A 288,358-nucleotide genomic window follows, 5' to 3' on the forward strand; every position below is an offset into this window, starting at 1 on the left:
GTTCACATGTTGACCCAACGACATTGCCAATTACGACTGCAGGAAACACGGGACCGTCGGAATTCGACCATCGATCAGTGGAAACGTGTCGGCTCTTCGGATAAATGGCAGTTTTGCTGTAGTACGTCGATGGTCGTATCCACAAAAGCCCCGAGGTGAAGGGCGGCTCGAAACCTGCAGTAGGTTAGTGAGAGCTGTTTTATGCTATTGGAGACATTCTCCTGTGCTTGCATGGGACCTATGGTAGCAACCGAAGACACTCTGACAGTTGCGATCCAACTGCATCTGTACATGGTTGATGTCGTCCTCGATGACGGTGTCATCTTTGAGCAGTATAACTGTCCGTGTCTCGGAGCCATAATGGTGCTACAGTGGTTTGAGGAGTATTATAATGAACTCACGTTGATGTTTCAGCAACCAAATTGGCCTGATATCTAGCCTGTGGAACCCATATGGGTCGGTACCTGGCCCAATCACCACATTAACAAATCAGCGGCTTGTTATTTACGTGAATTACATGATTTGTGCGTAGACATCTAATGCCACATCTAATACCTCCACAATCCTACCAACAAACTGTCACAACTCTGATAATCATAATCAGTGATGTATTTCGATCCAAAGACGGACCAACAAGCTATTAAACAGTTGGTCATAATGTTTTGGCTCATCAGTGTATTTTTGTTTCCTAAAGTACCGTAAATGTGACACTATCATATCAGACTATCTTGACATCCTTTTGTAATGCAGAATTGACCAACAGATGTCGTGAGATGCGGATTTGACCGTATCAAAGGAGGCTGGGAATATTGTGCTGTCAGTAGAGAAGCAATAACAACAGAAAGGGTCGATCAGGAGTGCACAGTCACTTAGAACGGGAACGGGTTTTTGGACGTCATGATGCCCAAGAGGACTGTCGGTGATGTGACTGTGAAGCGGAAACGCGATGGAACAACCGCAGATACACCAAGACCTGGCGTACCTCAGCTACTGAAAGACATTGAAAATCGGGCCTTGTGGGAGGTGGGAAAAAGGTGGCATGAAATCATGGGAAGGAGTCCCTGACGGTTTCTAAAACACTACCAGCTGTTCAGCTGACACGATTGGCGTGCTTACAGAATTAAGAACAATGGTGCACAATAGCCAAGCAACTCCTCATAAGGCACATATGTCTATAGTCAGTGCGAAGCATCGCTTCAGGTTGTGTATAGGATTACGCCACTTGGCTGTGGATGACTGGAAACGAATTATGCGAAGAGATGGATATCGTTGTAGCCTGTGGGTGTCCGATGGAAGTGTTTGGGTTTAGGGAATAGCCAGAAAAAGTAACTTGCCTTTACGTGTAGGGCCAATAGTCCACAGGTTCTGTAGATGCTGCTATGGAATACTTCAGACCAGACATTTTATGTAACTTCCAAAATATGAATTTGACCCTCACTACCCCAGCAGAAATAATATCCATAGTAAAATCATTAAAATCAAAAACATCTAGTGGGTATGATGAAATGTCAACAAAGTTAGTTAAGGAATGAGATTCTGAGTTAAGTAACATATTAAGCTATCAGTGTAACCAGTCATTTATCAGTGGAGTATTTCCTGAACTGTTGAAATATGCTGAGGTTAAGCCACTGTTTAAGAATCAGAGTTCCATCCAATTTCAATTTTGCCAGCATTTTCAAATATTTCTGAAAAATTAATGTACAATCGGCTTTATAACCATCTTATCTCAAATAACATACTGTCAAAGTCACAGTTAGGATTTCTAAAGGGTTCTGATATTGAGAAGGCTATCTACACTTACAGTGAAAATGTGCTTAATTCATTACACGAAAAATTGCAGGCAACTGGTATATTATGTGATCTGCCAAAGGTATTTGACTGTGTAAATCACAATATCTTTTTAAGTAAAATAGATGATTATAGTGTAACAGGAAATGCTGCAAAATGGTTCAAATTTTATATCTCTGGCAGTAAACAGAGGGTGTTATTAGGAAAGAGACATGCATCAAGCTATCAGACATCATCCAACCGGTAACTAATTACATGTGGGGTCCCACAAGGTTTCATTTTAGGGCCCTTACTTTTTCTTGTGTATATCAATGACCTTTAATCAGTAACTTTACCAGAAGCCAAGGTTGTTATGTTTGCTGATCACACAAACATTGCAATAAATAGCAAATCAAGTGTAGTCTTAAAAAAGTCAGCTAATAAAATATTTTTGGACATTTATTACTGGTTCAGCCAATTCTTTGTCACTGAACCTTGAAAAAACAAAAAACAACACTACATGCAGTTCAGAGCTTGTAAGGGGTGTCGCACGAGTATATGCCTAACATACGATGGCAAGCAGATAGAAGAAGTGGACAGTGTTAAATTCTTGTGATTACAGCTTGATAATAAATTCAACTGGGAGGGGCACACCGCAGAAGTGCTGAAGCGTCTTAAGAAATCTCTATTTGTAATTCGAATTGTGTCAGACATAGGGGATATAAAAATGTAAAAGCTGGCATACTATGCTTATTTTCATTCCATAATGTCATATGGGATAATTTTTTTGGGGCAGTTCATCAAGCCAAGCTAAAGTTTTCTGGGCACAAAAGCGTGCAGTAAGAGTTATATGTGGTGTGAACTCAAGAACATCTTGCAGAAGCCTGTTTATGGAACTTGGGATACTAACTACTGCTTCCCAATATATTTATTCCTTAATGAAATTTGTCATTAAAAATATATCACTTTTTCAAAGCAACAGCTCAATTCATGGAATCAATACTAGAAATAAGAATAATCTTCACAAGGATTTAAAGTCACTTATTCTTGTACAAAAAGATGTGCATTATTCAGGAACACACATTTTCAATAACTTGCTAGCTGCCATAAAAAGCTTAACAACCATTGAAATTCAGTTTAAGAGAAGTCTGAAGCATTTATTGGTGGCCACCTCCTTCTACTCCATTGATGAATTTCTCAGTAGAACCAACTAATTTGTGTGTATGTATATATATATATAAGTACAATATAACTTCTGCACAATTCCACGGCAGTAATTTGTTCATTGTAAATAAGTATTTAGTAGTTGTATTAGACGTTTATTACCTTATAAATAAATAAAATCTTTTTTATTTTAAATTCAGTGCATTAGTATTTGTGAAATGGTTCTCTCATATAGCGTTCATTAAATGACGATCAGTCCAGTTGGGACATGTGGAATGGTACATTAGCTTATTTGATTGAGTTGTAAATATTTGTCACATATTGTTGTTTTTCTGACATGTTCTTCATCCTGGAAGACCTCCTCACCACGGATCAATTGGAATGAAGTAAATCTAATTTACTCTAATGAAGTATGGAGTACGTGGTGTCACGGTATGGAAGTGCTTTTCGTGCTTAGGCCGTAGTCCCTTACTGTGCTTGCGAAAACAGTAAACGTGGAAGGATGTGAATACATTTTACAGCACTGTGTCCAGCATACACTGGAGGAAAGGAGGTACAGGTAGAGGAAGATTGTACCAACACGACAGTGGACACTGTCAGAAAACACCAAGTGTGAGGTAATGTTTTGTGGACAGTGACATTCCCGAAATAGCTGGTCTGCATATAGTGTCAATTTCACGCCAATGGAGCACCTTTCGTATGTGGTAATAACTTCGACTTCGCCATTGCTCCACAGACAGTCATTGATAGTGTCTCCAGCAAGTTCAAACCGCTATAAAGGATTAGGGTAGCCACATGTCATATTAATTTTGACCAGCAGATGTCCGGGTACTTCCGATCAGATAGTGCGTGTATATGACTACTCATTTTGTAACTTGAAGACAGACTTACTTACACTTTATCAATTAGCCTACTATATGGATCTGACCTCATTAAATTCATAAATGTACTATGATAATAAATGGACGGATTCATCCACTGCCAGTAAACTTTTATTACTTTTTCGGGATAAGCAGCGGTTCCGTGTTAAAGCTCTACTCTGAAAATACATTGAAGTTTCGGATGTGCGTTTGTCTCAGTTAGTACCGTGCCCATTTTCGAAACCAAAGCCCTGTTATTTTCACGATAACCGTGTGCCAGATGGAATATTCTCCTGAAATATTTATAAACTACTAGTTATATTGATTATATTTAATATTTACTTACTAGAATTACCTATAGATCCATGCACAATTTTTTATATTTAAACTGCATGAGGAAAATAATTATCCAAACCTTCGTAATCGTTTTTGCATAAGTTTAATTTGTATATTTTCATATGATTCCTTACGTAAAACCAACTGGAGTGATCTGGTGCGAGTGGTGGTCGAGGAGTGGTGGGAAGTGAAGGACGGGAATGTCGGACTGCACGGGGGCGGATGAAACTGTAAAACTGGTGTACTGCTAAAAACCAGAACGAAATGTGTCTTCCCGTCATAAATAAAAATAGCCGTGGGATATAGCAGAACCATTTACTGCCAGCAGAAACGGTACACCGCCAATGGGAATTGAAGTACCCTAAGCTATTAACCAAATATCACAATGGCTCCCATAGAAATGTGTACGCATTTGCTCCAAAATTACATTTAAAATATCAACTATAGCTGCAGTCACAGTGTACTTCGTGTTGAGATGAAGGCGAGGGGAATGACGCATCTCAAAATTCAATTGCAGCCCGATCGTGATGAGATTTTTGAACATACTGTTAATATTACTGTCATTCATATTTAATCTCCTTTAACTTTCTCGTCAAAGTGTCGCCGTCATCTTGTAAAAATCTGTTTGTATTTAATTACACCCTCTTTAAACTCGGTTCAAATTAATCATTTTCGGTGCCCATGCACCTGCTACGTTCCACACCTAATAATGATGTGTAAGCGCTCATTAAATTCAGAAATGTACTATCATAAATATATAAACCAAACTCACATCCGCATTAGATCAATCGAAGAGACGAAATTGTAGGAAAATTTGGATAACCGGGCATAATTCTGTGCAATTACATAATTTTTTAAAAATTTTTTACCAGTAACTTAAGTAAACGTATTTCCTTTGCATATTGTTGTGCAACATTTTTTTATTATTGGAAAAACTTTAATATACAATGAGTACATGTTCATAAATTACCTATTATGGCAGTATTCACGGTCTGTCACAGCAAAATAAGTTACCGACACACACGAATATGCCCATCTGGAGAGGAAGCTCACGGATGCTGTATCCTGAAATACACACTGGAATTTGAGATTCTGTCACAGGGATAGTGCAAACAGAACAGCACGTGGCTTCCCGTATTCTGCTTTACTTATCCAAGAGCTTGACGTGTGCCTTGAAACATACTACGGAGAGAAGACCTCCCCACGTGTGATTACGGTGGTCTGAACAGATCGTCCGACGTATTTTAACAGACTGCATTTCGTCTTCTGTGGCGAGAAGAGCTATTAATTCAAAGTCTCATTCATTTTTGTGCCGATTTAGATGAATGTGATAGCATTTTAATTTTTTGTGTCACATCTGTCGTTATGTAGGTTTTAACATTTTTCAGAATGGTAAACTCATCTTTTTATTTTTCGTTCTTAGTTCCAATAACGTTTACGTGTTACAGTGTTTTAAATTCTCTATTTTTCCCCTGTATCTGTATAAGCAGTAGAAACAGATAATTTGATAACTTCATTTGCATGATTGTATGATTGTGTTGTTAATATTAATCACACATTTGTTATAAAACATTTATACATTTGCGATGGATCACTTTATCCTTTCCATACCCACCGAATGGTAATTTGTAGTATCAGCACTCTGGCGACGTGTTCAGCATGTTCAACGAAGTTGAAACTGTAGGCTGGAATGGGTTATGAACCAAGTATCGTTCACAAGAAGTGATGCAACAATTTTTATATGGGGATGTATCATACAAACCGTGGCGAAAGTAGATTTAAATTTCTCTCCCCTTAAATTCAGCTTCCGTAGAACCGTTCCTGCTACACTCTGGATTGTGGGACATTATGCAGAGAGCAGTTTTTTTACCATAATAGATCTCTTCTCGGGTTTCGCCTTTCTTAATGAATAAAAGGAAATTGTGCTATACCTTAAGATGACCTCATCCACTTTGATCTCCTATCCGAGAAACCGCTTTGTTTATTCATGAGAATTGTAGTCGTTCTGGTTACGTCATTCTGTATGTGTAAATACATGTCTACAACTATTTCTACCAATATTTCTCTATCTTCGATATCAAGTAATACTCCACTAATAATGACAAATTCCACGACAATTCCTTCAAGAGACATTAAGTATTGATATGCAAGCTCACTTCCCAATAGTTAATAATATCTATAGTCGTTAATCGTGGCTACCAAATCAGTTTACACTCACATCTTTCCTTATCAGTAACTCAAGACCTCGGGTTCCCTGAAGTATATATTTAGGGGGATTAAAACTTCATCACAATGTGCTGAGCTTAGGTTTCAATACTATCCATAGAGGTTTAACCATAAACTTTAAATTTAACCTGTATTATCTATTTGTTAAATGCACTGCCAAATATACCACAAGACAATGTTTTCAATGAATTAATCATTCACGATAGCTATGTAAAATGCAGACTTAGGATTACAGCTACAAAAAACAGTAGTTATGATTTGCCAGTAAGCGTACTTTGTGCTTTACTCAACTAATTAATTTATTTACTCCTGTATTTTTCATTTATTCTTTTTCAGTCTGCCTGTTTATATGGATGGTAACGTGCTCACCTCCTATGTAAGCGGGCTTGGGTTCGATTCCCGGCGGGTTGGAGATTTTCTCCGCTCGGGTACTAGGTGTTGTGTTGCCCTCATCATTATTTCATCCTCATCACCAACGGGCAAGTAGCCCAATGTGGCGTCGAATGAAGTAAGACTTGTACTTGGCGACCGAATAGGGGCCTCCCGGCCAACGATGCCTTACGCTCATTTCCATTTATTCTTATACACAGTTCGTCAGTGTCTTAGCTTTAACATTATACTCAGCTAACATATGGGCACTTGTTGGCGCACTCCTCATTGCCTCTAATTCGTTGGTGGTCAATCGATGACGGTTGGGCAAGGGCTTAATGAATCCCTGTAGCCCGATCAACCTGGCATTTAGGTGGTGTTACTGTTCCCTAAGTACGACTGGTCACATTCCTATGTCTACATCCTTCAGGATAGAAGAGCGGAACGTCATGTGTAATAGTTGTTACAGATTCCAGTCTAGGCAGTTGGGTGGGATACGTTACATACCCAACACATACAAGAAACCATCATAAATGAAGATCTCTGTTTCTAGGTGAGCAACGTATCTATGTGTTCCTGTACGATGTCCGTCGAGATGACACAGTAATCGTGCAACCTATGGAGATTTTGGCGCACCGTAGTTGTTTTATGTTTGGTCAGACGTCTGAGGCTCCACCTGAGTTGTAACAATGACTGCTTATGAGAGTGAAAAATAACGTACTAATCCAAATCAACATCAGTTAACTATGTTGTACAATGTATTTTCATAGATCAAACGTGACACGGACCTAGTTGACAGCATTAGCATGCAGAAAAATGTTTAGAAATAGAAAAATGAAGAAATAGTAAAGACCATACAGCACCAAACTTATCATCTTGAAATTAATCTATTGTGGAAAAGTTGCTCCTAAAATTACACTATCAGAATACACGGGCACCTGAAGGTTTCCACAAATTACGGCAAGCAGTCGCCTTTTGTTCCATTGCCATTTTCCAACCGCCTAGCGATTCATCGTCAGATGGTAAATACTTCACGCATGTTTTCAGCATTGAGGGGGTCGTGTAGCTGTGACCAAACGGTTAAACAAGCATATAAGCTCTGAATGTGACGATAATTATTCACAATATAAGAGCGATGTAGTTGAAAAGTTAGAACTATTAAAATCTGTCGGTTTGCTCTTGGCGCACACATTGTTTTGAAAAATGTGACGTATGTTTTCCACTTAGCTTTACTCCACTTCACGAATGTAGCCCACTGGTAACAACTTCCATGTGTTTTGAAAAACGTAAATAAACGAAATAGCATGATTGAGGTTATGTTCTAAGAGTTTGTGCTGGAGCACAGTGTTTCTCTGTTCAACACTTGCGTTGACACTTATCTTGGTGATTAATAATCATTGATCGTTACTTATACAACTAATATTTGAGCTGAAGTTTTTTTCATGTGTGCGTGTATGTGTGTGTGTGTGTGTGTGTGTGTGTGTGTGTGTGTGTGTGTGTGCCAGCGCCCCCCTACGTGTCGTGGGCTAGAAGAAGAGAGAGAGAGTGATGAGTACGTGTGCGAATGTGGAAAGGTCTGTTTTAAGATTTTCATGTTTATAAGTGCTTTGAAATGAAATGGAATAGGTTGATTAATACATCAGCTTGTTCGTTTAAATTGGTGTGGGGTGAGTTATTATCACGGGAGGAGTTCCATCTTTATTCCTTTGTCTGCATTGTTTAGAATATGTAGGTTTGTTTTGATGTCTGTGATTGAATGAGGTGTGCTAGATGGGCCGCGATACTTGTACCGCATTGGAAACTTTCTTCTACATTTCCCTATGTAATATAGCAGTAGCAAATGTCACAGGTTAATTTGTGAAAACTTTTATTTACCGAAATTGTAGAGTTGTACTTCCATAATGGATAAAATTTTATATTGCCTCCTTCTCTTCCTGCACAGACGCCCTTGACTCAGATGTACCTCTCATACAAGGATATAAAATCCTGAAAATAGACGGATGGGAGAAGCCATGAAACGATGACAATAGATAATAAACATGAAAGTCTAGGAAAATAAAATAATCAGAAAATTGTGAGACAAAAATCGCAGTTGATAGCGGTGTTCCTACAACTGAAATGTGATGTCTATTCGAATTTCGCGCGAGGTGGCACTAGAACCGGCACTATGACGACACAAATAAGGTTTGCTTTAAATACACCCTACATCAGTGAGCATTAGTTACCTTTGAGATTGGACATGGTGAACTGACGTTAGTCAAAAATCCGTTTAAGGCGACAAAGAAGCCATTACCAACACCTCACTGAGTTTGGACGAGGTCGTGTAATAGGGATACGACAAGCTGGATGTTCCTTCCCAGAAGAAGACTTGGGAGGAATGTAACCACTAGACATGACTGCTGGCAGCGGTGGTCATGAGAACGTGTAGTCGGAAACAGATGGGGCTCTGGACGGCTGCGTGGTATTATCGAGAGAATGGACGACCGTGTTCGGCGTGTGGCCATGGCGCATCTTCCTACATCTGTAGCCGCAATCTGGGCAGCAGTTGGCTCCACAGTGACACATAAAACTGTAACAAATCGATTACTTCGAGGACAGCTCCGACCCAGACACTGTGTAGCGTGCATTCAACTGACGCCAAACCAACGCAATTTTCGACTTAAAGTGGCGTCAAGTCAGAGCTCAGTCGAAGGGAGTGCGGAAATGTGTTGTGTTTCCTGATGAAAGCTGGTTCCACCTCGGTGCCATTGATGGCGTGTGTTGGTTGGGAGGAGAGAAGTTGAGGACCTGCAACCAACCTGTACGCATGCTACACACTCTGGAACTAAACCGCTAGTTATGGTCTGGGGTGCGATGTCGTGCGACACTAGGATCACTCTAGTTGTTGACACAAGTACCCTGACTGGATATTTGTGCATATGTCTGGATATGTCTGGTGATGCCATTCATGAACAGTACTTCAGGGTTGTGTTTTCCAACTGGAGAACGCCCACCCACATACCGCTGCTGTGACCCATCAAGTTCTATAGAATGTCGACATTTTGCCTTGGTCTGTTCGATCATCATATCTCTCTCCATTCGGGCACATATTGGACATGACTGGAATGCAACTCCACTGTCATCTACAAACAGCATTAACTGCCTCTTTATTAACCGACCAAGTGCAACAGGCATGGAACGCAATCCCACAAACTAAAATACGGCTCCTGTAAAACACAATGAGTGCAAATTTACTTGCTTGTATTTATTATTCTGGCGGTTACATTGGGTATTAATGCACCAGCATTGCACATTTTCAATGGCTTATCTCGTGTATACATTACCCTCTGATTTGCAACGTTTATCATTTACTAATATTAGCTAGACATCTGTATTCCACAACATTCATTAATATAGATTAAGTATTTTTAGGTGTTACGTTTTCTCGCATCAGTGTATTATGTGACAAATAGGTCGTTTTAAAAGATACTTTGAGTCAAATATTGATGTATATCTGAAAAAAGAGACCCATCACAGACCAATGGACAGAATAAATACATACACGATAGGGTTATGATGATTTTCACTTCTCGATGTATTCTAACAAGTTCGGGACGCCTTTGATAGATTCTATCTTCTTGAGTTAATTAGAACTAACCAATGAATGAAACTCCTGTACGTGCATTTCTTTGTTAGTAATAGCGTTGCCCAAGAACACAAGGCTCTCGTAGTGAGTCAGTCCGGCAACACTAATAATCTATCAGGTTACTTCGAAGTAGTGCAGTGCTTTGCTGGAAATGGAAAGATTATTTTTGGAAATAATCAATGAAAGTTTTCAAGAGAGCAGTTTTTATGCATGTATGGCCCTGGAATGATAATTATGTACATCTAGAGAATGAATTAAGTACAATACGTGCAAAATATGCGATTCTTCTTCAGGGAGAGGGATATACACAAATGAATATGGTCCACTCAGTGCATAAAATTCATAGCTCATTACTTTATTACAAATACAAAAAAGATACTTTTAATAGAGGATCTAAGATTTTGCTCTGGAAATTGTATATATTCATAATAGTTCCTACTAGTGGGAACCTCAACACTAACTGCCAAACGGGAGAAATACTGTACACAAAATTCCAGTTCTTCAGAATGAGCTACTGCCTAGGTTGACACTATCAAGCCTAATCCACAGTTTAACTACGCTCTTGGTGCCTGCTGTCTCTGGTTGGGGAGTCTACTGTGGCTCATGCGGAAGGTCAGTCAGACGGTGCTCAGAGTCATGAGGAAAAGTAGTTACCCGCTCGTTCTTTAGGAGCCTCGCCGCAAGTTGTGAATGTGGTTTGTTTATGAGACTGCTGAACGAATGCCTGCTGTATCATGAATTCTGGAGGTGATCTAGTCCGAACTTACGGCAGTGATTAGCGTGTGTCTAGCCAAGTGGGACGTATAGAGAGAATTCGGGCCACGCTGCTTGTATGATTCACATAGAAATAGATACTGTTATTTGGTGTGAATACACCACCATTTTCAAGTTACCACTTATGGTTTTCCAATAGAGTTAAACTGTGTCCAAGTGTGATTCTATACAGGGTCTGACATTGTATCATCATACGTCGTTAACAGTTGTCTCATTACATTATGCTGTACCAATGAATCTGATTGCACGCAGCATATTAAAGTTGTTCTATTTTGGCACTCCTTGAATGAGTGCAGGTTGCTGGCGAACAGCAGGCCTGTTAGTGGTGCTATACTGTGTGGCGGCTGGGACGCCATGATTTCCTGTTTCTAATAATGAATTGTTTCAGGGCAGTTTGTGATATTTTCCTTATATTTGTGTGAGCTGGAGTGGACTGTTGTTCATATTCTGAAGTACATGTTGTAACAGAAACGGACTATGCCAGGAAAGTTAATTTTGTCCACATGGTTCTACGTAAATACAGTTTTGGCGTTCACCTTTTTGGAAATTGTTAAAATGAGCATGTGTTTTTCTGAAATAAAGTTTAATTGACATTTTATTCCATTGCAAGCTCGTGGCTGCCATTTTTAAGGAATCCGATTAGAGAGGGTTTTTGTAGATATTTAATTTTTAACACTCAATAAAAATTGGGAATAGTTGTAACACTAGTTGTTAAACTTACGCTTAATTTTTTGATGCTAAATGTTGTAGAATTTCACTGCGTCTGAGTGTTTAAAACATTTATCTGTCCGGTGTTTGATTTCAGTTATTACGGAAGTCTTATTTTTCTAGTAAAAGTATACTTCATTTAAAATTTTAGTAAATCTATATATGTTTAAATGTCAACCAGAAGTCAATCAATCGATAAAAATCTTATATGTTCATTTAACGCTATGTTTTGGTAGCAGAAGGAGTTTGATTGATTGAGTAACGGTGGAAACTCTGGGTTGCATTAAGGTATTTTCCTGTTTGCTTAAACACCGTTGTTGCTTTTCAGAATGCCTTATTATGTAAAAGATCCTACTTATTTGAGGAGAGAAGAGTTAATTTGTGAAATACAACGACGAAAGTAACACGCAAAAGACAGTGTCTCCAAGCTGCTTGAACAAGTACGTCAAATAATCATTTGCCGATGGTGCGACTAATTACAGAGCCCAGTGAGTTATGCGCTGCAGTTAGACTTGTGAATGAAGGAAAGAGAGAGATCCTACAGAGTGAGGACATCTGGAAACCTAATCAGACACGAAAGTCTCAGACCCGTTTTAAGCTCTACCTGGATAGAATGCATGATCTAGCCAGTGTGAACTAGAAACAAAGTTTCTACACATACAGTAATACTATGTAAGAACGGATCTAAGCCAGTAATCGAAGGGTAAGGGTCTTTAATGCGGAAGTGAATTTGAGAGATCACAATAGTGAGGTGGGGCAAATCATCGTTTATACCTTGTTGGGGAAACTGCAGAACCTGATACAGGAATTTTGAAATGAATGTTCTTACTTTTCGTTGACTTCAGTAGATTACATAGTGAATATTTGTATTTCACTGTTCAATTTAAGAACAGAGCACAGACCACGGAGGTAAATAGTTTGGATGCATTGAGACTTATTGCTATTAAAGTAGAGGATAACTTACAAAGCGATGTTTTGCAAATGATGCAAGAAAATTGCATGAGGTAACAGTTTTGGACAAGAATTTGCAGAGTTAATTTGCAAGAGTTAATGGATCGCCATATGGACGTGAATCTGGAAGTCACGAGACGGTAATAAAGTATATGCCGCGAGTTAAAAGATTCTTGGTAGACTTGGAACTGAGATAAGCCGTGGAGCAAGTAGCATGTAATATTTATTTTGATTGAAACACGAAAATATACAGCAGATGGTATTCTGTCAAATCTCCAGGACTATGGTTCTATTACACAAAACAGTAAGCTACACGTAGCCGATGGAATATGTGGATTCACGTACGGTTAGCTAATGCGTAAAACGAAGAGCTTGAGGGGGAGAGTAACGAGTTGGTGTGGTGGCAGAAGGAGCAAGGTTTCAGTAGAACGACACACCACGGAAACAATGACTCACAAAGAGGGGAAGTGTGGCAAGCGTGGCCGTGCAAGAACAGAGTTCATGTTAAGGAAAGCCAGCAACCTGAATAACGACAGTCACTGTAAGGGGCAAGGAAGTTGCTTAGTGCGATTAAGAAGGAAGAGAGTCCACTCTTGCCGTACATATGAGCAGCATTTAATAATCAATCGTTCGGGGTCTTCTGTATTCTTTATGTAGGCAGTCCGATCTTGGCAGTTGATTGTAAATTATTTTTGCACTATCAGGGAAGTAGGTTACAGATACCGGAAAATATCTGACGACCGATAAGGTGAGTTTATTAGTGAAAGTATGTTTATACATAAAAGTGAAGATTGGTGAGTTTCCGTGTAAGTTGGCGATGAAGGGCATTAGCTGTGTTTTAGTGACTAATTTTGTAGCCAAGGTTTACCTGATTCCCACTTGTCGGGGTACAGTTTCATTGGCACTTTAGGCCTTGAAGATCTTTCCATTCTTGCCAGCGTGATCATGGGGGCGTAACGATGATGACATGTGATGAACCTAGTGCGGAAGTGCGTAGTGCATGGAAGTCAGATCGATTAAGAGGACCAGTTAGCTCATTTGGATAAATTTATAAAAGGTAAGTTCAAGGCCGTATGTACAGAATTTTCGGATGTGTTAACCGACGAATTGGGGGTTACCGGCTTGTTATAGTATCGAATTAACGGCCCTACTGAGTAACAACACCGAGGGCGAATGTATTAATGGAAGACGTGGAAAGGATTCTAAATTATGACGAAAGTCGACCATCTGCCTGCCCCCTTTGTTGCTCCAGGTTCTTGGATCCTAAATCGTTACCTAAGCCTGTTTACAAAGGAATCAAAATCCTGTCAGTCCTTGTGCATATAATTCTCAGTTAATCTATGATCTCAGTAGTAGTTTTCATCTTCGAGTGACAGTACTCATGTGTGTGGAGTGTACATTAATTACATGTTGATTAAGGAATGAAATACATTACAGAGGGTAGGGAAAAGGAACAAAATTATATAAATTACTCAAGTATAATTGTATTCCAGAATATATTATATCTATTTCTTTTTTCATCATAAAATTAAATACATTTATTCAAATTCAACACTTTATAAATTGAGAACAGTAGGATATTACAATTGGAATATATGTGTAACACATTTCCAGCAGCTAACCGAGTATCTGACTTAACGAAATCCAACGATACCCACTTGTGTTTTATGGACAAACAGTATACAATATGTATGAATGCAGAGTCTCGCGGTGATAACATTGAATAAAATTTTCTCGGGTTCCCAACCGCGTCAATTGCTTAAAACTACAGGAGCTTTCGGCAAAGTACTCCTTGGCCATTGTCAAGTGGTATAACAAATTGACGGGGTTGGAAACCCGAGAACATGTTATTCAGTATACAATAGGAATAATATTTTCTGAAGGTAATTGTCAGCCATTTTGCTTTACTGAGTCAGTTGCAGTTAAGTGTAATGAATTCTTTAATATTCATCATCCACTTCAAATTTAACGTGTCCACGTTCTGTAAAGAACTCTGTATTCAGTAGCTGTATTATTTTCTCATTTATTTCTCAAAAGGTGTTTAGATGACAGCCAAATCTAACAATCTTGTAACTGAGGACTGAACTGTCTGGAAAATTAAAAACAAGTGTAAACGTTCATACTGTAAGGAGCGAACTTTAATTTCTCTTATGATCAAGAATAGACATTTTACATCCTTAGTTATTGTGCAGTTCGAAACCATCGACGGCACACCAACCAGTGCAGCCCCGCATAACAGCATTAAGACGGCGCTGACCCTCGCACCAATGGAAAGAGTGCGAAGCTTCACACCTCCAGGAAGAGTTCAGCACACCATCTCAAAGCTGATTTGACCATCGCTGGTCGGCCCCTGTTCGGTAGCAGTCTTCGAGAGCACCAGTACTGAGTGATAGGAAGACGTTACTTAGCCTGCATTCTGCGAACAGTAATAGACTGTCAATGTAACTACACGTAGGAGGCACAGGAAGTTAAGTATTGTTTCTTCACTCATTAGAAATAAAGTATTGTATTAAATTGAAAGTGTTTTGTACACATGATTTAGAAATACTGCCACCGTCCATCGCAACTTCTCTCCTTCGTTATCTGTGTCGGTGCTGATTCCCATAGCTGCCGACACCACAATTATTACTAAGAAAACATGAGAAAGCAAAATATGTTTGTTTCTATGAGTATTTTCGAAATCAGTAGTGCCCTATTTATTCACTCTACAATTCTAAAACACTAAAACCTGAGAATCTTGTAGGTAGGTATATCTCGGAAGTCTTCAAAGAAACCAGCACTGTTGCTCCAAACTTCCTGTTGCTGTGCCATGCACTCCAGGGCAGTTGTCATTCTCCCTTCTCCAATGGTAACTAACAGTCTTTCAGTGCATATTGAGTTTCCACCGTCAGCCTCATGCTTCAAGTTCTACAAGATGGAAGCAGAAGAATCCCACTCGTCTTGAATTATAACGAGCACTTGATAAATAAAATGCAAATTTTATTAGTAGTAGTAGTGACGAATATCGACTTACATTTTTTGTAATTCGATGACTACACACAGAGGACAGCAGCAGCAACAAGAGCAGAAGCGTAGATGATTTACTTTAACTAGTGACTGACTGGTATTTATATATATTTTCCTGCATAGGCTGCAAATGTCAACTTCTCCCAACCAGCTTTGATTTGTTTCAACGAATTTGGACATGATTCAGCAATCAAAAGCGATTAGTTTGGAAGTCAATACTTTCACACCCTCCAAGTGCGACTTATGTGCTAACTCAATAACATGCATGTGTGCCTTTTCTCACAGGCAATCGAGGACAAGTCGCAGCTTGGTGCTACAAGCAAAGATCCTTATTTAACAGCTCAGACTTACTGATGCCTGCCAAAGAATCGGCATAAGTTTCTTATTTTTCTGAGCTTAATCAAATGCACTGTCGGTCATCGTGAGCCATGTGACAAAGGAAGTTGCTCCTTCTACAGATATTATAACAGTAACTGTTGTTGTTCGGTTAAATACTTTATGTAACGCCTTCTAATGTCATGATCGAAAAGAGATAGTGCATTTCACAGCATTTTTAACATGGAAGTATCCAGCAGAGTCGTAACAGTTATTGCATCGTCTGTCCTACATTTCCGAAATAGTCATAATGATGTGCATAAATCCATGAAGCTTGTAAATTTTAGAGTCGTAACACTTGTTTTGGGTATTTTATATTGTAGTAAAAACCATTGTTTTCTTCTGGTGATAATTTTAGCATATTCTGACACACAGTAGGGATTACATAACACCTCATCTTCATCTCAAACACAATACAGGAAAATTATAACTAATTTCTCCATACGTCGTCATAACGTAGCAAAAGTGTAACAAGTCGCCACATAGATCAGCAACAGAATGAAATTGTTCTGGGAATTTTGTACAGTTTACTAGCAATTGCCATGGTCATCCGATTTTCTGCAGCTTCTAAAGCTTGAAGGCTTGATTTCCATCATACTTGAGAATCTCCAAGTTGTCAAGAATTCTCAAATATTATAGGAGATGGTAATACAGACAATCTCGGATTATTATATGAAGTTATACAGTTACTTTAGGTTGATACAAATTGTTTTGAAAGTTGCGTCTGTGTTCTGGATTAGAGTTGAGGAGCATAAGTACATGTTTATTCTCTTTTTATTCAATCTTAATACAATCGCTGGTCTGGGGATAGTGTATTAGATTAGAAATCAAAACGTCCTCGGTCCTGCAAACGGATCACACTACTGCTTATATTTTGAAAAAATGCCGTTAGCCATGGCGGCCGAGCAATTCTGGCATAAGTCGTCATTCTCATTCAGGCAACGGCTTCATCAATGAGGTCTGAGGAGCAGACACAGGTTCAGTGCACTCTCTTGTCCTTGAGGTGGGAAACTGTCCCTAAAGGCGGGAGAATCAGTGATGTTCAATGCAGTGAGGGTGCATAAGGAAATGGAAAAACTGCAGTAAAGAAAGACAATGCACATCCACAAGGCATGGAACCAGTAACTGAAAAAAAAAGTCATCATAATCTCTCTTTTGGCAAAAGATTCGGGACTGGCCCCCCAATCGGACCTTCAGGAGTGGACTGCCAAGGGGGAGGTGACCACGAGAAGAAGATTGAGTAACTAAAGAAAGAATAACGTTCATACAAGTCGGGGCGTGTAATATCGTAAGTTTGAACATAGTAGGAAAGCTAGAAAGTTTGAAAAAGAATTCTTTTAGTCAAGTTAATGTGCAGGTCATTTAAGTCAAATGGAAAGAAGACATGCATATCTGGTCAGATGAGTAATCGGTAATATCAACAGCAGCAGAATGTCGAGTATCGGTGCTAGGATTAGTTATAAAGAGGAGGTTATGGCAGAGGGTGAGTTACTGTGGGCATTTCAGTGGTAGGATTGTTCTCATAAGAATTCACAGCAAACTATCACCGACAACGATAGTTCAGGTATATATAACGAAGTCGCAAGAGATGAAGAGATAGAGAAAGTACATGAGTATATTGAACGCTTATTAAGTGCCTAAAGGGAGATATGAAAATCCCAGTCATGAGGTACTGGAAAGCGGTTGTAGGGAATGATTAGTAAAAAGGGTTACGAGAGAGTATGGGATTGGTACTAAGAAGGGAGAACAGAAAGAGTAATTGAGTTCTGTAACAAATTTCAAATTAATAGCGAATACTCTACTCAAAGATCACAAGAACAGGACGTATACTTGAAAAAGGGCGGTAGATGCTGGAAGACTTCAGTTAGGTTATATCATGCTGAGGTAGAGCTTCCTAAAGCAAGTACTGGATTGTAAGACATATCCAGGAGCAGATATAGACTCAAAATACCATTTAGTAGCGATGGCGATTCGGCTGTAATTTAAGAGACTACTAAAGAAGAATCAATGCGCAAAGACGTAGGATACTGAAGTACTAAGGAATTAAGAGATGCGCTAGAAGTCTTTTGAGGCTATAGATATGGCGATAAGACATAGTGCAGAAGGTAGCTCAGTTGGAAAGGATTGGGAAACTCTTAATAGAGCAGTTACAGAAGGTGGAAAGGAAAACATACATACAAAGAAGACAACTGCCAAGAAACCATGGGTGACAGAAGAAATATTTCAGTTGATCGATGAAAGAAGGAAGTACAAAAACGTTCAGGAAATTCAGGGCTACAGAATACAAGTCATTCAGGTATGAAGTAAGTAGGAAGTGCAGGGAAGTTAAGGCGAAATGGCTGCGAGAAAATGTGAAAAAATCGAAAAATTAATGATTGTCGGACGGACTGTCCTAAATATTGAAAAGTCGAAACAAACTTCTGTGAATCTGGAAGCAAGTATTAAGAGTACAATGGGAATTTCACAGGTGAACACAGAAGAGAGAACAGATAGGTGGAAAAGTACATTGAGATTCAATATAAGGTGAAGGACTTGTCTGATTAGATTGTGAAGGAACATGAGTCGATATACAGCTGCAGTTGCAGCGGTTATAAAGCTGAGTACTGACATAGTTATTTGTGTAGTGTTAGGTAGTTATTAAATTTAATAATTTTTAGCAGTGTTTCGTGCTGATTAAGGCGAAATAACGATTTAATAATCTTTTGGAAACGTTCGGTCGCTGTCTTTTTTTAGAATTTTCTGTGTGTTGAAGTTGTTTCGTAAATTACGTGCTTTAGTTTTCAGCTGAGGTTTCTTATTGTTTCTAGTGAAGTATTTCAGTGAAGTTTTCAATCAGTAATTTTATTTCGTTAAATGTTCCAGTGGCCGCTCGAATTTTTGGCTTTAGCTAATACTTTTGTGAAGTTTTGTTGGTATTGGTATTAGCTGTGGTGTAGTAGTATTAATACTAGTAGTTTCTTTGTTAGTAGACAGAGAATTTTGAGATCGCTATTGTTGGTTCCATAAATAGTTCTACAGGTGTAACTGAAATTAGGTAGCGTAGTCGTATAGCCCTCCCCCGCCCCCCCCCCCCCCAATGAACCGTGGACCTTGCCGTTGGTGGGGAGGCTTGCGTGCCTCAGCGATACATATGGCCGTACGGTAGGTACAACCACAACGGAGGGGTATCTGTTGAGAGGCCAGACAAACGTGTGGTTCCTGAAGAGGGGGCAGCAGCCTTTTCAGTAGTTGCAGGCGCAACAGTCTGGATGATTGACTGATCTGGCCTTGTAACAATAACCAAACCGGCCTTGCTGTGCTGGTACTGCGAATGGCTGAAATCAAGGGGAAACTACAGCCGTAATTTTTCCCGAGGGCATGCAGCTTTACTGTATGGTTAAATGATATTGGCGTCCTCTTGGGTAAAATATTCCGGAGGTAAAATAACCCCCCATTCGGATCTCCGGGCGGGGACTACTCAAGAGGACGTTGTTATCGGGAGAAAGAAAACTGCCGTTCTACGGATCGGAGCGTGGAATGTCAGATCCCTTAATCGAGTAGGTTGGATAGAAAATTTAAAAAGGGAAATGGATAGGTTAAAGTTAGATATAGTGGGAATTAGTGAAGTTTGGTGGCGGGAGGAACAAGACTTTTGGTCTGGTGAATACAGGGTTATAAATACAAAATGAAATAGAGGTAATGCAGGAGTAGGTTTAATAATGAATAAAAAAAATATGGCGTGCGGGTAAGCTACTACACACAGCATAGTGAACGCATTATTGTGGCCAAGATAGACACGAAGCCCACGCCTACTACAGTAGTACAAGTTTATATGCCAACTAGCTCTGCAGATGACGAAGAAATTAATGAAATGTATGACGAGATAAAAGAAATTATTCAGATGGTGAAGGGAGACGAAAATTGAATAGTCGTGGGTGACTGGAATTCGAGTGTAGGAAAAGGGAGAGAAGGAAACATAGTAGGTGAATGTGGATTGGGGGGAAGAAATGAAAGAGGAAGCCGTCTGGTAGAATTTTGCACAGTGCAAACTTAATCATAGCTAACACTTGGTTCAAGAATCATAAAAGAAGGTTGTATGCACGGAAGAATCCCAGAGATATTAAAAGGTATCAGATAGATTATATAATGGTAACACAGAGATTTAGGAACCAGGTTTCAAATTGTAAGACATTTCCAGGGGCTGATGTGGACTCTGACCACAATCTATTGCTTATGAACTGCAGATTAAAACTGAAGAAACTACAAAAAGGTGGGAATTTAAAGAGATGGGACCTGGATAAACTGACTAAACCAGAGGTTGTACAGAGTCTCAGGGAGAGCATAAGGGAACTATTGACAGCAGTGGGGGAAAGAAATACTGTAGGAGAAGAATGGGTAGCTCTGAGGGATGAAGTAGCGAAGGCAGTAGACGATCAAGTAGGTAAAAAGACGAGGGCTAGTAGAAATCCATGGGTAGCAGAAGATATGTTGAATTTAATTGATGAAAGGAGAAAATATAAAAATGCAGTAAATGAAGCAGGCACAAAGGAATACTAACGTCTCAAAATTGAGATCGACAGGAAGTGCAAAATGGCTAAGCAGGGATGGCTGGAGGACAAATGTAAGGTTGTAGAGGCTTATCTCACTAGGGGTAAGATAGATACTGCCTACAGGAAAATTAAAGAGACCTTTGGAGAAAAGAGAACCACTTGTATGAATATCAAGAGCTCAGACGGAAACCCAGCTCTAACCAAAGAAAGTAAAGCAGAAAGGTGGAAGGAGTATATAGAGGGTCTATACAAGGGCGATGGGCTTGAGGACAATTTTATAGAAATGGAAGAGAATGTAGATGAAGGTGAAATGGGAGATACGATACTGCGTGAAGAGTTTGACAGAGCACTGAAAGACCTGAGCCGAAACAAGGCCCTGGGAGCAGACAACATTCCATTAGAACTACTGACGGCCTTGTGATAGCCGGTCCTGACGAAACTCAACTATCTGGTGAGGAAGATGTATGAGACAGGCGAAGTACCTTCAGACTTCAAGAAGAATATAATAATTCCAATCCCAAAGAAAGCAGGTGTTGACAGATGTGAAAATTACCGAAATATCAGTTTAATAAGTCACAGCTGCAAAATACTAACACAAATTCTTTACAGACGAATGGAAAAACTGGTAGAAGCCGACATCGGGGAAGATCAGTTTGGATTCCGTAGAAATATTGGAACACGTGAGGCAATACTGACCTTACGACTTATCTTAGAAGAAAGATTATGGAAAGGCAAACCTACGTTTCTAGCATTTGTAGACTTAGAGAAAGCTTTTGACAATGTTGACTGGAATACTCCCTTCCAAATTCTAAAGATGGCAGGGGTAAAATACAGGGAGCGAAAGGCTATTTGCAATTTGTACAGAAACTGGATGGCACTTATAAGAGTCGAGGGGCATGAAAGGGAAGCAGTGGTTGGGAAGGGAGTGAGACAGGTTTGTAGCCTCTCCCTAATGTTATTCAATCTGTGTATTGAACAAGCAGTAAAGGAAACAAAAGATAAATTAGGAGTAGGTATTAAAATCCATGGAGAAGAAATAAAAACTTTGAAGTTCGCCGATTACATTGTAATTCTGTCAGAGACTGCAAAGGACTTGGAAGGGCAGTTGAATGGAATGGACAGTGTCTTGAAAGGAGGATATAAGATGAACATCAACAAAAGCAAAACGAGGATAATGGAATGTAGTCGAATGAAATCGGGTGATGCTGAGGGAATTAGATTAGGAAATGAGACACTTAAAGTAGTAAAGGAGTTTTGCTATTTGGGGAGCGAAATAAATGACGATGGTAGAAGTAGAGAAGATATAAAATGTAGACTGGCAATGGCAAGGAAAGCGTTTCTGAAGAAGAGAAATTTGTTAACATCGAGTACAGATTTAAGTGTCAGGAAGTCATTTCTGAAAGTATTTGTATGTAGTGTAGCCATGTATGGAAGTGAAACATGGACGATAAGTAGTTTAGACAAGAAGAGAATAGAAGCTTTCGAAATGTGGTGCTACAGAAGAATGCTGAAGATTAGATGGGTGGATCACATAACTAATCAGTAGGTTTGAATATAATTGGGGAGAAGAGGGATTTGTGACACAACTTGACGAGAAGAAGGGACCGGTTGGTAGGACATGTTCTGAGGCATCAAGGGATCACAAATTTTGCATTGGAGGGCAGCGTGGAGGGTAAAAATCGTAGAGGGAGACCAAGAGATGAATACACTAAGCAGATTCAGAAGGATGTAGGTTCCAGTAGGTACTGGGAGATGAAGAAACTTGCACAGGATAGGGTAGCGTGGAGAGCTGCATCAAACCAGTCTCAGGACTGAAGACCACAACAACAGTCGTATAGATTTTTAGTATCTGTAAAATATTACCATGAGTGAGAAGTTTGGTCTCTGTCGTAGGTTTGTGAATAGTAGCTTACAGTGTGGGATCTGTTCAAAGTATTTTCACTGGGGGAATGCAGTGTGGAAGCCAGTGGGTATTCTAGCGAGATCCTCTCCTGGGAATGCAGAATATGTGGTAGAAATAAGTTGATAGAGGAGCAGGAGCGTAAGATTTGTGCCTTTCAGGTGCAGTTACAGCGCGCAAAGGAGGAACTTGTTCGGTTGAGGAGGGTGAAGAGTGGTGGGGAATTGGAAATGGCAGTTGGCATGAAGGCAGCTAGGAGGAGGAAGTGTTAAGACAGTTATACTTTATGTACATGCAATACATTTGACCAACTGTCAGAGTTTGGAGAGGAGCTTCTTGTAGCTGTAGGTGAAGGGAACATGCACCAGTCCTCAGAAGTCAGGAGGCCTAAGTCAGTTGCAAGGTATAAGAGAAAGGGGAAGGTTCTGCTGCTAGGTAGTTCGAATGATAGAGGTGTGGGCCAGCAGTTGCAGGAAGTGTTATGGATTGAGTACCAGGACATCAGCATTGTGAAGCCTACTGCCAGGTCGGCTCAGGTGGCTCACAGCATAGCGGACTTATGTGTGAATTTTACAAAGGAGGATCGGGTAGTGATAGTGTGAGGTGTAGGGAACATTCTTGATAGCGCAGGGAATATGATGTTGGTGGTGACCTGGTAAAGATAGCTGCTCAATCTGGTAGCACTAATGTGCATTTCGTGCAAGTGTTTCAGCGTCATGATTGGCCCCATCTCAATGTGGCTCTTAGACGCATTAACATGGGGTTGGAGGGGGCGCTGATGGCAGAGGGCGTGGGTCACATTTCAATGGTGGCAGTTGGATCTGTCAGCAAATTGGGTTTTACTAGGCATGACCTGCACCTCAATAGGTATGGGGATGCTGGCAAGGCTTATAGATGACAGTGTAGTGGGTGGTGGTGGGATCACTTATGGAAAAATTCTTACACTAGTTGGTGTTCGGACTTCACCTTTTTCAGATTGAAGTCAGCTGATAGGTGTACCTACTTAAAGGAAGTCCCTCTAACTAAGAGCTCACCTTCAGAGGGTGTATAGTTTTCAAGTAGAGAAGGAATTATCAATTTTCATCAAAATATAGGAGGCATTAGAGATAAAGTTAGTGAACTGCTTATAGATGTTAACTCTGATATTATTGGTATATCGTAGCACCACTTAAATTACTTGATAATTCAGAGCCATCCCTTACAATGATACTGATTAGCTGGCAGTTTTTCAACGAGTTCCTTGCGTGATGGGGGAGTGGAAGAGCACATAAAAACAGTATTCCATTTGAGTCCATAAACGTATGACAGCACTACACTGAACAGATATCTGAATGTTGAATAGAGGCACTTAAATGTAGTGAAACTGAACTTCTAATTGTTGTAGTTTACAGGTCTCCTGACTCTGACTTCAGAGCATTTCTGCTCAGGCTAGAGAGAGTTCTTGATTCACTTTGTAGGAAGTACCAGATATTAATTGTATATGGTGACTTCAATTTAAATTTTGATGGTGCAAAAAATGAAAAGGATGTTGCTAGATCTTCTAAATTCATATGATCTGATGCAGACAGTGCTTTTCCCACTAGGGTGCAGGACATCAGTAACACAGCCACAGACAATATTTTTATTCATTCTTTATTATTAGATGGGCATTCTGTTAGAAAAAGGGTGAATAGCCTTACAGATAATGATGCGCGAATTTTAGCGCTAAAAGGCTGTTGTACTCAAACAAATGTTGCATGTAATTACACCTTTCAGACCATGTTGCACGAAATTTAGCACTAAAAGGCCTTTACACTCAAACAAATGTCACATGTAGTTACAAACTATGTAGGAAAGTAAATCCAACAGCAACAGAGAGTTTTTGAACGTTATCAGGGAACTAGAATAACGATAAGATAAATGATAAACAATATGCTTTCCTTAACGCATTTCTCATACTTTTTGTGATTTTCTGCCCATTACAGCGTTCTAAACTGAGTACTTGCAGTATTAGGCAACCCACGTGGCTGACAAGGGGGATAATGTTGTCATGTAGAACAAAGCGGGAATTATACCAAAATGTTAGAAGTAGTCGCTATCACGCTACAGTAGTCCATTACTAGCAGTATTGTAAGGTGCTTAAAAATGTTATTAGGAAGGCAAAGAGCATGTGGTATGCAAATAGACTAGCTAATTCATAAAATAAAATTAAAACATTATGTTCAGTTTTGAAGGATTTGTCTGGTCAGTAGCACAGGGTCGACAATACAGTCAGTTCCTAATAAAATATTTTCTGTTACTGAATAATCTGATATATGTATAGTACTTAACAATTATTCTCTGAGCATTGCTGGCTAGTTAAATAAAAATTTTGTTTATGCAGGGAATGACATAACTCTCTTGGCAAATGCCTTTCAAAAATTTGCTATCAAATATACAGTTTTGCTTTAGAAGTCGTTTAAGAACTAAAAATGCTATATTCTCTTTTCTCTGAGGGTTAAAAAACACTATTGGAACGTTAGGCATATTTTTTGATTTAATTAAGGCCTTTGATTGTTTTGATTACAAAATATTGCTCCAGAAGTAGGACCATTACTGAATACAGGGAGTAACTCAGAATAGGTTCACCTCTTACTTTAGCAACAGACAACAGAACGTCATTATTCACAGTGTTGAGAATGGTTGTAATGTGAGGTCTGATCAGTGATCAGTGTTTGGACCACTCCCGTTCCTTAGCTATATAAATGATATGCCTTCTAGTACTATGGTTAACACTAAAATATTTTTGCTTGTTGATGACACTAAACTGATAGTAAAAGATGTTTTGTGCAACATTGGCTCGATTTCAAACAGTGGATTTCCTGACATAAGTTCATGGCTTGTAGAAAGCAAACTAACACTAAATCACAGTAAGACTCAGTTTTTAGAGTTCCTAAAACACAATTCAACAAAACCTGACGTTTTAATTTCACAGAATGGGCATATGATTAGTGAACTGAACAGTTCGAATTTCTAGGTGTTCAAATAGATAGTAACCTGTTGTCAGAAGCCCACATTCTGGGTCATGTTCAAAGACTCAATGCTGCCATTTTTACTATTCGAAAGGTATCTGAAATGAGTGATGGTTTGACACGAAAATTAGTCTACTTTGCTTATTTTCATTCGCTTATGTGGTGGTCCCGAAATAGAAAAAGTTAAGGAATTACGTTACTTAGGAAGCAAAATAATCCTTGTCGGATGGAGCAGGGAGGGCATCAGAAGCAGACTAGCAACGGAAAAAATGATATTCCAGGACAATAGAAGTCTACTAGTATGAAACATGGGCCTTAATTTGTGGAAGAAATTTCCGAAAATGTGCACTTGGAGCACAGAATTGTATGGGACTGAAACGTGGGCTGTGGGGAACCAGAACGACAGTATCGAATCATTTGAGATGTAGTGCTACAGAAGAATATTAAAAATTGGGTCGAGTGATAAGGTAATGAATATGGAGCTACCCCAAGGAATCGGTGATAAGTGGATTATTTGGAACAGACAAACAAGAAAAAGGGACAAGATGGTAGACATCCGTTAAGACATCAAGAAATTACTTCCATGGCACTAGAGGGAACTGTAGACGGTTAACACTGTAGAGGAACGAAATTCGAATACATCTAGCAAATAACTGAGACTGTAGACTGCAAGTGCTACTCTGAGAAGAGAAAGTTGGCACAGGGAAGTAATTCGTGGTAAGCCACATCAAACAAGTCAGAAACTGACCGCTCAATATATATAAACTGATGTCGAGTGTTACCTCTGCACACATTGACAATTCCGTCACAGTGAGACCAACAAACTAAATTATGATTATTGTTAATGGGTAGTCTCACTATGCATTCTCATTATGAAAAAGTTGTAGGACAGTCTTCAGCATTTGTACTCCTGTCTTCCTCTGTTGCATCTAATATTACGATATACTGATAATTTTTACATTTGTACCATTGAACACAAACCACAACATTGCATCAAAACAAGTGTTCAGTTCCTAGTACTGTGAAATGTGGAGAACGAAAACCCCCAAGCAGCAATTATAAGGAGAGAAACCGCATCAGAAATGGAACAGAAGCATAACATGGAGAAATGCCTTGCAGAAAATAAAGGTGAAACGTGTATGGGGCTATAATTTTGTTTCATTCGCCTGTAGTTATACGGTCCAAAAGTAAAAATTACCAGTATATCGTAGTAGTAGGTCAATGAAAATCAGTTTTGGACTCTAACTCAAAACCAAGACTAGGAAATATTTGTTACCCTCTAATGAGTGACAAATATCACAGTAAAATTTAACATACGACGAAGGCCCCATATTAAACAACCAAATGGCGGTAACACTGTGGTGGGGTAGCAAGAATTGCGGAAGACTGTACAAATAAAGCGTAACATGATCTGCTTGTTAGAGCAGTCTGCAAAATCAGATTGACTATAAAGCAACGTACCTTCAAAAATAAGTGGTTGCTACTGGGACAGAGCAGTGTGTCATCGATTGGTCGGCTTCTTTGCGCCAAGCGTGGTAACAGGGCCACCTCCTGTGTATAGATAACTTGTAATCATCACTTGCAAATGTTCTTAAGCGCAGCCAAAACTATAACTCTTTCCTCCGAGCGTGACTTGAGGAAGTCATACCTTGTAAACATTGGTGGTTGCATATGGGGAATTTCTTGTGACTGTGGTTGCACATAACGAAAATAGGAAACAGTTCCGTGATGATCTACAACTATTATCTAGTTTGTGTCAGAAACTGTCTCAGTTGTTAAAGGTATTTTCATTATAAATAACGCATTCCATCTGGTTAAGGTTTCAGCAGACATTATGAAAGCAATCATGGATATTTAATATCATAAGCTGAAAACTTGGTTGGTAAGAGCTAATGGTGAATAAACCATCAGTTGCGACCAATCGCCTTTCCTTTCTAGCTGGTGATATGAAATGTTCTTAATAGCTTTCCATAACATCTGATGAAGCTATAAGCAGCTGAAACAAGTTATTTGTCATAAAAATTACTTTGCAGCTGAGACTGTTTGTTTACACACTCATGAGACACGGTTGTCGTAGCAACCACCCTGTTATGGCGTGGACTAACTTCTATTATCCAGCTGATAATGTTGGAACCTGAATGAGGTTTTTCATGGAAGGAGCTATTACCTATAGGAAGCTAGCAACGCCAGAATACTGTAGCAGAGTGCAGGAAGGCGTGCACACGATTGTTAATTGATGCAGCGATTTCTCAAGTAGCTTGAACGAAAATAAATGTAACATACTACGTATATATTGGCAGGAGCCTGAAAGATTACTTAAAACACACCGCTGTTATCTTGCTACCTGTCTAAGAACTTGTACAGTTATGATACGTCAATTTTTATTAATGTGTTTGATTAATAAGACAGTATAATTTACGCAGAAGGTTTCTAAATTCCGCTAGCCCTTCTTTCTTAATTATTGTTTTCGAAGTAACGTTGAGCGCTTTTAACCAGAAACGATTCTTAATAAGAGCTAGGTTAACTGTTAAATTTACAAAGACCATAAACAGTTTTTGTAACTAACCCCTGACTGTATTTCTTTGTAAACGACAAATCTATGTAGCCGAGAATTGTCAAACACATACGTTTATTGTCAATAACACTCTGTGTGGTTATCTTTGGTCGGTTGCTGCATAAACTTGCTACTACACACAGAGGGCTCAATTGTGTGGGGAAATCAACAGTTAACGCTTGCTCTCCAGGAATTATTAAAAGCAGTCCAAGTGATACTGTCACTATTCAACAATATTATAATTGAACTATCGGGTATCAGGACCAACAGTTAATGTAAGGAAAGCACCGATGATGGCATTAACAGTTGATATAAGACTATCTGAGTGACCAGTAGAGTGAGTCCCTCATATTTATATCCAGATAAACCCCTTAAGAATAAGGTATCACAAATGTGGACTAAAACTCTACTTGTAACAGCAGCAGCAAATGAAAACCAACAATTAATTTGATAATCAAGCAGAGGGTCTAATTTGTAACCATACTAGTTCCTCCTAAAACTAGTACAGTACATCAATGCGTTTTATCTTAAATGAAATTGATCCACAGTCTGCCCAGGCTGTAGTCTTTCTCCTTCATGGAGAAGCTATGCTCAAAATATCTTATGTGACATACACTTTAACGCCACAGAATGGAAGTCTGAAACCCAGTTTTATCCTCTCAGTGTGTGCAGCACTGTTCGTCCCTGTTGCAACTTCTCCAATGGAATATGGTGAACTTCGTCGTAGTGCTACATTAATTAAGAATAGTGGCCACATTCTGAAATAACACCAGTTGTTGTTGTTGTTGTTGAGGATTTCAGTCTGAAGACTGGTTCGACTGCAGCAATCCAGGCTGATCGGTCAAGTGTAGGTTCCTGTATCACTGCATGACTACTGCTGCCTACATTAATTTCAGTTCCTTAATATGTTCACGCCTTGCTCTCCCTCTCCAAATATTTACTTTCAGGACTTTTCACTGTTATCAAACTGTCGATTTCTTGATGTCTCACTATGTGTCCTGTCAACTGATATCATATTTGAGGCAAGTTGTCCCTTAAACTTCATCTGTTTTCAATGCTATTCAATACCACGTGCACTTGTTACAATTTTGCTGTGATTTGATTAGTTAAAATTTTGTTTGATTTTTATCTTTAACGAAATGTAAAATAGGAACTCATGGGGTTGGTCTGCTACAAATTCATGTAGTAGGGGTGGTATATAATCAGCTATTTGCTACAATTGTGTACAGGAGTTGTTATGTACAGGGCATTTTGCTGCAATTTCACTGTTATATACTGTAAGTCACCAAATTTTTTCTAGAAATATGAAGAATTTATTACAATATTGATGTGACAACATGAGCAATATGTTACTTGTTTTCGTTGTAAGCATACTTCGTTCTGTTTTTACTGCAACAGAGGGCAATATTTACACTTTTGCTGAAATATGACGACGTATGGAGCATTTTGTTACAATTTTACTGTAACATGAGGGTCAAAATGTTACAGTTTTGCTGTACATGGAGCAATTTTTTTTTAGTTTAGTGTACCATAGCCTTATATGGAGCAACGTGTTACAATTTAGTTTGAGGCTCATCTGTAACCAAATACGAAATTGTGATATTTGAACAGTTTATTCACTTCGTGACATGTTATTACAGAAGAACAACCTGACCACTGTCATGTGCAGTTCTTATTATATATTTTCCTTCTGGAGACAACATGAGAAATTACAATAAGGAGAAAACAGAGCCAAAACAAAAGGAGAAATATGTAGTGAAGTGGCGTAAGAATTAATATCTAGTTTATCTCTGTGGAATGTCTGCCAATAAATGCTGAATAAGTATCATGATGCTACGGATATTTTGCCGATAAGTGAAGGCTGGTTCCTTTGGAAATAAACCTTACAGTTACACATAAAACTTCAGTTCATTAGTACAGATAATATTATTGTGGATTAGGTAGGTGAATGAATATTTTAATATGAATCATGAGAACTGGTTTCACCGGATGGGGCAGGACAAGATTACAATTTTGGATGGGGATGTAATCAGTTACTCTCGGTTGCACAACAAATACGTAAATTTTATTTAAAGAAATTAAAGTTTTAAAACAGTCTCTTAAAAAAAACACAACTGACTGTATGACGGCTGATGGCCTTATCACACAAAAAAGAATCCACAATTTTAGGGCCAAAGCCCACCAACAATAGCCTCAAACAACAAACGGCTGAAGGCCTGGATTAGAAGTCAGGAAAAGAATTCCAAATAGCGGATATCTCAACAAATATGTTGCTTTTAAAACAAGTTTGCTTTAAAAAGAAACTTATTGTAACACGACTGAAGGTTTTATTATGAGAGAAGTGAAATTATTGCCCAGCTGAAGGCCACACCAACAATAATTATAAAATTACAAATATCCTTAAAACAAACATCACAATCTAAGAAATCAGGACAAGCGGTTATCAGCAAATGTTCCAAGGATCGGCCTGGGAAGGTAGCTCGAACATAAAGTAAGGTGAGTCAGGCAGCCAAGAGTTGTACACACGTAACAGGATGGCAACTCAAACTAGGGCAGCTTAAGCGCCGACCGACCGACTAACCAATCCGCCTAACTTCTCATCACCAGTACAACGATGGAATATTTTTAGGCAAGGACGAAGAGACAGACAGCACTGCGTCTTCACATAACACCCAAGAACCAAGGTAGAGCACCACAAAAAAAAGGAAAAAAATCACAATACCATACAAGAGGCTGCCGAACTACACGCCGTGTCGGACAGCATCAACACGACAAGTAAAGGTACACTGCCGGAAAAGTACGTTAACCTCCATGGCACAAGGCAGAAAATACCGCTGGTTGCTGTTCACTAAACAGAAGAATACTAAATTCAATGAAGAATAACCAATAGAGAGAGACAGGCTGCAATATTTCACCGCCCGAAAACACTTCACTCGTTGCGGCCAGGCTCAGCGGCTGTTGAAGCAACAACACCTCGACCATAGGCAAGACCTCAGAATATTCGAGGCTGCATTAGCGGTTAACCCTTCACTCAACTTAAACGTCCAAGGTACGGTGTGCAGCGAAGTCGTCGCTTTCATCGCTACCTTTCCTCGATCCAGCAGTGGCAGCACGACACCAGCAGTCCCGGCCTGCCCCCGCGCTGCACCGACCAGCTCACTGCTGCGCCCACAACCGACCTGATGTTCGTTCGCCACTCCTCACCAAATCCACTATGCAGACAGCATTAAAATAACTGCTCATTGAAAACCACAAGATACACACGCATCCTGGGAAAATAATTGCACCAACAACTCACAATATTAAAACCAGTCATTGTGAAACAACTCGGACGAATTATAAGTCGGCACAAACGCAGAGAGGCCAGAAGCGGTCGGAAGACCAAATGCACGTCGTCCGCTGCTACGACTGACTGAATGACCAACCAACGGTCCTCCCCACTCAACTGAGGCACGGGAAAGAGTTTAGTATAAATCGTCGACTGACAACTTATTGCCATGAGGTCACTTTGACAGGTGGACACACACACACACACACACACACACACACACACACACACACACAAATGAAAGTTGCACTACTCGAATATCACGGTTCATTCAACTAAAACTCGCTGAATCCGGTTCTTGACGTGGTCGTGAACTCTCGCAACCACATCTTTCCGTCGGACAGTGTATGTGTGTCGCCAGCGGTCGGGTGAGTACTGGCTGCCGGACCTCACTCGTGCTCCGTCCGAACTACACTAGAATGACACAAAGACCCGGAATCACTAGAGGCCGCTCCAAAGATGGTGCCACAGTACGAGCTATCGAAAAGAGCTGCTGCTGCCACTCACGGACAGGCAAGGCGAGCAAACGTAGTGGCGCCAGTGAACACACTAAGAAAACGACACGCCACTTTCGATATTACCAGATGCCAAGCTATGAACAGCATCAACGCGAGCCACACACGGCTCAAATAACTTTTCAAATTTGTTGATGTAGTGAATCAGTATGTAAGAGACTACTAAATACAACACTTATGTTGTCTCTTTCTGTCACAGAATGGAGATACTAATGAGATATTACATTATTCTGAATTTGAGACCATATTTCAGCTATGTGTATTGTTAGGTAGGAACATATTGGGTAGAAAATCTCGCCATGTTGTGTCACACCAGAAGTTGCATTTGAAGCGGAAAGCACTTCAGCTCATTGAAAATTTTTCTGTATTACTGTAAATCTCGTTTTGTGTAACCTATTATATTGGTTTTAATTTTAAACACAAGTTTTTTATGGATAACTTACATTGCGAATTATTGAATCACCTGCTCAGTATTTACCTTTCAATCACTAGTGATCCACAGTCTTCAAAGCCGATCAAATCTGATAACTCCTATAGTATCAAACATTTTTGTCGATTGGTTTACTAAAAATGGAGTTGCCAGTCTACTTCTTGTATCTGCTGCAATTTTCTTTCTTAACATACTACAACTTCTTCGTCTTTTCTTTCATCACCATTATTTCGTTCATCAATAATGTTTTCATTGTATTCATTTTCTTCTCCTCCTAGTCATATGACATATGAAGACGTAGAAGATGAAGATCTCAAAGCTAAAGAAAATAAGGCGATTTTGAAGGCAGATGGTCAAATAAGAGGTGAAGATATATAAAGAGGAGGAGAAGAAGATGAATACCATGCAAAAGTATTAATGAAGACAATAATGACGATGAAGAAGAAGAACTTAAAGTATGTAAAGAAAGAAAATTATAGCAGAGACAAGAGATAGACTGGTAACGTCATTTTTAGGAAAACAATGGCTAAAAATGTTTGATACTATATGAATTGCAAGATTTGATCATATTTGAAGACTGTGGATTGCTGGTGATTGATTGATAGATACTGATGGGGTGATTCAATAATTTTAAATGTAAGTTATTTGAGAGAAAATGATTTTATGATCTTGTGTTTAAAATGAAATCCAATAAAAGAAGTTACACAACATGCGATCTAAAGTAGTACACTAAAATTCTCAATAAGACAAACGGTCTCCCCATAGCAAATATGATTCTAAATACAACAGTGTCATTAAGTGTGCACTAGGTAAGAGTGGTATATCATTATTAAGAGAAGGTAACATATATATCAGCAAGTAAATGCAAAGGCATGGAGAAAATATAAATAAACCTGATGTTCATAACTTTGAAATGGTGTAAAATCACCAGTACATATATTAAGGGTACTGGAATTGATCAAATGTGTAGAGCGATTGCTTTCTCTGCTAGCTATCAAAAGAAGCAGACATAAATTCGCAGATGATGAGACGATATATGTTGAAGAGGAAATTAATGAAGCAGCAGTTAGCGCTTGAAGCTTATGATGGCTGCAGAAAATAAAAGAAAGATGTAACTGCAGAATGGGGAGTAGCATGTGAAAATATTCTATCAGTTGAAAGACAACAATAAAAAGTGCATTTCCAAAAGCTAAAATATTAGGAAAAAGTTGACATAATGACTGCATGGTATTTCACAAAATGAGCAGCACATTTTGGAATTTGGAAGCATATGGTGAGAGCTCTAATTCGATTCAAATAAGGATTGAACCTATAGTAGTAATATTACAGGACAGTCACAACAGAAGACGAGAGCAGGTGTATGTTTGTTCATACCGAATACTGTTTGTTCACGAAATGCAAATTAGTGTCAGTTTGTTTTTATTTAAGCAGTCAAAACTGTTAAAACTTGTATAGCTACTGGTGATATTTTACGCATTTACTCACATTTTTTTTTTATGGGGGTACAGTAGTATTGTGGATAATCTTCATTTTTAAACATTACCAGCTACATGCTGATAGGCTGTTTGGTTTGAGAGGCTAAAGTACTGTTCTGTGATTGGTAGTTTCATATTATCTGATATAAAAAACAATAAAATTTGTCGCCTTCACCATCTGGCATTTTTTGAAACTTCCCGCCTCGCGTGGTAGGCCCACAGTCTGAGGTGCCTTGCCATGGTCCACGCGGCAACTCCCTCCCCCCCCCCCCCACCTCCCGTCGGTGGCTGAATTATATTAAGTAGTGTGTAAGCCTAGTGACCGATGACATCTGTAATTTGGCCCAATAGGAACTTGCCACAAATTTCCCAAATTCTAACTTCCCAACACCGTTATCCCGCATTTTTCTAAATTCTGATTATTGTCACGACCATCATGGAGTTTTAAATTTTCCACCACTGTCATTTTGGATGATGATATGATTACTCTCTTGTGTAACGAAGTTACACTAGCACCTGCAGTTCTCAGAATCATTTAAATGTAATGTAAGATACTGGCCACTTAGGCTACTTTCCCTACTTGGGTGTAATAACATTAAAGACTGTATACAGAAAAAGCACTTGAAGCAGACAGAAGAAAGAAAAAAAAGAGAAGTAGAAAGGGGTTAATGATGTGGGATATAGAAGTAGAGAAAGCCGTGAAAGGGAAGTGGAAAGCGTGTTATCTTCTACTACAAAACTGAACACAAAGAAAAGAACAGCAGTTCAATAATAAGTGAAACCACCCTAGACAAGTAATAAAAAAAGACACTAAGGTTCTTGGGATAAACTGATTACAAACACTGAACATAATGTACCTCGACAGCAACTTGTGGAATAAATACAGAGTGTGTGACTCACCGATGGAATGAGACAACAGCCTCACGAAGAATTACATGTACTCCTGCAGGTATTAAAAAGCTTAAAAATGGCAAGGTGTGCGTACTAGATAGAACAAACATCGAAATAAGGGATGCTGTGTGAGGTAATGGTTTTACATTTGTTCAGCGAATGGTGACAAGGTAATAACGTCTGTTACATTTGGAAAGCCGCAGTGGAAATAACTATTTTGAAAATAAATTAAGAAATGTACGCCACAGTAATAGAGGTATCAGTATTTTTCAATGCACTGTACAAAATTTAATGAAAAGTACTAAATAATCTCGTGAAAGCAATAGCTGATATAAACCTGCGAGAAGAAGAACGTGGGCTAAGGAGGAAACTCAACCTGAACGATATTTTCGGCGTGAAAGGCATTCTAAAAAAGCGATTAACGGGTAGTCTAGAAACATATGTTGCTTTTACTGACTTCCACAAAACTTTTGGAAATTTGTGGTAAGTTCTGTGGGACCAAACTGCTGAGGTCATCGGTCCCTAGGCTTACACCCTACTTAATCTAACTTAAACTAACTTATGCTAAGGACAAAACACACACCCATGCCCAAGGGAGGACTCGAGGCTCCGACGGGGGCCGCCCCGCAAACTGTGGTAAAGCGCCTAAGACCGTACGGCTACCCTGCGCGGCCAAAACTTTTGACTCGCTCATTAGAAACGAACTATGGCCAATAACGGAAGACAGAGGATATTCCATACATCTTATACAGACAATCAAAAGGTTTTACGAAATTTCCAAAATACTGTGATGTGCGAAACCTAACGGTGAATTTAATCTTCACATGAGGTTTCACTAGCCAGTAATATAGCTCTGTGAAACTTGTATCCCACGTACAGTATAATACAGAAGATAACTGAAAGAAACACGCAATGACATGAACAGAAATGATTATTTTACTTAAGGTATGATTATTTTATTTCAGATATTAATCATACTCAAGTCATAGCGAAATTTACAAATGAAAGTATATACTTTTTAGTGGGGAGTGTGATCGTCATGGGCGGCAGTGCATGCTATAAAAAAGGCTTTCATACTGTCCGCAAGGATGGTACGGGGTTTTGTGATAGGACATTCCACCAGGGTGGTTCACAAATTCTGTTCGTTGGCGCACAAGGACATGCTGTATTACCCCTGCCCAAACGCCTCACACACACGTTCAATGGGATTTAATCTGGGGAAAAGGGCACGCCAGTCTGTCGACATAAAATCCTCTCGTTACATCTCCTACATGTAGACAGCTCAATGCAGTGGCTCACTGTTATCGGGTCAGGGCAAAACGTGTCCCTCAAAAGATGCAGATGGGGAAAGAGTACAGTGTTATATTGACATTGGCAGTGATTATACCGTGTTGGAAGATTTGGAGGTCAGTGCGTCCATGTAATATTGGACCTCCCTATTCCATATGATCTGTACCACCAAAACGTAGCACCATGTGGCGAGAGGTGGGGTAACGTAAAGCATTGTCGAATATGACAGTTTGGGCGAACAAAGTGCTATGGTGTGGGGAGGCATAATGCTGTATAGACCGCTGAACTCTAAGTACTCGTCTGTCAACGTTGTTGTGACACTATACCCATTATTCGTGTTCATCTTTCCAGTCCTGTATTCGTCCATAACTTCACTTTGATGGACGACAATGTGCGACCGCACTGAACTGCACTCTTCGAATGAGAGGACATTCGGCGAACGGACTGGCCTCTCCGTTGTCCGCCTTAATCCCCGTCAGGTACATGTGGGATGCCTTGGAAAGAAGAATTGCACCACATCCACCACAACCCCCAGCAGTTCTGCACCGCGCTGCTGGAGGAATGGATCGCCGCGCTATATAAACTCCTTACTAAAATTGTTGCCACCATGGGAGCACGTTGCAGAGTATGTATTGTCGTCTGTTGTGATCACACATTCTAATAAGCACCAAACCCCACTTCCTGTACTATCCAGGGTACTTCGTAAATCGCAGTGCCTTTAGTATATTACCTTTCAATAAAAGTGTCATTTCTGTACTATAGTAGAGCAGTCCTTTCTGTGTATGGTCCAAGTTTCATCGAACCATGATTCTTGACGGTGGCCCATCAGGTAAAACTTCCTTTCGTCCTTCCGTTTCGTGCATTACTTTAGTTATAAACACAGGCAGCTCACATACGGCAGAGATGTTAATAACAAATAAAAGTGATAGGGAAAATATAACTTGTCACCAACAGTCTTTAACGTGTATACTGAGGATCTCATAGGAAAACGGAAGGAATACAATTACAGGAACCTATCATCTGTGCGCTATGCTACGCGCAGATATTGTTGTCTTAATACTGAATAGGGATGCAGTCTTCCAGCCTTCGGTGTACAGACTGAATGAACTACCGCGAAGAGAATGGTCTTCTGACACACATTCGACAAGGATTTAGAAAATATCGATATTGCGGGATACAACTAGCTCTTTACTCACACGCAGTGTTGATTGTTATCCACAAGGGATTTGAAATTTATTCCGTATTTCTACGTTGCCAGAAGGCTTTTGACACCGTACCTCACGAGCAGCTTGTAATCAAACTGCGTGCTTGAGCAATGTCCTCTCTATTATGTCACTAGATTCATGGTTTCCTGTCGCAGAGGTCACAGCTCATAGTAACTGATGGAAGGTGATACAGTAAAACAGAGATGATTTCTGCCGTCCGCCAAGGCAGTGTTATAGGCCACCTGCTGTTCCTTATCTAAACACGGGACTTAGGAGATTTAGGAGACAATGTGAGCAGCTGTTTTAGGTTGTTTTCAGATGATGCTGTCGTTTATAATCTAGTAATATCAGCAGGAGATCAGAACCAACTGAAAAATGATTTAGAATAGAAATGTATATGGTGCAAAAATTTGCAATTGACCTTAAATTATGAAAAGTGTGAGGTCATCCACACGAGTGCCAAAAGAAATCCTTCAAACTTCGGTTTCATGATAAATCAATCGAATCTAAAGGCTGCTAATTCAACGAAGTACCTAGGATTTACAGTTACGAACAACTGAAATTAGAAAGAACACATACAAATATTGTCGGGAAGACCCACCAAAGAATTCATTTTATTGGCAAAGCACTTGGAAGGTGCAACAGATCTACTAAGGAGACTGTGTACACTACGCTTGTCCGTCCTGTTTTGGAATACTGCTATGCGTTGTGGGATCCTTATTAGATAGGGCTAACGGAGTACGTCACTTAAGTTCATAGAAAGGCAGCACGTTTTGTATTATCGTGAAACAGGGCGAGAGTGCCACGGAACCGACACAGGATCTGAGGCGGACACCATTCTAATACAGGCGGTCTTCGTTACGGCGGTATCTTCTCAGGAAATTTCAATCACCAACTTTCTCCTCCGAATGTGAAAATATTGGAGCCGACCTTTATAGGGAGAAACGATCACCAAAATAAAATTAGGGCAAACATAGCAGGCACGGAGAGGTACAGGTTCCGCGCTCTGTTCGAGAGTGGAATAACAGAAATTTGATGTGAAGATGGTTCAATGAATCATCTCCCAGGCACTTGAGTGTGATCTGCAGAGTATGCATGTAGATGTAGATGTAGGAAGGCTATGCTGCAATGTGAAAATATCTACCACAAAAGTTAACGTTGTGGTAGATTATGGAAGGCTCCCAATCCCGTCAGAAATTATAACAAGTGTTGCAGCGGAGGCACATGCGGAAATCAGGTCGCTTGCTGGCTCCCGCTATCTCACGACATACGGCATGCCAGCTGCTCTACAACTGCAACCTCAGCGCTGGGGCAGTAATTAACGTTTCGAGACAATTCGGCTGCACTTGACATGCCACGTACCCTGATTGCCTTAAAGTTGGCTGTCCGATCAGGCTCGGCAACTCACCACAGCTGGGCTTCGAATAGGAGTCCGCTATGCTTCGGTTTCCCCGGCACGGGTAAAGACGTTAATGCGCTATATCGGCGGGACCGCCAGCTGAAGATCCAGCGGCAGCCTGGATGCGCCGGGCGTCGAACCAACATCCTGCCAGCTACGAGCCTCCCCGGCACGCGAGTGGCAGCCAGTGCCCTTCAGTACCCGTACATCGATAACGTCACCATCGAAAGGCCGTAAACTCCTCTTTCCAGTACTCGGTCCCGGGTACCGACCCTGAGCAACGCAGCCACCTATCGCCAAACCTGTCTCCGGCTCGTTCCGACCGCGGTTACGACAGCATAAGTGCCGCCTACTCCTGCATCTCTAGGGTTTAACGATGCGTTCTCAGTAGGTCGCCTCTGACTCGCATTGACACATGCGCATCCCAGACTAGGTTCACCGACCACTGCTATCTCCTGTGGACGCAGTCTCTATTGCTGTCCAAGAGCGAAATCAATAGTTCGTCAACACTGGTAGCCGTCATCTTCTGCATCATGTCTCAACCTCTACCACTGAAATACTCACCCACATCCAACCATGACATTTACACAAGACAAAAAAAAGTACTAGAAAAAGTTCCCAGGACCTGGACAACAATGGTGACGCCGAGTTGGAGATAGGAAATTCCTGGAAGGTGACCAGGTGGAGGTTAAGTGGAAGTGAAGTGTGGGAGTACCACGGTTGGTTGGCGACGAGAACTAGAAGAGGAAGGGTTCAGTGTTAGGGTAAGGTTGGCTTTGGTTGGAAGGACTGGTGGCAAAGAAGTGTTCAGCTTAAACAATGAAATGAAATCAATGATTTACAAGGAGGAGATTAGTGTATAACGTCTCGTCAACAAAGAGGTCATTAGGGAAGGAGCGCAAGCACGGTTTAGGGAAGTATGGGGAGGAAAACTGGCCGTGCCATTTCAAAGTAACCATCTCGGCACTTGTCTAAAGCGATTTAGGGAAATCACGGAAAATCTAAATCAGGGTGGCCGGACACTGGTTTGAACTGTCAACTTACCGAATGCGAGTCCATTGTGCTACCCACTGCGCCACATCGCTTGGTCACTGATTTGCAGGACGTATACAGAACATTAAATATAAACCCTTGAAGAAAACACGAAGTAAAATTTTTGTAAAATAAGAATTTTGCTTTAAGAAAGACTTTGCATGTCCTTCCAAATATCTACCTGCTTTGTGTTACCCCAGACTTCGTGTCGCTGTTGTTTTTTCCACATGTCATCCAGAGTTGTATTTAATCTTACTATATCTTATCTGTTGTATTAATGTGTTTTGAAACTTTGTAAGTTATTAAATATGAGCCACAAATATCGTGTTAGATACTGCTTACATGTCCCTCCAAAGGTTGCCGAATAATTTTTCTTCATGATTTTCTGTTCTAGGTAATTCTAGATATTTATTACATGTTACCTTTGGATTACTTTCTTACATTTTTCCTTCTATATCAATTAGCCTTTCCATTCTAGAAGTATTTATTTTTCTGACAAGAGCTAATTTGCTCTTTTCCTTTATTCGTGATTCTGTACTTTCCTATTCTTCTCTATACGATCTATCGTTGCATTAACTAGATAATACTGTATTCTTATTTGCTATAGAGAGGTACACTCTCTTCATGCATAAGGTATGCTTTAGGTATACTCCATTTTTATTCCAGTTTGTTTTGGTTTTCATCCTTCTTAACATTCTAATTTCTGAAATAAAGAAACAGTGATCTGATCCGATTTATGAAAGTCTAAAAACTGTAGTATTTTTATCAGTGTCACACATACTATTATTGACAGTAACATAGTTAACGATTGGTCGTTGACCTCTGGAAGTCCACGTATATTTTTGAATATTTCTGTTTCTAATAGAGGTATCTATTATTTTAAATGGGTTAAATGATGCAAACTGTAGAAGCTCTTGTCCATTTGCATTTGGAACAACGTTCCCTAAGGTGCCTACCGCTTTAACAAGAGGTATTTTTTCTGCGCTAGCCTTGACGTCACCCAGAGTACAGATGTAGTCTGTTTTTATTATTTTTTCAATACTTTCTCTAGTTTGTCATAGAATGTTATCGTTTATTTATTTTTGTACGGTTCCCCTCAACTTGAATCTTCCCGTTTCAATTATTTCATATACATAGGGGTAGCTAACTGTCATCCATTCCCTTGAATTATTACGACCACAGAAACTGCTCTTCCGTTCTGTGGAACTCCATTATAGTGATACTTGGTGCGGAAAAACAATTTGACCAAAAGTATAGACCAGAAAGACTGCATCAGACGAAGGAATTTGATACAGTAACTAGTGGGCGTAGATGTACATTTTCGGGGCTACAGCAGCGTACTCAAAATGAAATGTTGTGACCCAGGCTTATGCGGTGCTATAGATCTTGGCTGTTACTCGGCGGTTATTGCGGCTATGCCGTGGTTCCTTCTCTTTCTACGTGTGGCATCAGTGGTGTGTATCGATATTTACACGGTATAACACCTTTGGTCTGGTGCTTATAGTTCCGGCTTGGCGGTGTGCAGGCATTCTGTCGGTTGGAGCGGATCAGCAAGCAAGACTACGCACGGTGAAGTGGGCCGGGCCTGTTGGCAGTCTCTATACACTGTTGGAGCATGTGAGGGCTGTTCTGAGCGCTACAAGGTTCGTGGCTCACTGATTCAGGACATGAAAGTTGAGTAGTGATTTAATTACCGAAGCCAGGTCTGTTCACGTTGTCCCCTTGGTTGGTGGTTCGCTGTTGGCGGTATTCCTGGGATCAACTGCGAGTGTTCGAGTTGGTGAAGATTTAGCTGCCATGTGGTGGAATTAACTATATTTGTTCCGGTTACGTGCCGTGGTCGCTGATTTAAATTCTGGCAGTGTCCTTTCCTCACGTGTTGTCGCTGTCGAACATGGTGTGTAGTTTTTGACAGCTTAATGTATCTTTGGTTGTGGACTGCTACGTCTGAAACGTTTCGGCTGTGGAATTCTCGTATACTGGTGGGTGGTTAGCAAGTCGTCTTGTCGGTGGGTCCTTGACTGTCTCTAGATTGTGTGGCCGGCAGAACGAGCATAGTTGTGCCGACTTGTTGTCTCACCTAAGTGAACGTTAAGACCTCAAAGGCAGACTTAGCCGCCTGGAAACTTCTGAGCACCGTTGCCTATTGTGTCTTTCTTGTTGGCGTTTGATTGTGTAATTGTAATGGCTCATAGCCGAGGGTTGGAATTTGTATGCCTGTAATTGTGTTTTTACAGTCAAAGGCCATCAGCCGTTTTAAAAGTAAATCTTACTAAATTGGGCAAGTGTTACATTGTCTGAAGATAAAGCTGGGGCCTTCTGCCCGTTGAAAATTTGTTGCATTGATTTAAAGTATCCGCCTCAACCCGCTTTATGTTTTAAGGATCTTACTTATCAAGTATTGCCTTTTGTAAGATAAGGCTGCGGGTTTCTGCATGTTGAAAATTTATTGTGATGTATTGTTTTTAAAAGCATCGGCCTTCAGCCGCTTTAAAATTTTGGATTCTTACTTGTCAAGTCTTACATCACTTGGGCTTAAATACTATTTAAGGTTAAAATCTTTGGGCCTTCTGCCTTGGAAAATTGGTTGCAGTTTTTTGACTTTCTGCCTATTGCAAGGTTATTGTAGTTATGTCGTTTTAAATTTATGGGCTTTCAGCAGCTTTTAAAAAACTTAATCTATCGGACTAGTCAAGTATTACATCGCTTGACCTTAAATACTATTTAAGGTTAAAGCCTACAGCCTTCCGTCACAAAAAAGAAAATATTTATAGGAGTTGTATTTAATTCATGGGACTTCAGTCGTTTTAGAATTGTTTTCTGTCGATTGTCAAGCTTAGAAGTTGTGCTATAATGTTTGGAACACTAAATAAAGTGTTATATGAGGAGTGTAACTGACAGCCGCTTATTCTGGCCCCCTTCCACAGTTCCTTTTACTTGTCCTGTCCTGCGGGTTTAGCTGGGCGTCTCATGTTGTACACAAGGAAATGTATACATAAACAAAATATGTGGACTATGCAATCATCATGGTGAAAACAAGGAAAACTTAAAACTCACATCCGTATATTGTACTTTGCTGATGTAGCTTACAGCAATTCTATAGAAATGAAAACCATCACATGTCCATGTTCCGTGTTTAAATATGTCCTAAAAGGATCTAAGTAAATGCAAAATGAGTGCACTCTTGTGTACAGGTTTGTCACTAATTAATTATGGTGAGTATTCATAGCAAATGTTCAAACTGGTCTACGTTTTCACGTTGGCATAGCGCCTTAAATATTCAACGGCGGCACCAAGATCCTATACTCAAAGTAGTTCGTTTTTCCTGCCTTCTGCCGCACACTTTTGGACGAATTGCTTTTCTGCACCCAGTATAACCTCCAATTTTTTGTACCATTCAATTTGCGTTTTTCTTTCATTTTCGTAATTATAGAAAGTTATTTCTAATTTTATTACTGATTGAACTCCTTTTTTTTAGTCGTATTGTATTAGTTCCTTGTTTGCGAAATACCAAATTCCTTTTTCTTTCCTTGGGTAGTACATCGTCTTTTAAACTCGTCCGACTTTGTCCGTATGTGAAGTTCACGAGTAACATTAATTCCTTCGTTCAGGTCACCAGAAGTTAGTAAACTAAGTCACGCGATGGGCTGTCACCTTAGCACTTATTGATCTTCTCGATTTTTGACAGAGATTTCCTTCCTTTACACGAGTTGCATTCTCCACAGCTTCTGAATCATACCTACTATGGGTTTAATATCAATCCTAAGCGAGGTAGGGTTACTCTTCCGTCAGCTTTGCCTTATCACAGTCCTTATTTTCGGCCGTTGCTGTCGTTGATCCGTTCGTCATAACTGAGATGGAGCCCTTATGAAATATTGTCATGGGACCCAAGTGAACTACGGTGTTTTAAAGAGATGAAGAGATGCTGTTATTCCTCCTGTACCCTCTGAACCAAGCTTGAGATTGACTAAAGTGGAGTTTTTGGCTATGCTCTACACACACACACAGACACACACAGACCACACACACACACACACACACACACACACACATACACAAAATCGGAAATAGGATTCGTAATACGCTGACAGAGAAAATACCTCAGCACAAATAGTTATTAACGTAGAGTCATGAAATTTTGGAAATACATTTATCTAGGTAATACATGTAAGTTATTAATATTACAAGTTCAGGGTAATGTAAGCTCGAGATAAGCCATTGCAAACCTGAAATACTGGTACAGTAATAAGCCGTGTTACCGCCAGAATATTGATTGTAAGCATGCTAATGTGTATGCATTGATACACAGATGCTTGATGACAGTTTGTGGGATGACGTTCCATGCATTTGGTCCGTCAATACAAGGACAAATACTGCTGATTGTGGATGCCGCTGGAGTCGTGTTCCGATGTCATCCCATACGTGCTCGACTCGAGATCTAGCTGGCCAAGGAAACATCTCGACGCTTTTTAGAGCATTTAGGGCTACATCAGCGGTGTGTGGGCGAGCGTCACTCTGTTGAAAAACACCCCCTGGAATGCTTTTCATGAGTGGCGGTACGTCATGTCGAATCACCACACCGACATACAAATGTGCAGTCAGGGTTCATCTGCTGCCATACGAATTCGCATGCCCCATCGTAACTCCAGGTGTAGGTCAAGTGTGTCTAACACGCAGACAGGTCGGTTGCAGGCCGTCAAATGGCCTTCTCCTAACCAACGCACAGCCGTCACTGGCACCGAGACAGAATCAGCTCTCATCAGGAAATACAACAATGCTTCACCCTGACCTCCAGTGAGCTCTCGGCTGACACCACCATTGCAGTCGCAAAAGGCGGTGTTTTGCTTCAGTGGATTGCACGCTACAGGGCATCTGGCTCGGGGGTGACCTCGGAGTAATCGATTTTAAACAGTTCGTCGTGTCATTGCGGTGTCTCTACTGCTCAGTACGATGTACAAGACCCATACACCGAATAAAATGGTCGTCTATCTCGATACTGCTACGTTGCCATCCGGAGACCAGGCTACTTCCGATCACACATTCTCGTGTTCACCGCTGTCAGCAATCATTTACAGTAGCTACATTCCTTCCAAGCGTTTGTGCGGTATCGTAGAAGGAACTACCCTTTCTAGTAGTCATATTACACGACCATGTCCAATCTCAAAGTTAACTAATAGTCATAACAGTTAAAGCACGCATTGAAACCTAAACTGATTTGCATTCTCATAGTGGCGCTAAAAGCTCCACTCTTTTGCGACTGGACCGAAACATTAACAGACATATCTTTTAGATGTGGAAACACGCATAGAAACTATCGTTTATGTCGTGCAATTCTTTTCTGGTGTTGCGATTTCTTTTCAGTCAGCCAATGTCCATGACCATTAGATGAGAGCCTATCCTTCTTTCACATTGCGTAATAGGAAATGTTTCCTGCTTGGCGGTTTCTGTTCCTGTTGCGTATCCATAGACTACATAAGCATCGTAGGATCTGGACGCGATTCTAAACTCCCTTTGAGCTCCAACCAGTAGAGCCGAGTTCCGCTTGCAGAATGTTTTCGTTCCTGATTTCCATTCTGACGACAACCATGGTGAATACTATTCTCTTGGTTTCGTTTCCAACAGCGCCTTATGAGCCATAACTGAGATTCTGGTCACTGGCTCTTTTGAATTGAAATTCCTTCCGTTATTTTATGAAAGAAGTTTACGATAGGTCACTACGTTATACGGCTTTTCTTGCGGTCGAGAGTACTGGACGCGTGGTATCTCTGCTCGAAATCAGGGAGAAGAGGGAATTTTCTTTGACCATCGTGGTGGAAATATCTTTGCTGAATTGCCGTTTCCTCTAACACGAAATGATATTAGGAACTGAAAAAAGGCAGAGGCTCTGAGAGATTTTTCAATCACTTCCAAGTACACTTGTTGGTTCCTGGTCCAGGAGTTTTGTAAATCCTCCTGTGCTGCTAAATACTGCGAAAAACTATTGCCACAGGAATTATACTGAACTCTTTCACTGCCAATAGCTTCAGTAATGATAAAGGTATTGGCGACTTGTTTGCATTGACACAATTAGTTGCTAAAGGTTCACAAAAGGATTGTCAAATATTTTCTCACATTTAATAATCGTTCAGAGGGGTTTTTATTTATTTTCTTTTTTTTAAAAAAAAAGGTCCATCGTCTCACGATACATGCAAATCACCTCTCAATGACAGAATGGAAGCAATATTAACTTATCATACTTTGGCCTTAAACCTCTGATAGCAGAGCAAATTATGGGAGTTCGGGTCCACCGATTACGCACATGAGTAGTCTTCTTACTGCTCCTTATTGCGCAAACATGTTTCGGGAATTATGCGCTATCTTTAATGATACTTTTATTCACGTTTGTATATACAGAAATGCTTGAAACAGTAATTATCGGAATGAAATTTACGCCTGGGAGTGTCTTCTACCTTTAGTGATTTTTACCTTCCTGACTAGAATGTTAGATTCTGTACGCCCTGCTTTAAATGCTTTACGTAGCTGTATGTTTAGCCATCTGCAACGAAGCAATGTTGTAGTGAGACTTTTTTGACCTAACATTTCTTCACAAATAAGAGCAAGTAATTTATAATGAACCTCCTTAGCACGGAAATAAGAAATACATTCACCAAGCTTTGCAGCTTTTTAAGGTATGACTTTGTACTGTAGACTCAGTGGAAACACAAAACAAAAAAATTGGAAGTAATGTCGACATGAATATGGAAAACAGCCAAAATAACATACCTAATACAAGGAAAATCCATTTTTCAAACAGAAACTAAAGAGAAATGGACATTGAATAACATGACGAGAAGAAGGAAACATAAAGAAATTCGATATGTAATTGAACGAAAGATATTAATAAAAAAAACATCTATACTAAAAAGTGTGGAACGACCTGCAGGAACTACACTACTGCCCATTGAAATTGCTACACCATCCTTTTCAGAGCATTCACACAAGGTTGGCGCCGGTGGCGACACCTACAACGTGTTGACATGAGGAAAGTTTCCAACCGATTTCTCATACACAAACACCAGTTGACCGGCGTTGCCTGGAGAAACGTTGTTGTGATGCCTCGTGCAACGAGGAGAAATGTATACCATCAGGTTTTCGACTTTGATAATGGTCGGATTGTAGCCTGTCGCGATTGCAGGTTATCGTATCGCGACAATGCTGCTCGCTTAGGTCGAGATCCAACGACTGTTAGTAGAATATGGATTCGGTGGGTTCCGGAGGGTAGTACGGAACGCCGTGCTGGGTCCAAAAGACATCACTAGCAGTCGAGATGACAGGCATCTTATCCGCAATTCTGTAACGGATCGTGCAGCCACGTCTCGATACCTGAGTCAACAGAAGGGGACGTTTACAAGACAACAAACATCTGCACGAACAGTTCGACGACGTTTGCAGCAGCATGGACTATCAGCTCGGAGACCTTGGCTGTGGTTACCCTTGACGCTGCATCACAGACAGGAGCACCTGCGATGGTATACTCAACGACGAACCTGGGTGCACGAATGGAAAAACGTAATATTTTCGGATGAATCCAGGTTCTGTTTACATCATCATGATGGTCGCATCCGTGTTTGGCGACTTCGCGGTGAACCCACATTGGAAGCGAGTATTCGTCATCGCCATATTGGCGTATCACCTGGCGTGATGTTATGGGGTGCCATTGGTTACACGTCTCGGTCACCTCTTGTTCACATTGACGGCACTTTGAACAGTGGACGTTACATTTCAAACGTGTTACGACCCGTAGCTCTACCATTCATTCGATCCCAGAGATACCCTACATTTCAGCGGGATAATGCACGACCGCATGTTGTAGGTCCTGTACGGGCCTTTTCTGTATCCCGAAATGTTCGACTGCTGCCCTGGCCAGCACATTCTCCAGATCTCTCACCAATTGAAAACGTCTGGTCATTGGTGGCCGAGCAACTGGCTCGTCACAATACGCCAGTCACTACTCCTGATGAACAGTGGTATCGTGTTAAAGCTGCATGGCAGCTGTACCTGTACACGCCATCCAAGCTCTGACTCACTGCCCAGGCGTATAAAGGCCGTTATTACGCTAGAGGTGGTTGTTTTGGGTACTGATATCTCAGGATCTATGCACCCAAGTTGCGTGAAAATGTAATCGCATGTCAGCTCTAGTATAATATGTTTGTCCAATGAATACCCGTTCATCATCTGCATTTCATCTTGGTGTAGCAATTATAATGGACGGTAGTGTAAAAACGAATGATAATGTCGAAGAAAAGCAGACACAAATTGCTACGTCGACAACGCGTTTCAGTTTGAGTCTGATGTCGCTACTGTTCTAATTCAGTAATTTGGTATATCTGTTCAATACATGACATGGGGGGATATTTTCGATAAAAATATTGTTCACTGCACCAAAAAGCATTGTTAAACACAAATATGCCAAGTTGGTTTTCGAAATGTTATTCGTATAGCCATGTCCTGGATAGAACAACCTTGTTTTCATACTTAGCGTTCACCGTATTTTAGACAGTAGTTTCCTAAAAGTATGCATTTCGGATGTACCGAGTAGTTGATACAATAAATGAATACATACTGGCCTCACAAGCATCACATCGCTTGATACAATAGGTTGTCTTCATAATTTCTATCAAAAAGAAATTTCTTCACCTAAACATTAATCATTTTACCTATAGTTTGATGGGAAAAATTTCAGCTGCTTGGCAAACAACTTTTTCCCCTCGGTTTATATATATCTACAGGGTGTTACAAAAAGGTACGTCCAAACTTTCAGGAAACATTCCTCACACACAAATAAAAAAAAGATGTTATGTGGACATGTGTCCGGAAACGCTTAATTTCCATGTTAGATCTCATTTTAGTTTCGTCAGTATGTACTGTACTTCCTCGATACTGATGATCAAATTGTAAATTTTCACAATCAACATGTGTGGGCTGACGAGAATCCGCACGCAGTTGTGCAATCACGTCATCAACACAGATTTTCTGTGAACGTTTGGGCAGGCATGGTTGGTGATGTCTTGATTGGGCCCCATGTTCTTCCACCTACGCTCAATGGAGCACGTTATCATGATTTCATACGGGATACTCTACCTGTGCTGCTAAAACATGTGCCTTTACAAGTGCGACACAACATGTGGTTCATGCACGATGGAGCTCCTGCACAATTCAGTCGAAGTGTTCGTACGCTTCTCAACAATAGATTCGGTGACCGATGGATTGGTAGAGGCGGACCAATTCCATGGCCTCCACGCTCTCCTGACCTCAACCCTCCTGACTTTCATTTATGGGGGCATTTGAAAGCTCTTGCCTACGCAACCCCGGTACCAAATGTAGAGGCTCTTCGTGCACGTATTGTGGACGGCTGTGATACAATACGCCATTCTCCAGGGCTCCATCAGCACATCAGGGATTCCATGCGACGGAAGGTGGATGCATGTATCCTCGCTAACGGAGGACACTTTGAACATTTCCTGCAACAAAGTGTTTGAAGTCACGCTGGTACGTTCTGTTGCTGTGTGTTTCCATTCCATGATTAATGTGATTTGAAGAGTAGTAATAAAATGAGCTCTAACATGGAAAGTAAGCGTTTCCGGACACATGTCCACATAACATATTTTCTTTCTTTGTGTGTGAGGAGTGTTTCCTGAACGTTTGGCCGTACCTTTTTGTAACACCCTGTATATGGGTTAACGTTAGCTTCTAAGTTTAATCGTTAATCACCTGCATTAAACTTGGCAACCTCTATTTTTTCATTCTCTTCTCTTCAATAAAACATCTATTCAGAGCGGTTCTGCAACGGAAAATTCCTCTCTTCTCGATCAGATATTAACGAAGACATTTATATGTTCTGCACATCAGTAAAACTAAATGTTTTAAGACCTCATATAAAGTCTACAGTAGTGTCACTTGTAGAATCAGGCACGATAAGTGAACCATAGTAATATTATCTTTCCCAATGAAGTGAGTGTTCACAACTACACTCGTCGTAAGAACTGTTGCCTCGTTCACAGAATATTTCTTATTCTCATCTACATGTGATTCACTGTAGCGTTATGCTTTAGAAAATTGGAAAAGTTTCAGTAAAACCAAATATCTTGGTGCATGAAATAATGTCATAATAGAATAATATACACGCAGAAGCAAGATTAATCTGCGATTTATATTTAGTTTATTGACTTCGCTTTGCTCCACACTAAGAAAAAGAAGTCTGGAGAATGATGCAACAGCTATTCTTATTAAGACTATTCTTATCATTTGGAGACGATCATGACTGCTATAATTACTAAAATATTTCATATTTCCTGACAAAATATCAGTAATGTTTCCGAAAAGCAACTTTCGATTGTTTGAAACGATCATCATCAGATATTTGTGTTGCACAGGGAGGCAAAGCATAGTCCTCATGGATCTGATTATACCCTTGTGCGATGACCGAAACTGGTTATCTGAAAACATATTTCTAATTGTCTATTGATATAAAATTAACCTTAGCTGTTCTTATCGTCCTCTGTAGATGCCACAATATAACCGGCCGTCGACTGCTGCTGAGTTACTCGATGAATCAGGCTCGAGGTGGTTGGGCCAATAAATGGGTTCACGAGGTCAGCAGGCGACGCGAGACCGAAAGTAAGGAGCACAGCGTGATCCCGGCGACACAGCCACTGCTGTCAGCTTGGAGCTAAGTCTACACACTGCACAGTAACTGTTTTATGACTTCAGTGTCTACACCATTGCGCCAGTTCTTCTAAACAAGAAACGCTCATATTCTTTGGTCATATACATTAACGATGACGTCAGTGTTCTTAATTACGAGATAACTATCATCAAAGACTTTAATTTTTGGACCTAACGACTAGATTCCTTTAGATACTATTGTTTACATTGTTATCGACATTAAATATCAAAGTTCTGAACTGGCGTTTCTAGCACAGATTCCATCAATCGTCTTAGAATTCCTTCTCGCCTCTCTCAGTTGCAGTAAGTCTTATCTCAGAACCTTCTGGGACTAATTAAATGCATGCGAGGATTTTATAAAATCTACAAAGTATAAATATTGATGAAAGTACTGCGTTCCATTACACCCTTCAGTGGTATAAATATTTCCCTTACACCGAAGAAGAGGTGATGTTCACAGAGTGTTTCAAAAAGATTTTTGTAATCTTTGGGGACAGTTTCTTTACACCAAAATGGGAAAAAAATCTCTTGGAATCAGGGATTCTATGATACTTACCTTTAAAGCTAGGGGCACTTATTAACGCTGTGAAACTCATGTCTTCTACTGGAAACTCTTAGCTTTCCATACTTTTGGAGAAGGCAAACCATGGGTTCTAAACTATGGACACTTATTCAGTAAAACGGAAGTGTTTCTCAGCATCAGGTATGAGTAAGTGCTTATACCTCGAGACTTATGGATATTAGACCTCAGGTTAACAGGACTCGTATTGTTTGTTCTGGTGGAACCTGTCCTCAAAATTTGTAAAATTGATTTTCAAACACCTCGTATATATACCAACGTACCTGCAGATATTTACTCACGTCAATAATTAGCTATTAGTTTCACTTTTTCCACACCGGAATTTCGTTAGAATTACCGTATTGAAACTTTCTCTCATTCATAATTTTTCCGTCATTTATTAAAAATATGACCATACGTACTGGAAACAAAAAAAATCAGCTGTATGCCATGTTAATAGCCTTTGGTTGGCGTTCATTTCACAAATATATAGTTTTATTAAGTTGTGAGTATTTTTCATATATTCTTTGTGAAATTCAAGGTACGTGACCACGTAAAATATGATTCTCAGTGTTTTATTGATTATTGTTTATTTCTGGTGTTAATTCTTGTATTCCCTGTAAAGATTTGGTTGAATATGCTACTTTCAGATAGTGTCACAACGCATGACTACAAGCAGCAGAAATTTTGTAATGCAGTGCCCCATTCCACAGCCCAACTTTTAAAAAAAGTTACAGCAACTGGACATTTATTTCCAGCATTTTACCCAAAACACTTCTTTCACACTCTGTCTTTCCGAAAAGACAGAAATCAAAAACGTACGTACTCTTTCGTACGTCCACCAGTTATCCACTGATCAAAATAAATCACACTGAACAAATGCTACTCACTTTGTAAACGACAAAATTTACGATGGTAATCAAGACAGAAACTCAGAAAATTAGAGACCCCTCTTGCCACTAAGTGCTCACGGCAAATTCATTCATAGCCTTTCAGTCGAATTCTACGACACATAACCAATGTCACATTGAAGCACACGCTGGTAATCTTCATTTCTCCAATAATAATTCTAGCCACATAATGATAGGCTTTCCTATAATACAGTAATTACACTCAACGGGCCTCTTAGTCAATACTGGATTCCAGCAATACTGAAACTCAAACTCCTGCTCCTATGATGTTACTTTGGATTTACTTCTGTTCACGAATTGTGATCTTCACGTTTAGTTTTATGGGACGATAACTCACTCTTGTTGACCAGATTCTATAATGTTGTTTAGTTTTCTACTTCTGTTCTTAGTATCCGACTGTTGTTCTCATTGGCAGCTTCCAGGTGGCTCTGATTTGATACCGGCATACAGTTTCAAGCAAGCATGGTATTCACCTTTTTCATTTTTCAACTCCATAAGACAGACAATAGACATTAACAAATATATTATTACTACCTGAACAACCTGTATTTCCCAGGCATTTATTTAGCCAATCTGTATTATAAACGATACCTTATGCGTACCCTATAGAAAACTCGGAGTGAGATGATCCCGGACGGTTTCCGTACGTTGGACGCAGTTGCTTCGCGATTTTGTAAACACCTCTGTGGCAACGCATCTTAATGGTTCTACAGACGGCTATTGTTTTCGTCTACAGCCGTTCCCGTTCCGCAATTGTCGGGTTTGGCTCCACTGCAGGAGTGTATCAACATCTACATCTACATCTACATCCATACTCCGCAAGCCACCCGACGGTGTGAGGTCTAGGGTACCTTGAGTACCTCTATCGGTTCTCCCTTATATTCCAGTCTCGTATTGTTCCTGGAAAGAAGGATTGTCGGTATGCTTCTGTGTGGGCTCTAATCTCTCTGATTTTATCCTCATGGTCTCTTCGCGAGATATACGTAGGAGGGAGCAATATACTGCTTGACTCTTCGGTGATGGTATGTTCTGAGCGTCTCTCCTGCAGAGTCTTCCACCAGAGTTTATCTATCATCTCGGTAAAGCTTTCGCGATTACTAAATGATCCTGTATAATATAAAATAAATAAAATAAATAAAAAAAATATTGTTATTTTAAATATGTTAATTATTCTATCTGTATGATGGTGATTGTGATTGCAATTGTGTTTGCTTATCTGGAACGTGGACGTTTAATTATTCGATATCAGACGCTTGACAATGGCTTTTTCGTAAAGGCAATGTTACTCGTAGTTGACCGTGAAATAAAACTAAATAATCGGACTTCGTAATTAAATCGTTTCCAAAGACTGCTGCGGTAGGTACGGACTCATAATCTAAATCTCAATATTACAATAATTTGCCTGCCATGCCAATACGTCGTACAGAGGTGATTGTCTACTAAACATAAAAATGTTACACAGTTAGTTAAATCAGATGTATTCAATGAATAAGCCTACAGTTCATAATCCTACTTACTTTTATAAATATAAATTCTTTACAGAATCGAGTGCCTAGTGTGGTTGCAACTCGCAGTATTCTTCTATAACATGAAATATGGCGGTGTGCCAGACAAAAATAAAATACGTGCTTCTCGCACCACTTCAACCAGAGCACTCCCTTTCTTAATCAAACATAAGAGTAACGTAATTGTGCTTTTGTTTTATCAGCGACACAGCACTGCAGTTGGGTGCCATAGGCTTTATTTATTTGTCACTGATTATTTATTTAATTAATATTTCGCGTTTCCGAGGAAACTCACGCTCGGCATGCAAATGTGCCTTTATATTGCCCCCTGAATTGCGAGGCGAAAGGACACACCTGCAGGCGAGCAATTCACCTAAAGGCACAAGAAAATCTAAGTTATCTACAACTATTTACATGACTTACATTACACATTATACACATTATATACAAAATTTGAATGACGCGGGTGCGCCGTAAAAGTTCTAATGTTGGCAGATAGAGTGCGCGCACGCGCAGAAGCGTCTGTGTAACTGCGGCACTGCCGTTATATCGTACAGTTAGATCATGCGGCACAGTATTGCAGTTCATATTGTTCGTGTGCGCGCGTTTTTCAGTCGTTGCACAAAGAAAATATTCAACCAAGATTACATATGAAGACTACATTCTATGACAGGTAACTTAGTTTTAAATTTACGATATTTGTTATAACACAATACAACTTAGATCGTTGAATGTTCTTAGTTACATAGTATTGTTTTGAAATACTTCAAAGAAAAATGTCCGTATTTTTCAGGTGCGTTGACCTACACACATCGTGTCGTTATTACAGTTCATATTCATCCGCTGCACAATAATTTTTTGCAGGTTAGTATCGTCGTGGTAAAGTTTTTTGATCACAGTAACAGCGTTGTATAACAACGTGATTAATACATAAGCGTGTCCATTTCTCATTTCCATTATAGTCGTAGTGATGCAGTTCGTTGTGACTAAAAGCATTACTTATTACAGATCAGACGTGACCCGTCGAGTAATTGGTCCACGTACAGTTCGTTTTTTACATTCCGTGGAAGCTTGGTTGCAGAACCTCGGACGGCACATAGCTGGCGTCGATCCTTGGACAGTCCAGGTAAGAGTGTCCGTCACATTTCGAGAACATTTCATTCCCTGAAGTTCCAACCAAAATTCTTCCACCCGTCGTGTTGTTTTCTGGACAGGCACTTTGTGTCCATTTAATCCAGTTAACATCTTGAACTTAGGTACTGTAGTAATGTCACTAGACGATGCACGAATTATGCACTTCACATTTTCAGTTTTTTGCTGAATATAGCTCACCTAAATGTTCGTAGTTATTAATCAAGGAAATCGTTCATCGCGTTTACATAGATACGCTGCATAATGAATGGCATTAACAGTTTCTCTCACATAGGTTTCCGCGTAGTTGCAGAGTTAGTAATGTTCGTTAATGTCCGTGAACAGTGGTTCACTATGCAATGTCTTTTTGGCACTCGTTTTGTTCAAATTTTTACATAGTAACGGTTGCACTATACATCAGTTAAAAAAATAAGTAATTATACATACACACGTCACATATTTTCTTAGCATAAACATAATATAGTTGCACATAAACATGTTTACATCATCATTACATCGCTATAGGTTATTACATTGTGTCTAACCTATCTTAATTTCAGATGACATCACAAAAAACATCGGTAATATCCCAGCAAAACCGCTAAAGAGGATGTAAATATCTGCAATTCATGTAATCAATTGTGCTTTTGTTTTATCAGCGACACAGCGCTGCAGTTGGGTGCCATAGGCTTCATTTATTTGTCACTGATTATTTATTTAATTAATATTTCGCGTTTCCGAGGAAACTCACGCTCGGCATGCAAATGTGCCTTTATAATAACACCCCAATTACAGAAACCCTAATAAACAACCCTTTGTTGTAAAAGAAGTAGGAAAATTAGTCATCCTGACAGTGACGACAAAATTTACATTTGTGATAATTTGATCAACAGGAATGTTATATGAGTAATAATATTTATCGTGAAATAGAGACTGAATGAAAGAATTTTCAGGACACGCAACAAAAACATCAAAGAAAGAATTAATAACGAAGGTTAAAGCCCATATGTTAAATCGGCCAAAGATAACATTCACCATAGAAGAGAGTTGTAGTCGAGCGGTTCTAGGCGCTACGGTTTGGAACTACGGGACCGCTACGGTCGCAGGTTCGGATCCTACCTCGGGTATGGATGTGTGTGACGTCATTAGGTTAGTTGGGTTTAAGTAGTTCTAAGTTCTAGTGGACTGATGACCTCAGAAGTTAAGTCCCATAGTGCTCAGAGCCATTTGAATCATTAAAGTTGTTGTCGCATCGAAAAGGAAGTTCTATGTGACAACAATGTAACTCGGAAATGTTAGCTTCAGTTACTATCTAGTCGCTCTGTCGTACTACCGCGTTAGTGTGCATGCATGTAAGCACTACTGCATTGTTTAAAGCTAATCGCAAGTTTGAACGTTTTGTGATATAGAGTGAAGTATTATTCAGAAGTCATACAAAAGCAAATTCATCTTTACCGTTAGCAAGATAACGGGATAGGGGGATTCACGACGCAATTAAACAGTGTTTGATTTGTGATGGGACTTAGCCTACGTGATACTGAATAAGCACGAACATTCAAGGACACTGAAAAAGAAAGAATGCCGACAGAAAAACAATTATTGGTCTCGAGTAGGTAACAGACAAACTCAAACACGAAGAACGTCCAATTGCGCCGAGTTGTCACAAGTCATCTTCAACGACAGGATTACTGATGCAAGCGGAAGCAATTCCTTGAGTGATAAATCAGTGTGCGTGCTCAGCGTAGGGACAATTAATTACAAGGAACCATAAAACTGGATTCAAAGTTAAATTCTTGGTCTCGCATACATAATTGAACAGACATTATCATGTGTATTAGTGACAATTAATTGACGATTAGAATATTATGAAAAGTGAATTCATTGTTATTTAAGAGTGAACAGTCATCGATTTGTCCCAAGATTACGACGCATTCTGAACATTGCTTAAGCATATGTTATCTCGGGAATTACGTTGTATAGTTACTAAACACGGGACGTAGCGACGTCTTGACGACGAAATAACAATTTATTAACTTAATATCCTCGCAATTCCATAATGAGGCAAGGACTTAGGTGATGAATTGAAGATTCAAGACTTTATATTAATATCTAACCGGGCCTAATAAAAGGAACTACAGGTAGCCAGTTCGCGCAAGCTGAAAGTCTGTCACGGACTCACAACAAAATAGAACTGGTGGTCATCATTTCAGGTCAAAGGAGTTATGGCGTCAGTGAGTAGTGCCATTACCGCGTTTATCAGTGATGAAACAAGAGCGGTTTACACATTCTGACGCGCTGCTGTATCGAAATATTGACATTAACCACGAAAGATGGTATTTGAAATATTACCAAACCACGACTTTGTGTTTCTCTACTAATTACAGGGTGGCGTTATCGTGAGCGACGGACGCCGTTCCACGTCATACCGACTGGGACAACCACCACCACTGAGTCGTGTCAATTCTAAGGAGACGCCGACGCCACAAATGTCTTCGTCGTAATGAATAAATGTGCAAAAACTTCATGCATGAAACGGCATTTTTTGAAGCATCTCAATGTTTATGACGTAATCTCTCTTAAACTATGTGTCGTACAATGATATATATGTGTACGGGCAATCAGCGGAATAAGTAGATACTGTCTGCGAAACATGTTGCTTACAGAATTATTAGCATACAAGTAATAAATTTAACTTCATGCGTGACGCGTCAGTTTTTCACGCATCTCATTGTTTATGCGTAAATTCTCTCAGCTGTGATAGTTATGAGTTCTTACTCCCACAGAGATTGTTGCCTGGCAGTAAGGGATATGTGTATCAAGTTTGCTTGAAACTGATACGGTCGTTCAAGAGGAGATGTAAAACACACACACACACACACACACACACACACACACACACTGATGAGCCCAAACATCATGACCGCTATCCACTGGCATGTTGAGTGCCTCGTAATTGCTTTCCGGGTGCTTGACGCAGTAACAGAAATACGAGTGTGTAAGTGGAGCAGACACGGACGAGAGATAACGTTAGCGAAGATATGGGCTGCAAATGTGGAAATCCATCGAGATAAGCGCACTGGACAATGGGAAGAATATTATTACGCAGAACCAGTGAAGGAGTAGCTCGAAAATGGCGAAGCTGGTCGACTATTCACGTGCTTCTGTCGTGAGCATCTACGTAAAGAGGTAGGAGAACACTGAAACTACAACCAAGCGATAAATGTTTGGACGTCCACGACTCTTTACAGAACGTGGTGTTCGGAGACCTGTGTGCTCTATAAAGTAGGTTTCACGGTGATCTTTGGAATCTCTGCCGAAAGATCACAATGCTGGTGGACATACAAGTGTTTCTGAGCACTTCGTTCATTGTACATTGTTGAACATGAAGCTCCGCGTCAGATCACCCCTACGTGTTCATTGGTTGACCTAACAACATCGTCAGTTACAACTGCAATGGGCACGGGACAATCGGCATTCGACCGTCGATCAGTGGGAACGTGTCGGGTCTTAGAGTGAATCACATTTTTGCCACACGAGGTAGATGGTCGTCTCCACAAACGCCGTCATCGGGGTGAACGGTGGCTCTGAAAGTGCAGCGCGCCATGGACTCAGACTGGTAGGAGCGGTATTATGACATGGGAGAAATTCTGCTGCAGTTGCGTGGGACCTGTGGTACTAATCGAAAACAGGCTAACAGCTGCGAAACACCTGCATTCCTTCCTGCTTCATGTCTTCTCCGACATCAGTTTCTTCTTTCAGCAGTATAATTGCCCGTGTCTGGGAGACAAACCAGTGCTATAGTGATTAGAAGAGCAGTATGGTGAACTCATGTTAATGTCTCGGAACGAAACTCGGAATGAAACTCATATCGATATTAATCGGGTGCTATCATCGCGGATGCAAATCAGTTCCCCGTTATTTACGTGAATCACATGATACATGGGGTGACATATAATGCCATATAGATCCAAAAATCTCCCACCAACTGTCGGATCCCTGATACGCAGAATCAGAAAAGTATTCTGTTCCAAAGACGGACAAATTTCCACGTGGTTACAACGATTTTTTTGGCTCATCAGCACGTATTTTATGATATGTATGGGTACCACACATGGAACATAATGTTAGGTTAGGTTAGGTTATACTACTGCATTCATTATATTTAACACTCCATTAATACGAAACATGTTGGGAATTTCAACTTCGTGACGTAGTGAAATGGTTTTTGGGCAACAGATGTAGGATAAAGAAGAACGAACGCCAAACCAAAGTTTATGTTTTCTATGCCAGAGAAGCCTGACTACAGTGAATTTTCAAGGCATTGAATGCAACAATGATAAGGCCTAATCTCACTTCTCAGATGTTCTGAGAATATCGATGTTACAAATTTACGTTAACATACATTGCATAGGAAGAGGTTTCAATTTACGATCTTAAACCAATGTTATTTTAACAATGATCTAATGAGCATATTAAGCGACGGTAAAATTTTTCCACATAATGAGAAATATTTTGAGGCACCATGGTTGCTTACTGATTTTTCATTTATGCATTGGCTGTGAATTGGAAAAGAAATTGTATTCAGCGAAACATGGATAGATGCATTCTGAGAATATACTAGCCATCCGAGGTGTCCGAGCGGTTCTAGGCGCTACAGTCTGGAACCGTGCGACCGCTACGGTCGCAGGTTCGAATCCTGTCTCGGGCATGGATGTTTGTAATGTTCTTAGGTTAGTTAGGTGTAAGTAGATCTAACTTCTAGGGGACTGATGACCTCAGAAGTTAAGTCCCATAGTGCTCAGAGCCATTTTGAGAATATACTGAGAGAGAGACAGGAAAACAAACAAATTGACCAACATAGAGAATGTAATCGAAGACTTAGTTATGACTGTAGTGATACTGATATGAAGGTTGGTGGATCAAGTAGCAAGGGCAGTGGGCCCCACGTGGACAAAGGACGTTTATACTTTATAACTAAGAATCCAAGGGATGAGGGGGGACGACAGTAATATGTGAGATGCGTTCATGACATTCTGAAACATCAAGGGCAACATACACGAGTACAGCTAAGGACTGTAAATCGTTGAGAAGTTTGAGTTTATGAAGAAGTAGATGCTGAATGATTAAGAGTGCTGAAGATTATTATGAATCCATCATCGTTCTTTGTATGGAGATGTCAACAGTTAAATTACCGGAAAAACAACCATTTATAAGGTTACCAAGGCTACCTGTAAGAAAAAGTGTTAATTTACAAAACCTCATCAAAATTTAATGACCATCTCCTGTTAAATGACAGCTTACGGTAAAATACAGGAAGAATGAAGATTGCTTGCCTTTAGTCACAGTGCATGGTAGAGATAGATCATATGAAATATTTTGTTTCCTTCAAGGACAGCAATGGCTGCAATAAATAGTCATGCAAGAACACACTTTCATCCATTAGTATCGAGCTTTTAGTTACCTTACCTTGTAGAAGCTCTTTATAACTGGGTGTACTATCATGTTCAGACTAACAATAATCGTCTGCGAATTACGATGGCTTGCTGAAAACTACTGCCTTTAAAATTCTTATGTGACACTTGTTAAGACTCTTTAAATAGAATAAACTATACCGACAGTCGATGTGCAGTCCTAAAGCATTGACTGCACACAGACCAGCGCAGCGTCGCGAAACGGAATTCAGAACGCGCTAACCTGAGCGCCAATGGAAACAGCGTGCAGCGCCACACCTCCAGGAAGACAGAGCTCAGCGCCCCCTGCCAGCGATGATTTAACCAGCTGCCTGTTACTGGTGGCCCCAGTTCGGTCACAGACTTTGAAATCACTAGAAAGACGTCACTTAGCCTGCGTTCTGTGAATGGTACTAGAGAGTAAAGTACTTGCACACTGAAGAGTCAAATAAACTGATACATTTACTTAATAGTGTGTACCCGAGCATGCAGAAGTGCCGCAACATGACACGGCATGGACTCGACTTAAGTCTAAGTACTGCTGGAGGGAATTGACACCATGAATCCAGCAGGGTTGTTCATAAATCCGTAAGAGCACGAGGGGTGAGCAGCATGTTGGATGGCATCGCAGATATTCTCAATAATGTTCATGTCTGAGGAGTCTGGTGGCCAGCGAAAGTGTTTAAATTCAGAATAGTGTTCTGGAGCCGCCCTGTAGTAATTATTACGTGCAGGGTATTGCATTGGCCTGTTGGAATAGCCCAATTCCGTCTGAGTGCTCAATGGACTTGAATGGATGTAGGTGATCAGACAGGACGCCTATGTACGTGTCACAAGTCTGGGTTTTATCCAGAATTATCAGGGGTCCCATATCACTCCAACTGCACACTCCCCACACCATTACAGAGCGTCCACCAGCTTGAACAGTCCCCTGCTGACATGCAGGGCCCATCAGTTCGTGAGGTTGTCTGTATATCCGTACACTTCCATCTGCTCGATTCATTTTGAAACGAGACTCCTCCGTCCAGGCAACATGTTTCCAGTCATCAACAGCCCATTGTCAGTGTTGACGGGAGGCGATGCGTAAAACTTTGTGTCTGCAGTCATTAAGGGTACACGAGTGGGCCTTCGGCTCCGAAAGCCCATATCGATGATGTTTCGTTGCATGGTTCGCACGCTGACACTTGATGATGGCCCAGCATTGAAATCTGTAGCATTTACGGAAGGGCAGCACTTCTGTCCAGTCGTCGTCGGCCCCGTTCTTGCAGGATCTTTTTCCGGCCGCAGCGATGTCGGAGATTTGATGTTTTATTGGATCCCTGACATTCACAGTACACTCGTGAAGTGGTCGTACGGGAAAATCCTGACTTAATCTCTAACTCGGAGATGATGTGCCCCATCGCTCGTGCGCCGACTGTAACACCACGTTCAGACTCACTTAAATCTTGATAAACTGCTATTGTAGCAATTGTGTCAGACAATTGTGGTGTTACATAGTTGTTGCCGACTGCAGCGCCGTATTCTTCTTGTTTACATGTTTCTGTATTTGAATAAGCTTGCCTATACCAGTTTCTTTGGCGCTTCAGTGTATGTAGGAGGCATATGAAGCTCAGGAATCGAGTTATGTTATGTTTATTTTCTTTTTTAAAAGTTTTCTGTTACTTTGAAAGTGTTTTGTACACATGAATTTGGATTCCTGTGACCAGCCATCGCAACATGTCCTCGTCCTTGCTTGTGTCGTTACTGCCTACCACAGCAGTCGACACAACATTCTACATCCTTATTCTTCATGTATACATATTTATTTCTCATCGTTGTCACCCTAGCCGCTGACACACTTCTCCCAGCGGGTTATCGGTTTGTTGATACAGTCACTGTAGAATGTTTGAAGTTACTAACGGAGCCGCAACCTCACCTGACCTCTGGCCGGCCGAAGGGGCCGTGCGGTTAAAGGCGCTGCAGTCTGGAACCGCAAGACCGCTACGGTCGCAGGTTCGAATCCTGCCTCGGGCATGGATGTTTGTGATGTTCTTAGGTTAGTTAGGTTTAACTAGTTCTAAGTTCTAGGGGACTAATGACCTCAGCAGTTGAGTCCCATAGTGCTCAGAGCCATTTTCACCTGACCTCTTCTAATTCGTGCTTTCAGTTTTCTGGGGATCTTACGAGTTGTTGTGTTCCAAAAAGCCACGTTACATGCTGCGATTTAGAGCTGCATCAACGAAGCGGGGAAGTCGATCGAGTAATACGTTCGGCATATGATACCCCAAACGGATGTTTAGAACAGAACACAACGCTGTGAAATGTATTCATATCCTTCAGTATTTAGGGTTTTCTTAAGAGCAATAGCACTACGTTCTCTGTAGTTCACCCTCTGCACTGCACATTGAGGCTGGCAACTTTCTCCAGGCAATCGCCAAACCCAAACTGCTCCATCAGATTGCCACAGGATATAGCGTGATATATCACTCCATATCACTCGTTTCCAGTCCTCCACTGCCCTGCGACGTAACTTTGTACACCACTTTAAGTGTCGTTTAGCGCTGACTAAAGAAATTTGTTGCTGATGAGGAGCTGCTTCATCATTGTAACCTGTTTTTTTTTTTTTTTTTTTTTTTTTTAAATTCCTTAAAAGCAGCTGGTAGAATATTCTAATTTACGAGTGATCCATTCTGCTCATTTCATGAGCAACTCTCTTAATAACAGTGCGGGGCGCAATCTGTTTACCGAAATGCGTAATACACTTTTGCATCAGCTGAGATCCGGCCACTGATAAATGAACAGAGCAGAGGCATAGCTAATGGAAATAACTATCAGACTGTGCGCCATCTACTTGTTTAAGTGTATACTTCGACTTCGTAATATCTGACTACTTAGAGTAAAAATAAGCAATTCGTGCGTTTATGCAAATGAGCGACAGTGATGAGCCTAAGTTACTTTTCTGTGGAAATTTGTCAGACCGCGTGCCATCTATGGAAATAATCGTCGGTAGATGGGTATACCTATAAGTAATTTTTATGTGGCAGTTACTTCTCGCTCACACTTCTTTTCTCTCCAGGAGTTAAAGACTACCACAAGTAACCGGAAGTTGGTAACTGTGCCCCGGATTCCAGTACATCGAAGAAGACCATGACATTTCCAGACAGGACAGATACTGGAGTTAAACAGGTATTTTCGTACACTATGGAAAGAATCACCGGCCGTTACAGGGTTTCACACAGTTAATTTCAAATTAACTTCCAGATGAGATCAGAAGCGAATTAAAATGCAGCATTAATCCGCTTTCTCGTCTGGTTTGATGTGGAGGGTACTTTGTTTTTCTTTTTGCCTGTGTGATACTTGGTACAAATTGATTTCAAAGTAACTTTAAGATGAGCTAGGGAGTTGAAAATTTCAACTTGGATTAAAAGCGGATGACAATGCAATATTAATTCGCTATCTTGTCTGGTGTGTGGAGGAGGGTATTTGGTTTTTATTTATCAGTATGTCTGATGTTCAGTTCATCTTGATTTTAAAATAACTTCCCGTGAAACTAGAGATTTGAAGCTTTCAACGTAGTTCAGAAGCGGATGAAAATGCTATATTAATTTAGTTTGTTGTCTGGTGTGTGGCAGAGGATAGTTTATATACCACTGCTATTTCCCCATTTTCCCATTACAGTCACGAATGTTTCGCGATAAGAACGGTTGCTGATAGCCTCCTTGTGACCTAGAATCTCTCAAATTTTCACCTTCACAGTCTTTTCTCGCGATACGGTGTAAACGTAGCAGGACGCAATGTTGTTCCCAATGAAGAGGAACTGAAATGAAACTGAAATTTACCCAATGTCTCTGTTATAACGTCATCAAAATGTTTGAAAATGATCAAGAATCTTCTCACTTACAAGAGCAGAAAACGGAAAACAATTATTTAAGTGAAACTCTTGTAATAATAAAACGTTTTCGAAACAGACTTAACCGTCTAAAATAAATTCTCCTGGCCTCAAACAGATTCCTGACCTCATACTGATAGTCCTGAAAAATCTATGTTTATTAAATTTTAATATCTATGAGAATAATTGTAAAATTCAAAACGAAAAATGTGGAGCACATGCAACAGATAGTAGTAAGAAGGGTAGGGAATGAATGTCGTTGAGAAAAATCACGCAACATCTGATATCATTTGCGGTGCAATGAAATTGTTAGTGACACAGGTGAACTATTCATTCCTCCATTATCTGTTAGTTGTTCCCCATGTTTCCCTTTTACTTTTGCGAGTAATGGCACATCTACGAAAACTTAACAAGAAAATATTTTGAGCGCTATCTCAGTGGGGTTACGAATCTGTATTGTGCTAGGTGCAATTATTTTACACATTTTAGCCCGTTTAGTCATTAAGAAAGGGTTAAAGGTAAATAGTCTGTAGGCTCGGAGAAATGCACGAGGGTAGTTTCATAGGGCTAGAAAATCTCCATGAAAGAAATGAACATTTTTCTTGCACCTTCGTGGTTGATAAGCTTGATTATTCCAAGGATCGAAAAAAGAATTTTGAGAAATGTACTAGGGTAGTTTGATAGTGCCAGAAAATCTCCATGAAAGAAAAGAACATTTTTCATGCATCTTCGTGGTCGATAAGCTTGATTATTCCAAGGATCATAAAAAGAATTTCAACGATAAACATCGTGCAATTCATTGGGGTAGTTTGATGGGACTAGAAAATTTCCATGAAAGAAATAAACATTTTTCTTTCGCCTTCATGGTTAATAAGCTTGATTATTACATGTATTGTATAAAAAATTTCAACATTAAACACCATATAGTTCGTTGTTGACAGCCTTCTGAGTTGGTCAGTGTCTTAACTGCGACGGAGAGTGGAGGGAGATTCATGTTGTTATGAAACGTTTTCATTTGAAGAGTTGGACTGTCGCACATATCAAAAGAGAACTGAATGAAGTTCACGAGGGTTTTGCACCGTCACTGAAGACCAGTTACTGTAGCGTAAGTGAATTTAAACATTTTCGATCAAGCACGGAAGACGAAGTGCGCTCCCGCCATCAACTGGGTCACCAAAAAGGAAACCATTGAAAAAATCCAAAACATGGTTATGCAAGACCTCCGAATAAACATTCACGAGATTGGAGAGATGTAGGCATCTCAACTGAATGAGTGTATAATAAGCTGCAGGGAGAATTGGCTATGAAGAAGCAGTGTGCGTAGTGGGCTCTGCGTTTTCTCTCAGTGGACGAAAAGTGCATCCTGCACATTTTTCAACACAATGTCTGTTGATAATTAATCGGGGTGTGGAAGACTTTCTGCCCCAATTTGTAACGGTCGATGAAGCCTGGATCAATCATTACGCACCATAGTCGAAAAGACAGTCAAAACAACGGACGAAGGCTGAAGAATATGCACAGATGAACGTGAAGACCGTTTTGTCAGCTGGTAAGGTGATGAGCACAATTTTTTGTTATTACCAAGGAATGGTCCTCATAATATTACTTTTAATAAGACAAAAGCACAACTAGACCGTATTATGCTTCTTTACTGGATAGTCTGCAACTTGCGTTGGCTGAAAAAAGGCCAAAACTGGCACGCGAAAAAGTGCTCTATTACCAGGATAATACACCATCCCACAGGGCAGCGACAGCAGTGGGAGAAGTGCACGAAATGGGCTTTGAAATGGCTCCTCATCCACCTTACTCACCAGATTAAGCCCTAAGTGACTTCTTCCGAAAATGGAAAATTTGGTTTGCTGCGAAGCAATTTCCAACAAATGAGAAACTGCAGTCAGAGCCGTGGCGCTCGTTACTGGCGCGCCAGTCTCTTGGGTGTCCACTATCGATCCTTCGATGTTTCTTATCTTTGCTTGCATTGTTGTTTGCCGCATTCGTGGGGCGAGTGGCAGTTGACGTTTGCTCGGGCTACCTGCTGAGACGCCGCGAGGTACGAGGTGGGAAGCAACCACGTATATGCGGAGTTGGTTGTACGCGGTCTGCCGGTTCAGCATGAAGGATATGTGTTGGCTGCCTGCCTGTCTGCTCTCCTGATTTTGCTCGCCGTGCCTTGCGACCACCTAGCTTGGGTTGCTGCCTGGTGTATCCTACACGAACCATACCTGACGCCCAGCAGAAGTTAAGCAGCCTTGTGTTTCTTTAAAGAATAGGAGCAAATGTATAAGACCTTTTGTGACCAATTTTGGTGGCCTCTTAAGCGTGGCCTTCGCGTTCACACTGCCTTTGGGCAGAGCTAATTCTTTTAAATTTAAGTAGTTGGCGTTCCCTGTCCTTTCTAATATTTTGGGGGTTTTATTTGAATTTTCTCTTTGGGGTTCCTTCCTTGTCCGTGGTTAAATGTTTACTTGTATAGCGGGAAGTGACTCCCGGTTAAAACTCGGAGAAGGTGTTTGATGTTACTGCCGCTTCCGGCATTTGTATTTTCAATTAAGTGTTGTAATCCAATAATGATACGTGTTACAAACCGGACACAATGGGAAGGACCAGACTCCTTTGCTTTTTTCTTTTATCACTCGTTTATTACATCAGAGTAATACACATTTTAAGCCAAACTTTAACTATACTAAATATTGCTCCACGTAAAGGTTAACATAAGCAATGACAAAACTTAGTTGTCTTAAGGGTTTCTGCTGGTAAAAAAATTTAAGTAGGCAATGTAAGGTTTATATCAATTTAGCTCAAACATTTAGCTAGTGATTGAATCACGACACAGACACTTCAACAATTTCAGTAACAAATAAAAAGCGTGAATTTGTACTCACTCTAACCAACTAATCAACAGCCTTGCCATTGTAGTAGGCCATTTGGAACGAATTAGCAACACCACGCTACTAGGGGAGTTAATACCAACAGTCTTTAAATGTCTCGCTTCCCATTAAATAAACAAACTTACAGTAATTACATGAATAAGATATCAAACACACTATGCTCCACTCAAACTCTTCAGTGGAAGCCAAGCCAAAATGAAGATTCCATTAACTGACTAGCACTGAAGTCACACTAAAGCTCATCTCTGTGTCCCCAGATACACATGGGGCAAACTTATACAAGACAAGATTTTCAAGGGAGCACATCAGTAACACCGGTAATGGAGCTAACTCGTGGCACTGAAAATTAAGGTACTAGACTGGGCCACAAGGTGGTATACAATGAGGTGGTCATAGTGCTATTTGCGCTCCAAAATATTAATTCAAATGGCCAAATAAAAATTAAGCACACATAAACCAGCATTAATTAAAGAGGAGTGACACCAGGTCGCTCGAAGTGATGACAACACTTAATTAAAAAAAAACAAATGCAGGAAGCGGGAGTAGCATCAAACACCTTCTCCGAGTTTTAACCGGGAGTCACTTTCCGCTATACAAGTAAACATTTAACCAAGCACAAGGAAGGAACCCCAAAGAGAAAATTCAAATAAAATCCCCAAAATATTAGAAAGGACAGGGAACGCCAACTACTTATATTTAAAAGAATTAGCTCTGCCCAAAGGCAGTGTAAACGCGAAAGCCACGCTTAAGAGGCCACCAAAATTGTTTACAAAAGGTCTTAAGATCGAATATGACTGATAGGATAGAAAGATTCAGCGCAATTTCTAAAATCTTTGGGGGAAGCGACGATGAAACGATTATCCGTGTTGGTGTGTGGAATGCATGATCTGGCGATATACAATATGACTCTCGGAAAACACATCACAAACACAATTCCGAAGACTGTAAGAGCTGAGAAATGCGAGAATTATCGCACAGTCAGCTTAGCAACTCATGTGTTCAAGTTTCTGACAACAATAATATACAGAAAAACAGGGAACAAAATTGAGGATGTGTTAAATGACGATCAGTTTCGCTTTAGGAAATGTAAAGGCGCAAGACAGGCAGTTCTGGCGTTGTGTTTGATCCGGAAGCTGAAAGAAAAGTCAAGATAGTTCCATAGTTTGACGTTGTGGAAAATCGTTCTACGATTTCAAAGGTGCAAGATGTTTGAAATTCTGAGAAAAATAACTATAGGGACGGGCTGGTAATATTCAATGAGTACAGGGCACAAGAGGGCATAATAAGAGTGGAAGATCAAGAATGAAGAGCTCGGATTAAAAATGGTGTGAGACGGGGAGGTATTCTTTCGACCTTGCTGTTTAATTTATACATCGAAGAAGCAAATGGAGAAAAAAGAAATGTAGAAGAGTGGCATTAAAGTTCAAGGTGGATCAGTGATAATATTTATTGATGACATTGCTATCCACAATCAAAGTAAAGAATAACTGCGTGATCTACTGAATGGAATGAACAATCTGATGAGTACAGAATATGGATTGAGAGTAAATTGAAGAAGGACAAAAGTAATATAAAGTAGCAGAAGTGAGAACAGCGGGAAACTTCACATCAGGAGTGTTGATAATGTAGATGAATATAAACTGTTCTGCTATCTAATCAGCAAGGTAACGCGTGGCAGATGGAACAAGGAAGACATCAAAAGGAGATTAATAATGGCATGAAGGACATTTCTGGCCAACAAAAGAGTACTAGTAAGTATCAAGAACAGGTCTCAATTTGAGGAAGAAATCTCTGAGAATGTACGTTTGGAACCCAGCATTGTATGGCAATGTAACATAGCCTGTGGGAAAATCGGAGCATTTGAAATTTGGCGCTACAGAGAAATGCCCAAAATAATGTGGACTGATAATTTTAGGAGTAAGGAGGTTGTGCGCAGAATCGGTGAGGAAAGGAATGTATGGAGAACACTGGCAGGAAGAAGGGACAGGATATTAGGACCTCTGCTAAGACATCACGGAATAATTTCTACAGTACTTGAGGGAGATATAGTCAGTAAAACCTGTAGAGGAAGACAGAGACTGGAATATACAAAGGGTCTAATTGAGGCCATTGGTTGCAAGTGCTACTCTGGGACGAAGAGGATGGAACTGGAGAGGAATTCGTAGCGGGCTCCAGCGAACCAGTCAGGATACTGCCGACTCAAAATCAACCAGGAATGAATGAGAGACGTCTGCCAAGACCTGTGGTATTACTGAGGCGGCGGCATAGTGCGCTGTCGGGATTTCGGCTTTTTTCAAATGGTTGAAATGGCTCTGAGCACTATGGGACTCAACTGCTGTGGTCATCAGTCCCCTAGAACTTAGAACTACTTAAACCTAACTAACCTAAGGACATCACACACATCCATGCCCGAGGCAGGATTCGAACCTGCGACCGTAGCAGTCGCACGGTTCCGGACTGCGCGCCTAGAACCGCGAGACCACAGCGGCCGGCCGCGCCTTTTTTCCGAGAGATTTCAGGTCACGTTGGCCGAGATGCCGCGGTTGTTATGCGCAAATTGAATCGATAGTTCCAGGCGGGACATTCCTAAAGCCATGCAGTGTCTCATCTGTCACACTAGACTGGTAAACGAGAGAACAGATATACTATTCGCACGGTTGTGCAGTGTAGCGAACTTTCAGTCAGGAAATGACCTTGTTTACCTAATTTCATCAGTATCTATTCTTCGACTACCAACGTCGAGCCCAACACACGGAGATGCGAAAATTCACAAGAGGTGTCAGGCCTGAAATGACGATGAATTACATACTTGGGGAGTAATAGTGCTAGGCCGACAGATGAACATTCATAGAGTAACTATTTTATTAAAATAAGTCAGCCTTCCACTCATCAACGGGGGACGTATGTGAAGTTACTACACTTTGAAAAAAGAAAGAAACTTGTAAAATCCAAACTTTACAAGGCGATCTAACTAAGTTAGGCACAGTTGTCAAGGAATGTTACGTGGATAAACACGTACGTTTTTATGCTTATTTCAGTTAAATGTTTTCAAATACAAGTAACTGAAATTTTTTCTACAGGATGAGAACAGATGTTTCTTTTCTGAAAAATCTGTCAGGACGAAATTAATGTATTTCTGGACAAAATTAGGTATACTATTATTACAAGTATCTGCGGAACAGAATACTGACATCTTTTGCTGGATTTTTACAGCTTTCCTAATTTCTGTGAAAAAAGTATTCCATGTGTTAGAACTTTTCTCTAACGTAAATGCCTTACTATTGTAATAAATAAAAATCTCTTCCACAGAATGTTTCACTACAGTATTGACTAATTAGGTGCATACCAAGTTTAGTACTGTAATGTCAGTGGTCTGTGAGGATAAGGTAAATAAAGTTGCTAGAATGTCAGTTACGGGAATTTGAGTCAAAGACTTGACAGTGTTTGCAGTAGGACTTACTCTATATAGGTGAAACCATATGCTGTATCCTCGTCTTCCTCAAGCAGTCTTTTCTTTGCTTGTCCTCTTAGTTTCACCTGCTTTTTAAATTGAGTAACAATAATGTCAGCTGCTTCAATTCTTCTGTCATCGAATTCCTTCAATATCGACAGTGTGTGAACTCCTGGATCAAACCATAGCATCTGTGGATCCACAGCTCGTCAAGGTCACCATCGTTAAAAATTAAACAAGCATTATATTCGGCAACTTCATAAGCAGTTGTGAAAAGAAATGGATATCCTATCAAAGAATTGCAACTTTAACTAGCATTTTGAAATGTTCATCCACACTCTTTCGTAGACGTTGTGGATCTACTAAATACTGAAATATTCCTAAAATTGTTACTGCATAAAACCGAAAGAAACACCGCAGGAATAAACAATACTAAGAAATTAGAGAACAACAAAGGGCATGGCTCCTTGCAAACTTTTGTTAGTTATAATTTTCATCACATTTAGGAGTGGAATTGGAACGTAGTACCCAGGAATTGGAATTTCATAACCATGTAGCAAATAAAGATCCAAAGATACAACATTTTCATAAATTTGGTCACTGTCGCGGACGTCCCCCCTTAAGTTACAAGGTACAAATGGTTTTCCAAAGGATTACAATACAATTATAATTTCCAGCAGGTAGCTTCGTTTTTCAGTTAACCGAGTGCGGGCAGGAGTCAGATCCGGTACCAGTTCTCAGCACTGCCATTCTGCAGGAGACTGGCCAAATAGCACAGTCACTGGTACTTGTAAAAGATATAAATAGAAAAAAAAACATATTCACAATGTGTATTTCAAGTTTCATTGGATTAGGCCGACACACTGGATGGCCCCACCCAGAAATGTTGATGCGTGAGTTCGTAGAGTTTTTCCATAAGTTTAATAAACATGACAGGTACACATAGCAGAGAGTTTAGTCGTCGATAATGTTTCACGATCTGCAACAGTCTGCCAAGCTGGGGTAACTTCAAGATCTCGCTAGAATGGTAAACACGTTGTATTGAGGCGAAGAGCACGTTGAGCCTTGTTAGAAGCGCATTGTCATCTTGCAATGGAAGTTCCTTGAATTTTGTTTGACAGAGTGCATTTGATCAAGTGAATAAGGTGAATGAGGAATTACTTTCCAAACTGTCTCCTGTGTAGCGTTTTTTGTCAGTCAAGCAGAATGCGCGAGGGCGCTATCGTGGAGTAACATCAGTTCACGCAGTCTTCCTTCCTGGTTGTTGTTCTCGTACAGGGTCTGTAAGACGTCTCAGTGATGGTAGCTCCACGGGGAAGCCATTCATAGTACAGCATACCGTCACTGTTCCGGCAGATGAATAATATTATATTTCGTGGCTGTGCATATCTTTGTACTGGTAATTGGTGTTTCGTCTGAGCGCAAACATTCCCTTCTTTTCCTTATTTTAGCAATAAAGATACCATTTCTCGTCACCAGTAACGATACAGTATACTAATGGTGAGTGTTGTTCACGAGCCAGTTAATGATGAGCAAGCAGACTAGCACGTCTGGCCACCCGCTAATTTTCGTGTTTGTTTTCTTAGAGCATGCGGTACCCATACACCCTATTTTGGACGTTCCCTACTGCTTGAAAATGTCACCCAATAAAGGGGATGATCACAGGTCATCATATTTGCCAGTTCCCGAGTACACTTACGTGGATCATTGCGGATTTACGCGTTTAAACTATCTTCGTCAAACCCCCTGTACTCTGTGCAAAGGCATTACTCTCATACACGGCGCAAATGTATCTGAGTGCCTCCGCTTCTGTCGCTACTCAATTGAGCTAAAAACGAACGTGTCTGTCGGATATGCTCCGATCACTAGGCACTCCAATTTCTAGAGTCCACAGCTCCACTCGCTATCTATAAATAACAAAATAACAACGTACAAGCTAAGATAGCAACACTCAACTACAAATATAACAATGGTACTTGATAAGTAAACCCATAGCAACCGGAATACTAACATGGGAAACAAAGACGTTACTTACTTATACACTAAGCTGACATATTTAAAATATCATTTCACAGTACTAACAAATGATTTAAACCACATTAATAAGAATGAGAGTAAGATGAAGCAACAGTGCTCATATCTAACGGCGATAGCTTTTAATTCTTGAATAATAAAGCATCAATATCAAGTGCTGCAAGGCCTGCTACAAGCATAATTGAACTAGGTTCAAATTAGCAAGAAACAGTGCTCGTGATGGAAGCATACTCGAATATAATCAGGCAAAACTCACAGCATTGACAAGGATTAGTTGTAATACTCACATAACAAAAATCTTAAAATGGTTCAAATGGCTCTGAGCACAATGGGACTTAACTGCTGTGGTCATCAGTCCCCTTGAACTTAGAACTACTTAAACCTAACTAACCTAAGGACATAACACACATCCATGCATGAAGCAGGATTCGAACCTGCGACCGTAGCGGTCGCGCGGTTCCAGATTGTAGCGCCTAGAACCGCTCGGCCACTCCGGCTGGCAAAAATCTTAAAAACGGACACATGTGCAGTATAGCGGTACAACTCAATGCTGTTCTCCCTATACATCCCGGTGCACAAAGAGATAAATAGCCATTTAATCCTGGGGCAAATAACATTTCATTCCGACCTTTGGTAACAGAAACAGACAAATGGGTGGAAGTAGTTTAACGATAAATACGAATAATCATATCTTTTCAAGTCTATCGGTGTGAATAAGAAATGCCAAGTGAGAAACCGAATGCACACCAATAGGAAGTGAACTTCACGCAAATAGCACTCAACCAGTTGGACTGCACATTGAAGTCGGCTCCGTGGTGCGACCGCACAGAAACAGGAAATATTCTGAAACGTGCTCATAAAACGCAGTTGGTTGATAGGAGCTGTTCCAAGTGATAACTGGTGGACCGGCCTTCCACCAGTCGCGCCCAAGCACCCGACGATTCCTCCAGCCTGTGTATGGGCACCCTTCTCGCCTCCCGCGCGCACGCCCGCTTAGGCACCGCGCCAACGTCATGTCGTCTGCCACGGGCTGCTCTGGACTCGCCGACTCCGCTTTTACGCTCGGAATGGATCCGTGCTTTTATTGCCAGTTGGAACCTTGCTTCTTGACCGACATGCAGAGACTAATACTCCGGGAGTCCAGTTTGCTCGTAGAACGCTCAAAAGTCGCCGCCATATTGGGTGCCACGCGCAAACTCGTGCCTGGGTAACAGTCAAAGAGCGTAATTAGTCGCAGTACTGATAAAAGCCTGCATAGCTCAAGACCAAATAGTGTGACTCCTTTAGACAGCCGGCCAGCGTAGTGGTTAGACACTGGACTCGCATTCGGGAGGACGACGGTTCAATCCCACCCGGCCATCTCGATTTAGGTTTTCCGTGATTTCCCTGAATCACTCCAGGCAAATGCCGGGATGGTTCCTCTGAAAGGGCACGGCCGACTTCCTTCCCCATCCTTCCCTAATCCGATGAGACCGATGACCACGCTGGTCTCCTTCCCCAAAACAACCAACCAACCAACCAACAGCCGGCCATAGTGGCCGAGCGGTTCTAGGCCCTTCAGTCCGGAACCGCGCTGCTGCTACGGTTGCAGGTTCGAATCCTCCCTCGGGCATGGATGTGTGTGATGTCCTTAGGTTAGTTAGGTTTAAGTAATTCTAAATCTAGGGTACTGATGACCTCATATGTTAAGTCCCACAGTGCTTAGAGCCATTTGAACCATTTTTGACTCTAAGAGCAAAACATATATAGAGTGGTACACATTACCGGCGTGAAGTTGCCCGGAAGGAACAGCCAAAATAAGGATTGAACACGTTCCGTATTAAGATTATAATGAACACTTCTCAGGAAAAGTAACTTTATCAGTTTGGTCAAAAGGACCGTGTCGTGTTGAGACAAACCATCTAATCAGATAAAGCAGTTTAAGAACAACTTCTGATAATCTGTGAAACAATATCCTAAAGGCCTTTTTCCCTTTGTTAAGATGCACGATAGTAAGACGTTCTTCAAAACAGGCAGGCAATAAACGTGTGTAGAATGTGTTTGACTAAGATACAACTAATACCTAAAGGGTGTTCATTAAAACGAAAGAAAAGCAATTGAGGCCGCTTGATGTGAAATCATCTCACATCCGGACGCACGGCCGAGAAATTTTTTAGGGCAGGCCCGATACGCTGCACACTACACTCCTTTTCCAAGCAGTCAGTGCGTACTGACCCCAAGGCACAAAAATACAGTGATAGCTTGCGGAACAGAGAAGTAAGTTTAACGTAAAACGAGTAAAAAAGTGAAATCATTAGATATCACGCTAACTCCCTAAAAGGTGGTAAGGTAGCATGTCAAGGCAACTACATCTGCTTCCAAAGAAGTTTATCGGCCGACCATGAGTCAGCTTCAAACCACGCGAGAAGGCGCGCGGGACGGAAAACATTGGCGGAAAGAATACGTGAACAGTTGACTGATTAACCTCATCTACGTCAAACACGAACGGCCTGGAAACACTACCCACCAAAATACAAGTTTTCCCCCATAAGACGCACGGGCCTGTGGGCTCCAAAGAACTCAAGAAGGTGAGTTGGCGATGTAATACACAACTACAAGCGACAACAAAAAAATAAATAAATAAAAAAAACAGCACTACCCCAATCAGCCAAAAACCTTCAAAACATAAAATACACAATAAAATCACAACTCTATGAGAATAATTACAAAATTGAACCTCTTTTGTTCACACACGAACAACATGCTCCTCAAATCGCCTGGCCAGATGGAGGACCAGGGAATCATAACAGGATGCTTAACCGATATGGAAGCAGCAAGGCACAAACACTCTCATTAAGAGAGCCAGTCACAATAATCTGGCACACAGCGAAGAGCAAAATCAGTCTTCCCGAGTGCCGCGCGGTCTCGGCACAGAAGCAACTAAATAAAAGTAGCTCATCGAGCTTCCAAAGCAGCACTGCTGTGAAAGACAGTGGAAAACTTGGAACCACCAGGAGGTGCGTGAATGACGGCGACCCACCGCCCGCCTCCAAATCTGGTCGGCCAAAGAAATAATGTGTCCACTCCCGTTTCCGGTTTAAGTGCCTCCGGCCGCGAGGTGCTCACCCAGACAAACCTAGAAGTCACACGGATGGTGGACCAAACAGCCAGCCCATTTGCCCGCAGACCTCTGTCGTCTGTGCTGCTTTACGCACTGCGTCTCCCGAAGGAACGAAGTCATCGCCACTCGTGGCAACCGTGCCATGACCACTTCACGACATAGGTCGTGTTCCAGGACACGTGGCACAAGCTATCGAACGCGCAACGTTGCAACGAGCATCAGGAATGTGCTTCATTATCCACGAAACACCGAGCAACATACTAATAAGTTGTTTTTGGATCTGGTACGGTGTTTAAGAGATAAGTCAGAAAGAATCAGTACGCTAAGAAGTCGGATACGGAAGTACTAAGGAATGATGAGATGTGATGGAAGTTCTTTAAGGGTATCGATACAGCAATAAGAAATAGCTCAGTCGTCAGTACAGTTGAAGAGGAATGGACGTCTTTAAAAAGCGCCATCATAGATTTTGGGAAACTCAACAATGGAGAAATACAAGTCGGTGAGGAATGAAATCGATACGAAATGCAGGGAAGCTAAGGCGAAGTGGCTGCATGAAAAAGTGCGAAGAAATCGAAAAAGAAATAACACTTGGAAGCACTGGCTCAGCATATAGGAAAGTCAAAAAGCTTTCAGTGAAATTAAAGTAAAGGCTGGTAACATTAAGAGTGCAATCGGATTTCCATTGTTAAATCCAGAGGAGAGAGTGGATAGGTGGAAAAGGTACATTGAAGGCCTCTATGAGTGGGAAGACTCGTCTCATCTGATAGAAGAAGAAACAGGAGTCGATTTAGAAGAGATTGGGGATCCAGTATTACTACATCCTACTACTATTACTACTTAAAACATGGTCTATCTTTAGACACAGCCTTTACAAACTGTTTCATTAGGCCTAACTTTATATGCTGAGGTGGTAGGAGTATGTTTTTTTGATCTCACCAGGTTTTAGAAACTCCCTCACAAGCCAGTTCTTTCTGCATCAGTGTTGATCCCTAGCCCTATTGTCCCATTCACACAAGAAACTTGAAAATATGGTAAAGCCACTTTGCTGACCAAGGAGCATGCATGTTCCTTTTAGATCACTACATATCATCCAACCATGAGCACCTTCCTAGGTTTTTATAGCTTTCTTTCATATGTGTAGAATGTCCAACAGGTATAGATGAATACATGTTATCATTGTGTCATAATCCAGCCTTTAAACTAGTTTTGGATGAATCAATAAATAGCCTTCAGTCTTCCTTATTGTATTCAATACCAAACTCATTCATCAGACCGGAATGTCTGAGCAGTTTTCTTCTTGAAAAAACTTGGAAAATTGCTGCTCTCGCATTCTATACATGTATATGCTAGTTCCAGCTGCCAATAAGTTCTTTTATTTTAATCCAGAGCCAAGCAATTCAGCTTTATCTTTCGTTAAGCCCAGACCCCTAACCAAATCGTTAAGCTCAGTCTGAGTAAACAATATGGGCTCTAGACTTTCTGTATTAGGTGGACTTCATCATCATCTGGTTCATTTAGATCAGATTGTACATGAGAAAATACTTCTGTTGGGATAGAATTCTGATCATCTGGTAGTTCAGGAACCGGCAAATCTATACCACACGCTACTGGTCGGATGGCGGACGGAAGGTTAGGATCTTATTACCTTCTTGTTTTTCGAATTATGACCCGTAATATCAACACTGCAAAAGTAGCAATCATCGGAATGATTTATCGGCTCCCTCCATATCGTAGGAACAGCAAATCTAAAGGCTTATTTTCTCCGTTTTGGACCATTTTCTCAGATATTAAACACACACATAACATACCTTACGTGGCGCCCAAGTTTTATATTGATCACCAAGTTTAAAAGTATTGTAGATAAAACTTTTTCGCGTAGTCTGTAATGTTTCTTTGGTACTTTTTAATCGCAGATTCTCCACAAATACAGTATAAAAGTAGCTGTCAGCAGAGTGTTTACATCCACGATTAGACATGGTACTGAGCACATGTACAGGAAACGGGAAATTGAGGTTAGGTTGACAGTAAACAAAACACCATCTGTTAACACATAAATAAAGTCGACCTGTCTTTGCCTTCAAATGTTTTACAGCAGTGCTAGCAACGTTATCTACAATCATTACGCATCGTTTTTAAATTATTTTAACTACATAAAAGCTGCTAAATTCTTTAAAAAATCGCTTAATTAATAAATTTAACTGTAAAATGAGAAGAAATGGTGGGTGATACAATTTTTTAAGTATTATATTTAGATTTTCCACTCTAAAAAACATAAGACTAAAGTATTTTCAGCAAAAAAGTTTTCCATCGTTATCCTGTGTAATTAATATAGAATACTACAATACATTTGTCCAGGTAACATATTGAAGTGACTAAGATTGCAAGATCACAGGTCAATGTCATTGGAGTTGTCGTCCGATGATGTCCCATATGTGCTCGACTGGAGAAAGATCTGGTGATCAAGCAGTCCAAAGCTACGTGTCGACAATCTGTAGAGCATGTTGGGTTAGAGCAGCGATAGGTGGGCGAGCGTTATCGTGTTGGAAACCACATTCCGGAAAACTGTTAATGAGTGGCAGAACGATAGGTTGAATCCGAGATTGCAATCAGGATGCTTGGCATAACCACGAGTGTGCTCCTACTGTCTTTCGAATTCACATCCAGTGTGTCTAGCACGCAGAAAATACAACAGACCACCTTCCTGCCCTCCAATGAGCTCTTGCTTGACGCCACTGAAGTCACAAATGACGGTGGTTCAGGGTCAGTGGAATGCACGCTACATGGTGTCTGGCTCGAAGCTGTCCTTGAGGTAACCGATTTGTAAGTCGATCGTGTTACTGTGGCACAAACTGCTGCTTAAATTAGTGTTGCAGATAAAGAACGACGCGCCAGAGCCACACGCCGAACACGATGGAGTTCACTGTCGGTAGTGCCAATTGGGGGCCCAGAACATGGTCTCCTTGGGACTGTACACTTTCCTGACCGCCGCAGCCAACAATCGTGTACTGTGGCTACAATCCTGCCAAGTATTTCTGCAGAATAGCTGAAGCAACATGCGGCTTCTCGTAACCCTTTTACAAGACCTATTTCAAATTCAGTGAGGTGTTGATAATGGCATTTTTTTCGCCTTAAAGGCTTTCTAGACTGACATCAACTCAACACATACAATATCAAAGGTAATTAATGCTTACAACCGTTACAGCACTTATTTGAAGCGAATCTGATGTGCGTCTGCAAAGTGGCTCCACTAGCGCCTCTCTTGTGTGACTGGCGCTAAATCTAAATAGACATTATCTTTCAGTTGTAGAAGCACGCCTACCAAGTTTCGTATATGTCGCAGAGTTCCTTAATAGTGTTCAAAAGTCATAATATATATATATCAGTTCATGACATCCGCTCTTACAAATTTGTTTTTTCTGACGGACACACGTCCAGATCGTCCGCTCTCAAAACTCTGCCATCTCTCTCCCCACATCCACCACTCCTGGCGGCTCACCTCCAACTGCGCAACGCTACGCGCTGTTCACATCCAATTACGCAACACTACAATAGCAAACATCCCAACAATGCAAACCAGCCACAGACTGCATACAGCACAGTCAGTGATTTTCATACAGAGCGCTACGTGGTGTTACCAACATAAAAACCTAAGCAGCCTACTTACGATACATCTAAGGTATTTTACAATCCATCGTTACTTATTTGTAGTGCATCATCACGCACTGTTAACAACCACGTGCACTTGGTTAAAACACTGTGATTGCTGTGTTCGGATGAGGGTTGAGTTGGCATCCCTTCGCTCACAGCTGCAAGCGGCGCTGACTTCGGTCGCGCAGCTTGGGGCTGTTGCCAATGGGCACCACTGTGGGTAGCCTGACGTGGGTATCACAGGGATGGCAACCTCGTCCCGTCTGTCCCCAGATCGGTCTGCCGCTGTGGTTGCCCCGGTTGCTGCCCGCAGTGGGGCTGCGCCCTCGCCTGTGGTTGATTGGGAGGTCGTTCCAAGACGTGGCAGGCAGCGAAAGACGTCCCCGGAAGCTGATCAGAAAGCCTCCCCGGTGCGTCTGACAAACAGGTTTCAGGCACTGTCTCTGGCTGAGCCAGATGCAGCTGCCTGCCCTGTTTCAGAGGATGAATCTCAGTCTTCAAGGTCCGGGCAATCACAGAGGGTGGGCTTATTGGTAGCTAAGAGCTCCAATGTTAGGCGTGTAATGGGGCCCCTTAGGGATATGTCGGCTAAGGAGGGGAAGAAATCCAGTGTGCACTCCGTGTGCATTCCGGGTGGAGTCATTCCTGATGTGGAAAGGGTCCTTCCAGATACCATGAAGAGCACAGGGTGCAGCCAGCTGCAGGTGTTGGCACATGTCGGCACTAATGACGTGTGTCGCTTTAAATCTGAGGAAATTCTCTCTGGATTCCAGCGGCTATCTGGTTTTGTGAAGGCTGCCGGTCTTGCTTATGAGATGAAGGCAGAGCTCTCGATCTGCAGCATCGTTGACAGAACCGACTGCGGACCTTTGGTGCAGAGCCGGGTGGAGGGTCTGAATCAGAGGCTCAGACGGTTTTGCGACCGTGTTGGCTGCAGATTCCTTGACTTGCGCCATAGGGTGGTGGGGTTTCGGGTTCCGCTGAATAGGTCAGGATATCACTACACTCAGCTGGCGGCTACACGGGTAGCGGAGGCTGTGTGGCGTGGACTGGGCCGTTTTTTAGGTTAGAAGGCCACGGGAAAGTACGGGGTGGGCTGCAATCTCAAAGGGTGCATGGCAAATACAGGACGTGCTGGGATCAAGCAACAGTCGGAATTGTAGTTGTAAATTGTTGTGGTTGTGCTGGGAAAGTCCCTGAGCTTCAAGCGCTAATAGAAAGCTCAGAAGCTGAAATCGTTATAGATACAGAAAGCTGGCTTATGTCGAAATAAGTTCTGCAGAAATTTTTACGAAATCTCAGACGGTGTTCAGGAAAGATAGAGTAGGCAGGATTGGTGGTGGAGTGTTTGTGTCTGTCAGTAGTGGTTTATCATGTAGTGAAGTCGAAGTAAATACTCCGTGCGAATTGGTATGGGTGGAGGTTATACTTAACAGCAGAACTAAGTTAACAATTGGCTCCATCTACCGACCCCCAGACTCCGATGATATAGTTGCGGAACAGTTCAGAGAAAATTTGAGTCCCGTAAGAAATAAATACCCCACTCATACGGTTATAGTTGGTGGGGACTTCAACCTTCCCTCGATATGTTAGCAAAAATACTTGTTCAAAAGAGGTGGTAGGCAGAAAACATCTTCCGAGATTGTCCTAAATGCTTTCTTCGAAAATTATTTCGAGCAGTTAGTCCACGAACGTACGCGAATTGTAAATGGTTGCGAAAACACACTTGACCTCTTAGCCACAAACAACCCAGAGCTGATAGAGAGCATCATGACTGATACAGGGATTAGTGATCACAAGGTCGTTGTAGCTAGGCTCAATACCGTTTCTTCCAAATCCACCAGAAACAAACGCAAAATAATTTTATTTAAAGAAGCGGATAAAGTGTCACTAGAAGCCTTCCTAAGATACAATCTCCATTCCTTCCGAACTGACTATGCAAATGTAGACGAGATGTGGCTCCAATTCAAAGATATAGTAGCAACAGCATAAATTGGTAAGAGATGGACGGATCCCCCGTGGTACACAAAACAGGTCCGAACCCTGTTGCAGAGGCAACGGAAAACGCATGCGAAGTTCAGAAGAACGCGAAATCCCGAAGATTGGCTAAAACTTACAGACGCTCGAAATTTGGCACGGACTTCAATGCTTGATGCTTTTAATAGGTTCCACAACGAAACATTGTCTCGAAATTTGGTAGAAAATCCGAAGAAATTCTGGTCGTATGTAAAGTACACAAGCGGCAAGATGCAGTCAATACCTTCGCTGCGCAGTCCCGATCGTACTGTTACTGACGACTGCGCCGCTAAAGCGGAGTTATTGAATGCATTTTTCCGAAATCCCTTCACCAGGGAAGATGAATGGAATATTCCAGAATTTGAAACACGAACAGCTGCTAGCATGAGTTTCTTAGAAGTAGATAACTTAGGGGTTGCGAACCAACTCAAATCGCTTGATACGGGCAAGTCTTCAGGTCCAGATTGTATACCGATTAGGTTCCTTTCAGATTACGCTGATACAATAGCTCCCTACTTAGCACACATATACAACCGCTCGCTCACCGATAGATCTGAACCTACAGATTGGAAAATTGCGCAGGTCGCACCAGTGTTTAAGAAGGGTAGTAGGAGTAATCCATCTAACTACAGACCTATACCATTGACGTCGGTTTGCAGTAGGGTTTTGGAGCATATACTGTATTCAAACATTATGAATCACCTCGAAGGGAACGATCTGTTGATACGTAATCAGCATGGTTTCAGAAAACATCGTTCTTGTGCAACGCAGCTAGCTCTTTATTCGCACAAAGTAATGGCCGCTATCGACAGGGGATCTCAAGTTGATTCCGTATTTCTAGATTTCCGGAAAGCTTTTGACACCGTTCCTCACAAGCGACTTCTAATTAAGCTGCGAGCCTATGGGGTATCGTCTCAGTTGTGCGACTGGATTCGTGATATCCTGTCAGGAAGGTCGCAGTTCGTAGTAATAGACGGCAAATCATCGAGTAAAACTGAAGTGAAATCAGGTGTTCCCCAGGGAAGCGTCCTGGGACCTCTGCTGTTCCTGATCTATATAAATGACCTGGGTGACAATCTGAGCAGTTCTCTTAGGTTGTTCGCAGATGATGCTGTAATTTACTGTCTAGTAAGGTCGTCCGAAGACCAGTATCAGTTGCAAAGCGATTTAGAAAAGATTGCTGTATGGTGTGCAGGTGGCAGTTGACGCCAAATAATGAAAAGTGTGAGGTGATCCACATGAGTTCCAAAATAAATCCGTTGGAATTCGATTACTCGATAAATAGTACAATTTTCCAGGTTGTCAATTCAACTAAGTACCTGGGTGTTAAAATTACGAACAACTTCAGTTGGAAAGACCGCATAGATATTATTGTGATGAAGGCGAGCCAAAGGTTTCGTTTCGTTGGCAGGACACTTAGAAGATGCAACAAGTCCACTAAAGAGACAGCTTACACTACACTCGTTCGTCCTCTGTTAGAATATTGCTGCGCGATGTGGGATCCTTACCAGTTGGAATTGACGGAGGACATCGAAAGGGTGCAAAATAGGGCAGCACGTTCTGTATTATCACGTAGTAGGGGAGAGAGTGTGGCAGCTCTGATACGCGAATTGGGATGGAAGTCATTACAGCAAAGACGTTATTCGTCGCGGCGATAGCTATTTACGAAATTTCAGTCACCAACTTTCTGTTCCGAACGTGAAAATGTTTTGTTGAGCCCAACCTATATAGGTAGGAATGATCATCAAAATAAAATAAGAGAAATCAGAGCTCGAACAGAAAGGTTTAGGTGTTCGTTTTTCCCGCGCGCTGCTCGGGTGTGGAATGGTAGAGAGATAGTATGATTGTGGTTCGACGATCCCTCTGCCAAGCACTTAAATGTGAATTGCAGAGTAGTCACGTAGATGTAGATGTATTAAGAAATATGTGGTATCCCACACTACTGATGCCCTATGCTGCTGTGAAAGAGAGACATATTACAGAGCTACTGTAGTTTCTTATCATGGCACGTCTACGGGCATAAATAAAAGGTCGGACCTACAGTGCAGTCTAAAACTATATGCACATAACAATATGTTTAAATACAATAGCAAATGACAATTACATTTATAATCAATTTGTCTCATAGGACGCCGTGCCATATTCCGAAAAGGTCTGCGAAATAAAAGTGAGTTTCAATGATAAGGAAATCTCTGTTTTAAATAAAATCGTTGTCCAGTGATCGATTGTCACTGTGGGACATTAGGCCACTTGTAGCACTTCCCTTCATACCAACAACGCAAAGTGGCTTCCGTCGCCCCGTTGCGATATACAAAGCGTTTGGAAATATTTTTCTTTACTTTTTGGAGTGATCGGGCTTCAGCATTACTGTAACTTAAATTAGTGGGAACATATGAAAACGAAAATTTCGTCAGAAATCAGCAGCTGTGTACGTGCAGGCATCATCATTTGGAAATGAAACACATCCTTTTACGAAGTCTGATAATTCGTGCGAGAACGGTCTGAAAGAACGCAGCGCATTTACCCCAGTTCACAGATCAAAGAAAGGTAAATTCCGTATATCGAGTTCAAGCATGAAGAATGTTGACAGTGAGCGTACCAGTGGGAGAAGTAGGAAGGACCGAGCGAGTGGGCGCAGTGGTTAGACACTGGACTCGCATTCGGGAGGACGACGGTTCAGATGGTTCAAATGGCTCTAAGCACTATGAGACATAACATCTGAGGTCATCATTTCCCTAGACTTAGAACTACTTAAACTTAACTAATCTAGGGACATCACACACATCCATGCCCAAGGAAAGATTCGAATCTGCTACCGTAGCAGGCGTGCGGTTCCGGACTGAAGCACCTAGAACCGCTCTGCCGCAGCTGGATGTCAATTAGTATTAGGTGCATACTTTGTAACTTTTATCAGAATGCGAGCTGAATTCGAGTCATCTGACAACGGTTTCTTAGGGGGTCCTTAATGTTATTCATTTCAGACATAATGACTCACAAGCACGAGTAGAGTAAATATTGTCAAGATAGGCTAACGCCAGTTTCTACAGAGCGCTATATGTGCGTGGAATGCAACTCCACGTTCCCTTAATTTAAATGTCGGCACTTTTGCTGCTCTTGCTCGATAGGGTTTCTGATTGACTTACTTGCAATTTGACCTTGACCCGATAAAGTTTTGAGTCTTTATTCAACAACACTGGAAATAATCAGCTGCATTTCATGTTCTTAAGTTGCCAACCAATGAAATTCAGGTAAATTCCGTTTACCCTGTGAAATCGCATCTGCATATATGATACGATTTAGTTTTTCTCACAAATCTCTGAATTGAGAAAATCTCGATGAAATTCTTCGGTTGGAGAGCGCGTTACGGAAGAAGATCACTCCGTGATTTTTTCTTGATTTAGCTTTTCGTGTAAATTCTAATCAGTCGAAATTTTTTCTTAAATTTATGAAATAATTGTAATTTTTGGGAACAATAGGATTATCAGCAAACTTGCAGTTTAGCCTCGAAAGCACACATGAGTCTATCATCAGAAGAACTGTTTTGTTTGTGGCTTGGAACTCTAAGTTCAAATCACTGATATGCTGGGCCATGTCGGTAGGAAACATGGATTTTGTAAGCCAGGTAACATACATTAACTATGATTACAGAACGAATTTTCCCTCATTTTTCTTCCAAACAACCCACAAGTCTTTGATTGTACGTTGCCGCGGCCCAACCAGCGAACTTTCTTACTTGCTAATAAGCGAATGTACACCGAACTGTCTTCATTTATCAACGCTTCGTACTTCTTTTATTGGAAGCTTGCAACGATATAAGATTCTGTGTTTGTGTGACTGCTGCTATTACATTGCCAAGCGAAGTGAAACCACACTTTGCACGCAAGGCTTGTTGATGTATCATGCAGTGGAATTTAAGAAGATAATGTTTATTATGTACTTTAAATCAACTAATATAACAATTTTTTTATCACCATATTGGGATCATCCTCAGTCGTTAAGGAAACTATCATGCTTTCATCTATTCCTTTTCCTGTAAGCGAAATTTTAACAGAGGTAGAAAGATCTGTGCCCTTAATAATTACCGGCGACAGCATGCGTTTCTTCTTTGATGTCGTCTACAACGCAATATCAAGCAAACATAGTCAAATAGGCACATTTGGTCACAAATTACTTTTGTGGACTGGATATAATTTTTTGTTGTTGTTTTACAGTTTCCGCTGGTTTTAAAATTCTACCTATTGTAGTATTTTTAGATACGGGACTATCTTTGACGTCCTCAGATTTTTTACCTTTATTTTCAAAATTATCTCAACAGGCGCCTTTCAAAAATTCCTCGTCGCCAAAAGTTTACCGTACGGGTGATGACATTTGCTACACCGGTATTACCGTCCTTGCTAACATACTTAATCATGGATGTCAACTGCCTATTCACGTCTTTACCAACAGATATAATGACTTCTTTTTGTCTGTTTCGATTTTTTGACAGGGGGGTTTTGTGGCTAGTTTCACAGTGGCGTTTTACAGGCAATATGTTGTACATTCCACTGTCCCGCGACCTAAAGCACACACAGATTTGTTGCCGCTTTAAAATCATTCCATAATTCTCAGTCCATATGAGTAAATTTCTCTGTTACATTCTTCTTTCAATTTTTTTTCCGAACTACTCACATTCAGTACCTTCAACACTGAACGTAAGGGTGCTATAAGCAAAACAAACAGGAGAACACCCGCAGCGGAAATTTGATGGTTCTGTACTTTTCGGCAGAGGTCGAAAATCGTAGTTTTTGGTTCAGCTGGTAGCCTATGGAATGTAACAGTGGATGATAGTGTATTTGGGAACACCGTAACTCACAGTGAGTGAGCATTTCTAATGAAGTTGAAGAAGCACTTAACATTTTTCTGTAGTGAGCAACCACGACTGTGTCGACTTCCTAGTAAGGGAAGGAGGAGAAAATAATTTCAGCTTTCACCGTTCATCGAGCATGATTTGATCAGAGACATAATACCAGCCGTCATTTGATATGATTGGATGTAACACCGGCCGCTCCGGAGTTGACAAGATCAGTAGCTTTAGTGAACGACCATGGACCGCAGACGGTTTCAGTAAGATTATGGCAATGTTAAGGAATCATCCTGCCTTTTTTCTCAACTTATGCTTGTGAAGAGAATAGTTACAAAAGGTCTCTGCGTCTAGACACACCAGATTATGACCCGTCATGGGGCACTGATGCCGTATTGAGCAACTGAAGCAGGGAGAGTGAGTTTCTCTTTACTTCTCTTACATTTAGTGAAATGATGCTCTTCGCAGTTTAAATAGCTTCAAAAATTCCTACTAGTTGATGGTGTGAATAACGCGTTAGAGCAGAAGGAAGGAAAAACCGTTTATTTGTTGAAACCGACAATGATTCATCTTTTCGATGATGCCGCTGAAAACGTTCAAGTTCCTACCACCAAACAGGAAAGGAGACAATCGAAACGTCCGTAAGGTGTTACAGAAGGACTCAGCGTAGATGAATGAACTGATAAGAAATGTGGTGGTTCCCCAGAAAAGGCGACGAAAGAACTGCGATGAAAACACTAACAACAAGAAGGAATGGTGTGATAAGGCATTTGTTGAGATGTCAGGAAACGACTTCCATCGTTTTAGAAGGAGCTGTAGACGGCAAAAATTGCAGGGGAAGGCAGCGGTTGAAAAATACAGGACAAAGATTTGCCGTCGTTGGGTGTAAGAGCTGGTCTGTGACGAGGAGATTGGCGCTGGAGAAAGAACCGTCGCCGCCTGCCTCGAAGCCATCGCTACACTGATGGGGCTCTCCCCATCGCAACAAATCATCAACACGGAAGTGTATCCGCCACTGTATATCATAGCTCGTCATAAAAACAAACCTTTTTTGGAGGTTCGCTGCTGCGAGGATTGGTAACGAATGCTTTCGCCCCGTTGTGCCGCAGCTATGTTTGTCCTCGGTAATAGTGAAAAAATGACTTGATCGACGTGCGGCCAGAAGCCATTAATGGCCGCTAAAAGCCACATACAGTGGCAGACATCCGATGCGACAAAAAAAAACAAAAAAAAAATCGACATTCGCGAGCGTAGTGACGCACGTTTCATGTCAATGAAAGCTATTTGTTTTAAAATTACCTGCACATATTATTTACAGCGCTTAGTATTAGACGTCAAAAAGTTCAAATGTTCCTCTAATTCAGTCGGTTTTTCCACTCGGGACCTTCAGCAACTTTATATGGACGTTTCATTTAATAATGTTTACTTAATAAACTTTTTTTTGTTTTTTTGGCAGTTTGATATGCATTTTAAAATGGCAACTACTCGGTATCGTATAATCATTTACAAAAGCCAAAGGTCCATCAGCATGGCGTTTTCTGGCATATTGCGAGGTATTGTAGTCCTTTTAAATGAGAATGAATTCATTGTTGATTGAATCGTTTCTTGACGATGTGATTTGTGTTACCGTTTCCATGCTTACGGCATGGTTATATGTAAATCTTTAACTGGTAATAACATGTTGTAATTCATTGACACGTATCGTCTGAACAGGAACGACAGAATAACATCTGATATGTGACGCAGATTTTTCGAAGATGCAATCCACTTGTCATCACTTAGTCGTTCGTGGAGTGAGCTGATGTATGCAGTGCAGAGATCTCTCCACATTTCTGACGAAGCTCGACTACCGGGTTATTCGTATTCTACTTTGTAACGTGAATGGTGGCTCTGAGTTACAACAACAAAATCCACAAGTGGAAAAGAAAAGTCGAGACCATGTTCTCTTGAGAGAAGTGCCGTACCTCCAGACAACAACGTTACCACACTGCTAAAAGTCTGATCCGTTTGTTATTTAGTGGGCGATTTGTTAAAATTACATTGGTCGCTCCTTGTCTTACGACATTCTCTATTTTCTGAAGACGTCTGAAATTTGTTATAGTATTGATTACCACACTCGTATGCGCCTGATTCCTGAGACGATGACAGTGCGAAACTTACATGGACTCGCAGTAACATATACTTTTCTGAAAAGAAGATCATAGGCATAGTCGAATGTTAGACCTAGTATTTAATACGTTTTCCAACGAGCAGGTGGCATTTCTGAAGAATGATTCCAGAGAGGTTACAAATTCTGGGGTGCGTCTCCCACAATCTAGGGTGCATTGTCCAAAATTCGTCATTTGAATCCATCAGATTTCTTAGTGTTAGGGTAATGTCACTCACTCTACCTTACCCGATGAATAAGAGAGAGTGGAGTAAGTGCGAATCCTTATGGGAGAACTGAAATAAAACAGATAAAGTTACGAATACTGTTTATTTCTAATGTATCTTAAGTTCACATAATCATCATAGATACAATACAAAATCAAATATTTAGACAAATCAAGTATTAAGAAGACAACAAAGCCCTGGTGTGTGGGATTACCTCACGGAGTTTGGTGTAATTACGGATAGTGGTGTGGGGTAATCACGGACATAATCTAGTCATCACATAAGTCACACGTAAATCCTTTCCACGTACTTTCAACACTAGTGTAGCTTCCTTGGGCTAATCAATCACATTTGTAGCATTTTATCCAATCTGCAGTGATAGGATTTTCATATTTTTATATTTTTCCTCACACATTCCATAGTGAGGTGGCACAGTGGTTAGCACACTGGACTCGCATTCTGGAGGACGACGGCTCAATCCCGCGTCCGGCTATCTGAAGTAGTATTTCCGTGATTTCCCTAAATCTCTTCAGGCAAGTGTGGGGATGGTTCCTTTGAAAAGGGCACGGCTGACTTCCTTCCCCATCCTTCCCTAATCCGATGAGACCGACGACCTCGCTAATTGGTCTCCTCCCCCAAAACAACCCAACCCAACCCTCACACATTAGGCTATAATACTCATTCTCCATCGCAGCTCCATCAGTGACCTTCTCTTCTTGTCTGTAATGCCCTTTTGTTAGTTCCTTCATGTTAATGTTATCGCCTGCTAATGCTTGAAGTTTCTTCATAGGTTTCCTACCTTTATAGGAACGAACAATCTTTTCACTTTCTCTCATCTGCTCTTTTCTTTCTAAACTATGTTTCGTAGGAGAACTGGTTATTGTAGCTGAATGTCGTTTTCTGATATTTCCTTTACGATTCGGATGAGGCAGTTGTGGAACATTTCACCTAATAACATCTTCAAGTACAACTGATTTGCTGTTTTACCGAAACCTGATTTGTCCAAAACACCTACAGGGCTTACTGGCCTCTACTGCAGATTCAGGGCTGACACTAGGACTATCTGTGTATAACGTGTCACTGCTCTTTGCCATTTGATGTTAATGCTACGTGTGCATCAGGTATCACTGGTGTCACAGCTACGAAGGGTACATAAAATTTAGTTGTATCTATTGGGCAAATAACAATAGCCCCGAAATTGTTTGCTGCTTTCTCTGTATGGCTGCCGCAATTAAAGGCTTCCGTAAGAAGTTCGACTACTTCATACGGAGTAATTAGTCGGCCTACATTTAAGGCTGTGTACAAGTACCATATTCCGTTGTATGAGGCCTTGAGAGATCCAGAGTACATCAGGTCTAGTGGCTGCATACGACTGACACGTGCGGTGAAAGGGATTGTGGTATCAATAGCTGCGATGCCACGGCGTACATTGGCACCACCACGAGCCACCGACGACAGCGCCCTCAACCCGGTGCTGTGGAGCTCTACGATTTCCGTAAGAGATTCTGCCCATTTGATTAAGAGCAGACGGCCGGGACACTTCACTTCAGCTTCGCACCTCAGGGCAAAGTTATCTATTACTCTTGTTGCTAAAGTAAAGGTGATTTTAATTCACACTGCAGTACCGAGAGATTTTCACCTTTTCCTGCTCCTATCCACAGCCGCCTTCCAGGCGGGATACACAAGGAATGACAGCATTGTTTCATCCTGGCGAAAAAGCAGAGTGCAGACAAGACTACCCTGTGTTTTTGGTTCTGCAACAGGTTAGCATAGATGAAGTCATATAGCAAATTCACGAGTAGGCTGTAATTAATCCAACCCGAATCGCTAACTTCTGTCATATAAACATTGCACGAACTGAGTCTTTATTCGCTATAAAACGGAGGAAAATACATTCCTAAAGCGCAAAATGTGCAACAAATAACTTTACAGATCACAAAAACACAGCTAAAAAAATATGTACATAATGAGAAGGACAATCAAACAGTTTAAAATCAGAGATGGTAAAATAATCTATATTAAAACTAAATCCAAATCTGCAATAGCTGTTTATTACGTTTTCACTCCATGAGGACGAGTTTCATACCCTGAAGGTATCTCTACAGGTCACATCTGTATAGACACTGAACCCGTCTTATCGCTTGCATCAATTCATGTCCGTTGTGCATTCCGAAGGAATGGCACCCCACACGTCCATAACTGCTACAGAGTGGTTCCAGTAACACTCTTCTGAGTTTAAACACTTCCGAAGGCCACGAAACTGTCCAGCCATGAACACCATTGAGAATATCTACGATGCCATCAGAAGAGATCTCCATCCCGTCGTAATCTTACGGATTTATAGACAGCCCTGCAGGATTCATGGTGTCAGTTCCCTTCATCATTACTTGAGACAACAGTCGAGCCCATGCCACGTCGTGTTGCGGCACTTCTGCGTCCTCGCGGGGCGCTACATAATACTAGTCAGGTGTACTAGGTTCTTTTGCCCTTCATTGTAGAATAAATCAGATCAAGTAGTCAACACAACCTACCGTAAGAAGTAGACAGTAAAGCGACGTCGTCACAAAATTAATACTTCATGTTCCTCTTGGATGAAACGGCAGATGGGCATCCGATCAGAATCCAGCATGATCTACTAATGCATCTCCCAAAACACAAGTAAAAGACGGGCCCACAGAGCACACGTATGGTAGAATGAAACCCATGAGCACAAAACATTTCCTTATGAACGTAATATAAATTAAAACGCAGCTCGCGGTGTCGGTAGACTATAAAAGAGAAGAATGTTGAACAGCGAGACGAACCTAAACCATCTGAGTCTATTACTGAATCTCGTTTACTTATAGTATCGTCACAACTGATAGGGTCCACGTGTGTTTATTCATCCTGGTTACATAATTGTTCCTATTCCCTAAACCCAGTTCTCCTATATTTCTTCTGTATTTCCAACAGCTCCGCCGTCCTCCCTCACTTTTCATTCACTTCCACAACGCCCACCCTTCCCACGGGGTTTGAGAGATTAGTTTTAAGAGGCTTTTCGACTGCGAATTTGACTTCGTCATCTCGGGTTTGCTTGAGGTCCGTCATATGCTCTGCGTATTCTCCAAGTTAATTCAGACGGTTTAAAAAATGATACAGATCGATTTTTACGTCAGTTTGGTCTACCATTATAGATAGTTTGCTTCTCTATTTTTTATATTTCTTTTATATTTATAGTTTTAAAATATTTTTCTATCATCAACTAGAACTTCAGTCACATTCTATTATCTGTTTTTAGATGGGACAAAGTAATTCAGTTTCTTCAGCTTTAAGTAATTTTAAATGTATGTTACTTCTCGTAAGTTTTGTGGTTAAAGTTTCAGTCTCTTTCTCTGGATTATTAATTTAACTGAGATCGATTTTATTGCTGCGATTCCCAAGGTCTAGTCTGCGTGTTCTTTTAATTTGGTTTCTACCGCTAGATGTCGTGACTGGGTGGTGCGTGAGTGGCTTCACAATATTTTGTGCTTGGCTAGTGCTGTAACCTGTAGTTCTATTTGACGCATGCCAAATATTAGTCTGTTGACGATCCACAAGGATCGCGTAGTTTTTTGTTTCTCCAGTGGATTTTGACGATGGTGGATTTTCTTCTATTCGCACCGCGAGCTGTGTTTTAAGTTACACTACGTTCACTCTGTAATGTGCTGTGCTCATCGGTTTTGTCCTACTATACGTGGATAGTGATGTGATGTCACTGCTCGTCTTTCGACTGTGTTTTGAAGATGAATTAGTGATCATGCATGGTTCTGATCGGATGTCCATCTGCCGTTTCTTCCAAGGTAGTAACGGGGAGTGACATATTTTAACACGCACTTGAGCTTGGATTTCGTGGCACATGATGCGTCAGTTTTGTGAGTACATCCCTTTACTGTCTACTTCGTTCGGCAGGTTATGTTGACTACTAGAGTTTTTACTTATGCAGTTTTATTCTATATGCGGATATGACAAGAAAAGATACCTAAAGGGTATGAAAGCGCTGTTGACACAGAGTAAACATAATAAACAGCTGTTGCAGATTTGGACTTTCACTCAGTTTTAAAATGTCTGTGAGTTTAAATTGTTTGATTGTCCTTGGTATTATGTGTGGTTTTAATGCTTCTTTTACCAGTTGTGGCCAAGACCACTTGTTTCTGGCCCCTCGGTGCCAGTCTTTCCCTGTTATTTCAAATGCTTTGTCAAAATTTTGCCTCACGTTATTTACTTCAGAAAAATTTGAAAGCTATTTTCTGCCCCATCTCTACGGTTAGCCCAGAAAATAGTTTACTGAATTTAAATATATTTTCTAATTCCATTTGTTGTTCCGCTGAAAATACAGACTTAGGTCCAAGCTTTGTTTGCTGTGTAACTTCTTTCTTAAGACGGTCATGTATAGTACTTTTTGGAGCAGAGTAAGCAGCAGCTGCCTCTCGTGGTGAAAGTGTTTACTTTTAACATCCTTAATTGCTCCCTCCAAGTCTTCTTATTTGTATTCGGTCTCGGTTTCTCTTTCATAATTTTGTGGCATCCAAAGCTGATGTGACTTCGTACGGTCGGGATTACCCCAACGAAAATGAAAATGTCCGGCGTTACACAACACACGTAGTAATGCAAAGCAGTGTTTTTATTAGGGGTTATAATCGCATGATGCACGCAGTGAATACGTAAAAGCGATGTTTTATTACACGTTAATTCTCAAAAACATACCACGTTTCTGCGTTACACCTAAAATATTATACACATATTCAAGTTCACTCAAAGGTTATATGAAACTGTTCAAAAAAATACGAAGTGAACGTACCTTGTACGACGTGTGGGGTGTCAGTTCACAGCTGTTTGTTCACGCTGCGTTCAGGTTTGATTTGCTCGTACTGTTGCGCCACTTGAATAATCTTCCATCCTTTTATACCACAACAAAACATACGTGTCCGTCATTAAGCCCGACTCTCCCGTAATTAATTTTTGCTTTCGAGATCAATTGCCAGGGGTTTATTTGAATAGAATAGAACGCATGTATGAATCAGAAAATAATTTTACACCGTTTGCAGTGTAATCAAGAAGCAGACGTTTGGCATAAATAAAATCACTTTCCGTGAACCTTCCTTTCAGGAATCAACCATGGTTTCCTAAGCAGATGAACATGGGGTTTCATCTACTGATTTCAATATCGTTTAATTTCTGGTCTGTTGCGGTGAAGAGAAATAAAAGCCAGAACAAGATTTTTTAGCCCAACTAACACTTTATTTTTCGAATATTTTTCATCGTTAAATATTCGTCTTAAATACACCTTTCCTTGTGTTGACGATGGCTTCTCGGAGATAGGCAATCGCAATGCCGAGCGCTAGCTTTAGGAATCGAATATCTCACACAAGAAAATACGTCCTCTTTCTATCGATAAGTTATCTGATACAACTGCTGTCGTGAGGTACTCCATTGTGCATAGTCGTGTTTTCATTAGCGTTAGCAGTTGCAGATCATTCACACTGATCATCTTCAACACAAGTGCAATCATGTTTCAGTATATTGTTTATTCTAGAATGTAAACGAAACATGTTAAAAAGTGTACAAAATTCGGTAGACTTATCGTTGTTAATAGCATTCCGAAAAAAGAAATAATGCCTGCTTTTTCCTTCATTTTCATTAGAACGAGGCACTCATAAGAGGACTAACTTGAAAAGCTCGCTCAACAAACAAAACTATTCGACAAAATTAGGTGACAAGATGTTCTTATCTGTGAATACTATTCCGTTGCAAGGTCAAGGAACTTTAAATTCTTCTTTGTAATGTCCATGTAGACAACTTACAAAGGGTAGCAGGAGGCATTTAATAAGGTGCATGAACAAACCACGCTGAACGTCCTGCTCGTCACGTCTAATTTTCACCCAAAGGTGCCAATTACGCTCTCGGATAATCAATAAAATATGCTCGTCCGAGAAATGTAAGCACCGACCAACAACCACATTCAGTTCAGAAATGGCTCTGAGCACTATGGGACTTAATAACTGAGGTCATGAGTCCCCTAGAACTTAGAACTACTTAAACCTAACTAACCTAAGGACATCACACACATCCGTGTGCGAGGCAGGATTCGAACCTGCGGCCGTAGCAGTCGCGCAGTTCCGCACTGCAGCACCACATTCAGTGATTCCGTAAGTGTGGTATTCAGAAAGAGATCGAACGCTGCTGCAATTGATCAGAACTTCGCAGCACACGCAGGGATTGACGAGAATGTTTCGTAAAGCAGTCTACCGACTAATTCTTGTGGCTCCCTTGAGTCTCAAACACAGATATGTCGATTGTTGACAGGTCTATAAAGTGTGACGTAGTCATTTTCGGAGAACCTTAAATGCGTGTGGAAGGAAGAATTACCAGCTTTTCTATTAAAATAAAACCTTAGGAAAAGCTCCGTGTAGTGTTCGCAACTGCTGGTCCTCATTTCTGGCCCTCATAAGTATGGTATATGTTCGGACGTCCAGTATCCCGCTCTTGGTTATTCATAAGGCAGGGAGCAGGGCACAAGGCTGCTGGAGTGGAATGCTGAGACACAATTTGAGGATCCAGTGAAAAAGATTTATTTGACAATACCTAGAAGCAGACAAGGGTAACAATAAAGAACAGTTGATCATGAGCAGCCAGTGGTGTAGTCGTGGTTACAGAATTAATGAAAACCAAATTTAAAAACGAATTACCACCGATTTAAACAGAAAATTCATGATGGTGCGTAATAAAACAGCCGTACTGCCCAAAAATCTAATAAAAACTATATTACTATTACGTAGAATCAGTTTCACAATGAAAATATAAAAATACTTAGCCACTGATGTAGGTTGAATGAATTAATCTTGGCCCAGGCAAAAGACAGTCCCTTACAAATTTCAATACGGTAACACAGCAAGCAATATTTCAAAGTATTAAAATGTACATTGTCTTAACAACGAAAGTCTACCACAATTGAGCAACCTAATAATCAAAAAATCTGGAGCTTACGGAAAAAAACGTAACAATAAAAATATCGGTAATACAGTTTACATCAAGCAAGATTTCAGACTATTCAAATGTAAGCTGTCTGAACAGCAAATGTCTGTCAGAATTGAGCAGCTTGATTAATAACCAAAATATCTGCAGGATACAGAGAAACGCATTAAAACTAATATCGGTTATCATGACATAATGCAATGGCCTGAAAAATCACAGATAAACACACTATCGACGGCTGGCGTTCAACATCGGGCGCGCATCTGTATTTCATGCACGAGACCAAACCGGAAACAATAACCGGCACGGGCTGTTCACTAACAACAGCTCCTCAAACACACACAAAACCAACATTAATACACAATTCACTTAAACGAATCACTACATCGGTAAAATTCAAGACCATACAGCTAGAAAACCAATGGAGGTAAGTTTTGGCTGAAAGTTCAATGAATTCGGTATCGCGTAATAAACTGCAGCCACAGTTGATGTTAACTGTAACGTTAATGCTGCTTGAATCACATTAGCATTAAAAAAAAAGACAATCTGCTGAGCCATTCCGGACTTTGACCCTTTAAAGAACGAAAACTTGAACACAGTTTTAACTACTAAGAATATCGCATTTGACGGAACAACGTCTTCTGCAAGTTACAACAGGCAGAAAGTGGCAAAGCAAAATCCAACTTAAGTAGAAAGTTCACGTTTAGTAAACAGGAGAGAAACTGAAACTTCCTGGCAGGTCAAAACTGTGTGCCGGACCGAGACTCGAAGTCGGGATCAATACTCTACCTTGGTAGAGCACTTGACCGCGGAAGGCAAAGGTCCCGAGTTCGAGTCTTGGATCGGCACACTGTTTTAATCTGCCAGGAAGTTTCATATCAGCGCACACTCCGCTGCAGAGTGAAAATCTCATTCTCTGGCGAGAAACTCTTCGACACATCGTGAAAGTAGAAATTCACTCAGATAAGATACAAGTTTTCCCAATATTGTCCTACCGAGCGAGGTGGCGCAGTGGTTAGACACTGGACTCGCATTCGGAAGGACGACGGTTCAACCCCGCGTCCGCCCATCCTGATTTAGGTTTTCCGTGATTTCCCTAAATCACTCCAGGTAAATGCCGGGATGGTTCCTCTGAAAGGGCACGGCGGACTTCCCTGCCCATACTTCCCTAATCCGATGAGACCGAAGACCACGCTGTCTGGTCTCCTTCCCCAAACCAACCAACCAACCAATATTGTCCACAACTGACAGCAATCAACCAGGGCAAAATCAATTAATTCCACTCGCGATAAACACTCAGGCGATTTAGAACACTCGTCGAAAAGACAGAGTGGTCACACGAAGCAATGACTGTTTGGAAACAATCTACCAGGCAAATAGCTCACCGTCTGAAAATTAATCCAGGGAGCTGCCATAGATGTACAAGCCTGGTCAAATTCCGAGGGTCTCGTCACAGCCCAAAGGCGGAACGACTCTTGAACAGAGCCTATGTATAGAGGTCACTGTAGCCAGTTCCACTCGCCAACAGCCGCCGGTGCCGAAACGACAACACCGCTGCGGCACAGTAGTACGCTACGCGGAATCTGATCCCAACCGATGCCTCGTACTGTCTCGCTCCGAACTCCTTCGTCCTGCAGAGCGCCAGACCGCTCATGAGAAGGGGGCGCTCGCCGAACAGCGCGCCGCAAAGTATATCGTTTAGGCGGAGAAAACTCCGCGAAAGCAAGAGGATCGTGGGAGGTCACGCAACAGTTACGTGGCCTGTTCCTAAAGGCACAGCGAAAATCAGTGTTCTCGTCTCCAGCACCGCAAGTTGTGGGAGAAGATCTCGTCTTTCTTGACGAGTACTGTAATGTCACTGTGGCATGTATGTCAGCTATTAGGAAACAGATGGGGTAAGCACTATGGCCTTCTCTTCCATTGTCTGCGCCTTCCCGTAATCCATAGAAGTGTCAGAAAGGTGTCACAGCTTTGTACAGCTTACTGGTTCGCGAATCTCACACGTTAAGAACAACACAAAAGGCCTAACACGAATCACAATCGCTGAATGCGAGGTTCCACACATGCTGATATCTCTCAAACGACAGGTCGTAAGGAACTGTAGATTTAGTTATGACCAACGGTCACACAGTGCTTATTGCTGAGGTAGTGAAATGTATTGCGGTGCTGTATTATAGAGATCCAAATCACTAACGATTACGATTTTCCTAACGAAATGGGACTTAACATCTGAGGTTAACAGTCCGCCATAACTTAGAACTAACCTAAGGACATCACACACATCCATGCCCGATGCAGGATTCAAACCTGCGACCATAGCGGTCGCGCGGTTCCTGACTGAAGCACCTAGAACCCCTCCGCCACACCGGCCGGCTTTTCCTAACATTTAACTGAATTAAGACACAAGGATGTGTGATCATTACCGTACCGATAAACGACGGTGGGCAGTCAACGTTCTCTGTGGCTGTATATACTGGAACACTGAATACTACACGAGATAGCATAGTTGAGGAGAAATGGAGACATTTAGGAAAGCGCTGAGAAATACAGGTATAACAAAAGTAGATGTGAGGAATTTGTTGGTAACAGTAGTAATTCCACAATTGTGACCCTTCAAGTTTTCCCGGCGGATATGTTGTAAATATTCTTCACAGGTTTGCCACCGGACGACCTTCTGCAAATTCCGCAACATTTATTCCGATATCTTCAGGTGGTTGAACCTCGCTGGTGGCTAGGTACGACTGACGGTATCCGCACGTCGGATCCTCTGTATATCCTCGTAAGATATGACATTAAGTGTGTTTCACCATCTACAATACTGAGGGACGTGTTGGGTTCGGTTAAGGATGATCCTGCCATGTCGAAATGTGGTGTGCAGAAGATTCCTTGTCAGTGTGGGGTGGCTTATAGGCCAGGCATGTCGCACAACACAAGAGCACTGCGATGGACAACAAAGCAATACACGCACACGCCAACCTGAGAAATCGGAAAATGCAGAACACTTACTAAATATAGGACATCGCATGATATATGAAAAGACGGAAGTTTTATCCCCTACATCATCATTCTTGGACTGCGTCATAAGGAAACAATACGTATCCGTACGGCTGATAATCTCATCAACAGGGATGCGGGATTTCAACTCAGCACCGTCTGGAGCCTAGCATTGACTGCTTTTTAAATCGCGACGAGTAATCAAAATGTTTTCGTTAACCGAGCCGTCGTAACATTGGTTTAGTATGAGTGACGTCTGGCGGCACTGTTAGTAAATACAGCGAACAGCATACGCACAGCAGGGCCGCTTTGCGGTTTTCAGCAGATGGCGTTTTGAGTATAGCACCATCTACCTGCAAAACATTGCACACGTGGGATTTCCGCGCCTGCGCATTCTTCGCACGCGTTTTCTATATACAGTGGCGTCGACGTGCAGATATGGTCCGTCGTACCTAGCCACCAGCGAGGTTCAATCACCTGAAGATGTCGAACTGTTGCTCCGAGGAAATATTGTGGGACTTTCACGATGTCATTCGGCGGCAGACCGGTGAAGACAGTTTACAATTATGCAATTGATTGAAGAATGAAGGAAATACAAGTATGTTGAACAAAAGAGAGGGAAATACAAAGTACCCAATCCAAATAGGTTCGAGACTGGATTAATAAGACATAGAAGCTTAGTCGATGGTTTTAATGCTTCAGGTGGTTTACATAGTTTCCCCAACGTGAATTTAACACACAGAACTTTCATAGAACCATGTGAAGCTGTCAGAAAATTTCGTCTTTGGGATGTTATTCGACTCGCACGTAACATCTGCTTCACTGTTGCTTATGTCGTAAAACACGTTGACACTTCCTGTGAAACTCTGAACTTTGTCGCTCTGTGATAGGTTCGCACAGATACCACTAAGTCTCGCTGCTCGTGAGGATTTGTTATCAGAACAGAACTGTCCGTGTTTTGAATTTTAATTTAGTAGCACCAATCGTGCACGTGTCATTTTTTTTTCGGGAGCCAAGTTATGCGGGACAAACTTTTCACGCACTCTTCTTAAAACATTCTTGAGAACGATAGTCAGTTCTTGTGATGGGCGGACCTGCTTTTCCGATCGTTTTCTGCTCTACATCCACATGCTGTGTGCGTGGCTCTTTGCCACGTATACCATGCTGAGCCTGCTTTAGTACACGTAAGTCCTTCACGTATCTGATAAAACATTTAACGACCGTCTATTATATCAAGATGGTTCTTATTTTGATTCAGTATAGAATCAAATGTCCATAGTATGATGCCAAATTATGTACACATTACACAAGTTCTTAGATTTCTATGTCCAGACTGTTGATCCAGATAGCCCTTCAGGTGGTGAAAGGAGGATGTCATTTATTGATCTCCCGAAGGCTCATTTCGGGCATTCACCAACAATGTGATTAATTGTTTGCAGGGCAGCTCCACAGTCACACTCTGGATATGTTGCCCAGCCCCATTTGTGCTTTAGATATCCTCAGTTCCCTTGTCCTGTACGGATGCGGTTGATGGTTCTCCACTGGCGTCTGCGGAGTGTGTAACCTGCAACTCGCATGGAAGGCTTTTCAACCAGATGACCGTTGAACACTGACGATTCTTCAAGATGTGTAGCTCGCCAAGGTGGTCTTCTTGACTTCAGACGCTGATGTTCTCCAAATGATATATCGCTGTGTACGGGTAGCTGGCGGTTCTTCTCAATGTTTCTCCAGACCTTCAGGAGCGCATCTGAACTTCGTAGAGCTGTAGGTTGGAATTTAATTAAAACTGGTAGCCTTGCAGTTTGAGTGGTTCGTATGCAACCTGTGATAAGTCGCATTGTCTGGTTGAGCTGCACATCTACCTTGCTACAGTATTTTGCTTGTCATTTCTTACAATGTATACGAAAATTATGTATGGGATCCAAGTTCTGTATCAGCATACAATAAATAAATAATAAATAAAATTTTTATTCAGCGCTCTTCTGCGGCAACTGACGGATGAATCTTTTCCTGCTAAATTTTCACGTAATATGATGACGCCTTACAAGGGCGAAAAGTTAATTGTTATTAATAAAATCAGTAAACAATTTTGTAGCCGAGACTGTTTAAGGGACTGGTGGGCGCACATCTGTTCTTTACAGCTGTAGTTCAAGAAAATGGTTCAAATGGCTCTGAGCACTATGGGACTTAACATCTGAGGTCATCAGTCCCCTAGAACTTCGAACTGCTTAAACCTAACTAACCTAAGGACATCACACACATCCATGCCCGATGCAGGATTCAAACCTGCGACCGTAACAGCAGCGCGGTTCCGGAGTGACGCGTCTAGAACCGCTCGGCTATTCCGGCCGGCAGTTGTAGTTCAAGCTACTTCCACAGTTACTGCGCTCACGTTCTCGGAACTTTTTGAACGGACTCCGGATTGTAAACAGGAAGTGCGACGACCCTATAGCAAAATGGCTGCAATGAATTGAAAAAAATAATAATTAAATAAATAAATAAATAATAATAGTAATAATAATAATAATAATACAGGAAGTAAATTCTATGAAGGACAGATATATTTTCCACAGATATTAAATGTGAAGCTCTGAAGACGTAGAATGCAAAAGTCACTCCGTTGTTAAAGGAGGAGCAGAGAGCTTCTCCATGGAAAGACCACACTGCGGGCCGCTATTGGAGGGAGGAGCTTCTCACCGAAGTGACAGAAGAAGAAAAGGTGTCTGTTTCATGGGGGTATCGGAGTCAGAGTTAATGAGTGCTTTGGAGGACTCCCGTTGAAGCAAAGTAAGAAGAGTTAGGTGTCATTCCTTCGGAATGTCTACAACCACTAGCAAAGATGTCACGTAGACGACTATGTAAATTGTTGTGTGATGTACCAAAGGACTTTCAGAACAGTACCATTAACATTATCACGAAGATAGCAGCAAGAGAAAGATGCGAGAATAAGCACACTATGATACAAAATGCAGGTTACTGGTGAGAGGAATACACACAAGAATGGAAAATAAGTTTTGGATCTCTGGGTTGACAGTGTGTTTGTCACTAAGAAACTCAGGATTTGGATCTCTTAGGTTTTCCTTGATTACTGCTCTGGATGATGATCTTCTCCTCACCCCAGAATTACGACATCCATTCAGCGCTTAATACCAAGTGCGTCGATACTATCTCTCTTAACAGTATCTGAGCGGTTAGGGTTACGTGGAGCAGGGCTTTCGGACGAATTTCAGAGTAATCACTGATTCTGGTACTACGAATGTACCCTATAGCCATATCACCTTCTGAAAAAATGCAATGTACTGAATCTGCAGAGTGAACACAGTAAGTGTAGGTACAGGATAGCGCATTAACAAGAAACGCCAAGTAAAAGCTTGGTGAATGGGTATCTGAGCAAGCGAATTGGACAGAATAGAAATCTGGCCGAATAGTCTATGACTTTTCTTGACGGTTGACAATGAAGCCCGTCAACAAGTCGCTGTATGATTCACTGGAAAAGGTCCGTGCCCTATGCAACTAAATCATGTGCTCCTCCAGCAAGTGTACATGATTACATATGGGGAAAGAGGCTCCCAGAAGACAAATACGCCGAGATAAGCCACACAGCTGACGGAATATCGATCTACTTACAAAACAAGTACAGACAGCAGAGAACATACACTTAAATATCACAACAGACAACATGAGCACACTGTAAGTGTTCGTGAAGATAAAACGACAGATGAAGAGAAACCCGCAGTCAACAAATGACACATACACAAACATAAACTTTAATATACAAACATTCGTATATAAAACCGAACACAGGAACGATATAACACAGGAATAAATTCAATCGTGATACACCACAATTACATAAAGACCCCACGTCGCTAATAGTGGATGAATGGTTTCGGTGTATCTCCTGACAATTTCGCGTAAAACGTGTAACATAATATTATCCAGTATATATAACACATGCTGGAAAAGGAAGATGCACGACGTTACCTAGAACAACTGAAGGTGCACCACTCACCTGTTAGCAATACCAACGTAAGTTAAGCAAGGTAGCTTGTCAGAGATGTTAGGCTTGTCAGAGATGAGAGCTTTCTAGGCGAATCGGACAGATGAAAGCTTCTCGAAATGTTATCTGCGTGGCAGTATTGTCCTGTAGCAACGTTTCAACGATTTTCCAACTTGTTATCTTGTAGTAATACATGAATCTCACAGTATCAAGGATGAGCTTGCTGTCTACATGATGTGTTGTAATGTAGAGCGCTACTGTCGCAGGTTCGAATCCTGCCTCGGGCATGGATGTGTGTGATGTCCTTAGGTTAGTTAGGTTTAAGTAGTTCTAATGGTGGTGGTGGTGGTTAGTGTTTAACGTCCCGTCGACAACGAGGTCATTAGAGACGGAGCACAAGCTCGGGTTAGGGAAGGATTGGGAAGGAAATCGGCCGTGCCCTTTCAAAGGAACCATCCCGGCAATTGCCTGAAGCGATTTAGGGAAATCACGGAAAACCTAAATCAGGATGGCCGGAGACGGGATTGAACCGTCGTCCTCCCGAAGTAGTTCTAAGTTCTATGGCCTGATGACCTCAGAAGTTAAGTCCCATAGTGCTCAGAGCCATTTGAACCATTTGTAATGTAGAGAAGTGAGGTGACAAAAGTCATACCTCCCAATATCGTGCCGGACCTGCTTCTGTCCAGCTAGTGCAGCAACCTGACGTACCATATAACTAGCAAGTCATTAGAATTCTGCTGCAGAAATATTGATCATTGCTGTCTCCATCCATAACGGCGAAAGTGTTCCCGGTGAAATATTTTGTGACGAGCTGACCTCTCGATTATGTCCCAGAAATGTTGTATGGAATTTATGTCGAGCCATGTCGGTGGCCAAATCATGGACCACAATGTTCTCAAGTAGCGCGCTGTCATCGATAAAAATTTTGCCGTTGTTTGGGAACTTGAAGTCGATGAATGGGTCCAAATGATCTGCAAGCAGCCGGACACAGCCATTTCCAATCAATTATGGGTTCAGCTGGATTAGAGGAGCCAGTCCATTTGATGTAAACACGGCCTATATCATTATTGAACCAACAATAGGTTTCTCAGTGCCTTTTTGACAACCTGGGTCCATAGCTTGGAGAGATCAGCGCCACACTCCAACCGTACATCATATCCGACCAACTGAAATGTTGAGTCATCTGACCAGGTTAAGGTTTTCTCGTCTTCTAGGGTCCAACCGATACGGTCATGAGCCCATAAGAGGCGCCGCAGACGATGTCGTGCTGTTGGCAAAGGCACTGTTGTCAGTCGTCTGCTGCCATATGCCATTAATGCCAAATTTTGCCTCACTGACGCAACGGAAACATTGTTCGTAGATCCCACATTTACTTGTGAGGTTATTTCAAGCAGTGTTGCTTGTCTGTTAGGAATGACAACACTGTATAAACGGCGCTGCTCTCGGTCTTTAAGTGGAGGCCATCAGACACTGCGTTCTCTATGGTGAGAGGTAATGGATGAAATGTGGTATTCGCAGCACACTCTTGTTACTGTGCATCTCAAAATATTGAGTTCCCTAACGCTTTCTTAACTGGAATATCGCATGCGTCTAATTCCAACTACGACCTTGCGTTCAATGTCTTTTATTTCCCGTCGTGTGGCCTTAATCACCTTGGAAACCTTTTCACATCACCTAACTAGAAATACAGCACCGCCTTTGACCTGTCCTTTATCGATCTGGACATCGCTATCTCATGACATTTTGTCTTCCCACTGTTCATTGACTTTATTATAAGATATCTAGATTTCAGGAGTATCTACGGTTAGTTGTCGGTTGCAGTAGCCAGTAGCTAGTAGCCAGTTCGGTCTACGGCCATCTAATGCAGGACGAGTCATTGACGTATCTCCTGTGATTATTTCTAGGTAATAGATGATATTGTAGAATGAATTAAAAACGACTTTCAGTTCTGTTTATTTGTGAGTCATATCAACAAGGTCTGTCTTACAAACCTGCATTTGTGTTGCATTTTAATTTATGTTAAAGTTCCGACTCGATATGAGTATAATTTGTATCGACTTGTTGAATCACAAACGAATAAATCGGCTTCTGAACAAGAAATAGTTGTGTAGGTGGTGGAGGTGGCCAATAAAAACCACCAGACATCCATAAATATACATCGAAGTAATATACAATACGTACACTTAGTAACTTTGTATTGCTTTAGGTTGCTTCTCTGGTTCTGACTTACGTATACAGTGAAAGTAATGTTCTTGATAGTAACAAGGAGAGCAGACCGTAGTGGCCGAGCGGTTCTAGGCGCTTCACTCTGGAACCGCGCTGATGCTATGGTCACAAGTTCGAATCCTAATGTTAGGTTTAAGTAGCTCTAAGTCTGGGGGACTTATGACCTCAGAAGTTAAGCCCCATAGCGCTCAGAGCCATTTGAATCAATCAGTAACAAGGAGTCTCGAACGCTATGGCAATCAGATAGGTCACTGGCTTGTAGAAATGCTTAACAGCGCAGTGCTGCATCGACGTATTTTCCTCGCTACTGTCTTCCGTACTAAAGCTGAGATTAGTTTGTACAGGGTGTTTAAAAAATGACCGGTATATTTTAAACGGCAATAAAAACTAAACGAGCAGCGATAGAAATACACCGTTTGTTGCAATATGCTTGGGACAACAGTACATTTTCAGGCAGACAAACTTTCGAAATTACAGTTGTTACAATTTTCAACAACAGATGACGCTGCGGTCTGGGAAACTCTATAGTACGATATTTTTCATATATCCACCATGCGTAGAAATAACATGGCGTAGTCTCTGAATGAAATTACCCGAAACCTTTGACAACGTGTCTGGCGGAATGGCTTCACATGCAGATGAGATGTACTGCTTCAGCTGTTCAATTGTTTCTGGATTCTGGCGGTACACCTGGTCTTTCAAGTGTCCCCACAGAAAGAAGTCACAGGGGTTCATGTCTGGCGAATAGGGAGGCCAATCCACGCCGCCTCCTGTATGTTTCGGATAGCCCAAAGCAATCACACGATCATCGAAATATTCATTCAGGAAATTAAAGACGTCGGCCGTGCGATGTGGCCGGGCACCATCTTGCATAAACCACGAGGTGTTCGCAGTGTCGTCTAAGGCAGTTTGTACCGCCACAAATTCACGAAGAATGTCCAGATAGCGTGATGCAGTAATCGTTTCGGATCTGAAAAATGGGCCAATGATTCCTTTGGAAGAAATTGCGGCCCAGACCAGTACTTTTTGAGGATGCAGGGACGATGGGGCTGCAACATGGGGCTTTTCGGTTCCCCACATGCGCCAGTTCTGTTTATTGACGAAGCCGTCCAGGTAAAAATAAGCTTCGTTAGTAAACCAAATGCTGCCCACATGCATATCGCCGTCATCAATCCTGTGCACTATATCGTTAGCGAATGTCTCTCGTGCAGCAATGGTAGCGGCGCTGAGGGGTTGCCGCGTTTGAATTTTGTATGGATAGAGGTGTAAACTCTGGCGCATGAGACGATTCGTGGACGTTGGCGTCATTTGGACCGCAGCTGCAACACGGCGAACGGAAACCCGAGGCCGCTGTTGGATCACCTGCTGCACTAGCTGCGCGTTGCCCTCTGTGGTTGCCGTACGCGGTCGCCCTACCTTTCCAGCACGTTCATCCGTCACGTTCCCAGCCCGTTGAAATTTTTCAAACAGATCCTTTATTGTATCGCTTTTCGGTCCTTTGGTTACATTAAACCTCCGTTGAAAACTTCGTCTTGTTGCAACAACACAGTGTTCTAGGCGGTGGAATTCCAACACCAGAAAAATCCTCTGTTCTAAGGAATAAACCATATTGTCTACAGCACACTTGCACGTTGTGAACAGCACACGCTTACAGCAGGAAGACGACGTACAGAATGGCGCACCCACAGACTGCGTTGTCTTCTTTATCTTTCACATCACTTGCAGCGCCATCTGTTATTGAAAATTGTAACTACTGTAATTTCGAAAGTTTGTCCGCCTGAAAATGTACTGTTGTCCCAAGCATATTGTAACAAACGGTGTATTTCTATCGCTGCTCGTTTAGTTTTTTTTGCCGTTTCAAATATACCGGTCATTTTTGAAACTCCCTGTAGATACACTGAGTCTGGGACTGTAGCTCCGAGTGCGGCTGCTTAAAAAGACGCACCGTCCGATCAGAGTCACATGCAGTGTAGTCATGGACATTGCGCGTCCTCTGGTGGCGTGTATGAATGGCGACCACATCTGAGGCAGCGAGCGATGGAAGCTCAAGCCCCCAGCGGTGCGGCTGGCGAGAGATTTAAATGTGCCGCCTCCCGCGTCTGCCGCGCCTCCAACGCCGGGTGGTATCGACATAGACGCCGGGGATACCACAAAAATGCAGCAACCATGTCTCGAGTTACAGCTTCCGCAGCTGATGTTGAGAGATTTCTCAGTTCGTCCATTGTTGTTGCTAACGCAGGCACATAAACTGAGTCTTTCATAAACCCCCACAAGAAATACACTCCTGGAAATGGAAAAAAGAACACATTGACACCGGTGTGTCAGACCCACCATACTTGCTCCGGACACTGCGACAGGGCTGTACAAGCAATGATCACACGCACGGCACAGCGGACACACCAGGAACCGCGGTGTTGGCCGTCGAATGGCGCTAGCTGTGCAGCATTTGTGCACCGCCGCCGTCAGTGTCAGCCAGTTTGCCGTGGCATACGGAGCTCCATCGCAGTCTTTAACACTGGTAGCATGCCGCGACAGCGTGGACGTGAACCGTATGTGCAGCTGACGGACTTTGAGCGAGGGCGTATAGTGGGCATGCGGGAGGCCGGGTGGACGTACCGCCGAATTGGTCAACACGTGGGGCGTGAGGTCTCCACAGTACATCGATGTTGTCGCCAGTGGTCGGCGGAAGGTGCACGTGCCCGTCGACCTGGGACCGGACCGCAGCGACGCACGGATGCACGCCAAGACCGTAGGACCCTACGCAGTGCCGTAGGGGACCGCACCGCCACTTCCCAGCAAATTAGGGACACTGTTGCTCCTGGGGTATCGGCGAGGACCATTCGCAACCGTCTCCATGAAGCTGGGCTACGGTCCCGTACACCTTTAGGCCGTCTTCCGCTCACGCCCCAAAATCGTGCAGCCCGCCTCCAGTGGTGTCGCGACAGGCGTGAATGGAGGGACGAATGGAGACGTGTCGTCTTCAGCGATGAGAGTCACTTCTGCCTTGGTGCCAATGATGGTGGTATGCGTGTTTGGCGCCGTGCAGGTGAGCGCCACAATCAGGACTGCATGCGACCGAGGCACACAGGGCCAACACCCGGCATCATTGTGTGGGGAGCGATCTCCTACACTGGCCGTACACCACTGGTGATCGTCGAGGGGACACTGAATAGTGCACGGTACATCCAAACCGTCATCGAACCCATCGTTCTACCATTCCTAGACCGGCAAGGGAACTTGCTGTTCCAACAGGACAATGCACGTCCGCATGTATCCCGTGCCACCCAACGTGCTCTAGAAGGTGTAAGTCCACTACCCTGGCCAGCAAGATCTCCGGATCTGTCCCCCATTGAGCATTTTTGGGACTGGATGAAGCGTCGTCTCACGCGGTCTTCACGTCCAGCACGAACGCTGGTCCAACTGAGGCGCCAGGTGGAAATGGCATGGCAAGCCGTTCCACAGGACTACATCCAGCATCTCTACGATCGTCTCCATGGGAGAATAGCAGCCTGCATTGCTGCGAAAGGTGGATATACACTGTACTAGTGCCGACATTGTGCATGCTCTGTTGCCTGTGTCTATGTGCCTGTGGTTCTGTCAGTGTGATCATGTGATGTATCTGACCCCAGGAATGTGTCAATAAAGTTTCCCCTTCCTGGGACAATGAATTCACGGTGTTCTTATTTCAAGTTCCAGGAGTGTAACACATACAGTCAGGTCCGGTGACCTTAGAGGCCAGTAATATGAGGCTGAATCATTTGATCCAGTGCAACCAATCCATCTTTCAGTAATCCTTTGGCTCCAGAATTACCGTACTTCCTCATGCCAGTGTGGCGGTGCCCCATCCTGTTGGTAAACGAAGCCATTAGAATCAGTCACCGAATGATGGAACAGAAATTTCTCAAGCATATCGAGATATGTGCTTCCTGTAACATTGTTCTCGGCAAAGAAAAATGGATCATACACCCTTTCCCGTGAAATTGCACAAAACACATTAAATATTGGGGAGTCTCTCTCGTATTGTAAAACTACGTGTCCTTGTTCCGTACCCCATTTTCTCATATTATGACGGTTCACCTTTCTATTTAATGGAAAGTTTCCTCGTCACTAAACACTAAGCGTGGAAGAAAACTGGCATCCTCCATCTTGCCAACAACGAAATTACAATACTACACACGTTGCTGCTTGTCACCTTCACGAAGACATCACAGTAGCTGATTTTTGTATAGTTTCATGTGTAAACGTTGACGCAACACACGCCAGATGGATATACAGGGCATATTGAGCTGTCAAGCTGCACAGCGAACGGATTTCTGCGGACTCCTTATGAAACTATGATGGATACGCTCGACGTCTGTGTCAGACACTGGAGGACGGCCCGGTGATTTGTCTTTACACGAACAAACTGTTTCTCGGAATCGTTCGTGGCATAGTTTAGTGCTGTGTTCTGTAGGAAGATTCACACCATACCCAGTACGAAAGTCACTCTGAACAGTTATTACTGATCCGCACTGCGCAAATCGTAGAATGCAAAACTCTTCTGTCGTCCCGACACCATTTTTACTAGAACTGAAGTGGGCGCAGACTGCAGCCACCTAGCGGGAACCATATAAAACTCGAGCGTTTGCTCTTTTCAACAGTACGTTGTTCAGCACATACCTCAAGTACAATAATCCTTATATGATTAAATCGGATGATTCCATTTGATATACCATGTATTTGTGTGTAATATAAAGAAGTACCAGTGACTGATTTTAGTCTTACGAAACACATTATATTCAAACGACACTTTATGGTTCCACAGACCTTTCCAAGACTCAGACACCATTTCATTTATCGTGACCGGACGAAATATCGTACGAAATTACAAAGAACGAAACTTGTCTAGCTTCAAGGGGGAAACCAGTTGGCGCTATGGTTGGCCCGCTTGATGGCGCTGCCGTAGGCCCAACGGACATCAACTCCGGTTTTTTTTTTTAAACAGGAACATCCAGTTTTTAATTACATATTCGTGTAATACGTAAATAAATATGAATGTTTTAGTTGGACCACTTTTTTCGCTTTGTGATAAATGGCGCTGTAAAAGTCACAAACACATGGCTCACAATTTTAGACGCTTAGTTGGTAAAAGGTAGGTTTTTTAAATTAAAATAAAGAACGTAGGTACGTTTAACATTTTATTTCGGTTGTTCCAATGTGATACATGTACCTTTGTGAACTTATCATTTCTGAGAACGCATGCTGTTACAGCGTGATTACCTCTAAGTACCACATTAATGCAATAAATGCGCAAAATGATGTCCGTCAACCTCAATGCTCTTGAAAATATGTGTAACGACATTCCTCTCAACAGCGAGTAGATCGCCTTCCGTAATGTTCGCACATGCATTCACAATGCTTAGACGCATGTTGTCAGGCGTTGTCGGTGGATGATAGCAAATATCCTTAAACTTTCCCCACAGAAACAAATCCGGGGACGTCAGATCCTGTGAACGTGCGGGCCACGGCATGGTGCTTCGACGACCAATCCACCTATCAAGAAATATGCTATTCAATACCGCATCAACCGCACGCGAGCTATGTGCCACACGTCCATCATGTTGGAAGTACATCGCTATTCTATCATGCAGTGAAAAATCTTGTAGTAACATCGGTAGAACATTACGTAGGAAATCAGCATACATTGCACCATTTAGATTGCCATCGATAAAATGGGGGGCAATTATCCTTCCTCCCATAATGCCGCACCATACATTAACCCGCCAAGATCGCTGATGTTCCACTTGTCGCAGCCATCGTGGATTTTGCGTTGCCCAATGGTGCATATAATGCCGGTTTGCGTTACCGCTGTTGGTGAATGACGCTTCGTCGTAATTTCTCTCGTGCCCAGTGGCAGAACTGTTGGCCACCTCGATCGGTGCTGACTACACAGCACTAGATACATAGCCAGGACGCTCTACAGGCATAAGACCGGTATTATACTATCATATTTCTTTGTCAAAGTTGAAATGTCAAGTATCTAAAAGAAATTTGACACTGTAATATGGATCTTCGTCAAATATCAACATTCGTCAAAGAAATGCGATGAAATCCGGAGACTCATCGTAAATTTGGACAAAACATTCATTCGGATTCTGTTCACTACAACGTCAGATGTAACTGCTTGGAGCACTAGCATCGCTCCAACTATGTGATGTTACTGTATTGTGTTTGTAAACATCGCTTCACAGTTTGTTTGATGTTTCATACGATTCTTTTTGATAACCTTGCTTCGACTAGGGTGAGGGGTGAGCAAGGGGCACGATCCGTCTTATTAATCGTGTGCTGATGTGCAGATGAAATATGCTGCAGGCGACCTCAAATCCACAACCCCAGATGTAGTCATCTACCTCTACATCTAGGAACATCCAAGCAGCATTTCAGCAAGCCGGAATAGAGGAGGTGCTCACAGTCTAAAATAAAAGACTTGTTTCTTAGCTTCCCATTTACTCTGCCTATTTTTGGACCCTCGATGCCACAAGTTAAAAAGTGAAACTTCCTGGCAGATTAAAACTGTGTGTCCGACCGAGAGTCGAATTCGGAACCTTTGCCTTTCGCATGAAAGTGCTCTACCATCTGAGCTACCGAAGCACGACTCACGCCCGGTCCTCACAGCTTTACTTCTGCCAGTATCTCTTCTCCTACCTTCCAAACTTTACAGAAGCTCACCTGCCAACATGCAGAACTAGCAGTCCTGAAAGAAAGGATACTGCGGAGACATGGCTTAGCCACAGCTTGGGGGATGTATCCAGAATGAGATTGAGATTTTCACTCTGCAGCGGAGTGTGCGCTGATATGAAACTTCCCGGCAGATTAAAACTGTGTTCCCGACCGAGACTCGAACTCGGGAGCTTTGCCTTTCGCGGGCTTGTTCTCTACCATCTGAGCTACCGAAGCACGACTCACGCCCGGTCCTCACAGCTCATTTCGGAAACATGCCCCAGGCTGTGTCTAAGCCATGTCTACGCAGTATCCTTTCTTTCAGGAGTGCTAGTTCTGCCGGTTCGCAGGAGAGCTTCTGTAAAGTTTGGAAGGTAGGAGACGAGATACTGGCAGAAGTAAGCTGTGAGGACCGGGCGTGTGTCGTGTTTCGGCAGCTCATATCGTAGAGCACTTGCCCGCGAAAGGCAAAGTTCCTGAGTTCGAGTCTCGGTCGGGCACACAGTTGTAATCTCCCAGGAAGTTTCATATCAGCGCACACTCCGCTGCAGAGTGAAAATTTCATTCTGCAAGTTAAAAAGTGTTTCATCTGTGTCGCACTTTTTATTAAATGGTTCAAATGGCTCTGAGCGCCATGGGACCAAACTTCTGAGGTCATCAGTACCCTACAACTTAGAACTACTTAAACCTAACTAACCTAAGGACGTCACACACAACAATTCCCTAGGCAGTATTCGAACCTGAGACCGTAGCGGTCACGCGATTCCAGACTGTAGCGCTTAGAACCGCTCGGCCACCCCGGCCGGCGTACTTTTTATCTACTTTGTTGTTAGAACACTAATTATATTGATTAAATTATTCAACAATATAAATAGTTCTTATGGTCCATATAGTGTAGTAAAGATTTATTTAGCTTCAGATATTGCTGCTTCAGTGCTTTAAATATCGCTTCACACTTTTCTGGAACTATTTTGGGTAATGTGCAATGTATTATTCTAGAGCTGTGTTGTAAACTACATAAGCTCTCTCTTGTATCAAGAAATCGCAGTGTTATGGTGAGGCTGTCTTCAGCACATGTACCATTTCTCAAGTGAGCATTCTGTTTTCAAATACGAAAATTCACTTTACTGAGCAAATGCTGAAATGCCCTCTCATCCATTTGTCAGTACTTCATATTAGGCTTGACGTTTTCCGCTTGCAGCACTCCTAACAATTTTATTAACTCGATGTAAAACCCAAGACTTCAACCAAGTATGTTTTCTTTTCTTTTTTTTTTTTTTGCCGCCACTGTTCCAAATGCATACACAATGAAACAATGAAATTGTGGTACAAGCAACTGCAGTGCATAGTAAGTAGTTGTTGTCTGCCATCTTGAACGTCGAGAAAAAATCTTATGGCAGTGCTTTACCCCTTTTTAGCGTCACTTCAAAGATTTTTGTTAAAGAAATATGACGAATATTTGATTATATTTCTTTGTCAAAGTGTAATACCGACCTAACTACCATTCATAACTCATACATTCACCACGATAACGAACGATTTTTGGTTATTAGATATTGAGGGGGAGGGGGGGCATAAATTAGTGGTAGGTGCCCACGATTCCACCCTTACCACTATTAGCTAAGGTGATGGCGGACAACACAGCCCAGAGCCAAAGAATGAATAAAATCATCTTTGCCATTACCGCCTAAGCGTCCGCGTATCAGTCTTGAGGCGAAGTTAAGCTATGTACTGTATTCGAGACCAACCAACAAGTAAGACTCCGGGGTGAATGGGAAGAGAGAGATCCGGCGCGGCGTATGGGTTGCGGGGCGCATGCGCGACACCGTGGCCGGCAGGCAGGCAGCGTGCGCTCGGCGCTGGGCGGACGCGGATGTCTGCGGCGGCAGTGCACGCCGGACCGAGGCGAGCGAGCGGACCGCGCGGCGACACGCTCTCAGCGGCCGGAGCGCGCGACGACAGCCTCCGCCGGTGCACTGTGCGGCGTCCGCGGCGCTGCCCGCCCACACCTGCCAGGTGAGTCACGCCGCCGGCGTCCCCGAGCCCCTCTCCAGCGGGCATAGGCCAGCCGCAACACAGCTCCCTGCCAGCACATTCGTCACACCTGTTTTTGTTTACCTCTGCTGGCGTCTCTTCAGCAACCGCTCGTAAACATCTAAACAGCACTCCAACCTGACATGTGTGGCAGTTGTAGGTCGGTTAATCAATTAATGGCAGTATTAAAATATTTTACTGAAATATAGTCCAAATTTCTTTAAATATAGTGTATAAACTTTCACAGGTTCGACTTGTGTTATTATCATCAGACGTACTGCGTGCCCATTTTACTGCCAGTCAGGCAGCAGTAAACTTAATCGAATATTTAGCACTTGCAATACATTCAGCTGCTACTGCAGCCACTATTGAAAGGAGACACACCGAGCTGTCACCGTACGTTACTTTGTTTCATGAACAGTATTCCGTTCATTTATAGGTATAACCGTGATTTTATGTTGGTATAGTATATAAAGACGGGAAAGAAAGGGAACATGACGCATACGTATGAATACACACACGTGAATACTAAGGGACGAAAAATGTTGTACTGTTATTAAATCATCACAAAGTCTACTACAAATTTTATTGAAAGAATGTCAAAATTTGTAGGTTATACATTATTTAATTACAATTATTACCTCTCCAATGGTATGTTTCCTACCAAATTAAAATGTCCTGTTTTACACCCTATTCCAGTCGTAAATCTTAGGAAGGTTTAGTAATCCAGCGTTAATGAGTACAGGACCAGAAGCGATTGCGCCAGTGAGTGGCAGGCTGAACAGTACCTCTGTGTAAGTGACAACATGTCTGTTGCAGCTGTTGCTTGTCAGTCCACGTCAAGCGATATGAACACTCTGAATGCCAATAGCGTAGATGTTTTCAAGCTGATACTTGATTCAGAAACATTGTTATTGGTGCCTGATTATCTACTGCACTGCTGTATTTTGATTTAGTTACGTGTCTCAACATCCTGCTGCATACTGCCCGAAAAATTTCTACTGACGAACAATAAATGCGAAGGCAACAAAGCGTGAGGCAGCACGGTATAGTAAAAAAGTTATGCAAAAAGTAATTTCCTTCCTTTCGTAATTAAAGTAAAGAGTCTCTCGCCGAAGTAAATGATTACAAACTGATATAGGGAAAGCAGTTTACCTTTACTCCGTTATTTATGTTTCCTTGCTACATAACCACGGTGTCTCTTTAACAACCTTACGCCATTTTGGTGAACGTCTCCAAATAAACTGGTTATGATTGGTACAGGTGGTCGTAGGTTTGCCATTGTAAATACAGGTGTTCACTTTTGGTCAGAACTCGATGTTACTCGTTTCGTGAAAAGAAGCCTTTCTGCACCTGCATTGCCCGAAATGAATATTACAGTCTGAGTGAAAGTGATTTGATTTCTGTAGTAAGTTATGCTAACGAAACTGTGTGAGTAACCAAATAGTTCACCTGCCCTGAGAAATCAGGCATTCTGGAGCATTTTTGTCTTGAAACTCGAATACAATATCCCGTTATTGCATCTAGATTGCGTCGTTACTCTCCCATATAACCTAAGACATTCGTTGTAATGCGTCTTAGAAAAGCAATGAGGGAGCATATTTAATATTTAAATCAGCATTTCGTTTCAAACCGGCAGAAGACTTGCCTTGAAATAAAGAGCAAACCCCTCTAATCCCCTCATCCTACACACACACACACACACACACACACACACACACACACACACACACACACACACACACACTCTGATGCTATGAGCAATTAGTAAATGTGTTAATAAGTGAGACTTGTCTCTTCATAGCGTTTTCTCATGGCAGACGGTAAAAATCTATTTTAAAAAATGTGTTCAGATATTTATTAATGCAGCGAATTTTAGTATGTGCTGCCCTTATTCTGACTGACTAATATTATGAAAAACCAGCAGAGCAATATTGATATATCTGTTAGGTAACCGATAGCATTGTCCGTACACTTTTGTAGCTTCTGTACACTTACTCTTCCGGAAATGAATAGGAAAAGTTACTGAACTGCTGTAATTATATAGTTGCATAACTGTAATTGATTAAGACAATTTGCAGCAAAGCAGTATTGCGAAGGACTGTTCTGTGATCAGTGTTTTTAGCTATCAGTGAAACTGGAATGACACTTTACTTCTCCATGGCAGGGTATATCGGAAACTGGAGGAGCCTGATTTAAATGCAGACAAACTAAAACATCAGATGGCTTGCTTGTGGTATAAACTTACTTCGTTATAAGCTTTCTCGTCAACAACTAAAGCTGAAGTACTGAACTGTGTAATATGAATTATTCACGTGTTCTTTTACGGCAGCGAGTCTCTTACGATTAGCAAAAAGCGTCATTCTTATAGCCCCACCGGTAAACTGCAAATGATCTTTAACAAATCTATGCAGTTCTGGTTTTCACAAACAGAACAAGAAACAGCCTAAGTAAATACTGTACATAATAAGATTTGCATGTGTTTATGTACAGCGTAGCGTATCAACAACAAAAGCTCCGTTCATATGGTTGCCACTGTTTACAAGTGAACGTCAGGTCATGCAAAGTTTTTCTAGTCCTGTCCGTAGCTGAAATAATATTCAATGTCATTTGGCACGTATCCAAGACGTAACTCTCCTTGCGACAAACCCCAGAGCTTGGAGATCTCTTGATCTTGCCTTTCTCCATCTCTGACCAGTGCTGGCACTTCTCCAACGTGAAAGCGACATCGCAAATGATGATTGTGAACCGCATGAGGATACGGAAACCTGTCTTGTACGGAAAACACGCATCAGCATTTCGTATGTCAGTTTGGATTCCGAAGCATTATGCGCCTTACCGCTGTGTTCGACAACTGCAATCTCCTCGTTGTCCATCTTCGACGCGTTAAAAATTGAATTTCCAGCTTAAAAAGTAACAGCGACTGTGTTGTTCGATGCATGAAATAGCAGTCACGTTGCATACTCCAGAAGGCTGAGGAAACGCTACATCTGTTGTACACTTCTCTGACCGCCATTGTAGACTTCATGTCTTCCAGGAAAAATGTATTCGTAGGGCGGAAATGAAGGAAATGCAGAAAAGAAATACCATAACTTGGCATCATTCCACGGTCGTGATTACATCTCTCTTGCTAGACTCTTGATCTATTACTCAACGACCCAATTGGTCTCTCCGAGAAATTGACATTAACAGAATAGACGTCGTCACAGAAAACACTAGGTATTCTTGGTCTACTAATTTTATATTTTGTAATATGGTGTATCAATTATTCTCTGTTACGCGTCAGTTCTACGCAAGTGGTGGGTAATTACGTTCAATGATATAGGCCTAGTTTGTTTTCTGTGACGCCACTTGTTTTTGTGTCACGGCATTTCGTCTTCTGTATAGTTTCGTTTCTCTTCCTTCTTTCTTGTTGCCTTTGCAAACACTAATCGAAAAAAAGCATTGTGAAAGAAACTGCAGTTACTTTAAATATTCATATTCTCTAAACATTCACTGTAATACCGTATGCTATATTTGTCACATCCCCAACATTAAAAGGATCCACATCACTTAGTTACTGTTTACTGTAGATGGGTTTCTGTTCATTTTGAGCACTTTTTACCATAGAAAATATTGATTAGTTAGGCTAATAAGGATAATTCATTAACCTACTACGTGAGGAGCAGTTTTTACGAGATAAATTAGTTGCTTTATTTACTGATTCTCTACACATTCAGAAGATATCTAATTTTTATGACTCAAGTAGTATCACAGGACAGTAGAGAATGGCTATTTTTGCCGCTATACGGAATGTCAGTTATTAAACTCGTTGCAGTAAGTGAAAGAAATGTTGCTGCGTTCCACAAAATCTGTTAAGCTGTAATTGGACCTTTGTTCGCAGCTGAGGAGGGGAAGGAGAATGAAAACTCACAACTGATATAATAAAAAATTTTCTAAATATTTTTCGTGTGGATCATTAACTAAGTGAACAGAAGATACGCACTGATCACTGTAGCCTATATGTGCGCACATAACATAGAATTCTGAACACGATGAAGTTTTTGCATTCGAGTATCTAATCGTCCAATGAGTTTCTCCGCCTGCTTAATGAAGTGTACAGCTCTATGCTAGTAATGCTACGTGCATCCAAGATTTAGGACGCTGGTCCCACAGGGAACGAGAGGCTAAAGTGATTACCTTCAGAATCGATGAGAAGAATAGCGAACACGTGATAAGTATTTCACATTATTCACTGATAACGTGCACGTACGCCCAGTGGCACCTTCGTTTTGTGATTTTAAAGGTCCGTGTTCATAAAAGAACCGTCAAACGAAGTGGATAAATTCATGTCACTTTGTATGAAGGGTGCAATAAAGCTATTCCTGTCATAATTTTTGCTCGATTACTGAACCGTTTGATACCATCTAAATTTTAGGCAGATTTGAGTCAACTTTCTTACCTAAATTACACTCCTGGAAATTGAAATAAGAACACCGTGAATTCATTGTCCCAGGAAGGGGAAACTTTATTGACACATTCCTGGGGTCAGATACATCACATGATCACACTGACATAACCACAGGCACATAGACACAGGCAACAGAGCATGCACAATTTCGGCACTAGTACAGTGTTTATCCACATTTCGCAGCAATGCAGGCTGCTATTCTCCCATGGAGACGATCGTAGAGATGCTGGATGTAGTCCTGTGGAACGGTTTGCCATGCCATTTCCACCTGGCGCCTCAGTTGGACCAGCGTTCGTGCTGACGTGCAGACCGCGTGAGACGACGCTTCATCCAGTCCCAAACATGCTCAATGGGGGACAGATACGGAGATCTTGCTGGCCAGGGTAGTTGACTTACACCTTCTAGAGCACGTTGGGTGGCACGGGATACATGCGGACGTGCATTGTCCTGTTGGAACAGCAAGTTCCCTTGCCGGCCTAGGAATGGTAGAACGATGGGTTCGATGACGGTTTGGATGTACCGTGCACTATTCAGTGTCCCCTCGACGATCACCAGTGGTGTACGGCCAGTGTAGGAGATCGCTCCCCACACCATGATGCCGGGTGTTGGCCCTGTGTGCCTCGGTCGTATGCAGTCCTGATTGTGGCACTCACCTGCATGGCTCCAAACACGCATACGACCATCATTGGCACCAAGGGAGAAGCGACTCTCATCGCTGAAGACGACACGTCTCCATTCGTCCCTCCATTCACGCCTGTCGCGACACCACTGGAGGCGGGCTGCACGATGTTGGGGCGTGAGCGGAAGACGGCCTAACGGTGTCCGGGACCGTAGCCCAGCTTCATGGAGACGGTTGCGAATGGTCCTCGCCGATACCCCAGGAGCAACAGTGTCCCTAATTTGCTGGGAAGTGGCGGTGCGGTCCCCTACGGCACTGCATAGGATCCTACGGTCTTGGCGTGCATCCGTGCGTCGCTGCGGTCCGGTCCCAGGTCGACGGGCACGTGCACCTTCCGCCGACCACTGGCGACAACATCGATGTACTGTGGAGACCTCACGCCCCACGTGTTGAGCAATTCGGCGGTACGTCCACCCGGCCTCCCGCATGCCCACTATACGCCCTCGCTCAAAGTCCGTCAACTGCACATACGGTTCACGTCCACGCTGTCGCGGCATGCTACCAGTGTTAAAGACTGCGATGGAGCTCCGTATGCCACGGCAAACTTGCTGACACTGACGGCGGCGGTGCACAAATGCTGCGCAGCTAGCGCCATTCGACAGCCAACACCGCGGTTCCTGGTGTGTCCGCTGTGCCGTGCGTGTGATCATTGCTTGTACAGCCCTCTCGCAGTGTCCGGAGCAAGTATGGTGGGTCTGACACACCGGTGTCAATGTGTTCTTTTTTCCATTTCCAGGAGTGTATATATTTCTTATGTGTCATTGAACATTGAGATTTCTGACTGCCTACTAATGTTTTATGTAAACATAATTTTATACTTGTATTTCGGTATGCTATCAGATATCGATCTTACACAATCAAATGTAGTAGTCACAATATTAAACGTGTGTGATCTGAAATTTAATACCAGTTAGATACCATAATATTAATTCTTTAGTGTTATATGAAAATAAAACATCTGGCTTCTGTCATAATTGTTTTAATTTTACTATCGATAATTAATTCGACTTTATAAAATAACAAGAAATTCCCAGTTTTCATATTCCAAAATTTGTAAACATTTATTTCAACAATTAGGCCCATAAATCTTCACTTACACTTTTTTCCAGAAATCACCATATAAACTAAAGCTGATAAATAATTTCTGCAACGAAAGCTATCTAAATGCTAATTCTATTTATTAGCTGTTCTCGAAGGTTCTGGAACATACATTCATAGTAAGTATATAATATTTTCACGCGACAAATGCGTCGGAATTTGATATCGGGCTTCATGACATTAGTCCAGGTTGCTATCAGATTCGTAACAGACTGTTTTCGATGAAGGTGTTTGAAAGATGTGAGTAAGATATATTTTCTACATTGTGTTTTTCAAAAGTGTATGTAGTAATTATGGAAGTATGTGTGTTTAGACGTAAATGGACAAATAAACATCGAAGGTGAACTGAAATTATTGATTCTTCAGATAAAGTTCGTGGTAACACCCAGCACCTCTTCGTATACTGTAGAATACAAAGGAAAGGTAATTACAGTTTCTCACGCAAGCAATCTTTAACATAGGAAATCATCTTATAATTTGGGAGACTTCATGTACCAATGTTATTATGACGAAGTAACACAGTATAATTACCGTAGAATATTAAAGGGTGGGTTCACTACAAGTGTAAGGTGTTTACGTGGTAACTGATATCGGAGGTACTTGCAGTTTACATAACAGGACGTCAGGTCATACTACTGAAAACGCTCAAGTCATCGATGCAGACCGTTCCGCATTCGTACTAGTGCTCCCTCATCGAGAAGTCGCTGTAGGGACAGCAGTAGGATCCCAAGGACCCATATGGGCCACAATACTGTCGGAAAAAAAACCGCTTCGCCTAAACAGCCGCCGCCATATTACCCTCTGTCCACAAGAGTCACTCGAAGCGGAAATGGAGCGGCATGTGGTCAGCACACCGCTCTCCCGGTCATATGTCAGTTTACGAGACCGGAGGCGCTGCTTCTCAATCAAGTAGCTTTTCAGGTTGCCTCCCTAGGACTGAGTGCACTCCTCTCGCCAACAGCGCTCGGCGGACCTGATGGTCACCCATCAAAGAGCTAGCCCAGCCTGGCAGCGCTTAAGTTCTGTGATCTGACGGGAACCGGTGTTACCACTGTGACAAGGAAGGCTGTTGGCAATATTGTGGTCCAGTAACTCCCTTGTTCTGAGTTACAGTACGAGCCGAATTATTGTTGTAGGACTATGATAAAAACCAACCATGCTTACTGACCGAACTCTTTGCTCCATTATGAGTCACTCACATGATGATATTACAGCCATTGAAGTTAACTCGGTATTTTGGTGTTTGCGTTGAGCTTCCGCTTTGTGATGGTGAATAGTTATGTGTAATGTTTATCATTTTTTTTTTACAATACACAGTTGTTCATAAAACATTTGTTTTAAATTTTCATTCCATATATAAATAAATACGGCTTGTACAGTTTTTTGAGTGAACCTCTGAGTCTTCCTTTCCCTCCAAACAAGTTCCTTTCTCATGTCTGTACCACTTAAAGTTAGATATATTTCCCTTAAAAGTCAGATCATTCCTATTATTTTACGAGCATGTGGTGATGAAATGTACTAGGTTGTAACTTATATCCAAGAAGTGGATAATCTATGATATTTTAGTTTGTTCTAGGTCAAAAATCACATTTATAAGAAAAAACTGAAAAAATTATCAATCAGAACTCAACCGAACGACTCTGGAGGGGGGTCTCCTGGCCATTGGCGCCATATGATCATTTCATCATATGCTCTACAGAAATTTCAGAGTGATGTCATTATTCTGTACTACATTTCACTTCCTCATCTCAGTGTCGTAGCTTTCCCATTTTGGAAAAACGTCGATTTTCACGGGAACCATAATTCTGAATAGGTTCAAACTCAGGATTAGTACACTTAGCCCAACAGAGAAGGTTAGGAATGGGTTGGGGTCGTCTTTGACAACCTGATCTCTATTGTCCAGTCATATTCACTAGCTTATCTATGGTGACATTCAACAGATCCAGTAACTGATCCTCACTATCGCACAAGACGTAAGTAGCACTATTGAATCTAGTCTTAAATACAAATTCATCTTTCATTTCAATCTAACTTCTTTTGCAACTCATTGCGCATTCATTAAGCAGTTGAGCAGCAGGGAAGAATGATTCAATTTTGTCTCACGGCATCTTTGATCTCAGAGCTTCATCTTTCGTCTTTACTTCTGTTGTCCTCTCTCTCGGTACGAGAATACTTTTTGATTGTTTTCCGTCGTTCCCATATAGTATAATCAATTTTCATCCTGCACCAGTTTTCATTGCCGGTTGGTTTTCTTAGATCGACAAACGTGTTGCTACAACTCAATTTGAAACGCGCGCCAAAAACACAACAACCAATCAGAGACTGTGCTCGACATCTATTGAGCATCCCAGAGTGCCACAGAGTGCATCCCAGAGTGCCCCAGAGAGCTACAACACTAAGAATTTTCGCTAGCTCTGGCTTCAATTCTCCAGACCTGTGTTAAGTAACCCCCAAGAGAGCTCACGGTTTTTTCGTGAGTTCATGCGTGGCGCACATTGGGCCATGAGCTATTGCAGCCCACTCTTCATTCCCTGGCTGCTTTTCTTTCACGATGCCCCCTCCCTCCCTCCCTAACCTCAATCCTTACCCGTTGCCACGTCCTTCATCCTCTCGTTCTGACTTATGTCGAACTGGCTGTCCACCTTCTTTCCTGTATTGGTTGCAATTTTGTTCCTTGCCCTCTCTTTCATCTTTTTAAGCGTTTAGGTCCCCAAAATTTCCAGTTTTTTAGTTTGAGCCGTATGGTGAAGAACACCCTCTCTAGCATCTACGGTGTGGATTCCTCTCCCCCATTCCTTCCCCACTGTATCCCCCTTCCACCCATCAGCACGTGTAGCTAGTCAGTGTGGTGGGACTTTTGTACCCATATGGCTGAGCCCAATGACAACACAGGGATCATGCTACTGATACCTGGCCTGTTCCCTTCCCATCGAAGCCAAGGAGTAGTTGCTTATGTTCTTGGAGCACCGGAACTCCTCGCAATGGCTGCACTTGCTGTGGCTTTGTGGCACCATGGGGAGAGTCCCTGGTTGCAGTGGGTGGTACCAGGGCAGATGCATGAAGCTGCAAAAATCGGGCCGTTCACAAACGGCCATCTTTTAGAATGGTGAAGGATCCTTGAATGCTGCTTTGTATGACCCGGAAACCTGCCTTTCCCCAGCTACATCATGGGAAGAGGGCACTTTCCCTGCTACTTCATCTGTACTACGATGGATGGGGACACATTCACCATGACAAAGCCATTGTTTCTCGTGCAAAATATTGTGGACAAATTTGGTGAAGTGGAGTCTCTTAGTAAGACGGTATCGGGCTCCCTGTGGATCAAAGCTTCTTCTGCCATCCAACCTGCAGCTCTTCGTTGCTGTGATCGTCTTGGCCAGGTCTCAGTGTCTATCACTACTCACAAATTTCTGAATATGTTTCTAAGAGTAATTTTTCATATGGATATTAATAGATATTATCCTGCAAACTGATGAGGAGCTATGGGCTAATCTGTAGCGGCGTGGCGTTTATTTTGTTCTACCTGTGCAGTAGGGTCGCAAAGACAATCACACCGATACTGACGCCTCCATTCTGGCATTCGAGGGGAATACCCTCCCAAAGAAGGTCAAGGTTTTGTGCCACAGATGTGGTGTGAAGCCGTATATCCCTCCACCTATGTGGTTCTTTCAGTACTTGCATTTCAGGTTGTACGGTTGACCCTTTGTGTGGTGACTGTGGCCACTGTGCGTGTCAATTGTGCTGACTGCCACTCCACTCCCTTGCTGGATTGCTTGGCTTACAAGAGAGAAAAGAAGATTCAAGAATACAAGTTTCTCGATCGCCTGTCTTATGCTGAGGCTGGCCAAAAGTGACAGACTCCATACAGTGTCAATATCTTCAACTTTTGACGGTGTTACTTCATTTCCTGCTTCTCCCTCATCCGTACCAAAGCCATATGCCTCTCCTCCCCCCCCACCTCATCTGCAGTTCCAACGACCTCCCGTCCGGAAGCCGCTCCCCCTCCATCGCTGAAGACCTGCCCCCTTGTTTGGCATCATCTGCTGGTGACTGGGCTCCCTCTCCCTGGCGTGTCTCAGGCCAGAAGTCGCTTACCACCACTCAGTCATGAGGCGCACCATTTTTGGACCCCTAGGACGCCTGCTATCTTACGATTCCAGATCTTGCAGAATCATGTACTCCCTCCCCCTGTGCACTGCCCACCTCCACCTCAGAAAGAGAAAAAGGAGAAACACAAATTCCAAGACAAGGCGCTCGCAGTGGCCCCTCGCAACCTGACATCTTTTTACAGATGTCACCCCATCTTCCTCAGTGACTACTGATCGAGTGATCTGTCCTTTTCCTCACCTTCTTCAATTCTACCATGGACTCTCGCCTCACGATTATGGATTGGCATTGGAAGGGATACTATCATTATCTACCGGAAATGCTGTTCTGCGTTCTATCTGTTCTTCTAGGAACACATTTCCTTAATGATCATTCTCCAACTGTCCGTGGTTGTCCGGCGTTCTCCACACTCTGGGGTAGCATCTATTGGTCTGCACATTGGTTTGCTCCAATGTCACTAGTGACGGGATCCCCATACATATCAACTTGGAAGTGATAGTGGTTAGAGTGCCAACGACTCCAGCAATCATCATTTGCAATGTTTGCCTACCTCCAGGTAGGCCAGTTCCTTACCTTAATCCAGAAACTCCTCCTTGGGGATTTAAATGCCCACCATCCACTGTGGAGGAGTGTTACTTGAACAGGTAGGGATATCTTAATTGACCAACTTATCACTGACCTCGATTTCTGTCTCCTCAGTGATGTTTTCCCTTTCTACTTCAGTGATGCTCATTGCACCATCTCCACTATTGATCTCACGATCTCCTCCTCTGGCCTCATGGCTTCCCTACATTGGTCATCCCTTGGCCACCTTAGTGACAGTGACCACATTCCGGTGATTCCATCGTTCCCCTGCTGCCGCCAGCCAGTCATACCGCCATTTTGTGCGTTCTGCAGATCCATTTGGCCATTATATACGTCTGCTGTTCACTTTGACTCCTCCTTATCGTATTCCAGGGATGTAGTCGTGCAAGGCACCTCTGCTACTATTTTTCATGCTGCTGGCACTGCTGTCTCACCTATTCACATGTCACCCTTGTCGACGACCAGTACTATGTTGGACCAAGGATGAAGCAGTCCTGTCCAGGACTGCTGGCTGGTGCAAAAATGGCTCTGAGCACAATGGGACTTAACATCTATGGTCATCAGTCCCCTAGAACTTAGAACTAATTAAACCTAACTAACCTAAGGACATCACACCACACCCACTCATCACGAGGCAGAGAAAATTCCTGACCCCGCCGGGAATCGAACGCCGGCTGGTGATGCAGCGATTTGAGTGATACCTTCTGGGTTGCCAGCGACAGTCAACTTTCAAAGGTTGAACCTACTCGCAGAACACCTTGCGACACTCTTTGCGGTGGCATCGTCTTCCTACCATGCTGCCTTTCTCCAGCATGCTGCAGAGATGAACAGACCCCCCCCCCCCCCCCAAAACCCTGTGTTTCATCCCACACCACAGCGAGCCCTATAATGCTCCCTTCACTGAATGGGAAATGGTGCAGGATCTTAGCTCTTCATGAGATGCAGCGTCAGGCCCTGATTACATCCACAACCAGATGGTCCAACATTTGGACGTTCCCCAGAGGTAACAGCTCAAATGGCTCTGAGCATTATGGGACTTAACAGCTGTGGTCATCAGTCCCGTAGAACTTAGAACTACTTAAACCTAACTAACCTAAGGACATCACACACATCCATGCCCAAGGCAGGATTCGAACCTGCGACCGTAGCAGTCGCGCGGTTCCGGACTGCGCGCCTAGAACCATGAGACCACCGCAGCCAGCGGTAACAGCTCCTCAGGGACTTCAGCCACTTTTGGCTCACAGGTGCTTTTCCGTCACAATGGTGATACAGTACAGTTATTCCTGTCCTTAAGCCTGGGAAAACCACAACGTCTCTCATATCCAATTAGCCATACGAATGTACTTCATAAGCTGTTCAAAAGGATGGTCAGCTTCAGATTATGTTGGGTATTTGAATCTCAGGGCCTTTTGTCCCCGTATCAGTGTGGCTTCTGGGCAAGGCGATCTCCTATTGACCATTTAATCTGATTGGAACCAACCATCTGACAGGCTTCTACTCATTGTCGGTCTACTTAGACATCCATAAGACATATGACATAGCTTGGTGCCATCACATTTTAACTACCCTCCATGACTGGGGCTTCCATGGTCCCCTTCTGATTTTTGTGTGTGGGTTTTTATCTCACCGGCTCTTCTGGGTTCGAGTTGGCACTTCACTCAGCACCCTTTAGATTGAGCAAAATGGTGTCCCACGGGGTTCTGTACTAAGTGTCACACTCTTCCCCTGTTACCATCAATGGGCTTGTGACCTCTGTTGAGCATCTTGTTACCCTAGCATTGCATGTTGACGATATTTTCGTCTGGTGCAGCTCCCACTCAGTAGTGTCTGCTGAGCGCCAGCTACAAGACGACTTCTGACAGGACTCTTCATGGGCCACCACCCATGGCTTCCAGTTTTCTTCCTCCTAATAGCTGGTTATGCATTTTTGTCGTCGACCTACAGTACACCCAGATGCCCTACTTTATTTAGGGAACCAGCTCCGTTTCTTGGGCCTTATTTTTATAACAAGCTAACATGGCTGTCCCACATTCGACACATAAAGACTACATGTATAGGGAAGCTTAATCGTTTCCACCTCCTGGCCACATATCTTGGGGTGCAGACCGTTCCACTCCTCTCCATATTTTCCATGCTCTGGTGCTGTCCAGACTACACTATGGTTGTCAGGTTTATGGATCAGCAGCTCCTTCAACTTTTTAATACCTCGATCATGCTGAATATAGTGGGGTGTCTCTGGCTATTAGTGTCTTTCGCACTAGTCTGTTGATAGTCTCCCCGCAGAAGCAGAGGTTCCCCCTCTACACTTCCGACAGAGCCAACCCCTTGTTTCTTATGCAATCGACATTATCCAATTCACTGACCATCCTGTGTATCCTGTGCTCTTTGACAATGAGGGATGTCTACCTCCTAACACCCACACATGGGTGGGATAGCTGGTAGCCATGTGTCTCACCTTTCTCTTTAGGGATATCCATCTCCACTCACTGGTCTGCACCCCACGTTTTTCTTCCCAGACTCCTCTGTGGATGGTGCCTAGACCACAGATTAGGACTAATCTACTCCATATTCCGTATCCTGTCGCTCATATGGATTTCTGGCGTCTTGTATGTGCCATCCTTGCAGATTTCCAGGTTGCCACCATCATTTACACCGATAGTTCTCAGACATTGATGGCCGCCTGTTTATCTGTGCAGTCTAACGGACTGCTTTCCGGCGGGAAGCGTGACGGTCCCTGCCACGAATCCACTGGGCAGGTTAGTGTCGAGGTCCGGTGTGCCAGCCGGACTGTAGACGGCTTTTGAGACGGTTTTCCATCCGCTTCAGTGAATGCGGGCTGGTTTTCCTTATTCCGCCTCAGTTAACAATATGTTGGCGATAGCTGCACTACCACTATCTCCACGTACCCATACACCACAGTTACCCTCTTTGGGGCTACACTCGTATGGTGTGAGACTTTCCCTGGGTTGTACACTGGGGGCCGAATCGCACAGTAACCCTAGATTCGTTGTGGGACGGTGGTGAGGTGAGTGGACTGCTGTAGCTCTTTATGAGGTTGTGACCCACTGAGTGCTACGGTGGGGACGAAGGCCCTCCGTCATTTCTAGGTCCCCAGTTCCACACAATAAAATACAATACAATTGATCAGGTGGGTTATCCTTTCAGGCCCTCTACTGCCTTCGAACACCATTAATTGTAGGGATAATGTAGTGTGTTCACAGCAGAGCTTCTAGCCATTGACATGGCCCTCTTTTGGTTTCTCAGGCCTTCCTGCATAGTTTTTTAATTTGTTCAGACTCCATGAGCAGCCTGCAGTCTATCGAAAGATTCTACTCTCGTCGTCCTTTGGTCTCTGCTATCCATTACCTTCGCTCTGGGCGCTGCAGTCTGGAGCCGCGCGACCACTATGGTCACAGGTTCTAATCCTGCCTCAGGCATGGATGTGTGTGTTGTCCTTAGGTTAGTTAGGTTTAAGTAGTTCTAAGTTCTAGGGGACTGATGACCTCAGAAGTTAAGTCCCATAGTGCTCAAAGCCATTTGAACCATTTTTGAACCTTCGGTCTGCCCTTGAACCTACCACCTTTTCAGTCGTTTCTCTGTCGGTCCCAAGTCATGTGGGCATCCCAGGGAATGAACTGGCTGACCGTTTGGTTAGAGAAGCAGATGCTTAGCCCCCGTTTACTTTCATGATTTCCAGCTGCGTATATTCGGATATACATCGAATCTCTCTTTGCCCAAAAATGGAATGCCAACTGGAGCGGTACTGATCATAGTAATAAGTTCCGCTCAATCAAGGAGTCTAGTGCAGTTCGGCGCTCTTCCTTCAGCTCCTCTCGGAAGGACAGGCTCACCCATTGTTTCCTCCTATGTAACGACCCCACCCCCCACAATGTGGTTGTGGAGCCAGACTGACAATATATATTGGTGGAATGTCCCCTTTTTTAGGCCCTTGGTGTTAAGTATAGTCTTCCCAATTCCTTAAATTTAATATTAGCGGGCGATCCACAGATGATTGAACAAGTATTCGGTTTCTTCCGTGAAAGTGATTTTTATATCGAGATGTAAGGTTCTCTTGGAGCACGGGCGGGTTGGTTGCGGTTGGGAATTTCTTTACAGTCTTCTCTCTCTCTGTAACCCCATGATGACCCCCACGTTTTTCCATTTTTTTTAGATTTGGTCTCACCTTTTACGACTTTCTACTGTGTGTGTTTAATATTGATCATTTTATAATTTGACTCCCCTTACAGAATCCACCCACTTTCAGAAGACTCTCTTTCATCTGTAACTCACTTCGGAATCGCGAGACTGATCACCCCTCTCAATTAATCAATCAATGTATTAAATAACTTCAAATGCCACTTTTCACCCAAAGTGTTGTCCTTTACACTAGAGACTGTATATCCATTTTGTATCAAATTCCACTTATAGACTTCCCCATCCTGGAAATTCGCTGAACATGTTTCCAATCGGACGTTTGCAGCAAGGTTGGTCAATAACCATTTAGCTACTGTCCTCCAGAAATAAAAACCGGCACTTCGTACGCTTGTACACCAACCGCGCAGGGGGAAAGTATCTAGGAAAACAGGAAAGAACTTTTTAGGTCATTGCCATATCGTTTAAATAATTTGTTCCTAACAAGTGACAGCTACACGTCGCACCGTATTATCAAACATAGTTTTATCAATTTAACCCAAACATTTTTCTAATCTTTGGATTAAACGTCTTATCAATCAAGTGCGTCTATTTGTTACTTTTCGCCTAGGATGTTTTATTGTTTTAGAAAATTGTATATTCACATATCCACCTCTGCAGCAGATTTCGCTAAACGCAAGCCTTAAAAGTACGGTCACTGCTTTCATATATCAGAGCAGTATATCCTGGACCCAACGGTCACACTCAGCAAGAGATGAAAGCAAACACGGAAAGATCAATATTTCCTTTGCAATAACACGGGTTAGCAACATCCTGAGATGTACCAGACTAAATTTCTATATTGTCTTTTGTTTCCAACATCACTATTCTAATTAAGCTACTATCTTATTCGGGAGGCATTACACCACCTTGTACACTATAGATATGTGTCTTCCAGACATTGCAGGTAACATTGAAACATGCTACTGAACTGTTGATGTAAAGTTTAATTAAAGTTTGTTTTCACAATGCTACAGCTGTTCCGCTGAAGTGACTTCCACAGTCCGTATGTTTTCTCACGAATCCGTTCTTCTGGCTTCGGTTACGAGCATACCATTATGAATACTAAATAAACAGCAGTTCAGTACCTGTCTCAAAAATCTCGCCGCTAATGAGATTCTTCCTTCGTAGTCACTCCCGTTTTTCTTGTGGATTTTTCGCAGTGTATACTTTACGCTGTCGAGTTATTCTAAACGTACTCGAGTGTGATCTGAAGATTAGGAAACCACATAGATCGCAACACAATTTTTATTACATACTGCTGGTAATACAGGTCATAGGTCTTACGAATCTAGCCATGGTTTAACAATTTGTCTAATTTATTTGGACTATTGAGCTCCGTGGCTCTGGATAATGATATTTTTATAGTAAAATAGCCATGATTTGTCGTTGATGGCTATTAAAGGTAGTGGTCTCAGTTCACCGCTCTTAGGTAACTAAGCAGCTTTTACTGCTGTTGAACTTCTGTGGAGAAATGAAGACCTCCAATTTACACCACAAAGTTAATTGTGCACAGTTCAGGTATTAAAAATAAAACTAAATAACTATATTTCATGAAACTGAATAGTATATAAGAAATAATTAATTTTATAATATCTCACTCAAATTGTGAAGGTGGCCAACGATGGGTGGTAAATAGCATTCCGATATTTAGCCCTACACCGAGGAGATTGCAAGTGCCCACAAGTGACTCTTCTGGCTCGAACTAAGAAGTAAACGATACAACCAAAATATCATGAGATTATAAATGTGTTCCGGGCTGAGACTATTCATACCATGAGCCTGGCCGTTCCCCAATATTTCTGTTATAGGCACGACTCACTACACACTTTGACAGTAATAGTGTCAGATCAGACTGCCAGTATCATCCGCGTATAAACATAAATTCTCATTTCTTACGTGAATGTTAGTGTTATTGTGCCCCAGGTACAAACTACCATATGGAAAGTTGGAATAAATTACAACGATTTATTCTGAAACCAAGGTGAAACATACCTCAGCGTAATCACTTGTGTTCATGTCCGTATCTAAAGTTCATCCTAGTAAATACTATCACAGCAACAGCGTCGCGACTGCGAGGAGATTTGCTCCTTACTGCAGGAGGCCCACCACACGACTCCCCTTCCGGGCCGCGACGACGAGACTTAATCACGTGGTTCTGCATCCCTATTGGCTCCGTCGACTCCAGAGATATGACGGCTGCATCTCTTGTGGCACCGCCACTGTGAGGATTTTGAAGTATTCCGCGCTGATGCCACTGGAGCGTTAGTACACGGTACCTGAGAAGGCGGTGGCCGCGTGTTACATGCGGCGACCGAACTCTATGAACACACGGCACAAGTGTAATAAAGTATGCAAGAGGAGGGTATACGAGTGGAGCCGCGCTCGTGCCCCGGATCCAGCGAAGCTGGTGCAGTGGTCAGCTCACCGGACACATTCGTGAGGACAGGTAGTGAATTCCTTGTCCGGCTGCTGAGATTTATCTACTCAAGAAAACGTCGGCATGGTAAGACTATTTTCTTACGGAATCGTCTCCAAATTCAGCACCATGATCGGTTTCTATGGATGTCGTCGCAGACAGGAAGTTCAAACTCAGTTTTCTCTTCTTCGGTTACCGGTTGTTAAAACAGCTTTAATTTGTCCGTCGGTTTCACTGTAGCCAACATTTCTCTGCAGCACAAATTATCCTTTTGGCAACGAAGTTGGTTTCTTTTTCAAATAATTTATAAACAGCGAAGTAAGCCTACGTAAAGAAAACTTTAAGAAAAGAGCATAATGTAGAATGTAGTATATCAAATAATTTATTGCTGATTGAAACATTTGTTGGTAGATTTAGTTCTGTGCTATAGGAGAAATCTTAGTTGAATGTAACTGAAAAATTCTACTGATTTCCTTTGCTTCATTTCGTGTAACATCGGTTGAAGTTCCTACAAAAAGGGAAACGATCTAAATCAGCATACTTCATTCAAAATCACGCTCTGAGGCCAAGTCGCCTAATTACAAAATCTGCATCAGTCGTTAGCAGTTATTTAGAACGAGTGAATTATATCTCTTGCTTACAGCCACTTACACAGTGTAGATAACTACTTCATGCTCGACGATGCCAATGTCTGAGTAATCCATTCTGACTCCATTCGCTTCATTCTCCGGTACTACAGTGCAGAGAAGCATCGATTTCTTCAGCAGTAATTCTCAGTCAGCTGATTCGCATTCGACATGAACAGAAATGTAGTTTCTCTTACGATACTGATATGCATAGAGGGAAATCTAAATGGAAATCACCAATTTTGATTCCGAATTCCAATGAAGATCGTTTACTGTCCTTCAGATTTTTGCATACGTCTCGTATCGATATTAAAGAAGACAGAAATATTTACTGTCGACAAAGTAACAGTTTTTCAGAGTCATACACTTTAAACTTCGGTAAATGTAATGCACAGGTTATTCCTAACTCAGTAGCAGTATAACTGAGTGAAGCGCAAATGGAACAACACAATTTCTTCTCCATGTAGTGGATCAGCAAGAGGGATCAGGATATGCTGACTAGAATGAAACAGCAGTCACTAGGAAAAGGAAAAGGTATCGAGTTATCGGACGTCAGTAGAGTAAAATGAAACTTTTAGGTTGATAGTCAACTATAAAACAAAGTAATAAAATTTAAAGCTATAACTTTCTGTGGATTCCTTGCGAAAATGTAATTCGGGTAGTGCAGTTGCACTTCCGTGAACACGTGTATAAATTCGCCACAGGAAACTTGTGTAGTTACGGCTCTTTCAGGAACAGATACTCGCGAAAATACCGAGCGTTGTTTGAGATTTAAAATACAGCGACAATCCGTAAACTGGAAGCTGCGGAACGTTCCACTAATGCGTACATCAGCCTTTGCGTCCTTTGATAAAATCCGGCCCCGCTTTGTACACTTGGTTCGAGTTTCATTCCATTTAAAAAGAATGTCGTCTCTTTCCAATTAGATGAGAGAGATAATCTGTTACGCACAGCTTCACGATATTATGGGGGCTTACACTGTACAAAGTAGGTGAAATTAACAGACCAGGTGACACATAACTATGACGAACAATATGAAAAGTGCGTGTGTGCGTGCGTGCGTGCGTGTGTGTGTGTGTGTGTGTGTGTGTGTGTGTGTGTGTGTGTGTGTGTGTGTGTGTCGTCCGCGCGCGCGCGCGCGCGATAGTGAAAGTTTCTCTCTGTAGGTGAGACGCTGTTTTGAAACCTCCTAGCAGGTTAAAACTTCTGCTGGACTCTAAGCGACAACCTACCTTTTGGTTGGCAATTGTGTTACCAATGCGCTGTAAAGGCAAGATATATCACCAACCGAGGCAGCTTTCCTTCTGCCACAACTATTTTTACCTCAAATTCAAATTTCTGCTACTTACACATTCTCGAAACCGTGAATAAACCACACGTGGCCTAGGGCTAACATCTGTGAGTAATAAATCGTACTGGCTTCTGGGTCCCGGATACGACCAGCGACACTCGTTCTATTTTGAATAAAAATCATCCACAATGGCGGCCGATGATATCCGCCTAGAAAATTCACCCTCGTTCTGCCAACGGCTACGTGAAACACGGTGGAAGGCGGACAGAGGTTCAGAACATTCTCTTCCCCTTGAGATGGAAAACTACCACTAAAATGCTGAAGAATCAGCAATGTTCTATTGCAAGAGGATGCAGACCACAATGGAAACCACTGCTTTAGGGACAATGTGCATCCACAAGACGTGTGACGTTTGCTTGAAAACGTATCATGATGATCTCTACATTGGCAAAACATTGCGGCCTAGTCAACCATTCGGATATCCGGGACGGAACTGCCGAAAGGGAGGTGACCATGAGAAAGGCAACCACGAGTCGGTGCATGGAATACACGATGCTGGTAGGGAAGCGAGAAAATCTGGGAAGGAAAATGTAAAAACTCAATCTTCATGGGGTAGGGACAGTGAATCGAAATGGAGAGATCATGAGGATTTCTTGTCACAAGAATATAGAGCAATATCAACGGTAGCAGAAAATTGTATGCAGGTAGTAGATGTAGTTATTAATAGGAAATGTAGAGCAGATAGTGAGCTACTCTGATCATTCGTCAGATTCGATAGCAAACCAACGCCGACAACGATACATACCGACGTATCAAGCAGTATACAAAGAGTTAGAGGAACTAGGTGAGGATACTGTACGAGTAGCCGGCCGGGGTGGCCGAGCGGTTCTAGGCACTACAGTCTGGAACCGTGCGACCACTACGGTCGCAGGTTCGAATCCTGCCTCGGGCATGGATGTGTGTGATGTCCTTAGGTTAGTTAGCTTTAAGTAGTTCTAAGTTGTAGAGGACTGATAACCTCAGAAGTTAAGTCCCATAGTGCTCAGAGCCATTTGAACCATTTTGAACTGTACGAGTAGTTCAGTGTGTAGAGGGAGAGAGTATTCTGATAATGATGGGGAACGCAGTTTTGGAGGAGTGAACCGAAGAAAGCATTATGGGAAAATATGGGCTTGGCTCTAGCAATAAGAGTAGAGAGAGAGAGAGAGAGAGAGAGAGAGAGAGAGAGAGAGAGAGAGAGAGAGAGAGAGAGAGAGAGAGAGAGAGAGAGAGAGAGAGAGAGAGAGAGAGAGAGAGAGGGGGGGGGGGGGGGGGAGAGAGAGAGAGAGAGAGTAATTGAGTTCTCTAATAAATATCAGATGGTAATAGCGAAAATTGTGTTCGAGAATCACAAGAGGAGGAGAAGTTATTTTAATAAAAGACTCGGTGACATGACAGATACCAGCTAGAATCCAGAGACATCGAAATCAGGTAGGGGGCTATAAGGCGTACCCAGGTGCACATTCGGACTCAGATCAATTAGTAATGACGATTATTAGATTAAGTTGAAGATAATCGTGAGGAAGAATCAGTCTGTTTCGAAGTAGTATACTGAACTACTGAGACGCGCTGGAAGTTCATTGAAGATGAGGAAACTGCGATCAGGAATACCAGAGCAGCCACTTTAGCTAAAGAGAAGCGATTAATAAAAAAATGGCAACCATAGATGTTGGAGACAGATAGTTTGCTGCAAGGATGGTAACTGCAAAGAAAGCTTAGAGAACATTAGAATTACTTCAATTGTTAGCGAACAAGGAAGTATGATGAATTGCTCAGCGATAGATAGGAACACAGCAATAAAAAGCAATTACGAATGAAATAATCAGGAAATGTAGCGACGCCAGTGCTAAATGGCTACTGGAGAAGCATGAAGATATTGAAAAATAAAAGATGGTCAGAAGAACGGACTCGGGGTTAGGAAAGACAAAACTACCTCTCGTAAAACTAAACGCAAGGACAGTAACACTAAGAGTGCAATGGGAACTCCACTAGTAAGCACAGAGCAGAGAGCAGGTAGTTGGCAAGAATACGGTGACGGTCTCTGTTGGGGGAGAAGTGGTCTGATGACGCTATCGCCGAATAAACGAGAATCGACGGGAAGAGGTAAGTGATCTAGTATTGGAATCATACTGGAAGTGAGATTTGGACGACTTAAGATTAAATAAGGCATAAGCGATAGATAACATACCATCAGAGTTTTTAAAATTATTGGAGGAAATGGCTACAAAACGACTATTCACACTGCTGTGAACAATTTGAGACTGGCGCGGTACCATCAGACTTTAGGGAAAAAATTCCACGCAATTCAGTTCCAAGAGCTGATAAGCCTGAGGACTATCACACAATCTGCTTAACAGCTCACATGTCCAAGTTGCTCACAGAGAATAACATACAGAAGAACAGAAAAGAAAATGAATAATGTGTTAGTTAACGATCAGGTTGGCTTTGGGAAAGGAAAAGGCAAAACAGAGCCGTTTCCGACGTTGCACTTAATAAAGGTGGCATGACTGATGACAAATCATCACATGTAAAAGGATTTGTCGAGCTGGGAAGGAGTTGGACAACGTTAACTATACAGGTCATTGGAATGTTTGGGAGTGAGATTAAACCGTAGGAAAAGACGGGTAATACACAGTATATACAAGAATTACGGAGGAACTGTAAGACTAGAAGTCCAAAAAGTGCTCGGATTAAGAATACTGTAAGAGAGATAATAGCTTTCGCCCCTAATGTTCTATCTGTGAAGCAATGATGGAACGCTCAGTGATAGGGTTAAAATTTGGGGTGAAATGATGTCAATGTTGTTATTCGCTAATGGTGTTGCTGTCATCCGTGAAAGTGGACAACCTTTTGAATGGGATGAATTGTTTATTGACTACGGAGTATTGGTGCAGGGTAAACCGGAAGGAGACAAATGCAATGAGAAGCAGCAGAAAAGAGAGTAGCCAGAAGCTTAACATCAAAATTGATGATAGGAAAAAGAAAATTTTTCTCAGTATCCTGTTTTGTGTTGTGTTTGGCCCACAGAATTAGCAGAGAGGCTATGGAGTTAGGAACAGTGAGGCCCATGCTAACAGAATGAAATATGATTTAACTTTAAGCCGAGCTGAGTTAGCAAATACATGGCTCCTTGTAAGACAAGGATACGTAATCATTTCGAGTTTATTTGTAAGGTGCGCCAAAGGGCTGTATCCCCCCAGGGGATCCACAACCCTTTTGTGGCTACGTGCGTAGCGAGCACGGGACCCTGAGCTAATGTGGCCTTCCTTCCTTTCCGGGTTGCATACCTTCCCTTTCCGCATCCTTCCCCATTCCCCATCATCGCCCCCCCCCCCCCTTCACCTCTGTCTCTTTCCTTCCCTTTCTCCCCCTCTGGGAGTATGGCTTGTGCCTACGCCCGGAGACGGACGCTTGTAAATGTACAGCATGCTTCGCCTTCCTTGCTTGTATGTCTTCATCCTTCCTTTGTCCTTCTCTTTTCCTTACCTCTTCTCTTTACCCTTTTCTCCGCTGCGGCGTTTGAGACCTCTCTTCTTTCCTTTCCCTTTCTCTTTCTTCCTCCCTGTGCGTGTCTGAAGGCCGACCCACGCACTTCCATGCGTAGCCGGTGATGGGGTAACGAGTAATTCCCCACCCCGGGTAGACAGGTAGGACACGTACGTACCCCCTCGTATCGGCCAGGCCCAGGGAGGGGTGATTACGCGAGCTGATACCTTCTGAAAGTGCCTATTGGTCCCTCCGTCCGTTTGTCGGGAGGTGTGACCTGAGGTGTGAACAATCACCTAAGGCGGGAGTGCCCTCAGAGAGGGCCCCCACAAGGGAGGAGCGCGCCCTCGGAGACGCCGGTAATCATGGGGGATTCTTCCACAATGGTTTCCTCACCTTCCACTATGTCTGCTCACAAACGTAAGTACACTGAGTCTCAGCCACAGTCAGTTATTCCATCGTTGCCACAGTTCCTTGTTGTTTCTCGGTCTGACGAAGGTCACGACTTCTCCACGGTCAACACTTTCATTATTCAGAAAGGTGTCGAGGCAATTGCAGCTCCTGTAAAGTCTTGTTCCAGATTACGGAATGGCACCCTGTTGTTAGAAACAGTCAGTGCCCTCCAGGCACAAAAATTGCTGCGTACCTCACTACTACACACCTTCCCTGTCTGGGTGGAACCGCACCGTACTTTAAATTCCTCACGCGGAGTCGTTCATACACGCTCCCTCGATGGATTGTCTGATGCAGAAATTCAGCACTACCTGTCTGACCATGGCGTAACGGCTGTTCATAGGGTTATGAAAGGTTGACACGAACATCATTCCAAACCGCACTGTCTTCTTGACATTTGACAAAGTTCCATCGAAAATCAAAACAGGCTATGAGATAATTTCCGTTCGCCCTTACGTCCCAAACCATACGCGTTGCTATCGGTGTCAGCGGTTCAATCACACCAGCCAGTCCTGTTCCAATCCGGCCAAATGTGTTACGTGTGGCAAGGATGCCCATGAGGGTGCTTGTCCACCTCCATCCCCTTGCTGCATCAACTGTATGGGTGACCACGCTGCTTCCTCTAGAGATTGTCCCGTTTTTAAGGACGAAAAGCTCATCCAGGAAATTAGAGTAAAGGAAAAGGTGTCGACCTTTGCTGCTCGAAAATTATTCGCCAGTCGACAGCCCATCGTACCTTAGAAAGGAAAATACAGCACTGTCCTTGCTTCTCCTCGGCCAACAAAGGAGGCGGCCACGCAGACTTGCGACCTCACCTTTAGCGCCACGGTCGTCAGATCGGCCAGCGCAAAGATCGCCTGTTCAACCTCACCACTTTCGCCTGCCCACTCTCTGGCTCACCCTTCGTCGAGTTCTGCTAAATCTCGAGCCCAAAAGTCAGACACCAAGACTTCGAAAAAAGAGCATACTCGTGAAGAGTTTTTACGTATGGCAACTTCCTAACCATCGGTTCATCCTTCCTTTAAACATCATACTTCCAAGAAGGCTACAAAGAAACCCAGTTCCCCTTCTTCTCCGCCAAGGTGTATCCCATCTACAGCACCATCTGGCGGAAATTGCCCTCGTCCGTCTTCTGTGTCGCCGAGGCGCACTGCTGGCGGCCGATCAACCGGCCGATCGCTGGTGGCAGGAGCTGCTCCTGACCAACCTATGGATCAGGATCTTCTGTCCTCGGCTGAATGCCATTCCATGCTGTCGGTCGCAAGCTCAGAGCAGTCGTTGAGTTGACAGCGACCTTGGTCACATTCCTCCATTTTCTGTTCACCCTATGTCCATTATCCACTGGAATATCCACTGGAATATCCGCGGTATTCGAGCCAATCGGGATGAATTGTCGATCCTCTTACGATCCTACTTGCCGGTCATCTTCTGTCGTCAGGAAACTAAGCTGCGTCCCCATGACCGCTTTGTTCTCCCTCATTTTCAGTCCGTCTGATATGATCTAACCTCTGTTGAAGGCACTCAAGCGCATTGAGGACTCATGATTCTTCTCCATGAAACTCTCCATTATCACCCAATCCATTTAAACACTTCCTTCCAAGCTGTCGCTGTCCGTCTTTCCCTTTCCGGATACACGTTTTCACTTTGTACTGTATACATTCCATCGTCCACACCAAAGGCACGAGCTGATCTCCTTCACCTTCTTGGTCAGCTTCCACCCCCATATTTGCTGGTTGGGGACTTCAATGCCCACCACCCGCTTTGGGGATCTCCACATCCTTGTCCAAGTGGCTCACTATTGCTAGACATCTTCCACCAAGCAGATCTAGTTTGCCTCAACACTGGGGTCCCTACATTTTTGTCTGCCGCTACGACAAATTTATCTCATTTGGACCTTGCGGTCGGTACTGTTCCGCTAGCTCGGCGATTCGAATGGTTCGCCCTTGATGATACACACCCGAGTGACCACTTTCTATGTGTCCTTAGACTGCATCCTCAACTGCCCTACATGCGCCTGCGACGCTGGAAGTTTGCCCAAGCCGATTGGACACTTTTTTCGTCTCTAGCAACATTCGATGACCGTCACTTTCCCAGCGTCGACGATGAGGTCTCACATATTACCGGCGTTATTCTTACAGCTGCGGAACATTCACTACCACGCACCTCCGAATTGCCCCGGGGTCCCCCAGTTCCTTGGTGGAACGAGGCATGCCGTGATGCAATACGTGCTCTCCGCGTTTTCCGCCACCATCCTACTTTCGCCAACTGTATCCGCTATAAGCAGTTCCGAGCGCGATGCCGTCGTGTCATCCGCGGTAGCAAGAAGGCAAGCTGGAAGTTCTTTATTAGCTGATTTAACACCTCCACTCCCTCCTCGGAAGTTTGGGGTCGGCTTCGACGGTTCTCAGGCGCGCCTAGTTTCTCCCCGGTCTCTGGGCTCACTGTCGCGCATGACACGTTAGTGGACCCCGTCGCAATTTCTAACTCGTTGGCTGAGCACTTTGCTGAGATTTCGAGCTCTTAAAATTACCCGCCAGCGTTTCTCCCGAAGAAACGTGCAGCGGAAGTGCGACCTCTTGCTTTCTCCTCTCAAAATCGCGAAAGCTACAATATTGTTTTCTCCTTGCGGGAACTCCAACATGCACTCTCTTCTTCTCGCTCCTCCGCCCCAGGACCGGATGGTATCCACGTCCAAATGTTGCTGCAATTATCAATCCATAGTCTGCGTTACCTCCTTCGCCTTTATAATCGAATTTGGACCGACAGTACTTTTCCCAGACGATGGCGGGAAGCTATCGTCGTCCCTGTTCCGAAACCTGGAAAGGACAAACATCTCCCCTCTAGCTATCGCCCCATTTCTCTCACGAGTAGTGTCTGCAAGGTTTTGGAGCGTATGGTGAATTACCGTTTAGCGTGGTGGCTGGAATCCCGCAGTCTTTTAACACCTGCCCAATGCGGATTCCGAAAGCATCGTTCTGCAGTTGACCATCTTGTTGCTCTCTCCACTTATATCATGAACAATTTTCTCCGGAAACGCCAAACAGTAGCAATATTTTTTGATCTGGAGAGAGCATACGATACCTGTTGGAGGACAGGCATCCTCCGCACACTGTTCTCTTGGGGCTTTCGAGGTCGGCTGCCCCTTTTTCTTCACGAATTTATGGCAGAGCGCACATTAAGGGTGCGGGTGAACACTACTCTCTCCCGTACTTTCTCCCAAGAAAACGGGTTACCCCAGGGCTCCGTGCTGAGTGTTGTACTGTTTGCCATTGCCATCGATCCAATTATGGATTGTCACCTTCCTGATGTCTCGGGCTCCCTCTTTGTGGACGATTTTGCGATCTACTAGAGCTCTCAATGGACCAGCCTTCTTGAACGACGTCTTCAAGGATGTCTCGATCGCCTCCACAATTGGAGCATCGAAACCGGCTTCCGTTTTTCTCCCATTAAGACCGTTTGTGTTAATTTTTGGCGACGTAAGGAGTTTCTTCCGCCCTCCTTACATCTAGGTCCTGTCAACCTTCCGTTTTCAGACGTCGCTAAATTCTTGAGTCTTATGTTTGACAGAAAACTGTGCGGGTCCTCCCACGTTTCCTATCTTTCGGCTCGCTGTCTGCGATCCCTTAACACCCTCCGTGTCCTGAATGGTACCTCCTGGGGAGCGGACCGAGTGGTCCTTGTCCGCCTCTATCGCGCCTTAGTGCGCTCGAAATTGGACTACGGAAGCATAGTCTACTCCCCTGCTCGGCCGTCTATTCTTCGGCGTCTCGACTCTGTCCACCACCGTGGATTACGTTTAGTGTCTGGAGCTTTTTACACCAGCCCTGTGGAAAGCCTTTATGCTGAGACTGCTGAACCTCCGCTGTCCAATCGGCGAGCAGTCCTTCTGAGTCGTTATGCTAGCCATCTGTCTTCCATGCCTGCTAATCCAGCCCATGACATTTTTTTCCACACCTCCTTTGATATAGGGTATGCAGGCCGCCCCTCCTCCATACTACCACCGGGAGTCCGCTTCCGTCAACTGCTCCATTCTCTTTCCTTCCGCTTTCCTAAAACCTTCTTGACAACTTGGGGTACAGCACCGCCTTGGCTCCGTCCCCGGATCTGCCTGCCTTTGTCGATTTCCCAAGGATGGTACCCCTTCACTTGTTTATCGTCGGGCATTTGCTGCTCTATGTGTACAAATGGCGGACGCCACATTTATTTACACCGACGGCTCGAAAACATCGTTAGGTGTAGGGAGTGCCTATATTGTTGGCGACACCCCAAATAACTTTCGGCTTCCCGACCAGTGTTCGGTTTATACTGCGGAGCTTTACGCTGTTCTCCAGGCTGTCCACTACATCCGCCACCATCAGCGGATACAGTACGTTATCTGCTCAGATTCTCTCAGCTCTCTCCTCAGTCTCCAAGCTCTTTATCCTGTGCATCCTCTGGTCCATCGGATTCAGAACTGTCTGCGCTTGCTCCACCTGGGGGGCGTCTCGGTGGCGTTCCTCTGGCTCCCGGGACACGTTGGTATCTGTGGAAATGAGGCGGCCGATATTGCTGTGAAGGCTGCAGTCCCTCTTCCTCGGCCAGCTATTCAATCGATTCCCTTCGCCGATCTACGGAGCGTTCTATGTCGACGTGTTGTTCATTTATGGCACACGCATTGGTCGACACTTACCCAAAATAAATTGCGGGACATGAAAGCTCTACCTTGTGCTTGGACCTCTTCCTCCCGAACGCGTCGTCGGGAGGAGGTAATATTAACTAGACTCCGGATAGGGCACTGTCTTTTTAGCCATCGACATCTTTTAAGCGGCGATCCTCCCCCACTCTGTCCCCACTGCTCTCAGCTGTGGACGGTAAGACACCTTTTAATTGAGTGCCCCTATTTTAATCCGTTACGCTCCCGTCTACAGCTATCGCCTGATATATCGTCGATTTTAGCAGATGACACGCGCTCAGCCGTCCGCGTTCTCAAGTTTATTAGTGCCAGTGAAATGACGTCAGTCATTTGAAGCTTTTTTTGGGGCCAACCAACCCCTTTCTGTAGTGGATTTTTAAGCCTTCCTTCTGCTTTCAGTTTCTCCAATTTTATGACTTTCGTTCCCATTGCTGCTGGTTTCCATTTTCGGTTTTTTACTGTTTCCTAAGTCACGGGCCGGGCGCTAATGACCATAGAAGTTTTGCGCCCTAAAACCAAAACAATAAAGAGGGCTGCATGTAATAGATGACAGTTTCTGATCCTCCTTTTCTCGTGTCTTTGATCTGCCACTCACTACTACTTAAATACGATGGTATCGAATGACAGAGGAAAAAAAAGAGGACAAATATTTCTTTCGTCCGTTTTGAAAACTCTCATATTCCAAGTACCCATCTTCCCAACAGAAGATCAGATATGCAGAGGAGACGATAGGGTTTCCTTTTAGTCCTCAGTCTTCTGATTGGTATGATGCGACCCACTAGGAATTCCTCTTGCATCTTATATCCTCAATTACTTGATGGATGTATTCCTATTTCATCCTTCTCTTGCAGTCGTTGGCCTCTACAGCTCCCTTCAATGTAAAGGACGTCATTCCATCACGACTTAATACATGTCCTATCATCCTGCGATAGTTCTCGCTCTTATCGGCCCTGCTGTCTGTGAAATTCTGATAAGACTTTGTCAGTGTTATCCATTATAAACACTAACTTGAATTGTCTTTTGGATGCCATTCGCCCCAAAGATTTTCTGAATACTATTACAATGTGATCTATCCTGTCTGCTGTATTTGATTTCACGTCTTCCAGAACTCTCCCCTGTGTCTTCCATATACAACAACATCTTCTATCACGTCGCCAGACACGTCGTTCCCCCCCCCCCCCCTCACAGAACCCTTCCTTGAACTCTTTCCAACTATCCCACTAACAGTCAAATTCCTATTACACTCTGTTACCAATCTTGCTTTAATTTCACCGAAGGTAGTTTTGTCTTTGCTATATGCTAAGTCGATTTCTTCACTTTTTTTTTGCCACCGATCAGTTTGGCTTTCGAGCACTTTCTGTTTAATCCACGATATATTTATACTGGCGTATTCCTGTGTTTCACTGAAAAATTTTAATACTTCCTTTTATCGTCGATCAGTTGAAATATTTCTTCGGTTACCTGCCTTGTACCTATGTTTGTCTGCACAACACACGTGATTGTATTTTATATTGGTGTCCACCTCTCATTAACTGAATTGCCTAATGTGGCATTCCTTATCTCAGTATCCACATCCTTAGCGAAGTTCAAACGTGTCTCATCATTCTTCAATACTTCAGTATCCCACATCATTTGACATGGATTTTTCCGTAGAAGTCTACTCTAATCATTACTAAATTGTGAACTTAGTCTATGTGTGCTCCTGGGTATGCGTTTCAATCCAGTATTTGACTTTTACATCTCTGTCGATCATAATGTAAATCCACCTGGAATCTTCCCGTGTCTTCGGGCCTTCTCCAAGTCTACCTCTTCCTCTTGTGGTACATTAACAGAGTTTTTGGTATTATCATCCGAAATGTATTGCGAAACTCAGTCTTCTTTCTCTCTCATTTATACAACCAAGGCCCATATTACCCTGAAAATCTTTCTTCTATTCCTTCCCCTACACTTTCCGATGGCCCAAAGTTATTATATCTCGGTTTACGTACTGAAATACCAGTTCAGTATTCTCATATGCTTTCTGTGTCTCTTCATCACCTTCTTCTAACGTTAGTATGTGTACTTGAACTATCATTGTCGTCATTGTTTTGCTGTCTAATCTGATGAGAACAACTCCATCTCAAAACTGTTCGCCCTACCTTCCCATTCATAGTGGATCCTATCTTTGTTATAACATTCTGTCCTGCTGTTTGTATTACCCTAGTGTTGTCTGACGAGAAAGCCTTATCTTCTTTCCATGTTACCTCTCTGTCCCCACTACTTGTAGATTGAGTCTTTGCATTTCCTTTTCTAGATTTTGTAGTTTTCCTCCTGCTTTCAGACGTCTGACACACTACGATCCGCCGGCCGGAGTGGCCGTACGGTTCTAGGCGCTACAGTCTGGAGCCGAGCGACCGCTACGGTCGCAGTTTCGAATCCTGCGTCGGGCATGGATGTGTGTGATGTCCTTAGGTTGGTTAGGTTTAATTAGTTCTAATTTCTAGGCGACTGTTAACCTCAGAAGTTCAGTCGCATAGTGCTCAGAGCCATTTGAACTATTTGAACTCTACGATCCGACTCAGAGAGTGCCTTTTTCCGTTGATTCTTCAATCTTCCTCTCATTGTCTCCTCTCCCTCTTAACCCTTGGCAGCTCCATCGCAGAGATCCTAATGGGGGAATGGCTCAAATGGCTCTGAGCACTATGGGACTTAACATCTGTAGTCATCAGTCCCCTAGAACTTAGAACTACTTAAACCTAACTAACCTAAGGACATCACACACATCCATGCCCGAGGCAGGATTCTAACCTGCGACCGTAGCGGTCACGCGGTTCCAGACTGAAGCGCCTAATGGGGGAATAATAAGAAGTCTTTCGCCACTGGGGTAATCATTATGGCTCTTATCAGACACATTGTCAAACTGTGTGTCTTAAAGTGGTTTCCAGAGCCTTCTGTATCTTCATGCCGTTGGTCATTGCTGTTTCAACCGTCTTTTAGGGGCAGTTTCGCACCCCAAAGGCAAGATAGTGATAAACCCTGTCGTTGATAACAGATTATTAGTGTATAACCCATTTTATCTTTAACCCTATGTCCAAACCTCTTGTCGCAGTAAGGAATGAGTTGCAGGACCTATTTTGTTCCATGTGAGGTCTCCTACAGACATAGTCTAAAGTCTACACCATTCAAGGTTTTGTTGGTTTTCACTCAGCACATTTGCTGTCCACTGGTCACTAGTATATCAACACAGCACCTACAACGTGGCGAAGAGTGAGAATAAGGTGAAAGTGCGTTTATGTAAGAATTATCTTACACCTATTCCAAAATCACTGAGCTTTATTCTGTAAATGAGGACATACACCAGCAATCACATATTTGTAACAGTTCACTGGTAAGCTATCAGTCATTACACCTACGGATAAGAATGATTAATTAAACGCGCCTATTTCTAACGCTTTATTTTTCAGGCACTATAAAAATGAATGACCTTCAGAGACCGTGCTTACTGTATTCTGCGGTAATGTTACAATGTTCGCATTACGCAAAGCACGTTGCATAGTGCAACGATACAGCACACATTACCAGATTTACCGTCACTAATTAAGAAAACAAGCACTTCCTTGGCGCAAGGAATTTCACCAAAATTAAAATACTTCTCCAGCATTAAGACACTTTCTGATTAGTGTCCTCATTGAAGTCATTTCTGATTGTTGACTGGAGTTACTACAGACAACTGCAATGGTACTGGACGCGTAATACGCCCCTACCGTTAAGTCTCAACAGTACTCAGTATTACCACGTGGACAACAACGTCCCAAGAATTCCAAAAATGCCTCCTAGTAATTGCGCGGAGCTTTCCTGCATTCCAGAAGGTGGACAGTTCAAATAGAAAATTTACTGTGTTCTTACCGTTGCGTTACGTTTCCAGTGGGACTGACAGTTGCAGGAATGGCATATTACTCTCATTACATTAATGGTAAATGGATATGTTTCCTGGTTGTGTTCCACTGCTGTAAAGTGGAATCGGTTCGGGCTATTATTAAATAAAGGCCTTTAGCTAATACATTTCTCCATTCAAACCATAAATTCGTTACCATCGTGGATAATATAATTCCGAACGTGTTCAGCTAGCTTTACTGTTGCGACTCTCCAGGGCTATAGGATAAGCGTTATTTCTCCACTTACGCACATTTAAAATACATTTCACATATATTTAACATATTTCACGTGCATATATGCACACATTTCACCTGTATCTCTACGGAACTTAGAGATGCAGTTTGATTTTCACTCAGCTTAAAGTTTGTCCTCTCGTAGCTACTGAACGATGTATTATACAGTTCTATGATTTTGTAGGTACATCCAGTGTTATGTGGCTACTGTCTGATTCTTAGACGTCTTCTTTGTGAATATAGTTAGAAGTAAAGAAGTAATAAAAGGTCATGCATGATGATGCTTTTCTCCACGCTTCTCAGTGAACGTGATACAGTGATATAATTGTGCTCGTACGTTCAGTGGAATGTATGAATATTATCTGGAAAATATGTTACGAGTGTGGGTAATAGTAATCAAGTAATAAATTAAAACGTTATGCTCCATGCAGAGGTCTTACTGCATGAACAGCGCAAATGTAGTCAAAAATCTCTTTCCTTTCATTATATTATGGGGTTTGGTAACGAGAAAAATAGATTCGCAGTGGTTTGAAATAATGTGGTAAGTTTGTTCCAGATCATGAGGATGTCTCATTCTCAAATACTGAATGACTGAAGCCGTGCGGTTCTAGGCGCTCCAGTACGTAGCCACGCTGCTGCTACGGTCGCAGGTTCGAATCCTGCCTCGGGCATGTGTGTGTGTGATGTCCTTAGGTTAGTTAGGTTTAAGTAGTTCTAAGTTCTAGGGGACTAATGACCACAGCAGTTGAGTCCCATAGTGCTCAGAGCCATTTTGAACTGAAGCATGGCTTTCCCCGTGTCATGAGCTATTCGATTTTTCACCCCCACCCTCAACCCCTTTGTTTGGTTGGTGTCACTTAACCTCATAGCTATTACTTGTAGAGTCCAAACGGTATGTGTACTAATTTTGGTTGAAACCAGTCCAGTGGTTTAGGATTAGATGCGGAACATAATACATGAATTCATACATACATAGTACGTTTATTTTTATAATATATGTAGATTCTTACATTTTCTTCGTTTTGACCTTCGTATTCTTTCTTTTCTAATTAAATCTTTCTCATCAATTCTGTTTTGTTGTTCACGTTATCTAAAATCAGTATCTGGTTTTCATAATTTGCAAATCATCTGTCTAGGGTACTGTCTGAACCTGCAAATGATACAGAAATTTTCAGTGCAGTGAAAATTGAATGTATCAAATCGCAAACACTTACATCTGCTTTACAGTCTTAGGATTTCCTTGTTGACCTTAGGAGACCCCTTTTGTATGACCCTTTCAGATACTCAAGGGACTGTGTCTATCGCGATTATTTTGATATTCTGCATCACCAATATTCTACTAGTCATACGCAGCGAAATTTTTAACAGCTAAAATCCCTGAAACTTTCATTATGATGATGAAATCGTCTCGGGTTTGTCTTTTATGTTTGATAGTGATTTAAGAGAGCACAGCTCAGCTTACTGAGCCGTTAACACAAGAAAATTACACAAACTCTCTGTCCGAAAACATAAGTTAAATAGGTATAAATGTAGCAAAGCCAACTCCATGTGGCTAGTCTACCGATGGAGAACTCAATCTTCGCAGCCAGAGTGATAACCTTAGCCGGTAGGTACTGATGCAGAAAGAAAGGCATTGTAAACAGCATCGTATGTTCAACCTGCCGGCTGGTTTCAGCTACAAACACATATACGCGGTCATGTTGGGCGAGTACGTGAACACAAGTGACTGGTCGTCATTGAATGGAGTGTGCGTGCAACCAGTACCCTCTCCAGAGATAATGACAGCTACTCTCGATGACGTATCTGCAGCAATATCGCTGGAATTCGTATGTGGTACAATGAACTTAATATCCTGTTTCCTCACTTTTGTTTTCCTCTATTACTCCACACCGAAAAGAAAATATGGCTGGTATTCGGTAAATTCCACTGTCTGTCACAATAGCACTCTGAAAATAAGTCAGACATAATTTAATGTTTCCCATCCATCGTCCCTTTCAGACGATAAATTAATTTTAAATGTGTCACTCTACTTATTGTGAAGCAGATTAGATATTTTGTTTTTCACAGAGCTTACATGTTTGAGAAGCACATTACGTTTCAACGATCACTCCAAACAAAATCATTTTTCTTCACAAATGCCAGAATTTTTGAACGCAAATGTGTTCGAAACGATGCCATTAAATTAACGGCGTGATATTCGCTGACCCATGACTTCAGAAAGCCGTCGTTAAGCATTCGATTCGTGAGAGTACAAACGTCTATCAGCTATAGACTCATAGAAAAAAAATGTAGTTGGTTCATAAGATTTTAACGTATTAGCCATTGTATTTTTCATTATAATTGTATATTCATTTATTACTAATAGCATTATATTTAATTAAGCATCCGCACCTCATCTAGCCTGCTTTCATTACCATTAGCTCCAAATGAGTTATACTTTCATTTTGTACATTAAGGATGAAGTACCAAGAACGGCCCTGACACATTACGAGCATAAAAACTGATTTGACAGACAATTACTATTCTGAAAAGGAGCCACATGCATATCTATGGCACTGTTGTCAACTAGTTCCCAAAATATGCAATTCTTGTCTGATAGGATAACAGCATTTGGTCCCATAACAGCAAGGTACCGACCCTTTGGATAGTGAATTTGGTCCAGAGGTGTGGAGCTACCATTTATACCATTTACTGGAAGAGATGGGAAGATTTGTTTCACATCGAAGTAATAGCTGCTATCAGGATATTTAGTGGTCAGAGCGACTGGATTAAGAGCTAGTATGGGAAGAAATTTCACTAGAACGTTAAACTGAATGTTGTTATATGGGACTGGATATTCAGCGACCAATGTCTATAGTAAATGCTCCTCCCACTGACACCTAAATAATGGCAATAGCTGCCAGTTGGCTCATTATTAGAGAAACATTAACTTAAGACTTCATATGAGGAGGTGTGTGTGTGTGTGTGTGTGTGTGTGTGTGTGTGTGTGTGTGTGTGTGTGTGTGTGTGTGAAGTCATTGATAAGCGCAGCCAAACATACATTTGTGTAATGCTATCGCTGAAATAGAATCCTTAGCACTTGTTGTGTTCTGATAATATCGTCGCTTACAACGCACAGTAAATTTCGTAAAACCAAAGGTGATGTTTCGGAGGTCAGCTCATTCGAGAACAGCGGTGCAGGTCACAGCCTGGTTATCCAGATTTAGGTTTTCCGAGATTGGCTAAATTGATTAAGCCATGCGCCGGGGCCGTTCCACTGAAAATGTCACAGCCGAATTAGATCTTCATCCTTCCGTCATCCTAGCTTACTCTGCGTTTGTAATGATCTCGTCGCGACGAGAACTGAAAACAAATTTTTCTTGTTAAACGCCCATAAAGAGGGAAGTCTCGCATGTGTGTTTCGTTATGTGTCAAAGGACACAGAATTTGATAATTTTCAAAATTCACTTTGTTTTCCAGACATTCATGCATGTCCGAAGGAACTTTGGATCGTAATTCGGAATAACACGAGCACTGCAACATCATAGTTATCCACTGAGTAAAATGTCTCACCTGTACGGAAATGTACATAATGGATATACGACTGCAGGTTGTAGACACATGTTTGACGACATGTGGAAGCTTAAGTCTGACCGTGAGTCGTGCTCGAATAGCCAAACGGTAAGGCGACCGTTCGCGATAAGCAGGAAATCCGGGTTTGAGTCCCGGTCCAGCAGAAATTTTCATTGTCATCATTCCATTATACAGCAATCTACAACGACGTGTGCCCACTGAGTTCAATACCGAATCGAGCAAGCAAGAATTCAGCTTCAGTTCCGGACCTCAGCATAGGATGTGTAGGTCAGCGTCAGTTAAAGTTTCAGATGAAATGTACCTCCGTAAATGTTGCGTATTGTACTGTAAGAGAATCATTTTTTTTTTTTTCATAGTCAGTGACAGTTCTAAATTATCAAGCTATCTTGTGGCAAATGACCGTGTCAAATTTAAGTAAATGTTTTATTCATTGTGTAATAAAGTGAGTTGATATTACGTTATATGAGTTTGATGGGCTTTCTCCCAGATCAGTGAGAGAACCTACAATTATAACCAAACGAAAGTATTTTCATTTGGTCACAACCGTATCACTCTCTATGACAGTTGTAGTTACTGATCTGACGAACGAATCACTATTCTAGGAAAACGCTCGTTTGTATACAATACGTTGAGGTATGATTAACTTGCTTTTCATGGACCTACAATTCTGAACATGAAGCAATCTTGCTCGAAATTGCCTAAATGCTTCTTTTTCTTGGTAGCTTTTGTCTCACTGAGCTTGGCGAGATGCGAAACAAGCTGGGGTGTCTGCCGTTGGTACATGAATATTCATTTCCTTGAATGAAACCACTTTATTGTGGCACATATTTCCACACTTCCCGAAGTTTGGGGCTATGTATACCATGTGCTACAAATCATAAGAAATTATAGCTTTCACAAAAGCATTGCATTGAAGAAGATTACTCAAGGCCCAATAATGTAGAGACAACAGGCTGCAAAATTTGCCATGATTCACTTTATAATAATACATGTTCTCATGCAATGGAATATTTGATTAGTTCTACCAATACTGCTAAGAGTTCTTTACTGTTGCTTTACATAGCAACGGTTCCGAAATTAACGGCTGCAAACAGACATGGTTATTACATCACACAATTAACGGACAGAGTAAGTCCTACGCCTTCCGAGACACTGCAGTGACTCTAGTTCTTACAAGGTCAGATAATGTTGTGAAAGTGCAACATGATCGATGTCAAAGCCCTGAATCCTACATGTAGAAGGGACCATATTTGGTATGTGAGTCCTAATGAATCATTAACAAATATTATATGACACATTCCTAATATGAGAGATGCATACGAGTCAGTCGTTATCGGAATTACTAAGCGATTTTAAAGCTGCCCAATATCTTCAAGGAATGATGACAGTATCCAAGACAACAGAGCTCGTTGTCTGGTTTTCAGAGGGTAAATTTTTTTGTGTGAAGTACCATTTGAATATGTCCAAATGAAACAAAGTCTATTCCTGTGTGGCGAGACCAATTCAGTTCATTTGTTTGCACATTGTAATCAAAGATTTTACACAAGACCACAGACACAGCCCACTTGGAATCTCTGTACGTCCTAACGATGTACATCCTCTTCTGTTTCATCTCTTTCATAGGAAAACAGCTCCCCAGATAGGAGCTGAGAGTGTTAAGGCGCCGCTTCCAGAATTCAAGAATGCGAGCCTAACCCCGATGCGACTACGGCTGGTGAGCTGTGCAGTCTCGATGCGGTTTTCCATCACGTCCGGTCTGCATCTACTTTACTTCCCTCGAGCCTTCTTTTGTGTTACTGTGGAAACACGCCATTAACAAGTAGGATTACACCCCCCGCCCCATTACTACACATCTAATTCCCTCAATTTACATTCAGCTTTATTATAAGACAACGAACAAACCAAGATTGAAAATGCAGAGATTAAAAGTATTTCTGGTCTTTGGGATGCAGATTAGTTTTGAAACTGTCTGTAAACGGTGTAAGACGTGTTGATAAGTTGCAGCAACGTAGAAACACCGTAACCATTAAACATGAAACCACTGACAAAATTATTCACTTTAGTTATTGCCATTGTTAGATGATTAACAACAAAGAGCAAACCGACGGTAGTACTGATGGAGTTGATACAATGGCACCACCAGGAGGAGGATAATTTTAGTACTTAGTCTTCTGACTGGTCTAATGCTGCCCACCACTAATTCCCCTCCTTCGCTAACCGCTTCGTCCCAGAGTAACCCGTGTACCCTACGTTCTCAATTACTTACTGACATTATTTCAATCCCTGCTTCCTCTACGGTTTTACCTTCTACAGTACCCTACTGCACCCTTGGAAGTTATTCACTGATGCGTTAACGTATGTGCGATCATCTTGTACCATTTTCTTGTCAGTTTTTTGTTTTCTTCCTTTCTTTGCTAATTCTGCAGAAAAGAGAACTTCCTCATTCCTTAATTCTTATTTTTAACATTCCTCTGTTTTCTCAGTATCCATGATTCACTACCGTAAAATTCGGTTCTCCAAACGTACATTCTGAAGTCCTATGTTTGATATGAATAGAGTCCTCTTGGCCAGGAATGCTCTCTTTTCCTCTGCTAGTTTGCTTTTTATGTCCTCCTTGCTTCGTCCACCATTGTTTCTATGCTTCCACGGTAGCTAAATTCCTTAACTTCGTTTACTTCGTTATCACCAGTTTTATGTCAAGTATCTCATCATGCTCATTTCTGTTACTTCTCACTACTTCTTTTCCGGTTCACTCTCAATCATGATTCTGTTATCAATAATTTGCTCATTCCACTCAAAATATCCTGTAATTATTCTTAATTTTCTTTTGGATACCAAATCCATCAGCGAATGTTATCATTTATATCCTAATACGCTGAAATTTCGTCGGCTGTTGAACTTTCATTTTATTTCCGTCATTGCTTCTTCGATATATACATTGAATAGTACGGCGAAAGAGAATACCCCAGCCTTTTTAATGAAAGCACTTCTTTCTTGGTCGTTGATTCTTTTAGTGTCCTCTTGGTTTTTATATATAGTCTGTACCACCTGTCTTTTCCTACACATTGCTCCTATTTTTCTTATAATTTCGAAGATTTTGATCATTTCACACTGTCGAATGCTTTGTAAAACTCGACACAAACTATGAGCATGCGCCGATTTTTCATCAATTTTGCTTCTGTTATGAAGCGCAATGACAGAAATGTCTCTTTGGTGCGTCTACTTTTCCTAAGGACAAACTGATCCTCGTTTAACAAATTTTTTCCATCTTTCTCTTTATTATTCGTTAGCATCTTCCATGCATGAATTGTTAAGTTGATTGGGCGTTACTTCTCAGTCCTATCAACCATTGCTGTCTTAGGAATTTTGACGACGATACTTTTCCGAAAAAGTCTGATGGTAAGTCTCCATTATAATAAATCATACACACCAGCTTGAATAGTTTGTTTGTAACTTCTCCACAATAGTTTCAGACATTCTGATGGATTGTTATCTACCCCTTCTGTCTTATTTAATCTCAAGTCTTTCACAGCTCTTTCAAAGTCTAATACTGGATTACCTAAGTCTTTCTTGTCGATTCCAAATTTTTCTTCTCTCACGTTATCTGACTAGTCCTTACCCCCACAGAGACTTTCAGTGTACTCCTTCCACCTTTCTCTTCTCTGCGTGTAAGAATGGTATTCTCATTGCACTCTTATCGCCGTTGCTTTTAATTGTGTATGTGGTGAGTCAGTTCCTCGACGATCATTTCTTTTTAGATTTCGCTGCTCTGCCCTAATTATTAAATTTCTAAGAAATTTATTCAGATGTATTCCGGTCTTCCCCTGAAATCTTTTGTGCGTCTTTCTTTTGTCATCAACTGAAATACTCCTTTTGTCTACTAATACTTACAATAATGTTAAAATAAATTTGATGCCAGATTAGTTATCTACAATATGCCGTAATGGAATGTGATTAAACTGTAGCTAGATTAGATCCCATTTCTTTTATTTACTACTTTGTCTTCAGCCCACTTAGAGTTGATACATACAAAATCAACATGTGAAACATAAATATTATGATTATTATCGTAATATGGAAGTGTCTTTGTAGCAGTGTAAAATTCGTCATTCCTTGCTGGACACCAGTACTTCAGGCAAGCGAGCTACCTAATCCCACTGTTAAAGAGACGTTATCTGCCTTGTCTCTGATACAATTCCTTCAGTATTGCACTTGACAGAGTTTGTAGAGAAAAGAAGCATTACGGGTGTAGCACAACATAGGATAGTAAGCCATTTTCAGAAGAAACAATCCACGTGTAAACTCAAAACCTAGCATCATGTATTGAAGACGCAGTTAACGCTGTATGATGAACCATTTCATAAATGGAAAGTAACAGTCGTCACGGCACGAAAGAGCGTGGAGGAAACGCAGGAAGTCAGTGGTGAATAAATAATTCAGAGGAGCGATAAAAATTTGTTGCAATGGAAATAACAACTACAGGACAAGCGGAAGCACTTCATCTACTGCTAATACATCAACAGACATAACATATGTCAAAGATTTTTCCTGGGACCCACGAGAATTCGCCCATCAAGTTAAGTTTGTGAGTTTACTTCGAAATGTGAACGAGAACAAAATTTCTTCTGTGTTCAGCAGCTCACGGTTCAGTAATTACAGACTTCTTGCTAAAGCGACTGTCCATAAAACTGTGGGATTGCGCAGTGTTACGGCGTTGGACCCGCACTTCGGAGCTGCGTTCAAAAAGCCGAAATTTTTTTCCTGATTCGAGGCATGATGCCAAGGGATGGTAGGTCTGCAACTGTTTTCCGTCTGGATATCATTGATATACACGCCCGTTCTCAAACCACATACGAAAATTGAAAAGTACGTGTCGTACAACAATGTTTGCATGAAGTATACTTCAATGCTTAAAGACATACCTTTTTATTTACCGTAACTACTCATTCAGTATGGTGCAATATAGTGCCAAACAGCACGAATAGCGTCCGTACCTGAAGGTCAACTTGGGAAACAGGGACTCTCATGATCATATTATTGAAATTAAAAGTTACCTTATGCTACAACACTGAGTCCACCTGCCGTGGCGCGGTCCACATTTCGAAATGCGTGGAAGGTGGCGTATTCGGGAACGACACTCGGCCTGGCGTAGCGAACAACACGATAGCTCGATAAACCGACAAGATTTAGTTGTAGAATTTCTTTCCAATTCGTAACGGGGTCGCAACACAATAATGAAACTTTGCATTTCTTCCGTAGGCCAATTCGAAGGTGCACAAATAGAGGTGAAACGCGTCATTGGGAAATAATAAAGAAAATTTAACACTGCACCTAAGACTGCCTGTTTCTTGATAAGTTTCGACTGGTCCTTGGTCCAAACTCAATGATCCTCTACGCACGGTAATCGTAATTGACGATTTATTTGGTTCAACTATGCTCTGAAATGTGTGCCCTGAAACATTTTTTCTTCACCAAAATTGTATTTCGTCGCCAGACGTGTTCTGTCCTACAGGGGTGGCACGCCACAGAACTGCATTTTGTGTGTTCAGCCGTGCACGTCCAACAACTTGTCGCCTACTCTTGGTTTTACCGTCGTTGAACGTCTTTCCATAGATTGACCCTACAGTAGCACAAGAACACCTTACAAGCTCCTAAGCGCCGGACCCTAACGTAGTCTATGTAAATGAATCATTCCGTTTGCAGTCCGCTTAATCACCATAATGATTACCTACACCTTTCTGCTCCGCTCATACAGTGTGAACAAGAGCTCCAACGACTGGAGCTGATAAGGACTAAAACAAGAATAAAGGATCATATACACTAAAGAACCAAAGAAATTTGTACATCTGCCTAATATCGCGTAGGGGACCCTGCAAGCACGCGTCAGTGTCGCAACACGACAAGGCATGGGTTCGACTAATGTCTGAAGTAGTGCTGGAGGGAATCGACACGATGAATCCTGCAGGACTGTCCATAAATCCGTAAGAATACGAGGGGGTGGAGATCTCCTCTGAAAAGAACGTTGCAGGCGTCCCAGATATGCTTAGTAGTGTTCAGGGCAAATTCGATGCCTCTGTTTGTACCTACTGCAGTGTACATCTGCTGGGCCGTCCACTAAACTGCAATGTCACTCGATTTGTGTCTCGTGCGATGTGCTGTTAGCAGCTCCACTGGCAAAGCTGTGAATTTTTTTCTAGAACCATCCTATAAATAACTCCGATTGCTAGCGCTTCTGTCAACATTTAGACAAGTATTTACTATGGTATCTACAAACAGTGAAATTTGAGTGGCAAATTTATAGTAAACACACTCAGACACAAATAGAAATATATCTATTTCTGTAGACTTTGAGCGATGTCTTTGCTACATTTAGCCCTAAAAGTCACTGAGACAGAAATGTTGATTGCCGCCTTCGAAAGAAGTCTACCAAATTTGTTCTTTGCTAAAAATACATAGATTTATTTTATATATTTTAAAAAGCCTTCATTAAGAATTTGCGTTTGAAATTAGCCTGTGATGCCCCTCAAAACACGTTTTACACAATCGGTATTACACGATCTTGCTCTTTGTATGGGATGAAGAAAACTCATACTTTTATTGTGGTTCACCACCCCTCCGAAAGGTTTAATACAGTCCTACAAGACAACCTCTTCCGTGTCACAGACTTCATCTCAGAGTGTCATATGGTCCAAACAGTTTCTCCAGCAACGTCTACGCCCTACGACTCTCTCTACCATAGAAATCAATTGCCTGATGCATTAACTCATGTCCTATCATCGTGTCCCTTCCTCTAATCAGTCCCCCTTTTACTCTTTCCATGGCAATTCTGCGAAGTATTAGTTCTCTTCTTTTTCGGTTTTCCTTCAGTCCATGATTCAATTCCGCACAAAGCTATGATCCAGTATTACGTTCTCAGATATTCATTTCTAAAAATAAGGTCAATGTTCGATATTATTAGACTGTTCTGGTGAAGAGTGCTCAGTTGGGCTGTCGTAGTGTGCTTCTTGATTCTTTCTAGCTTCATTCGCTATGCGTCATTTTGCTTCCAGGTAGTAGAATTCCTTCACTCTGTCCTCCGTATTTTGTGTGTTCCACAGGTTTGATGATAAATGTATGACTAACCTAAATTATGGTGGTTTTCAAAATTTACCTGTTTCTTTAGTTTACTCTCGTGCTATAACCTGGCCAACTGACTATACTTTATCTAAGCTTATCGTTCGTCATTGCTTTACTATTCAAGAACCGGAAGTGTTTCAGGAATGTTTTATATGTTGCAAAAGTCACTACGAAAGCAAATGATTAATTCCATTACTTTCTTCCAAGAATTCTAGAATATACTACCATAAATTCGGGAACACATTGGTCTACAGTACCTTGTTTTAAAGCAAACGCCACGTAAAAACTTCACATTCCTATTCGAAAATCAGAAGTGTAATAGGTGAGTCATTTTCATTCCTCATGATCTTGAATCCATTGTCAAACAATATACCATCTGTCTAAGTTTTGTGAAGAAAATGAGAAAAATGCGGTCTGCAAGCCACTCTCTTAAATCGTGGTCAGCGTTTTCAGTGTCTGTGTGAACTGAAAGCTAGAACTGCACGCCACCAGATCGTATTCCACTGACATGCGGAATACTGGTAATGATTATTTATTGAAATATAAGCGTCTGAGCCAGAAACCTGCAGTACAAGCATCTCCAGATATATTGGCTTGCGGTACGTTCATTACGAGTGCGCTTAGAGAAGTACAGCAGAAATGAAAATTTATCGAGAGGCATTTATTTCTGTGATAGGTGAAGCTTCTCAGCTGGTAGCTGCTACCTCTAAAGTAGGCGTGGTGGGCGCCATGTACACATACGAGGAACAGAAGAAAAATTGGAGTTGAAACTGGTAGAGAAAAATTGTCTGGTGTTCTACCACAATTGCGAGTTTAATTAATTTCGTGGCAGAGTATCTTTAAATAGAAATGTGCTCCGTTGGGGCTCCATGATGCCAGACGATTATGGTGCCGTCTGCGGAGAGGTTAAAACAAAGTGCGGCTGCCGACTACCGGCCCATCTTGTCAAAGTAATCCATAAAGCGCGACCGCAGACGGCAGGAGCCTGCAGCTCGACGAAGGGGTTCCATTAAAGCACTGTTGCTGCTTTGTGCGCTTGCGAGAAGTTAACAGTTCCCCGTCTCTGTAGAAAAAAATTCAGTGTTGTTTTAAAAGGCATACAGAGTGAGGTGACGTAGTTGTTAAGTAGCTAGAATGGAGTAAACCAAGGTGTAAATCCGAAACTTGAACTTGTGTAAGGGCACATGTTTAAATGGTGTTATAAAACACCAATGTTACGTCATGTGACAGAAATAGTAATTTACTCCTCAAATACGAAACGTGAGACAGTGTAGGCTTGCTCGTTATAAGACAGCTTTTCTACTGCGGGTCACAATTATCTTCTATTTATTTCTTGAACTATGATTTTCAAAAGATTACTCACTCTTAAAGTGTGTTTCTTCCTGTCTTACTTGATTAATGTGTGTTAGTTTCGATTAGTGAGTGGTAAACATATAGAAAAAGTCAAAGTAATACCGCGACTAAATAAATATAATAAAATGAAACTCTTGGAATAGCTGGGGATAAATTCACATCACAAAAAATATGAAGGGGATGGAAAATGAATCGACTACTGTGAAGCGATTCACCGAATTTCTTCAGCTGCTTCGATAATACCCTTAAATAAGCAAAGGAAACATTGAAATAAGTTCATTTCCAATCAATACACAGGGTGGTCAACAAGTGATTGCCGCACGCCGTCCGCAGTTAACCTTTATTTTCATTCCGCAGCAAAAATGAAAGACACAACTGAAATATCCTCCTTGACAAGGCGTGTCTCACTAGCAGAGACGAACTGTACCACACGTTAGTGACTGATGTACAAACGCTTGGAAGACAATAAGTTCGACGAAAGCGACCACAATTACTGGAGTCGTTGCACTCATTGACGATCGGATTGACGAATCATAAGTTACATAATAACGTAGATTGAAGAGCTGAAGAAACTAGTAAGTTTGCCTAATGTCGTGTAAGGCCCCGCAAGCACGCAAAATTGCCGAAACACGACGTAGGATGGACTCGACTGATGTCTGAAGTAGTACTGGAGAGAATTGACACCAGGAATCCTGCAGGGCGTCCATAATTCCGAAAGAGTACGAGAGGCTGGAGATCTCTTCTAAACAGCGCGTTGCAAGGCATCCCAGACGTGCTCAATAACGGTCGTGTTTGGTGAATTTGGTGGCCACCGGAAGTATTTAAACTCAGAAAAGTGTTCCTGGAGCCACTCTGTAGTAAATCCGGACGTGTGGGGTGTCGCATTATCCTGCTGAAATTCCCAAGTCCGTCGGAGTGCACAATGAGCATGGATATCGCAGGAGGTCAGACAGGATGCGTACGTACGTGTCACCGGTCAGAGTCGTATCTAGACGCATCCGGAATACCATATCCCTCCAACTGAACACGCCCCTCACAATTACAGCACCTCCACCAGTTTGAACAGTCCCCTGCTGACACGCAGGGTCCTTTGATTCATGACATTGTCTCCAAACCAGTACACATCCATCAGCTAGATAAGATTTGAAACGAGACTCGTCCGACCAGGTAACATGTTTCCAGTCCTCAAAAGTCCAATGTCGGTGTTGACAGGTCCAGGTGAGACGTAAAGCCTAGTGTCGTGTAGTCATCAAGGAGACACGAGTGGACACTTGTGCTCCGAAAGGCCATATCGATGATGTTTCGTTGATGGTTCGCACTCTGACACTTGTTGATGGCCAAGCAATCAAATCTGCAGCTATTTGCGGAACATTTACATTTCTGTCAGGCTGAAAGGTTGTCTTAAGTCGCGTCATTGGTTCCCGTTCTTCAGGATCTTTTGCCGTCCGCAGCGATTTCGAATATTTGATGTGTTACCAGATTCTTGATACTCACGGTGCACTCTTGAAATGGTTGCGCGGAGAAATCTCCACTTCATCGCTACCTCGGAGATGCTTTGTCTCATTTCTCGTTGAACGACTTTAACAGCACGTTCAAACCCACTTAAATCTTAATAACCTGCCTTTGTGGCAGCAGCAGCGGATCCGACAACTGCGCGAGACGCTTGTTGCCTTTTATAGGCGTTGCCCAGTGCAGTGCCGTCTTCTGCCTGTTTACATATTTCTGTATTTGAATGCGCATGCCTATATCAGTTTCTTTGGCGCTTCAGTATATAATGTCGCCAAATGCTGAGCACAGTAGATTAAGTGCTAAACAAGAAAACGAATCTTGGAACACATGACCCATAAGGGGACACGCAGGGAGAGGCGACGTTCCCTGGGTAATGTTTGGCTTGTCGTAGAAGCTGCTGTTAAATATCTTCCAGGTTGGACGGCCACTGGATCGGCAAGGAGTAGATCCTTGTTGTTGTTGTTCTGTTTTGGAACTACTTGCAGCAGGTCAGTGAACTCCAGATAGCTGCCTGGCAACATCACAAATACACACTTGGCAGGTGGTATGAACTTGATGCTAGGATAGCACGTGATCAGTGGGAGTGAACTGATGTTGCCAAGTGTGCCACGGTTGGCAGGGCTGCACACACTTCCGATGTCGAGGCTGGTGCCTGTAATGGAGAAGCCATTTTAACATCTTTCCTTCCTAGTGGCTAGATTTTTACTTCAAAAAAGGCCGATACAATACAGCGTTTGTTACTGATACGCCCGCTATACTATTGACATAAGCACGTAATGGTGAGCCTCAGGACGTGCGCTAGCAGCGCATGTCGGTGTTTCAAGCGTCAACTTCGCGTCTCAATATCTCGGGATGTAATGGGAATATTGCGATGCAATCAACGCCATTGTGTATGTGCTTTGTCATGCTATGGATTGCTGAAAAAAAAATAGGAGGTCCATTTAAAAAAAAACATAAGTTTGTGTTAAAAACACACATGCTTCCGTTTTAGAATGTTTCCAAATATGTACATTCATGGGCCCCAGCCCTACAGTGATACCGGTGAAAGTCGTTTTCCAATAGCTGTTATTGTTCCAGAGATTTTTGGGTGGTCAAGATAGTTGGGACACCCTGTATATAACGTAACTTTGATTTCCTTCCAAGGACGCAATGTCAGAGTTTTTCGAGTGTTTGGTTATTGATCCTGGGCTGCTTGTTATATCTTCTTGCATCTGGTCTGTCTGGCTTTATCTGCTTTTTATGCTAAATTATTTTATACTTTATATAGTTATGTTTTGTAATAGGGGCCTCAGTCAATCCCATGATATTTGTATACGCGCAAAAATATTTGCAACCTTACCAACTCTGCGTGTGGTGGCGGTAGTGCACTCGGTGACACCCACGATTACGTTGACTGGCAGTGAGACCCTGCACAGCGTTGTACTGGAGGGTTTCTGTCCATTGCTTCCTGGTGTGAATCAAGTTTTATTAACCACCAAGCTTTCTTCGTTACTAGCTGGAAATTTTGAACTGCAGAAGAAGGGGCTGTTGGCAAGTCAGTTCTTCAGGTGGTCAGTTTGACCTACGACGCCCTGCTTGTTTTGGGCCACTGTTTTTTATTTTGAAAAACTTGGTAGCCCTCCTCCTGTATCACGGGCGTAATTTTTTACTATAGTTTGAGTATTTTGTATTGGCTGTCGCCCAGCTTCGATTGTAAGCACCGTGCTCCTGTAAATAAAAGTTCATTTACAGCTGAAAGTGGTTTATTTCTGAAACGAGGACTGCTCATGACTCTCATATCTTTGTCCTGCAGGTTGTGATGTTTCTAACGACCACTGCTTGTCATGTGTTAAATGAATGCGAGTTAAAACAATTTGGACAGTATGCGTTGATAAATCAACCAACTGGGAAACTTCATGCAGTTGTCATGAGAACTTTCAAACATGATAGCTCCTTTCTACGAAATGAAACTCCTCTATATCGAGCCAAAGCACGTACGCTTTTTCCATGTGCAATAACAGTATACACTCCTACTTCACTTTCACGATTATTTCAGTGGTGGAGGGCTATATGACCATCTCGTGCCTGTTGCATACCTTCCTCCCAAAGCAAACGTCGTGCTATTTCAAGTGGTGACTAATATGGTCTCCGATGATCTTACGTTACAGTGCTGAGTGCACTGCTTAACAAAAGTGCACTACTGGCCATTAAACTTCCTACACCACGTAGATGACGTGCTACAGACGAGAAATTTAGCCGACAGGAGAAATATGCTATGATGTGCAAATGATTAGCTATTCAGAGCATTCATACAAGGTTGACACCGGTGGTGACACGTACAACGTGCTGACATGAGGAAAGTTTCCAACCGATATCTCATACACAAACAGCAGTTGACGAGCGTTGCCTGGTGAAACGTCGTTGTGATGCCTCGTGCAACGAGGTGAAATGTGTACTATCACGTTTCCGACTTTGATATAGGTCGGATTGTAGCCTATCGCGATTGCGGTTTGTCGTATCTCCACATTGCTGCTCGCGTTTGTCGAGATCCAATGACTGTTAGCAGAATATGTAATCAGTGGGTTCAGAGGGGTAATACGGAACGCCGTGCTGGATCCAAACGGCCTCGGATCACTAGCCGTCGAGATGACAGGCATCTTTTCCGCGTGGCTGTAACGGATCGTGCAGCCACGTCTCGATCCCTGAATCAACAGATGACGTTTGCAAGACGACAACCATCTGCACGAACAGTTCGACGAAGTTTGCAGCAGCATGGACTATCAGCTCGGAGACCATGGCTGCGGTTACCCTTGACGCTGCATCACAGACAAGAGCGCCTGCGACGGTGTACTCAACAACGAACCTGGGTGCACGAATGGAAAAACGCCATTTTTTGGGAGGAATCCATGTTCTTTTTACAGAATCATGATGGTTGCACTTGTTTTTGGCGACATCGTGGTGAACGCACTTTGAAAGCGTGTATTCGTCATCGCCATACTGGCGTGATGGTATGAGGTGCCATTGGTTACACGTTTCGGTCACCTCTTGTTCGCAGTGACGGCCTCTTGAACAGTGGACGTTACATTTTATTTGTGTTACGACCCGTGGCTCCAACCTTCATTGGGTCCCTGCGAAACCCTACATTTCAGTAGGATAATGCACGACCACATGTTGTAGGTCCTGTACGGGCCCTTCGGGATACAGAAAATGTTCGACTGCTGCCCTGGCCAGCACATCCTCCACATTTCTCACCAACTGAAAACGTCTGGTCAATGGTGGCCGAGCAACTGGCTCGTCACAATACGCCAGTCACTACCCTTGAGCTGTGGTATCGTGTTGAAGCTGCATGGGCAGCTGTACCTCTACACGCCATCCAAGCTCTGTTTGACTCAATGCCCAGGCGTATCAAGGCCGTTATTGTGGCTGGAGGTGGTTGTTCTGGGTACTGATTTCTCAGGATCTATGCACCCAAATTGCGTGAAAATGTAATCGCATGTCAGTTCTAGTATATGTCCAATGAATACCCATTTATCATCTGCCTTTCTACTTGGTGTAGCAATTTTAATGGCCAGTTACTTTAGTAGCGTCTAGTAGCCTTCACTCGGAGACGAGTTGAAGGATAACTCGTTTGAAAATACTGTCTTTTGCGGCAGCAGTATGCTGATATTTTGAATTAGTTAATTGCTATCAGTGGCATTTTCGATCTATACACAGTGGCGGCTTCCTAATGCTGCGCGTGTTCCGTATTTTGTCCTAGGGAAATTTGGGTAACAATTCACACTGATAAGCCACACAAATCGTACTGTTAGGCCACCCACCACAGTCAACGAAGCTGTGTGCTACCGTTGTAGTAGAGTGGTGAATGTGTTGGTGATCGTATGGTACCCATAACGACATAAAGTTCACTATTTGATTTTCACTCTCCCTCACACTCAATCAAACAACGTATTTCTGTTAACATTTATTTTGCCGTGTGTAAGTCAGAATGACATTTTTTTTCACTCAATTTTTACTAGGTAACATTTATACTCTATGCTCTCAGTCAGTTAATTACTAAATAACATTGAAACTCTTAATTGACTGGTTGCAGCCATATCAGGCGATTATATTCAGGTCAGTACGTATATATACGTGTATATTGAGTAAGCAGTAAAGGAAACAAAAGAAAAATTTTGTATTAGGAATTTAAGTGCATGTAGAAAAAATAAAAACGGAGCTTTGCCGACGACTTCGTAATTCTGTCAGAAACAGCAAAGTACCTCGAAGAGCAGTTGAACGGAATGAACAGAGTCTTGAAAGGAGGATGTAAGGTGAACATGAACAAAAGCAAAACGAGGATAATGGACTGTAGTCGAATCAAATCAGGTGATGCTGAGGGGATTAGATTAGGAAACGAGACGCTTGAAGCAGTAGATGAGTTTTGCTATTTTGAGAGCAAAATAACTGATGATGGTCGAGGTAGAGAGGATACAAAATGTAGACTGACAATGGCAAGGGAAGAGTTTCTGAAGAAGAAAAATTTGTTAACATCGAGTATCGATTTAAGAAGTCTTTTCTGAAAGTATTTCTATGTAGTGTAGCCATGTATGATAGTGAAATATAGACGATAAATAGTTTTGACAAAAAGAGAATAGAAGCTTTCGAAATGTGGTGCTACAGCAGAATGCTGCAGATTAGATGGGAGGTTCAGGTAACTACATAGAATTCAGGAGGAGAGGATTTTGTGGCACAACTTGACTACAAGAAGGATGCGTTCTGAGGCATCAAGGGATCATCAATTTAAAATTGGAGGGAAGTGCAGAGGGTAAAAATCGAAGAGGGAGACCAAGGCATGAATACACTAAACAGATTAAGAAAGATGGAGGTTGCAGTAGTTACTCGGAGATGATGATGATGATGATGATGATTGCACAGGATAGACTAGCATGGAGAGCTGCATCAAATCAGTGTCTGTTCTGAAGACAACATAAACAACAACAAAAACAACCATTCAGAATATCTAAAACAAAGAGCTGGCAGTAGAAATTTGTTTTACAGTATCGAAGATAAAGAGGTGTTCATGGCTATTAAGGTATGCATTTTAGAGACAGTGTGGACAAGACATTTTGTCTTCGAATGATCGTTTCTGTCACATACGGCGTCTCTCTCTAATCTTAATCGATTATTGCTGGTACACCGGTTTACGAGAATTCAGTTATCATGCTTTTTCTTTTAGATATTACAATTTTCAGAAGTATTACTGTTTTAAATTGTAATTATGCACAAGTAATAAAAACAAAAGCTACTGAACAAAAGGCCTAAAATTATTTTCCTTTACAGCCATCTTGCAAAAACCGACACACCGTGCGTTCCTGTGGCAGTTTATCTTTGATTTATAAGTAATTAGCAGCCACGTATCGGTATCAGTCGACTATTTCATCTAGGCTGCCAGACACACACAATAGCTGACGTGCTTCAAACAAAGAATAAATAATGAAGTGCTCTGTATGGGGTGGAGATAACCTGTCATAAAACACCACGTCAGCAATTTTAATACCGTTCATTTGGAACCTGATACGGTACGTTGGTACGTTGACAGAGGGCTATTAAAAGCGTAAATCTTCCTTTTCGATCAATTCCCAATTGGAAACAAATCATTCGCTGACTTGATACGATTACCAGATTTCAATATCGCTGACACGGTGATTGACAGTTCTTTTCAGATGTGGTTAATGAATATTCGATTGATAACTTTTACGTGTGTTAAGCATTTCGAAAAATCAGTCTTCTAAAGACAACTTTGTATCTCACTACCCGCATAAGACTAAGCTCTTATTAGTTCCTTAACGGGTTAAGATATTTGCGTACCCTTTCTTGTGCCGACAGTGTATCACTTCACTCACAAATAATCCGAAATGTTGCATTTCACCACCGAGCATTAAATTGTATTGAGATTAAGGAATGGCAGAAATCCAGAATTAAATGTCTGGTAAGCGAGCAGCAATGTAGCCGATTACATCTGAGTTAAGCACACGTCAACGTCGAACAGCCACTCCGTGCGCAGTGCATTGTCATATGAGTAGAAGCCGTCTGTCCTCGTAAGGACATTTCGTTCGGGACTCAGAACTCTCATAATTATAAAATATGAAGGTCCTACGGAGGTTCGCACGCTCGTAACCTCTCTGCAGAGGCTGCGTCTGCTCCTGATTTCTTCTTGCATATACGTCATTTAGGTCTTTCGAAACATTGACGGCTTTTCAAGAGACTGATTTCTTTGACGTGTTTTACATCTTGGCAGTCCCCATGCACGTGATATGCAACAGATACAGGTGCTGTCAGTGATAGGACAGTATAGTTGGATACCAACAATGGATCAATTAGGTTTCTGGAATTATGGTGAAAATCTAAAATTCAGATACGCTTGTCCTTCCACCACTAATATTTTTCAAATTCTTGACGGGAACGCACAGAGGACTCTCACTCGCCTCTGACTTTCAATGGCATAATAACACAAGTTAGTGTGGTATTAGTTGGTTCTTGGTTTCTCTAAGGTTACAACTATACTACAATTGTTGGTAGCTCACTAACTTCTACCAAACAACCAAATGATCATTAAAATTGTATTTGAATGTGTTGACATGAAGTAAATGGAAATTTTATTGTAAATTAATTTTCTCAGCTGTTAAAATGGACTTGTTAAAGCAATTTTAAAATGACAGAAACTTGTTGTGCCTACATGACTCTCGCGATGTTGGGAAGCCTGTCCAAAACAACTTACAATGCAAGGTCTACTATTTTTGATAGCTGTAAAAGTATGGCGCTGTTTTTGTGCTTCGTTGAATTGGAAATCGATGAAGGATAAGAGCTCATAACACTCAGGTACTGCATTTACGTAGCTTGTGCTATCAAATTCCAAGTTTGGTTTATTAAGCACTATGCCCGAGCAGAACATATAGTCATGTCATGGAAAAGCCACGCATAACACTACCGTCCGCTCCTGTTATACTATAACCTCAAATCTGGAGGCAGTTCGTATAACAGTTACGGTATAAAGAAGCAGTGCAGTGTTACAATCTGAAAAGAATTTTGTTGTGTTGACCGTGATGTACCCAACGTAGATGGCTTATCAGAAGTGAAAGAATAGGTAAATAATTAAACAGTAATAGACATTATTTAACCTATCCACATTGTTAAAAGAATAAAGAAAATTGTCGCCAGCCTAATAAGGCATGAGAATGATTAACATTCGTGTTCAAGAAAATAGATATGACTAACTTTCATGGGCAAACACAGCCTATACTTCGTCACAAAAGTGCAATGAACTCTGGCACCTGCATATGTTCACGTTAAGGTTTGCGCTGACAGAACAGAACTAACTATGTGCAGAAATGTGACAGATAAGGTAACACACTATTACCTCGAGGATCCCCCTGCGGGTTCGGGGGTTAGAATAGGCCCGCGGTATTCCTGCCTGTCGTAAGAGGCGACTAAAAGGAGTCTCACATGTTTCGGCCTTCTGTGATGGTCCCCTCTCGGGTTTGACCTCCATCTTTCTAAATTATTCCGAAGAGCGAGCCAATTGGGGAAGGGCGCCTTACATGGTGCACTGTATCCATCATGCAATTAGACCTTTAGCCGTCTTTCTCGTCGTTGCAATGGTGTCCCGCTCGTTTTCGATCCCTTGGGCGATTACCACGCTGCACTCTGCAGTGTTTCTTTTAACTGCGACGACGACCTTGGCCATTTTTGCACCTAAGATCCAGCACGGTAGCCAGTCCGTTGTGGTGGGGCCGCCATGTACCCTCTTGGTTGTAGCCCCCTGACAACACAGGGATCGCTCTACTGATGCCTGTGCCGTTAACTCCCCACGTATGCCAAGGAGTAGATGCCCATCGCCCTGGGGCATCGGGACTCCCAGCAATGGCCATCCTGCCAGGTGGCCTTTGCTGTGGCTGGGTGGCGCCTGTGCGGAGGGCCCTTGGTCGGGGTAGGTGGCATCAGGGCGGATGACCCACAATGAAGCGTGGTACATCATCTCTCGCTGGCGGCCAGCCGTCAGCAGTCTCTAAGCGTTCCAAAGCTCACTTTAAGGCTAATGTGTATGACCCCAAATCGTTCCCCTCCCTGGCCACACCATGGGAGGAACGAAAGACTGTGAATGAGAGCGAAAGATACTCGCCCCGGTATCTCGTCTGTACCAGAGCTGACGGGGACTCGTTTGTGTCTGTGAAGCCTCAGTTCTTTGTCGAACATTTAGAGGACAAGTTCGGGGAGGTGGAGGGCTTGTCCAAGATGCGGTCTGGATCGGTGTTGATAAAAACGGCATCCTCTGCCCAGTCACGGAGGTTGCTCAATTGTGACAAGTTGGGGGATGTTTCCGTTAGCATCACGCCGCATAAGAGTCTGAACATGGTCCAGGGTATTATATTCCACCGGGATCTTCTTCTGCAGTCCGCCGATAAATTACGCGCCAACCACGAACGACGAGGTGTTCACTTCGTCCGGCGCGTCCATCGGGGTCCGAGGGATAATCAGGTCGCCACCGGTGCCTTCATCTTGGCCTTTGAGGGTGATGTCTTACCCGAAAAGGTTAAGGTGATGGTTTACCGTTGTGATGTGAAACCATATATCCCTCCTCCGATGCGGTGTTTTAAATGCTGGAAGTTCGGGCACATGTCATCTCGCTGTACTTCCAGCATCACGTGTCGGGATTGCGGACGTCCTTCGCATCCCGATACTCCATGTGCCCCGCCTCCTATCTGTGTTAACTGCGGAGAACGCCTTTCCCCCTGCTCGCCGGACTGTAGGATATTGCAGAAAGAACGGAAGATAATGGAATATAAGACCTTGGACCGGCTGACCTACCCCGAGGCTAGACGGAAATATGAGAGGCTCCATCCTGTGGCACTGACGTCAACCTACGCCGCTGCTGCAACGACGGTTCTCCCGTCATCACGAATCGGCTCTAAGATTGGTCAGCATCCACTGGCCCCCTTGCTTGTGGGGGGCACTTCACACCCTGTTGCTCCTGCTCCATCTTCTCCAGGAGCAACACCCTCCCAACCATCGGGGACATCAGCTCCCCCTTCCCAGCCGGAGAAGCGTAAGACTTCTTCGGCTGCTCTCGCCAGGAAGGGATCCCTTGGGGACCTCCCTTCGCAAGTTCCGACCAGTGGAAAAGCGGACGCCCGCAAGTGGTTGAAACAACCGCCAGTCCCTGGTCGTCGGGCCTCGCGGTCGTCGTCTGTCCCTGAGACTGACCCAGTGAAGCCCATGCAGCCTGAACCGCCGAAGGCGCAGCGTGACAAGCAGAAAAAGAAGAAAGTCCCCAAGACCAACGGTATTGCGGTGGCACCGATCCCACCGCTTCCTACAAGCTCTGCCTCTGAGGACGAGGTGGAGATTCTGGCGTCCGCTGAGGACCTCGCTCTTGCCGGTCCCTCGGACGCAATGGATGGCATTTGCCCGGATGCTCCATCGGAGGCAGCAGGTGACCCAGTGGCGTAATCTGCCTTCCCACTCCCGTCACGCCTTTCCCAGCCATGGACAACACCATCCTCCAGTGGAACTGCAGCGGTTTCTTCCACCATCTAGCTGAGCTCTGCCAACTTATCAGCTTTCCCCCTTTCTTCTGCATTGCTCTCCAGGAAACTTGGTTTGCAGCAATGCGAACCCCCACCCTCTGTGGCTATCGGGGTTATTATAAGAACAGAGCAGCTTATGAAAGGGTGTCTGGTGGCGTCTGCATATATGTCCTTCACACTCTGCACAGCGAGTCTGTCCCTCTCCAGACGCCTTTAGAGGCTGTCGCTGTACGCATGTGGACGCCACAGGCTGTTACCGTCTGCAGTCTTTACATTCCACCGGATGGTGATGTCTCGCAGCATGTCCTGGCTGCACTGGTCGCCCAATTGCCGCCACCTTTCTTGTTCTTGGGCGACTTCAACGCCCATAACCCTCTGTGGGGTGGGTCAGTGGCTACAGGTCGAGGCGCCATCGTTGAGCATTTATTGTTGCAGCTCGATCTCTCGCTGTTAAATGATGGTGCCTTCACACACTTCAGTGTGGCGCATGGCACCTACTCCGCCATTGACCTTTCAATCTGTAGCCATAGCCTCTTACCGTCTGTCCAATGGAGTGTGCATGACGACCTGTGTGGTAGTGACCACTTTCCGATCTTTTTGTCCCTACCACAGCGCCACTCTTCTGGGCGCCCTAGCAGATGGGCTATGAATAAGGCTGACTGGGACTTGTTCTCCTCCACTGCCGCTTTTGGGCCTCTCTCTACCGATGACATTGATGCGGTGGTTCAATCGGTCACCACCGGCATCGTTACTGCCGCCGAATCTGCCATTCCCCATTCCTTTTGGTCCCCTCGGTGGAAGGCTGTGCCTTGGTGGTCGCCTGAGATCGATGAAGCGATTAAAGATCGCCGACGGGCGCTCCAGCGTCACAAGCGACATCCCTCCATCGACCACCTTATCGCCTTCAAACGGCTGCGTGCGCGGGCCCGCCTCCTTATCCGCCAAGGCAAGAAGGAGTGCTGGGAGCGGTATGTGTCGACAATTGGCCTCCATGTCACTCCATCGCAGGTCTGGGCCAAGATTCGACGCGTCTACGGCTATCGGCCACCTGTCAGCGTCCCTGCGCTCTCACTGAACGGAGCAGTTTGTACTGACTCCGACGTCATTGCAAATCGCTTGGCAGACATTTTGCTATGAGTTCCGCTTCTGCGAATTACCCCCAGGCCTTCCGCTCCATTAAAGAGCGGATGGAACGTCGGAGCCTTTCGTTTCGCACCAACCACCCAGAATCTTACAATGCTCCATTTAGTGAGTGGGAATTTCGCAGTGCCCTCGCTGCTTGCCCTGATACCGCTCCTGGGCCAGATGGCATCCACTGTCAGATGCTGAAACACCTTTCAGTGGACTGCCAGCGGCGCCTTCTCGTTCTTTACAACCGTCTTTGGGTCGAGGGGGAGTTTCCGTCGCAATGGCGGGAAGGCATTGTCATCCCCGTTTTGAAACCTGGAAAGAACCCTCTGGAGGTGGACAGCTACCGTCCCATTAGCCTCACCAACGTTCTTTGCAAGTTGCTTGAACGGATGGTGAGCTGGCGCTTGAATTGGGTACTGGAGTCTCGGGGCCTTCTGGCTCCATCTCAGGGTGGGTTCCGTAAAGGCCGCTCCGCCGCCGACAATCTGGTGAGCCTGGAGTCGGCCATCCGTACTGCCTTTTCCCGCCGTCAGCACCTGGTCGCTGTCTTTTTCGACATGCGGAAGGCGTACGATACGACGTGGCGTCATCACATCCTTTCTACGCTTCATGGATGGGGTCTTCGGGGTCCTCTGCCGATTTTTATCCGCAATTTTCTGTCGTGTCGTACCTTCCGCGTGCAAGTCGCGGCCTCGTATAGTTCCTCCCACGTCCAGGAGAACGGTGTGCCACAGGGTTCCGTTTTAAGTGTCTGTCTGTTTTTAATAGCCATTAACGGTCTTGCTGCGGCCGTGGGAACCTCTGTCTCCGCTTCCCTGTATGCTGACGACTTCTGCCTTTACTACAGCTCTACTGGCATTGCAGCTGTTGAACGTCAGCTACAGGGCGCTATCCGTAGGGCGCAGTCTTGGGCTGTAGCGCATGGGTTTCAGTTTTCGGCAGCCAAGACCCGCGTTATGCATTTCTGCCGTGCCGAACAGTCCATCCTGAGCCGCGGCTTTATCTTGCCGACGAACTCCTTGCTGTGGTGGAGACCCACAAGTTTTTGGGGGTAGTTTTCGATGCCCGGTTGACTTGGCTGCCTCATATCCGGCAGCTCAAACAGACGTGTTGGCGGCATCTCAATGCACTGCGGTGTTTGAGCCACACCCGCTGGGGAGCCGACCGCTCTACCCTGTTACGGCTCTACCAGGCGTTAATCCAGTCCCGTCTGGATTATGGGTGCCTGGCATATGGCTCAGCATCCCCGTCTGCGTTGCGGGTGCTGGACCCAATTCTCCACAGCGGGATACGCCTTGCCACTGGTGCTTTCCGCACCAGCCCTGTGGACAGCTTACTCGTGGAGGCAGGTGTCCCTCCACTGCGGTTCCGACGCCAACGTTTGCTGGCCGCTTATGCTGCCCATGTTCTAAGCTCGCCCGGGCATCCTAACTATCGTCTCCTGTTCCCGCAGTCAGTCGTCCATCTGCCGGAACGTCGGCCCCGGTCGGGTTGTCCGATCGCCATACGCGTCAAGGAGCTTCTCTCCGGGCTTGGGCTTGTCCCTGTTCCACCTCCTTTCCGGGACCTCTGCGTACACCCCCGTGGTGCGTTCCTCGCCCTTGCCTTCGGCTAGACTTGGCACAGGGCTCGAAGGACTCAGTCCCTCCAGAGGCCTTCCGCCGCCGCTTTTATTCCATCCTGGCCACGTATCAGGCCTCTGGCATTGTTTACACCGACGGCTCGATGGTTGCTGGTCGAGTCGGTTATGCGCTCACTCTAGGGGACCATTCCGAACAACGTTCCTTGCCGGCTGGCTGCAGCGTTTACACTGCTGAGCTGGTCGCCATCTTTCGAGCCCTAGAGTATATCCGCTCCTGCTCAGGTGAGTCCTTCGTTATCTGTAGCGATTCCCTGAGCAGTTTACGAGCACTCGACCAGTGTTTTCCTCGTTTCCGTCTGGTGATGGCTATCCATGAGTCCCTGCATACTCTTGCGCGTTGCGGCCGCTCTGCGGTCTTCGTGTGGGCCCCAGGCCATGTTGGGATCCCCGGCAACGAAAATGTTGACCGGCTGGCGAAAGAGGCGACTAGTGCACCATCTCTGGACGTTGGCCTCCCGGAGACAGATTTGCGAGCGTTCCTACGCCGCAAAATTCTGGACCTTTGGGACACTGAATGGCGCGCCCTGCCTTCATGCAACAAACTTCGGGCCGTCAAGGGGGCTACCGGTGTGTGGCGCTCCTCCTTGCGGGTCTCTCGCAAGGAGTCTGTTGTCCTCTGCCGGCTGCGAATTGGGCACACTCGGCTTACGCACGGCCACTTATTGCGCCGTGAGGACGCGCCTCTATGTCGCTGCGGCTCCGTTTTATCCGTGGTTCATGTTTTATTGGAGTGTCCGTTTTTAGCTGCGCTCAGGCAGTCGTTCGCACTGCCTCAGTCGCTCCCTGACCTTTTAACAGATGACTCGGCTATGGCTGACTTAGTTTTACGTTTTATTCGGGCAGGGGGTTTTTATTCTTTAATCTGAGTGTTTCTGTTTTTATCTTATTGTTTTGTAATGATTCTGGCCTTTGGCCTCCAATTTTAAACTGATTTTTTCATGTGTTTCAAGTGGTTGGCTTTTCCTTTTTTATTTCTCTGGTCGGCCAACCACCGTCACACTCTGTGTGCTTTTAGTTCGTTTTGTCTGGTCTTTGTCTCAGTTTCTCTTGTTCAGTGTCGTCTGTGCTCTATTCTGTTACTCGTTTTTTATTCTCTGTGGGTGTTTTTTTTAGTACTTGGACAAAGGGACCGATGACCGTAGCAGTCTGGTCCCTTTAATCCCCCAAACCAACCAATTACCTCGTGGACTTAGTCAAACTGAATAGTTCAATAACGTTACTATTAATATTCACTGTACAATCGTGCGGCTGAAAGCAAGGGAAAACTACAGCCGTAATTTTTCCCGAGGGCATGCAGCTTTACTGTATGGTTAAATGATGATGGCGTCCTCTTGGGTAAAATATTCCGGAGGTAAAATAGCCCCCATTCGGATCTCCGGGCGTGGACTACTCAAGAGGACGTCATTATCAGGAGAAAGAAAACTGGTGTTCTACGGATCGGAGAGTGGAATGTCAGATCCCTTAATCGAGCAGGTGGGTTACAAAATTTAAAAAGGGAAATGGACAGGTTAAAGTTGGATATAGTGGGAATTAGTGAAGTTCGGTGGCAGGAGGAACAAGACTTCTGGTCACGTGAATACAGGGTTACAAATACAAAATCAAATAGGGGTACTGCAAGAGGAGGTTTAATAATGAATAAAATAATGGGAGTGCGAGTAAGCTACTACAAACAGCATACTGAACGTAATATTGTGGCCAAAATAGACACGAAGCCCACTCCTACTACAGTGGTACAAGTTTATATGCCAACTAGATCTGCAGATAATGAAGAAATTGATGAAATGTATGATGAGATAAAAGAAATTATTCAGGTAGTGAAGGGAGACGAAAATTTAATAATCATGGGTGACTGGAATTCGGCAGTAGGAAAAGGGAGAGAAGGAAATATAGTAGGTGAATATGGATTGGGGGAAAGAAATGAAAGAAGAAGCCGTCAGATAGAATTTTGCACAGAGCATAACTTAATCATAGCTAACACTTGGTTCAAGAATCATAAAAGAAGGTTGTACACATGGAAGAATCCTGGAGATTCTTGAAGGTATCAGATTATATAATGGTAAGACAGAGATTTAGGAACCAGGTTCTAAATTGTAAGACATTTCCAGGGGCAGATGTGGACTCTGACCACAATCTATTGGTTATGAACTGTAGATTAGAACTGAACAAACTGCAAAAAGGTGGGGATTTAAGAAGATGGGATCTGGATAAACTGATTAAACCAGTTGTTGTACAGAGTTTCAGGGAGAGCATAAGGGAACAAGTGACAGGAATAGGGGAAAGAAATACAGTAGAAGATGAATGGGTAGCTCTGAGGGATGAAGTATTGAAGGCAGCAGAGGATCAAGTAGGTAAAAAGACGAGGGCTAGTAGAAATCCTTGGGCAACAGAAGAAATATTGAATTTAATTGATGAAAGGAGAAAATTTAAAAAGGCAGTAAATGAAGCAGGCAAGAAGGAATAAAAACGTCTCAAAAATGAGATCGACAGGAAGTGCAAAATGCATAAGCAGGCGTGGGTAGAGGACAAATGCAACGATGTAGAGGCATATCTCACGAGGGGTAAGATAGATACTGCCTACAGGAAAATTAAAGAGACCTTTGGAGAACAGATAACCACTTGTATGAATATCAAGAAACTCAGCTCTAAGCAAAGAAGAGAAAACAGAAAGGTGGAAGGAATATATAGAGGGTCTATACAAGGGCGATGTACTTGAGTACAATATTATGAAAATGGAAGAGGATGCAGAAGAAGGTGAAATGGGAGATACGATACTGCGTGAAGAGCTAGACAGAGCACTGAAAGACTTGAATCGAAACAAGGCCCCTGGAGTGCACAACATTCCATTGGAACTACTGACGGCCTTGGGAGAGCGCGCCCTGAGACAACTCTACCATCTGGTGAGCAAGATGTATGAGACAGTCGAGATACCGTCGGACTTCAAGAAGAATATAACAATTTCAATCCCAAGGAAAGCATGTGTTGACAGATGTGAAAATTACCGAACTATTAGTTTAATAAGTCACAGCTGCAAAATACTAACACGAATTCTTTACAGACGAATGGAATAACTGGTAGAAGCCCACCTCGGGGAATGTCAATTGGATTACGTAGAAATATTGGAACACGTGAGGCAATACTGACCCTACGACTTATCTTAGAAGAAAGACTAAGGAAAGGCAAACCTACGTTTCTAGCATTTGTAGACTTATAGAAAGCTTTTGACAATGTTGACTGGAATACTCTTTCAAATTCAGAAGGTGACAGGGGTAAAATACAGGGAGCGAGAGGCTATTTACAATTTTTACAGAGACCAGATGGCAGTTATAGGAGTCGAGGGACATGAAAGGGAAGCAGTGGTTTGGAAGGGAGTGAGACAGGTTTGTAGCCTCTCCCCGATGCTATAAAGGAGACAAAAGAGAAGTTCGGAGTAGGTATTAAAATCCATGGAGAAGAAATAAATACGTTGAGGTTCGCCGATGACATTGTAATTCTGTCAGAGACAGAAAAGGACTTGGAAGAGGAGTTGAACGGAATGGACAGTTTCTTGAAAGGAGGATGTAAGATGAACATCAACAAAAGCAAAACGAGGATAATGGAATGTAGTCGATTTAAGTCGGGTGATGCTGAGGGAATTATATTAGGAAATGACACACTTAAAGTAGTAAAGGAGTTTCGCAATTTGGGGAGGAAAATAACTGATGATGGTCGAAGTGGAGAAGATATAAAATGTAGAGTAGCGATGGCAAGGAAAGCGTTTCTGAAGAAGAGAAATTTGTTAACATCTAGTATAGATTTCCGTGTCAGGAACTCGTTTCTGAAAATATTTGTACGTAGTGCAGCCATGTATGATAGTGAAATATAGACGATAAATAGTTTTGACAAAAAGAGAATAGAAACTTTTGAAATGTGGTGCTACAGCAGAATGCTGAAGATTAGATGGGAGGTTCTGGTATCTACATAGAATTCAGGACGAGTGGATTTTCTTTCACAACTTGACTACAAGAAAGATACGTTCTGAGGCATCAAGTGATCATCAATTTAGTATTGGAGGGAAGTGCAGAGGGTAAAAATCGAAGAGGGAGACCAAGAGATGAATACACTAAACAGATTCAGAAGGATGTAGGTTGCAATAACTACTGGGAGATGAAGAAGCTTGCACAGGATAGTGCAACATGGAGAGCTGCATCAAACCAGTCTCAGGCATAAAAACAACAACAACATTAACAACAACAATCGTAAATTGGACAGAGATTCAATATTACTTTTGAAACACATTGCTATCTGACATGAAAGATGGATACGGATCACAGAAAAATTAGTTATTGTGTATAGATTAAGTCTTTCACTACTAAACACGTTTCTACTTAGAATGAAAATTAAATGTAGTTCACTAACAAATTATCTCTCACTGCCTTTTGAATAAAGAAGTTACTGTTTTCGTAGTTAGTGGTTTTCCTATTAATAGTTATCAAGCATGAGCTCAATAGGCAACCCCCTGTTGATCCTGCACTTTTAATACACAAGGGGAACCCAATATTGTACAGAACTTCACAGGAATAGCAAGAGTAATTGAAACTTTCTATATTTAAGTAACTTTCAGCATTAGGACTACTTTCAATGGGGGGCCTTAATCTTGACTACTATAGTAGAGCACTTTCATTACGTTAGTGTTACCAGCACTTATCAAGCATGAACATATAACTGTCAACAGCTGCAGTTCTAAACTTTTACTGCAGTGAAACACAAAATTGAGATATCTCTAAGATCCTTTCAACAAACAATATTAATCTTAGCACACTCTGTTGCCATATTAATTTTAATATGCTTGCAATAAAGGACACTCGTAAGCACTTTAGCGTGGGAGGTCCCCTAAGGGGATATGTGACTGAAGATAAATCACGGTAGGTACAAGAGTTCAGTCAAATTTTACCTTGTATTTAAGTTCACTATAACATCCTATGAGCGATCCTTCACTGTACATTACTATAGTTCTTCTGTTCCATTACAGTGATTGCGCAATGTGGTGACGAGTGCAAGTTCATAGGTGAATTTGCAAGTAGAATTGCTGGACTCTGTCATTTCTTAGTGACGATGATAGATATCAATTCCAACATAATTCCAGGTAGCTACTGCATTCATCTGAGGCCATGGCACACTGGAAATCGGCACAAAAAGCCCTCTCAGCACCAGCACAATTCACAACCTTTTCGTGAGCTGTTGGTGATTCAGTAACTCATCCCCGACTGACTCTTGTTTCCACCTTCCTATCCATGCCCACCACATTTTTTCCGCGCTACATGCTTCCGTTCCAACCACAACACCTTTTACATACAATATAACTAAGAACCCTAAGTGAAAGTCAGCAGTTTACGTAACAGCAGACAATCACTTTAAACAAAACATATCATGTGCACATATTGGCAGTTATGCAAAATATTATTTAAGTAAAATTATTCAATTTTAAAGACAACCAAAGAAATTACGTGGGAAAGGAAAAACATATAATTTGCTCATATTGTGCACATTACAGAGATTACACTTCATTACAGTATCGAATTAATCATACACTAATTACAGAAGTTCAACGATGGCATGTTGAACAAAACAGAAAGCTAAATGAATCAGCACAAGGTATGTAGTGTCTAAGCTATGGTGTTACAAGCTGACGTAAAAATTTCGTCTAAGAATAGTCGAAAACTAACTAACATAATGATGAAATAATACAGACAACTTATCATTAAGTACATCTTGCACTATTAACTGTCAATGTCGTAAAAAATTTACGCCTTATACATTAATGTAAAAATTGCCGCTACGAACCTCATAACACCACTTCTATTGTGACAGACAGATACTGAAAAGGGCAAAGTGTTTCTACCGTCTGGATGGAAACTGGTAACTTACATTAGTGTTTTATGTTCCATCATGGTACACAACTTTTGCCAATAGAGGAGAATGACGGTGAGCCTAATGTCGTAAAGAAATTGGAGAGCTGTAACTTGACGAAATTAATTTATTTCCACCATAATAACTTACACTGCGTTACACGAGGTACTGACATTCAGTGAAGACAGGTATCGTGATTCTTGAAATTTTTCCGTCGTAATGAGTATACAGCGAGTTTCTGGGATTACTGCCGTCGTATTTGGGCTGGCATACGTTCAGATATCTTTAGTGTGAAACTCACCTTAAGATTAGTATTTTACCTATGTCTCACGGAACTTCATGGTGTCCAGCGTCCTCTCGTACGTCGCTCTTAGTGCGTGCATACGGCGCAGTAGACTTAATGGCTGTGTCTTTTTCTTTGAGTCCTTATCCATTAGCAGAGTGGTTGAAGTATACTAATGAGTTATAACATTGAGATCACTATCCAAAAACAGCCAAACTTTTGCATGGTGCCACTGCGTGGACGTACCGTGCTAAGGAAATTATATAAGCGGAACAGAGACGAGTGGGACATCGTTGCAACGAAGATACTCGATGCAGAAGGAGAAATCCGCAGACAAAAGCCACTTGGACAAAGGGTCTGTCATGGCTTGGCGCTTGGGATACAGTATCTTGGAAACGGTGAGGTAGTTGGCTGTTCGCGTGTTACTGGCGTGAGATTCTGTGTAAAAGCCATGAGTAAGCTACAATGTGTAGGACATCCGCGTCTAATCATGGAATGTTGTGGTCGGAGGCGTGCCCGCTTTGTAAAGCAGGATACGTAATCATTGTTGAAAATCTGACGACAGATTTGAAACGCTGCCGGCCTGCGTTGATTTATTGGCGAGTGAACTGGACCAGGGAATCCCAGCACCATTCACCATGACAAAACAATTTATTATTCTCATGTCGACATTAAAAACGAAATCAAAATTCAATTATAAAAGAGTAGATACAAAATGATCAGTCTATTAGCTGTGGTGGAGATGACCGGTAGGACAGGATTGAATTCCAGACGTCGCCCAGTTGTCTAGACACGACCAGTATACGCTGACAGGATAAGGTCAACATCGGATACTTCTAAGACATGTACACATCTATATTAAAGAAAAATTGTTAACAAATAAAAGTTTAAAAAGAATGAACAAACACAGGTCCACCCAGCCAATTAATGATCGCCTCAAATACAAGCTAAATTCCATTAGAAATGATAAAATTCAAACAATTTACCCACAAAGACTTTTTAAATAGCAATATTGGGATTTAAGCGACTAAAGCACTAGTTAATCAGTCTAAAACAATGTTATATAAACACCTTAAGCACAAGGTAAACATCAATTAATAAGGTTAGAACAATGTGAACACCAGTTAATGTTTCATGGAGACTGTGGTCTGCAAACTCTCCTGTGTAGAATAAACCACTACAATAGGATCAAAAAGAGATGATAACCCCTACAGAAATTTTACCTGGCCATAACCAGCCACCAAAATACACACATCTCCCATGTAGGTAAAACCTTTTAATGTTGAATTTTTCCTCATCACCTAGGAGAGCAATCTACCCTCTGGCCTATATGCAATCAGTGACACAGATAAATAGCCGCCAAAATACATAATTAAACAGAGAATAACAAAAGAGCGATTAAGCTACGGGGTAAACGATGGGGCCCTGTGGGAGGAAAGGTCGATGCATAAGCCAGAAAGCCAGTAACCTTTAATCGTGCATCGAACCGCACAATGAGAAGCGAGGCACAGTGAAGCCTATGTCAGTACACTAGCACCCACAATCACAAATTTGTCAGTGTGAAATGAGCTCACGTGTTATTATCCTTAATGGCAAAGCTGTGCCAATCGTAGCTGACTTGCGTTGCTGTGAGAGGTACTTTCCCGTGGCAGACTACCACTTCCTCTGCAAGTTGCTGCCCCAGCGGAAAGGGAGCGAGTACGTTTCTGATGTTCGGGTTGCATTCTTCACAAATAAAGGCGCCGGTCGTACATCAGTGATAACGGGCTTCCTACGTTCCCGCTGTTGATCCACGAGTATAGCTAGTTTGCGCTGCGATTTCTTCACACCCGTCGACTCGTTCTCTGTTACTGAAGAGTGCAGGAGTGCAAGGCTAGTGTTGACTTTCTGTTAATACGGAAGATGGGTATAAGATTTTGCTGCTTTAAAGAAACTATGAAAAAGTGAAATGATCGATTGTCGGGATCAGACGTCTTCCTGATACAAAATACACAATTTCAAATATGCTCCATCAGCAAAGGAATGGTATCTAGAATAAGTTTCACCCCGCAATCCACTCTTCAAACGAAAACCACACAAAATTAGTCCAGTGCCATCTGGACACAGAGCAGCGTCACTGCTGTATCCCTGCGACAAAATAAAGCGAGCTATTTGCGTATTCATCAGAACACGGCAACTTAAGTACATGAGCTAGGAGAGAATTCTATAGCTTATGATTCAGTTTTGTAATTTGTAAATAATCAACATTTAGAGATTGCACTTCATCGTCCCCTTTTCTGGTACTGTCGTTACAAAGACAATAAAGCCTTCGAAAATTTGGGTATGTGAACTTCATTGTTAAGTTTTACTTAAGAGAACAACAACTTCCTAACCGAGATCGCTATAGGCATGCGCTCGCATTTCTCATTTCATGTTTGATGTATCTTATAAAAAAAGAAAAGATTTTGTGTGAAGCCGGCACAAGATGTTTTGTGAGGAAGACTATAACCTAGTTTTACCGAAACCGATTATTTACAGTAAAATTTCTTTATAGTGATGTCGGCAAAAAAGTTTCTCTTGTCACAACTAATCACTTCAAATCTCCCATTCGAGTTTAACTTGAGTAAATTAATCAATTGTTACATATTGTCTGGGTAGATATTTCATATTTAAATAAATTGCAGTACTTTCAGAAAATGTTTCATCTATATGACAGTACGTATAAATGCAACACTATTGACCGGTAACCAATGAGTCGTTACCTTGATACGTAACTAATATGTCCGCCCCCGGTAGCTGAGTGGTCAGGGAGACATAATGTCAATTCTAAGGGCTTTGTTTCGATTCGCGGCTGGTACGGAGATTTTTTCCGCTCAGGGACTGGGTGTTGTGTTGTCCTAATCATCATCATTTCATTTCCATCGACGAGCAAGTCGCCGAAGTGGCGTCAAATCGAAAGAATTCCACCCGGCAAACGGTCTACCCGACGGGAGGCCCTAATCACACGACATTTTATTTATAACCAGCATCTGTTATTTAGACACGTCGAACATTTTGTTACATTTCAACTTTCTCTTAAAAATAGCTGTAACGACGAAATCACGACTGTGTGAAATAATTAAATAGTAACTTACAGTTTAATGTAGGATTTTTTTCAGAACGGTGGCGTATGAAGCGGAAATGCGCGGAGTGCGTGGTCACACTTTCGAACTCGTGTATTCGCTCTCCTTTCTGAACGGGGTCGAGAAAACGTGTACCTGACAACAGACTAAGCCGACAAATGGGGGGGACTGGTCGAGACTAAGAAGAGGAGTCAACGGAGACGGCTAGTTCGGCAATGTCACAGGACTACCGGGCAGGTCAACGGCGAGTAAACGGAGTACTTTCTGATATTTACTGGCGAAACCGCCACGGGTAGACGCCTGTCCGGGCAGAGACAGTTGCATTGATGCATTCCTGCTGCAGCGTGCTGGCCACAATGTGGAGCGGGCTCAGGCAGTGTGTCCGCAGACCAGATGACGTATTGACACATCGGCTGCATGGTATGGCGGTTGAAACTCTTTAATCACCCTCAAATGTCGGCCAAATGGGTCACGTCCTCTCGTCGTACCCGACCAGCCTGCTCACCCTCTGTCGATCCCCAGACCTCAGAGCAGCAGGACGACGTGGTACAGCCAGACCTCAGCGCAGCTGGACGACGTGGTACAGTCGCAGCCACTTTCCCCACTACCGAGCGACGGTCAGCACACGGGACCCGCATTCGGCAGGACGACTGCTCAAACCCGCGTCCATCCAACCTGGTTTATATTTTTCCGTGATTTCCCTAAATCGCTTCAGGCAATTGCGGAATGGTTCCTTAAAAAGGCCACCGCTGACTTCCTTCTCTAACCCAGTGGGACCGATGACCTGGCTGTTTGGTCCCCCCCCCCCCCCCCCCCCCCAACGAACCAACGAATCAACCAGTCTCTTCCTAGGTGCCTGTCTTTGCACTCACTCACTTTCCATACTCGGTATTGTCCGAATATCACTTCCAACACAGTGTGGATGGCCGCTAGGAGGTCCCGCTTGCCGCCGACGCGTTTGCTGGTGGTGGAAGCTCGCCTCCACAACACAAGAGCATAACGCCAGCTATCGATTCTCGGTGGACGATTCTCGTCTAGGGACAATTCTTTCTAGCGAATTGAACATCAGGCTCTGTAACGGACGTCCCATATATATTCCGGCATTTACCCAAAGACACGGTCAATTTCAGTTATTGTAGTGGGAAAGGGATAATTGAGACTGGACCGTGGATCAGCGAAAACGTTACATGCCGTGAGATGGATCATACGTCTTTCTACGCGAGGTCCATGATCGTGTTCGGAAACGCGGACGTCCACACAAACGGCCACCGACGAAGGTATGACCCGCACGAGGACCCTTGATGCCACATGTTTCCAAGCGCTTCTCGAATACCTGAAACGCAGAATCGGTGCTGCATTGGCTCTTAAAGGTGGACCAACAATGTATTAAATAGGGTGTCATAATATTTTCGTTCATTAGTGTAAATGAACTCGTAGAAATTGCCGTTTCTGTGTCGTCCTTTCGTGTAGCTGTTGTATTCTCTCCCGTGGTATTATCGTCTTAAATTTTCTGCAACAGAATCCATTTATGACAAAAAAAATATCCGATTTTAGCTGCGGTGGTGCACTGAGCGAAACAGACAGTGATATGGAAGTTTCTGCCACACCGGGAAACGAGCCCGGATTCCCCACATTCCGCAAGCGGTCGCCTTAACGGTCTCTACTATCCGAATATATTCCCCATCCGATCCAAATCTCCAAATGCCGGACGCTGCAGAGCAGCGCCCCTTTTCCTTCAGTCCATTCATTTGCAGCTTAACTGTATTTACTGAAGAGTTTGGATGTTGTTGCGCATCCGCACTAAAATTTGGTATCGCCGTCTAAGTACACTGGGTAAATCACCTAAGACTTTCGCCGCAGATATTGCGGAAATGGAAATTGCTATTGGTGTGCTCTTTCCACAGACTGGATTGTTATCTTGAAGTCTGCAGTGAAACGACCTCTGCACACGTGCTAGCGTTTCAGCAGATAAGTCCGAGCGGGCTGCAGTAATATGTCGTTGCATGTTATCGGGCGTAGTTGGTATGTCCTTGTAGACACCGTCTTTCAGCTTTCTCCACAGAAAGAAGTCTACGGACGTGAAATCTAACCTAGGTACAGCTCCTCTGCGTCGAATCCAAGAAGGATCTGGAAACAATTTGTAAAGCCATGCTGTAGTACTTAGACTACTATAGGCTGGACCACCATCATGTTTTTACCATAGGATTCCTCCCAGTCTACAGAGGAACGTCTCGTAGCAGCTTTGGAAAATGGTTTGTTAAGAGGCTGTGATACTTGTGCATGTTCAGTGTTCAGTCTATGAAAATGGATGTATGAGCTGATGGTTTACTATTCCATACCACACGTCTAAACTTCACCTGACGAACCCAACGGGGATTATCAACAGATTAGTAGGGCACGTTACGGTGGTTTACGTGGCCATTATTGGCAGATGTGGCTTCATCGCTAAGCAAGATCAAGCACTAAGAGTATCTTGTTTTAAAGCCTATGTACAGAAGTTAACACGATTCTCATAATCACTTCCATGCAGCTCCTGTTGGAGTGAGATGTGATAGGGCTGGAACCTATGCGGGTGGAGAATGCGTAAAGACACTTGCCTGACTAATGCCTCTTGCACTTGCGATTTTGCGGGAGCTGAAGTGCCCATCAATTGCAACAGCTTCAAGAACCATTATTTCCGCCTCTTCTGTCATTATTTGTTACCTTTCGTTAGTTGTGTAGCTGTGACACTACAACATTAACGAAACTGATTGAAGAGACTGATAACAGCCTAGAACGCTGGCATCTATCGGGATATCTTGCTACGTACACCATACAAGAACGAACTGCATTCTTCCAACTCCATACACCATGAGCATGTCGACTTTTTCTGCATTGGTGAATCACATCGTCCACTCACCACCTACTGCCTGGACTGTCACTGCAAGCCGCAGTGCATTCAAGGAATACATAAGCACACTACAAGCAAACATAAAATAGAACTAGCTACTACGCAGGCTGAATGGCATAAACAAATGCCGGTACAGAACCTTTTCAAAATACGATATGTCGTAAGCGACTCGCACTAGAATCCTGCAACAAACATCACACACACACTAATTTACGCTACTTTCAGTTTGTTGTTTCATTTAAAACGTGTATGTTTGCGCAAAGAAATGCGCTTTCTAAATATTATTACAATCTATTAATTGGCCAACATTACGAGTCCGCAACTACCAACCCATTCTGTGGAAACCGCACATCAATCGCACTTTCCATTTACGGTGCAAGTTTTATGTGATTCGCCATGTGTGTATGTACGAAAGAACAAATGCCATTCATATATAACATGCCATTAATGTGGTAATTATTTCCGACTTTTTTTAAATGTATTGTTTTACAAGTTCATGGTTCTGTACACTTCCGGTATGTTTCTCGTATCTTAAAATGCTAAACTTCAACTTATTGAACATGAAATTAGACCTTTATTGAAAATAAAACGTAGCTGTTCAGACAAAAGCTTTCTCGAAACATCTCAGTTTGTTTTTATATGCGCTTATTTAGTAACAACATGACCTACAAATCCATGGTGTTTGTAATAATTCCTTTGTCTTTAGTTATTTCAGTAGTCATACACAATCTGAAGCAAATACAGTATTTGTTCTGACGTAATTTCACGCAACTTCTGAGTGTCGCGGTGTCATTGACAGTAAACGAAATTTGCATTTTCTCCTAAATAAGAACTTTATTTTGTTCATATAATCAAACCAGTGAACTGCGGGAATTATGCGTGACGTGGACCAGCTCGACGTCGTCTACGAGCAGCCACACAGCTTCACTCTATTTCCCGTTAATCGATAGTGGGCACTTGTAAAATGCTTTTATTAAGTTGGGAGAAACGTGTGTGAACCAATAAATTAGGTTACACCCCGTAAAGGATAATAAAGACCTCAGAGTCCTTTGTGTATGCCATATTACGGGTGAATGTTGAGAGTAGTTATATAAGATAGCTTATTGGAAAAGTTTCCTAGCGCTGCCCGGAACACCAGCGAAGCATAAAGCACAGACATCTAGACGAATCTGCCGTTTCTAGCCACATCATATTGAAAATATATAAAATATTGCTTGAGTACGGAAACTAACCTATATTTTAAACTACTGGGACTCTTTCAATAATGAAGACGTGAGAATTACGATGTGTGTGAGCAGCTTTGAGATACTCAACCGTTAATGGAGCTATGGACTTGATACCGAGCGAGTTTACAGGGCCATATCCGTGTTACACATGGTGTAACCAAGAAAGTATTGCCAAACTGTCAAGTAACATTCCTCACGCTTAGAGGAAGAAAATACATTGGTCCGGATGTCTCATTTCTACTTTAGAGCTCTGTTTGTTCAACTCTTCCACACATTAATCATGGGAAACGCACGAAAAGAACGAATCAACATAATGAGACACGTTCCAAGATGAAATGTTAAAAAATGTCCCACGTTAGCCAGGACACATTCGTCAACCTGTCGTCGCACTGAATCCGTTATGCGCTGACGCAGCCCTGAAAAATTGTTCATTCCTTCATATACCAACACTACGAGCACAAGGATTCTGCTCTTTTACTGAGGTTCCCAACTTCCGAGCTCTCAAATGCCTCCACAAATAAATAGCATGGAATTCAGGGAATTGCTCCATCTCTGCATATCTGTTCGTCACGGAATCTTTTATTAAGAAGACCATAAACATCAATATTGGAATAAGGAGGAGCTTCATTGTATATGAAGTACATGTTTCGACGCACTTGTAAAGGCTCGGGTAGATTATTCTCTACGGAAGCATGGTAAGTATCTCCGTTGAGCCTAAGTGGAAGAACTTGAGGCCCTAACAAACAGCTCACAATAATGCTGACCCGAACGTTTAAAGATAATCTTCGTGGATGACGTAATTACAGACTTTCATTGGGGTTCGCGACGGTCCATGGCAAGGAATAGGAGTGAACAAAAATTGTACCTTCTGGGACTAATTCGTAATTTCTAACCTGTCACTACAACTTTTATTTTTCCACTGTTGTTTGAATTATTCAGCACAATGTTTCACCTTCTGTCTGATACGAATGATTCAAGTCACTTGTGTTTCCATGATTTGGAAATATGAGGTAAACCAAACTGCCGAGGTCATCGGTCCGTATGCTTACTCGTTACTTAATATAATTTACGCTAAGGACAACACATACCCATGCTGGAGGGAGGACTTGAACCTCCGACGGTTGGAGCCGTGCGGACCGTGACAAGCTGCCATTGACCGTTCGGGTACCCCGCGCAGCTTCCGGTGATTAATGTGGCTATGAACGACAGTCGAAAATGTGCTCTAAATGGAAATACAGCGTTTCTGGGCCCATGTACATATAATACATTTTATTCTTCTCCGGCAGCGGAATGTTTCCTGAAGGTTTGGTCACACACCCCGTAAATCGTCACAGAAGCCGAGAGGTTGCAGGATGTATTCCATTTTCGGCGCAAATACAATCTGTGGTCGCGCTCACAAGTAGCAATGTCTATAGAGTGAGGCTTGCTTGCTGTGAATGTGGTAAACGTAGAAAAAAATCTATCACTTGAATTTATCATACGTTTGATTTCATTTTGAGCTAAATCCGATATTATAATATCGCCCTTATTTGCCCAGTTTTTACGTATTTGTTTGTTAGTAACAGCGTAGTTGAGAAATTGGTCTTGCTACTAATTCAAATCGAAATACGTCAGTGCAGTTACTTTCCATCAGCATGTGACACAAAGGTGTACTTCTAGTTATCATATCTGAAAGAGCCGCTTTACCTTGTTAGAAATATTGAGACACTATGCAGTACAGAGTTAATACTGTAGGGCTAATTTATGGAAATATATGACGATACATTTATGTCAACAATGCTAGATGTATAGGACAGTTGGGGAGTCTGCTTGAATTCCTACACATTTCGAGCAATTTTCGCCTGAAAATACTACTTATATATGACAGTCTCAGTTATTATGTCCAGACTGCACGGATCTCCAAGCTTCTGTGCTTATATTAAAGCACTTGGGATGTGGAGAGTAGATATATGTGCATCTATAATTGCAGTTCCACTCAGGATTAACGAAGGTTAAATGTGTGGTATGTGCCAGATTGTAAAAGCAGGAGAATTTTGTCCTAAAAATGTTTCAGAGTGCCGTTGTTCCACTTCGTGTCATTCAGGTTTCCCAAATACTGTGCTTATTTACAGAAGTCACTAAACACTTAACACTAGGTGGATGATTGTATGTGATAAAAATTTCTCTCTTTAAAAATGAGAAGAAATTACAGAGACTGTACCAGATAGTATAAAATGGAAGAAATCGGTTCCAAAAAGTAATTCAAAGTGTGATAAATTGATAATTTCCAGAATGTCTCGGCTTTAAATTCAAATTTTGGCGGGAAGTTCTTAAATAGGCAGACAAGGAATTCATTTTGCAGTTCCGCCGCAGAACAGAAAGTCGACTGTCCTAAAAGTGTAAGACAAAACAGAGGTTATCCCCCTTTGTTTCTAGAACAAAATAAGGAAAGTAGAGGGTGTAATAGAACAATGTTTTTAAAGTAGGGAGACCGGAGATGATGAAATTTTGAAACCTCTCTGTATAATGATTTTATAACCGGAAATGTGAAATAAAGTTTCTACATCAGATTACTGCAATTTGGAAACCATTTGTTGACAGCGGAGTACAATCAAAGACTGTAAGAATAATGTGTTGCATCATTATTGCACAGCAAATGTTCATGGTGGCGACCATGAGCCACACATAATGAGCAACCCCCCAGGGGATCCACAACTCTTTTGTGGATACGTGCGTAGCGAGCACGGGACCCCGAGCTAATGTGGCCTTCCTTCCTTTCCGGGCTGCATACCTTCCCATTCCGCATCCTTCCCTATCCCCCATCTTCGCCCCCCCCTCCTCACCTCTGGCTCTTTCCTTCCCTTTCTCCCCCTCTGGGGGTATGGTTTGTGCCTACGTCCGGAGACGGACGCTTGTAAATGTACCACATTCTTCACCTTCCTTGCTTATATGTCTTCATCCTTCCTTTGTCCTTCTCTTTTCCTTACCTCTTCTCTTTACCCTTTTCTCCGCTGCGGCGTTTGAGACCTCTCTTCTTTCCTTTCCCTTTCTCTTTCTTCCTCCCTGTGCGTGTCTGAAGGCCGACCCACACACTTCCATGCGTAGCCGGTGACGGGGTAACGCGTAATTCCCCGCCCCGGGTAGACAGGTAGGACATGTACGTACCCCCTGGTAACGGCCAGACCCAGGGAGGGGTGATTACCCGAGCTGATACCTTCCGAAAGTGCCGATAGGTCCCTCCGTCCGTTTGTCGGGAGGTGTGACCTGAGGTGTGAACAATCACCTAAGGCGGGAGTGCCTCAGAGAGGGCCCCCACAAGGGAGGAGCGCGCCATCGGAGACGCCGGTAATCATGGGGGATTCTTCCGCAATGGTTTCCTCACCTTCCACTATGTCTGCTCACAAACGTAAGTTCACTGAGTATCAGCCACAGACAGTTCTTCCATCGTTGCCACAGTTCCTTGTTGTTTCTCGGTCTGACGAAGGTCACGACTTCTCCGCGGTCAACCCTTTCATTATTCAGAAAGGTGTCGAGGCAATTGCAGGTCCTGTAAAGTCTTGTTCCAGATTACGGAATGGCACCCTGTTGTTAGAAACAGTCAGTGCCCTCCAGGCACAAAAATTGCTGCGTACCTCACTACTACACACCTTCCCTGTCCGGATGGAACCGTACTTTAAATTCCTCGCGTGGAGTCGTTTATACGCGCTCCCTCGATGAATTGTCTGACGAAGAAATTCAGCACTACTTGTCTGACCAGGGCGTAACGGCTGTTCATAGGGTTATGAAAAGGGTTGACACGAACGTCATTCCAACCCGCACTGTCTTCTTGACATTTGACAAAGTTCAACTCCCATCGAAAATCAAAGCAGGCTATGAGATAATTTCCGTTCGCCCTTACGTCCCAAACCCTACGCGTTGCTATCGCTGTCAGCGGTTCAATCACACCAGCCAGTCCTGTTCCAATCCGGCCAAAAGTGTTACGTGTGGCAAGGATGCCCATGAGGGTGCTTGTCCACCTCCATCCCCTCGCTGCATCAACTGTATGGGTGACCACACTGCTTCCTCTCGAGATTGTCCCGTTTTTGAGGACGAAAAGCTCATCCAGGAAATTAGAGTAAAGGAAAAGGCGTCGAACTTTGCTGCTCGAAAATTATTCGCCAGTCGACAGCCCACCGTGCCTCACAAAGGAAAATACAGCAATGTCCTTGCTTCTCCTTGGCCAACAAAGGAGGCGGCCACACAGACTTGCGACCTCACCTTTAGTACCACGGTCGTCAGATCAGCCAGCGCAAAGATCGCCCATTCAACCTCACCACTTTCGCCTGCCCACTCTCTGGCTCACCCTTCGTCGAGTTCTGCTAAATCTCGAGCCCAAAAGTCAGACACCAAGACTTCGAAAAAAGAGCATACTCGTGAAGAGTTTTTACGTATGGCAACTTCCCAACCATCGGTTCCTCCTTCCTCTAAACATCATACTTCCAAGAAGGCTTCAAAGAAATCGAGTTCCTCTCCTTCTCCGCCAAGGCGTGTCCCATCTACAGCACCACCTGGCGGAAATCGCCCTCGGCCGTCTTCTGTGTCGCCGAGGCGCACTGCTGGCGGCCGATCAACCGGCCGATCGCTGGTGGCAGGAGCTGCTCCTGACCAACCTATGGATCAGGATCTTCTGCCTTCGGCTGAATGCCATTCCATGCTGTCGGTCGTAAGCTCAGAGCAGTCGTTGAGTTGACAGCGACCTGGAATATCCGCGGTATTCGAGCCAATCGGGATGAATTGTTGATCCTCTTACGATCCTACTCGCTGGTCATCTTCTGTCTTCAGGAAACAAAGCTGCGTCCCCATGACCGCTCTGTTCTCCCTCATTTTCAGTCGGTCCGATATGATCTCCCGTCTGTTGAAGGCACTCCAGCACATGGAGGTCTCATGATTCTTCTCCATGAAACTCTCCATTATCACCCAATCCATTTAAACACTTCCTTCCAAGCTGTCGCCGTCCGTCTTTCCCTTTCCGGATACACGTTCTCTCTTTGTACTGTATACATTCCATCGTGCACACCAATGGCATGAGCTGATCTCCTTCATCTTCTTGGTCAGCTTCCACCCCCATATTTGCTGGTTGGGGACTTCAATGCCCACCACCCACTTTGGGGATCTCCACATCCTTGTCCACGTGGATCACTATTGCTAGACGTCTTCCACCAAGCAGATCTAGTTTGCCTCAACACTGGGGTCGCTACATTTTTGTCTGCCTCCACGACAAATTTATCTCATTTGGACCTTGCGGTCGGAACTGTTCCGCTAGCTCGGCGCTTCGAATGGTTCGCCCTTGATACACACTCGAGTGACCACTTTCCATGTGTCCTTAGGCTGCAGCCTCAACTGCCCTACATGCGCGCGCGGCGCTGGAAGTTTGCCCAAGCCGATTGGACACTTTTTTCGTTTCTAGCGACATTCGATGACCGTCACTTTCCCAGCGTCGACTATGAGGTCACACATATTACCGGCGTTATTCTTACAGCTGCGGAACATTCAATACCACGCATCTCCGAATTGCCCCGGCGCCCCCAGTTCCTTGTTGGAACGAGGCATGCCGTAATGCAATACGTGAGCGGCGACGTGCTCTCCGCGTTTTCCGCCACCATCCTACTTTGGCCAACTGTATCCGCTATAAGCAGTTCCGAGCGCGATGCCGTCGTGTCATCCGCGATAGCAAGAAAGCAAGCTGGAAATTGTTTATTAGCTCATTTAACACCTTCACTCCCTCCTCGGAAGTTTGGAGTCGGCTTCGACGGTTCTCAGGCGCGCCTAGTTTCTCCCCGGTCTCTGGGCTCACTGTCGCGCATGACACATTAGTGGACCCCGTCGCAATTTCTAACTCGTTGGGTCAGAACTTTGCTGAGATTTCGAGCTCTTCAAATTACACGCCAGCGTTTCTCCCGAAGAAACGTGCAGCGGAAGTGCGACCTCTTGCTTTCTCCTCTCAAAATCGCGAAAGCTACAATACTGTTTTCTCCTTGCGGGAACACCAACATGCACTCTCTTCTTCCCGCTCCTCCGCCCCAGGACCGGATGGTATCCACGTCCAAATGTTGCTCCATTTATCAACCCATAGTCTGCGTTACCTCCTTCGCCTTTACAATCGAATTTGGACCGACAGTACTTTTCCCAGACGATGGCGGGAAGCTATCGTCGTTCCTGTTCCGAAACCTGGAAAGGACAAACATCTCCCCTCCAGCTATCGCCCCATTTCTCTCACGAGTAGTGTCTGTAAGGTTTTGGAGCGTATGGTGAATTACCGTTTAGCGTGGTGGCTGGAATCCCGCAGTCTTTTAACACCAGCCCAATGCGGATTCCGAAAGCACCGTTCTGCAGTTGACCATCTTGTTGCTCTCTCCACTTATATCATGAACAATTTTCTCCGGAAACGCCAAACAGTAGCAATATTTTTTGATCTGGAGAGAGCATACGATACCTGTTGGAGGACAGGCATTCTCCGCACACTGTTCTCTTGGGGCTTTCGAGGTCGGCCGCCCCTTTTTCTTCGCGAATTTATGGCAGAGCGCACATTTAGGGTGCGGGTGAACAATACTCTCTCCCGTACTTTCTCCCAAGAAAACGGGTTACCCCAGGGCTCCGTGCTGAGTGTTGTACTGTTTGCCATTGCCATCAATCCAATTATGGATTGTCTCCTTCCTGATGTCTCGGACTCCCTCTTTGTGGACGATTTTGCGATCTACTACAGCTCTAAACGGACCAGCCTTCTTGAACGACGTCTTCAAGGATGTCTCGATCGCCTCCACTCTTGGAGCATCGAAACCGGCTTCCGTTTTTCTCCCATTAAGACCGTTTGTGTTAATTTTTGGCGACGTAAGGAGTTTCTTCCGCCCTCCTTACATCTAGGTCCTGTCAACCTTCCGTTTTCAGACGTCGCTAAATTCTTGGGTCTTATGTTTGACAGAAAACTGTGCTGGTCTTCCCACGTTTCCTATCTTTCGGCTCGCTGTCTGCGATCCCTCAACACCCTCCGTGTCCTGAATGGTACCTCCTGGGGAGCGGACCGAGTGGTCCTTCTCCGCCTCTATCGCGCCTTAGTGCGCTCGAAATTTGACTACGGAAGCTTAGTCTACTCCTCTGCTCGGCCGTCTATTCTTCGGCGTCTCGACTCTATCCACCACCGTGGATTACGTTTAGTGTCTGAAGCTTTCTACACCAGCCCTGTGGAAAGCTGAGACTGCTGAACCTCCACTGTCCAATCGGCGAGCAGTCCTTCTGAGTCGTTATGCTAGCCATCTGTCTTCCATGCCTGCTAATCCATCCCATGACATTTTTTTCGACGCCTCCTTTGATGTAGGGTATGCAGGCCGCCCCTCCTCCCTACTACCACCGGGAGTCCGCTTCCGTCAACTGCTCCATTCTCTTTCCTTCCGCTTTCCTAAAACCTTCTTGACAACTTGGGGTACAGCACCGCCTTGGCTCCGTCCCCGGATCTGCCTGCCTTTGTCGATTTCCCAAGGATGGTACCCCTTCACTTGTTTATCGTCGGGCATTTGCTGCTCTATGTGTACAAATGACGGACGCCACATTTATTTACACCGACGGCTCGAAAACATCGTTAGGTGTAGGGAGTGCCTATATTGTTGGCGACACACCTCACTTTCGGCTTCCCAACCAGTGTTCGGTTTATACTGCGGAGCTTTACGCTGTTCTCCAGGCTGTCCACTACATCCGCCGCCATCAGCGGATACAGTACGTTATCTGCTCAGATTCTCTCAGCTCTCTCCTCAGTCTCCAAGCTCTTTATCCTGTGCACCCTCTGGTCCACCGGATTCGGGACTGTCTGCGCTTGCTCCACCTGGGGGGCGTCTCGGTGGCGTTCCTCTGGCTCCCGGGACACGTTAGTATCTGTGGAAATGAGGCGGCTGAAATTGCAGCCAAGGCTGCAGTCTCTCATCCTCGGCCAGCTATTCAATCGATTCCCTTTGCGATCTACGGAGCGTTCTATGTCGACGTGTTGTTCATTTATGGCACACGCATTGGTCGACACTTACCCAAAATAAATTGCGGGACATGAAAGCTCTTCCTTGTGCTTGGACCTCTTCCTCCCGAACGCGTCGTCGGGAGGAGGTAATTTTAACTAGACTCCGGATAGGGCACTGTCTTTTTAGCCATCGACATTTTTTAAGTGGCGATCCTCCCCCACTCTGTCCCCACTGCTCTCAGCTGTGGACGGTAAGACACCTTTTAATTGAGTGCCCCTATTTTAATCTGTTACGCTCCCGTTTACAGCTATCGCCTGATATATCGTCGATTTTAGCAGATGACACGCGCTCAGCCGACCGCGTTCTCAAGTTTATGAGTGCCAGTGAAATGACGTCAGTCATTTGAAGCTTTTTTTGGGGGCAACCAACTCCTTTCTGTAGTGGATTTTTAAGCCTTCCTTCTGCTTTTAGTTTCTCCAATTTTATGACTTTCGTTCCCATTGCTGCTGGTTTTCAATTTCGGTTTTTTACTGTTTCCTAAGTCACGGACCGGGCGCTAATGTCCATAGAAGTTTTGCGCTCTAAAACTAAAACAAAAAAAAAAAAAAACGTAATGAGCAACGACCAATCAAGTTTTGCTTGATTCACTGTAGGATTCCGCACTCTCCTCCGGTGGTATGAAACGCTGTAAATACTACTACTCTCAGTTGCTGCTCCTTCTGGTGTTGAGCACCAAGGAACCTTACATAAACCCAGCAGGGAAAGTCGAGTTAGATGAGGTTAGGGGTGCCCATGGGCCAATGGTCTAGTCATCTCCTTCCAATTACTCTTTGCCTGTTATTTGTGAGATATGGCGAGGCCCAACGATCAAAGTGCCCTGGAGCATCATTGTTCTTTAACCACAAACCAGTGCGCAGCACAACAGAACATCCTCCAAAGGTTCAGGAGGTTCTATAACATGCATCATTCAAACGATGTGGTAGTTGCTACGATATGTTATGTAGTTATCTAGTGGTGTTCAGTTTGTTCCATATTCGTGTTACGGAATGTATGTCGTGCTTGAATTTTATTTTTAATATCAACCTGCTCATGGAGTATTGTTTACTGCCTATAGCCAAAAGTAATCTTATGATTGCTTCTGATGTGATAAAGGCTGTTTAAAAATTACTATACGGGTATCAAGGCGTTGTAGAATTTATTACATTCAATGTACGATTATAAATAATGCATCAAATGAAAGAAAAATTCAAACAGGTTTGTTTGTACACATGTACGCAAAGGAAAGTGTGTGTGTAACGATACAGATTAACTGAAGAACATGTTTAAACAGTGAAAGCTTTTCACGCGCAGCATCAAAAAATTAGTTCTAAAGGCCATTCGTAAATTAGCAGTTCCAGTGACGTCTATGTGGAGATTTACAAGGAGACCCTTACAACTTCGTCCTTACGTTTGCAGTTACGGGAATGTCTGAAGCCCCTACGGTTTACGTGCCAACTTTATAATGGAAAAATTGTTGCAAGACGATGAAGATTTCCTGGATCTCGTTCAACTTTATATCGGCATTTCATCTTTGCGGAAATGTGAACACATGTGAAACTGGAATTGGTGTTCCTTACCTTGATGAACTGCGCTACAGCCATGGTTCATGTGGTGTCACTGCCAGACACCACACTTGCTAGGTGGTAGCCTCTAAATCGGCCGCCGTCCGGTAGTATACGTCGGACCCGCGTGTCGCCACTATCAGTGATTGCAGACCGAGCGCCGCCACACGGCAGGTCTAGTCTAGAGAGACTCCCTAGCACTCGCCCCAGTGGTACAGCCGACGTTCCTAGCGATGGTACACTTCCTACATACGCTCTCATTTGCAGAGACGATAGTTTAGCATAGCCTTCAGCCACGTCATTTGCTACGACCTAGCAAGGCGCCATATTCAGTAATTAGAATGAATTCTGAACAGACAATACTGTGAATCATGTACCGTCAAGAGCGACGTTCATCATTAATGGATTAAAGTTAAGTATCAAACTAATTACGTCTGCTTTCTGAATTATAATTCTTTGTCATGTTCCAGACCTCACGTCAGTATAGTCCTTCCCTCCTCACGCCAGCCTGCGTGAGCTAAAAGGCGTGCATTTCGGCCTCCACTAGTAACACGGTGTTGGCTCTTCTGCCAACACAAGAGTTCAAATGGCTCTAAGCACTATGGGACTTAACATCTGAGGTCATCAGTCCCCTAGACTTAGAACTACTTAAACATAACTAAGGACGTAACACACATCCGTGCCCGAGGCAGGATTTGAACCTGAGACCGTAGCAGCAGCGCGGTTCCACACTGAAGCGCCAAGAACCGCTCGTTGACAACGGCCGGCTTCAACCATTGTTCTATCCTGAATTCGGCAGCAAGATGGTGCGCCGTCTCACTGGTATAACTCAGTATTCGATTTGTTAAACGACTTTGTCTCCTACTGCAGGATTGCCCGCAAGGGGCCGGATAGCAGATTTTGTTTTCCGTTACCTCCACGTTCACACATGATGCGACAACACGTGATTTTTACATTGAGGTTCATAAAGGATCGTGTGTATGTGCCTCCATCTGTCAGCTTATCCATCATACTTTATAAATAGCATATGTTGCAATATTTACTAGAGACACACTGATCACGGTTTGGGAAGAACTCTCCTAACGACTCAATGTATGACGAATGGTCTCACGTAGAACACTGTAAGAAAATCTTCGTAATTGCTCTTTAATTTGACGTATTAATTATAACTGTAAACTTAATGTAACAAATGTTGCAAAGCAGTGAAACCGTTATATTCATTTTGGAACACTCTGTATTTAATTATTCATTTGAAAAGAATAAACCGCCATTTGACTGCGTATTACTACATTTATCTGCTGCACTACTTATATTTCGTCTTTGATCCCATTTCCACGTACAATGCTAGAAGTTCCTAGACCAATAACACGTCATATCTGTTACGGCAGCCCAAAGCGGTCAAACAGGACTAACACATGCCTTAAAGGTATTTAGCATTATACTTGATAATAACATAAAAACTGAAATTATGTTACACAGGAGATAAATACAGTAATACAGCCCCAATTGCCTGTTTATTCTTCCTAGACCAATAACACGTCATATCTGTTACGGCAGCCCAAAGCGGTCAAACAGGACTAACACATGCCTTAAAGGTATTTAGCATTATACTTGATAATAACATAAAAACTGAAATTATGTTACACAGGAGATAAATACAGTAATACAGCCCCAATTGCCTGTTTATTCTTGCAAAAAAAGTTGCATGACTGTAGCTCAACACCGTCGAAAACATTTTCCCTGTATTTATATTCAGTATAGTATAAGATGGACATTCCTCACTCGAGTACGATTTTCCTGGTAATTTTGTTAACAGATATAATTGCATTATTCTTTTGATTCTGGAAGTCTATAGCATCCAATGTCTTCAGTTCATCCATAGAGTCATATATCCGTCATTTCAAGTAGGCGGAAGGGAACGACCTGATGATGTCACCTGCATCGGGACTTCTCGCGGAATCAGCGACGCCAGACCGGGATTTCAACGCAGGACTTCCCTCATACTAAGCAGTTTTGTTAATCACTGCGCCACCGAGACGCAGCGTTTGTCGCAGCTACGCGGACTGTCCGACAGACGTTCCTACCTAGCGCCACCTACCCGCACTCCCCATCCACGTCCTTCATGCTCACTACTTTGATATTGCCGCAGGAGGTGGAAAATGATAGTCCAATCTCAGAGGAGGTGGTGGGTTCATAGCCCTTCGAGGCGAATCGATTATAAGAATGCATGCCGACTGTTCTACCTATTCCATTACATATTGCCATATAGTGCTATAACCATTGTATGCCTTAAATTGTCCAGCAGACTTCATTTAAGACACAATGGTCCTAGTGCATGTATTTTGTCGTTTGTGGGTGCAATTTCACTATTTTCTGCCAAACAGAGTGAATTTCTGTTAAAAGCCTTTTTCCACATGTTATCTCAATTTCTAGTTGGTTCTATTGCCTTCCTTCAGTTTTTACTTTATTCAATACCTTCGATTGGAATATAGATCTTCTTCCTGCACTATCACATGCCTCCACCTGGTCAGTACGTTATTTCGGATTTTTCTCTGTTAGTAGCTGTGGGTGGCTGGGTGATCCTCCTATGCCCGCTACTTTCCCCTGAGACGGAATTTGTGTAGCCACCTGTCAGCTTTTAGTTTCACTGTAAATGCATCTGTAAGCACGGTTTCTAATTGTTTGCGAATATTTTAACTCACGCTTACGTCGGAAGCAGCACGGTATTCACTTTGTCGAATGTGGCAAACCGCCTAAAAACCACATCCAGCTATAGTAAGTGGGGAAACCAGATTGGGAGGTTAAAAGAATCTGATTTTTATTGCATAAATCGTCAGCTTGACTATCCAACAATACGCTGTCAAAATGTTAGAGAGAAATCCACATTCATTTAGATGTTATGAGCATTGAACCAAGTGCACATCAGGTACTGACTTGGGCGCAAGATTTATCAAGGAATGAATTACTGGAGAAATGTTTAGGTGGCCACACACAAAATGCGTAATAAAGCTTCAATTCAACTATATGGCGAGTAGCTCCTAACCACTTGCACTCCGAACTAAAAGTCGTTGAATTGGCATCGTATTTAGCAACGGGCTTATTCAGTTAAGAAAACTTATTCCTTCTGGTGGTCATGAACGAGGCAGGAACTGTAGTAGGCACGCAAAGCTTCAATTATGCCGAAGACATGGATAACCAGCGCTTGAGCTGGCAGAATCGACGTAGTTCAATTTAATAGGAAGGAAGGTCGGAAAGCACTGCTGCAAGCGCAGAACGAAGCCTAAGAAGAAGAAGAAGAAGAAGAAGAAGGATTATTATATGGTGCTGGAACTGCCGCTTTGTCGGTAAGCATTTTAGTTTCCGAGAATTAATTTTTCAAACGCGTTTTTTTCGAAATGACTTTATTCACATTTGTGTGCAATCTAACTCAAAAACATTACGAATTATGTGAACCAGCTAGTGAGATTATATCATGATTTTAAGGGTATTTATATTTGCATAATTAGAGAAAAAATCGAAGTAAATTTTTCCAACATCTTTAATTTTCAGTATTTTTGCCTGAATTGAGGTTCATATTCTTAGAAAATAAGTTATTAATCTAAAATGAAAACGTTTTTGATTTCAGATAAAAATCAAAATAGTTACACTGCACACCATTGGAGAACTATACTCACAAACTTCAGCGGACATCAAAGCCTAACTTAGTTTCAGCCAAAAGTAACAATCAAAAAAATTCGCAGAAACTGTTACAAATGCGACTGAAACGACGTCAAAGTTTTATTAAATTCTAATTAATTCTTCCCACCCCAGAAATCCAAAAGGTAAATTGTTTCCCCACATAATCCGCCGGTGCACATATTATCGGAATACAGATGACTTCAACAAAAGATATTGTGATACGCATTAATTTAAAATTTATTGTAGCTACATCTACATGTGGACATAAACTTATTGATGTCACCTATTAAGTGATAACACTCTCAGAGTATTTTTGAAGATGTTTTTGAGTAATTTTGATAAATAATTTCATGGTCTTCTGTTGGATGTCCATGTGGCCTAAGATACCTTCTCTACACCACAAGAAATTTATACCGGCAGAAACCTGAAACTCATGTCACATCATATTACGAGTAGTTTGGCAAAGTGTTCTCGTAATGTTCGTGGCAGTTGCCAAGGGTCTAAGGAAGCACTAACACAGGTAAAATTCTTTTGAACGTATAGTACAGGTGATCCATTCAGATATCTATAGCTGTATTATTTTAATATTCCCCTAATTTTTCCAATCTTTTCTTTCTTGTTTGCTGCAACCACTCTGAGACGGCACTTGGAAAAGGTTATTTCAAGTGATCTTTGGTGATCTGTAGTGTGAGACCATCTTAGCCTTCTATTCTTATTAAGGAACGAACATCATATTTGTGTCATTTTCGCACCCAAAAGCTCTGCAGTAAAGATAGATTGCATTCTTCAATTTTGGAATATTAGCATCAGACCCAATTATTACACCCTATCCGTCCGTATATACATACATCCCCTTTTACAAGGACTTCGTATTAAGTCCAACCCTCCACCCCCTAGTTTATTGTTGAACTCTCTAATTGTGTTCGGTAACAACGTAGCCACATGATGAGCGGACTACCTTGCGGGGCGCTCCTTTCAACTTAGATCTATGTAGTGTGAAGTCCATTCAGTGTAATTGAGATTTCATATATATGATTATTTTCGCTAGCAGTTTTAGAAATGGATAGCTAAAGACCATTTTTTAACAGTTTCAAAACGGTAACAGTGATCGATTCGATCTAGCAGTTTGGCTAAACCGGTAAAATCAAAGTTTCCTTTAGAGTTACTCACTGCGAATATTGAGATGTCTGTGTATTCTCTGACGATTAGAGTACTATGTTAGCCAGCCGCTGTGGCAGAGCGGTTCTAGGCGCTTCAGACCGAAACCGCGCTGCTGTTACAAACGCAGGCTCGAATTCTGCCTCGGGCATGGATGTGCGTGATGTCCTTAGGTTAGTTAGGTTTAAGTAGTTATAAGTTCTAGGGGACTGATGACTTCAGAAGTTAACTCCCATAGTTCTCAGAGCCATTCTTGGTACTATGTTCACGCAAGGCTGCTTTTCCGTTTTCTGTCACCTTCTGTATTATCGTGATCAGTTGGTCTTTTATTGCTCGTACAGCTATTTTGTAGTTTGCATTCAGTAAAAGTATAGGTCAAGTTCCGTTTACGTCAGTTCCACGGCCTTTTGGTACTAATGCCATCACACTATATTCGAAGTCTGATGGTAGTGATGACTTCGTTAACTGCATCGGTCAGCTTATCTCCGTCACATTTGAATAACTTCTATAAAGTTCCACTGGTATTACATTTGGACCAGTTACTTCTAATGATCGCACCACATCAGATATTCGAGCATATAATTGCTTATAAACGTGTTGAATTTCATGAACTAATTCTTTTGTTCTGTCAGTATTACCTCATTTTCATCACATAATCCAATCACGATATCTTCGTTCTTTATCCGCTTCAGTGATTGGTACAGTGAGGACTGTTCTTCTTCATTGCTGGAGAGTGATCTGCATTTTGCTTAAAGACGCTGAAGCGTCTTCTTTAAGTTTGTTAGATTTGCTTTCACTTTTTTTATGTTTGTGAACTGGTCAGCAGTTAAGACTTGATCACTATGTTTGTCTCTTAAGCAGGAATAATGCTACTCTGTTACTTCTTAGTTTCATTTTCTCTTTTCCATATGTAATTAATGATTACCTCTGTTTATGTTTCCAGTATTGTCCACCATTTTATATTTTCCTTCTGATCGGATGAAGGTATGCACGGTGTTTTGTAGCTTTATGTCTACTGCTACATATTCGTCGATTCTATCCTGGTCCGCAGCTCGTGGTCGTGCGGTAGCGTTCTCGCTTCCCGCGCCCGGGTTCCCAGGTTCGATTCCAGGCGGGGTCTGGGATTTTCTCTGTCTCGTGATGACTGGGTGTTGTGTGATGTCCTTAGGTTAGTTGGGTTGAAGTAGTTCTAAGTTCTAGGGCACTGATGAGCATAGCTGTTAAGTCCCCTCAGTGCTCAGAGCCATTTGAACCATTTGACTCTATCTTTAAATTTTCATAATAACTGTCACAATATATGTTGTGCCTAATTAAATTTATAATGTACCTTACTCCGCAGTGGAATGAAAACCAATTGCTAATGTTCCTACTGCTAAAATACAACGTGTTAAGACTGGTGACGTATAAATTCCGTCCCTTCTACTTCCCGATGAATTTGAAATTAAAGTAAGCTTAACAGTAGTGGGATATTTTATTTCTGAGTCATTTTGCGGATATTTGATTCTGACAAAATCGGACATTTATGTGAAAAATATAAAATTGTCATTTGATCTTTCCTTCTTAAAAGTCTGAATTATTAGGCCTATTTCAGACATTTTGTAGTAACTGAAGCATTTGAGTCCTAAAATGAATTACTCCGGCTGTCTTTGGGCTGTTGCCAGAGGTGATGTAAATATCCACGAATTCTGCATTAAGAAATTTAAAGATTATACGTCATCCTGTCTCTAAGAATTGCACATTGTCCATAGATTTACAACCTCTAGCTAAAACTGCAGTGGTTCACTCACATTCGATTGCCACTGTTAAAACATTATAAGATTTGCTGTCCTAAGGTCTGGGACCATTACATCCCGTAACACAACAAAGTCGTTGTTAGGGTCATACAGGAAATCTTTTAGAGGAAATATTGTATGTGGATTTCGAATTCTATTGGGATTTAATGTCACATGTTAAATGTTTGCTTCATGTTTCGAGTTAATATTTGGAGAGTATTCGTTACTACGTGGTGGGGCAAATAAAATTGGCCCCGAGGACAGAGTTCCAGGACACAAAGAAACAGGGGAAAGTAAATACAGTGTTAACATAATTATAGTAGACGTTGAAAGCGGCCTACATTCATCACTTGTCACTTATGGCACGTTACTGAAGTATGGTCGAAGCTGGACTTCTGGAATCGCTGCAGTGTGATCCGAAATGTTCTGCTGGATATCTTGAAAACTAGGAGGACTTTTGCGATACATAATAGACTTGAGGGCTCCCCCCACAAAGTAATGTCCGCTGACAGATTAGCTGACCTGCGCGGCTACATAGTGCCGCTATCGGACTGTTGCCAACTCTGTCTGGTGTGATGATCGTGAAAATGTGCCCCAAGGTTCGGCCGGTTGTATGGGACGTATTTTTTGTTTTGTTTATTTGGCCTTTGAGTGTGTTCTCAAAGTAGCCATCGGCAACGCATAGTGACAATGTACACGTAATTGAATAAACAAAGACACAAATGCATATTTACAAGAATAAAAAGCTTAACTCCTAGAGTTTTGTACATAATGTTTTAAAAATTGAATTGAATTGGAAAACCACATCCAAGATATAACTGTTGGTTGTACTGTATGTTTTTAAGAACGCTTTGCGAGTCAAATAATATCAAAATCTTGGGGAAGGAAGTGCTAGAGACAAACTTAAGTGCTTCCAAAACTGCCACTGTCTCCGCCGTAAAAATAGAAGTGCTCATAGGCACTTTGAAAGTTTTGTGGATCTGGATCTGAGGGCAGAAAAAAGCGCATCCTGTACACTCTTCTTGCGGAATTTTGGAGTCATCAGTATATACACAGAGAAAACCCAGCCATTGTGCTTGAACGAGACGATTGAAGCCAACGTTGACATTAGTACTGTCCAGCCAGGTCGTACTTAAATAATGGGCGGGGATCTGGGAGCAGAGCGTTTGAAGATCATATTCAAAAACAGGTAGATGCACAAACGGCTGGCACTTTATTCCTTCTGTGGGATGCAATTCACAGTCGATAAATGCAGTCTCTACTTTGATAGACGGAACGGTCCATAATGGCCATGCCTTGAATGTAAAATTTATCCCATAACATTTGGCGCCTAATGCTCAAGGGCATCTCCCCTGCTTTTATTAAAAGGGCGTTTGTGGGCGTAGATCGCATGGCTCCAAGACAGTTACGAATGGCTCTATATTGAAGAGTATCTAATTTGGAGAGATGAATCTTTGACACAGTGTGGTAGAATTGACAGCCATAGTCTAATCGAGATCGAATTATCCCTCGGTACATGGTGAGTAAAACACTCTGGTGCGCTCCCCACCAGACACGAGTGAGTGATCTGATTACATTTAATCCTTCTTCACACTTGGTAATGCTGGATCGGATGGATGCCCAGCTTAACCGAGAGTCAAAAATCATCCCCAGAAATCGAACGTGAGATTTTATTTGGAAGGTGTATTTGCCACAGGTAATGTCATCTTCCGTGAATGCTGTCGTCGACTTGGAGAAGGGAACGACTGCTGATTTCTCAGCAGACACCTCCAGCCCATTGATAGAGAGCCACTCATCGATGTGTGCGATGGTTGTGGTTAATGCCGTTTTGGCCTGAAGATATGAAGCAGCAGTAGAATAAACACATATGTCATCAGCATACTGTAGGATTTTTGTGGGGGGAGTAAGCATGCATTCTAGGTCGTGAGTATATAAGGTATACAGAAGAGGACTTAAAATTGCATATTGCGGCAAGCCCTGGGAGACCTAAAAAGGTCCGATCATGGTACCTTTGAAACGGACGTAGATCGTTCTTTGAGTAATCATGGTACTGATACCGTAGATCATCCGTGAAGGAATTCCGAATCCTGCCAGCTTGTCCAAGAATATCGGTATTTGTACATGATCATATGCACCCTTAACGTCAAGAAAAGCTGCTACTACTGTCTCTTTCGTTTGAAAGGCTGACGTGATATCCATATTAAGCAAAAACAGGTTATCCATGGTCCCTTTGCCTTTTCTGAAGCCGTATTGACTTAGAGGCAACAAATGACTTTTTTCAAGCCACCATTCTAGTCTCCCTTTTACCATTCGTTCCAGTGTTTTTGCAACACACGACGACAGGGCAATAGGTCTGTAATTAGAACCGACATTTGGATCTTTACCACTTTTGAGAATTGGAATTATTACTTGCGTCTTCCATGTTGATATGAGGTCTTTCTTCATCCAGTACTGATTAAAAATGTTCAAGAGAAAGTCTTCTGCTTCTATAGGCAGGTGTGCAAGCATAGAGTAGTGTCTATGATCAATGCCAGGGCAACTGTCGCTCGATTCTTTAATAGCTTCGTTGAGTTCTTCTTTAGAGAAAGGACGAAGGAGAACATGATAGCGGTCTTCTTCAGCAGGGAACCGATGGTTTATAAATGGCACTGTGGGAGGAGCGATTGTATCTATGAATTCCTCTAACCAGGCCGTGGTAGCAGGAGGGGAGGAAGACAGTCTTCTTGTTCTAAATGCTTTTATTTTATGCCAGATGCTTGCCATACTGGTTTCATGATTTACGGACAGGCAAAATTGTTTCCAACTGTCCTCCTTGGTTTTCTTCAGGAATTTGTTAACTCGCGCATTTACTTTTTGCACAGCCAAGAAGTTGTCCAATGAAGGTTTCTGACGATAGGTTTTCAGGGCGAGTCGTCGCTTCGCAACTTCCCGAGAGCATTCAGAATTCCACCAAGGAGGAGAACGGTGCTTCATTACTGTAAACTCTTTTTTCTTAGGGATGCTGATGCCAGCTGCGACGTTCATTCCATTTAGTAAAACTGGGTGTGCATCTTCCACGATACTGTGGTGGGGCGCGTTATACAACGAGACAACTGTAAAGGTTTTGTGGGCAGTTCGTATCTCCACAGCAACTACCGAGCGAGCTGGCGCAGTGGTTAGCACACTGGACTCGCATTCGGGAGGACGACGGTTCAATCCCGTCTCTGGCCATCCTGATTTAGGTTTTCCGTGATTTCCCTAAATCGCTTCAGGCAAATGCCGGGATGGTTCCTTTGAAAGGGCACGGCCGATTTCCTTCCGCATCCTTCCCTCACCCGAGCTTGCGATCCGTCTCTAATGACCTCGTTGTCGACGGGACGTTACACACTAATCTCCTCCTCCCTCCTCTCCACAGCAAATAATTCAAGGTTGGTGACAGGTACGTGTAACGGGTGTGGTCGATGCGGCAGCGAAGTTTTTACCAGTATAGCTACGCCGCCCCACCCATCGAGACGGTCTTCCCTTACTATAGAATAATTTTGAAAGCGAACAGTTCGTTCCAACGTGAACCAAGTTTCACATAACAGAACGATATCAGGCTGACTTACGAACAGTTCTCGTTGCCAGCTTTCTCTATTAGAATTAGCCGATTTTGCATTCTACTGCAATACTTTTAAAGCCGCCATAATTTAGGAAGAGAGAGATTGAAAGATGTCAGTAACGAGGTGCCGGATATCGGAATTGTTCATAGCACTATTTTGTCTCAGGTTTTGCCTGACAATATCAGTCACATATATTATCTTATCTATAAGTTCAGCATGACCTTGAGGCTGTCGTTGAGTCGGCGCTTGTGGGGTTGCTAATCTGTGAGCAGCAGGCTGGTATGGATTTTGGCTGATAGGAGTGAATGAATGTTGCATGGGATATAACAGGCTGCGGTACTGAGACAACTCACGAACGTTACTTCGGTTCTTCGGTTGTTTATTTGCGCCTGCCGCCGGGGAGGCCGGTAACCGACGTGTGTCTGCTGGGGCACAGTTGTACACTGAGTTGCGTCCCCATTTCCGCGTTGTTGACTCTGCATGCTTGCGGTGGGCAGCGGCGGGAAGAGTTGTGGGTTTTGAAAGTCCGGAGAGCACAAATTTGTTGGAGCAGGAATGATCGGAGCCGGCAAGTGATGTTGAACCCCGGTGACGGATGCATAGGTTGGCATACGAGCAATAGACAGCGCAACTCTGAAGTCAATGTTGTTGAACGTAGCTAATTCTTGAGCTCGTCGCCGTATATAGTATTCCGGGCAGGAACGGTCCGTGGATGCGTGTTTTCCCCCGCAATGAGTGCAAATAGTGATAGGTGAGACACAGGATTCAACATTATGTGGACCACTACATTTAATGCATCTCATCTGATATCGAGATTGTTTGCTGATGTGCCCGTAACGAAGACAATTAAAGCACTGCCTGACAGTTGGTACATAAAGGTCTACGGGACATCTTGTTCCGTGAATAGATACGGCTTCCGGTAAGGTTTGAGAGTCGAAGGTTAACAAACGGGTCTTCAATTTAACGATTTCGTCTTCACCATATCTCTTCGTAAACCTCCGAACGCCTACAACAGAGAAGGGTGATTGTACGACTTCCAAAATCTCCGCTTCTTCAAGGTTGGTGTCTACTTCCCTGATTACTCCCAGCTTATGGACAACAAAGGAACGAATGTAAGTTTCTATATTTTTTGACTTTAATACCTCATTGGTAACAAGGAAATTAGCCTTGTCTGGGGTGTTCAGTTCCACCTTAAGTTTTGTTTTTCCTGCTGAAGAGATGTTAAGTATAGAATTCTTCACTTCTGGCAAGGAAATATGTAATAATTTCCCTAGTGCCATACGGTGCAAGCGGTCTAAGCTTTTGTCCAAACATTCCATGTAAATGCAAGCAGCCTAAGCTTTTGTCCAAACATTCCATGTAAACTACGAATGGTCCACTATCTGTACGTTTGTAAAAGTTGAGAGACCTCGGAATAGGTGTAGGTCCCACAGGAGGGGTATGAGGGGTACTAGTTGCAGCATGTTGGTTAGGAGTGAGCCCAGAAGCAGTTGCTGCGGGGGGGGGGAGCAGCTACATTTGAAACGTCAGTTACAGGTAAGAGTTGATTAGCGTCTGCTATGAAGGTTTTGGAATTTCTTAAATCCAGACTGACCTCACTTTGTCGCTTGTTTCTCGTAGCGGAGAAGCTGGAGGAATCCTGTCCCGATAAATCCATATGCTCTTCTGCGGCTGTTTTCCGGATTCTCCTCGAACAACTGCTAACGAGTGGCTGATCGCAGCCGTCGTGTTGTCCAATGTAGTTCCTAGAGGAGCTGGTAAGGGTGCTGCATCTGGATGTAGCCGCTGGGCAGGTGGTTGTTGTTGATGTCCCATAGGGGCGTCGAAGTCACCACCCCCTTCTCCATACACCCCACCATTCATGGAGGGGCTTGCCGTCACCGACAGTAATGTCAGGTGTTAATGTGCCTAACAGAAAACCGTACCAAACGAAAGGTGTTAGGCGCGTGCACTAGTAGGTAAACACAAGCGTCACACGGAACAGCGACCGCATAGCACGTCTTAACACTTCCGCGTCTGCAAGCGAACTGTGGGTATGGGACGTTGCTCCATCGTGCTGCGGTGTGGTTATACGCATAAATTCACGTCCAATCGTATCCAATCGTCTGGGCCCCCTGCATTTACTTGTATACGATTGATAGCCCACTGCCTGCAGTAATGATTCGGAATTAAGTATATGAAGGCTGCCATCACCATGTCGTCTTCAGTTTTCCTCCCTCTTGGAGTGCAGATCTATAGCTGTTGAGCTTTTGACACTGTTTGTTCTTTTACTTTAGGTGCGAGAGGGGTGACATCCATTGTTTGCCTTAATCAGACTATTGACGGAATTATCAGCGATGTATTTTATTGCATCGAAAATGTGAAGATTTTTTGTTTGTCCTTAAACTCAATTCCACATGATTCATGCCTCGGTCTGGGAGCCTTCGTTTCAGCTGCTGGATGAGGAGTTCTTTTTTAATTCCAGCGTTTCATTGACAGAGAACAGCAGGTTAAATTAAATCCCTGAAAACGTTCATTAATGGTACTTTCAACAGTTGCAGTTATTTATTAGGTGGCTAGTTTCGAAGACTTACCGGTTGAAAATGAATCTGTAAGGGCTCGAAACTAGCCGCCTAACAAGTAACTGCAACAGAACCATTAATAAAACCCTTAAGAAATTATTTTTTAATACTTACGATGTGTTGCAATATGAACTTCAGATGCCTTAATGCCCGTTCCTATGCTATTTATGTCATCCGGTACGGGTTCCGGTGTTTTCTTAGGTACTATTTTGCGTCGAGTACCTATAATACGAGTATGTGCGCCCTGACTCAGCGTTAAATTCTAAGTTTTCCGCCTGTGCTTTCCATTCCCGGGATACTGTTTGTGTTTGGCGTCACAGGTGATGGTTGCGCTATCCTTTCGGCCGTGGCCACACACGTCAGCGGCATGCTATGAGCGTTGGCCGTGGTCTCGACTGCGTGCCCGGGCGGTAGCCGGGCCACGCGCCACAGCGAGCACTCAGGTGCCCTCTGGAGTTGCACGTTCCACACAGCCTCGGGTGTCCGTCGCAGATCACTAATACACAGTAGCCCGATATGTTTATGAAGGCAGGATGTGTTCAAATAAATCAGTCTCAACCTGCATTACTCCGATGGGAACAGCAAGACAAGCCCGTTACAGGAACTCTCTCCATGAGCATAAATCAACCGCACATATTACCTTACCACTTTTGTTACACGATCACTTGGAATTTCGAAGGAAAGGTCGAATATGCGCATACTACGTAATCATAAGCCAGTACACGTCATTTGTATTTCACTTGGACTCCCATTCGCATGAAAATAATTCGTACAGCTTCATGTCTCCTCAGTATACGATTGCAAGTTCGATAATGTTCCAGATAAACTAAAGTAGCCATTTGCGGAAGGTATAGATCAGTAATTTCATGTCAGGAAATTCTAACCATCTTAAGTAAGGGAAGACCGACTTGACTACACGAAAGGAAGTGACTTTCGTAATTGTTTACAGTAAAATATAAAGTAACGCTAAATCTGACAAAATGATTTAATTATTATACTGTTGCCTTGAAGTGATCATTTTTTGAATTCCACATCGAACGCTCCCCGTAGCCGGTGCACCGGGTGGGAGAACCCCATGGATCCGGAAAATTGGCGATCGGCTGGAGTGTACCAAAATAATTTTCTATCAGCATACGCAGGATAATTGAAAAACATTAAGTTCTGACGAAATGGTAAAGTCTTGAAACAAATGTTATTTTCAGTGCCCACAGAATGAGACTAATGCATGGAACGAAAATATGCTTTTGAAGATATTGCAAACTGGCCACGTACGTGGATAGAAAATTCAATTTAGATTGCTGGCATCGAATTCCGCTTAAAGTAGTATGTACCAACCTCAAATCGAGTTTTCCGACAATTTGAAACATATGCTTTCAGGAAACACTGGTTTACAATTTTCGGTTACAGTTGTAATTAAGGTAATCACACCTCTAGTCAGCGATCCCTTGACCATTCACTAATCAGATCCAAAAGCGGGTCCTCCTCCTCTTTCTGCTTCGCGGCCATGGTGGTTCTGCTGGCGTCCTTGACATCTTCATCCGCTGCTCTGCTCGCTCGATACGCTTTTTGTCCGCTATTGTGCAGAAGTTGTAATAGTCTAGTCCGATCTCAAGTTGTAGCACGTTCGCAATTTGCATAGATTCCATTATCCTTCGTTGAAACTGCGTAGTGCCACATTGGCTCCTGTAAATGGTTTTCTGAGACACTTTTGCACAAATCGCATTGTGATTCTGTAATGGAGGTTCTGTCGAACTTGGGATGGACATTACAATAAAGCAGATCTCACAGAGAACATTTAAAGCCACAAAAATCAGTAAGAGAGATATAGTTTAGAGACCTAATCAGCCACTTGTAATGGAAATTGTGCACTGTAAGACGGCCTTAGAAAATGAAGTTGCTTTGACTTATAGTATAACACGGCGTTAAAAACGAAGTTGCTTTGACCTATGGAGGTGATTAACGATATTCGTATATTATTAAATCGTATAATTTATGGTTTTGGCCAAATTCATGTGCACAGACACGTTACTTCAACTTTAGAGTCATCAGTAGACCCTGTTAACTACTTACATGCATGTTGAGACGTTCGGTAGAAACGGCGAATGTACTACTTTTCACTTCATAGCATAGTCTCCAGACTATGGAGACATCAATCTTCCTCGCCTACAGCAAGTGCAAGTGTTTGATCGCTTATACTTTTGATTTAGTAAAAGAAAAGGGGACATAGCGCAAGCTTCAGATTAGTTATAATCAGTAAATTTAATTAATTCCTCTTACAATAAAAAAATAAGACACAAATGTGAGGTAGTCCTGTCTCTGCGTATTATCAGATCCACTCACAGCTCTTAGTGAGTTGCCCAATTGCAATCTGTCTCTAGGACCAATAATGAAACAGAAACTAGATCAACTAAAAGTGGATGAGTTCAGTCCATAGAGACAGCTGAAGTTGTTCAGCTGCGAAGAATTTGGGAAAGAAAAGCTGTTAGTTATGGGTTCCGAAATACGATAACAAGACCAGCGTAATGAAGCTTACCGAACTGTATAAGAGAAATCGTGATGCCGGATATGAGCAGTGGAAGCAGCGTGATCACATGGTAGCGACCAATATAATTGCTGAAAGCGTCGTACTGCAAAAAAGTCAGTCCACCAGGCTGCCTACACACAAGGCTCCTCCCAGGGTAATTATGAATCAAAGCTGTGGTACCTTCCGCACACCTAAAATATGTTCTATCAAGAAGTCGAGAATCTACAATAAAAAAGGGGTTGGAGAAAGTTATCTCTATACTTAAGTTAATTTGGTCGCCACATCATAGTGTGGATCCATGGGCACAAAAACCTTTCCATAGTCAGCATGACAAGAGATGGAGGTGGGGGTGATGCTGCCGCCTCAGCACGGCCTCTTGGCGTACAAATTGAGAGAACTGTCTTAGTACCAGTTAACAGAACATGAGAGGAAGCAGTGCTCCGCCATGTAGATTTGACTCCAAATTAATTTCGAACTTTTTTTTTTTTTTTGTCATCGGTCTATCAGTCTTCTGACTGGTTTCATGCGGCCCGCCACGAATTCCTCGCCTGTGCTAACCTCTTCATCTCGGAGTAGCACTTGCAACGTACGTCCTCAATTACTTCAATTATTTCCTAGATGTACTCCAATCTCTGTCTTCCTCTATAGTTTATGCTCTCCACAGCTCCCTCTAGTACCATGGAAGTCATGCCTTCATATTTTAACAGATGTCCTATTATCCTTTCCCGTCACCTTATCACTGTTTTCGACATATTCCTCTCCAACTCTGCGTAGAACCTCTTCATTCCTTACCTTATCAGTACACATAATTTTCAACACTCCTCTGTAGCACCACATCTCAAATACTTCGATTTTCTTCTTTTCCGGTTTTCCCCACAGTCCATGATCACTACCATACAGTACTATACTCCAGACGTACATTCTCAGAAATTTCTTCCTCAAATTAAGGCCGATAATTGATATAAGCAATAAGTAGACTTCTGTTGGTCAGGAATGCCTTTTTGCCACAGCTGGTCTGCTTTTGATGTCGTCCTTGCTCCGTCCATCATTGGTTATTTTACTGCCTAGTAGCATAATTCCTTAACTCCATCTACTTCGTGACCATCAATCCTGATGTTAAGTTTCTCGCTTTTCTCATTTCTACTACTTCTCATTACATGCGTCTTTCTCCGACTTACTCTCAAACCATACTGTGTACTCATTAGACTGTTCATTCCGTTCAGTAGATCGTATAATTCTTCTTCACTTTCACTCAGGATAGCAATGTCATCAGTGAGTCGTCTCATTGATATCCTTTCAACTTGAATTTTAATTCCACTCCTGAACCTTTCTTTTATTACCATCACTGCGTCCGCGCTATACAGATGGAGTAATAGGGGCGAAAGTCTACGTCATTGTCTTACATTCTTTCTACTACGAGCACTTCGTTCTTGGTCGTCCACTCTCGTTATTCCCTCTTGGTTGTTTTAGATGTTGTAAATGACCCGCCTCTCCCTATAGCTCATTCCTACTTTTTCAGAATTTCGAACATATTGCTCCATTTTACAGTGTCGAACGCTTTTTCCAGGTCGACAGATTCCATGACCGTGTCTTGCGTCTTACATTATTAATCGCAACGTCAGAATTGAATCTCATGTGCCTTTAGTTTTCCTAAGGCCAAACTGATCGTCATTTATCGCATCCTCAATTTTCTTTGTCATTCTTCTGTGAATTATTCTTGTAAACAACTTGGGTGCATGAGCTGTTAAGCCGATTTTGCGATAATTCTCGCATTTGTCTGCTCTTGCTGTCTTCGGAATTGTGTGGATAATGCTTTTCCTAATGTCAGATGGAATGTCGACAGACTCATACATTCTACACACCAACGTGAATAGTCGTTGTGTGGCCACTTCCTCCAATGATTTCAGAAATTATGGAGGAATGTTGTCTATCCCTTCTGCCTTATTTGACATTATGTCCTCCAAAGCTCTTTTAAATCTGATTTTAATACTGGTGTCCCTATCTCTTCTAAATCGAGACCTGTTTCTTCCTCTATCACATCAGGCAAATTTTACCCCTCATAGAGGCTTTCAGTGTAATCTGATTTGATCCATTATAAATTATTTTTGAATGCCTGCGACTGTGAAAACAATAGATTTGTTTGTAAATAAATCTTTCGCTACCAGTCACGATTTTCTTTATTTTATTTTTCGCACGACGCCTTTCGGGAAATGTTTCCCATTTTCAAGTGCGTTTGTTGTGTGTATTAAGTCATTTCTATTGTTGTTGTCAATGTGTGAGAGTCTGCTTCATTTCGTTGACTTTTACTGCAGTATATAAGAAACACGCGCTTTTTTAGTTGGTTGTTTCTTATATATTGCAGTAAAAGTCAACGAAATGAAGCAGACTCTCACACATTGACAATATCAATAGAAATAGCTTAACACACACAAGAAACAATCTTGAAAATGGGAATCATTTCCCGAAACGCGTCGTGGGAAAAATAAAGAAAAATCGTGACCGGTAGTAGAAAATTTATTTATAAACAAACCTTTTGCTTTCAATGTATTCGTTCCACCTCTCCGCTTGGCAGTGGAATTCCCGTTGCACTCTTCATTTTACCACCCTTGCATTTAATGTAACCGAAGGTTGTTTTGACTTTTGTGTATGCTGAGTCTGTCGTTCCGGCAACCATGTCATGTCTTCACATCTTAATATTTTCCCTTCAGCCATTTCGTCTTAACTTCCCTGCACTTCCTATTTATTTCTTCTGTTACCCATAGTTTCTTCACAGTTACCTTCTTTGTATCTATGTGTTCCTTCTAAACTTGTGTGAGGTCCCTTTTTAGAGATGTGCATTCCTCTTTAACTTTACTGCCTGATGAGCTATTCTTTAATGCTGTATTTATAGCCTTAAACTTCAAGCGTATCTCGTCATTCGTTGTATCCCACTTCTTTGCGTATTGATACTTCCCGACTAACGTCTTAAACCTCAGCCTACTCTTCATCACAACTGTATTGTGATCTGAGTCAGTATGTGCTCCTGGGTACGTCTTACATTCCAGTATCTGATTTCGGAATCTCTTTCTGACCGTGATGTAATTTAACTGAAATCTTCCCTTGTCGCCTGGCCTTTTGCAAGTATACCTCCTCCTCTTGTGATACTTGATCAGAGTATTCGCTATTACTAGCTGAAACTTGTTACAGAACTCAATTAGACTTTCTCCTCTCTCATATCTTGTCCGAAGCCGATATTCTCCGGCAACCTTTTCTACTGCTCCTTCCCCTGTAACTGCATTCCAGCCTCCCATGATTATTAGATTTTCATCCCTTTAGATACTGTATTACCCTTTCAATATCCTCATACACTTCCTCTATTTCTTCATCTTCACCTTACGACGTCGGCATGTATACCTGAACTCTCGTTGTCGGTGTTGGTTTGCTGTCGATTCTGATAAGAACAACCATGTCACTGAATTGTTCATCGAAACACTCTCTCTGCTCTACCTTCCTATTCATAATGAATCCTTCTCTAGTTACTCCATTTTCTGCTGCTGTTGATATTACCTTATATTCAGCTAACCAAAACTCCGTATCTTCTCTTCACTTCGTTTCACTGACCCCTACTATATATTGCTTGAGCCTTTGCATTTCCATTTTCTAATTTTCTGGTTTCCCTACCACGTTCAAGTTTACTGACATTACACGCCCCGACTCGTAGAACGTTATACTTCCGCTGATTATTTTCTTTTCTCTCGGTAACCTCTCCCTTGTCCCCTCGCGGAGATCCGAATCGGAGACTATTCCTGAATCTTTGGAGAGATCATCATGACACTTCAATTACAGGCCACATGTCCTGTGGATACACGTAGCGTGTCTTTAAAGTAGTGGTTTCCATTGCCTTCTGCATCCTCATGGCGTTGATCATTGCTGATTCTTCGCTCTTTATGGGTAGTTTCCCACCCCTAGGACAAGGGAGTGCCCTGAATCTCTGTCCGCACCTCCGGTCTCGTTGACAACACCGTTGGTAAGATCAGGGTGACTTCTTATGCCTTAAGTCTTCGGCCACCAATGCTTATTATTAATCAACATTTAAGCAGCGGCGGCGTTCGAAACGGGGACCTAAAGCATTTTGATTATGAATAAAAGACGCTACACCTAGACCCCCATGCGGACTAATGATCCAAAATTTGGTCACTTGTCGCCCACTTGCGTACTGTTCAAGTTAGTTAAATGGAGAAGGTGAGAGCTACTTCACCTCCGCCAATAAAAGATCATCCCAACAGGCAAGAAACCGTTGGGACTCTTGGCTGGAAAAAACTTATCTTATTGCATAAAATGCTTTAATTAGTTCAGTGACTGGTAATTAACATGGAATGAGGTCTGTGATTACCATCAATAAACTCATAATTTTTGAATCAATTCTAACGTTGTAAATTATGAAATTAATCGTAGTAATCTTTCATTCTTTTTGATCGGGACGAGACTGGACAGCCACTGTAGATTTACCACGTTTTGCTTTAGATGCAAACAAACCCTCTTCATGACACTCTGACGATAAATGTGAATTCTACGTTGTAATTCTTGAGTTTCTCCCGGCGTATTTGATAATCAAAATATCCTCGGGTATGCTGCCGGTCTATAGTGTCCAACGGGCACAATATTTCGGCGATCATACATGTCGCCATCATCAGGTGAACTGACGGACTGAGCTCCTGTGAAAGTGCCGGCACGGAGATCCGTACGCTATGGCTGCTCAGAGGGAACTGGGTTCGGCCGCGGCGGCGGCCGATTTAAATACCCTCCGCCCGCGGCGCGCTCCCTCCGCCGTCTGCGCCCCGCGCCACGGTCGCGCGGTGGAACAGATTGCGACGGCGTCTGAGATGACGTCGGTGTGATGGCTCTGTCCGCCGTGGTCGTCACAACTATACGTTTGCTCGATTTACTCTTGATTAACCCGATCGCTGGTTCCCAAGCCTTGCTAAGATTATAGCCACAGTCACGGTTTATGAGGTCGTCATTGGTGCGAATTTCGATGGCCTCTCTAACAACGCTGTCCCAGTATGTCGACGTCTGTACCACAATCCTCGTGCGGTCATACTCCATGGCGTGATTTTCCGACAAACAATGTTCAGCGACCGCCGACTTGCTCACATACATCAGTCGAGTGTGCCTCTGGTGTTCACGGCATCGATCCTCGACGGTACGCATCGTCTGACCAATATAAGACTTGCCACATTGACACGGAATCTGGTACCCGCCGACCTTCCTCAAACCGAGGTCATCTTTGGCGCTCCCCACCATTGCACGAGTTTTATTTGGAGGACAAAACACAGTTCCGACCCGGTGTTTCTTCAGAATGCGGGCGATTTTCCCCGAGAGTGCGCCTGTGTATGGAATAAATGCAGTGCCTACCTCCTCCCTCGTGACTTCATCCATCTCAACAGGTTGTGCTGCAGTGGTTGGGCGGAGAGCACGTTGAATCTGCCACTCTGAGTACCCATTTTTTCGAAATACAGTTCTCAGATGTTCTAATTCCTGGGGTAGACTCTCTGCGTCAGAGATAGTGCGCGCCCTATGTACTAGAGTGTTAAGTACCCCATTCCTCTGTGAAGGGTGGTGGCAGCTGTATGCGTCCAAATACAGATCAGTGTGTGTAGTCTTCCGATACACCCCATGACCTAGGGTGCCGTCAGCCCTTCTCTTGACCAAGACGTCAAGGAAAGGTAATATACCCTCCGTTTCAGTCTCCATAGTGAATTTGATGTTGGGATGTATGGAGTTTAGATGTGTAAGGAAGTCAAGGGGTTTATCCATACCATGTGGCCAGATGACGAACGTGTCGTCCACGTAACCGAAAAAGCAAGTAGGTTTCCATACGGATGACGACAGGGCTTCCTCCTCGAAGTTCTCCATGTACAAATTAGCTACCACCGGTGAGAGTGGGTTACCCATGGCGACTCCCTCCGTTTGTTCGTAGTATTCTCCATTAAAAAGAAAATACGTGGAATGCAAGACATGCCTAAAAAGTTCAGTGGTATTCTCGTCAAACTTCTGACTAATCAATTCTAGTGACTCTCGCAGGGGTACCGTCGTAAACAAGGAAACGACGTCAAAACTCACCATGATATCTCACTCACCCAACCTGAAGCTATCAAGGCGTTTCACAAAATCCACGGAATTACGTATGTGATGAGGGCATTTACCCACATAAGAACTTAATATTCCCGTCAGGTATTTGGCCAACAAATGGTCAAGAGAAGGGCTGACGGCACCCTAGGTCATGGGGTGTATCGGAAGACTACGCTCACTGATCTGTATTTGGACGCAGACAGCTGCCACCACCCTTCACAGAGGAATGGGGTACTTAAAACTCTAGTACATAAGGCGCGCACTATCTCTGACGCAGAGAGTCTACCCCAGGAATCGGAACATCTGAGAACTGTATTTTGAAAAAATGGGTACTCAGAGTGGCAGATTCAACGTGCTCTCCGCCCAACCACTGCAGCACAACCTGTTGAGATGGATGAAATCACGAGGGAGGAGGTAGGCACTGCATTTATTCCATACACAGGCGCCCTCTCGGGGAAAATCGCCCGCATTCTGAAGAAACACCGGGTCGGAACTGTGTTTTGTCCTCCAAATAAAAGTCGGGCACTGGTGGGGAGCGCCAAAGATGACCCCGGTTTGAGGAAGGCCGGCGTGTACCAGATTCCGTGTCAATGTGGCAAGTCGTATATTGGTCAGACGATGCGTACCGTCGAGGATCGATGCCGTGAACACCAGAGGCACACTCGACTGATGTATGCGAGCAAGTCGGCGGTCGCTGAACATTGTTTGTCGGAAAATCACGCCATAGAGTATGACCGCACGAGGATTCTGATACAGTCGTCGACATACTGGGACAGCGTTGTTAGAGAGGCCGTCGAAATTCGCACCAATGACGACCTCATAAACCGTGTTGTGGCTATAATCTTAACAAGGCATGGGAACCAGCGATCGGATTAATCAAGAGTAAATCGAGCAAACGTATAGTTGTGACGACCACGGTGCACAGAGCCATCACACCGACGTCATCTCAGACGCCGTCGCAATCTGTTCCACCGCGCGACCGTGGCGCGGGGCGCGGACGGCGGAGGGAGCGCGCCGCGGGCGGAGGGCATTTAAATCGGCTGCCGCCGCGACCGAACCCAATTCCCTCTGAGCAGCCATAGCGTACGGATCTCCGTGCCGGCACGTTCACAGGAGCTCAGTCCGTCAGTTCACCTGATGATGGCGACATGTATGATCGCCGAAATATTGTGCCCGTTGGACACTATAGACCGGCAGCATACCCGTGGATATTTTGATTATGAATTCTACGATTTAATTAACATAGCTTCCGCAGATAACTGGTAAAGGTAAAAACAAAGGTCTTCGCAGTTGATCAAATGTCACTTCTGTCGGTAGGACAAGTTGTTCCACCATCAGAGTACCATATGAAGACCTCGCCACGACATACACACAGCAAAAAGCTGAATTCAGTTTACATTTTGCTGATTTGTAGAACAAAGATGTAAAATTAAACAGAGAAGGTACAACACTGGTGAATGGTACTAGTTGTGAAATGGGGAAGTGTAAGTCTAATAGTGTGCTACCGACTCACAATAGTGGAAATGAATTATCAGCAGCTGTAATATGGACATCAGTAACCAGTATACAGTTAGGTTACACGATTCATGAAATACTACCTTATATCCTAACGCGGCAGTTCGACGTGTCATGGACTAAACAAGTCGCGGGAAACCCCTCTACAAACACCGAGACGCGCTGCCTCTATAGCCGCCAATAACTGCTAAACTGTTGCCGGTGTAGAATTTTGTGCAATAACTGACCTCCAGATTATATCTCTCAAACGTTCAACAGGATTCTCATTCGGCGGTCTTGGTGGTCAAATGATTCTGCCGAATTGCCTGGAGTGTTTTCTTAACCAATCGCAAGCAATTGAAGCCAAGCGCATTGTCATCCATAAAAGTTCCATCGTTGTTTGGGTAAATGAAGTACATGAATGGCTGCCAATGGTCTCCAAGTAGCCGAACGTGACCATTTCCACACAATGCTCATTTAATTTGGACCAGAGGACCCAGTCCATTCAATACAAACAAAAGCCACACCGCTATGGAACCACCATCACCTTACACAGTGCCCTGTTGAAAAAAAATGGGTCTGGATCCGCGCCAAGCTAGAATCCCACCATCTTCTCTTATCAACTGAAATGGGGACTCATCGGAGAGGCTACGGGTTTCCGGTCGCCTAGGGTCCAACCAACGTTGTCACGATCCCAGGAGAGGGGCTGCAGGAGATACGGTGCTGTTAGCAAAGGCACACTCGTCGTTCGTCTGCTGCTATAGCCTACTGACGCCTAACTTCGCAGCACTCTCCTAATTAGTACGTTATTAGTACATCCTACATAGAGATGAGCGATTATTTCACGAAATGTTGCTTGTCTGTTAGCACTGATAACTCTACGCAAACGCCGCTGGTCTCGGTCGTTACCGAGTTGTGCACCGTGAGATGTAAGACCGAAATTTAGTATTTCCGGCAGAGTCTCGACACTGTGGATCTCGAAATACGGATCTACTTAACGATTTTCGAAATGCAATATCCCATGCGTCTAGCTCCACCGTTTCACATGTGTGAAACGACAGCTTTTGCTGCCTTTTTGCACCTTGTGTACCCTAGACTACCGCCAACTTTAAAGGTGCCTATCGCTGCCCCATGACTTCCGACTACGAGTATTTTATGATAACAAATGCTGATAGGTATTTTATAAAGCTTGTTCCACTCAATGCGGTCCAAGTATTTCAGCGACGTATTAAACCCAACGGATTTGATGGCTTCGAGTTCTTATGTGGAAAAAAATGACAACATAACAATTTCAATGCTAAATTGAATCGATTTCTTGAAAACATTCATTATTATTCTAATAAGAAACTGACGTTGGACAGTAAGTAAGATGATTTATTTTCTGTAATCGCTTTCTTCGCAGGGAACTGAAACTTAATAATATTTTTCGAAGAATGAACTGTTTAAATTCTACTATGTTAAAGTAAAGTAAAGACCGAGCGAGGTGGCGCAGTGGTTAGCACACTGGACTCGCATTCGGGAGGACAACGGTTCAATCCCGTCTCCGGCCATCCTGATTTAGGTTTTCCGTGATTTCCCTAAATCGTTTCAGGCAAATGCCGGGATGGTTCCTTTGAAAGGGCACGGCCGATTTCCTTCCCCATCCTTCCCTAACCCGACCTTGCGCTCCGTCTCTAATGACCTCGTTGTCGACGGGACGTTAAACACCACTAACCTAACCTAAAGTAAGGTGTGAAAACAAGGCTCAGGGCTAAGCCATGTCTCCGCATTATCCTTTCTTCCAGGAGTCTAAGTTCTGTAAGGTTTCGTAGGAGAGCTCCTGTGAAGTTTGGAAAGTAGGAGACGAGGTACTGGCGGAAGTTAAGTTGTGAGGACGAGTCGTGAGTCGTGCTTGGGTAACTCAGTCGGTAGAGCACTTGCCCACAAAAGGCAAAGGTCCCAAGTTCGAGTCTCGATCCGGCAAAGAGTTCTAATCTGCTAGGAAGTTTCAAAGCTCATAATAACTGAAAAGAAGTTTTTGAACTACGGAAAATGGTAAGAGAATGAGACACTGAAACAAAGTAGACTCCCATTCAAAAACATAAGTTGTGATATCGCACATAAGCAATTGAAAAAAATGGATTCGTGGGGTAGAGGAAATGTATTACCATACTATACCAATAAAAATGTACAACCAATAGTTCCGGAGACAAGACAGGGATAAACAGAGGTAAGACTGAAACTTTATCACAGTCAGTTGAAGCAATAACTATGCTGGTACACAACAAATATGCTGAAGAAGAATAAAGTTTGATGTTGTTTGTATAAAATACGTTTTTAGGGTATTTCATTTTTACTAAGAGTCAGTAACGAAGAATTGTCAAAATAGAAGTGGAAACAGAAATACTTTCAACATTTCAGTTTTCAAAAATATTCAAATATGTGTGAAATCTTACGGGACTTAACTGCTAAGGTCATCAGTCCCTAAGCTTACACACTACTTAACCTAAATTATCCTAAGGAGAAACACATACACCCATGCCCGAGGGAGGACTCGAACCTCCACCGGGACCAGCCGCACACTCCATGACTGCAGCGCCTGTGACCGCTCGGTTAATCCCGCGCCATTTCAGTTTTACTGGATTCGCTATTGTACTTCTCATTTGCAGCTATGGTCAAGTGGTTAATTGCTGTCCTTCCGAAATTACGAGTGCGTGCCGAAATTTTAATGCTTCCGAATTTTTTGTTACGTTGTCGATATCGATTTTGGGGTTACATGTCATGCATATTAGTCGACATTTCCATTTCGCGTGTAACAGAGCGAAGTATAACGAAACTATGTCGGTGAGCGGGATACAGCATGCTGTAATCGAGTTCAAATTTCATGGGAACCCTCTCGTTCAGCATGACAATGCCAGCCAGAGGCACCCGAGAGCTGCTACATGCGCAGCGTTCCGACGTCTTGTGTTCACTGTTATCGATCATCCTCCATACAGTATAACCTCGTCCCCATCCGATTTTCACCTTCGACGATTTACTGTGACAGTGATGAAACTGTGCAAGTAGAGGTGAGATTGTGGCTCCGTCATAAAAGTCAAACATTCTGCAGTGACGATATCAACTATATTCGTAATCAGATTTTCACCCTGCAGCGGAGTGTGCGCTGATTTGGAACTTCCTGGCAGATTAAAACTGTGTGCCGGACCGAGACTCGAACTCGTTACCTTTGCCTTTCGCGGGCAAGTGCTCTACCAACTGAGCTACCCAAGCATGACTGACGCCCCGTCCTCACAGCTTTACTTCCGCAGGAGAGCTTCTGTTAAGTTTGGAAGGTAGGAGACGAGGTACTGGCGGAAATGAAGCTGTGAGGACGGGGCGTGATTCATGCTTGGGTAGCTCAGTTGCTAGAGCACTTGCCCGCGAAAGGCAAAGGTCCCGAGCTCGAGTCTCGGTCCGGCACACAATTTTAATCTGCCAGGAAGTTTCATATCAGCTATATGTTCTCCCATTGGGAGTAATGTTTTCGTCGCCTGGGTGACTATGTCGAGTAATAAACATGTAGACAGGAAGAGTAATGGTGTAAAATGTTGTTTAATTTAAAATGATTTAAGGTTTTTCAATCAAAAATTTTTGGAAGGATTACTTTTTAGCGCGCTCTGATATTTCCTTTGAATACGTATTTTGAGACTGAATAGGACATTCAGTGTGACTAATGTTCAAAGTAAAATAATTAATCATTTCACAATGTCTACACATCCTGTTAAAAGGCGAAAACGTTAGCATTTACACATTTAATTATACCGTATTTTTGCTCACGTAAATATATTCGGCTGCATATTCGATGTTACGTTAGTTATTTAGCGTATTTTAATAGATATAAAAATGCGTGCGTCTCTCTCAGGTTATTTCGTCCTGAGTAACGGAACCAGTGGCCGTCGCCGAACCTGTGGAGCTACACGATATTAATTCCCTCAGTTTAAGAATATCACCGTGGTCTTTCAACTCTCGTCGCCTTTAGCAGCTTCCTACGGCGACTGGTAAGAGGGCAGCAGCGTAGCACGAGAAGGTCGCGTCATGCGCCGTGACCCACGAGGGCAGTCAATCAGCGACCAACGACGGATACACTCGCCCGCCGTCGCGGGCTACCGATTGTAGTGGCGAGCTGCTGGAATACCAAACACCTTCCACGGTCGAAGTAAAGGTTGAATTATCAGAGACAACATTTCAGAGCTATGCGCATGCTTCCCTCAACTTACACTGGTCTGAATATTGGCACTTCATACGAAAACATTTGTGACTGCCACGGAGACGTTGCCGTGCTCTTTTGATGTGATGATGAACTGGCAGTAATCGGTTAGTTACGACCCTAAAATTTAACTTGAAGATTTGAGTGTTGTGTATATAAGTTTTTTACTTCACGCATCATTTCAAAGATCTACCTACGGTTGTAAATTCCAGGCCGTGCTAAAGAAAGGTCTCCGGATACTTTATGCTGAAACTAATAAAGCTGCTTAAATGAAAAAAAATATTAATATTGTGCCTCTTTATTTTCATGTCTGCTTATTTACTTAGTAATTTTTTGGGAACATTTCTCTTGGAAAACAGTGGTTTTCTTAAAAATGAACATAAACAGTCAAGACTGCAAGAAAATTTCTCTTTTTTATGAGGTTACCTGTTTCGGTCTGTTTTATACTATCTTCAGACGTCACAACACGATGGTACACGGTAGCTGTGAAATGGAGCGGGCGCCACGACTCCAAGAAAGCTAACTGTTCAGCAGTTAGCGTTCGTGGAGTCGTAGCGCCTGTTCAGTCGAAAACATAACGAAAGTGGTGACCTCATAAAAAGATGAGTTCCTTGCCGTTGTGACTGTTCATCATCATTTTTGACAACATTTATTTCTCAACACAGTCACCCTGATGATAAACACATTTCTCTCGTTGAGAGATCAGTTCGTTGAAACTATCACCATCGAATGTTTCATTTTGCTGACGGAACCGCAAACTCATCTTGCTTTCACCCCTTCATCACTATCCAAATGCTCCTCGAAGATATTTTTTAAGTTTCGTAAGCACACCAAGCTCTGTCACACACGTTGAGGCTAGCACAATCGTTTCCTTTATTACGAGACCGAACAACCAAAAGTAACACATTTCTGGTGTCTACACAATCATTACCGTACACGGCGTTCATTCGTGTATGGATTTCAATTGGAGGGAAGTTTTCAGCTGGTAGAAAACGATTACAGCACGCTGTTTCACACTCACCGACGTATTTACGTTACACATCGCCATGTTACGCTCTACTATTAGGAGTCCTTTGGCGGCAGAGGTTTGCATCTTGCATCAGCAAATGGAGAAAGTCTCCCGAGTAATATGCATGAAATATAATAGCCACACCGGTAGTAAGAACAGAATAAAAAATTCGGAGGCATTAGTTTTCATTACGTCTTAGTACGTTACGCAATTAAGCACACAGTTCTAGATTTGGCTGCAATATGTATCTCATTGTAGAAAAGCTAAAAGGTTGTCACCACATATCTCATAATACCAGTTGTATGAATAACTCGAGTGAAACAGGGAGAGAATAAAAATTGTTTTCTGTCGTGTGTAGCGAGAAACAATCCAATTAATAATAAATATGAACTCAGGTCACATCAATATTAAAGAAATGTAGTAGGAGTAATCCACTAAATTACAGGCCCATATCGTTAACGTCGATATGCAGCAGGATTTTGGAAAATACATTGTGTTCGAACATTATGAATTACATCGAAGGAAAAGGTCTATTGACCCTCAGTCAGCATGGGTTTAGAAAACATCTTTCCTGTGAAACACAACTAACTCTTTAATCCAATGAAGTGTTGAGTGTTATTGACAAGGGATTTCAGATCGATTCCATATTCCTGGACTTCCGGAAGGCTTTTGACACTGTACCACACAAGTGGCTCGTACTGGAATTGAGTGCTTACGGAATATCGTCTGTTATTTGACTCAATTTGTGATTTCCTGTCAGAGAGGTCACAGTTCGTAGTAATTGACGGAAAGTCATCGAATAAAATAGAAGTGATTTTTGGCGTTCCCATAGGAAGTGTTACAGGTCCTTTGCTGTTCCTTATCTATATAAAAGATTTGGGAGACAATCTCACCAGCCATCGTCAGTTGTTTGCAGATGCCGATGTCGTTTATCGACTAATATAGTCATCAGAAGATCAATGCAAACTGCATAACGTTTTACAAAAAATATCTGAATGGTTCGTGAAGTGCCAGTTGATCCTGAATAACGAAAAGGGTGAGGTCATCCACATGAGTGCTAAAAGGAACTCAAACCTGGTTTACACGATAAATCAGTCCAATCAAAAAGCCGTAAATTCAACTAAATACCTAGGTATTACAATTATGAACAACTTAAATTGGAAAGAACACATAGAAAACGCTGTGGGAAAGGCTAACCAAACACTGCGTTTTATTGGTAGGACACTTAGAAAATGTAACATACCTACTAAGGAGACTGCCTACACTACGTTTGTCCGTCCTCTTTTAGAATACTACTGCGCAGTATGGGTTCCTTAACACATAGGACACAGTTTCGAAACAGTAGCGATGGCGGAAGTCTCTCATTGTAATTATGTTGGACTTCACAACAGTAGTGAGTTACTTACAGTGAAATAAATTGCACTTACTATCACGACATGAGTGCTTGTAGCTGCTTTACTACAGAATTTACTACCGCCAGTGAAGGTAAATTGTTCCACATGTTAGCTACATACACATAACAAATAGTCCTACCGTCTGTTGGTGAACGGGTATGACAAATCAAGCATTTTACTTTATCAGTCTTCTGACTGCTTTAAGGGGGAACTTAGGAGAAAATGGACGTGTTTACATAATCTAACACAGTTTTAGGTTTTTGACGGATAATAGAACAAAATTTTGTACATGAGATAATTATGTTATGGGCTGCATTCTAGAATTTTTTCAAACTTTTCTCAAAAATTTGATCATGGTATTGTTGGAAATTTTCGCAACACATGCTATAACACAAGGAACATTTTCACATAAATTACTTTACTCAGAACTCTCATATTGTGGTAGGTAATCCTTAGTAGACAGATAAGCAAACGTGTGGAAGCGTTTTTTTAATATCAGTTTTAGAGAACTTACAATTTAGTTCAAAAAATTTTGCGTTTGAAACAAAGCATTTTCAATTTTTTAGAAAAGTAAATAATTTTGACAGAATTACACACAAAAAAATTTGTACCGCAGGACGTTGTGTTATACAACGAAAAAAGTCTGCAGCAAGTTTAACTTTTCTATCTCCAATAATTCAGGGGAAAATGTTCCTTATATACTGAAAAATGAAAGCTACGGGAAATGCATATAAAAGATTTTACAAGGATTTACACCATAAACTAGTACCTTAATTCAGACCATAACCATACATTTAGTCTTCTTGTTCTTCGTGTACCTGTTAACTTAGTATACGAGCTACGAGTATATGTTGTTTTTGGGCATCTCTTCCAAATGACACTGTTGAAGCTTTCATTCGGGTTTTGTGTTCCACCATGTGTACATTTCTGTAACAAATCTGGATGAGCTAGAAACTGGATTGTTGGCTTTATGGTATTTAAGACTGCTTCAGGAAGACTGTGTTTATGTTAATGGGTTTTATTTTCTGCATTTGCCTGCTTATATTTGCACCAGAATATAAGACACAATTCATCTACTGGCTTCTTATCAGTTGACAACTTGCGAAAAAACATTCCGCACACTGCCTTCTGCATTTCCTTCAAATCTCCGGTGTTTTGCCTTATTGCTTTGCCATAATATATTTGTAAACTGTGGATCTCTTTGTTAGTCGTGTTGTGCCTCACCCAGTGGCTTTCCACCTTTGAGTTTTACACCTCTTTGTTCTCGTTTCAGTAGTCTCCCGCCTAGCCTCTTCTGAATGTGCCCCCCCCCCCCCCCCACACACAAGCTTTTCAGTGTTGTATCCATTTCCATATGGGTTGCTTTCTACAACAGATTTGAAAGCACTGGAATCTAAATCACCAAAATATTTCACATATCTATCTCCATGCCTCATTTCGCTCTGATTAGTTTCATTCCTGCTGGCTCCATGCCACCACTTTTTTTTTTTTTTTTTTGCCATCAGTCTACTGACTGGTTTGATGCGGTCCGCCACGAATTCCTTTCCTGTGCTAACCTCTTCATCTCAGAGTAGCACTTGCAACCTACGTCCTCAATTATTTGCTTGACGTATTCCAATCTCTGTCTTCCTCTACAGTTTTTGCCCTCTACAACTCCCTCTAGTACCATGGAAGTCATTCTCTCATGTCTTAGCAGATGTCCTATCATCTTGTCACTTCTCCTTATCAGTGTTTTCCATATATTCCTTCCCTCTCCGATTCTGTGTAGAACCCCCTCATTCCTTACCATATCAGTCCACCTAATTTTCAACATTCGTCTGTAGCACCACATCTCAAATGCTCCGATTCCCTTCTGTTGAGGTTTTCCCACAGTCCATGTTTCACTACCGTACAATGCTGTACTCCAGACGTACATCCTCAGAAATTTCTTCCTCAAATTAAGGCCGGTATTTGATATTAGTAGACTTCTCTTGGCCAGAAATGCGTTTTTGGCCATAGCGAGTCTGCTTTTGATGTCCTCCTTGCTCCGTCCATCATTGGTTATTTTACTGCCTAGGTAGCAGAATTCCTTAACTTCATTGATTTCGTTACCATCAATACGGATGTTAAGTTTCTCGCTGTTCTCATTTCTACTTCTTCTCATTACCTTCGTCTTTCTCCGATTTACTCTCAAATCATACTGTGTACTCATTAGACTGTTCATTCCGTTCAGCAGATCATTTAATTCTTCTTCACTTTCACTCATATAGCAATGTCATCAGCGAATCGTATCATTGATATCCTTTCACCTTGTATTTTAATTCCACTCCTGAACCTTTCTTTTATTTCCATCATTGCTTCCTCGATGTACAGATTGAACAGTAGGGGCGAAAGGCTGCAGCCTTGTCTTACACCCTTCTTAATACGAGCACTTCGTTCTTGATCGTCCACTCTTATTATTCCCTCTTGGTTGTTGTACATATTGTATATGGCCCGTCTCTCCCTATAGCTTACCCCTACATTTTTCAGAATGTCGAACAGCTTGCACCATTTTATATTGTCGAACGCTTTTTCCAGGTCGACAAATCCTACGAATGTGTCTTGATTTTTTTTTAGCCTTGCTTCCATTATTAGCCGTAACGTCAGAAGTGCCTCTCCCGTCCCTTTACTTTTCCTAAAGCCATACTGATCGTCACCTAGCGCATTCTCAAATTTTTTCCATTCTTTTGTATATTATTCTTGTAAGCAGCTTCGATGCATGAGTTGTTAAGCTGATTGTGCGATAACTCTCGCACTTGTCAGCTCTTGCCGTCTTCGGAATTGTGTGGATGATGCTTTTCCGAAAGTCAGATGGTATGTCGCCAGACTCAAATATTCTACACACCAACGTGAATAGTCGTTTTGTTGCCAATTCCCCCAATGATTTTAGAAATTCTGATGGAATGTTATCTATCCCTTCTGCCTTATTTGACCGTAAGTCCTCCAAAGCTCTTTTAAATTCCGATTCTAACACTGGATCCCCTATCTCTTCTAAATGGACTCCTGTTTCTTCTTCTATCACATCAGACAAATCTTCACCCTCATAGAGGCTTTCAATGTATTCTTTCCACCTATCTGCTCTCTCCTCTGCATTTAACAGTGGAATTCCCGTTGCACTCTTAATGTTACCACCGTTGCTTTTAATGTCACCAAAGGTTGTTTTGACTTTCATGTATGCTGAGTCTGTCCTTCCGACAATCATATCTATTTCGATGTCTTCACTTTTTTCCTGCAGCCACTAGAACCATCATAATTCTAACTGCATATTATTCTGTTTCATTTGCAACTGTCTCTCTTTTTTCTTATTGTCTAACGTCTTCCTTTGTGCCCAAAAAGAGCGATATTTGGACATCACCAGCTAATCCGTAACTTTTCCTGTGCCAACACTTATAACTGACGAAACACCTTGTAGAGAGGTGTGGCCCCTTTTCAGCCATTTTCTATGACGTGAAACACACAGTTCTGTAGAAGGTAAAGGGTCTACTACTTCTATCTGAATGTCTGTCTTAAATAAAACTGCCTCATTCACTGATGCTGATAAACTGCTTTAGCATTCTTTTTCCAAGGCTTTCAGAAGATAATTGTTTAGTGTTGACTACGAGGCAGAAGAAGATGGAATATTCATTATTGCACAAAGCAAATTACTACTTTCCCTTCCAACACCAACACATCTCATCTCATAAACAGAATTGAACATGTAACACGTCAGCCTCAGTTGCAAATACTGACTAAACATTACCCAGGTTTCAGCAAAAATAATTTGGCCTTCTTCAGAAGGCATGCCCAATTTGAAAACAGGCAGATTCCGTATTCCTAGATATCTGGAAAGCATTAGACATGGTGTCACAATGCAGACTCCCTAATGAGAATCCTAGCGTGTGGATTATCTTTCATGGTACGTTGATTTCTGGAGTAATAAAATCCAGTACTTGGGTCTTTAATGGGGAATGGACATCTGAGACAAGGATATCGTCCGAAATATCACAAGGATCTGTCATTGGACTGCTCTATTTTTCTCTATATATGAATGAATGATCTCACAGACCATGTGAGCAACAGTCTGCGACTGTTTGCTGATGACACAGTGGTGCATGGGAAAATGATGTCCTTAAGTGACTCTAAGGAGATACAAGATAAGTTAGACGAAATATCTAGTTTGTATGACGAATGTTAGCTGTCTCTAAATGTGGTGGAGAAAAATGGAAGATGTGGCAGATACTAGGAAAAACAATCCCATAACGTTGAGGTCGTTGAGGTATAGCATTTGTTGCATCAAGCTTAATAAGTTAGTATCTCTTAAACATCTAAGAATAAAACTGCAAAGCGATATGAAATTGAATGAGCACGTAATCGTGGCTATGGGGATAGTGAATGGTCGACTTCGGTTTGTTGGGGGAATGTTAGAAAAATGTAGCTCATCTATGAAGACTGCGTGTAGAATACTAATCATGTTTGAGTGTTTGAGATTCTCACTAGGTCGTATTATAGGAACACAATGAAGCACTTCGGAGCTGAGCAGCTATATTTGTTAACAGTAGGTTCGATCAACACGTGGTACAACAGAGATGGTTTGATAAGTCAAATGGGCGTCCCTGGCGGGATGAAGAAATTCTTCTCGTGAAACCCTATAGAGAAACTTTAAGTTACCGGCATTTCATGCTAACCACAGAACTATTCTACTATCACCAACGTACATTTTGTGTACGGACGATGAAAATAAGATGACAGAAATTAGAGTTCATGCGGAAGCGTATGGACAGTCCTTTTCCCCATGCTCTATTTGTGATTGGAGCAGGAAAGGAAACGACTAGTATGGTACAAGGCACATTCCGCGGTGCACAGAATGGTGGGACGCGGAACATGTATGTAGATGTAGATACAGAATTTTAACTTTTCTCATTTTCCTTCAATAAAGCATCCCACGTAACCTCTTAATTCACCACTGCACCGTTGGCTGCAGTGTTCTTCAGGTCAAACTCTGTTTGTTGCCTAAGTTGTCCTTGTCAGGTGGTGCGAACTTCCGGCAAGTTGGAATAGCTTGGGTTGGCAACTTCTGTTAGTCACTAGAACAAACAACGAGTCGAAAGTTGGATTTTTTTTTTTTTTTTTTTTTTTTTTACTTTCATTCGACGACTAGGTTCGAACCGAAACCCGTTTCCAAATCATCCCACAGGGCAGAAAAACAAATTTATTCTTTTCTATAATGCAGCTATTGCCAAATGTTAAGCTTAAGTGAAAATGACAGAATATCGATTCGAAACTTACGTAACATAGTTGAAAATGGTATTTCCGAAGATCTCAAACATTTGCAACCAACTGTTCTGGCAGTTTACATCTTCCGCTGCCGTAAGGGAACCTCGTGAAGATAGCGCCCTGTCAGGACATAGGAAACCTGTTTCAATTTAATAAAATGTTCTACAACGACAAGAATACAACAATTGATACAATAACCGTACAAGAAAACAATAAAATTAATACTTTCAAAATCAGTCCAAAAACAGTCAAATACTTAAAATCACTGGCAAGTAATATACAACAGCGCAACATACGGCACCTATTACAATGCTTAATGCCAAGTTGGCATGTAAAAATCATTAAATGTGAACAGCACTATTAGCATTAAGAGAAACCAAAGAAATACTGGATTAAAAATCTTCATCATTTCCGACCACTTACATGCATAAAATCCTCACCATATCAAACTATACAAATTACTTGGAGACAAAACATCTTTTTCCTAATGTGCCATACCTAAAAATAGACACTAAACAACAAATTTATCTTCTATAACACAACTATAGACAACACACTTAAAGTTTTGCATCACACATCGAAAGATTTGCCTTTGGGTATTTTGGACGATCTTGAGATTTTTATGAGCAAAATAAAGCAGTCAGATAAAGTGTTGAACGAACAATTCGCTTTTCGGTTTACTCGGTTCTTTGCTCTGTTCCAAAACGATGTATAGTTTATACTCTACCCCATACCAACAATCTCGTTGTTATTTCCGCCAACCCCTGGAGCACGAACTCCCGTTACTGGGCTTCACCTGCCACCCCTTTTTCTCCACCCCATTTCCTTCTCTAATTTTCATATCCTCCTCCCGGATTTTTACCCTTTTTCTAATATTCGCGTAGTGACATGTTGCTCCCTGCGCTCATCGTCATCTTCCGAGATCAGTGTTCAGCTTTTTTTTTTTACATATCTCTGGTTAACATCTGCAACTCGTGATCTCACCGCCCCTTCGCGTTTTCCACCTCCCTTTTCCATTTCACAAAAAAATCATTGCATATTTTATAGTATGCATTTCGCTTCTTGCGTCGTTATATGTTCCATTACTGATAAACTGAGGAGTAAAACTCTTGATTTAAGTATGCACTATTGTCTGTGGTGCCTATAGGCTGCTGCTGGTAGCATAATAAGCTTTCGGTGTTTGTTGTGCCTTTTCGCTGCATATGTGGTGTGTTGTATACGACAAATTATGAAGCTAGATTAACTTATTGCTTATGTGGCCTTCACCACTACATTATTTCAGAAGTTTGTTTGGTTCCGCAGGCAGGTGTGGGCGCGTGGTTCTAGGCGCTTCAGTCTGGAACCACGGGATCGCCATGGTCACAGGTTCGAATTCTGCCTCGGGCATGGATGTGTGTGAAATCCTTAGGTTAGTTAGGGTTAAGTAGTTCTAAGTTGTAGGGGACTGATGACTTCACATGTTAAGTCCGTTAGTGCTCAGAGCCATTTTTCGTTTGTTTCCTTTTTGGCTCAAATGGCTCTGAGCACTATGCGATTTAACTTCTAAGGTCATCAGTCGCCTAGAACTTAGAACTAATTAAACCTAACTAACCTAAGGACATCACACACATCGATGCCCGAGGCAGGATTCGAACCTGCGACCGTAGGAGTCCCTCGGTATTCCAGACTGTAGCGCCTAGAACCGCACGGCCACTCCGGCCGGCAGGTTCCCTTTTGTTTGCATATATTAGCTGTACGATTACTCCTGAATAACATACAGTTTCTAAGTTGATATGGCAGTTCGTATTTATTTGATTGTAAAGAAAGGGCGAATAGTCTTTTCTGGTGTAATTTCAGTAATTTTCTCTATTTGTGCTGATTATATACTTACATTCCAGCCATGTTATCCACTTGCCCACCCGATTTCTACTTTGTGGTGTAATGTTTGTTTTCACGTGGGACACATCATGGAAAAGTGGTTTTATCTAAACTTATTTTGTATAATGTGATGTCCAGAATGATCGGAAATTGTGAAGGTTTTTGATATCCCATTGTTTCCGTTTCTTTCAATAGTAATGATGCTGTTCACATTTAATGATTTTTACGTGCCAACATGGCATACAACTCGGTAATACGCTCCATATGTGGGGTTCCTCTGTATTACTGGTCAGCAGTTGTATATATTAGACTGTTTTTGATAAAGATTTCAGAAGAAATAATTTTATTGTTGGCTTGTGTGGCTCTTTTGTTAATTGTTGTATTCTTGATTGTCGGAGAACATTTTAGGAGGATTGAATGAAAAGTATTGCCTCTACCTTCTTTAATTGGTTTTTGATGGGAATGTTTTCATAAATCAAACTCAGAAATAATCTTTAGAATGCTGGAATCCGCTTTTCCACATTATCGTAATACATTTCTGCCAACGATGAACAAGTTTTCTGAAGCCGTCACGGAAGATGACGACAACTCTCTGCAACTAGAGTCTCTCAGCTCTCTCAACGCGTTCATCAGAAACATAATGGTGTCCTCACATATTGTCTTTCTTTATCAGTAATAGATGGAAGTCAGACGGTGCTGATCTGGACTGTATGGAGGAAGCCGTACGGTGGTGAGATTCAGTCTCTGAAGTTCTGCTGTGGCGGCACGTGAAATGTGTGGTTTGGCATTATCATGCTGCAGGAAAACATTTCCCTTCTCATTTGGGACCCTTTTTAGCCGTCGCTTGTGCTTGCAATTTCTCTCTGGGTGATAGGGCTATCGTCGTGAATCAGGTTTGAATATTTTGCTTGTGAAACTCTGAGGTTGCTGTCACACGACGTCCAACTCTTTGTTTGTCACACAAGTCAGATGTTCCCGCCTCGCCAACTTTAAATTTACTCGCGCAACGACGTACAGTACTCACATCAACACAATCACCATAAGCTGCTATCATTCTCTGATGAATCTCCTTTGGAGTGACACCTTCTGCTGTCAAGAATTCAATGACAGCACGTTGCTTAAATCGCCTTGACCGACCGTCTGCGCAGGTTTCCACACTTAACACTGTAACAACACAACCGTTCAATTGTAAGGCTCCCCGCCAACTGGAGCCATAGAAAAAGAGGCTACGGAACAAGCCAGTACCTACCGTATTCCAATGCTACTAACTGTTGAAGGGTTACGAAGGTGTTGGCATTACTTTTCAGTAAACACTCCTATTATTCTAAGTCCAATTTACCAACAAGGTAATGGCAGAAATGTCTGATTGGTCATATTTCTAATAGGATCCTTGATACTTCCTTACTAGGCAGTCTTGCACTACGTTATCTACAGATCGCTCCGATTCCCCACAGTCAGGCACCACAGAAATTGATATACCCCACTCTTCATGGAGTTGCACTTCACATAGCCTGTTCTTATTCTTTCAGCTCTGTCCAAATGTTCCTAAGAACATTCATTCCCAGAATTTCTTGAGTGAGATCTGCATTCTCCTAGTGGGTGAGCATCAATGGACGAAGTTCAAGAGCATTGTTTATGTACTTCAGATAGGTATGTGCCGAGCAGAATTGTAAGAGATGGAAAATAACCACTGTAGTTTGACAACAATGTTGGTAGTTCCTACAAAAACAAAAAAGGTTTACTATATGCTCGCCCACTTCCAGCGGAAGGTGTAAACTGCCAATTATATGTATGCACTGTAACTGTTCGCTGCGTAATTTTGACATCTTCTGAAATGTAATTTTTGACTACGTTACATAAATTTTGGATGATACGTTCTGTGATTTTGGCACGTAACAAATGCACTGTACATGAGTGTAAATTTGGTTTCCTGCCTTGTAGGACGATTTTAAAATGGGTCTCGGTCCAAAGCTAGTCGTCGAGTAAATAAAACGTAAAGCATAAATTGCGACTTCAACTGGTTTTTCTTTCTACTGATTGTGTCTAGTGCTGTAACTACAAAAATGTTTTTTATGCGTATTAATCCTTCACTGAGTATGCTGCTTTGAGCTAAATCCACCCCCCTCAGCATTATAGTTAATTTCATTTTCATTTACATATAATTCGAGAGGCCACGTACTTAATTCATATTGCATAGATCACAACATTTAAATTGCCCTCTGGACTTCCAGTTTCTTGTTCGTTGGCTAGTCATGCTGCGGTTGTAATTCTCGTCTCTTATTACCCTGATTCTTGTTCCTCTGTGGGCGGTCAGTATAATCAAATTCTAGTTTTCGTAGAAGATTTTAAAATGTTTCAGTAGCCTTATTAGAACGACCTGCTGGCATGTGCCGTAGTTGGATTGCTAATTAAGTTAGTCAGTTACGCAAATCTGTAAAGCTTACACATAAATTGATTCATTTGATCCCTGTATTCGAAATGACACGTGGGGTTCGAAACATCTGCTCATTGGTTGGAAGTTACACTGTTATGCAGAATGCGGTCTTGTGTTGTTTGAATTCAACAGGATGACAGGAAGGCATGGTAAAAATGTCCATGTTTTACATTTGCACACCAGCGGACGCTTTATAGTGACTTTTTCACCTTCGTTGAATCTGCACATAAATTGTGATTTATGACTAATTGGCCTTGTTGACTTCAGTGAAGAATAAAACTGTTCAAGCCATGTCCTAAGATATATTTCATTCCTGACAGCTTTCAATTCCCAAACAATGCCTCTAGTTGAAACTATTCTCTCTTGCACTGCAAGCTGAATGAATATTGTCCTGTCTCTGAAACAAATAATGATCACGAACGGTCTCGTTTACATGCCACAACTGTATCTGCTCCCCAGGATTGATAAAACAGGGATCTTTATCATAATTTCTTACTTACCTTATCTGTGTTTATCCTTAGTCCCTACAAAAGATTAATGTATTTTCTGTTCCCGTCTGTGAGTTCGTTGTGTTGCCTATCTTGTACTGTCCATAATTTAGATCCCTGTCTTCATGCTGTTTATGTCAAGCTCGGGATTTTCACGTACGTCTACCTAAATTACACTGCTTAAATTACCCGTCTCAAAAAACTGACCAGACGAATACATATTCTACAAGCAACAACTACACTTTGGTTCACAGAGATCACAATTTTTCACAGGGACGAACTCCCTACACAGACACAGTCAGCCTTGGCTACCCGAAATTATAATCCAGAGAAAATATCACAGTTGCCTCAAGGAAAATATATTCACATGAATCCACATAATTTACTAATGCGGTAATACCAGCAGAATAACTTCCCTCATTGCACCATAAAAACTAAAACGCTTCTGTTTCAGTGTTTAACGTAAAATTCAATAGAAATTGAAGCACATAAGTATTCTACAATATACAGACGAAAAGAACAGAATTTTTACACCTGAGTAAGTCACAAATGAACATTCACTACGTAAATACGCCGTGGATTACTACCTGACTTCACAGAAGGATATTCCCAAGAATCTGGCACCGTTTTCACCTTACAGTACAGACAAATTTCTCAACATAATGGAAAAAAGAAAGAACAATATGTACAGGACAACGAATAACCTGTACTATATATGCATAGATTGAGAAGAGAGCTTCAAATAAGATACGGTGTTTGTAAACTTTTCCACAGCTGATGCATGCTATTCATACATTATCACACTCAGAATAAGTTCTTACACACAGCAGTTTTAAACGGTAACCACATTCTGAATCACCAAAAATACTTATAAAGCCTTTTCACAACTATTATTAGCAGGTGGATACTTCATTCCCCAAGATCACAAGACCACAGACCTTTACCAACAGTACTGTAACATTAAAATTCGTATTTCACAAGGAAAGAACAGCATAGCCATCCAGTTAAAAGAATGGCTATAGAATTGTTGAGATACATCAAAGCAGTGAGAAAAATCCTAGTTTAATAAATGACAGAGGCCAGTACCTGCCACAAAAATTGTATCCAATAAAAAATGTCTCTAGCAGATACCAAAGAATTTCTGTACTAGAGTTGATGAAGAATTGTCACTAATTATGTGCAATACCCACTTATAGATTCACTTATGAAAGACCTTCCTCTGCTGATTTACACTAAGGAGACAAAAGTCAGGGGATAGCAGTATGCGCAGATAATGAAGGCGGTAGTATTGCTTACACAAATTGTAAGAGGGTAGTCCTTTGGCTGAGCTGCCTTTGTATACTCAAGTTATTCATTTGGAAAAGCTGCCGACGTGATTGTGGCCACACGACGTGAATTAACAGACTTTGAACACATAATGGTAGTAGGAGCTAGACGCACTGGACATTCCGTTTCAGAAGTCGTTAGCGGATTCGGTATTCGGAGATACACAGTGTCAAGGGTCTGTCGAGAATACAAACTTCCAGCACTGTCTTCCACCACGGAAGATGCAGTGACCTTCGGTCTTTCCGAAGTAAGCAGCGTTTGCGTAGAGTAGTCAGTGTTACTAGACAAGAAAACTATGTGGGATATAAGATGAACATGTCTGTCAGGACAGTACGATAAAGTTTTGCGTTAAAGGACTATGGGAGCAGACGACAGACGCGAGTAACTTTGCAAACAACACGACATTGCCTGCAGGGTATCTTCTAGGCTCGTGATCATAACGGTTTTGCCGTAGACCACTGGAAAACCGAGGCCTTGTCATTTGACTCCCGATATCTGTTAGTAAAAGCTGATGGTAATGTTAGAGTGAGGTGCAGACCCCAAGATCCATGGCCTCATTTTGTCAACAAGACATGGTGTGTAAACTCATGGTGGCTCAGGTGTGGGCTGTGTATTCATGGAACGGACAGGGTCCTCTGGTCCTAGTGACCAGAGCGTTTACTGGGAATGGTCGTGCGCGGCTTCTTGGAAACCATTTTCAACCATTCATGGATGTCATGTACCCAAACAATGTTGGAATTCTTGTGGTCGACACTCCACCATGTTGCGAGCCACCATTGTTGCCTGTGGGTTTGAAAAACATTCAGGAGAATTCTAGCGAATGATTTGGCCAGCCAGATCGTCCGATATAAGTCCTATCGGACATTTATGGGACGTATTGTAGAGGTCAGTTCGTGCACAAAGTCCTGCACCGGCATCACCTGTGCAGTTATGGATGGCTGTACAGTTAGCATGGCTGAATATTTTTGCAGGGGACTTCGAACGACCTGTTAAATCAATTGCACGTCGAGTTGTCGCACTAAGAGGCGCCAAAGAAAGTCCATCACCATACAAACGTATCCAATTCCTGTTGTCACCCCAGTGTACTGTACTGCACATGGTCAATATGTACCAATACTTTTAGTAATTTCCCTTCCAAAAGTTAAACAAAACACCGCTCCACACCAATTGCAACGGCATGAACCACGAGACATACACACAACCGGAACACACCAAACACTTACGGCTGAGAATTGCAGAGCAGAGACAGAGTATTAATGGCTGATAATCAGAATATGGCAGTGTACACATAATCCTGGGTGTGGGTCGAAGTGTTTTAACTTTCTCTACATTACTAATTATAAGTGAGTAATCTTCAGAGATTATACTTTCGAATGTGTAATGTTTCAGTGTAATGCTAGAATAACAGTGTAATGTTTATGTGGTGTACTCCGAATGTAAATCAGATGACTATGATTATCATGGCAGTGTAACATTTAAGCAGTGTAATCTGTATACGGTGACATGGACGTAATATTGCTGTACTAATTTCTGGGAATGAAACGTACATATGCAGCACTTCCAGAATAGAATGGTACTGAAGCAATATTGTAAACACCATGACAGTAGAAAGTCTTCCTGTTGAGTTGTCAAAAATAAGTTTTGACGTTGACTGACGTATAAATAACCATATGGAGTTACTGGTACGAACATTAATCTATATAGACGTCTGTTAAAGTTTCCTGTTCCGTGAACTGGTTGATAAATTTTTCGTCATGGCACCGATACTAATTCGTTCCTGCACAACAAGATAACGAAGCTCAGTTCTGTTCTACACTCTACCCGTAATGTAACACCGGAAATAAATCGCGCTGCTTTTGCCAAAAGCTCCGTAAAGCGAATCTCTATTGAAAATCCCTGACAAATAAATCACCCAAGGTGCAATGCGTGTAAGCATGTTCGTGGTGCAACGGCTTCTGGTCGTTAAACAGAACTGTAAAATTGCAGGGAAAGGAGAGTCGATACCTATTTAAATCTAAAATTTATGTTACAGCTCAGGAAACACACATTTCAGTATTTCACTCACATCTGAATGTAGACTGCGAACCTCTTTTAGATATAAATATGAAACAGAAAGCCATGGATTAAACATTTTTGCATTGAAAAATGACGAAGATTAATGCAATAATTTCCTTAGCCCATGAATGCTAACGGTGAATGAAGTAACTGCCAAGACAATGTAGAGTTATTCGTGAATTGAATTTCTGTTAAGAAGCATCCAACTCAAATGTCTGCGATGCTAGCCAATGCAAATGAGTCACCTCATTCAGCATACTTACAGATGCAAAATACGACATCCTTAAATTTGGTCTAGACACTGTCATTTGCATCAGTAAAAACCAAAATAAACTGCAAAAACCAAAAAAAGACAGTGATGTCATCGAACCGTAAAGGAAAGAGATCTCCTGCGTCCACATTCTCAGCAAATTAAAAGAGAAAAAAACTCCTGATGACAAATATTTTGAAAACTTCCACCACTATGCCTCGTACACGAACCTTACAGCCACTATGGAACGTAGGAATGAAAAGTACAAAGATGTGGATGTTTCAGAGGACTAAATTAGTTAACTGATTTGCGGCTTAAGAGTCCATCATCATCAGACTTACTATTGTTATCAGTCAGGATACAATAGCTGTTAAACAACTGGAAAATGGAGTGCTATTACAGAGAAAATGCCGTCGGTGACAGACAGTTGTAGCATAAGTGTGTTAATAAATGTCGGATAATAGAAAACATAGAAATACTGATAAAACAGCGACTGCATGTTTGTGTGCACTAGTATTAGCCACAAGAAGACTCTCTCTCTCTCTCTCTCTCTCTCTCTCTCTCTCTCTCTCTCTCTCTCTCATGTTCTCTTTTATTTACTGCATAACTCAAATAATTTGTATTCTGCTAAACTGCACTTCGCATTTAGTCCTTGAATAGTTATAACAAAACCAGCAGCTGTAATTGAACGTAACATTGTTTACTATTTTTATCTGACGTTGGACTTGTTACTGCCACGGAAGGTACGGCATCCAGTCAATTTGGTCCACTGCATACTACTCTGTTCGTTGCGCATGAAAACAGTTGTGGACTGAAGGTTACGTTCGGATCCTGAAGATCACACCAGATGGTGTCGAAACTGGTCGAATAAGATAAAAATAATATACCACGTTACATTAAAATACGGCTGCTGGTATCGTTATCGTCATCCAAGTATTGCAGTGCGTGAGTTCTTCTTGTATTTATCCGGATTTTTTATTTGTATGCTCCATACAGGTGAGTATTTAAAAGGAATTTAATTTGCGCTGCGATTTGTGCAGTTTTCAACTGTAATAGAAGGTTTATTAATGGTCGATATAGAGTGAGAAGTTAAATTCGCGTGCCAGCGCTCCGCAGCGCGACTCCTCACATGCTAGTGATAAAAAACGTCTCTCACAAAGTTCCGTCCGACGAGTACATCCAGCAGAAAAAGAACGTTAAGGAGTGGCAATCTGGCAACACTGTAACCACATTTATGCTAACTACCTCTGTCGGCACAGGTTAGACGAGATGTACAGTTGGTGCAGTGGATAGAATTTTCGGGTTAGCTTTCAGGATGTCGATGGTTCGATCCTGGATTGGGACACATTTTTTTTATTTGCTAGTTTCATTCTGACATTTCATACACGAATATAAACCGTTTCCTATGTGGCAATAATAATGTCCATATTAATGACTGGATGACCTTTACAACAGAATACGCTGTCTTCAGAGCAACAGATGCTCAAAGCGACCTCCCTGTATGTCCAAACATTGCGCATCCTGCTGGATCACACAGCTGTGGACGTTCCGCAGCAGTTCTGCGTCCACAGTAAAAACAGGAGCATGAACATGCGCTACGTATTCGTTCACATTCGTCGGCGGAGTGGAGTACACGTGCTCCTTCAGGTATCCCCACATGAAGAAGTCCATGGGATTTAGGTTAGCTGAACACGGTGGCCGCATAACTGAACGTCTAAGTCCTAGCCACGGCCCTGGAAATGTTATGTCCTAATACTGTCGCAAATACATTCCATAATGTGGAGATGCACTAACATGTTGGAACTACATCCTCTGCTTAACATGCAGTGGAACGGCTTCCAGAGCATCAGGAAGATAGTTTAAGTGGAATGCATGATACCTTCATGCTGTCAGCCAGTCAGCCAACATGTAGCTGCCTTAACGCATGTCGCCCAATATTCTGGACGAGACGGTGATACCGAAGCTAACTTGATATCCACGTTTGTAGGTGACGTGTGTGTTAACCTCACACCAGTGCTGGGTGTAGTGCATATTGAAGACACACTCACGAGTGAATGCAGCTTCATCCGACCGTACTATTTGTTCACAAAGTCATCGTCGGCTTCCTGTTGTTGTTGTCGGAGCCATTCACAGAATTGCATCTGCTGATAGCGCAAGCGTTGCGTGAAAGCATGATGATAGGGGTGCAGGCGATGCTCGTGCAGCACGTTAATGGGCTGTAACCTCCCCCTTAATTATGAATTACAACTTCTTTAATCACCTCTTGTTCAGGCAATACCATGGCAACCTAGCAAATCCTTAAATCTTACACGCTATATTTACATACTGTACAAATTACCAATTCTGTGGTATTAATCACTCCTTGGTTGGTACAATTTCAAGTCTACAATGATCCGTATACCTAATAGTTTTCCAGAGCTTGGATAGTCTAAGCAATAAGCATTTGTGTGTGGTATACCGGTGACTTTATATGGTCCATTATAAACAAACTTAAATTTAGAGATTTCATTTACTATCTCGCTCGATTTCTCATGAGCTTTTACAAGTACTATGTCTCCTATTACAAACTTAGCAAAACGCGCTTTAGCGTCATGACGACGTATGCGGGCATCGGCTTTTAGCTTACTTCTCGCAAACGATCTTTTTTCACACCAAGACTATTGTCAATCCGTGGAGGGAATTTGATGAATTCTTCCTCTAAGCTTTTTCTTATGTCATCTAACAGGATCTCCTCACGTTACAGCAGTTCTAATTCATGCCTACGTCAATGGCATCTGACCAATTAACAATGTGCATAGGCTGGTATTCCCTATGCACACCGGCTCCTGCGTCGTCAAAACTAGCTACATTTGTTTTATCTTGTGACGTACATGTCAAAGTTTTGCTTTCGCAATTAGTCACTGCACGGTACTTTAATAGCCAATCTAACCCTATAATTACTTCCGTAGTTAAGTCTGGCACGACGACAAACTATTGTTCAAATCGTGCCCCATATATCTCGAAGTTGACAAAAATCTGTTTTGTGACCGGTTTACTGACCTTCCCTATAGCACCGATAATTTTCACTCCTGTTACTGGCATAACTGCGATACCAGGTCTGCCTTTCAGTAACTGAAGTATTTTCCCAGATACAGCACTCAGTTCTGCACCTGTGTCAATCAACAAGTTTAGTTGTAGGCTGTGCATATTAACAGACACTACTATCTGTCTACACTTATCCTCGACTGTTTCTTTATTATCCCACAATAAATCCTCGTCTATATCCAGCTCATACTAGAAAAAAACCATCCGGCTTTGATCCTAAATTCGGCTTATCTGGCGGCTTTTTCGACCTATGTTCACATACAGTTTTAATTTCAACACGTTTGTCCTGAGGCTTAGTCTTTGGCCAGATTGATCTCATCGGCCGATCTACCTGGAGGAATGTGCTCAGTAGTATCTGCAATTACTTCCTCTGGATCTGCGCAACCGACACTGCTACCGTCCGACCGTATAACGTCAGCTCTAACCTCATACACGCTGTAATCAGCGTGCTTTTCTACCAATCTTATAAGGCTATCAATAAAATTCTCGTAATCTTTTTCCTTAATACTTTCCCAATGTTCAAACTGGGGTTTTGCGTCCGATGGGTCGGCTACCTCTACCACTAGAACTTTCGGTAAGGTCTGCCGGTTAGGGCCAGAACTTTCCGTTACTACTTCAACATCCAACTCCAGCGGGACGAAACACGACGAATCTTGCTCGTGCTCCCCATTAACTTCAACTATTTCTGGTAAAGTCTGCCGGTTAGGGCCAGAACTTTCTATCACTTCACAAACACTATCTCCCTGCGGGACAAGACGCGGCAAATCCTGCCCGCGCTCCCCATAAACACTTCTCCCGTACAGGTCCCTATAATCTCTTAGTTCGTCGTATAAGCGACCGAACTGCCTTAACCAGACCTCATCCCTCTCTGCATCCCTTCGTTCGATGACGGACCTGTTATCCGACATCTGATCTTCTCTCAACAATTGCGAATCATTCTTAAACTCTCACCAGTTCCTCTGTGGTTGTTACAGCTGCCACTTTATAATCGATTTCCGGAACACTATTTAAATTGTTCTCACTGACAGTGAATGTATTTTCTACTGCCGTGTCTACAGCTGATGTACTACTTGTGGGCGCACTCCTTTCTCTTAATACTGGCACACTCTCCTGCCGTTGCTGATTTCCGTCATTCGTGTTGTTATTTGCATTGTACCGATTGTCATTACGGTGCGAACCACTATTGTTATTGGTGCCAAGGTTGCGGTATGCATTATTCCCATGGTTATCGTTGTTGTGGTACCCATTGTTGTTACCACGGCCTCTACCACTATCGCGATTATTGCGCCAATTGTCCTCGTCCTCAACTCTTTACAGGAAATCATTGATTGTCCTGTAATTGCTTCCTACGTAGCGTTTTGTATCATCTGGAAGCTTACTGTAGAGTTCCCAGACTATTTCAGTCAAGCTGTCGTAAGCGTTTCCACTTCCCTCTTTTTCTCTTCGCAGGTATTAGCCTGCTCCCTCACATTAGTATCTACTTCGGATACTAAAGCCTTTAAAGTTTCCACCTTATGTTGATCCTCTTTTTTCACTAATTGAATTTGTTCCGTCACCTTATTCTTGATGATTCGAGCAACTGCTAATCCTACACTTTTCTCGATTACGCTAATTTCGGAGTCAAAACGAGTATTTATGCTCGCAATTTCCGCCTGAACGCCAATCATTTCCTGTTTAAGATTACCGATTTCGGTATTAATTACAACAATATCTTCTTTGATTTTATCAACTTTTGTGTTAACAACTCCAACATTGCTGTTAACAACATTAATAGCTTTGTTCTGATTGTCTTGCTTCCTGTCAATTTTGTCAGACTGAGCTTCTTGCTTGGCAGACTGAGCTTTAATTTCTGCCGATTGACTCTTGATTTCGTTAATCAAAACATTCAATAAATCAGTTAAATTCCCGGAAACTACCGGTTTTACTTCCGTAGCGGCTTTCTCTTTAATTGTCCCCCCGTATTCGTCATCAAAGGGCTCAGATCTGATTTTCACTTCCGATTCCGAAACATTTTCTAAAGTTTGGAATTCAGTATCTGCTGTTTGATGCGTTTCGGCGGTCGCGTCTTTCATGCTAGCCGCCTGCCCCTGAGCAATGGGTTCCGCGGTGCGCGTTTCCCACTGTTCGACCGATTGTTCCGTACCCAAGTCTACCTAATTCTGGTAATTGTTGCCTTCACTCAATTTACCAATTTTCAATATAAATGCCAAATCTCAAATCTAATTAGGATTCCTCACACTACTTATTCTCGGAGACGTAACGACCATTTCGTAACCAGTACTTAGTTACGAGATTTGCACAATGCAAAATTCGTGTCCAGAACAACCTCATATCCGAAGATTGTCCTGTCACCAGGTCGCCACGTGTAACATCCCCCCTCACTTATCGTGACAGTGAAAAATTAAACCGCGCGCACCTAATGGAAATTTGGGAAAACCAATCGTCACCAAAGTTAATTCGTCAGTAAAGAGGGAGGAAACGGTTACATCTAGATGAAAGGAAATATGCAAATGAAACTGGTGGAAATAATTTTTAAAAAGGGTACAATTAATAAAGAAAGTGAATGTGCGGTCGTTACGTTAACAATGAATTGGCGTTAATTAGATATTTGAGATTGGAAAAAATTACGTTAGTCAGTCCTATGGACAACTACTATAATAACTTAAAATGAAAGATTAATGCACCTATAATTAGTACTAAAAGCGTGGCAACGAATGGTTGACATGTGTTGTGTGAAAACTGAATGTTTGTCAGAAAGTAATAAATTTTGCTACGCCTGACTTAATTTAGCAAAAGAATTAATAAAACCGGAAAAATTTAATTTAGTGACTGAAATTAATAGTGAACTTTGTTTCTGAAGCACTACGAAAATCAATAAAATAAGGTTAGTCTTGGGCTACATCAACAATCATTTCAAAAGCTACTTAAGTCTACGCAATTTAGAAATAAGAGATTTAACTTTGAACTTGAATTAAATGATTCTGAACAATTAACAATAGTAAAATTTAGTACGTACCAAGCTGAGCTGCAGTCACAGGAAAGCTAAAATATGGTAACAAAACTTGCACTCTTAATTTGTGGTTGTGTAATCTAAATATTGTAGCCAGCTATGAATACTTTAACTGAACTTTGAAATTGAAGCAGAGAAATGGAATGATATTACTTTAATGCTGGCGTTTGAATTTCAACGACACTCGGGTTCATTCCAGAAAACGAAGGGATCCTGCTTGGTAATTCAATTGGGACAATGAGCAACAAATGTTCATGCTAAGTTGCTGTTTTGTGATGCTACAGTTTGAAAAGCTGAGGTCTGCCATACAGTTCTAAAACTGTACGTGCTTTTAGTCTTTCTTGTTGGCAGTCGTCGATCGGGGAGGTGGCGACAGTCAGTCATTTTCGGCCGTCGCAGTTGCAGAAGCTGGATGTTGGCGCGCCTTCCTCTCCACACGGTCACCAGGCGAAACGGGCTCTTGATGTGCGCCAGCTAATGCTTCCCGTCGGCGACACCGTGTCAGAAACTATTATAGCAAGTCGACCGCAATTACATGCGGCCAAACCCCGAAATCGCGGCAACTCGCGGGAGCGTTACACAACCACTCCTGCTCCACTTCCCTACTCCAGCCAGACTCTCTCTGCCCGCGCTCCAAGCAGCAGAGTTTACACTACCAAAGATCCTAAACACTTCGGTTCTCCACACGACCTATCGATGTAATCGTTCGATAGCATTGTTTTCCCTAGGCCAGACCCAGCGTAAAAACACAAATAATATTTACAAAACAAACCAATTATACATCGACATAAATGCATAAATATATATACAAATAGTAAAACAGTTACAATATATAAAGACACAAATGTCATATCTTCAGGTAACAAAATAAGGAAAAAAATTTGTAGTACAAAAGATGGAAATAGGAGGATATGCATTTCCGGCGTTACAGAGACTGCTTCGTGAGACATATGCTACGTGTACTTATCTGAGGGTTTTGCGTATGGCGTTCAGAATAGCTTCCTCAGTAGTTGGAGTATGGCGACTCTGTGGACGACTTCCGTCAAGCAATGGTCGAAGGAGAGAATCTGACTGCCGGAGGGGCAGTTCCAGATGACGAAACACATTTTTATCTGGATGGCATTGACGAAGGTATCTAGCAGCATATTCACGAGCGGCAACACCAGCCAGGTTATCAGATGCACCAAGGACCGGAAGCGTATCCACATATTCAACGCTTGTGTATGCCAAACGTCTGCCACACTGGTTTAGACGTTTACAGTGAGAAAATTCGATATGTTTACGTTTCTATATTGGCGTCTGTCACGGGTGTGTTACTCCTCCCACAACTAGTCGCTGTCTGGTGGACAGCGCATATAGCATAAACATGCCGTCAGTCGTTTGTGCTGTTCCATCTAACGTGCGTTACCCAGTTCACAGATATTACTCTTCATGATTTATCTCTGTTATGCTGGAGCCAAGGTAGCCCCTGAGAGCCAGCAACCCATATCACACCACAGAGGATGGCGTTGTCTATTCCAATGCATACCAAAACACCATATCACCGGCTATATACATACAAAATAATGGAAACAGACATTCCAAGCACTGTTTCGCAGGGGGAGCTCGAGCCACAGCATGCAGAAAGTATCACTGCACCAAAACCTTACTGCCTGGAGACCGCTATTTAGGGGATAGAACCAGCCCTGCAGTTCAGTGCATTCTGGATGCCGACCTCGTGTACTTTGAGTGCTGAGGATTGTCTTTGTCTCTGAATTGGACTCGTACTAGTGTGTGTGTGTGTGTGTGTGTGTGTGTGTGTGTGTGTGTGTGTGTGTGTGTGTGTGTGTGTGTGAGTGAGTGTATGTGTGTGTGTGTGTGTGTGTGTGTGTGTGTGTGTGTGTGTGTGTGTGTGTGTGTTACCAGGAAACTTTGTGGGAAAATTAGAAGTGAACTTTTGTTTGCTTCACTTACGAGACTTCTACTGGCACCGTTATTGTCACCTTTTCGTTTCTTGTTCAGTTATCAACCTTGTGAACTTACCGCAATAAATTTGTGTTTGTGAAAAATTGCAAATAGTCTGTCACAGGTGGCGATGAGTTTGTGCCTGTGTGTGTCTTCCTCATGGTGGAAGTTGTACTTCAGCAGCTGGTCCAAAGTGTGCACGACTTACCACAAGATTTTCAACAGTTTTGCAGGAAATCTCAGGATCCACAGAAACGTTTATTTACGGACATTTTGAAAAGCTGCCTGGTTCCGTCACCCCCGCCATTTCCCACTTTCAGCAAGGATGCTGAAGAATGGGAAGCATACGAAAAATGACTCCTACCTTCTGTCCTGGAACCAGTCCAAAGTATATGTTCTCTTGACAAACCTTTAACCTCGACCTCTGGATTCTTTGACTTTCTCCCAGATTTGTGATGTTCTCGCGGTTTACTACCGACGACTGTTCGACATGTTGGCAGCCTGTGTCGAATTTTACAAGTGGCGCAAGAAGGCTGGCTAGTCCAATAGACAGCGGCCAGCGGAACTGCAAGGTCTCAGCTGGAAATGTCACTTCAACATATGAGTCTCCAAAGAATCCCATGTGGACGAGATGGTCCCCGACCACCCCATCCAGGCCGCCCCTGATGCGGCTTTCTGGCGCGACGCCCTGAGACTCGACGATCCTACTCTGGACCGGGTCATTGTAGCATTCAAGCATGAAATCTCTACGGCGGCCGACAAGCGTTTGAAATCCTAGGCCGAGGTAGCGGCCCTCCGCGACCACTACGCCTCGTAGCCCATCGCATCGCTGGCTGAAGTCAAAGACGTTGACACTGTCGGTTCCGATGACCGGCGCCGACCGTCCTGTTCTGCACAGCGTCGACAGGGCAGCCGCCCTGTCCAGGAATTCACGCCTTCGGAAGGCTCCGAATGTCTGGCACAGACCGTCGGTACAAGGAGGCCCCTACGGCCTCGCCAGCACCGCCCTCCGGCTGACGTCCTGAACAGGATGCTTAAAGAACCGTGCATGGGAAGACTGCCCTGACAGGTGGGCATTTTGTGCAGTGTGTACCTGTAACAGACATCTCCGTTTGGTCTGCTGATCTCGGCAGCCCCTCCTTATCTGGCCAATAACCATCGAGGGGCGTATCCCCATGGATATCAATCAGGTACAGTCATCTTGAAATTTCAAGCTGATGATCGACGTTCACGTCAACGGTCAGCCGCTGCAGATGCAGCTAGATACAGGAGCAGCAGTCTCACTGATCAACTATTTCTCTTATGCGAAGATTGGGGCACCCCCATTGGCACCTACATCTCTGCGCCTCCTTACTTACAATAAGTGATCGCCCTCTTTGGTCAGTTCATGGCTCCCATGCTGTATAAATCGGTTCGCCAGGACATTACCTTCCTTGTGGTCCAAATTGTGGCCATTGCGGATCTGTTAGAGTAGGACGTCTTCTGGTCCTTTGGCTTCGCCATCGACGACAATGTTCATCTGGTGTCTTCCCAGTTTCCGTTTCCAGCAGTCGATACCTTGTGCATGGAATTCCAGGACCTCTTCTTGCCAGGCGTCAGCTGTGCTCGAGATTTTTATGCGTCGCTCCAGCTTAAACTGTCTGCCCACCCGAAGTACTTCTGGGCCCAGCATGTTCCCCACGCCCTCCAAATGCCTCTTCAACAAGAAATTGACCGTCTCTCCATTGAGGGAATCGTCACTCCGGTCCGTTACAGTTCGTGGGCGACACCCTTGGCCGTCGTCAAGTGACCAGACGGGCATATTCGAGTGTGTGGCGACTTCAATGCTACGCTTAACCCTCAGCTACAGGTTGAAGACTAAAAAATGGTTCAAATGGCTCTGTGCACTATGGGACTTAACATTTATGGTCATCAGTCCCGTAGTACTGAGAACTACTTAAACCTAACTAACCTAAGGACATCACACAACACCCAGCCATCACGAGACAGAGAAAATACCTGACCCCGCCGGGAATCGAACCTGCGAACCCGGGGGTTGAAGACTATCCCCACCCATGTCCTGAGGACCTGTTCTCCAGGCTCACAAGGGGGCAATTTTTCCTTCTACTCGCTTGGCCATCGTTAACATACTATTTCGGCTGTTCCAGTTGAACTGCCTCATGTATGGCATAGCTAGTGCACCGTGGCAGGTTGTATAAACTACCTCGAGGACATCATCATCAGCCATACTATGGATGAACATCTCAGTCACCTGTGAAAATTGTTCCTGCACCTGCAGACAGCAGGCCTAAAATTCAACCTTGCTAAATGATCCTTTTTCCAATCATCTCCTACCTGAGTCACATCATTTCCCCTGATGGCATATCACCTACCTCCTCCCACATCACTGCTATAACGGCCCTTCCTCGTCCATGCGACGTATACCGACTGCGGCCTTTCCTGGGTAAAATTGCTTGCTATTAGAAGTTCATTCCCTCCACCGCTCACATCGCAGCGCCCTCCGTCACCTATGCCAAAAGAACGTGCGTTTTCATTGGTCCCCAGCTTGTTAATCGGCTTTCCAAACCTTAAATCATAGGTTACACTCGAAGGTGTGTCTCACGCCATATAAACCCTGTCTTCGTCTCCTCTTGGCTACAGTTGCCTTGGAATATGGTGTTGGGGCTGTCCTTTCACACCATCTACTGGATGGACTGGAACGCCTCGTGTCGTACATATATAAATCCATTACAGATGCCCGTAGCAAATATTGAAAATTTGAGGAGGCCCTAGCCATCATGTTTGTCTCTACTAAATTCTTCCTGTAACATGACTGTACGTCTTTCCTCTTAATCACTGACCACAAGTCCCTCGTGGCTTTATTTTCCCCATCTGCTTAGTTACCTACGAAAACTTCCCACTGCCGGCAGTGATGGGCTGTTCCCCTCACATTTTAGGTACACCATCCATTTCCGGCCCGCCTCCCAGCATGCCAACACCGGTGCCTTGTCTCGACTCAACTCTGGCTGTGTCTCGGCATTCAATTCGTTGGACTTCCTAATTTTTCAGGCCGATGATATCATACAGGATGCTTTAGCTGCTTTCCCAGTCCCAACTGACAGGGAGGCCGCTGCGATATCCACAGATCCGCTCCTACATCTGTTCCCCTCACATTTTAGGTACACCATCCATTTCCAGCCTGCCTCCCAGCATGCCAACACCGGTGCCTTGTCTCGACTCAACTCTGGCTGTGTCTCGGCATTCAATTCGTTGGACTTCCTAATTTTTCAGGCCGATGATGTCATACAGGATGCTTTAGCTGCTTTCCCAGTCCTAACTGACAGGGAGGCCGCTGCGATATCCACAGATCCGCTCCTACATCTGGTGCGCCACTATGTTCTCTCAAGCTGGCCAATGCTTCCTCCATCTCGAACCCAGGCTGACCTCCGATTCCTCCTCTCCATTCACCATCAACTGGTGGCCATCAACTGGCTACTCCCCCAATGCAGAAAATGACGCCAATCCACGAGTCATCGTTCCAACATTCCTGCAGTCCAGGATTTTCCATGTCTTACATCAAGGTCACTAGGGTATTGCTCTTATGAAAACCCTCGCATGTCACCATGTCTTCTGAGTAACCATGACACCGGACATGGAGAGCGTGGTCTCCAGTTGTCAGTTGTGTACCCAGGTACTTCCTACACCATGCTTTCCAGTCCTGGCTGGCCACTTCCTTCCCATGTGAACGCATCCATGTGTATCTTGTGGGACCCTTCCTCAGCACTTACTGGTTACTCATCATGGAAGCCTACTCCCACTTCCCTGTCATTATCTGATGCTCCTCTATCATCATGTCGAATATCATCGTTGCCCTGTGAAAAATATTTTCCATTGAAGTCCTTCCTGTCACCTTGGTATCAGACAATGACCTGCAATTTTGCAGTGAAGAGTTCGTCAAACTCTGCCATGATAATGGTGTCAAATACGTCTTTACACCTCCTTTCCATCTCCAATCCAATTGAGAGGTGGAGCGCCTTGTTCACAATTTAAAAACTCATATGAAGATGTACACAGAGGACCATTCTCCAGAAGAAGCTCTTACATTATTTCTCAGTACCTATAGGGCCACAATGGTGGGTGACAAGAGTCCAGCCGAACTGCTTCATGGTCGTCCGCCTTGGACCCTACTTCATCTCCTCCTGCTGCTGGTTGGACCTCGCGGCCTGACCGGTGCTTACTGATATTCATCTGGCTCCAAGGTGTGGTCCCTGGCCGAGCGGGCTTCCGGGAGTCGTTATCTGGCCCCGTTGTCAACAAATGCTTGAAGTGTGCCTGGACAACAGGGTGGTTTCGTGTCACTGCACCCAAATGCATTTTAATTCCCTCATGCAGCCGTACCCCAAAACGCTGGCGCCTCTCTCTCTCTCTCTCTCTCTCTCTCTCTCTCTCTCTCTCTCTCTCGTCGCCGGCCCCTTCCTTGGGGCCTACATTGATGCTATCTCCCAGCGATAGCCAGCGGACGCCGGCTGCTAGCCCCATGCCGCCGCATACTCCAGACCTGGGGCGGTTGCGGGACCTTCCCCTGAACCCACTTCTGGCCACTCTTCAGCGCCGCCTCGGTCGAACGACGTCCCCATGCCACTTGCCCAGCTCGACGTCGCCTCGCAATCACCACTGCTTCAGCGTTCCAGCCGCCATGCGTGGATCGCGATGCCCTACTCTCCAGCGACTGGTTTCCACCACCTCCTTCAGAAGGACTGAGCTGCAGATCAGCCTACAGCACCGTACTAAAAACTGGCTCTGGGCACTATGGGACTCAACTGCTGTGGTCATAAGTCCCCTAGAACTTAGAACTACTTAAACCTAACTAACCTAAGGACATCACACACATCCATGCCCGAGGGAGGATTCGAACCTGCGACCATAGCAGTCGCACGGTTCCGGACTGCGCGCCTAGAACCGCGAGACCACCGCGGCCGGCCACAGCACCGTACTATATTGGTACTCGCTCCTCCGCGGTCGCCCGTGCTGCACCAGCTTTTCCAAGGGGGAGGGTTGTTATTCCGGAGCCAAGGTAGCCCCTTAGGGATGGCAACGCATATCACACCACAGATGACAGTGTTGTCTATGTCCAAGGCGTACCAAAAGCATGGTATACACCAGCTATTTACATACAAAATAATGGAAACAGACATTCCGAGCACTACTTTCTGCAGTGGGAGCTCGAGCCACGGCATGCCGGAAGTATCACTATGCCAAAACCTGATTGGCTGGAGACAGCTATTTAGGGGCTACAATCTTCCCCGAAGTTCAGTGCACTCATGATGCCGACCTCGTGTACTTTGACTGCTAAAGATTACGTCTTCGTCTCTGAATTAGACTCGCATTAGTGAGTGTGTGTGTGTGTGTGTGTGTGTGTGTGTGTGTGTGTGTGTGTGTGTGTTTTACCACGAACCTTCGTCGAAAATTAGAAGTGAACTTTTGTTTGCCTCAGTTAGGAGACTCTTAGTGGCATCGTTTCCGTTTGTTGTTCAGTCATCAACCCTGCAAAGTTCTCAATAAAAATTGTGTTTATGAAAATTGGCGAATTGTCAGTCACAACAATTTCGACACCGCTAATCGTGAAATTTTCAGTTTCGAATTACACCTTTTCCGTAATGGTAATAGATGTATTTCCAAGATCTCATCGATAGAACAATAATAATAATAATCATAGTAATAAAAATGCACCGGGATATCTACTAAAGAGCATGTGGTTACCAGACTCAATGTTGAAAAGAATAATTAGTAGAACTATGGTGATATCATATACAAATAGTAACCGAGTTCGGACATTATTCACAAAGCATATTGCTAGTCCTACTGGTAACATAAGGCCCTAACGAAATGTAATGGACTTGAGTGAGGCAAGAATAATAGTTGGTATTAATCTATGTGGCCAATTTAGGAGGGTACAAAGAAAACAGGTTTCGCATCAGTAAAATTCTCGCCCACGACGTGTAAAGGGCTTCTTTCAAAGCTGACCAATTTTCCCTGTAAGTGCAGATGTTTTCTAGGTGACCCACTGCAATAGCTGTTGATTATTAAGATGCCTGCTACCGTACCACCTGGACTACATTTACCAAATAAAAAAACATATGCCTCAACCCAGGATCGAACTGTCAACCTTCTGCATGCTAAGCCAAAACTCTGTCCACTGCACCAACTGTACAGCACAACTATATTAAGGTGACAGGAGTAGTTACCCTACATGTGGTTACAGTGTTGCGAAACTGCCACGCTTTAACGTTCTTCTTGTGCCCAATATACTCGCCGTACGAAATTTGGTGAGAGACTTTTTTTTTCTCTGGCAAGTGAGGAGTCGCGCTGGGAAGCTCGAGTGTCCGAATTCCGTTTCACCTTGTTTCGTGGTGTTGTTTAAGAAGCATTAAGCTCTTCTTCCAAGCAGAGACGAGAGAGTCAGTTAATATCAATTCGTGTTTCCTGCTTCTAAAAACTCTGAACAGCAGCTGTTACATCTCGCCCTTGCTTAATTAACCTTAATTCCAAACTGCAGTGAAATAGAAAGGTTAAGTGTTTTAGATTTTAGTTGAAGCTAATGTTAGGATAAGAGTGTCGCTTGATTTAACACTTGAGAAACAGAACCGCTCAACCTGCTCATTACACACGGAAGCATCAAGAAAGTTAATTTTTTGCCACTCTCCGATCTCTGTGTTAGCAGCAGTGTTGGATCTCAGCGGACAGTAACCAGACAGCGAGCAACGAGAGAGATACTGTGTATCTCGCACCTTCAGCGCATGGCAGGGGCAGTTGGATCGGAGAAATAGTAGGTTTACCCCGGACAATGAGGTCGCGGAGCCTCCACCCTGCGGGCCGGCTAAAAGCACGGCAGCTCATGGACTCACTGAAGGGATTGCAGGAGGAGCCCTGCTGTGCGCTGGCCAAGAAGCGAACATCTCATCTGCAGCACGTACCCCGGAACCAGGTCACAGGCAGCGCGGGGCAGACCTGAGATTAGGTTCCATCCCGAGAGGAGAGCTGGAGCAGTTCGTTAATAATTACTGAAATTATTTGCATCGTTCATTGCGTTCTGTTGAGCTAACCAATACTGAGCCCTGTCTGAGCATAAAAAGTCGTCAGTCTGATATTCTTCATTCCCGACCACTGTCCTGACACACAATGGTTTCCAACCGAAACCGTTAATAGATATATGTTAGTCATTCACTGAGAAATAGGTGTTAATGTCTCATGTTCATAATCTTTGTAAACATATTAGCAGTAGCAATGAACTACTAATAAAATATTCCACAAAACAGCCTGGATCGCATATTAGCACTAGCAATGAATTACTAGTAAAATACTGCATAAAACAGTGTGGATCGCATTAAAAACACTTTAATGGTAAATTGTGACCTGTTTGAAGCCTATATGGACCAATTCAAAGTACAACAGATTAGAGGGAAGCAATTAATTTAATAAACAATAATTTAAACATAATTTACGTGAACTTACACCCAGTGACGACTTACGGAGAAGATGGAATGGAGTAAAAATTACGGAAATCATGCACTACTAACCAGTTCTTCCTCCGTGCCATCGTCTAAACACGCCATCTCTGGATATTACATCGTATAATTTGTGTTTAACTTAATTTTTACTGCATTACGTGCTTATCTGTATTCTGTTGTACGCTAAATTATAGAGTATGCTCCGTATAAGACCCACGTCGGGTCGAAACCGGTGACCACTTAAGAATAAAACTGTTTCTAATAAGTCAAGAGGGTTCTGTGCAATATACTATTAATGTATCCTTCTCATAAATACTAATACCGTCATGACAACTGCTATAAATGTACATTGATTATCCCTCTAAATACCTTATTGCTGGTTACAAAAATTTTTATTACTGGCATGTGGCGAGATATGAATTTCAGCGAGGTATGTGTTTCTCGGAATAACATCGTTTACACCTATGTACAGTAAATTCTTTCAACACGTTTCATTATCCGGGTGAAGTACGCTGTTCGATTAATGACCGATGTGAATCAAGAACTTTAGAATAAAATACCAACGAGATTGTAGAAGGGCACAGGAAGGAAGAATCAGGGAATATTTGAAAGGGGTTTTCCGTTTTGGCATTTACACTGTATGGAAAATAAAATTGCCAAAGTACGTGTCGGTACTAATGAAAACTTCTTTTAATTTGTTTAATTAGTTATGGGACACTACACCTCAGACAAAAAATGACAATTTGCTCGACATAGGAGTGTAAAAGAGCCAATTGGACCTCATTGTGAGTAATCATAAACACATCACCCTCTCACACCACCTGGTTGGCCACTGCAGAAATCGTTCCTTTCAGCCAAATATCCAAGGAGGCTGGGTGTGAGACCAAGAAATTTTCTTTTGGGTATGTTTTGGAAATTTCCGGTACTTGCATCATTGATGACCAAGGGAATCGTCCCGAAGACCCTGTTCGGACTGGGAAAGTAGGACTAATTTCATTTATTTTCCACAGGAATTAAGTTTTTTAAAATGTGTATGTATGTTTGTTGGGTATGGCGTGATTGGATTAAGTGTGTCCTCACAGCACTACAGAAAGGCAATATAAATACAATAAATCTGTTACAATACTGCTCTGCAAAGTGACATCACTGGCAATCTACCAGGGTTCCGCGCTGGGAACTCTTTGACAGCCAGTTGATCTCACGGCTGTTGCGTTCAGTTTCTTTACCAGTGTATATTGCTACTGTCAATGAAAGTACAAAAAAATGGTTCAAATGGCTCTGAGCACTATGGGACTTAACTTCTAAGGTCATCAGTCCCCTAAACTTCGAACTACTTAAACCTAACTAACCTAAGGACATCTCACACATCCATGCCCGAGGCAGGATTCGAACTTGCGACCGTAGCGGTCGCGCGGTTCCAGACTGCAGCGCCTAGAAGCGCTCGGCCACCCCGGACGACCAATGAAAGTACAGATTACCTGGAGCGAGTGATTATTCATCGTAAATGTCCCCCATACCCTGTTGACGTACGTTAGTGATCCCGGCATGATATGCGCATTGTAATTGTCCTTATGCACTATGGACCAACAAATCTTTGTATAATGAAGCCTCAAACAATTTTTAAAAGAAAACAATATGTTTCGTCAGGTGAAGGGGAGAGGTCTTCAAACCGTCCGTCTTTTCGAACTATGTCAATGCACTGATGCAGGTAACCTTTCATGTTGTTCATAACTGTGTCCATTGTCAATATTTCTCGGTGGTTGAAGATGTGTGCAGGGAAACTATTCCTGCGTGATTATGTACGAACGTATCGTGAAATACAGCCATCTCTATTTCGCTGTTTCTACTTCTGCGCTGCTGCGGCTATACGAAGACCCTTTCTTTTGCATTTATCCAAATCAGTTGTTAAAATCGTGATAGTTACTTTCAAGGGTTCAAACGTTTCGACGTCTGACACGTGGTTCATGTAAAATTTTTCGTTATACAGGGTAAGTCACGTGAAACCTTTTCTATTTAGTGAAGGATTGCACTTATCGACACTGGGTGTTTGTCAAATCTTAGAGTGTCGAGTTGCGCGTACTTTTTTCTGTTTGCGTAATGATTTTAACGTAGGTATCAACGGAGATATTGAAGCAAGTACGTTTTTTAATGGAACCATATACTTTTTATAACTGATTTCTATAACTAACAAAAAGAGAATTATAGTGATATAGCATTTGTGAATGCTGACGTTAGAGCCTGTCGTAAAAAGAAATCGAGAAATGTAGGTTTAAACAGCAAGGTCATGGGTCCAGTCACATTAGGGAAAGATCGGGAAGGAAGTCGGCCGTACCCTTTCAATGGAACCACCCAGGCATTTGTCTTAAGCGACTTAGGGAAATCACAGAAAACCTAAATCAGGACGGCCAGGAGCGGGTTTCTGCCATCGTCCCCCAGAAATGCGGAACGAATCGTCATTAGCGGTGCAAATACTAGCAGGGCTCTCGTGCTGCGCTGTGTAAGGATGTCAACACATTTGCATGTTCACTTGTCTGCGCTGTAGGTCACTCACCTCTTCCTCAACATTCGTTGCGTGCACACAAGTAAACCAATGAGGAGAAGTAGGATATACTACTTTTATGTGTTGAATGTAAAAAGAAATATCGTAGTTGTTCTATCTACGATGCTAAGGAATCCGCACAGTGGTACAACAGTTTTCCAAGGAATGTGGGATCAGCCAGACGAGTGTCATTCGCATCCGGCATCGACATAATTTCCATCTCTATCATCTGTCACTACATCAAGCACTCGACGACAGTGATGTAGAAGGTCATACAGATTTTTGTCGGTTTGTCCCTCAGCATCTAAGTGGGGACCCTACGTTTTTCCAACGTATCTCTTTACCGATCAAGCAAAGTTTACTAACCGCGTTAAGGTAAATTTACATAACACGCACTACTTGGTAGCCGAAAATCCACACCGACTTCGGCAGGTGCAATATCAACGGTCGTGGAAAGTAAACGTATGGTGTGGCATCATAGTAAATAACTTTGTGGGACCTTACTTCATCTCAGGCGTTCTAAATGGACGTTCGTACGCACAATTTCTGACTATAATTCTCCTGGTTCTTCTAGAAGAGTCACCACTGGTTATTCGAGAGCATGTAACAACAACACGGTGGTTTTCCAGCTCACTCGGCTCATGTTGGTACCTAAAAACTGAATGAGAACTTCTCTGGAATTTGGATACGACAAAAGTTTGTTGTCAAATGGCCTGCGAAGTACCCCGAGTTGACTCCTCCTGATTTAATTCTTTGGGGAACACTCAAAGATGCAGTCTATGATGAAGCTCCAACTATGCCAAACGATACGTGTCGACCAAACGCCAGTGCATGCTCTACCATATCATCCACTGTAATTAAACAAAAAATACACATATTTCAAGGAAATAAAAGGAAATCACTGAAATAAAAAAGAACGCAAGTCTATTGTAACCACACCCACTGTAAATACATCTGTCTTCCCGTTCATGATCAGAAGTTTGAACAAAATCTTAAATGAAGGATGAAGTTACTTTTTTGGAAGACCAAATTTATGTTAAGATGACTTGGATGGTTACTAAATCATTGTTAGTAGATTGTTAATTTCATTTACGTGTGTACAAAATTGGATTGCAGTGTCAAACAAGTCGACAGCGTGAATTGTGCTTAAGTGATAACTGTCCCTCGCGTGCTTACACACAGCATGAAACAACCTTTGCTTAAGATGAATATTTATTTTGTAATGTATAGTATTATTAGTAAAATGTTTAGCTCAACGGATATATCCCACAGGACACAATCTATTTCAATGTATGTACAGACAGTACTCCGACAGCATGTATTTTACCTCTAAGAAGTACACGGCCAATTACACGAATACAGAGGTCAAGTCTTCCTTTTAAGATTTAGATATTTAATGCAATGGTTGCTTTTAGCAGCACATAATACCGCCTTATTTCTGAATAACGAATAGTTAATTTCTCTACTTTAGCTCACATAAATCTGGTAGGATACAAAAATGTGAAAAATTTCTCTTAAGGCCTTTGTGATGTGCTATATTCTAGCCTATGTGGTATTTCCAGACACAAAATTCGTAAGTGAACCGCATCTGAAACTGCAACTAGGTCGTAACTTGGTTCAAGTGGAAATAAAGCTTTATTCTCGTACGCAGGCTTACCTTACGGTATACAACTACGCAGCCGGGTCCGTGACACCCGGTTGGCAGTGTTTACTTTGCAAATGCCGTTTCCTGGCACCATACTCTGATATTCCAGGACAGTTCTTAAACTTTTTTACGACAAGCTTCAACGACAGCATTACCAAACGCTGTGTCACTGTAATTGTCTTACCAAGAGCTAAAAAAGCGATGCCATTCCATTATTTAGAAAAAAATTCAATAGCTTCAATATTTCGGTTGATATGAACGCAAAAACATTAACCAAACAAAAAAAAATACCTACCCCTCGACTTTCTAACATTAGTCGAAAGCAGCGTTTCCATATGTGTAACCGTTCACGAAATAAAACTGATGTTACGTCTTACATCAGTCGCCCTGTATATGGGTTTTCGTAACATGAGCGACAACACACCAGATTCCGTTGGTCGCTATCGCATATTACGCAGAGTGTCAAAAACTATTTTCCAGGCCGTAGTGAAACGCTCCTTATATCAAAAAAGAAAAAAAAAGTTATCTATTGAACATGGGCTCTGAACTGCGTTACTTAAGAACTACGAGCACTTACTCATCTTAGCTACTGGAAACAAATGTATTCTATTGAACAAGTGCATATAGCTCCTCGGATATGCATTTAAAAACCCGTGTTTAATTAATTTTTTTAATTTTTCGCTACTACAATATGGAAAGTAAAGAGCTTGGTTCATAGTAACTCTGTTTCCTTTTCAGGATTTGATAATGAAGTCTCTGACATTTCGTACCCTCTTCAGACAACTTCTGCAGAGATAATTAAATTTTGATGTTCTCTACTGCGTTATTTTCACCTGAATAGACTGATTGACTGCATGCTACTCGGCTCATTTTTCCATACAAAGTAACTGACAACAACGCTACCTAAGCGTCGTTAAAAAGTTCTTCCCTACTCCATCTCAACTTTATACTCCCACTTTTTCTCTTCCAGATATCCTCCTCTCTGTCCTGTACATGGATAATATTTTCACTGTGCGTGTAGTTCTAGACTTAAATAAATTAAACGTGAACACAATTTCACACAAAAAAAATCTTCGTGCCAGTAATATAACTGGCATTGTGGGGGAGTCAAGCGGAGGCACATGTATATTTTTAGGATGGTGTTACAGATCTGTAGAGCATTGTTCAGTGTTAATAAAACACTATTCGCAAGTTAACCTTCTTTGATTCCACTTTTCATCTGTGTCTTTTCATCAGCCTTGTGTGACGCCTTGTGCTAGTGACACGGTAGGATTCTCCTGGCTCCTGTTGATGGCTCAGCCCTACTGGTCGCCGAGGCCGCTATTTCAGCAGTTCAGCTGAAGTCTAGTGGGCTACCCTCTGGCAGTCGGTAGGCGAAGGTGTAGCTCGATAGTGCGTTCCCATGCTGTTAGTGTCCACCATCCCGCTCTAGATGATGACAATGGCGATGACCCATAGGGATGCACCGTTCTGTCAGAAATCGTGTAGCTGGCTGATCATGGAACCACCGCAAAGCCAGGACCTATCACCTGGAAGTGCCTGCAACAATGATCAGGAAGAGACGTACCAGACGGCCCTCTCATAAAACAGTGACACTGATGTAGCCATATTCACCGCTTAAGTCTCCCCAGCCCTCGTATGGAAGGCAATGGCCAATGCAAATTCCCACAAGTGGCAGGTCATAGTTATTTCGAAGTTGTAATCTAAGGAATGGCGAGCAACATGCTCACGACAAGCACCAGAATATCCGGCATACGGATGTCACTACATCGTAATAATCACTTAATCAATTACATCGCAATGAACGCTATGGATCTTAATGACCAATCGAATTCAGATCTGATGAACCACAGTACTAATGGCAATGACGTAAGCCTTTGTTCATTACAACTAGTACAGACTATTTCTTTACTATGGTCAGTGTTCTTCGTATCGACGTATTAGATTAACAATTTGTTGCCGCAGTGCATTTTTTAACTGTACTGTCAAGCCTCTGAAATCTGTTACTGTGTTCGAGATGATAGTCGATGCTTCACGGCACAAGATCTAACGGTACGTCTCCCTCTCCCCCCCCCCCTTCCCCCGTCCTTCACCCCCCCTCCCTCTCTCTCTCTCTCTCTCTCTCTCTCTCTCTCTATATATATATATATATATATATATATATATATATATATCGGCTGACATTTTGCTGGATGTGTAACTCGAGCTTTGCGACTGCCGCCAAAGGGACAAAGTGTGCTCACGTATGCAACCAGCTTAGGCTGCATAGCTACGTGACTCCCTCAGCCTGGTGTTGCATATGGCTGTGATAGCATGAACTTTAGATAAATTTCTGGTCTTCCATTTCCTGCTCACTTGTGTAACAACATTAAACTTAAGGTATGTAAGAAGAAAATAAAGAGGAAGCGACAAAGTTTACCTCCTTGCGTCAGAATACTTAAGCAACACACTTACGATTTCTATTTTACTTATTTTTTGTTTCACACCTCTTCCTGACCACAGCAACTTGAAGCAAAAGTAGAATGCGTTCTTCTGCGATAGTGAATGGGACACTGTAGCTTGTGCACTCAATTTAGTGTGTTAAGATAACCCGAATGTTGATTTACGTCTCAACAACTGCATTGTCGCTGTATGGGAATAATTATTTTCGGCAAGGAAAGCTGTCCACGGTATAAGCGTACACAGTAGCTACGTCATGGGGGCAAACTACCGCTACGGTACGACGCAAAAAAATGAGATCTGCTTTCTTGACCATAACCAGGTCAGTGACACCATTTGAATAGCCCGTATTTACAAATTATTGTTAGAGTGTATCTCAAGGAGAATACAATAGAAAGCCGCATATCATTTTTGGATGCAGCTGGGATTGCTGTGTCAGTCCAGACATAACGATGCTGTGGCACAATTAGACCTGCATTGTACATTATGAAAAACAGTAAAAATCTCTCTCTATTGTGTCTGAGCAATGGAACAAAAGATTCTTCTGTGAGGAATGCTAAGTTTATTTTCCGTCTGATGATTGTCATAGAAGAGTGTGGAAACAGAGACATACCAGTACACATCTCAGGTCGGGCGAGTTGGTGTGTGTGTGTGTGTGTGTGTGTGTGTGTGTGTGTGTGTCTGTGTCGGACGTCTCTCACGACTATGAAGAGTAATGTGAAGATCGTGTGCCATTTGGATAGAATCCTCAAACATGATGTCCATAACGATAACATTTCAGTGATGCGTTATTTCGAAGCATAATTCACTAGCACCTCTTGACTACATTCCTCCCAGATGCGAGATTAAATAAAATGAAATAGAACTCGTTACCTGCAGAAATGAACCAAACGCGTCATGCTTGGGAACTCTTGAAAATTACAGAACGTCGTCGCAAAAACCGTCATACCACAGAACCTGAGGGAGGCCTTTGTACACGAGAACATGCTTGAGCAGCTACGTTGGTACCAAATTTCATACAGGATGGGATCCAAGTATGATGTAATGCGGTGGAATAACACAGTATTTAGTTTCACTCACCTACAGTTTTTCATTTCACCGAGGTGTAAAGGTCTGCAATTTCCAACACACTGAATTTATTTCAGTAACTTTTAATGCGATAGCTTTGGAAGCAGTATAGGTCGAGAAGATACTGCGAGTTTTGGAAGTGCATGCATATTTTAGTAGGATTACAATTTATTATCTACTAAATTCGCTTACAAATACGAAAAAAATATAAAAATGAGTGCAATATTCATAAACGCTCTAATATAGGCATTTCGTAACTCAGTCACATTGAATAGAGCAATGAGAATGAAAAGTCAGTAGCCTATACAAGGTGAAAAGTATTTAAACCGACAAACTCTGGGAGGTTGTAGGGGCCATCAAAATAAATATTTTTCCCTAACGTCATTTTTTCCTACGAGGATTATTTAAACCGTTGGATGCCGTATTACGCTCTTCACTTGATAGAGGCCGTATTACGATCTTCAGTAGTTAGAGGGCGTATCACGCTCTTCGGTTGTAGGCAACTGCTGTCCACCAATGTAGTAGTGCATTGTCTCTGTTAACTAATGGAGCGATACACCTGGAGTGAGTACACTGGTATGGTTGGTGCGTACTACATAGCGCACCACAACGGACGAGCAGCACAGCGGGTTTATCAACAACAATATCCTAATCGCCGTATCCCGCATCATACGACCTTTGATGCTGTGTACCAACGTCTGCGTGAGACCAGGTCATTTTGCAGATTACCTGGACGAGGATGCCGTCGCACGGTATGAAAGCTGTAATTTGAGGAAGCTGTCTTGCAGCATGTGGAGAGGGATCATTCATTCAGCACTTGTGCAATGGTACGTCACATGGGGACGAATCAGACGAATGTCCTTCGAGAGCAAATGTTACGTCCATTTCACTTACAGCGTGTCCACAACCTGGTACCAGTTTATTATCCACCCAGAGCACAGTTTTTGCAGTGGTACCTGGAACAGTGTGAAAGGCACCCTAAATTTCCATCCTCTGTATTGTTTACCGATGAAGCAACGTTCGGCCGTGATGGAGTCTTCAACATGCACAATTCGCATGTTTGGAGTGAGGATAACCCACATCCCACAGTTACTAACGCTCATCAAGTGCGGTTCTTCGTTAATGTGTGGGTCGGTGTTGTTGGAGACTGTTTAATTGGGCCGTATCTGCTACCTAGTTGTGGTCTCTTGGTCATAAACAAATGAAAAAGAGTTTGTTGATTTAATTAATTTGCCGACAGAGATATTTTCCTCTACCGGTTAAAATACTACTCATAGGAAAAACTGACATTAGGGGAAAATATTTGTTTTGATGTCCCCTACAACCTCCCAGAGTTTGTCGGTTTAAATACTTTTCATCCTGTATATTATTGGAATAACAGAATTAAATGGCAGAGATTGGTTCCGCTCTCGACTTGTTGGAGAAGTTGGAAATTTACAAGGCATAAAAGCATGACCCCACTAGGGTACTCAATGGACAAAGCACGATAACGGAGGGTATAGATTTCCTCTTTCTTTATTTATTCTTCTATCAGCTTTAGTTTGGGCACAGAGAGGGGTCCTCTAAGTCGCTGCTTTTGGTGTGTGTTTCAAAACAGTGTAGAAGTGCTAAGGGACTTCGTGGCCCAGCGGTTATAGGCGCTTCATCTTGATCGCAGGAATGGATATGTGTGATGTCCTTAGGTTAGTTAGGTTTAAGTATTTCTATGTTCTAGGGGACTGATAACCTCAGATATTAAGTCCCATAGTGCTCAGAGCCATTTCAACCATTTTTTCTATTTTTTTTTATTTTTTTCCTTGTAATGGACTTTATGTCCGTAAATTATTTTGAATTACTTAGGGATAACATTTACGGGGGCTCAAATACTGTCGCCTTCGGTACTTTATATTCGTGGTTGCGTGAGGTTTCTATCGTACCTACTGTGGTGAGTTGAGGTGTACTGTCGCGTATCATGTCCAACTTCCGAAATAAGTTTCGCGCCTTCTCCTTGACCTTGTTTGAGATACAAGATTTGCTTCAGGCTCGATAAATATCATGATTCTGGGTCCACCACTGGGCTCCAGTGATCAATCGTAGGCATCTGCTTTGTATAACCTGTACCTTCTTGTAGTTAGTGGCACACGTAGTACCCCAGGAGGTCGATCCACATAGAGTAGATGGTCCGACTGTGGCGTGGTACAGCTGGAGGTTCGTGCGTTGGCTGAGGGAGGAGAGCTCCCAGCATTTTGAGGCCAGACGTCTTCTTCTCCATAATATGATTACTATGCAGCAGTTTGGCGTCCAAATGCTCTCCAAGGTATTTTACAGTTATTGCACAGGGGCGTGGTGGGTCTCATATCCGTAGGCGTTCATTGACAATGGATCTCCGACGTCTGAAGACAATAACTTTCGTTTTCCCTGCATTAACCGTTATTTTGTTCCTGTGGGTCCAGCGGTCCACTGAATCTAGTTGGCGCTGCATCCGTGTGACGAGGTAGTGCATTCTGGTTCCTGCAGTCAGGAGCGCTGTGTCGTCGTCATAAAAACTGGCAGTAACATGTGGCACCGTCGTGAGGTCGTTAATGTATAAATTAAACAGCAGTGGAGATATGACGTATCCATGTGGAAGTCCTTCAAGGACAGGCCGGGTTGTTGAATTCTTGTCATCAATGCGGACATATAACCTGCGATCCGGGAGAGAAGTGTCGAGAAGTTTTAAATAGCTGTCAGGTAGCGGAGTGGTACGTCGGAGCTTGACGATCAAGTTGCATAGCCATACTTTGTCGTAAGCCTTCCCTCTATCGAGAAAGACACCAATGCTACGTTATTTCTTGTTGAAATTGTCTTGGATAGATTCCGTGATGCATAGTAGTTGTAACTCAGCCTATATCTTCGCCAGGAAGTCAAACTGCTCCGGTAGCATGGTGATGTGTGCCACAAAGATGTCCAGCATGCGCTTCAGTAAGACACGTTCCAGTACCTTTCCCAGCGTCGGCAGGAAGCTTATGGGTCTGTAGCTGTGAAGGTGTGAGAGATCCTTGCCCGGTTTTGGTATGGGCACTATTCTGGCAATCTTAAGTGCCTTGGGGGAATATCCAGTCCTGAGGCAGCTGTTCACTATCCGGGTGATAACCACGATAGGCTTTCTCGGCAGGTGTTTCGATTCCGTGTTGCCTATTCTATCTTTTCCGGGTTAGGTGTGTTTGGTACACTTGATAATCGTACGAATTCCCTCCAGCGTTGTCAGCTGGGGCATAGTATTAATCGGGACGTCCGAAATAGCTTCCCATTCCGCCGCTGTGTCCTCCTCTGCACGCTGCAATGCATTATCTCCATCCTCCGTTGGGGGCGTAGTCATCTGTTGGTGGTATATATCCGCATACAGCTCCGCCATGGGGCACTCGAATTGCCCTTTTGGGGGGCTGTTGCTGTCTGAGATTTTTAACTATTCGCCATTCATCTTTGATGCGTAATAGAAAGTTCTCCATTCGGAGTTCCCACGTGTGTTGCTTCCAGTCCTGAACTGTCCGCCGGAGTTCTCTGGTTAGTGTGTGTCTCTCCCGTCTATCATCCGGATGGCGGTGCCGGACCCATCGTTTTCGAAATCGATTGCCCCTTGTCTTAAGATCCTACAGCGGTGGTGGAAACTCGTCCCGTTGCAGGCACTTATTGAGTGCCCATTGTTTCGCACTGTTAATCTTCATCGTGAGTATTTCGACTGCCACATCAACCGCTTCTCTGGTAGTAACAACCTAGGTTGGTCGCACATTGTTGTTGAGGTACGTTTGGAACCACTGCCAGTCGTAAGTTCTTGTCGTCGGCGGTGGGAGTTCTAAAGAGGCCCTCTCGATGAGTCCTAACACCGGTCTGTGATCCGACGAAAGATAATCCAGCGTTCGCAGATGGAGATTCGGGTTGATGTTCTTGATTATGGCGATGTCCAGAACATTGGGGTGTTGTCTGGACGTAAGGTATCCTCATCGGTTTCCGCGGGCCGTGGAGAGAAACATGTAAAACCTCAACCAGTGTAAAAAACATATGATCTTTTCGTTTAGTCTCACGGGAATTCCTAGCAACATGTTTACTATAAGATCACTTCCAGGGAGGATCTTGTCGTAACCCTCAGTAACTGCGTATAGATCTTCTGGGTGGAGAGGCTTCTGTGGACTAAGGTAAGCTGCAATACAGCTAATGTTTCCAAGCATGAGTGTGAATTGTTACTGCCGTGCCCTCTAAGGTTGTAAGACGTATGGTTTGCCGGCGATGGGTGAGGCATGACAGAATCTCTGACCAGAGAGTAGTTTATCGTTAGTTGTTGCTTGTCGCTAGTCTGCGCGAGTCGGCTTTAGTAGTCGGTCGGCTTTAGTAGCGAGTCCACAGTAGTCTAGAGTAGTCTGCGCTAGTCTGCGCGAGTCGACAGTAGTAGTCAGGTGTAGTCTGCGTGAGTCGACGGGATTCGGCATGTGTCGGCTGTGTGCTCTGCTCGCGACTCTGGTCAGGACTCTGGAGGATGAGTATTGTTGTAGAAGGTAAAGAAGCAGTCTTCCGCATATTTAATAATGTATGTTAATTGTAATTTAATTTGCTTCAAAAAATCCCCCAATAATAATTTTTATAATATAAAGTAACTCTTTTAAAGAAAAGCATTCATTTCAATTTAAAGAATATTTCCAATGCATGATCACTCCTTCTAAGAATAAAAAAAAATATACGCCAGCATTGCACGAAGCTGTGTCGAAACATATCTAATTAAGAGCAGATATAATTGCAATTTTAACTGAGGTAAGAATTTTTGCTTTTTTTTTCAGAATACAGGGCAGCGCTGCTGTCCTCATAAAATTTATCAGGTTACTAAACTTTTTTATTATTTTGTTGTTTAGGAATTTTTCTGTTTCGAACTTGACGTTAAATGAGAAAAGAATTTTGTGGTAACATTAAATGTGAATGCATTTCTGCACACAGACTATAAATGGGAGCCGATTTTGTTCAGAGGTTACAATATTTAAATTTCATTTACTTATTATTTTGTGGGAGTTTACGCATGGTTCATATTTTAAATATAAACAATTCTTTGGGCAGGCTATACTTGGCTCATTTTCATTTACATTTTTCTGTGGGGAGGTTACAATGTCTGGAGTTGGGGTAAAAGTGCTTGGTGGTGACGAATGCATTTTTTGACGTGAACTGAGGTCCCTCAACCCCGTTGGTCCCGTCTGTCCGTCCAGTAGATGTGCATGTTCCTCAAGCGGAGGTCGGTTGACTCGCGGTGATGTGTTTCGGAGACAAATGCTACGTCTATTCTGTGGCGATGTAAGAAGTCCGTGAACTCTATTTTCTTCAATTTCAGGCCGTTGGCATTCCAGATGTAGAGGTTTAGATTCCTTGTGTGATGCCGTCTATCCATTTAAGGTGTTTGAAAAGCTGTCGGTACGCTTTCTACAAGAGAGAGGATAGACGTCAGCTTCTGCTGGAGGGCGATGAGTACTTGAACACTATCTGTTAACGCTGGTGTAAAGGTGGTCGACCAGGCAGGTGATGTCACCGCTGGTGTTGGCGTCAGTGGATGCGCATACATTGCTTCGGAGTAACAGCGCTGCCGTGTTGTCTGTCGTGGAGTCACTCTGGGTGCCAGTTGTGGTCGAGAGGCGAATGTTTTCGCAGGAAGAGGTGCCGTTTGTTGTTGAGTGGCATGAATCGCCGCCATGGCGGAGTTCTTGACAATTATAGGCCGTTTATGGGTCAACTTCTTTGGTGTACTTCTAGTATATTTGCATATGAGTTCCTGAAATTTGGGGCAGGCACGGTATGTCGCAGGATGTTCTTGTTCACAATTGGCGCACTTTGGGGAAGCCGTCCTTGGATGGGCACAATTAGATGATTTGTGGCAGCCCACGCAGCGGGCTGGCATGATGCAGTAATTCGCCGTATGCTCGAAACCTTGACAATGGCGAAACTGAACTGGTCCTTCTTTGCTATTATAGGTTTCTATTATCAATCGTGTGTAGAGCAGGTACTTGTCACCATATATCTTGTCACTGTCTTTTCCGGATGGGAGGGTGCCTCGGTACACAAATTGCGGTATCAGTTGTTTCGTCTTCTCGTCACGTTCCTTAAATTGATAGACTTGTAGCACTCTGAAGCCTTTTTCCTTGAGGGCATCGTAAAGTGGTTCTTCGGTAACTTCCGCCGGAAGGCGTTTGACAACTAAAGTCTCAGTCGTCTATTGCTTGGTGCGTGAAATATGAGAAGCTGTCGGTCGTGAAGAATTTTACTGCACGTTTTTAGTCTTCGAAAGACCCAAAGTGGTATTTGATGCTGTCCTTTTGGAATATAGCTTTAAGGTTGCCCTCTAGAAGTCCGTTGAGCGTTACATTGAGGTTCACGTAATCCTTCGTGTACTAAATAGTGCCTGGGGGGCACTTTGCGAAGCACCTTTCTATCTTTGTTCACGGCTTCTGCGGCATTAGAAGTTTGTGACTGTGGCTTTTTGGTGGGTGCTGGAGCACAGCTTGAGGTGTCAGTGGGGCGGTGTTGCTTCTGCGCCGTTTGTTGTGTACGATCGTAAAATCGCCATCTGCGTGTGGGGAGTCGTTGTCGTTTTCTGCTGGAAAGGCCGCTGCCATATCCGCATCGTCCTCCGTTTGGTGGGAGTGCTGTGATTCGACATCTGAGTCCATAGCTGGAGCTGCCAGACAGGTGCCGTTATGCTGCTCTTGCGTTTCTCGTGAATAGCGAACAATGCATTGTATGTCCTTCAGCGTTTCTTTGTCCTACTCGCGACATATATCGAGACTCCTGGCGTAGTCCTGGTGGTCGTCTTTATTGCTGCGTCCGTCGTGGTGTTACGTATGGCCGACGTCCGAACACTGTTTCGTCGTGTGGTGTATAGTCTTCTGCAGTCAATTAGCGCCTGTCGACAGTCATTCTTGACTTTCTGTCCTGTCATCAACCGGTGCCGTAGCCTCGGTCGTCAACCTGGGTTCCGTCCTCTGTAGAGCAGCCGTTGGGGCGTCTAGCGGGCCATGCCCGACCGACCGGCCAGCTGGGCGACCAGCGGCCGACTCCGTGGCTTCCGAGGCGGTTGCTCTGGTCGCACGCGCATCATCCTCGCTCGTCGGCATCGCGCACTCAACTGTGTTTCGATAACCATATAATGCGTCGCGTATTTATATCTAGCCTTGCTTGATGATTTATGTTGAGAACAGTAGGCATTTACATCCGTAGCTCTAATCCTGTAAGTGGTTATGTCCTACCTATTCATGGATTGTATGGCCAGACTAGATAACTTTATTTATTGACTGTTAATATGCTTTTGAAACGTCTTCTGTGGGCGACATATCACGATGTATGTGAATCCCTCTAGCGGTTAAGTTCTTACGATCGGAGCACGCCTACATAACGTCCTGGTGACCGCCCCAACAGGGGGCGCTGATCATTGATCTGTCATTTCTTCAGCTGTCATATAGACATATTATCTTTCATATGTAATTTATAAGTGCTACAAGTTGTGGATTACGTATATTAATTTTTACCATAAATTCGCCATAAAGTGTCAGACCTTTTACCTTTATATATTTCCTTTAAATAATTTTATATGGGTAATTGCATTCGTCTTTTACTGTATCACAATTGGTTTGTATAATAGTTATCAATATTTAAAAGCCTGCTACACGTATTTCACCTAATATGTTTTATCAGATTATGTTTCTAACGTAAATGATGACTACATCTAAGCCCACAGTATCGACATCTATGTAGGATGTAGGCAAACACATATCTGGTAGCTACCGTACTTCAGTAGACAGTTGCAAAAATGACTGTGTAGACGATGTGGCCTATTGTACACTATATTTTAGATTCTGTGCTGAGTATATTTATATGTTTTGACGATGCTATTACGGCCATGTCGCTTTAGGACATGGTGTAGAAAAAGGTACGTTATACCGTATTTTATCTGTACGTTTCCCTGGTTCTATGATAGTATGTTGTGATACGTACTGCTGTATTGTGTTAAAAGATACACTGCTCACTACGTGTATATATTTTTACATTGTAGATCTAGGATGGTCATTACTGACTGAAATCGGTCATCATCAAAAGAATCGATATTGTGATCAAAGACTCGAATAAAAAACGTTTGAAAATTAAGTTATTCAAACCTATGATGCAAATCCATGGAGACAGTAATAGGAAATTGAAATCTGTCAGTAAATGTCTGCGGTTCGTTTGTGTATCATTCAGTGTGATGAGTTCACTTCCCTGAGTGCTGTTGTGAATACAGTTTTAAAGAGCATACTACAGCAGAACGACTTTGAGAGCAGTCTGCGATCCTAGGAAAAACATTCATTATACTGACTAGACGACTTATAAATATCGGTTGCATGAGAAGTTGGAGCTGATAGCCTAGAAATGGATCATGGTGTAATAAGAAGAAATTGAGTAATATTTCTTGTAGCCCAAGAGAGATCTACTCATAAGGTCTACTTACAATGCGACTGTTTTCGCTTTCCGTGACGACGGAAAGTTTAAATAAATTTTGACGTGATAGTCGTACATCACTATGTGTTATTTTATTGCTTTTCTGCTTATTTCGTTTTAGGAGAGCACATGGCTTGATCACTCATCTCTTGTGCAGAGCATAGAATCAGTTTCACACAAATGTCTGAGTGGTAGAATGCATCTTACCCGAGTTGTACCCCATTAATATCACCAACTGCTTTACAATTTACTTGGAATAGAACGCAGGTGATATTTCAGTGATATACGAAATCGTCAGTCTCCAGACTGGTTTGATGCTATCCATCACGAATTCATCTCCTGTGCCAACCTCTTCATCGCAGAGTACCAATTGCAGTTTACAGCAGTTGCAACCTACGTCCTGAATTATTTGCTAGATATACAAGTTTACCATCTATAACTCCGACTAGCTGCATGGGAGTTACTCCATGATGTCTTAACAGACTTCCTACCATTTTGTCCCTTTCTTTTGTCAGTGTTTCCCGTATATTTTATTGTTCCCGGATTCTCTGGAGAATCTCCTCATTCCTTATTTTTCCAGTCCACTTAACTTTCAATGTTCTTTGTAACAGCATCTCAAACGCTTCTGATCCAGTTTTCTCACAGTCTGTGTCTCACTGCCATGCAATGCTTTGTTTCAAACATATATTGTCAGAAATATCTCCCTCACATTAATAGTTCAAATGGTTCTGAGCGCTATGGGACTTAACATCTGAGGTCATCAGTCCCCTAGACTTAGAACTACTGAAACCTAACTAACCTATGGACATCACACACATTCGCGAGGCAGGATTCGAACCTGCGACCGTAGCGGTCTCGCGGTTCCAGACTGAAGCGCCTAGAACAGCACGGCCACATTAATGCCTGTGTTTTATACTAGTAAACTTCTATTGATCAGTAATGCTTCTTTACCAGTGCTACACTGTTTTTGTGTCCCCCTCACTCCGTCCGTCACGGTTATTTGACTGCCTAGATATCCCGTAATTCCATCTACTTCGTGGTCCCCAGTTCTGATGTTAATATTCTCACTGTTATCGTACCTGCAACTTCTCATTACGTTCCTCTAACCCCTATTTACCCTCGAAACATATTCTGCTCTCATCAGACTGCCCATTACATTCAACAGATTCTTTCACCTTGTATTTTATACCCACTCTTGATCCTTGCATTTCCTCCCATACAGCTTCTTTGATACATAGATTGAACAATAAGGTGAAAGACTACATTCCCGTTTTACACCATTTTTAATCCGGGGAGGCACTACTTTCCTGGTCTTCCATTCTCATTGTTCCCCTTTCTTTCTATTACATGTGATATATTACCAATCTTCAGTTTTCGTCAGAATTTAGAAGTTCGTGCACTATTTGACGTTGTCGAATTTTTCACCAGACCGACTAATCCAATGAACTTGTCTTGGGTTTTCTAGTTTTGCTTCGGTTATCAAACGCAACGTCAGAACTGGCTCTCTGTTACCTTTACCTTTCCTAAATGAAACTGATCGTTATCTGATTCTTAGTTTCCAGTTTCATTCTTCTGTATATTAATCTTTTCAGAAAGAAGGATGTATGAGCTCCTAAGTTGATTGTGCAATAATATTTTCGCGCCAGTCGGCTCTTGTAATTTTCGGAATACTGTGGATGATGTTTCTCCGAAAGTCCAATGATACATCGCCAGTCCTATGAATTCTGTAAACCAACATGAACAGTAGTGTCTTTTTTTTTTTTTTTTTGCCACTTCCTCCAATGACAATAAAATTAAGATGGAATGTTACCTATCCCATCTCCCTTACTATCTTGTCATCTGAGAAGGCCCCTCCCACCCCCCCCCCCCTCCACGCCCGCCACAGAGACCTTCAGTGTACTCTTTCCACGTATCCACTCTCTTCTCTGCATTATCAGTGGGGTTGCCATTGCACTCTTTATGTTACCACACATGCTTTGTATTTCACCGAAGTTTTCTCTGACTTTCCTATACGCTGAGTCACTTTCCGACAGTCATTTCTTTTTCGATTTCTTAACTTTTTCTTGCAGCCATTTCGGTTTAGCTTCCTTGCACTTCCTATTTATGTCATTCCTGAGTGACTCATATTTCTATATTCCCGAATTTACCCAAACATTGTTTTACTACCTTCATTGATGGATCAGCTGAAGTATTTCTTCTGCTACCCGTGTTTTCTTTGCAGTTACCATTTTTGTACGCAAGTTTTTCTTCCCAGCTTCTGTGATTGGCCTTTTCAGGTATGTGCATTTCAGTTCAAGTGAACAATTAATTATCGCAGTATCTATAGCCTCAGAGAACTACAGGCACATCTCTTCATTCCTCAGTAGTTATTGGGATCCCCTTAGTACACGATCTGATAAAAATTATGGTCAAGGAGTAGCGTCTTTGTGTGATCCCGGGTCCGAACCTGACCACTGCTTAAATTTTCAATAAAAATTATTAACAACTGTGCCGAATAATTCCTCCATAAGAAGTCATTGTCGTTATGCCAACGGCCGTATGCGAGAGGGCTACGAAGCGGAAAGCATTTCAGAGCAATCTCTTACCCTCGGCGTGGGAAACATCCCATAAAACGAGGAAAATTCAGCAATGAGGATGCAGAAGGGCTATAGAAACAATGGCCTTAAAGGCAAATAACATGTATCCACAGGACATGTGGCTTGTAATGCACTAACAATTACTTTTATTACAAAGACCGATTTCCACAGATACGATGATGCCAGTATAGGTCTGTCGAATTCGAACCAAGTGATAAAAATAATTGCTAGCGATCTTAGTGTACTTGGTTCTTTAACTATAAGCTACAGGATGTTTTGAATGTCACCACACCAAAGATTTACGCCGCAATGCTGTTGTCATTGTCATCACGGATTTGGAAAGTGATATTCTTCTAAAACGTAGCTGTTCACTCGCTCAAAAGAAGGAGTATTATCGGCAAAGGACTCAGTGACATCCAGCGTCTACCAAGCGTGTATTATATGGCTTCTGCTGTTCCTAATCTATATAAAATATTTGGGAGACAATCTCAAGAGCCCTCTAAGACTATTTGCAGACGATGCTGTAATTTAACGCCTAGTAAAGTCATCGGGAGATCAAAACCAGTTGGAACATGTAGTAGACGAGAAATTATCTGTACGTAGCAAAAAGTAGCAATTGTCTTTGGATTAGGAAAAGTGTGAGGTCACGCATAAGAGTACGAAAAGAGATCCGTCAAATTTTGCTACAAGATAAACAACAAAAATTTAAAAGTTGGCATTTCAAGGAAACCGGAAAGATCAGATAGATAGTATTGTGCAGCAGGCAAACCAAAAACTGCGGTTTATTGGCAGAATACACAGAAGATGCAACAGGTCTACTTCAGGAACTGCCTACACTGCTTTTGTCCGTCTTCTATTAGAATATTGCTGTGAAGTATGGATTCCATACCAGATAGGGTTACGGAGGACATCGGAACAATTCTGATAAGTGCAGCTATTTTTGTATTATCACGAGATAGATGTGAGAATAGCATGCATATGATAAGTGAGTTGCGCTAGGAATGATAATGTCAAAGGCGTTTTCCTTGCCGGTGAGATCTTAACACGAAAATTCAGTCCCCAACATTCTTCTCCGAATGTAGAACTATTTTGTTGCCACCCACCTACATAAGGAGAAATAACATCGCAATAAAATAAAACAAATCAGAGTTCTCAGGGAAAGACTGATGTGTTTCATTTATCTGCGTGCTTTTGGAGAACGGAGCGGTAGAGAAATTGAAAGTGGTTCGATGACAGCTCTGCCAGTCAGTTACGTGTGAATTGCACAGTACTCACGTAACTGTATATGTAAGTCAGTTTCTCACGACGCAGCCAACAAGCGAACTGCCCACAGTCGCGTATGGCGCTCTATAGTCCTACGCTCGTTGCCTGCCGCTTCTGTTCTGAAATCTAGATTCACGTGTAAGGCCGTGCATGTATCTAAAAGAAGGCATAAAAACGGAGGCACTGCGTTGTTAACAAAATGCACAGAACTATTCGGCCGATTGAGGAAGAGGAAGGAAGGCGGGCTGCATCATGGCCAGGGGGAAAACGTCCCGGAACCCTTTCCTGCTGTGCGGGTGGCATTGGGCGGCGAACAGGCGCGCGCCACACGGCAATCCCACGGCGGAGCGTAATCCGCTCAGCGCCGCTTGGGTTGCCTGGCGTCGTCGACGGCGACGAGAGCGTGCTGGGACGGCGGGCACGCTCCACCAGGCCGCATAAAACGCTCCGCGTCTTTCCTTGCCGGCGCTCTCTGCGGTATAAAAGTTTGGCCAAGGACATGCCGAGATTCGCCGAGTACATGGTATTCACGGGATCTGCCGGAGCTGACAAGGAGGGGGCGGGTTGAGGGACCGTGCGCCATATGCGACTGTGGGAAGATGGCTTGTTGGCTGCGTCGCGTAAAACTGGCTTACGACGAGAAGTTTTGCTGCAGTAATATTGAAAAATATCTTGGAGCTGTATTGTTGCGGAGGAAGGCGACTGAAGTACTCACTACAAATATATGTACAACACCAGTTTGAATTCGGAGCCTCAGTGAGACATAAAGATCGGGAAGTTCTGAATGATTGTTATATAAAGCAACATGAAGAAAAACTTGCTAATCCACTTCATAAGGGGAGCGTAATACATAGCTGCATTCCCGTACAACTTAGTTGTGCTTACCTTAACTTGCCATACTCCATGATTTACAAATTCGTTCACTTTCTTTAAATAAAAATAAGTAATAGTGGCCGGTACTTCAAATATTTTTAGCAATATGTATGTGTAGTGACATTTTGTGTTCTAATGTGTTTACATTGACTATTCTTATGCTATTGCCTGTAGCACATCCGCAGATAAAATTCTATAAATTCTAGATTCTACGTACTAATTCATTCAGTTCAACGGATTAGCTAGTAACTGTACATACATTAGAAACAGTTGGACGCCCCAAAGGTTCCACCCACAAAGACATTAAAATCAAAAAACAAAGAAGAAGCAAGAAGGAACATAAGGCTGTACGATCTTTTCAAATGTCGGAAGGATTATGTGTATGCTAGGATAGCTTAGTGTGCATTGTGCTAGGCATTTCAAATTGAGACAGTGAGAAGTCAGTCACTGAATATCTGAATTGTGAATCTGCATTTCAGAAAATAACAAACAAATAGATTTTACTCTAAGACAAGTAATATCGTACGTTATAGGGTGGCACAAGAATTATGTATTACGAGCGAAAAAAGCTTTATGCTAAGAAGGGAATAACAATAAATCCTTTCTCATTGTTGCTCTGGAACAAGGGTAGGATGCTGTGTCTCACATAGAATTCGATTTTTGTTTCACATTAGAGGTTTTGTGTAAGGATGTGTAAGGATTTTACTAAAGAGGATCAAGTAACGACAGTGGAAGGAACTGTGATAGCTATTGTTAGAGATTTGGCTAATCATACATGACAAGACTGCTACAGCCACAGCTACTGATGTGAGCTTTGTACAGCTGTTTCAGCGTTACGATCAGCACTTTGTTTATAAGCGAGTCAATGAGAGCATACATAAGCCCGGCTACACTAGACATGGCCTGCTTCTAAATACGATTGGTATGGGGTTGTTGGTAACGTTGGCATAGTGAGGAAAGGTTACGCCCTTTTCTAGACTGGAGTGTGGTTGGAGGACTCACTGTTGAGGATATTCATCCTACACTGGAAAATAATTCAGTAATTGGAAAATACAGATTAGAAGGCGCAGTACGTTTACTTCATTGAAATCTTAGGAGAATTGTGTGCAAATGTAGGTAACTTCCTAATTGACTTCGTCACTGACATTATTTTGATTGATATCTCAGACCACCACTTACACAGAAAATGAGTACTAAAGCTTCAATAGGAGTGGTACATCTTAGCTAATATCTCTTGAGAGAAATTGTTGAGAAGGAAGAAGTTACCATCTACGTCAAACGTACCATTACTTCCCAAACAGTTCAATGTCAAATGCTTCATTGTTGTGCGTGAGTGTTTGAATTTTCAAGGAGAATACTTTTCATTATTGGCCTCACCAGAGAGCACCCAAAAGGATTTCCCTCTCTATGCTTGACACTGTGCCTGATTCAGTTCTTAAGAAAAATATGAATTTGACCTGTCAGGAGATTTCAGTATAAAGTTACTGAGTGATTCTCCAGCATAAAGAATGTTAATAGATTCTGTCTAATTTCACCACATGGTACAGATAGTACACTTCCAAACTAAAGTTCAAGGGGACAGCAGCACAGACTTAGCAATAGACTTGATTGTTCTCTAGCTCATGGGCACAGTGTGAGATAAATTAGTAACATTCTGTCCGATTATGATGCACAGTTAGAAACTCTTAAAGTAATGAAGCAGTGTTACAAATTAGTGAAATGTAGAGGTTGGCGTTGTGATATGTACTGTTTTGGGTATCAACAGTGCTTTATGGTATGGTTTGCTGCGTGTTGGACACCTGGTGTGAGGAACTAGTGAAACGAGATTGGAACGTCAGCAATTTAATTTTAATAAGGGATGAGATATGGAGAGGCCAGACAGCTAGCGTTGTCCAGACTACCAATAGAAGGTGCCCGCAAGTGGTGTCCACCCAGTACCTGCAGATCCAAGCACAGTGACAGCGTCACCTGCCAGCAGCAAGAACTTGTACACCCAGCATACAGTGTCTTTCATGCTACAAAGCCAGCTATCAGCTTCGGAACTGAGTAACCGAGCTGCGCATTGTCACAGTGCAGACTGCACACTGGGAAGTTAGCCACAAGCAGTAGGGTTCATCCTCAGGAGCTAGACGTGATCATCTGAGACTTCGCAACACATCAGCGACAGATGTGAACTGGAAACCCTGAGGGTGGAAGGTGGCCACACTTGTGAGAATTTAAGGTTTCCTACCATTATGAAATACCCTCATCCCACAAATATTTACTATAAGTCTTTGCAGACTTATGTTATCACAAATTCATAATGCGCATTTCCAGAAATAGCATACTGATCAAATTACAAAATGCATAAAAGAAACAAAATACACAGCGACAGATTATGTTGATGGCTGGCAAAGTTAGTAAACGGGAAGTGGTCGAGGTAAAACGATGCCTCCCTCAACATAATACCAAAAACACTATATGGGTACATTTCGTGATTCAGGTCCTTAAGCTGACGATTCGTAAGAACGGTAACAGAGGACGGATTGCTATTTTGTGGGATACCTCGTTCGTAATATGTTGAAAATCTTTCAGGAAGATATCCTACGTCGTGTGTTGTTTTGCGCAATATATCAGACATAGATTAACTCAGAAAGTATAACTGATGTATAATGGCTTGAGATTTCTCCTTCCATTTTGTTTCAGTGACAGCAGTGCAAGGTCTCTACCCTGCTGCTTCTTACTGTCCATTATGAAGTTGATCACATGGTTCTCAAATGCTACTTTCTGCAAATAGTGTAAGCTAAAATGGTTTTCTTTTGAGTCATCGTTGCCACTTGCAACAAGGCTCAAAGACGAATGAGGTAGCACACCCGCAAATTAAGCTGATTTTGCCTGGTACATGCGTAATCGTAAAGTGGAATTCCTGGAGGACGAGAATCCACCTAGCCAAATTTCTATGTATCAATTTCTTATTGACCATGAATTCCCAGTCCTTTTGTGTTCACCCAAACAAAAATAATTTCTGAAACCCCCACACGATTTCCAGCGCTTCCACTTAGCTTCCTGAGTAGTTCTGCTCTTCTTTGGTCAGAACACGGCTATGGAATGAATCGTTCTCTCTACGACGGTAACTTCTTCATCGTATTCTTGGAATAACATAATTCCGAGTTTCGAATACGAGCTATCCAAAGCATACAGAATTCACGGGAAACGCCAGGTTCGGCAAGAAAATGCGCATTAATTAGTGCAGTTCTGAGAAACTGAAACTGCAGTTACGCTTAGTTATCCCAGATACATCAGGCTTTCTTCCCTGTGATACAGGTGCTGAGCTGCTAAACTATCATTACTGACGAATTTTGTTTGGAAATTTCTGATTCCAAGGAACCCTTTGAGCTGCTTCTTGATAGACGGCATTGCAAATTGTGAAATAGCCTAGATTTGTTCCAGGTTTGGTGCTATACCTTCAGCGGAAAGCATGTGCCCGAGTAACTGTACCTCCCTGGACCCAAAATTTGATTTCTCTATACTAGCTGTAGCACCATGCTCTCAGAATGTCGGTAAATCATCCCTCAAGAGTTTGTGGTGCTCCTCCCAATTGCTTTTTGCTATTTGCAGCAACAGGTGACTGTATCGGCGCTTCGCTTAAAGTACTATATGAACCATGCATGAATGCAAATGAAGTCCCTTTTATTCTAATCGGCAAACTTTAGCACAGGTAACAATGTCCGAATGCTAGAAAGTTTCTGTTGCGTCTGTACTCAGGGTGAAGATCCATCTGCTAAAATCTGGTGCGTAAGTCAATCATTGGGAAAACTGATAGCTCATGGAAATTCTGCAGTAACTCCTGTAATTTCTCAGGTCTGTCTGTTTCTGGGTCAATAATAGTATTGATCTGGCGGGAGTCCAACACCAGTCAAATGCAACCAACCTTCTATTCTGGTACACATAGAGGGCTGTTGCATGTCGACCTTGCAGGCTCTATAACCCTGCCTAGCAACATTCTCCAAATTTCAAAAAGTACCTAATGTCTGTACACAAGTGGATCATTCTACAAATGTACGAAAAATCCATGGTGTTGCATCACTTGAGATCGGTATGGAAAGTTCTTTATTGTGCTAGGCTGTAGTAAGAATACATTGGCATTCTCAAAACAAAACAAAATCATGCAGTTCTTCCCTCTCGTTCTGTCCTATTTCGTATAGACTGGAATGTTTGACTTATTACGTTAACTTTCCCTCTCAAAATGTCTGAGCCAGCTAAATAGGCCTCCCTATCATGTCACTTACATCTCGCCTCCCCTTCTTCTATACCGTCAGAAAAACTAGGTTGCAAATAATTCCGAGGAATTAGTACCTTCATTGATTGTCCCTCAAACCAAATTCATATCAAGGATACCATTCCGTAGGACGATCTCACCTTCTGTTCATTAACGAAATCCATGCCCATTATAAGCCCCATCCCCAAATGTGGCACCACCAAGAAATTGGTTTCTAGTGTGTGTGTCCTTGACTTGAAAATTCGAGTCGCAACTACCAAGTGACTTCAGTGTGTTTAACCACCGAAGCTCCCTTAACCTCTGTTTTCTTGTGAGACGTGGTCGGACATCATAGATTATGAGAGCATTTTTAATATGCTGATACCAGTATAGCGATAACGGAGCTCCCGCTGACAATAAGGACTTTTAGCAATAAGCCTCCTGGTGTAGCTTCGATTAGGAGATGTACATCGTTTAATATGATTTCCACTTTTTCTTCTGACAATCTTTGTATCTCTTCGTGCTCTAACAAGTTAACATGGCTCACTCCGATGTTATGTGTCAGTAAATTTCGAGCCGAACCCGCTCCATTTACTAGTCATCTTCGTCGTGGCTGTTCGTTTCCATCCTCATTCCGTAGATAAAGGGACCTAATCTCAACTATTTCTGCCTGTGGCTTGCTTCTGTTTACCTCAGGCTAGTTTCTATCATCACGTCAGTTATTGTTATTAAGTCCACCGTTAATATCGTGACGTTGTTTTCTCGTCTTTCTTGTCCGCAGCTCGTGGTATAGTGGCTATCGTCACTGTGTCTGGATCACTGAGTCCAGGGTTCGGTCCCCGGCCGGGTTGGGGATTTTCTCTGCGAAGGAACTGGGAGTTTGTGTTATCAGTTCATCATCATCAGCTTTCGTGATAGTAGCTAGACTGAACTGTGTAAGAACTGCGACTTTGCAGGGGCGCTTATGTCAGCGCAGTTCAGCTCCCCGCAAATTAAATATTACCATCGTCTTCGTCGTCGTTGTCGTCTTTAGGGTGGTGGTCCAAAATGATGCTCTTAAGCTGAGCGCCCATTCCGACTGTCTCTTCAAATGTCCCGTCTCCTAGATGACCGATCGTTATTATTTTCCATGCCATTTGCATTTTAGGGTTCATAAACATGCTTCAGCTAGGAGAGAATACTTTTAAACCCTAAACAAGTTGTTGGTACAGGATGGAGAGCTTTACATAACACATTCGTATAATGTCTCATGAAGTCCATGGTGAATCTAGAGACTTCTTTATGATTGACCCAAGAGTTTCGCTAGGCTTCAGAATTCTGATGAATCCAGGTCCCTGCACATCACTAAATCCTGCTTCATCTTATGATGCATCTATTTCCACCTATATGTTCCGAAGAATACCTCCCTTAATTCCTCCTATGATTGACAAGTTTCTCATAGGATCCGTCACCCAACCTTCCATATGTCTGCAAAATAAATTCTCGCTTCTAGCGTAATGGCAAAACAGGAGGCAATGAATTGTCATATTGAGGTATCCAGGCTTTGGGATGTAGCGTGATTTTACTATACCGATAGTTATGAATATCTAGCATCGATATAAAACGCTTGTAGTTGAAACCTAGGTCTTCAGTTGGGTATGCGCTCATTGCTGTCTCTGTGACTCTGACGCAATCTATATTCCATGAAACATCTGATACGCCTGCTCAACCCGCTGGGCAGAACAGGTGATCAGGATTGTGGAAAGGGCCAAATAAGGTTGCCGTCAGTTTCAGCTTAAAATTGTAATTTAATAACACATTTACAAGCAAAACGCAGATAGCCGAACTTTCACAACTACGAGTTTCAAACTCCAAATCTTTCATGGCTGAAGGCCTCCAAACAAGAAATCTTAAAAATCAACTAGGTAAATTTCAAGTGACTAAAGACACACAGTTACAATTACAAATAAAATAATTAAAATATATATCACAGCTAGACTGAAAGCCTCAAGGGAAGGGTGGATAGACAAACATAAACAAGATGCAATACAAACGGCTGAAGGCCCACAGTAACATTTTAAAATCAATTACCATAACCTTCCAAAGGCAGAAGGCCGCAATCTTTAAGCTTGAAAGGTAATTTTAAGGATAAGGTTCCTATACTGAAGCCCCTCAGGGGGCTCAGCATTTAGTTGCTGGGTATGGGATTGGCGACCCCAGAGTAAATGAGCTGGGGACTGGGAAGCGCCACCAGTCCTCAATACCGTAAGCTCTGAGCGTGCTTCAACGACCACCGTAAGGCGTGAAGGTGGAACGTTGTACGGTACAGAGCCCAGGGATCTTGGCTTAACTGCCTGGGTCGCGATGATGGTATAAACCTCTAGAAAAAAAAAACCTGAATCCCAAGGTGTGCTGCGTGCTGAGGAGATGCATGGCTGTTGAGGTAGAACAGTTTCTAGCGGGCGACCTCTGGGGAAGCTGCCGCACTCCGGTTGTATTAGGCTTAACCAGGTAAACGGGGCTCTCTCTGGGTGGACATTCCTTCCCCTAGCTGCTCGTGGGACCACCATGAAACGAAATACGAATAGCGCACTAGTACGAGTCTCCAAGAAAGGAAAGTTCAATGCTTTACAGTATGTCCCCCAATCATTCCCTTCCCTGTCCACACCAGGGGAAGAACGGCGGTCCAAATTTACCTGGTGAGATGTATTCTCATCGATTTATGGTTTGCAGCCGAACAGATGGGGACTCACTTCTGACCACAAAGCCTCAGTTTATTGTGGAAAATTTAGAGGACAAGTTCGGAGAAGTTGAGGGCATGTCTAAAATGAGGTCTGGAGCAGTCCTCATACAGACAACATCCCTAGCACAGTCATGGGCATTGCTTGCTTGTGACAAGCTCGGTGATATTACAGTCTCCATTGCCCCTCATAAGAGCCTCAATATGGTTCAGGGACCTATTTTTCATCGCAAACTGTTGTTGCCGTCTGACGCCCAAGCTCCATGCAAATCTGAAACGTCGGGGTGTCCATTTTGTACGACGTGTCTTCAGGGGACATAAAGATTGTAGGGTCGCCACCAGCACCTTCATCTTCGCTTTCGAGGGAGACACCCTGCCCGAGAAGGTCAAGGTGGTGATATGATGTGACGTTAAGCCTTACGTCTCTCCTCCCATGCGCTGCTTTATGTGCTGGAATTTTAATCAAATGTCATCGAGATGTGACGCCAACCCCACCTGTCGGGATTTTGGAAATACCTCGCACCCCTACGTCCCATGTTCGCTGCCGCCTGTTTGGGTCAACTGCATACAGAAACATTCACCTTGCTCGTCAGACTGTGCAGTTTATCAAAAAGAACGGAAGATTATGGTGTATAAGACCTTGGACAGGCTCACTTACACAGAGGCTAAACGCAAGTACAACCGACATCACCCTGCGCGCATTTCATCGACGTTTGCTGCAGCGGCTTCGATGTCGCCATCCCTAGCGACGAGCCCTGAAGCTCAGTCACTTTTTGTGGGCCCTCCAGCCCAGCCATCTATTCCTGCCTCCTAGGTAGTTGGGGGAACACACTCGTCCATTGCTCCCCTGTTATCAACATCGGGAGTAACAACCCCTCCTTCTTTGGGGACTTCAGTCCCCACCTCTGAGCCGGAAAAGTGCCTGCCTCCTTCGGATATCCTCGCGCTGAAGGGATCGCTTGGTGCCCTCCCTTCCACAGTCATTGCCCCTTCCGATGTCAGCCAGTGCTGAAAAAGCCACCACCTGAGGGCCGTAGGGCTTCCAGGTCTTCCTCGGTTCATGAGACTGGGTCGGAAAAGCCCACCCAGCCTGATAAACCGAAGAACCAATGGGACTTTACCAATAAGAAGAAAAAGCAAAAGGAGATGGGCATAGAGACAGAAAAGATCACCACTGCACCTGAAAATGATGTGGAGCATCTAGCATCCCTTCAGGAGCTAGACGTTGTTCGCCTGCAGCTCCTATTGAAGTTGATCAGGCTACTTCGCAATCGGTGGCGGCGAGCGCTTCTAAGGCGAAACCTATACCCCCCCCCCCCCCCCCCCCTGCCAGGTTCTTTCATGTCTTCACAGTCAAATACCATTATCCATCAATGGAATTGCCGTGGTTTTTTCCACCACCTTGCTGAGTTGAAACAGGTTTTGTCCCACTTCCCTGCCACTTGTTTGGCCCTACAGGAAACCTGGTTTCCTGTTCAGCGGACTCCCTCCCTCTGTGGCTACTGGGGTTACTATACGAACCACGTAGAATACGACAGGGTGTCTGGCGGTGTCTGTGTTTACGTTCTTGACACTGTTCCTAGTGCCCCAGGGCCACTTCACAAGGCTCTCAAGGCTGTTAGAGTCTGGGCAGGAATGGAGCTCACCATCTGTTCCCTCTACGTTCCCTGGATAAGGTTGTCTTTCTTGCTGACCTAACTGCCTTGTTCACCCAGCTTCCCCCGCCATTCCTCCTTTTGGGGGACAAATGCCCACTACCCTTTATCAGATGGGACCCAGATCTCGGGCCAGGGTAGGAACATTGAGGCTCTCTGGGCACAGCAGGATATTTGTCTCCTTAACAATGGTGCCTGACATATTTTAGCTTGACTCATTGCACATACTCGGCCATTGACCTCTCTCTTAGTGGCCCAGGTGTTCTTCCACATCTCAGTTGGAGGGTCCACGACGACCTCTGTGGTAGCGACAATTTTCCTATCCTCAATTCTCTTCTACAGTCCCTACCCCCAGACCAGCTGCGACGATGGTCTCTTCGTGAAGCTGATTGGGCAGCCTACACCTCAGCTACTATGGACATCATTTCCTGGTGACATTGATTTGGCAGTAAACGAGGTTACTGTGGCCATTGTTTCTGCTGCCCTGGCAATTGTCTCCTGCTCCTCCATTACCCTAAGGCTTAAGTCAGTCCTTTGGTGGACACCAGAGATTGCAGAAGCTATCCGGGACCGCCGGTGAGCCCTACAACGACACTGGCGTCAACCTTTCCTAGGTTGCCTTTAAACGGCTGCAGGCCCGGGCTCGGCGGTTAATTCAGCGGAGCAAACAGGAATGCTGGGAACGATATGTTGCCAACATAGGTTCTCGCACCTCCCCATCTCAGGTGTGGTCACGGGTTCGGCGCATCTTTCTCTTGCGCCTTCATGCATCTGTCCCTTGACTTTCTCTTCAGGGTACACTTTGTACTGACCCAATCGCCATCGCCGAACATCTGGCAGAGTACTTCGCTTGTAGTTCCGCGACAGCAGGCTACAGCGCAGAATTCCGCGCCATTAAAGAGCAGGCTGAGCATACGCAGTTGTCGTTTCGCACGCTCCACGATACAACGCCCCGTTTACTGAATGGGAGTTCCAAAGCTTGCCCCGATACCTCTCCAGGTCGAAACTAAATCCACAACCAGTTTCTTCGCCATCTCTCGGCGCACTGTCATGGTGAATTACTCGCCCTGTTTAACCGCATCTGAACGGAGGGCGTTTCCCCAATTCGTTGGCAGGATAGCATTACCATCCCAGTGCTGAAACCTGGTGCAGATGTGCTGGTGGTTGATAGCTATCACCCTATCAGCATTACCAACGTTGTGTGCAAACTCCTGGAACGGATGGTGAGTCGGCGGCTCACGTGGATCCTCGAAGCTCGGGGCCTCCTAGCCCAGCAACAGCGGGCTTCCGTCAGGGCCGCTCAGCGATCGACAATTTAGTCTAGTTAGAGTCGGCTATTCATACAGCTTTTACTCGGCGAGAACATTTAGTTGCTGTTTTCTTTGATCTTCGGAAGGTGTACGATACCACCTGGCACCATCATATCCTTCGTACGCTGCCCGAATGGGGCTTACGGGGTCAACTTGCGATTTTTCTACGGAATTTTCTCTCCAATCTCTCCTTTCGGGTTAGAGTTTTCACATATTTTAGCTCTGCTCATATTCAAGAGAACGGAGTCCCACAGGACTCGGTTCTCCCCCTCTTTTTGGTGGCGATTAATGGTCTTGCGGCTGCGATGGGCTCATCGGTCTGTTCCTCTCTATATGCCGATGACTTTTGTCTTTATTACAGTTCCCCAAGCATCAGTGTGCTGAATGGCGGCTGCAGGGAGCTATCCGTCAGGCACATTTTTTGGCACCCAACCATGGTTTTCAGTTCTCAGCCTCTAAGACCCAAGTGATGCATTTCTTTCGTCGTCGAATGGTCCACCTCCATCCAGAGCTCTGCCTTGCCAATGAACTACTTCATATTGAGGAGACAAATCGCTTCCTTTGCATGGTGTTTCGTGCTGATTTCACTTGGACACCTGATCTTCGCGAGGTTAAAGAACGGTGTAGGTTAAAGAACGGTGCTGGCGGTACCTCAACATCCTTCGCTGCCTCAGTCACACCGTTTGGGGGGCTGCACAAACAACCCTACTACAGCTCTATAAGGCCTTAATCCAGTCCCGTCTCGACTACGGGAGCGTGGTGTACGACTCAGCAGCACCTTCAACGTTGCAGATCCTCGACCCGATTCTCCATTCTGGCGTGAGAATGGCGACAGGTGCCTTCCGCACTAGACCGGTGACTAGCCTTCTTGTAGAGGTTTAAATCCGTCCCCTACGATTCCGCCGACAACAGTTGCTTGCGTCGTTCATCGCCCGCGTCCATGCCTCTCCCGACCCCCCAAACTGCAGGCTCCTTTTTCCATCTTCTGCACTCTCCTTCCCACGACGGCGGCCTAGGTCGGGTCTCCGCGGTCCGCGTTCGTTCCCTCCTCTCGTCAATAGAGTCCTTTCCCCTTCGTCCGACCGAGCGAGGTGGCGCAGTGGTTAGACACTGGACTCGCATTCGGAAGGACGACGGTTCAATCCCGCGTCCGGCCATCCTGATTTAGGTTTTCCGTGATTTCCCTAAATCACTCCAGGCAAATGCCGGGATGGTTCCTCTGAAAGGGCACGGCCGACTTCCTCCCCCATCCTTCCCTAATCCGATGAGACCGATGACCACGCTGTCTGGTCTCCTTCCCCAAAACCAACCAACCAACCCCTTCGTCCATCCTTCCATCCCTCTTCTTCTACCCCTCCTTGGTCCCTCCATCGCTTGCGGCTTTGCTTGGATTTGTCCTGCACCTGCACCTGCCAGTCTTCGTCAACAATTCCTGGCTCATCTAGCCTCGTTTCGCAAGCTTCGCATGGTCAGGTCGTCCACGGCCATATGGAACTCATCCTTGAGGGGCACGTGTAGGGACTCAGTTGTTCTCTGCCATCTCCGAATTGGAGACCCACAGCTATCTCCGTCGTCGTGAGAACCCGCCGAAGTGTCGCTGTGATGCAGGGCTGATAGTGGTCCATCTTCTGATTGACTGCCCCCTATTTTGGCCCCTTGAGGCAGTCCTTTAATTTACCCGCTGCACTTCCTTTAATTCTCGGTGACGATGCCTCTATAGCTGACTCAGTTTTACGTTTTAAACCCTGAATCTGGGTTTTATCACTCGCTCTAGTGTGGGCGCTCTCACATGATTTCTCAGGCTACACCCACTCCATCGACTTTTAAATTGTGACGTGGATACCAAAATAGGGTCTTATATGGTAGCAAGTTGTGTTCGTACCTCTATCAACGCTTTCCAGATGGAGGTTCTTCGTTTGTATTTCAGTGGTTGACCTTTTACCTGATCCATCAACTACTTTAGTCTGTTTTACTCTAGTCAACTATTTGCTCTGCTCCTTTTAAGTGCATTTTGTGTAATCGCGGTGTTCATTTTATCTCTTTACCCCTTGGTGTTCCCTCCCTCTGGGTGCAGAGGTTACGCTTTTACTGTATAGGCCTTTTACAAGTATGTCTGTTTTTAACTGGGGACTGATGACCTCGATGTTTAACCCCCATCAAACCCCAAAACCAACCAACCAACCAAGACTGAAGACTGTGACCGCTCTATGTCATTCAATACGATCCCGACGACACCTCTCGATCGACGTTAGCACTCGTGGTGTCACTCACCTTCAAACATGGCAGTAGACGTTTGAAAATTCGTGACGCTAGCTCAATGGTCATCAATTGATTTAAATATTATTCCGGGCTGACTATTAATTCAATTAGTGCCACGGGGGTGAGGAGAAAGAACACATCCTGGTGATACCAGCATTATGCGTATTTAGATGTTCGATTAATCTGAATGGTTTGCAACGTTCCAGCGATTCTATTCGAAATCTATGCTGTTGTACTGACAAGGACAATTTTCACAGATAAACATGCAAGTACGTAATGGATGTTCAGTTTCTCTATATAGTTCGTCGCACTCACACATTATACATCCGCTGTTAGAACAATTTCATGCATTTACATTTTTTGGTGTCCCGCAATATTGGTTGGCTAAACATTATGACGATACGTTGCATACAACTTCCACAGATATTGTTTATCATGCACTCAAGACTACGTAATGGAGCCAAAATCGTGGATAAAATTGAAATGTAGATTGTTTATTAACACATTTCTTTTCACTAACTAAATTTGAAATATGAATCGGGATTTGGGGTGATGATCCTATCCTTTTCAGCATTAAAATGGTCGATATCGTGTTCTGAATAACGCGTCATATAATGTCCAAATATCGACACGACCCAGGCCATCAATTCGGCACCTAAATCTCTGTTGTTCGCTCTCGAAATGTTCGATGTGATTGTCTTTCGCATGCAGGGTTCAATTTAACGGTGTATGCACTGTTTTTAGTATTTTAGATCCCCGTTAATTCATATCTGCTAGTTAATAAGCGAACTATTTTTATGCTGGCGCGATGTTTGTATCAGTTACCCCCCGCTACTGTCCAAGGATAAGATTGTATTAATGTTCCGCGCACACGCGTTTCACAATTTTATAAAATGCAGAATTACGTAAACTATAGCTTCCCGTTCGTAGTTTCCAAACAGTACTTTTCCCAGCTGACACAATGTTTGAATTATGTTGTCGGAATCACTTTCACTTCACCCGACAATCAACGTCTCTGATCACTTCGTCACATGTAATGTATTTTAAACGTGCTTGAAGAGTCTTTAAATAATCTCCTTAACGAATTTCGCAGTCGCGTACCACTTTTTCATCGACTAGCCCGATCGCGATAACTGAAGGTAGAGAGCTCAATAATGTGTTACATGTTCTTTTATATGTATTAAAAAGCAAACGCGCCCCTATATATTCCTGTCCCTCTTGGTCTTTGCTATTTTGCTTTTTATTACTTTTCATTATATTGCATCTTAGTGCAGTTATTAAAGTTTCGTACAACTTCCCCTTTTTAATTCTTCAAAAATAAAGTCTATTTATCCCTAATTTTAATTAATATGATGCTAATTGACACACCTGCCCGCTATGTACCATTATAAGACCCACAAATAAATTTCCCAAATTTTAAAAACATATAACTATAAGCCTTAAGTTTTAAGTAGCTGAAACAAGACTAAAGAAAAGACAACACAATGGCATTAACGTTTCAGCAAATATCCATTTTCAGGAATTCAAACTTACTTACATAAAACACAGTGAAACCAAGAATTTCTTTATCATTGGCTATGGTAGATTATAAACAGACAAACACCCTTGAGAAAGACAGTAAAGACCGCACCGTGGAGCCTCCAGGGAGTCGGTCTGCCCTCCTTCACTTAGGTAAAAGAGATGTTGAGCCCAACCACACTTAATCCATCGGAACGCAACCAAGGGACATCCACAGACCGACCGACAAACGACTTTCTTGCCCCCAATCGGTACATGAGAGTTCAAACACAAAATGTTACGGGCGTGATTATTTACAATCAAATATGTATACATATTAAGCTGTCAAAACTACACACCGTGTTGGAGAGCGACAACAGGTGAGGATAGGACACTGCCTGAAATCACGTTAGTGGCCAGGGCAGGCAATCGGAACACTAACGGCCACAAGGCAGAAAATTCCGCTGGTGCACTTGAATTGTAGTCAACCAATACAGTTAATTCCACCACATGGCGGCTAAATTTCAGCAATACAAAACTCGGTGCTGTTCAAAGGAAAACCTCTCCAACAGCGAATCGCCGAAAAGAACCACACAAAATGAATGGACGTGGCTTCGGTACTTCAAACCGCTACTGAACTTCGACGTCCTGGGTCGGTGAACCACGAAGCTCTTAGCGATCGAACAGCTCCACACATGCTCTGACACTGCGCAGGGACCGCCAGCGGACCCAGTCGACTACACCTCGCGGAGTTAACTTCCCTGGTCGGGAGCAACCGACCGACTGCCCGCAGAATGCCGACAGCATCGAAAATAGTCGTCAGAGGACATAACGCCAACTACACTCACAACCTGACAAGCACTTGCGCAAAGACCTGAACAATACCCACCCCCAACCACCCACACCCACCCACACACACCCACACACATACAC

The sequence above is a fragment of the Schistocerca americana genome, chromosome 3, assembly GCF_021461395.2.
Source record: "Schistocerca americana isolate TAMUIC-IGC-003095 chromosome 3, iqSchAmer2.1, whole genome shotgun sequence".
Taxonomy (NCBI): domain Eukaryota; kingdom Metazoa; phylum Arthropoda; class Insecta; order Orthoptera; family Acrididae; genus Schistocerca; species Schistocerca americana.